Here is a 208,983-nt window from a genome sequence, read left to right as displayed (position 1 = left end):
TGTGTCATCTCGTCGTCGTTGAAAATTCGAATTCTCGAATAATTTCACTCGTGGTGATTATAATTTAACCCTGCTTCAATCTTCTTTGATAATTTTCTAACACTCAGGGATTAAAGAAAAATAAAATACGTGCTAAAATATAAATTACACTAAAGAAATTATAAGGATAATCAGGCAACGGGTGAAGACAAAGTTGAATACCGAGTTTAACGAAGATTCGTTAAAAATTGCAACGAAGATAAAGATTCTCGTTAAATTTGTTTTTTTCATTCGAGTTTATTCTTTAAACCAAATCTTCTTTTACGATAAAAATTTGAAAAAACTTATCAAGACATCCCGTTTTCATAGCTTTTCCGCTGTTCGGGGTAAAATAAAAAATTTTACCATTGACGAGATTAAAATTTTCCTCAATTTTTCACATGCACTTTCGAAAAATCACGGAGCACAACAATTTCTACAGATCGAATCGGCCGGTGGATAATTGGGCAATGAACATCAGGAATAACCTGGCAAACGGTTTTGGCTATCGTGTAAGCGCATGTTGCACAATTAGCGTAAAGCTCACCGTGGCGTGATTCACACCCTCGTTACGAGTATCAACGCTGTTGAAAGTCAAGAAAGGCAATTACGCGGCGGTAATAATTGGCGGGACATTGACCAACTGGCAGGTTGAGCTGCAGGCATCAACTTCATTATTGAAAACGTTATGTAAAACTCCGTGAATCGAAATACGTGCGTGTTTCGTTTCAATCGTTGCGATTCAGTTGCAATTATGTTGTTGGGCCAAGTATCGGTATTTCTTTTTTTTTTTTTTTTGAATCAATTATTTTACCTTATCACATTGCGTATTTATAGAACTAATAAAATCGTAACTTAAAACGTTTTCTCCGAAAATGTAAAATTGAAATAATATTTATACCTTGTGCCAAAGTTATTCTTATCGCATTATTTGTGAGGTAGTCCAAATTAATTTGAATAAGATTTGATCCCGATTCCCAACGAATTGGTAGCCGATTTATTTCCTACTTTTGTTCCAACTAATATACATTTTCTAGTTTTTCTAGATATTTTTCACCTGCCGCTTAGGAGTAGGTATTTTGTATCTGATCTTCGGTGACTCGGAAACTGTACATTTGGGAAAAAGATGTAGAGGTGGAAAAATTGCCTTTTTTCTGAATTGATGTTGAATTGGGCTGAATTCAAATTAACCGGACATGTAATTTTTTCGTAACTCGACGAATGATTTGAATGGTAAAAATATATGTTGCAATGGATTGTTTATCGGAAAGTCGAAACGTTTCTTATCAAAGAAGTAAATGAAATACCAATGAAAGTGCTGACAAACTTGAATTACATCGACTTCCAAAATGAGCGATCAAGAAATATTCTTGATATTGAATCGAAAACGGAAAGTTTAAGTTCACGGCAATTCTAGTATTCTGCTAGGTAATGTTAAGGTATACATTCGATAGTTGTCGGCATCATCTTGGTATTCAAACTGTTAGATTTTACTCTTTTTCTAGCCGTAACGTAATTGAGTGAGAAAATAACTATGCGATGTAAACGAGGCGTGAACTTTAACTTCATAACATCAATTAACCGGCCATCTCTTATCTCATCAGATCTCATTGTGAGAATTAGTGCGATGTTTGAATAAAATTTAAGGTCATTATTCACCGGTAACTTCGTACAATTATACGAATTAAAAAATTTATCAATTTTTAGGGTTTTTGATTGATTCTAGATTTTTATCTTCTTCAATCTATAATTACATATAACTTTTGCGCTACCCCGAGTTAGAATTCTACACAACCTTTTCACGCGTGTAAAAAAAAATGAACTTCAACAAGGAGCATAAATACACTACGCACCGTTTTCTTCTCCTTCAAATTTCTATCAGAAGATCAAAAACACAAAAATTCAAGTCTGTAAGTAATTTAAGACGATAAGTGTGTTCTTTTTTTTCTTCATCATCGTACACACTAGTTCTAGTTCACTAGTTTTTTTATTTTCATTACGGTTCAGAGACCTCGCGTCGTTGGTAAGAAATGACTAAATGACACGTTATCGGTTCAACCGGCGTTTTTCGCATCGTCCGAGGTTTATTTTCACTCCAATTAAATCCACCCGAGTCATGGAAATCGAATGTTAATCGAAACGGGCGTTTCACCAACGGATCTGCGTGCAGTGCGCGGTTTGTCCAGCAAAATGTGAATAAAAAATGAAAAACTCGGCGTCTCGATCAGCCTCTGTTATTACCCACAGCCAGGAGTCTTCTGGCCGCGACGTGACTATCTTGTTAACTTTAGCCAATACACACTGAGAGAAATTGTTAATTCCGGTTACCGCTCAGTCCATAACTATTTTCATTTTTTACCACAATCGAAAAATATAGTTCTACGTAGAAAATGAAAATTAGTTTTCTAGCCGTTACCGGAAAGTCTGGTATCCGTTACTATTCTTTCTCATTACGATCACCGTTGCTATATTTTCTTGCAACTGTTGCGAAAATTTAACGCTCGTGCAACGATAAATTGACGTTAAAGCCTTGTTCAACTAAAAAAGTAGAGTAAACCTCACAAACTGATTTTGCGTTGCAATAACCAAAAAAGGATCGACGATAGTGCAAAATGGTTACGGGTACCTCGTTTTTCCTAATTCCAACAATATTCAAACAGTCTTTTCAACGATACCTGTTTTACCCAATTTTTCTAGTTACTGTAACAAATGAAATTCTTCTCAGTGCGGACGCGAGTCTAGCTCGCCTATCCAACATGTTGGCCTAGCTCGGCGCGTATATCGAGTAGAAACGGCACTGCATCAAGACGCCTGGACTTTCACTCGTTGCAATCAGATCCAGAGTCTTACCCAAGTATTTATTCCCCCTCTCATATTCCAGGCGTGTAAATAAATTGCAGCGTGAACGTGACCCATCATTTGGGTCATGGTCGGTTTAATAATCGGGTGCAGTGCGCGATTCGCTGCATCTCCTGCACCGATTACGTTATATCTAATGTCGGATGGTATGATAAACGCGTCTGTAGTACGAAATCGATGTCAGCTGTTGACTTTGACGAACTAATCGTAAAGGGGGGGGGGGAGGTATCGCTAATTCGGTGAAAAAAAAATTTGAAAAATTTGATTTTTTGATTTTAGATGACCCAGTGATGAGTTACAACCGTCACCGCAAAACAACTTTTTTGTCGAGACGTCTCCGGAGATTTGCTTGCAACGGTTTGGTTTTTAATATTTGACACTAAAATTTTCAGAAAATATTCTTGACGTGTTACTCTACAATACTCTAATCGGTTAATTTAAAATACATTGGCTGTATCTTGTAAAAAAATTGTTTAAAAAAATGTCTTTTTTTCACCGAATTAGCGACCCCCCCTCCCCGTCCACAACAGAGATAAAACAGTGCGTCCTACGATTCACTCACCTTATCGTATTCAAGGATGAAACAGTCCGTTTTCTATTTTAGATCCTTTTCCACCTTCGGATGCAGCTTCGATCCTGTCAGGAGCAACGAGGTAGTCCTGATCGAAGATGTCGACTCGTCTTCGATCCGTAACAATTAATCCTCCGGGAGCACTATCCGCGAAGAAAGCCACGTCGACACTGACTTTCCGATGCGTATTCTACCCTCTGAACTCTGCTATTGGCTTAGATTGTAGATAAACATTTACGCCTGTGTTTACATCGAGGTAGTAACGTGTCTAAATATTATCGTTGCGAAGAAGTGCTAGTATTATCGCTAGCGATCAGCGAAGCGAAACGGTCCGTGATAAACCCCGAAGGATTCTGTCGTAGCTCTGAGGTTGACGCGAGCGAGTTTGATTTACCCCTGTGACAGTGTGAAACAATTAACATGCACCTTCGGTAATTGATACCTAATTTACCCTTATCATTTTGTCAAAGTGATACGATACGATATGCGGGTATAAAATCAAACGGTTACTCAAGACGGATTGATTACTGACGTGCGTTTAAACATGTGTGTCTTACGCGAGACGCGAATCAATTATGAAAACATAATAGAACGCGAGACAAGCTGCAGTGTGTGTCTTACAATTATACGCGAGGCGTTCTCGGGTGTGGCGTTTAAAATCACGCGTTATTTACCGGGATGTGTTTTTGGCCTCTGGCGAATCAACGTCATCCACATGTCGAACAAATTGCCCGATGATTATATGTGCAAAGGCGTAAACGAGCAGCCGTAAGTACACGACACGACTTTCATATATTATACACGTATGCACGGATTCGTACCTTTACGGATTAATCACACAGCCGAGTCTCCGAACGTCAGGTGTTCGTAAATTTAAAAAGAAAAACGATCTATCGATGTATTTAATTTATTTACAGCAGGGTTGAATGATGAAATTGCATATAGCAGGTATTAAAAATCGAGCAACAAAAATTCGTTCTATCGATTCATCGCCGAATTTCTCGAATTCGGATTAATCGATCACGTTTTATCGTTGGTGAAAGGCTTGCAAGATGATTATAAGCTGTTTGAAATAATTTGCGTCTCACGGCGATACGGATTACGCAACGTTGAACGTCAGTGCTGTATAGAAATGTGGGAAATTGAACCTGTAATAAATTAAAATTCGGGCATGAACGTGAATTGATACACATTCGTTACAGTAACCGGTATCGCAACATTAATTCACCGATGACGGCTTACATTCTTCGTTCGATCGGCGCCGTTTAGCGAATAGGCAGATTTTTGACAGGCTGCTTTATTTCCTACAGAATTTATTCAACAACTGTCTCACTTCTAATTCATTTACTAACCCACCTTCACGGCTCGTTATTTCATCTTTAATCTCCACGCGATTGCGTAACGTGATTCATAATAATCCGTGAACGATCCTCGGATTAACGAATGATCTACAAGGTGCCGGATCGGCCAGAAGAGATCGTTCGGTAATTGTATATTAATATACTCGAGGAGAAAAATTTATCTCGTATAAAAGAGCGTTAATACAGTTTGAATATTTCTTTCACCCGGCTTGTCTGGTTTTACATTAGTTCCAATAGGCTCTTCGAGATTCGTTGTGAATTAAGAAGAAACAAAAATAAATGCAAAAAAACAAAAAATCTGAAAAAATACAACCGAAGCTTGTCGAAAAGAATATTGCAAAAATCTTTCAATTTCTATAAATAATTTTTTTTCTTCCGTTGATTTTTTTTTTTTTTCGTACCTAATTTGCAAACTTCGGCAATAATAATAAACATTGTAGAAAAATTTGTTTTCTTATTTTACAATTTGCAATTTCAAAGGTTCGTATACACGCGTTATGATGTTTTTTTTGTTTTTTTTTTTTCAACAACTATATCCTCAATCACATACGTGCCGACAGAAGTTTGCCATTTTACAAGCAATTTCTTGGTTATTTATCGGCGTTTTTATCACGCGATTTCATGCCAATTGCGAAATTACAAGCTGCTGCTTTGTTTTTCTTTTCTTTTTACTTTTCTGTTATTCTTTTATTTATTTATTTATTTATTTATTTTTCTCTTCTAAAGATTTCATTTAGCTCGCAAATTGCGCGAGGATCGATTAAACGCCGCGCGTCGCCCGATAAAATCGCGCGAACTCTCCGAAGGTGGGTAAAAGAGAAAAAATCGCGCATGTAATCGCTGAATTACGCGCCACGCGCCACCCGCCACGATAAAGGATCTTTATGACGATACAGACGGGAATCGGACGCCATTGCGCTACAGGAATCTGTCCTTTTGACATTTCAGCTCTCGCACGTGGATTAAATCGGGCAATATCTCTCCGGCTCTTGCAACTATCGTCTCGAATAGAACGAACGAACGAACGAACGAACGAACTTTAAAACGAGTCGGGATAACGCATTATAGCAACGTTTCTTGTACTCACGATCAAGCCGGCTGTACCAGTCATAAAATTTAATCGATCAGCACCTCGTCGTCCGGCCGGGTTTTCGATCAATTATCCATACCTATGTATCGTCGACTTCCGGGATGCCAGAAAACGATACGTCCGTGTGATTTAAAAATACAAATTTATGCCTTCTGGTCTAAGACGTTTAAACATTCGTCGCTCTCTCTCTTTCTCTCTCTTTCTCCCTCGAACGGTGGATAAGAAGAAGAAAAAAAAAAAAACATCCTTATGTGTAGCTTAAGGATTTTTGAATCCGTTTTTTTTTTTTTTTTTTTGCTTTTATTTCTAATATTTAATCATAAATCACGAGATCTTCGCCGTTCGAGTATTCTTGGAAATTTCGATCCGTATAAGCTCACATCTTGCGATTATACGTTCGAGCCTCGGTATTTCATATCAGCCAGCAGTGCGGGACTTGGCGTTGGAAACTTTGGGTCGAATCAGACGTGTAGCTGCTGCAGCTGTGTCAATATTGACCCGTAGTTAAGATGACGTCTTTGTACGCACTTCGAGAGTCACGTTGAGAACGTGAGAAGAAAAAAAAAAAAGAAAAATAAATAACAAAAAAAAAAAAAAAAATCAACGCGAGCTATATAAGAAAAGCTCTCGTTTAACTTTCTTATTATCACAGCGCGCGGATACATTATGCTGTAATTACAACCAGAGCCGAGCAGATAAAATTAGCATAAATGTGAAATCTTGGCTGATTTAATCTAGTTTAAAAGAAGTAATAATAAGAAGGAAGGAAAAAAAAAACCGCAATTCTTCCTTTGCTTCGAGCAGTGAAAATTATCTGTGACAAATAAATACGGATTGGAAACCAGAACGTTTCATAAATCCTTAGATTTTATGAACGGTTTAAATTTTGCGAAAAAAAAAACAAAAAAATAACTAAATAAAAATTCGACAAGAGTCTCGTGATAACTCTCTTTCAAATTTTTGCCAATATTTAATTCTCGAGCTTAATTCGGGGGCGATAAAAATTTAAAGAAAAAAAAAAACAGCCGTCTGTCCGCGTACCACGGTTTGAAATATAATTTACGTTGGTGTTTATGTGCAAGGCTTCGGAATGGTTTGCCGATCAGTTTCGCACGAGCGGACACGCGGGCGGAATTTCTCGACTGCATGCCCGAAGCTTAGTTTTCAGTACCAACTGCGCGATGCCGAGAGAGAGAGAGAGAGGAGAGATACAGTTTTTATGCAAAATACGTTCGACGGCTAGGAATTTCAAATAATAACACGCTGGACGGTAGTTTGCGTCGAGTCCACCACCAGAGCACTTTCACCGTCGTCATGTGACACCGTTGGCAAAAATTTTCCAACATTTTTCGGTTTGCATGTATGATGGATCCAGTTGCGCGCCATGCTCTGATGACGACACCTCAAAATTGGCAAATTCAGTCGGCGAATATACAAAGCGAGTCGGGAATTTCCGAACAAAATTGGAAAAAAAAAAAATAAATAAAAAAATACTTACAAGTTTCTTGAAGCGTGTGCTAAATAGTCTTGAAATTCTACTAGAAACGAGCGATAATGATACAGTTGCGAAAGAATAACTCAACGACAATTGTGAATTTGTATACGGTACCTGGATGAAAAATTTCATGCGAAAATTGCAAAATTTTTAGTCTTGAGACATTTACGTGAGAATTTTGTTTCGCCTGCGGTGATCCTGTAATTATAATCACGATATTACAATGGACGAGGATTTCTGTATTCTTTGGGTTGAAAACGCGATTGAGAGAGTTGTTTTTTTTTTTTTTTTTTTTTTTTTCTTCTTGTTTTTGAAATTCGCGACAGGTCAATGTATAATAATTGTATACCTTCGGGTTAATTGCTTTGCGTAATTTCTGCAGCGCACTCCGCGATCCACGCGCTTACTCTCTTCTGGTTAGCAAGTGTGAATTATCACGACATATGCACGACGGCAGCTATTACGATGCGTATAATGTGCACCTCGAGCAATATTTGCACCGTAATGACATGCGTGTATATGCTCGAGAAAATTTGCTTACGTATCTTGTATACTTGGAGTGATAAATCTTCAGGCGAGCTTGCACCATCAGCGAGTATGCGAGGTACGTCGTACGCGAGACATTGCGAGTCTAATTCTGGTCACAAGGTTCGATTTTTTCCCCCTTTTCCACCCTCAATTACGCGTAGAACACACGAAGGCTTGATCACTTGGCAATTTTGGTGCACAGCTCTGATTTTGAGATTTCAGAAGATTCCAAATATTTTTAATGATTTCAAAGGACTTTAGAGGATTTTTCAAAGATTCGACAAAGTGCTTTTGCTAATTTCGGGTCGGAACCCGAGAGTAACGAATGATTTTGCGTTATACAGAGGCACGAAAAAAGTGAATTTTATGGGACGGGGTTGGAGTTCAGGATTCGAAAAGTTTCGAAAGCGCATAATTTCGGATTATTTGGTGGCGGAAATTAATGTAAAGAAATCACACTTTGGAGAGACAACAAAGTTTCGAATGGTCGGAAACACGAGGGATCAAAGTTTCGAAATGCAATATTCCGAAAATTCATGTTACGATTGAGCAAAGTTCCGAAAAATAAAGTTTCGATAGAGGTAAATCCCGAAAGTTAAAATATACTCGCACAGCCTAGTTTACTCAACGAGTGGATATAAAAAATCAAAAGAACCGAAAATCAGAGTTAACAGGATTCCGAACGTAAAAATATCAAATATTCAAAACAACGGAAGTTCAAAGGGGTGAAATTTCACCAAGCCAGAAATTCCCAGAACTGGAAATTTTCGATCATTCGGAATTTCTATGTTTCAGATTTTGAAATTTTCTCATTTTCGCACTTTCAAAACGTTGACTTGTCAGAGTTGCACCCTTTCGGCATTTTGTGCTTTCAGAATTTTGCACTTTCGGACCATTTCAAACTTCGATGTTTAATAAAACTGTTCTTTCTTTACTTAAACTTTAGCCGCTAAAAAATTTGGAATTCGGTGTTTTCGAAACTTTTCAAATTCGTAATTTCAACCCTGCCCCAATTTCGTTACGTCGCAGTTTTTGCGTCAAAAATCTCAAGCCCAACTAACCAATATAACCACTCTGAAAATCAAAACGCATAAAACGCTGCTCGCTTTAAACACAGTTCCGTACAAAGTACCCTGATTGGACGAGTGTTAATGCGCGTAATAATCGCTCGATCGAGCATCACGCGGATTATCGAGTCACGTCACGAATTTTCGAGTCAAGTATATCCACAGAGTCGTTGAATAGCGAGATCACGAGTCGACCGTTCGCATCTAATTCGAAAGAATTTACGCCAGAGGCCCTAAATGGGCAGTCCGATTGAACTTATAATCTGGTAGCAGCAGAAAGGTGAGGGATAAATTAATATAACGTGAAATATTTGATATTCCGTTTACCGCGGGCGTTTACTTTCTCCAAATTATTCTCACACGTACACATATACATAGATATACGGTCGAACCGTATTTGCCACGAATTTCGTTCTCGTTCTCATCTCCGAGACGACGAGTGCGAACGTATTTTTTGTTTTTTTTTTGTGTGCGTATGTAAGAGAGAAAGGAAAGAAAAAAAAAAAAAAAAAACAACACCAAGACAAGAAACAAAAATCTCAGGTTCCCACAAACCTGAAACTTTTTTTATTTCTATTTCGTGCCAAATCCTTTTCGCAACTCCATTTCCTCTCTTCGACGCCGCTTATTATCTGTTCAATCCCCGAGTAAATATCGTTTAGACCGAGTCGCCCGTTTAAGAAGCATCGTGGAGGGAAAAGAATTAAAAAAAAAAAAAAACGGGGACGAAATTATTGCCCATCAACCGGTAAGAATACGCTAATCACGTTTGCTCCTTTTACACTATTTAAAATTCTCATCTATGTGCGCCTCGTGATTCTTGCGCCAGTTTGAGTACCCTTTGCTGCTCGTGGTTTCCGGGTGATCAGCGTTAAGCTAGTAGCTTTTGCGCATTCATTCGATGTAACGACCCGTATATAGTTGTAAATTTCATTTTTTTTTTTCAACAATCCCGTTGCACATGGGTTAAAACATGTGATTTATGCCCTAGTGCAAAATAAAAAAAAAGAAATGTCAAAAAACTTAGGTTTCTTCTTCTCCTTCTTCTCTCTCTCCCTCTCTCTCTCTCTCTCTTCACGAATCAATCGTACGTCAGCCGTCTCTCGCATATTCGCGAAATTGAGCGTGCGATTTTATGCCGAATAATTGGCGAACTATTTTCACTGATCGAATTAATCCCTGCACCGAACTGGCAAATCCTCGAGTTATGCAGCCGACTTCTCAACGGTCTCGATAAGTGCGGTTGGTGCAGTAAGGATAATAAAATATAATACCGACCGCCCGACAGACGCTTTTTGCCCGCGGTAGCTGCGCGTAAAACCAATTCACTTTATGGCAAGGTAAATGCACCTTGCGGTGCATGTGCAGCGCTAACCGTTCGAGTCGATTCGGTCAACGATTTACAGTCGCAAACCCGCTCGCTCGGCTGTATTTTTAAAGACAAAATTTTCAACCCTTTGCGCAATGCGTTACAGCGTGTTATGTTATATATGTACATGTACGAATGTTTCGCCATTTGAAATTTGAAAAAATCAACGTTAATATCGTCGAAGATAAATATAAAACGAAACAAAAAAAAAAATAATAATAATAATAACTATATCGTTCTAGGATTTATCTATGACAAAATAAAAATTCTTCGTTTCTGCAACGTTGAGAAGAAGAAGAAGAAGAAGAAGCAGCAAAGAATCGGTAATAATTTGTCGATAATGTTCGATAATGAAACAAGGTTTGAACGATATTTTAGAAAAAAAAAGCAAACTGCGTATTTCGTTACGTGATCCGGTACCGTTAAGAATATTATTCGATGCTAAATTGTTGTAATAATTTTCATTTTACTTGAAACAAATTAACTTTTCAATTCTATACGTTGGAGATTAACTGAAGCGATCTAGTTGCGGAACGTCTTAATATTTCTTCGTATTGATCGGCAACTTGGGCGTTTAATTGGAGGGAATTATGACAGAATCTTTAAGTGTGCAATAACGCTTAGACGCGTGTCTTTATCTGTGTGTGTGTGTTTATACGTACGTGTAAAAGTAAGCTTTCTCTGTAAAAACGAAGGCGAATCGAGCCGCCCCGCTTATCGCTGCCGATTGCCGATTGCCGATTGCCGATGGATACTGAGGTATGGGAATTATTCGCGTCCTGGGAAATCTGTGAATGACTCTCGTGCATACCTCGGCGCGACGTAATTGTATTTCATTAAACGAATACCTCATTAATAAGACAGGGTCCCCACATATAGGCGAAAGAAAATCAGCTTCCCTATACAAGCGATACCTACGTGCAAATATTCCATAACTCCTCGACAATTAACCCTGTTCAGAGTCAACGATTCGTCAAATGATTTTTATACCTTCGTGAATTTTTTTTTTTTTCTTATTGCCCCGCCTCTTCTTCTCGTTCAATCATCGCAATCTCATTGTCGTACGTGTACGTAAATGTACGTACACGTATGTATGTAAAATATCGTTGCGTAAATTTCCGCGTCGCAACGAGGAAAAAGGAAGTAAAAATGTTGAAAAAGGAAGAAAAAAAAAAAAAAGAATTGAAAGAAAGAAACTCTCCGCACTCGTGTTGCATTATCATTTTGCGGTAAAGAAAAGAAATTAGAAATCAAAGGTCGACCTTTTCGGCCGTCGGTCGGACCTAAACGTTGGCTGAATGTTAGTAGACGAATAATAAGCTTAGAATCGTGATTTATATCGCCTTTCCTCGATGCCCCTTCATCGGGTGATCGTAAACAAAACGGATTGTTGAATCGCGTGTGGTGTATTTTAAAAGAAAAAAATTTCTCCATAAAATTTGAACACGTATTTCAAGTCAGCTATTCGTCTCCTCCCCGGTATTTATCCCACAGTTTTCTCCGCCTCGCGGTTCGGATGCTTCCATGTATTACAAACCCGGCATGCTCACCCGTGCATATATAATACCCGCAAGCCACGTGAAATAACAATTGATTCGATAAATAAATACCAACCTATTACAGCAACGAGTCTGTCTAACTTTTACTCGAATCAACGGCGATTTCCAGACGTTTGTTACACGCTAGTTTTAAGTAGGTGCTTTCAAAAATTCCAATATTTATTTCTTTTCTTTGACAATCTGAATTTTTAAACGCCATCGCGTCGCAATGTCAATCAAATGCAAATGACAAAATGTTCTCTTCATATTCGTTTGTTCATTTATTTATTCTAAGCTAAATTTTATCGTTAGACTAAATTTGAACTAACTAAAATTTGGATAGTTAAAAAACTATACTAATAACTAGTGGACTGATCCAAGATTAACGATATTTAATTTTCATTGTAATTTTAATATCACATGAACGTTGATATGTCATTGAATTAATTATTCCCTACGCGTTATCTGTACTCAGAGAAATTTTTAGTTACGGTTACCGTTCAGTCCTTAACTACTTTCATTTTTTACCACAATCAAAAAATATAGTTCCAGGTAGAATTTGAAAATTATCTTTCTAGCTGTTTCCAAAAAGTGTAGTATCCGTTACTATTCTTTCTCGTTACGATCGGTTAAAGCCTTGTTTAACTAAAAAAGTAGAGTAAACCTCAGAAACTGATTTTTCAAACAGTTTTTTTTTTCCCGATACCCGTTTTGCTGAATTTTCCTAGTTACTGTAACAAATAAAATTTTTCTCAGTACAGTAATCCAATGCTTTATTTTGTTTTTGATGCTTTAATATTCAAGTACGATATTTTTAAATCATTGATCGGTACTTGCATATTTATTTGCGTATACAAATTTGAAAAATCGAAAGAAGAGAAAAGATGTAATAATGTTTCGTCTCTTATCGGCGAATCGCGTTATCGCAAAGCATATAGGACGACGTACAACTCGCCAAGGAGTTACGGAAAGGTGTGGGAGGAGGTGAATTTTCTCGTCGAGTTACAAATGAAGTTATATCCTCCCGAGATTTATACCAACGTTACATACCCCGCAAGTAAAACCGCAGCCTCCTCGAGAACCGTCCATCATTCCTTCTCCTACCCCAAGGCGTCGAGATTTCCGACAAGCTCTTCGCGCCCGTTTCGCGAATCTCGCAAGTATACATTTCGTAACGCGTGTGCGAGTGCGAGGGTGTGACGTCACGGTTCAATTTGAGCGATTTCTTATTTTTTCATTTATTTTTGTAATTCATTTCTCAAATCGCCTTTTCATCTTCGTCAACTCTTGAAGTATTAATCGCTTCGTTTTGTTTTTTTTTTTTTTTTTTTTGTTTGTATTTTTAATTTTATTTTTCTTTATTTTCTTTCTTTGTCCCGAAGAACGCCGAGCGAGGCGCGCGAACCGCGTAGAAATTTGGGTCACATGTCATTTAATTTTTCTCACCTCCGGCCGCGAATTATTGCATCACTGGCCCCGATCGTAGGTGCAGCATAAGCTGAGCTCATAACTCTGCAGGGCATTCGTCAAAAGGATGAAATATTCCATTGTATCGATCATGCCGGTCGGAGAGGGAGAATCCGGAGGGAGAGACACGCCGGATTTATTCGTTTATTACGTGCATAGTAATACGGATATTACTACTTTCGGACGGGGACGAATAAAGCAGCGAGAAAACTCTTTTCTTTCAAATCGATTCTCTTCGAGGTGCATTACCCGAAGCGGAAGAAGAAAAAAAAAACGAACAAAGATACGAAGAAAGAAACCAACACTGAGAGAAATTTGTTAGTTCCGGTTACCGCTCGGTTCTTGATTATTTTCATCTTTTTCATTTCAAATTTGTCGATCGATCAATTAATCGATCACTCTGAGACACGGCGGTCGTTGTGATATTTATCGGCGTGAAATTAATTCCATTCAAAACGAATATCGTGATTTCTTCTATCGAATAAATAATTAAGCTTAGAAAGAAAAAGTAATCACTCCATATTTTGAATTCACAGATCGAAAACGAGGAGATTGGAATAAATTATCCAACAATTTTTAAGAAATAAAATTCCCTCACTGTTTACAGTTAACTCGTAAATATGGATACCAGTTTTAAATGTGATCGCAAAATTGGCGAAGAAAAATTTGGGCACGCGCAGCGGCTCGACAGTCCGAATTAGATATTTTCACTGAAATTCAACGGAGCCTTGTGTCGGGAGAGAAATTCTTAACGAGAGATAAAACTCATTCGGCATATCGTTCTTACCAAAGCCGTCAACGCATCTTTCTGATCGTTGCGCGAAGTCAAAGACCTTGAAGAAATTTGTAACCCGTCAATTCTATAATTATAAACATCCGCTCCGGTGTCATCGGCGTGAAATCACCTGGTCAGAGTAAAGCTTCGCGAAGTGATGTCAAAAAAGGAACGGACAAAGAAATTCAGCGAAAGTAACCGCGCGACTATTTTCTTATTTTTATTTCAAACTCAATGCATCTGTTTTACTAAGAAATTTTACACTGAATGGACAATTTTTAAGTGCGAGCTCTGTCAACGCGAAGGCGTTAATTGTCGCACTTTGTACTCGTAAAAATATTTTCGGTGTGAAATTTTCGATTTTAAGAGCACGGTGCGGATAGGCGGATAGTTAGAGAACAGATAGCAGTTTGAAGAAAGGAAAGTTTATAATGAAATTCTATCGGAATGGAGAATTTTTAGTCAACGGAGCCTGTGCGTGTATTGAAACTGGGCAAAAAAACGGGGCTGCGGCACGCTTAGAAAGTTTTTTTTTTTCTTCCCCCTCACTTTCGATCCGTAATGTTTTACTTCTTTGCCAAGAACAGGCCGGATATCTGAAGCAGATTTAATATGGGTCATTAATCGGTACGAATAGATTTCATCCGCGGGTTTTAGTCCCGAGTCGTCTAATATATCATGCATATATTCATCGGTATCTAAGTATTTTATCGGATCGTGCCCTCGGGTCGCTGACAATTTCCGTTTCACATTCCGTTTCTGTGGATACGTAAGAGAGAGAGAGATAGAGAGAGAGAGAGAGAACGGATTGGTCAATCAGAGATTAATCGACTGTACGATCGATATGCCGAATAATTACTCCCACGAAGAATTCTCCGGTATTATACGGGCTTACCATTTGATTTCTAATTCTCTCGTACACATATATTTTTTTAGGAAAACTGTCGTGTCCGTTTTTTCGACAAGCACCTGAAACACATTAATTCAATACGAGCTGTTTACGATCTCGAAAATAATTACATATTAGGAAGTCTCTAATCTGTAACACCTGGCGGTAATTATGTTTGGTGAAATTTTTTTTTATGCAGTAGGTAACTGTGCGTCTATATTCGAATGACTGGATCCATGATCAACGGTGTCGTTAATAGTGTAACCGTTTTTTTGGTCACTATATTTGGGAAAAAGGGACAATACGTGCGATATTAAACAATTGAATTCTCATACGGATTGCGAAGAAAAAAGTATCCGAAACGTAAATTTGATTGAAATAATTTGTGAAAGTAATGAAAAGAAAATTTTCATCAGCTCTCGAAAGAGACCGCTGAAATTTTACTGAATAATTTACTTACTCAATTATTCTTAACTTTATTATATTATACTTGGACGACTTGTTATATCAACCGATTCAAAGTTGCAACGGTGTGTTTTTTTTTCACTCTTTTTCTTACCGCTGCAATGCGAAAGAAGAGAAAGATATAAAAATCTACTCTGCTTCATTTTCGAATATTCACAAACCGAACAACACAGATCTTTTTTCGTATTTCGGGAATTTCGACTGATCGTATATTATGCAACTTTCCAGCAGCGATTTTCGGGTTAATCAGCTTTTGGAATTTACCGAGAAATAATCGGATCTAACGTTTCGATTAAAAAATACAAGAGAAAGCAAATCATGGAAAGAAATCAACGATTATTAATCTATAAATCAAGGAAACCCGACGAGATTTTCAGAAAATTTCTATCGACCGGTTTTACGCACGTGAAAACGTTGATATTCAAATTTTACAACAGCTTGTTCGCGAGTCATTCTCTCACCATAATACATCCATAAAGTGTCCTGTCATCCGTCAGATGCATATATATATATATATATATATATATATATATATATTATTATATTATGTTAAAAAAAGGAAAGCCTGAAACGCGAGGAAAAGTTCATGTTCCGTTATAAAAATTATCGTGAAAATGAGGCTCGTCAATTTACAAGGGGATAAATCTATTGGCATTCAAACGATTATAAAATAAAAAAATAAATAAATAAATAAAAAGCAAGAACGAAGGAAGATATTAGATTTTGCTCAACGTTTAATGGACTCGGATTCCAGAGTAAAATTTCGAAATTTGCAAAGTCCAAAGCAAGGCCGCGTAACGAGATTTTATTGATGGGATCAACTAAGTAATGAAGCATGTAATCCGTATTCACATTGGTACACATTTATACATGATATAATACCAAAACGGCGCCGCTTCGCGTTTAGTTCAGTCATCCGGAGTACATTAATAAATTATACATGAAGGTATATACAACACTGCAGTAAAATAAGTAATGATCTACCTTTGAGCAGCTTTCCATAAATTTATGCAACGCTCGTTCGAGTCTCGATTATTACGCGTGTGTGCGTTTAGGTACGGGCCTGCAATCTGAATTATAAATCGCATGTGATTCGCGTCATGGGGCTTTGCTAGACCTACGGTTGCAAGAGAGGGTGACCACTTTACGGGGTTGCGCAATTTTCGCTCGTGCGTTAAAGCTCTCCGAAAGAGAGACACTCGGCAATGACATGTAAATAGATCGCGACATTTTTACAACACGCACGCGTACCTCTCTCTCTGTCTGTGTCGTGAATTTTACACACGCGAATCATTGACCTGCCCAGCCACCGGGTAGCATGCTCCTAACTTTCACTATACGTGTAATAAGATTCGTTCCTCCATCGCGTTTCCTCGTCTCTACCCTGCTGCCTGCGCATTTATTTACGTACCTGCGCGATACGATATTCGTTGACAAACAAACCTGCGTGCCTTTATCACACGCGGACAACATAATTACCTAAATATGCTAATCCGGGTAACTTTATAAATTATACGCGTAATATGACGGGCAGTTGCTCCCATTGATCATCCGAGTTGAAACGCTTCTCGCCTTACACGTAATAGTTGGAACTGAATTATTTTCATTTCTTGCGTTTGAGGGCTTTTTTTTTTATCTCTCTCACTTCTTCTTCGTTTAAACTTGACAATATATTCACGTTGGGATGAAAAATAACCGCAACAATGTTGTCTAATTTGTTTTTTGTTCTTTTTTTTTTTTCATACAAGTACAGACTGTACGTAAATTGTTATACCTTCGGGCAAACAATTAATCGCGATCGTTTGTTTTTTCATTTATTCATTTCAAATCTTGGACAATTTATGCAGCGTCCCGTGTAAACTTGACGAAATTTTTCATTTGCTTGAGAATTTTTTACACGATTCTCCTATATCAAAAGAGCGCTCAGCAATTTTTTCAGATTTTCACCGACAATCGTTAATTTTTTTTATGATTATTCAAACTTATCTCAAGATCGGCATTTTCTTTCAAATCTAAGAAAGTTGTCGAAAATTTTATCTTTCGTCAAGATCATTCCGACGTCGGTCAGTGATGGGACGATTTTTTCGATTTGTTTTGGTAAAACGGATTTTACCGATTTTCAGACGAATTTACAATGTTGTACGATAGAAATTTTTTCGTTTCAATATACTTTCAGCTCTCTGAACCCTCTCGAATGACTTTGAAAAATCGATGTAGAAATTCAAAGAGTACAATTCTGGGAAGTCGAGAAACATGTTATAATATTGCGAAGCGATTTCTCAACAAAAATTGTACAATTGTTGCAAAGGTATTTCAAATGCGGAAAAAGCAAGTTCTTCAAACCTACGTAAAAATTCTTATACCGGCCCTCTTCGATTCTCGAAGCGTCCGTTTCTGCATGGCAGTTGATATAGTAGATACACGATTCTCTGAACGGTTCATTAATCTCTAAGGACCGCGTTGCGGAAAGGCAGGCGAAACTTAATCCCATATTCCAGCGCGATTAGACGAAAATCGTCGAGTGCCAACGTAACTCGTTCAGCCTGTCGCAGCACACGTGTTTATTTCGTAACGCCATTAGTACGCGTATATTACACAGATTAATTCCTCGATCATTTTCGCACCGCAAGAATTTTCACGGAAATTCACGTTTTACGTCAAACTTTCAAGTGTCTCGGGTAGGAAAACATTTTACGAAACTTAAATTGTATTCGTTTGACAAGAGGATGAAATAAGAAATACGAAACGGATTTCGGATATTGTTTTTTTTTTGTTTGGTAAAAAACAAATAAAAAAAAAAAAATGGTAAAAAAAAACCTGGTAATAATTCATTCGATTTCACTCTACGATGATTTGTTTCGTTCGAAGGACTGTTCAATTATTATCTACAATCTCCCCACTGACGCAATTTTTTTTATTTCTTTTCTTTTCTTGTCAATCGGATTAAGCATCGTTGAAATACACGATTTTTTAAGCTTTTACAAAAAGCGAAGAAAAAAAAAACTTGTTACAATTAAATATCGAAAGAAGATTCTTTCTGAACAGACAAAATCATCGTTGAGTAAGATGGACGAAATTTATGTTTGTACTAGATTCTTTCACCCTCCAACTGTCTGTGATCTTTCGGTACATTTATTGCTCTTCCAATTGCGTTAAAATATTCGCAATTGATTCGGTAAATACGAACATAACATTTACTCGACGAATACTCGTACAATTAAAGGATGAATGTTGATTCCGACTTGAAAATTCACCTTCTCAAGTCAGCGAGTGCCGAGTCACGACCAAGAGATCACGAAGAGGCTTTTCGTCACGCCACGTAAGGACGATGAACATCGTTTTGGCGGAGGAGAGAACACGCGAGAGACGCTGCATCGCATTAACGATGACAGATCTCAGATACGCGCAGACTCTCGGCGCTGACACGTGGGCCACACCCCTGAGATCTCGGGCTGCAGGTTAAAAAGGAGAAAGACGCTCGAGCCCCGCGATTTTCTCACACGAAGACCAGTTTTGTGCATTCCGATACACCGCGACTCTTATCTCGAATGTCACTCATCGATTTAACTCGAGTAATCGTCCGGTTTTTCTCGCCGAATCTCCGTGTCAAGTTCTTCAAGTCCTCGTCCGGTACATTTTTAACTACGTGCTCAATTTTTCAACAAGTCACGAATACGCGTACGTGTAAGCAAATTTCTAATTTCCGGTATAATTTCAGTATATCAGTAATGTTTATCCGTTATCGGTAATTTTTACCGATTTTATACCAAGTGGAAACGGATTCTGCAATTTTATTTTAGTACAATTGATATATATATATATATATATATACATACTTGCCATGTTTCGGTGGCCGATTTGTGTCTCCGTGTCGCAGCGAACCGCTTAATTACGTTAGGTAAGAGGCTCCCACTCTCTGATTAACGATACGGTTATTCGGTTTCCGAACCGCCTTCGGGGTTCTACAATTTTATCATTATCCATGCGAAACGGAGTAAAAGGTTTCTAATTTGATTGTACTGTTCGTTAATGGTTTCTGCCTTAGATAATTTCTGTCGAAGAGCTTTTAGACAGCAGCTCCCTCTGGATGACTGACATCCTATTCGCGGGGTGATGGAAGGAAAAAAAAAAAAAATTGAAACGAAAAGGTAACCGAGTGTTTTTTTGTTTTTTTTTTTCCACAGCACAAATTATAATTTGACGAAGTAACATAATACCGCATGACTTTCTAACTGTATTACAGCTGTTGCATGCGCAAAAGAATTAGTGAAATAACTTGTTCGCATTAAGAAGAAATATATACATACATATATATATAAATAAATGAAAGATAATTCGAAGTAATTACATGTCTTGTGTAATCGCGATATCGTTTTCGCGGGGGGGAAAAGGTCGATCAAATCTGTAAAGGATTCGGCTTTATATCAATTAACACATCGTTAACAACAGTACACTGTATGTTTATTACGCGTTTATACACGGTGACAATAGGCAGTATTGTTACTAATAATAGTAGTCTCAGACCGATTGTAAGGTCAGCGAGAATTGAGAGGCACAATCCAACTAATCCCATGCCAGCTATTGTCAGCGCCCGATACAATGGTGAAGTAAACCGCGTGGGTGGAAAATCGGATTTGAATCGTCAACAATTCAAGAGTGAATCTTGAGCTATTTTGTGCAATTGTAATGCTTGGTCGGAAAAATTGTAATCAAATAGCAAGTATTTGATTGAATTCATAGAATCTGAAGTCGTTAGGGTCTTCACATAAGTTACGTGTAGCCTACGTTAGTCCTGGAAGAGTCAGGAAGACATCGATACAAATTTCGTTGAAATTGGTCCAGCAGGTTTTGAGTTTATCGGTAAAAAACACGCTGAAGAAAGTTCCGTTGAAATCGGTCAAGTAGATCATGATCTTATCGGTAAAAAATACGCAGGAACAGGTTCCGTTGAAATCGGTCAAGCGGATCTTGAGCTTATCGGTAATAAGCACACGGGAACGAGTTCCGTTGAAATCGGTCGAGTAGATCTTGACTTTATCGGTAACAAACACGCAGTAACAAGCAAAACGATATTTGCTCGTACAGATAGAGGCGGAGAGGAGCAACCAGATGATCGTTACGTTTGGGGGTGATTTTGTTGAGCTGAAATTTTTTCCGAGACCCTTTTCCTCGCGACATCGATCGACTGTCGATATTCTCTGGGGGTTTGAAAGCTCGATGCTTTTTTTGCTCGATCGGTAAAGAGACTCGCTACACCGACGCCGACAGCGGGTTTATCGCTGGGCGTTGCGCCCACACGACACGCTGCATTGCATTAAACTTTCTCCACTCAACGATCGCTGTCGTTGTCGCTCAGTCTTCGCATTAATTCGAGTACCGGGTTGAGTATCTCGGATTGTACGGTTTGTAACGGCTTCATTGTTCTCCTCGGTTAGGGCATGCGGTGTCCGTCCGACTACCAAGGCGCATAATTGAGTAACCGCAGAGCTTTTCGCGGTGAAAATCTATCTCTTTCTGTCTCGGTTTTTTTTTTTTTTTTTGGTTTTTTTTTTACCACAGAAAAACTTACGAAGAATGACGATGATCTTCGCGACTTAGCAATCGTCGCGGTGTCGTTTATCCGCGTTACGATGAGTGATCTCGTTACGACGTAACGCCTAATTCACATTCTTTTTCGATACATTAGCCTGTATTTTATTCGCTCTCCCCGACTCGCCCGATTATTTCAATTAACCGCACCGATTTCACGCCGATCGACGATCTCCGCACATCCGCCGCAATCGCGGTTTTTTGGCTGCGAATTTTTGCCGCTGCCACGCCTTTTCAGATTCTTATCCGACGCTCGTTTCTGCCGGTCTCTATTTCGAACGGCCAGAGATTTATCTTCTGCCAGAATCTTGATTGTTGTTGCTTCAATCTCAACCGGTCTCATTATTCCACCTCTGTATAATACACGTTATTATATTATATACACGCTCAACGATTATATGCACCTGGTTTCGTTACTCAAATAACTGGGTCAAAGTTACGCTAATTGACGCTGGATATGCGAGAAAGGTCGAAGATACTTCTCAGAGTCCTGTTCAATGTTACACATTTACAATTATGCGTAGATCCTACAATAAACACAATCTTTCGATCACCTGCTTTTGTTTCATTCAAGACGATCCTTTGATCCTTTTCATTTCTCAGGCGAAAAAGGTTTCTGCGATAGTTTGTGGATTTTATTTTCTTTTCATTTCATTTTTTTTTTTTTTTTCTCTTTATACATACTTTCTACTCTTTCGGAAGTGGCCAAGATTTTATCAAGAATAGAAAATCAACGGACCACGAGGTGACGAATTTTTTTAAAAACGTGAAAATTAACAGTTTCACTAAGATTCTCGTGCTTTTATATTTTGTCCTTCTATTATTTGTACAATTTCAATTTTCTCTCGACGACTGTGAATTGTTCGAGGTTTAAAAAAAATTCAACGAAACGTGTGCAATTCGTGTCTTCGAAAGTTCTCGATCGTTATACGTATCGCGCCCTTCTATTTTCTAATATTTCTACATTCTTATCCCCCATTCTTAAAAAATGAATCGACACACGCGAAGGTTTCGCGATTACGTGACAAAGTCTGTAACTAAGGCTGCCTTTGCTGTTCGCCGTTGGTGTTGCACACGTCGTTGGAATGCGTACGCACCTCATACTTAGGCTGCTTGCCTACTCCAGCCTCATAATGTATAATAAATCTCGGTTGAAATTCTCCGCTGTGGTTGAAGTCGAATGACTGAATAAGATTTCGTGCGGTTAAGTAGGCCTGGCGGCACGTACGCGCGAGATATCTCGAAAATAAAAGGAAAAGGGAAAAAAAATCAAGACCACAAGTGCACAGGTGTAGCTTCGACGTTCACGGCAATCGTATGTAACGAACCTCGTTAATTTACACCTCCGTCATTACCACGCCTTGTTATTTATCGTTAGAGAGAATAATTTTTTTTTTTTTTATTTACTCAGGTTTTTATTAGTGTGTCTCGTTTTTTTTTTTTTTTTTTTTTTTTCTCCTACCCTCAACCATTTACACGCTAATTAATATCGTAACAACTGTACAAAGGAATCGCGAAAACGCGAGAAATTGCATTTCTTCTCACATTTCGATATCGAGTCTTGTACTCGAAACCGGCTTGAATGTAAAGACTCGTGTTAGAAACTACGATTTTTTTTTCTTTTTCTTCTTTCATTTCATATTCATTATTTTCCTTAGAGAGACAAGACTTGACGAATTTCTAGTTTCCAGAGACTCGGAGATATGGAGTATAGAGTTTGTTTGTATATTCTCAGTCAAATCTTTGTCAAATATTAACTATAATCCGTAACAAACGAAACATAATTTTTCCCGATGAAACATGAATTTTTAACGATTAAGAAAATGAATTGATTTTATTGTTAGTAATAAATATCCGCGTATTTAGATATAATTTTATCTTTACGGTTCTGAACTTGCCTTTGCATTTTTTCCGTTTTACATCAAACGCAGCCGACAATTTCACGTGTATCGATATTTCATTTTTCAAGTAATTATACACACATCTACGAAAGAAATGAAATTGGATTTGAGCCTGGTATTTCCGGCTCGAGCGAAACACGCAAGTTAATTTAGTAATCATGGGTACAAGGAAGAAACGTGATCACCGAGCGAGCAACGCGTGTAAGAAAACGAAAGCACGCACTTCCCCGAAGACAATGTAAGAGAAAAAGAAAAAATGGGGGGGAAAAAGGGACACTCCTTTTTTGCATTTGATATAATTGAGGATATCTCATGTTATGGAATTTTATCTCTGCATCTCATCTCCGGAAATTCGGTATTTGCGGTTTGCCCGCGTGTAATAAAGAATAAATTATCTTTATCTACGTGATTATATCAAGACCAATTATACCTGCCGATATTAATTAAACATACCAAAGGTGAGCTAATTTAATTACACACCAGTGGGTAAGATCGTTTATTAACAAACAAACGGAGAAAAAAAATAAAAAAAAAAAACAAAATAACAAACGTGTGTGTGTATAAATAAAGCATTCCACGCTGTTCAGTTTCGCTTTCCTATTATTAATTCTGGCAGAATTGAAACCCGGCAATCTTGTCGATATAGTGTAAATAATATTCGCAATAACGAGACTGGAATTTTGCAACACGGAAATATCGAGACAGTGTCACGCCGATTTCAGTTGTACGAAACTCATTCGTACCGATCGAAATACGCTAATCGTTTGTTATTTTTCTTTCTTTTTTTTTTTTTTGTTTTCACGTCAATCGTGTAACCGACTTACCGCCTTTCTTGCCTCACTTCGTATCGCCTTTTTGTCATAGCTCAAATTTGTTTGGTATCAACAGGTAGGACGAATGAATTAATCCTGTTTTTTTTTTTTATTTGATTCTTCTTTTATTTAATTTTTTGCAATTAAAAATTGTATTTTTACGACGCGGTGCAAAATAATCGGACTTGTTCCGTATCTCGTGACGATTATTAACAAACGACGTATTTCTAGAGCTGCTTCGGTTTCGCGTTTTTCCTCTGCCAGCACGTTGCATTTAACTTGCACTCTCTGCAGCGGTATTAAATTTATTGCGACATTTTCCTTATTTCTCATCCATTGTTGTAATATGGAATTGTACGTTATGTAGATACTACACACCGCGTTTTGTCACTTGGGAAAAGAGAAATTTCACCTTTGACGCGGGGGTTTCCTCCTACGTCGTCCTACTCCGTTCTTAAATATGGCCCCCAGCTCTCGATCACAATCAGCTTATAACACACCTGCAATTTACGTGTCGCGATGATATAAAAATATCCTCGAGTCAAGATTTATCGCCGATTTCGTCGAATTGCAAATTACTCTAAATCCAACATCGACGCGAGAGAGAGAAGAAAAAAGAAAATTAAAAAGAGTAAAAAGAGTTTGATTAATTCTTTTTATCACATACATCAAATTTCTTTCAATTATGCCAATTTTACTTTTTTTTTTTTTTCAGCAGCTCATCAATCTCGACTTGCCGATTAAATAATTGCGACCAATTCGATTCATCGTCTGTGTAATATATCCTTCCAGACAAAAAAGTTCGGGCCCTTTCTAATTGCTATGGCTGTTTTACGAAGGTATACAAACCGAGTGTTGCGAGTCAGTGAACAATGAATTCAATTCGCGGGCTTATCGCGATCCATGAATGCGATCTCGCGTAAATATATGTATGTGTTAATGTGCGTGTATATGGCGTGATTGTAATGCCGTTTAAATATCATTCGGTGACCTCGTCATCGGGGCGCAGATCAGCTCAAGTTCCGTGTGCTGTTCGGCTCAATTTCTCTGCGCAGGTAGTTGGATAGAAAAATAAATTACCGCTAGTCAGCTGCCTTGCGATATAGTAAGTTTACGTAAAATAATTGCACGGACTGCGTTTGCATGTGGGTAAAATTTAACCCTAAAATTAACGGTTATCAGAATTACATATCGACGACGAAAAGGAGAGAAGATCGAGCTAGGGAATTTATTTAAAGATCGATCGAATTCCGATTTCAAATTCCCGATCGAATATTCTTGTTTTTTCTTTTCCTCGATCGCTTCCTCGTTTATTATTTTAATTTCACCTACAGTTCGCGATATTGAAATAGAAAATAGTCTGCCTAAATTGAACGTAAACTATGCGCACTGGTGATGCAAAGATAAAGTTTTTCAATTCGCTAACAATAAGCTCAATATCACTTGTGACGTGTTATACGTGTTAATTTCTTGGCGAATGATATACTACGTGATTTTTACAGCAAATCGTTTATCAAGTATCATTTGTAAAATAGTTGAAATCCCCTTCGGAGAATGTTCAGTAATACCGCGTTGTTTTTTCGTCACCTGAATCTGGGAGAGCAAAAGCGTAATCAGTTACAAAATATTTTTGCGTCACAGAGTTTGGTAGAAATTGTCACAAGTCACCGAGTTATGCTTATGCAGGTTAACGTTCGATTTCGGTCTAATATCGCCCCGTCATCGGACTACTTTAGGTATTAAACCGTCAGCGGTATCCAATGCTCTATTCTTTTCTTCTCACTTCCTTTTCTCCTCAGATTTGCGTTTCATTTTTTCCCTCCCGAAATTGAAAAATTAATTTTTTTCAAAAATGATATTTGTGATGACTATTTGAATCCGATTGGTTTGAAATTTTTTTATCGCAAGCGTCGACTTTGATTAATATTTCTTTGATTATTATTATAATTATTTAATTTAATTCAATTCATAGCGGTATATATGTATAAATTTTCCTCATCGTGGGGAAAGAATAAGACGATTTGTGCTTTCGAGTTATTGGCATAAGGATAGCTAATTCATTCTGGGTTCGAAAACCGATGCGGTTGGTAAAAGTTGCTGGTGGATAGCGTAGGCGTAAATGAATAAATAAATAATTAAATGAAGAAACGAAGATAGGAACAAGATTGTACGATAGTTTATAATTACACGCTACCTACTCGGCCAGCTATATCATCCGCGTATAAAAGTCGGTTTTCTTAATTACAGCTTTATTATCTAGAAAGCGAATTATTCAAACAGAAGAAGAAACAAACTTTGTTAATTACTTGTTCGTTTTTCACTCTTACACTCGCTTCCACCTTCCGTAAAACCGGCTGCGCTCGATTCGCCGATTTTGTTCGACCAAGGGTCGTTAATTTCTTGCGAATATCAGCTAACGACGTGTAATTACGTGAAGAATTTATTGGGTTTAGGTACAGTCCGGACAAAACGGTCTTGAAATAAGAAAAAACCTAAGAATCTAACCCGCCAAATTTTTGTCCGAAACACCTGATGCACTAATGCTTTTAGAAATAAGATTCACACGACGTTGCGTTACTTTTTTTCAAGAAATTTTATAACAAACGACGGGTGAACCAACTGCTCAATAACAAATTGTTATTCATAAATTTAATGCGATTAATTCCCCCTCAGCTTCTCGTCTAATTACAAGCACGCGTCAAGTGTAATATTTTTATTATAATATACTTCATGTAATAGTTGAAAAATTTATATTGAACAATGAACAATAATATCAACGTTATGAAAAACTTCATTTTACGAAATGGATCTCTCTAATGGATAAAATCTGGGCAAAATGAACTACGATTTTTAACATCACGAAGAAAAAACCGTTCAAGAAAAACACTCTGAACTTTTTATTAAGAAATTAAATCAAAACTTCCAACTCGTTCACCTCTCTTCGCAGTTTTAAAATATTTTTACCCTGCGAAACGTCGCGCGACGGTTCAGATTCAAAGAACACAGGTAAATTCGATAAAAAAATTTCGGTCTCTCCGTCAAAGTCCCGATTGAATATTTTTAATTCTCGTTACACTGAAATGAAAAAATTTCATTTGTTACAGTAACTAGAAAAATTCAGTAAAACAGGTATCGTTAAAAAAAAACTGTACGAATATCGTTGGAATTAGGAAAAACGAGCTACACCCAACCATTTTGGCAATTGTACGTTTTTAGTTAAACAAGGCTTTAACGTCAATTTATTCTTGCAAGAAAATCTAGCAACAGTGATCGTAACGAGAAGGAATAGAAACGGATACCAGACTTTCCGGTAACGGCTATAAAACTAATTTTCATTTTCTACCTGGTACTATATTTTTTGATTTTGTTAAAAAATGAAAATAGTCAAGAAATGAGCGGTAACCGTAACTAAAAACTTCTCTCAACGTAGGTGTCAAATTTTTCCCCAGACTGTACGTGAAGTACATCATCGCAAAATGTACACCTACACGTATACCTATAATAACAAACAGCCGCCGCCCACGTCAGTTGCGGAATTACATTACGCCCTGTGCATAAACGTACCGACATATCCACAACGTATATTACAGGTTACGTTACGCGTATACATATACATACACATACATATGTATAATATATATATATATATAACGCATTATGCACTGCTCGGGTAATGTTTGCTCCTGCAGACGAAGTCCGCTTCAGTAACCTGCATGCATAACTTCCATATTCTTAAAGCGGTTATTCAGGTCAGTTCATTTGTGCACTTTTGCCGCAGTCGGTTTCCACTTTTCCGCACATGCTGAGTTTATCCATCGCCGATGCATCGTATGCATGTACACACCTGTGCAATGGTTAATAACCGAGATTACACGGAAAAGGAATTGCGGTAATGCAGCAGGACGAAAGCGCAGGTGGAAGGATAGCTTCTGGTAGCGGCTGGATCTCGCATTATCCGCACGCCCATTTCCTTACATCAAACGTTACTCAAGTATTCTCACCCGGTCTGTCTGTCTCTCTGTATCAACCCACCCAACTTTTCTCTCTATTTCATACGCGAGGTCGTCGCAGCTGACGAATGCGAATCGCAGATCTTGGCTGTTTAGAAACGCGCTCTCACGCTCCCAGAAAATATCAACTCTCCTGCTCTTGCACGATATCCCGGAGACGATGTTGCACAAATCGTTTGGCTCCGCTACTGTCGGCTCGAAAATTGTGGCTAAGGATTTTTTCATCGATTTCTTTTCGCAATTGTTGTAACATGCTGTTGGATTCTGACGATGATTCGCGAAAATTGTTATCGGTCGTGTACGAATTGTAAATTACAAGTACAATTTGCGATTGATATGACGATGGAATGCGAATGCACGTGATGTGCGATTTGTTGCTTGGCAAACTTTATCGGGGTTTTTTTGTAATTGGAGTTGGAAAATAAAAATTACAATTGTTTTTGTAATCGGAAGAAAGTTGAATACAGATTACAATTGCGCGATATTATACAATAATATACGTAGAAAATTTAATTTGTATTTTATGTCAGCCCAGCGTTTACAAAATACAATTGCGATTTGTATTTGGTTTTGCGCGAATTACAAAATACAAATGTGGTTTGAATTTCTTTTCTCTAAATACGAAATGTCAAAACTTATTTGCGATCGCAACGTATGGTCGATTACAAATTGTAACCAGTATCGGTTCGGATATTTTGGGAAGAGAATTTTTCATCGATAATTTTTTCACAGCTATTGTAATATCCGTCGAATTCCGATTATGATCGACGATATTTTTAATCGGAAATATCATTTGTAATTCGTAAGGTAATAGAGTGCGAATGCGCACGACGTGCAATTTGTCGTTTAGCAAATTGTATCGCCGTTTTGTAATTAGAAAATTGTAAAACAAAAATTACAATGGTATCGTAATCGGCAGAAGATAAAGTACAAATTATATTTGTTTGATGTTATACATTAATATACGTATAAATTTAATTTGTATTTTATGGTGACCTAACGTTTACAAAATACAATTGCAATTCGTATTTGATTTTGTTTGGATTACAAGATACAAATTTAGTTCGTACTTTGTATTTTATTTTTTTCCAAATACAAAATACAAATCTAATCTGCAATTACAATGTATAATCGATTAGAAATTGTGATTAGGCGATGCTTAATATCAGTTTCAAACGAGGATTTCCTGCAACTGAGTTTTTGGCTGTTTAGTCGAACGGTACAGAAACAAACAACTCCCCTCTTTAACCAGAACATGTTACTCGGTACAAGTGACCCTGTCAATCAGTTCGAATACGCGCGATAAATTTTTTCTCTTTTATTTCTTACGAACATCAGATAAAATCACGTCAGTCGGCATATTAAACACAGTGTCAATGTTTCGGTGTTAAAGACCAAGTTTTTACTTTGTATTATCTGTTTTTCAAAAACTCTGCATTCTAATTTCTCTTTTGAGTTATCGATTTGTGAAAGGTGAATCAATCCTCGAATTTACGCAACCCGTATTTCATGAAAATTTATGTGAAAAAACGATTTTTTCAATCAAGTTTATCTAACGAGACGCTAATCTTCGCAGCATTAATTATTAGCCGGATTAACGGGACGCGGCAGATTAAACAGGCTTCTCGCATTTCCGATACGGAAAAAAAAACACATCGCGGCTAATAAAATTGAATTACAACTTCTAATATTGAAAAAATGACTCGTTTGAATTTCGGATAAATTAATTCAAACTTCCGCCTGATAGACTATTCATATTATTTTCAGGTGCAATATAAAAAAAAAAAAAAAAACACTTTTAGTCTCCATTTCGAATATCAGATACGTAACGAAAATTTTTTTTTTTACTCCGACTCGCGATAAATTTTCTATTTTTTCACACAAATTAATTTGCACATTTTGATCCTAACGATTGTCATCCGCACTCAACGTCCGTCAAAACTACGCAACGAAAATCCCTGAAACCCGTTATTAATTATTATTCTATCAATAAAATATCGTTTCGTTACATGGATGAATTTTCTTGCGAGTGAGAAAACGGAGGAAAAAAAACCACGGACAAAACGAACAGCGGTGAAATTGAACCGTATCCGTATCTGTAGAGGTGCGATGAATTCTTGCACGTACAAAATTGACCAATCGATTATATTATAATATCGTGCCCGCGTCAAACGTTTGAACGTTTAATTCGCTAACATAGCGCAATTGGCGATTGCTATGCAATGCGGTTGTAGAAACGATTTAATAATTTCGCTGCTCGAAGGATTCGGCGGTGTGATTTTTCGGACGTTTAATCGGTTACGTTCCGGAACCGGATTCTGGTAATTTTGTTACACCTGGCGGCAATTTTGCGGCGGCATTGAAGTGTCAGTTTCGTTTTTAATAACCACGCCCGATACGCGGGGCTGTAAGGTGTGGCCGTAGGTTACTTTTGAATCTTACTTACGTATTTTACGCCGGCTAATTACCCGCCTCTATACTATCGCTCCCATTAAATCGCGCACAGCGCAGCGCTGATACTTTGCAGTTAAGCGAAGGTGGAGCTGTGTCCGTTCAAGGATAACGAATAACAAACACGAGATACCGAACGTTTTAGCTTTCCAAAGTTACCTCATTTTTTTCGTTACTTCGTCATTCTTCCTTTTCAATCTATGCAACTGACTCTGAAGGCTGCTTTCTTTGTCATACGAATCCTAGGAGAGAATCGACGAGCTCGAAAAAGACACTTTTTTCGTGACAATTTTAATCACCGTGAAAAGGGAAAAAAAAAACAAAAATCAATTTATAAACTGGAAAAAATAAAGTCGTTTTTTGAGGGATTTGAAAGTGGATAAAAATCGAATACTTATGAGCGTGTTGCCAAGTTATTCTCTGTAATCATCAGGTATAAATTGAGATCTTAATTTGTCCTCATTGATTCCGAAATATGTTTCGTAAATCGCTGTATTTTTATTACGTTCTTGACAATTGAAGGGAAGAATTAAAAAATGGCATTTACAGCCTTTTTCAATTTTCCTCTTCAATCATTTTGCGACATGCTCGCTAACCGAATCTGAAAACGACTTTGTACTCGCAATCAGACGAATGCGGATAAAATTATTCTGATAAATGGAACAATTTTTGAAAAATGCCTGGAATAAAATTTCGTGTATACGTAATTTTTTCTGTTGGTTCACAATCCCCAATTTTTATTTTTTTTTTTTATCACAACCGGGAGGGGTTGAAATTTTGAATTTGAAAAGTTCCCAAAGCGCCAAATTCGGAATTTTCCGACGGAGAAACTTAAAGTAAAGAAATCAAACTTTGACGAAACGTCAAAGTTTCGAATAGTCAGAAACCCGAGGCTCAAAGTTCCGAAAGTGCTAGAATGAGAAAATTTCAAAATCTGAAACATCCAATTTCCGAATAATCAAAAATTTCACTCCTGTGAATTTCTGCCTTCCTGAAATTTCACCCTTTTAATCTTCCTTTGTTTTTCTATTTTCCATATCTTTACGTTCGGGATCCTGGTGATTCTGAATTTCGGTTTTTCTCACATTTTCCACCCACTCGTTCATCAAACTACGCTGTGCGAGTATATTTGAATCTTGGGAATTTTGCTCCATCGTAACTTTGATCCGTCGTGTTTCCGACGATTCAAAACTTGGTAGTTTCTTCAAAGTTTGATTTCTCCACTCCAAGTTTCGCCGCGAAATAATTTTGAATTCGGTGAATTCGTAACTTTCCAAACTCGGAACGTCAACCTTGCCGCATCCCAACCCGTCATCACTTCGAGGATCGAATCAAATTCCACGCAGCCATGACGGGCAATAAATTAGCAAATCGCAAAAACCATTATCCCGTAAAAATTCATCGAATCGCGCATCGCAAATCGGAACGATGACGCGTGTAAAACGAGCAAGTGTTATACACATCGGCTTCGGAATTTGCGCGAGGTTGTTGCGAAGCGTTTCGCGGACGAGCCTCGGGGAGTAAATAATTGCGGAGGAGCGCCTTGGCCGTCTTTACTGATGGGTCTCAAGTTCACCGCCGGTCAGCGAAGCTCTTGCATAACCGGGGATCGTTGCACCAGGAATACCTACGAGCAAAGGCCCCGCGTCTAGTTTCTCGTCGCGAGTCGTCCTCGGACTCGACTCTCGGAACTCAAGTTACAAGATCATGGTATCGTCCTCCAGCTTTGCTCGTGAGGTTCTCTCGGCACGAGCGAGACAAATGATCAAAGAGCCAACGACCACCATCGACTCCGTTTCTCGAACGCCGGGATCCCGGCATAAATGAATCCCGGATTCCGCCTTACCGTTGAGTCATTCAAATTTCCCGCTCTTTTATTCCCGTTTATTCGACATCGGACGATTTAAGAGAACGATTGTAAAAGTTTGTACCATCTTTTTTTTGTTTTTTTTTGTGTTTGTTCTTTCAACACAATTCTTTTTAAACAATCGTTACCTGCACAGCAATTTTTTTATTTTACTTTTCAATCACTGTTCCGATTGTCATCGTAGCGGAATTTTGGGTAGGGAACGTTAGTGCGATCCGTGTTTCACAGCTTTCTCGAATGTCGAAATTTTTTTTTCAATACATTTTTCATTTCGAACGAATCTATTTTTTTTTTCTTTTTACACTCGCAAGGAAAATCGAAAGAAGGCAAGGCGTTTCGATAAGTTTTGGTTAGTTTAATTGCGAGAGGTTAATTTTTTTTTCTGAAAATGAATTTAAAATTGAAGAAAAATACGGTCGTACTCCACGTTCTCAAATATGAAAATAACGAAACCTACAATTTTGAAAAAACGTTGAAATAACATTTTTTTCACAGCGTCATTATTTATCTCTTGAATTCGTTTGTGGAATTTTTCTTTTTTTTTTTCATCTTTTTTGTTTCGATAAATAAAACGAGACTCGTAACCTTCTTAAATTTACCTCTTAAATTATTTCGATATTGCGAAACAACGCGATTCGTTTTAAGACAAACAGGCGAGTCTGTAATGCGTGTAAAAAGAATGAAGAAAATAGGGAAAAAAAAAAAAAATGGAATGAAAAAATTATTCCCGATTTCTCATTTATAAAAGGTAATTCAACGAACCCGTCTTGGTATCCGCGAAGCTTTAGAAAAAGTGGGACATTCCATCGAGGCGGAAGTATTTGACGATCGCTATTTCTCACAAGTAGGTATGCAAATTTCTGTCGCCTCGATGATGATCGTACTGCGTACGTACATGTCATATACTACGGACAACTGATTTCGGCACGTTTTATCCTTATCGTATATTATAATCTCGCGTCCGTGGCGTGCAATGTTCCCCTCACACGTGTGTACGCGTATAAATAATTTTACACGCCTGTAAAATACACGGTCAAATAAACAAATACGTGATTATGTATGTACATGAGTGTGTAAAAAAGCTATGCAACGATACTTTTCAACGTTGATATTCCGTTCGTCCGATTAACATAACGTACGATGTTACATATCACGGTGTGTATAAATAATGTAAAACCTTCCCCGACGTTCTTGCCACGCCACTTTCGATTGTTAAACATGTTATTCGTACACACGCACACAGACGCAAGCGAAAGAGATTGCGATTCACAATCAGTTATAATACACGATCGGTCCGATGTTAATTCATTTTTTCTGCCCCGAAGCTCTCGTCGTTTCTCTTCCTCTTTCTTTTCCAACTCCGTCAGATCGCGATCAGGTGCGGCAGTTTCTATTATTAATACGACAAATATCGCGTCGAGCCAATTTTTAGTCTCAATTCCTCACTCATCTTTCGCAATTATTTTTTATTTATTTATTTGTTATTATTATTATTGTTTTTTTTTTTTTTTTTATCTCGCGCGTCTTATCGTAAACTTCAACGTTTCACGAATATTTATCATAATATGGTACGAGTTGTGAAATATCGTTCCAAATTTTAATAGATTTGCCGTAGGCAAAATTCTACCCGGGGTTATAGATATATATATATATAATATCCGTTTAATATAACCGCTGTTACGTGTCATGACTGTGCCGTGACAAAACTAATCGGTATTGCACTAACGATTCACGAGAGCCACGCGATATACGCAATTTGTTTGCTTTTTAATTGGGCAATTCGTTTCGCTCAATATTTCACGACACTTTTATATACCCGTAATTTACTCGTTTTATTTTAAATTCCACGATCTCTACCAAATTTATAATAACGCATTAATACGTCGTGTATATTATACATGTATAAAACGTACATATAATATGTATACACAAGTAATATACCCATTTCTCATTACACATTGTACGTTAAAGACATCGAACAACGTGCGTTTTTCGATCTCTTAAATCTCGTTGAAATTTCATTGGAAAGAAAAAGATGTACAAAAAAAAAAAAAAAAATGGATAAAACCTATAAATTTTCTGATAAAACTGAGAGATTTTTATTAACAGCGGACAAGGAGAACGGATCGTGTATCCGTTATGTTGTTATGTTTTTTCTTTATCGTGTTTTTCAAGTGAGAGCGAACGATACAAGTGAGTATGAAAAATTGTCACCCGAGCAACGGGCGATTATACACGTTGTGCTATAATTATATGCTCGAGCAGGTTTCAGGTTTGAGGATCTGAGGTTGGAGGGACTCGACGAAACGTCTCAAGTTTCGTTTGCAAATTATTTTGTTGTTTTTGGTTGATTTTTTCTTTCCTTCTTTCTTTTCTTTTTTTTTTTTATCGTTTACCTTTTATACTCTCAACTTCCTTCTCTGTGTTTCATTATACGACGTACGTACGTGCGGCTTCTTAGCCGTGCGAAAACTTTCGGAACTAGTCGACTCTCGAACGGGCAGTTTTGTATGTAGGTCCGAAAACGGTTCGGATTAACACTCATCTTGTTGGAGTATATATTTTTTTGCTGTTACTGCGATCGTTTCACATCGCAACTCGTCTGATCTTTCTCTTTTTGTCAAGTTAATTCGACTGTTTAAAAAACGCGGCGTGTATCGATCAGACGCGATAAGGTGAAAATGATTTGTGATCGAACGTGTACGTATTTCATGTTGGCGACGCGTTTAAGAAATATTCGTCATTATGTCGAATCTGTTTGTATCTGTTTTCACAATCCGACAAAAAGCAGTCTGTAAAATTAAAGGATTATACGCATTAAGTTTGAAAATATTTCCGGATCTTGGATACACTTCGAATTCCATGACAACACCATTCTGGGTCAATATGCACAAGTGTGCATCATGTATATGTGTATAAGAAATTTGGTACACTCAGGGCGTGTCCAAAAATTTAGTGTCGAGTTGGACGGTCGCTGAAGGCTTTTGATCTGCGAGCTTGACCGCCAAACAAAATTTCAACCTGCCGGTAGATAGATCGGAATTAATTATACTCTGTATAATTCAGTATACGTACGAACATGTATTTTTTTAAATCATTTAATTTGGGTCATATTTTGATCCTGATTTGGTGGCACGATCCGAGTTTCTATTTTGTATCAACCACGTCGTCAACGTCAACGCCGATTTTTTTTTTTTCACGTCGAAGCTGTATTTTGGGGACGAAAAAAGGAGGAGAAGGAAGTAAAAAGAAAATTAACGGTGACTGATTGGATTAGATCAAGTGGGGCGGAATTGAGGTTCCAAAACTGAAAAGTTACGATACTGCTTAATTCTGAATTATTAAGTGGCGAAACTTGAAGTGAAGAAATCTAACTTTGAAGAAACGAAGTTTCGAATGGTCGAAAACCTGACAGCTCAAAATTCCTAAATTCAAGATTCCGAAAATTTAAGTCACAATGCAACAAAATTCCGATAAATAAAGTTTCGACGAGTGGGTGGAAAAAATAAGAAAAAACGAGAATTAGAATGATCAGGATTCTGACCGTAAAAATATCGAAAACCCAAAGCAAAGAAAGATCGAGGTGGTGAAATTTCACTAAGTCAGAAATTAACACAACTGAAAATTTTGGCCCATTCGAAATGCCAATGTTTCAGATTTTCAAATTTTCTCACTTTCGCACTTTCAAAACTTTTACGATACCGAGTTACGCCCTTTCGGAATTTTGCACATTCAGAACTTTGAGCGTCGAGTCTGAATTGTTCGAAACTTTAACGTTTCGTCAATGTTTGACTTATTTACATTAAGTTTCGCGATAAAAAAACTCGGTATTTGGAGCTTTCGAAACTTTTCAACTTCAAAATTTCAATCCCGGCTCGATCAAGCGGTGAATCGTTTATGGGTTTCACTTTTTTTTTATTCTTTTATAGAAACAAAAAAAAAAAAGAAACGCGGTAATTTTGTACGCTGTTATTAATTCGTTACGTATATCAATAATCGAGGAAATTTCTTTTTTTTTCTTTTTCTTTTAACAAAAATACCACATATCTGCGGCTAATTGGCATCAAAACACTCGTTAATGCTGATTCGTTACAAATGAACACGAAATGAATTCGTCGGGTAATAAAAGTGGCCGAGAAAAGAAATATAAAAATGAAGGGATAAAAAAACCACGGGCGTGATCGTAATTACGCTGATTCGAAAAATCGAAACGTTTCGGCGTATAAAAATATTTTGGAACGAGAGACGTCGGTCAAGACAGGCGACCAACCGGAGGTCGGCCGTTCTCCGGTTATAAAGTTTGGCAATGGTAAAGGTAACAGTTGCATAACAAGGTCGTTGTTACTAATTTTCATATTCGGTATAATAACGGATTATAGTCCAGCGGCCGAGACTTCACGTGCCGGTGAGCTGATACGCGAAATACACGTGCAGCTGTAATGCCTGTAATCCGTATATAGGTTGCAACATTGCTTTTGGCATTATGTTACAGATATGTCAAAATTATTTACGCAAATATAACATCGAAGGTATTTAATTACCGTCGCGGCCACTTTCAATGATTCTCAGGGGAATTTTATTTTTCATACAATGTATGATTGAATTGCAAGATTTTACAACCGAGTCGATACTGTGCAAATGAAAATTTGAATATTGTTGGAAGCTACAGTCTTTATTGTTCTTCTGGTTTACTGTGGCATTTTTTTTTTTTTGTTCTTGCTAGAACAAAGGCTTAACATTGATTCATTCTTGCACAAATCACAATTAATCGTCGGAATAGTTACAAGGAAATATGATACGAAAGTTGAGGCAACAGATAATCGGAAAAGCTTGGCCCTGATTTCGATCGAAATTATTTAGAAGATAACGAAAATGATAAAATTATAGTTGAAATAACGAGTTCAAGGCTTATGGGCTCGAATTTTATACAAATAATGTTTTCTTGTAACGTGTTGGGAGAAAATTGATAAACTGTGAAGTTCAATTGTTGACAACTTTACAAAAATCACATCATTTTTTTCCATACCATCAGCCGTGCCAAAATTTGAAAAGATTTTTTATCAATACGATAAAACAAATAATTATTGGAAATTATTATCCACAACATTTTTGTAAATTGTAACCTAAAATAATTTTCAATCCACGTTGTTTTTTTTTTTTTTTTTTTTTTTTTTTTGGTTTGAAAAAATTGAAAGCTTATAATTCAGTTGACTTCGGTGACAGATTTTAAGGCTGAAAATCCGAAATTCTGAACAAAATCTACAGTCGCCGTGATAAAAATTCCCACAACTAAAACGTACATCTGTTTTACGCACAACGTATAAGGTAACGCTCGCACGTTTCGTGCTCGTGATTGCGAGTGCATGTGAAACTGAAATAATTGTACCGAATGCTCGGTGAGAGAGATTTTTTTTTCCAACAACATACAAATTATATTCTCTTAAATATAATTGAGAAACTTTGCAGCCTTCGGATGCAAAACGTTCTTCAAGTTTCTCATTTTTTTTCTTTTTTTTCTTCATCTTTCTTTTCACCTGCCGACGAAAGCCTCTTTGTTTTCCACTAATCGTGTTTCTCACTCGAGAAATTAATCGGCAAGTCGGGATTTCGACTCGATTGTATTAATTTACGATTCATTTGACAATGTTTTTGCGATTTTCGTGCTGCAAATTGTCAAATAACGATCGTTCAATCGTGGTTGTAAATTTGCGTCCAAGATTTCGTGGTGAAAATTATTTGAAAAATCGTTCCCGCAGAGGGATTGTAAATTGATTTTTTTGAAAATTTTCACACCTGCGAATTTTTGGCTCGTCGAAATTTTAATCGCTTTGATCTCTCTTTGTTTTGGATTTTTCATACTCTTACGTTCGGAATCCTGGTCACTCGGATATAATTTACGGAATTTTTACTCCATCAAAACTTTACTTTTCGGAACTTTGCTCTGTCGTATGAAAACCGTTTTACAGCTCGCAGCTATACTTACAAACTCCGCGTTCCATGCCGGACACGCCTTTCGCGGTCAGCCGTTGCAGATTTGCACTTTGGAGTCGATTTTCTATTGTGTCTTGTTCGTACTTTCAATACCGGTTAACCACGCACCGTTCGCTCGACCATGAAAACCACGCGCGTACGAAATCACGAAGCGTAGGTATGCGTATAAACAATTATAAATCAGGCGAAAAACTCACCGTCGATTATAAATCGATACGGTTGAAAGTGAAAAAGATATCGTCGAATTCCGTTGATCCCGACAGACTAACCGAACTGTCTGTAATTTTACAGAAATTATTGCGGTATTGCGTTATTGCATAATTTAAATCGCCTCGATACTTTTTTCCTCAATGAATTACCTATAACAAATTGGGATGTATACCCAAGAATCATTTTTCTGCAATTACACGTGTATCAGAAATCACAGCAAGCTGTCGCATGAATAAACTTCAAAACTCATCTCAAGTAAACAAAAAAATCTTATACGGATCAATCCTGCGCTTTTTGTCAAGTTCTTAGCGTGCTCAAACTTTTCGTATGCTTAAATTTTAAATTTAAAATTTTATTTATTTTAAATTTACGGTTTCATTCAGCTCGTTTAAACCGTCGGCGAGAGAATCTATCAAAATAATTCACAACTTTCAATATCGATTTCACTTCTCAAGCTTCGATTTATAACTTGAATTCTTCATCTCTTCTCAATTTTTTTTTTCTTCTGTTTTTTTTTTTTTTTTTTTACTAGATTCTATAACGTCTGACGAATTCGCCTACATCGATCCGTTCAATTATTCGGATAACACGCGTGCCGCGTGAATCGCGGGATCGGTTTAAAAATGAAAGATGAAAAGTCAATGCCGCAATTGTAAAAACACTAATTAAATAAAAACAAATAAATAAATAAACAAAAAAAAAAAAAAAATTTTCCACAACTCCGCGGCGATTCGCCGAAGAAATAATTGGGTCCGAATTCCATTGTTATTTGAAATAATTAGAACCGCACAGCGTCTACGTCTGTTCACGCAAGTGTTCGTCACACACGAGTAATTACGTTATTAAGCCAGGGTCTGGCAAACACAATTACAATATGGGACTTTAATTAAGTCTGCGTGAGACCGCTGGATGGCTATAAATTATTCACACGCGTGTGTAAAAAGAAAAATACATAAATAAAAAAGAAAAAAAAAAAAATAATATCCGTAAAAGAAAGGATCACTTATGCGGACGATGAGGATGCACGATTATTATTGCAGACAAGCGATGTCCGCCTTCGGCGTTCGATTTTTCAATAAATCAGAGACGATAAAGCCCGCAGGTGTAATTCGCAGACGCACCAAAGCTAATTAAGAATTTTATTATTAACTTCTCGACATTATTTGTATTGCAGATGTATGTTTTGCACCGTTTTGCACCGGCGACGGTTTTCTCATTACCCCCGTAAACGCGGCGAATATAATCGTGCGATTGATCGAACCGGTTGAAGAAACAAAACGGCGTTCCTTTTAACGATGCAGCTTGAAACGAGCAGCTGAAAGATTTATGATTGCTATTTGTTCAAATTTTCGGTCTTCTCTTAGTTCGATAAACGCTCTTGATTATCAATCCGTGGCTTGAGGGATTTTTTGCAGTTGTCACAGGCGAAATTCGAGAATTTTGTTTTTCATATATTATAATTGTAAAAAGCATTTTTTAATCGAAAAATTATCGTAATTTCGAAATACAATCATCGAACTTGGTAGGTATGTGATTTTTTGTCGTTTTTTTTTTTTCTGTCGAGATATACTTAAAAATTGGTAGAGAAATTCTTCGGAAAATTGTTTTTCGTTTCTATTTTGCGATGATCGCGACAACATGTGAAATGCCAAAATAATTCTGTTTAAGGACATCAACGTCTGCTGACGGAACGAAGGTATGTTTTTTTTCTATTAAAAGTTGCTTCTTTGTTAACAAGAAAAAAAACGACAATGTTGTATGGAGAGAAAAGAGTTTTTTCATCACAATCGCCGCCATTTTGATTTAAAATCGGAATTTCGGAAAATCTTTCGTTCACTCGGCAGATGTCAATGTCTTCTGAGAGAATAATTTTTTAACATGTTTCTGACAAGGTGTTTTCAAGTTATCCTTGTCATATGAAAAAGGGGAAAAAAAAACGAAAAACAAAATTACACATCAAGTTTGATTATTGTGACCACTATGAAAACACGCTATGTTCTTCGATTGAAAAATGCATTTCAGCCATGGAAATAAATTCTTGAATTTCGCCCACGAATATTGCGAACGCGGTGCAAGTTTTTATCTACATATTATAGTCGACAAAAATTGAAGTGTAAATCTGGAAACCGGTTAGCGGATAAAAATTGTAAAAATCCCGGTGCTGTCGAGGAATGCAAAAATGTGCAAAACGAGTCGTGCTATCCAGACTGGAGGGGATATCTGCAAAGTAAAGGTGTTGACGCTTCTCCCACCTGTCGAAATGTCCCTGCGAGCTGCAGGTGCACGCCAAGTCTGTGAGCCAGGAAAATATACCGCATATTAGACGGCTCTGTGTCGGTGGATTTGATGTACATGCTGCAGTAGACCAGAGAAAGCTCGTGTCGTGTTTAGCGAAGCGCGAAGTCGGATCGCCGTTCGCGAGCTGTAATGTGGAGTGGAAAAACCGCGGGATGTGGGGAAAAAAGTAATTGAAATTTACGACGGAGAAAAAGGAGAGGAAGAAAAATTGAAGAAAAAATATTTAGGGCAATTGACAGAGAGAGAGAGAGAGAGAGAGGGGGGGGGGGGGGGGGGGGAAGAAATGGCAACGTTGAAACTTGTAACTCGATTGATGAACAAATTATACTCTAATTTATCCACTGAAAAAAAGGCTTTGCTCCAATTACGCGGAACGATTGTTATGGAAAATTTTTATTGTAAAATGAGTTAAGTTTGTGTATAAATAGCGCGGTTCTATTCAATACTGTTGGAATGACAAGAAAATGTGTGGATGCAAGTTGTTATTTATCGTTGGTGTGTTTATGGTTTGTTAATAGTACGTTTTAGCTGTATTATTCCAGCATTGAATATCTCGTTGTTTAATTTGCAACACTGTTCAGTCGAGTAAGACATCGTTATCAATTTATTCTTCGACCAGCATCGCAATTATCGCAATACAGTTACGAGAAAATAAAGTACTAGGGACAATAATCGAAGATATTACAGTAAGACACGCTTATAGATTTTATGGTAGCTGCTGCTGAGCTCATTTTCATTTTTCGAAGAATTTCACAATTTTTTTTCTTATAGTAAAAAATGAATAAAGATTAATTAATGCATCGAATGTTTATACATCTCGAAACTTGCAAATCAACGAAGTGTAAGAAAGAATGTCGAGCGTTTTATACTTTTATACTCCTTCGGTTTAAATTATTACAGCGAATGAAGTTGGAATTATATAATAACCAGTAAAAATTATATCAGGGAACAAATTAAAACGACTCGTATATGATGAAGAGAATTCAATGAAATTTGTGAAACTATCACAGCATTGAACAAGAAAAAAAATAGAATAAAACTGAAATCGTTTTACACAGTCATCAAAATACAGATAATTCATCGAAAAAATTGTGACAAAATTGTCTGTAATATATTCTTGTAACATGATTTACAGTGCTTATTTTTTTATCAATTTCGAAAAAAAAAAAATTAAAAAAATGTCTGAGTTATATCTAAACTAATAAATTTCGATTCCACACAGCGAATAACAAATACAATTTTCATTTATTCCTTTAAAATTTGCTTTTATTTTCTATGACCAAAAACTTGAAAACTTATTTACGAACGGGAAAGAAACGAAAGCAAACCTTGCGCGTAATAATGAAGATTTTGTTTATTATTCGATGTAAAGAATCAAAATACATTTATTTAAATACAAGCTCAAAAATAAATGAAACATCTGTTGACCTGTGATTGATTATTATTATTGTTACTTACAGTAAATGTTTGAGAAAATATGTAATTTTTATTAAAATCTGAAATATCGTTTCAGGTTTCTACAAAAGCAAACTTTATTTAATAAAACTATTATTTTTCTTTCATCGGATAATCTTCACTTTTAGAACCGAGACTAAAGATTCGTGATTAACTGTGTGATAAATAAACCTGGAATTTTCAGAACGCAGAAATTTCGTTGCGTGTACAATAAACGTGGAAACAACGCGACCTGCGGTGAAATTGCGAAACGCGGAAATTTTCGCCTGCAGTTTGTCGTTCGCCACGCATTAATTTAATATACCTCGCCGCTGTGCAAAGGTTGTTTTGCACCGAACGTTTGTTCCGCGTCTCGCCCATTGTCTTCCATAAAAGTGCATTGTCGGAAGAATAATATATAACGTGCTTGTTTTTACGTTTTTTTTTTCATTTTCTTTCCTTGCGCTTTCGCAATTCCTCGACGATTATATCGGCGCGGATTAAAGAGAGACGATAGAAAAGAACAACGAGAATTCTTGCGGTTTTCGGGGTTCGAACTTGCCGAATGCTCGGCTAACCGATCTCCGGGAGTCGAATGAATTTTGGAAAGTACATTGACCAATGTCCACGCTGCCCTCGGTTCGTTACCGACTTTCTTCTTTGCCTCGTTTTATTGTCACAGCTCCAACTTTTTTGCTCCTCGATTTTACAGTATCAATTTATTTTGCGACGGAATTAGATAACCTTCCACAATCCGCATTCACCAAAATTGTACACATGTATCGAAATCACTCGTTCGCGAATAACATATTTTTCAATTATTCTCCCGAATTTTCACTCTGTTTTAACAATATCACATCGAGAGAAATTTTTAGTTCCGGTTACCGCTCGGTCCTTAACTATTTTCATGTTTTACCAAAATAGAAAAATGTAGTTCTAGGTAGAAAATGAAAATTAGTTTTATAGCCGTTACTATTCTTTCTCGTTACGATCACTCTTGCTAGATTTTTTTGCATCTGTTGCGAAAATTTAATGCTCGTGGAACGATAAACTGACGTTAATGCCTTGTTTAGCTAAAAAAGTAGAGTAAACCTCAGAAACTGATTTTGCGTTGCAATTAGCAAAAAAGGATCGACGTTAGCGCAAAATGGTTAGGCGTACGTCGTTTTTCCTAATTCCAACAATATTCAAACAGTTTTTTTAACGATACCTGGCTTACTGAATTTTTCCAGTTACTGTAACAAATGAAATTTTTCACAGTGCATGAAAGTGAAATTTTATTACACATTTACAACGAATTAATTAGGATATACAGGAAATTGAAAATTTTATACGAATAGAGTTCTAATCGTTTCTTTCAATTTTCAAATACCAGAAGTAAAATTTGGAACTTTTTTTTTCTTTTCTTGTCTAGTAAGATTTAGCTAAACTTATGATAATAATCAGCCGATTGTTTTTCTCCGTTTCCGAGTAATCGGAATACATTTGACGTGCGAGTGTGTAAAATTGTAAAAAAAATTGGACGAACGATAATTACGAATAACCGCACTTGGCCGGATAATAATATCAAATCGAAGTACAACGTAATAAATTTGCGGCTGCTTTCGAAAAATTCCGAAAGTCGGTTTGCGTGTAAAAAATTTTTTACCTACGTGCAGAGCCGGCGTCGTTGCGTTCTTCGACAAGCTACACGCGAAATTGTGTAAAATTGTGCAACGTGACAGACGCAGATAGACATCGCCGTCGGCTTTTCAAACACGCACAGTGTTTTACAAATCTATGCGTAGGTATGTATTTTTAATCACGAAACCGGCAGGTGCGTAGTCGTCCTATCGTGTCACTCTACGTAGATTATAACGAAATCCTTCGAAGTTGATACGCGTTGTCGACCTTATTAATTATAACGTTCTTGTTGGCAAGAGATATAAACTTTCTCGGACACACGCGTCTTGTAAGACTTCGGCTTGTTAAAAAATTAGATCAAATCTGTCCTCCGATAAATTTCAATCCCCGCCTGCTTTGCACAACCGTTAAATCTTATTCACCTCTAAATTCCGCACTCTGCGTGAAAGGCTTGCAAAAATTGTAAATTGTAAAAAAGAAAAGAAAAATGGTCGATTATCCGACCTACCGAAAAATTCCAGTCGAAATAACGAAGATCTGCAAATATTTTATTCCTGCGAAACAAAGTCCCGAATCGAAAATCTAAGTTTTTCAAACACGTGCGGTAAAATTTTTCAAATTCGTTGTACGTGTGAGATATAAATTAGTAAACAAATTATTGGTACACGTAATACAGATCTGCGAATGTGGAGAGCTCAAGGAATCGTTCGAGCTTCAACTAAGTAAGAATTTCACCGATAGAGTGGCTCGATCTGAACGAACGAGTGAGTCCGCCACTCGTGCTCCGTGAAAAGTGAAATTCGTATAAATTAAACTGCCAATTTTCCATTGTCCGATTGTCACGCGCGGTTATGGATCGGATCAGGGATCGAGAACCGATCGAATCCCTTATATTTCCACCTCATCGTTGGCAACGGGCGGTCACGATCCGTCGATTCATAGATCTCTACGTGCATTGTACACCGTGATCGATTACATCCATCGATCGGTGTTTATTGCACAGCGTTCAAAACTGTACCTGTAATTTTAAAAGCCGCGTTAATTGGTAGTCAAATTCACGTTCCCAGATTAAAAATTCACCGTAAACTCGTTTCCGTCGACCGCAGATGTATAATTTTTCTGTTCTTTTTTTCTTTTTTTTTTTGCATATTCGTTTCAATATTCTAGGTCATTGATATTCCCCCGATAAAACTGATCGCTGCTGCTTTCTGCGTACCTCGACTATGACGCAATGACTCTAATTTCCTAGCCCAATGATTTTGAATAAATAAATGTAAGAGAAACACGGGTGTATTACAGAGTCGATCCATTCATGTAACCGAAAGAAAGAGAGAAGAATTTTTAGTAATTGAATGAATTATTCATCGAGTCGGTTATACCGGTATAGAAAGGCGATCATAGACGAATTACATTAGGTAAAACGGAGGCGAAACTCGATCGTCTAGGATATATAGTGCGTGTACGAAGTACACACTAGACGGGTTTCATCGATAATTCGTCATAGTTCAGCTGTTTGACGTATAACTGTTGTAATAATTTCTACAGCTCGTTACGAGCTCGATTATATATTACGTGTTCATAAAATCACGAAGAATTTGCAATATCCTTTCACTAATTTCCTTACGTCCCCCTCCCGTCAGTTTCGCGTTGGCGCCTTTTTATACACGCATAACATAATATAGATCATATATTTATATATACTGTATAATGTATATACGTACTTTTCTTTTTTTTTATTTTTTTTTTTTTATCAAATATTTATACGGTTACACGGTTAGATTTTTTCCTTCCCCCTCGCCTAGGTTCACTTTTTCTATTCCCTTTTCCTCCTCTAATAAATTAATTTAAAATTTCAGTTACACGTACAGTTCGCTTGCAGACTGAACGTGTAATATACGGAATGCTGATTATCTAATAAATTTTGTTTCAGTAATATGGTTAAGTGTGTACGTATATACGTATATGCGCGCGTGTGTATTCCATGTACAGTCTGGCCGTGGCAAATCGATCAGCGACATTTGTACGTGATTTGTTTATAAACGGCCAAATCTAATGCGATTCATTTCGCAATCGTGGGAACCGCGTTAATTACGCTTCGCCATTCGCAGATCATTGATTTCTGAAACAGCAAACTAAATATATCTCTACGTATGACTCTGTTCTGCACGGATTAAAAGTAATATTGATATAAATATACGTTATAAATTGTATATTTGACATTGGCGTGACCTATTAAACTGACCTGTAACTTATGTATATATGTCGTACTGTGACCCTGACGGGAATGTAATATTCATCAAATCTCTTCAGGCTGTGCTGAATTATTAATCATTTACAAGCGGCAGACCGCTGACAGTTGTAACAGATATTATTATTACGCTTGGCAAATTGATTATCGAATTTCTTACGCCGGAATTACAACGTCAAGTTTATTAGACTGATAGAAAAAAGGACGAAGGCGTCTGTCTTTTTGTATTTTGTTTAGTTGAAAATTCAAACCGTCCATCGCGCGCTAAATTATGTTAAAGGTATATTAATTGTTGGATAAGTTTCAGAAATAACCGGAATTTTTCTACCGCAATAAATCGATAATATGAAAAGAAACGAATGTATGAAAACTGCGTAACGATGGATGTTGAATTTAATCTTTAAAAATTTCTGAAAATTTGTAGACATGGATTCGATTAATTTTTTTCTTTACAAGATTGTTTCATTCGCTACGGGAATAGCTCAACAGACTTAATATAGTCACTTATAAGGCGACGGAGTCTTTGGAATGAGTTTTATCCGATATACGCGCTTGTTTGATCCTTGATTTCGTCATTCAATGAGTTACAGACTATAAAGAGAAGTGAACATTTTTTTTTTCTTTTTTGTTTTTTTTTTTTTCTTCAGACGAACAAAATAACGGCGGTAAAAACATAAAGAACAATTCCGTCAAATTTCTCGTGCTTGTCGGTGGAGAACAAATAACGTGAAACAATCAGCAGTGATCGTTTAAAATAATAATATACAGTGATCTATTATACGTGCAGGATATATATTACATAAGTTGGGTATCCACATACTTGCAGGCTTTCCAAGTAATTATTAAAACTAGATCAAGGTTGGAGGGCGGCCGGGGCGTTGAGTAACGATAATACGTTGAAGGAATTCGCTGTTGTATAAGGAAACGTGGATTTTTTTTTTTTTTTTTCTTCTTTCTTAAACAGTATCCAATGGAAATATCCAAAGTAGTGCAAAACTCACGCGATGCGAAATCTGTAAATCATTGTATGTATGCGTGTGTATAATGCGAGCGATTTATTATTCCGGGGACTGTTTTGACCCTTTCAAACGTGAATTGAATCCAGCGGTGAAAAAAATTATCAACCGAGATATCTAATTTTTTTCACAATTTTCCGTAGCCTTTATGCTTACAACTTTGAATTATTACGTACCGAGCTTATATATGTTATATATTCTTTTATGACGTTTGAAAATATTCTAGAAACATGAATATTTTTTTTTTTTTCCAAACAAAAAGTTCATTTTAAATGGATTATAAAATTATAAATTAGATCAAAAATCACTCGCATATTTATTCGATTAATTTAACCGCACTTTTTTGACTAGGAAACATACTTAAATGAAGGAACGGTTTTCGATATGTTTTTTTTACGGATAGGTATCAGAACTGTGGACAAAACTTGGGTATCCCGTAGAAAAAAAAAATTTCTGATCAGCGAAGCGTTTTTTTTTTTTTTATACAAATCTTGAAATTTATGTTCACTGGAATGGACAATCGTTCCGAAATTGGGAATTCACGCTGTGAGTGCCGACGAAATTTGGCAGCAATTTCTGCAATTTCGTAGCAACGACGGTCACTAACAATAAGCTAAAAATAATCGAACGCAACTCGATTGAATCGGTAAAAATTAATCGATTAATAGATTGTTTCGAATTTTTTTGAAACTTGGCATATGAAACCATAATTTCGTAAATTTCAGTACGTAGTCTCATTAGCGGAAAGGTTTGTTGATGATTTGCAGTTTGATTTAAAATATTTTTTCGTTAGCGTTCGTTTATCTCTCGCTTGTTATATCAAATAGGTACTCTTACGATTTGTTAGTAAGACAATGATAATAATTGATACTTTAATCGCACAAATTGATGTTTGTATTGCTTCGTTCGTGGCATTAAAAACCAAGAACCGATTGCGTGGAAAAGTAATCGTTTACTTCGTAGAACCCAAAAGTCCCAGGCGAATAAATAAAAATCCCGCGGGTTAATTGGAGGCGGATTTTATCGCCGCAGCGCTCTGTTGATCGATTATTCCTGCAAATCCTGCAGACCGATAAATCGGCGCGATATCGCCTCCGATTGCCGAGTACGCGAGGTCCTAGAACCGATCTGATACTTTCTAGCGTTGGAATGAGACTTTTTCTCCAGGTTATTGCCGCAGCTGTATAGTCGCCACGCGACGTCGTGTCGTGCTTAAAGAGATTGCCGAAAATCGGCTATTCGACATGTTGCGCAATTTATATTGCGCCGCATGGGTAAAATCATATCGCAGCTTTCGGGTCGTCGATACTTGATATGTATATAAAATAAAAATAAGCTGTAGTCCTGCACGATTTTTTAACCGATCGAAAATGACTCGAACGCAATTCCGTTTACTCGTGATCGATGCGCGATCGGATCTCGATTACCTTTGCATTTCGTTTACGATTCGATGTGCTTTACAATCCATTGAAATAAACAATTTTCAGCTCAAGTATTTCGCAACTCGAGTCAGTGGGGATAACTTTGATCAGCTTCGAAGGATTCAGAAATTTTTCACCTACTTAAAAGGTGCACAAATCGTACCCTCGTTTATTATACGTGAAAGTAGATATAATTTACGCGAATCTTTCTGTTCGTTTACGGATGTTATTACCTACTGACGGTAAAACCGTTTGGCCAGTAAACGCTTATCAAACTTATGATGCAGGAGATGGAGCGGATTCATATATCACTGATGCGGAAATGATTAGGTTATTTATATTTTAATATAAAATTCTAACGCAGGTGTATAAAGTAACGGTGATGTCCTGCAATGCAGGAGGCTAATAAAACCTGTCAGAGTTGTGTTTCAGATATGACCGCGATTTCTATCACCTTTCGAACACCCTCGTTACTCCTATTTGCCTGCGAAGAATGTAGGGAAAAAAATTAAAATCAATGGAAAGTTACGTACAACCTCGATTACGAGTTTCATTAGACTTGCCAGTTACTGGCTTATATTTCATTACGAACGACGTGGAAAACGTTTTTGAAAAGTTGAAGAGATCGACGAAACCGTGTTTTGACGAGTGATGAAATTTGTTAAAAATCAAAAAAACAAAACCAAAAAAAATAAGCCTTATTGCCTAAGCATATTTCTTCAAACCTAATGACCTGATATTATCAAGCATCAATCACACCGGTTTTTTGAGTAATTTAAGAACTTTTCCAATTTTTTGCTCGCACGTTAACACGAAAAATTGTATCAGGAACGGCTGCCGCGTCATTTACAAGTGATTTGTGAAACCCGGTATTTAAACACATCTTTTATGTTTATTATACAGAAGATGAGTGAACGGATCGATAATCATGCCTATAAATACCACAATAAGCATAATATGGCATATATTTCACATTTGCGGTGAAATTTGGCTCGCCCGATTGTAAATATATTTCTATATTATGGTAATTTGTCCCGGCTCCTTAAAACAGACTGGCAAAATTCCTGTACTGTATCGGTCGTAATATGTTAAGAAATAAAATTTAATTAAAATCTCACCACTTGATATCTCGGCCAATATCTAAACATTTTATTACTGCCCTAAACGAACTTCCGAATCTCATTACAATTGTATCACGATTTATGTTATTAATTAGACGGTTAAACATCTGCCGTATCCTGTGCGAGATTGAGAGAAGAGCGGTATAATAACGCGAAGTCGTTTTCAAGAATCGATTCGAAGAATTATCTACTTAATAAATTACTAAAATACAAATATACAGAAACAGGAGAAAAAAAGATTTTAATCGGCTTTCAATTCTTCATTTCATTTCAATTGTATGTACGATTTTCATTCTCCAGTTAATCCAGACACGTTTGAATTTCGCAAAGGGAAAACAAAAAAAAAAAAAAATTTAATAAACAATTGGCGAAATGTACGTACGGTATGGTGTATATTATTATATGCTGATTGAACGGGTGAAATTTATCTGAATTCCGAAATGGAGCTGACACGCCACAATCCGAAAGTGCAACCGACGTCACAGCTTTTTGTTGAAACGGTAAAATATCGAATTATTCATACAAGATCGGGAGATTGGTTTTAAAATGGGAGTAAGAAAAATGAGAAAAAAACGCTAATCAAGAAGCGTGATTATTCGTTGTCCGTAACAGCACCACGGATGCGTTGAAAAGGCTGTGAGGTGAACAGTGTCACCGTTTGAGAAACAAGGAAAGAAATTGCCAAACCAAAGGCAAAAGAACAATTTATGACTGTTGTCCTCGATCTTGCGATAAGCGAGTTACGGGATAAACAAGTATAATGAACAGAGACAGATTTGATGAAAGAGGTGAAAACTCCGGGTGAAAAGAAACCGAGCGTGTAGATCGCGTAAAAGTTTATCACCCGCAAAGTGTGTCGCTCAATTGTAAACCAGCTGTCGCAAATTACATATTCACGGCCTGCGACTTGATAGCCATCGATTCATTCATCCGCTCGGCAGGCCGCACGATTCGGTAAACGGAAAATTGGGCCACCCGTATTGAAGTCAATGAAAAAAAAAAGCAGCGACACAATTTTCGCGAAGCGATCATTCGCGTTTTCGTGCGCCAAACAGACCGCAGCTTCCTTCGTATCGTGTTGCATTAGACAAACTTCGATCCAGGCACCGGCATGAGAAACTCACGATCCGTTTCGTTGACAGTGAACGTAATAAATCACTGAACAGTGTCGAAAAAATTATCCACCAAATTACATCACGCTTGGGTTGTAAGACTGAACACCATAGACGGGACAATTGTTACATATGGGTGGGATAAATTACACGGGTATAACAGAGATATCGTATCGAGGTCAGAATCGATATTGGCTCTAGGGCCGAATTTTTGGCCTTCGACGTTCGGCCGGATGTCGGTCACGTTCGATTTTCGATTTTTAACATGATCTACGGCCGGTCGCTCGGAGTGTTGCAAAATTCCTGATCGGTTGGGTCACGTTGAAACAGGATCCGCGTCCGGCAGCTGGAGGCTGATTCCCGGAAGGCGGAGGATCCTTGAAAGGGTTGAGCTTGACGGACTTTCTCGAGCATCACCGGGTCATGAGAAAATCGCACGGAAACCCGTCACCTGCGTCGTCTCCGCTGCTAGATCGTCATTACATACCCCGACGACGATGATGATGATGATGCGTCAATCACTGGTCGATTATCCACGAGCTGAAGAGATTGCGGATCGGCCCGTTTAGCCACATCGGGTGAAATTTCACCCGAAGGATATACCATGTGTAATATATATACAATACCCACATCGACTTTCATGGTGCTCATGAGCGAAAACCAAGCGGAGTGAATAACTGCGAGGTCTGTAGTCCGATCCTTTTCCTCATCGTCCGGCTTCTCGGCTCGGCTCGTAAGTCCGGCAATTCGTACGACGGGTGAAGCAGGTCTCACTCTCGGTCGTTTGTCCTTCGGAAATGGTACATTCTACGGGAGCCTGAGTTTGGCGTGGTCGAATGCGGTGGATAGGCAAGTGGCACTGTAAAGAGCGAGCGGGTGAGGCAAGTGAGCGAGCGCCTCACCTGGAGTTCCTTTCACCTGAACCACCAACGGGTCGATCCGGGCCTAATGGATTCAAGATCAAAGCCGCCTTTCCTGCCTCGCGCGGCATGGCAAGTCCAACGTTCGAGCGGCTCACTTTATTAGCTAGAATTTCGACCCTCTCGATGAAGCTGAGGATTATGCTAATCCTCATGGAACCTGATACCCCCCCGAGTACACGCATGGATTACACAGGTTCTAAGCTAGGGATCCTTGGGATTACAAGCTTGAGGTTTGGCGGAATGGCTTGTGGTGCTTAAATTTACACGCCGTGAAAAACTGCCTTGGGTATCGAGTATCGAGTCCTTTCCAAATTGGTGCTTCTCAAAGAGTATGGAAAAGAGTCAGTCCAGGGTTTGTGGAAAAGCTCTGCGAGTAGTTGGTCTTCAAATTGTGATACTTGGTATATTTGCAAATTGGCAGTATTTCAATTGACTCAGGAAATCACTGACAATGAGCTTGATTCTCGTGTGCTGCCTGACATTCTCGAATCTGTGGGTTCTTTTCTTATTCACGCTTGGAGGATTTTAAGCAGATCAGCGAAATGGTAAAAGAACGCTCTAATTTTCAGATTTGATGTTCAAGCAGTTGATTCGACTATTGCTTCTTACAATTGGTGCGACTCTCGTGATTGACACTCACTGTAACTCGATGTGTGGCACTAATGCCTCTGATATTCATCAATATACCTACCGATGAGCACTTAGCAAATCAAACGAATAAACCCCAACCTCAGAATCAAGATACTTAGGTACTTAGTTGAATCAGAGCAATCGGTTTTTTTTCCACCCCATATTCCCCGACAACGTTTCGCGAACGACATTAAAATGGAAAGTAAATTTAACGTCTGAAAAAACACCGGTGCACTTAGGTTTTCCAATAGGAGAGTACAGCTGGTCTGTTGTACGTGGAACGCGTAACGTGGTGAAACAGGCATAAGGCTTCCGAAGTGCCGACGGTGAGATAAGGAGGTGCGAAAGTGGTCCCGTTTTATGGTGGAGTCTTTACAGCCACAAATAAGCAATTCTGATCTAGACTGTGGAGGTTGTTTGCATTGGCGTCATGCGGCTGTTGTTTTATGGCAGCTGGACTTCGACTCGATGTCAGCTAGAAAAAATGGCTCGAACAACTGGGTAAGTAACGGCAAAGGAGACCAAAGGACGAATGGTTTTAAAAACGGGGCACATACGCATGCGCTCAAGGAACGGCACCGTATCCATATGCATACCTATGTTAGCTCACGTATCGCGTTGCGAAATCGAGCCGAGAAACGGAAGGATAATCATTGTAGACCATGCTACGTAGTAGTACCTAGGTACGTACGTTGTACTGTGACGCAAACGTTTCGCTGTAATCAGACTGTACAGCCGCGCATTTATTAAATACCATGTTTTTTTCACCATGCGTGATGTATGCAATATGTAACATTGCAGCCGGGAATCACGTTCCTTTCAAAAGAAAAATCACTTTCCATAACAAACATCAACGTCCGCACGGTCGAGTGACATAACATGTGTTTTCTACCATTTGATCATCGGTATGAATGAGGTATCATTAAATCACTCCTAAACATCGACCCCGCTTCCATACAATCACCGACCCGCAATCGACGTGTACTTTTCCAGTCTCGGTACGGACTCTGATTCATTTCTTGACCAGCATTTATCAACAGATCGCATCGACCGAACGCCCCAGCTCAATATTCACGTCCAGTCTAGTCTGTTCCGGTTCAACTTGAACACTTTGAATACTGTTCGGACATTTTACCTGTCCGACAGACGCTTACAAAGGCTCAGGGAGCATTATCACTATCCTTTTGACCAGCTCTGACCAGGTATCGGCAAGTGCTGTAAAGAGTTTCAGTAAAATTGAAAAGCGACTTTCCGAATCACCCCATCTCGTTGACTTGGAGGTAAAAAATACAACTACAGCTTGGCAAAACTGGATGCGAAAATGTCGTGGGCAGGTTTGTACGATGTGCGTGAAGCGTAAGCTGCATGTCCATGCCTCGCCTACTTCCGCGAGCTACCATTGTGTCGAGCACAAATATACCAACAATCTGGATCTCGTACAGTTCAGGAGTGAACGAACCCGGGCGCCCGGTATTATTTTGACGTAACAGTTAGTGCCAAGGCGTAACGTGTTACGCGAAAGTCCTCGTAGGCGTACGCCGTACGTTCGACAACGACTCGCTTTGATTCTTGTATCATACCAACCACCGACCGAAGCGAATGCCTTGAAATAGTGCCGAAGTCACTCGTTGAATCAAGTCCGTACACCTACTTGGAATGCTTGTATTCTTTCAACGTCTTCGTTCTCAATCTTCTCGTCTTAATCCATTGCTCTGACCCGGAGGGACTCACCACTCAATGATGGACCGCTAATGTGACTTCCAAGCTTTGGACATGATCTCACGACTTGAAGCTTACATCGCGTGACTTTGTTCGAGTTGGTATGATTCGAAGACTGAACAAACGCATCTCATGCCCTTGAAACAGATTGGACTGATCATTTCGAGTAATCCGACCGAAAGAATGACGAGACCTTACGAAACGACTGACAATCGATGTTGCTCGGAGTGACGAGGCTACTATGAGGTACCTTAAGCGCATCCCATTGGAATACAACGACGTGTGAAACTAGCTCGTATCGAATGGTCGTGAAGCACGTTACTTACAGCTGCCGATATGCGTCGGCGGCGTCGAGGGCGAGCCTCGAGAGAGAATGAGTTTCGCAACTCGGATCTCATAGCTAGCTGGTACCTACACAAGAACTTGGTACACCCAGGCTGTTAGGTTTGACCAAGCTACGTTTCATTACAAGCAAAATGTAGCGGACAAGCCGAGCCTGCCCGGTACCCGCTTACAACCTCGAATATCAATCAATCCGTTGGACGTATTTTCCTACGGAATGAAACGTCGATAACCACAGTGGCTAGCTATTGCACCACATGCAGCGGACAGACGGTGGGTCTCATGGTTGTGCGGGTGCCCGGGACACTCCCTTCTATTCCCGTATCAGAATCCGAGCTGCCGTTTCACGGAGAACGGGACAAACCCGATAGAAAGGTACTTGTCTTTGGTGCTCGAGCGAGTATCTCTTCGTTACACGGCTGATTTGCGATCATTTTATCGATTTTATTCACTCGTTACTTGTGACATTGCGGTCACAGCTGTTTCTACGTGAAATTTATTTTCAACAAAATGTTGATTGGATATTTTTTATTTTACCGGAATATGTAGAATAGAAATTGCAGGCGAAATTGTCGTGAATTTGTTCCTGGTCCATTATATATATATCCTGTGAATAAATTTTGAAAATGACGATCGTTGCGCAATAAATGAATGTCTCGAATACCGGGCTTAGGTAATTCGCATAGAAAACCGGCTCTAATGGAAAGTAAAACGATCATTTACAACTCTTCACCAGTAACCACTATAAGTACTTCACTGGATGAGCTGGTAGATTTGTATTGTAATGTAAACAATTGGTATAACTGAACACACACGTGTGTAAATTTGAAAACAATTTAGACATGTTTTATTGGTTCAATATTGTCATACCCGAATGACATTGATTCACCAAGCAATGAGACGGTAACACAAGCTTGTTTATTTATATTAAACGTATTTTTCTGGAGCGAGACTGAAAGACCGTATTTTGTTAACCTTGTCAATTTTAATATTTACTAGACACTTGATATCGTAAACTTATGAATTATAAACAAAGTGAAGCAGATGTCAGAACTGTTGACTTACTTCGCAAGATTGTTGACATTAATCGACGGAATTCTGATCTAAATAATTCAGTATCTTGTGAAACAGAATTTATCAACGATTATTTTCAACATTCCCGTATGCAAAATTCCTCTGCTTCCTCTTCTACCTTTTGGTTCTTCTATTCGGTCAGCTGAATCTGCCGATCGTAAAAAATGTACTGCGAATTCTATCTTTGAAAAAACATTTTTTACACCTTCTGAAATTTAAAGAAAATGAATTCTTTAACAAGAACTTACAGTCCGCACTAACAAATATCACATCCAAGTTTCATTTTCTGTCTTTAACTACCAAGAGCGTATCGTTCAGACTGTTGAAATTATTGTGCAAACTTGCGTTACGCGCAAAGAATATTTGTCGGACGGAAGCCTGCGAGCAGTAATTTTTTTTTTTTTGTTTTTTCACATGTTCTTTCCCTCCCTTCGTTCGGATACCGATAATTGTAACAAGGTGAACAATTACTTAGACTCGTGAGTAAAAAAACACATCGTGTTACAACGAACAGCGAGAGAGCGAGACTGAGACTTGCCTCGAGCCTACTTTCCGCAACTAAATAATTAAATGGAGAAAAAATAATGTAACAAGTGTAAAAAAAAAAAAAAAAAAAAAAAAATGATAGATAAAACAAAACAAAGAGCAGAAAATGGTGCAGGGAAAGAACAAGAAAAAAAAAAAACAATTATTGTTAAGTAACGATTGCGAGCACTTGTGTCACATGGTGTGTAATTGCCGCTGCTCTCAGGTTTACCATTTTGCAACTTCCGCCCTCGTTTGACACTCCACAGCCATGCAGATGTAAAAACTCTAGATTCCGGATTCGAGATTTCAGAATCTGGATAATTCAAGCCTCTCTCTCTCTATCTTTTTCTCTCTCCTTCTGTCTCTCTTCTGCCACTCACTCGTGCTACACGAATAAGTATAGTGTACAACTAACAACGTGCTCACCCGGTAAAAACTAGGTTTTTATTTTACAGAAAAAAAACAACAGAAAAAAAAAAATTTCAACAAAATCGTGTCTCACAATCAGTGCAGCGTGTCGTTATTAGAATTGGCATGGTGATATAACAAACGAGGAAACTTTGCGCTCGTTTTATATTCCCTCGTATCATTTGCAATCAGGCGAATTTTACAACCGGACAAAACGTAGCGTTATACAGTGAAGGTATCTATTAAAACTGTTCATCGGTCTGATGAAAATCAACTGTTGCACTCGGTAAATAATTATTACTTTACGCAGATATGTTATATATTTTTTCAGCATTGATGTAGCGTAGTAGTTCAACAATCTGTGTATAGTTTTTGTACCGTTTATGATTTAATTCAGCGGTAAAGATACATCGCATTCTTCATCGCATAATAAACAATTACAATCGTTCAATTTCAAATGCATGGTTACAATAATCCTTTAACGAAAAAAAAGTCAAGGCACCCGGGTACATATTTATATGTACTATTCGGTACGAAAACAAGTAAAAACGGTCAAAACTCGAATCGTATTCCGATCGAAACGACACGTTACGTACATCCAATAGCGTTGAGTACGCCGCAAGGTTCGATTTTGACGTCAGGTGGCGCCACGCGAATTTCTCACGCAGCGTTGCCAGTTTCGCAAAAGTTGTCAAAACAAATGAAACAAATGATCTATGTCGGGATGTCAATGTGATGTCAGTGAGACGCGGGGTGTAAAGGTGTGCAACGAATTGTCAAGAAAACGCGATGATCGTGCAAAAATCTTGGCGAAATCTCGTTACCGAATCGATAATTTTTGTTCTCAAAGCTCTCAGTTCTCGAAAAATATTCCTTTCTTTTCGATAAAAAAAAAAAATTCAATCAAGTCCGCGTAACGTTTGCTCGGTTTCATGACGCACCGATATAACGTAACAAAAATAATAAATCAGGATCAATCGGGCCTCGAACCACCCGCGCAACCCTGAGAAATCGTTCAAGGTCTCGCAAGCCGGGACATGTAAGTACACAAATATATATATACATATCTATATATACACACATATATATATATGCAACTTGTGAGTTATCGAAAAATTTGAGAGGTGGTGGGGCGTTTTTTCCCGGTGATTGTGTCTCAGTTTCGTTACGTTCAATGTCAATATAAGAACACCGTGTGCCACTCCCATGTCTGCATCACTTTATACCGGATACGCTCCGCCTCTCTTAATATGGACAATCGGAATCTCGGTATGTACATAATTCGCCGTTTCAAGATCCCGTTCTTTATGAAAAGTTGGACAAAACCTGAATCACTCGGTTTTCTATATACGTACGGGTGTGGAGATTTTTATCGGCGTGTTATACAAGCCGGAGCTTAAAAAGGATAAAAACATTTTTACGCTGAAAAGCGGTCGAGTCATAAAACCGACGCGATGCGATGCGACATGTATAACGCGGGTTGCGAATTCACCGTGCGATCGGTGACTTTGTGGGATATTTTTTACGTTAAAACGATGCGATTAAGGAAACAGAAGAGGAAGAAAATAAAAAAAAAAAAAAGAGACGAAAAACAACTGTGGTTACGCACATTTTTCGTATACCTACATGTTTATGGAAAATCTGACGAACCTGAAATTCTCAGGAATGAATCTTGGCAGCGAATTGCTTTGTCAGATTGTCGTCAAGCAATTTTCATTATATTTCACTGAATTATGGCGGTGTAATTCTAAAAGTTTGGGCGACTTGCGTTGCTGTTAAATTTCACGAGCCTATACGGATTTCAAAATGATGCAGCAGCTTTCACTCCGTCTTTGGTTAGTAGAGAACCTTCGATATTACGCAACTAATGTTTGAAACTCGTATTTAATGCGTATGCAGGGCTGAAAAATAACAATTACGATTTTCGTAAGAAACAGAAAAGAATAGAAAAATAGTATTTCTTATCTCGAATTGTTCGAACGACATTTCTTTCGTCTATGGAAAAAGGAACGAATAAGAATCACCGTTCGAATTCCTTCGATGGAACCGATCGGTTTTTTCAAATATCGTAAGGAGAAGGTGATTTCAATCGGCAAAAATCGGCCAAGCTATCGCAACTCACCGATTTATAAGTAATTATCGTGATACTTGAGGGATTAATTGCGGGTTATTAAATGTCGGCAACATTCTCGAGGTGTAATATGCGGTGCACCATGCGGACCGAACAGCCAAGGTGGTCTTACTGATAATTACTCCGATCAATGTGGTTCTTAACGCCTGTGGCTGTTGAAAAAAATAAATAACAACAACAACGACGTTTCACCTTGGGGCGAAAAATTATATTATGTCGCCGAGTCGAGCTTCGCACGCGAAAATATATTTATTCTCTTTTTTTTTCTGACATTTTGTTACACTGTTTCTATTATGACCCGTCGATCTCTCCTCGCAATTCTTTCTAACAACAAATACTTCATGTACGTGTCAACACGTGTTTGCAAATTTAGTTTTTTTTCTTTTTCCTTCTCTCTCTCTCTCTTCCGTCAAATCAAATCAAACCGAACTCGGTGCGGAATTATTTTCGTAACGAAAAGTTCACGTTTTATTTATTTATTTTTTTTTTTTTTCGGTCAGCTTTTTTAAACATTCTTTTTTCACACCGGGAGTCACCGGACAATTAAAATCACCAGCTGCGCTATATATTCGACCGACCGGCAGAATGTTAGATATGGTTTTTTTATTTCATTTTATTTTTTCACGCTTATTGAGAGTTCAGCCTTGGCGTTACAATAAAGATACGCTGACGGAATTTGGGGAGGTCAAAGGTGATGGATTGTATGGAAAAATAGTTGTTCGAGAACCTGTAATAATTGAATTATCTTCGGTTTCGAATTTATTACAATCGAGCTTCGCGAAGTGGGATTTCGGTTCTTCCGTAATACGCGCGTTATATCGCCTTGGATGATGGAAAAATCAATTATCAACATTACGTTATACCTGCCTTGGAATAGTTGCAGACCGATAATCTTAGCTCGGCGGACATTCGTTACATTTCACTACATCGATACAACGATTTCCTTTAAACGACGTTTCGAAAGTTGATCGCGTAAATCGCTTAAGGGTTCGAAGCTATAGATTTATGCTGCTGTGTTTCCCAGCTGATCATAGAGACGGTGCGCCTATGATAGCTGTGAAAAACAAGATCTTGTAATTGCTACCATGTATACTCGTGATTATAGGTATATATGAGGGAAGTGTACGACTTTGTATCCTTTTTTGCATCGTGTCGACAGGTTCCTATCCGTCACATGCATGTTTCGCTTGACTAATTAGAAAAGAACTTTTAAAGGGACTTTCGTCAAACGCGTTTGTACAGACCAGTTGCACGTACGGCGATAAATCGCGAAATTATTTTTTAACCAGAGGAGAAAATATGAATTATCACTAAAATCGTTCGACGACACGATGGTGAAAATTGGTGAATTCCAACGCAGAGGAAAAAAAAAAAAAAACAACAAAAACGCAGAATATTTTTTTGGTGAAACTTGAAGTAAAGAAATCAAACTTTGACGAAACATCAAAGTTTCGAATGGTGAGAAACTCGAGGCTCAAGCTTTCGAAATTGCGAAAATGAGAAAATTTGAAAATCTGAAACATCGAAATTCGGAATGATCGTAGATTTTCAGTTCTGTAAATTTCTGGCTTGCTGAAATTTCACCACTTTGATCTTACTTGGTCTTGAATTTTCGATGTTTTTACGTTCGGAATCCAGGTCATTCAGATTTTCGGTTTTTCGAATTTTTTTCAGCCACTCGTTGAGTAAACTAAGCTGCGCGAGAATATTTTAATATTCCGAATTTCCCTCTATCGAAATTTTATTATTCGAAATTTTGCTCCATCGGAACTTTACTTTTCGGAATTTTTCTCAATCGTAACTTGAATTTTCGGAATCTTCATTTAGAGAAAATTTTAATTCCGGTTACCGCTCGGTCTTTAATTATTCTCATTTTTTACCACAATCGAAAAATATAGTTCTAGGTACAAAATGAAAATTAGTTTTATAGCTGTTACCGGAAGGTCTGGTATCCGTTACTATTCTTTCTCATTACGATCACTGTTGCTAGATTTTCTTGCAAGAATAAATTGACGTTAAAGCCTTGTTTAACTAAAAAAGTAGAGTAAACCTCAGAAACTGATTCAGCGTTGCAATAACTAAAAAAGGATCGACGACAGCGCAAAATGGTTAGACGTACCTCGTTTTTCCAAATTCCAACAATATTCAAACAGTTTTTTTTAACGACACCTGTTTTACCAAATTTTTCTAGTTACTGTAACAAATGAAATTTTTCCCAGTGTTGCATTTCGGAAACTTGAGCCGCCGGCTTTCCGACCATTCGAAACCTGCGTGTTTTCTTCAAAGTTTGATTTCTATACTTCAAGTTTCACCATCAAATATTCCGAAATTAGGCCCTTTCGGAACTTTTCAAATTTCTAACTTCAACCCCACTCCTTCTACCTCCGATTAATAATCCAAATTCACATCTCTTCCACTTTACGTATACACATATCGTCATTTTATCTACATGTATAATATCGACTTTTAACGCAAAGTATATCCTTTGTTCTTAATTCCGCAAAGGCGAGGCGTGGGCAATAATCTCGATCATTACCCGTGGGTGTGACCAGATATAATTCTTACGCCACTTCAGGGTATAAACAAACAATCCTGTAAATCTAAACGGGAAAGGAGATTTGACTGAGTTTTCCTTCATCCCGTTCCGGGTTTTTTTAGATTATTTTCGAACGTACCCGCTTGTAATCTAATATACAAATACATATATACAAAGTTACGTATAATTATAAATTTATATATGCGTGTATATGTGTATATTACACATACAAGCGTGTATTTGTACGTACGTATAATTATATTATGACACGTAGAAGGTCGGGCCGTATGAGTTTCTGATTTATTTTCTGCCACCTGACCTCACCTCTGAATATAACATAATTATTCGAAAAATTTCTCACACCAGCGGTGATTATTTTCAGGCTATTATTGTTCCAGCTTGCAATTCTTGTAGTCGACTCTCTATTATCGGAATGAGTTTATCCACATACCGCATAATTACTCAATTTGATATACCGGCTGCTTTTCTAATGTGGGTACATGTAGCAGAACGATCACCGCTGATTCTCCATATTTTTTTATTACGTCCTTTTCTACGCTGCTCGAATTGTTGTAAGTGTGCGGGGCAGGATTTAGGTATCACAAATTTAGATCGACAGTTACCCTCGATTTTAAACCTCATCGATCGATCTTTGGAGGTCGTTAAACGAGGCGTGTGTTAATGTCAGAAAATACATATATCAAGACGGTAATCTCGCGGAGATATAATTCGTGGGATACGAAATATGAAATCGAACAGCTGCGTGTGCCACTCGTCTTAATTCGCTGCAATTAGAAAATCGACCGGTTTTAAACTTGGACATAATATAATTGATCTGCCATCTTGATCCTCTTACGGAATAAAATTTACGTTTTATCGGAAGAGAAGGAGATTTTTTTTATTGATTAATAAATACATGCAAACATAGATATAATTTTTAACATACCTACCTATACTTTAGGGTGGTCCTTGATTTTCTTTGAAATCGATAGATAATTACGAAAAAAAACAGGCTGTGAGTTATTTTAGATTTTTAGCTTGATTGGAAACGGTGCCGAAACCGATACATGATTAAAAATAAAAAAAATTATAATTCCCAATTCACGTATAAGAAAGAAGAAAACTGTTGATCGATTCATTTTATTTGGTTTTGAAAATTTGAAATGTGATAAAAGAATTTCAGCTATCGAGTGAAAAAAAAAAGAACTTTATTGTTCAATTAGTTCTTTTCTTTTCCTTTTCACTCGAAAAAGAAAAAGACAAATTTCTTTTGTCTCGAAAGTTGGAAAGGGTGTCGAAATCAATTAGTCAACGCGTTGCATTTTTTTATTTTTTTATTTTTTTTTTTTGCCACCTTATTTTCGAACCTGCAGATCAACGACGTGTCATGTCTTTTAAAGTTTATACCATTTTGTGTGAAACAAATATTAGTCCGTACCTACATAACATTGCAATGTGATAAGAACACCGTCAAACACATTTTTCCACCGAAACTGTTTCGTTTTTTTTTCTTCTCATTCTCGATTTTTTTCCAAATAAAATTAATCGTACGGTGAATCCTTATTTTTTACTCAAAAAATGTGGTTTTTTTTTCGATTTCAAATCCATATCGGCACCCTCTCTAATGAAGATAAAAATCTGGAATAACAGACAGATTGTTTTCTCGTCATTATCCATCCGTTCAAGGGGTGAGAGAGTTTAACAATCACCCTATATTATATACATATATACTATAAAACGTAAGATACGCGTGGATGAAAAGTATAAAACAATGTCAAAGAAACATTCTACTTCTGGTCCATGGAATTAAATCTGCCCGATATTGCATTTCTGTGTTTTAATTATCTACAAAATATATCATATTCAAGATAAATTGCATCGCGACGTATGCGTGATTACATAATAACGGCATACCGTGTAACGCGGTATATAAACTCGTTGCTAATATATGTATTTATCTTGCGTGGGTATATCAACCGTGCTCGTGTTTCTCTTCACCTTCGAGAAAGTATATTAAATTATACAGTTTCGCGCTGCGATCTGATATACGTATAAACTGGGATTGATACATACGTACATACGTATATATTTTTTTTTCACCACCATTGTTTTTATATATATACATATATATGTATGAAAAATGAAAGAAATGTTTAAAAGGAACCAAAGAAAAAAAAAAAAAAATACAAAAAAAGAAAATGACATAAGAAGATGTCTAGTGATGCAGTCGAGAAGATGAGAAAGATGATAAAAGTTTTGTTACGTCCGTGGCAGTTTAAATGCCGCATCGTAATACGTATAAATATTTATTGGAAAAAGAAAAAAAGACATACGCGATGGTATTGAATAATTCATAAACAGTATTATTTATCTATTAAACTAAACCTGCTCACACTCGAGGCAATTACTCGACAAGGATTGATGCAATGATCGTAATATTCAACATCGCGTCTACATATATGAGAACCTTGTATGGTGCGTTTATTTCACCGTTGGAATTAACCGACCTGTCCGAGATCCTTGATTGAAAAGGAATCCCGCTTGAAACACGATGTTAGGTAAATTGGTTGCCGTTTTCGTGGATCGCGTGCAAATATTGATTGGCAGTTTTGAATTTGGTAAGGGTGGAAGAAAAATAAATAAATAATTATCGCAGAGGTGACAGCGGTGAGATTTTAACTGTGACAAGTGCGCGTGGCCTTTCCCGTAACAAAAAGAATCTTTGATACGAACAAAATTACCGATCTGTAAGTGCAATTATTGCACGGAATCGGCTGATTATTACACCGAGTAAATTTTACCTGAACTTTCATCCGAAATCGTTGCACATTTTACACAAAATTCATACGCTGAGAGAAATTTTTAATTCCGGTTACCGCTCGGTCATTAAATATTTTCAATTTTTACCACAATCGAAATATATGGTTCTAGGTACAAGATGAAAATTAGTTTTCTAGCCGTTACTATTCTTTCTCATTACGATCACTGTTGCTAGATTTTCTTGCAAGAATAAATTGACGTTAAAGCCTTGTTTAACTAAAAAAGTAGATTAAACCTCAGAAGCTGATTTTGCGTTGCAATAACCGAAAAAGTATCGACGATAGCGCAAAATGTTTACGCGTACCTCGTTTTTCGTAATTCCAACAATGTTCGAACAGTTTTTTCAACGATACCCGTTTTACCAAATTTCTCTAGTTACTGTAACAAATGAAATTTTTCTCAGTGTGGGACAGTTTGATTTTCGCTTTTTATTATTTGTCGTTTTATTTAACGAGGTTATAGAATATGCAGAAAACTGCATATCGGCTGCGTCGCAAAGCGTTAGCAAATACAGCCTTTCTAATGAATTGCCACTACAGCGTTCTACGACTTGTCACGGACAAAATTCTTCCGCATGTATAAAAACATACACGCACGTATACATGCAATGTATTTGTATATAACACGCAGGCACAGTCCAGTTGAATTATATTTAAAACCAGCGCAAATATATGTATCAGCGGTGATTGAATTATAGCTACTTATACGCTTAAACATGCGATAAGATTTCAGCCGATAAACTCGTTCAACATTTATTATCATATACTATATATATATATATACATACACACACACAGTGTTCTATTAATTTTATTTTTCCAAGTAATTGCACCACCGTAATTATGACCAACTCGGTTTCAATACCCTGCGATTGCTTTTTGAAAATATAATTTTTTTTTATTCTTCTTGTAACCCGGAGAAACCGGAACCACTCATCGAATACGTAATGTATTTACCTACTTGTCGTATTCTGGGATGAGAAGATATCCGATCGGCATTATCGATTCATTTAAAATACGCTGAGTGCTTTATTATGCAAAGATGAAATTGAAATAATTAACACACCTCGATGCTGGAATACCGATATTATCTTGAAAATTTAGAAAATCACGCCGACGCAACTTTCGGGACACGCGTATTACATGTGTGGGTATTACATATTGCATATTATATACATGTAATATCTGTGCGATGTGATTTTATAAATTTTCAATACATCGTAGATATTACGACGGAAGAATTATGTTTGTACGATAAAATCGTATTACGTAGTAGAAGATTTTTTTTACCGCTTATCTTTGTAGAAATACGCATCGAGCAAATATCAAGGAAATTTTGCAGAATTACAAGATGATTATTCACTTTTTTTGATTACACGTATATTATATAAATATCAACGCCCGAATATTTACGTATTACATAAATACCGGTAACGCTTTTGATATTCTGCACGATAACGGTAAAAATAAATAAATCCCTTCGGATTTCGGTATCGCAAAATCACAGAGAAATCAGACGAGTGATAGATATCAAAACGGTCGTCGTATAATTTGATAATCATAAATTCACGGCAACAGCTGAACGATATTCGTCTGAGAATGTAGAAAAATTTTTGCCAGTCACTGCTGCCGCTGATTATTATAATTACGGTAATCGCTGTAATTGTAAATATTAATTGAGTTAGCGCATTATTATATTGTAATGTACGGGATAATTTAGTGCGTGCCAAGATAAATATCACCGCGTGGTATGGAAAGCTCGGCAAAATATAGATTGGTCGGACAGTTGTTAATGTCCGTAGTAATTTCTCTCCAATTATCCACATTATTGTGCTGTATAAGTTCGTTGGATACTTTCCATCGGTATTTCGATTCGTTTTTCTCATCGGTTGTACATTTGTCAAGCAATTCCTGTCCACCACTCGTGCAAAAATCATGACGTCGACGAAGAAAGGATACGATGTTTAACAACGATCTTATTTCCGGCTGCGTGCGTGTGTTTAAAAAATTTACAAGGAACGAATCGTACAAATTATATAAATTTGTCTACGGACTTAACGATAAGTTTTATAAAACCTCGAAGAGCGAGGAGACTCGACGTTCGTTAATATATTTACACACGGATTTCTGAGCAATCATAAATAATAATTAGAGCAGCTAATAAAACCTGGTTTAAGTACCTAATTGAAAGAGAAAGTGCGAAGTTTACGCGCCTAGTCGCACCGATATTGTGAACGAAATTAGGATTATAAAGAAACATAATAATTCGTAACGAATCGTCCTGCGGGTTTTTGCGGCAATATTTTTTTTTATATCGCATAAAAATTCTTGGTTAATTATTGAGTGTGCGATTGTGGTAAAATATTGTCATTTTATAATCGCTTACGTAAAACTTATACGTACCTACGTATCATTTATAAGTCTATATAATATCCGACTTGCGAGTTTCGCGTGCCTAGATCGCTTCGTTTTACTCCGTTGCATTTCTTCTCTTGATAATCGATACTTTACTCGTTCTCTCGGTCGTGGAAAAATATTTTTAAATATCGTTGCTTGCGAGTTCCTGCGGAGAAAATGCCAACGAAGAACGAATTGCGCAATCTGTCGCACAACTTCGTTACAGATCTATAACGTCAATTGTTATCTCGATCATTCTTTTCATTCGGTAATCAAGTTTCCAAAATAAGCAGCAGCGATGTTGAGGTGAAAATAGGAATTTTCCCACTAAAATGAGACGATATTTTTCTGTTCACTTTGCGGTCTGATCAACGTTCGATTTCTCTTGGGGAGGGAAGAAAGAAAGAAAGTCCTTGAATAATTACACGGAGCACGTGCGACGAACGTTTTTCACCCTCAATTAAGTAAAATCCATCTTCACAGTCTGTGGAATTTCTTCAAAGGTTACGAATCGGCGTTTTCTTTACCGATGGATTAAAAACTCGACGAAAAACATCCAAAAACGGATCCAACCGAATATCCCGAAACCATAACTAATCACACCGCGCGGATGTAATGCTAAAAAGAGAATAAAGGTCGTCGGGAAGAACAGGTGCGGGATAAGAAAGAAAGTTGGCAAGAAGCGGGAAAAAGTTGCTGTAAAAAAGACTGGCACAGTGAACTTGAATAGAATTTAGATCGCGTTATAAAATGTCTAAGAAAACATTGACTTTGAGGAAAAAAAATAAAAAAATTAAAAACTCCGTTGCTTCTACTTTGGTTAGAATTAATTCATTTTTTGAAAAATTCTACCGATGATTGTTGCTAATAAAAACGGACGGCAAAAGTGTTTGGACATTTTTAGAGACGAATGCGTTGCAAAGAAAGGCGAGTAAAGAAAAAAAAAAAAAAAAAATCGCAAAGCATTCAGAGATTTTGATTTCTCAGGGTAAATTCAGGAAAATATTTTATACAGTTTTGGTAACCGAAATTGCGTTGCTGTGAATAAGTTTTAGGATCGATGTGAATATTTTAATAGTATTTCAGGTAGTGGTTTTTATACCACTAAATTTTGAGGTAACGCGGCATGAAAAAAAAAAAATTTACTGGAATTATCTTGTAAAGATATAGAAATAATTTAATCCTTTCTTGAAAAGTTATTAGAACAGTTTCAAGATGCTGTTGTCGGCGCACTGGAAAAGTAACGAAAATTGAGAATGCTATTCAAAGTCTGGGAAAAAATAACAACGATAAATTCATTATAAATTCCATACGATCGGACTTAGCCATGATTATAATCGGCAAAAGGAATGTCCCATGCATTCGCACTATTTGTTGCATCACGTTACGTGTGTCTAACCATGAGAATATTGGTGAGTACAAGAGATTTTACGACAAGAAGGAGAGACTTCGAGAAAATATACGTTTAACCATGAGAAACGAGGCCTGACTGAACGGAATGGGAGCGATTGAAATATGGGATTAGAATTGCAATTTGCATTTCACAAAGTGCATAACGGTGACGTTTTCTTCACTCAGCGGGTTCTCGGCTGTTTTACGCAACAAGTATCAACGTCTTGGACAAATCGAAGCACCTGCCATACGCCTAATTAAATTTTCCGGATGAAACTGAGAGATCGCTCAGCGCTGCAGCCACGCAATTCCACAACCGATCGCAAACATGAATTTACGGTCGGAAGAGAATAATTAATCGCTCAGGTTGCGCCGCTCTGATTGCCTGATAGGAAATCATGCAGATTCGCATTGCATGCGTATTGCGTCGAAACTTCATTCGGTAAAGAAAAAGGGGAAGAAAAAGGGGAAGAGAAAAAGAGGGGAAAGAAATTTGGATTCGGTAAAATAAATCTCGCAATTGGAGTTCCAAAGATGAGAAATTGTTACGATAATATTCTTGAGAGAATATCGATAAAGTGAGCTGAGAATTTTTCTCAGCTTCTTTTTCACGTTAGTTCGATGTCACGACTGTAAGGAAAATTAATCTTTGATTGGATTGAAAAAGCAAATCGGTATTGGACTCGCTTTTTCTACGGTTTGAACGATATTTTTCATTAAATTTGTGTGAAAAAATTTTTCCACTTTTATTACCTACTTAAATTTAAATTTTACATTTTACGATCCCTTGTATTCTTTTACCGATTTATTCTTAACCGTGTTTTATTTTTTTTTTTTTTTTACAAGACAGTGTTTCCGTACAATTTCTGCGAGACGTTGAAAACACTCGAGTATTACAACAACCGATTTCTGCGTTCTCATCGATAATAATTCTCTGACAATATGAACGAGTTCCTAAATAAAGTCATGCGGTTGGAATTGCCGAGTAGCCGACAAACAATAATTGTGTCTATTTGAAACTAGATCTCTGTATATCCAAGTCCGAAAGGAAAGATCGGTTGTGCCGATAGTCGATAAATTTCAAGCATCGATCGCTCGTTACGGTTGCCGGCATCGCCCTGACACCGCGGATTACGCAAATGTTTGCTCTAGTTTTTATCCAGGCGCTTCGAGCTCGCGTTAAGGCGGCGGTGTAACAGGTAAGAATGCCTTGGACGTAACGTAATGCACTTTTATTGTCGAGGTGCTTCGGCCTGCGGACGCATAACCGGTTTCTCATTTCCGATTTTCGATCTCGGCGCGCGTTCGAAATTCACTACGAACGATACTGGCGAGAATTCGAACTGACGAAATTTTTCGACGATGTTTATGATTTTCGAAAATTGTCAAAGAACGTAAAAAAGTGTTCTTCGCGTGCAATTTTCAAATGATCGCACAGAATTTTTTCACGGGATTTCAAAGACGCTTCTACGATCGATAAATAATTCCAACGATCCCGAAGATTTTTTAGAAATTCACCGATGAGAATTTGAGATGAAAGTGATTGACTCGTCGGGGGGGGGGGGGGGGGGGGGGAGGGTGAGGGGATAAAAAATTCGCATTCATTTTGCTTGGGAGCTTTCCGTTGCATGGCGTGAGAAAATTATTTACAATTGTCAGAAGGATATAATGACCGAACGTATGGCGAGCCAATCAAGAACCGAATTTGGTCATCCTTCTCACAGTCCAATTATTAACTTGTTCGTTGATTATTACACCGTGTAGTAAACTCGCAGTTTATTTATATTATCGCAATACTGCAACACCGTTTTGAGGTGATTGAGCCAGGCAGTAAATACAAAGTGGGTTCAAATTTCCGCCTGAACTCAATTGGCAGATATTAGAAATGAGATGCAGGTATGCGCCTCGATAAACTTCGTGTCTTTTCAGGCCGGTTTAGAAATGACACGAAACGGTTGCATTCGGACATTAATTAACGCACCGCGATTTTCTCTCTGGGCTCTAAATTCTAGGGGGCCGTGAATTCAGCGCATTGCGAAACTCCGCGAACGGTATTTATCCACTCCTACAGCCTAGGAACGACGTGAACTGGGTCAATTATCACGCGCACCCTTACGACACTTGATCGGGGTAAATATACGCGTGAAGACAATGACCCAGTTTCGAAGGCTGAAACACCTTTATTATTGTTTTTTTTTTTTTTCTCTTCGGTTCTAATCACCGGATATTTCCTACACAATGCAAATCTTCTCCCGTTGATCAAACTCTGCGTATCCAGGTTAATTAAAGGTGAAAAATTTTAATTGCGTGCAGACGCGGAGAGAAAAGCAAAAGTCTCGCCGTGATCGACGCGTGGTGTAATAATTTTCGGAAATTAGTTGCAGTAACTGCGGTAAAAATTTTGTCGATCTCTGAACGTGCCTCGAATTTGAATCACCGACAAAGAAATATTTACAAAATACATGTCGCAGTTTTTTTTTTTTTTTTTTTTTCTCCAAAAATTCTTTGCTAACGTGAGACAAACGTCCAAGAATAATGAATAAAAATTTCAAACCAGCATTTGTTTTATAATAAACAACAAATGCTCATTCTGTTAAATTGGTGTATTGTTTATCCGTATGAAAATACATAATGTGTACAAATGGCTGTATAAAATTACGGTCTAACGAACCGACAAGTTGATCAACTGACGGCATGTTTTAACCGTTAATTAATCTCCACTCTTTATAAGTACAACATACAACAAACGTGATTGCAATCATTCTCGGCTATATTGCTTCACTCGTCACAATTCGCAGCCAGATTTGTCGATCGTTTCTCTTGATGTCAGAAATTTTTCATTGCGCCTAATGCGTCGGCCACTCGATAAGCATCCGTGTCAAACAGGTTGCGACAAATCAGGGGCAGAAAAAACTGCCAAGACGGATGATTAATCGAAGAATTCAATAGATTTTTAATAAAAAAAACTAAATTCTCGAAAAAATTTATTTATTAATATACGTACAGGGTGTTTTTTGTTTTTTTTATTCGTGATGACCACTTTTTATCAATATTCGTTTATTGCACGCCTGATTGGCAATCGCGAGGCGAATGATAAATTATTCCAAGTGCATTTATATTTTATTGGCCAACTCTGGTCGTAAATCTATTCGAGATTCGACGGCAAGAGGGAGAGTGAGAGAGAGAGAGGCATTAATGGCCTTGCCGACTGTATCAATCGCGATAACTGCTCACTTCACGAACGGATTCGCGATAGAAATGATCGATTAGGTAGAGAAATCATTGCGGAATCAAACGCAGAGTAACGGAGTTTCGCTATTTGATATATTTTTTTTCATAATGTTACACTTTAAGTCGCGAGTGTTTTTTACCCGTGTACAATTTCGTGCGTCGAAAAAGCTTCAGTCGTCGCCGCCTGTCATCACTTCCATAAATTCTGAAAATCAAAGTCAGACGTATTATTTTAACGGAAAAACGCAGCCGGTCAGTGACGGTTGTTATAAATCTGGAGAACAAGAAAAATGCGTAGATTTTTAGGAACTTTTGACACTTTGTAAAAGTCTCGGTAGAGTAAAAGATTAATAATATATTATCCGTGTATTCGAATTCCATGAAGTGTCAAATACACTTTTTAATAAAATTCAAATGTTGCAATGCATTTTTGGGATAGAATAGTTGGGAAATAAATAGCGGTTCAGACTCTGATAAATCTATAGAAAGTTGAAGAATTTGAAATTTTTAATCTCGGATCTAATCATGGTTTCTAATCAACCGTTCACGGATTCGAATTTTTAATACCCTTACCGTCAAAGTCGAGAGTCCCAGATCCGTCGGCGTCGATTTCCTCTATCATAAGATCGAGTTCTTCGGGCGAAAGCTTGTCGTCGAGCTCGTGAAGGATGTCCCTGAAGACGTCGGTCGTTATGTATCCGTTTCCTTCCTTGTCGTAGAGCCGGAAAGCCTCCCTCAGCTCCTGCTGCATCGCCTCGGTGTCTTCCTCGACCAAAAACCTCGCAGCCAGGGTGCAAAACTCCTCGAACTCGAGTTCTCCGGATCCTGGCGGTGACAGCGGAATCAATCGGATTTCGGAAAGACTCGAGGAGATAAACTCGAAAATTCGGATCACTCACCGTCCTCGTCCACCTCCGCGATTATCTCGGCCAGCGTGTTTTCGCTCAACTCGTGTCCAAGCATCGTTAAAATCGTTCCCACCATGTCCGTTCCTATGCAGCCCTTTTTCTCGTGATCAAAGGCGTCGAAGGCCTTCTTAAGAACTGCGGAAATAGAACGATTGAAAAACAATCACGACGATATCAACATTCTTTTCAACGGATTTCAGCTGAACGATTTTCCCCTCGTTTCCAAATTTTCTAAAACTGCCAGTCGATTGGTTACTTACGCACAATTTGATCCTTGTTTAGGTCATCCTGCGGGGATTAAAAAAAGCTCGATTAGTTGGGTGGCACAGAATATTGAAATTATAGTATAACGCTCGACGCTTTCGGTTGGTCGAAAGCTCGCTCGAATCAAAAGTTCGATTTCGGATACAACGACGCTTTGCTTTTGATAATGAGATATAATTGACAGTGTCCTTCAAGATTGGTATCCTTTCTTTTAGGTCCTGATCCATACGAGTCCCGAACTCGAACTTGTTACTTTTACCCGAAGCGGGAAAATGGAAAATACGGCAACTCAGGGACGAACCATATCTGCGAAAGAGGATCGCGTCAGCGAGTCTGATGAGAAAAGTTCTTCGTTCTTCCCGACTTTTCAAAAGCACCCTCAGCACCGTACCTCGCGAACAGTTTTGCGCGGATTATAAAGATTCCTCGTGTATAAAGGTGACATAACAAACAAATATTGGAGAATGTTTTAATCTAGCGGATTTCACTCTCGTCTCGAGGACGTCGTTGCAGCAGATGCTCCATCCTGCCCCTCCTAAAATCCACAACTCGTTTCAACTGCAGCTCGCTAATTCTACAAATACACCCGTTGTCGTCGAGGTGCAGCATCTCTCTCTCTCTCTCTCTCTACCTAAGCGCGTGGACATCGATATGGAGGTCAGTCAATTATTTGGCAAAACCCTGTAAATTCTAATCACGCCCAAAAACAAAACCCCGACTACATCTCCTGCGTCGGGGATGCGGTGATTAATCATTGTATGATTTATTCGAGCCAGCAGAGCGCACGTGCCAAAGCGAAAAAAAATAAATAAAATTACGCCAATTAATTATCGAGATCGAACTCTAGTCCCGAATATTGTACGCTCAAATATCGCAGAGGAAGAAGATAGAGGAAAAATGTAAAGATTGTCGCGAGAGTGACTTGACCAATTTTTTTTTTTTCTCAACGTTGGAAGGAAACATTTTTGAGAGAAAAAGGCTTTGCGAGGCTTTTCAGCAGCCGCAAGTAACGGCGTCGATTTGGCACTGTGAACATTTTCAACGATTGTTTCTTAATCTAGAAACAGCTTGATCTTCATTAAACTGACAGTTAACGTTGACGGTACCTACTCTTCGCAATGTTGGAAAACGTAAGACGTTATCATGAGCCAGGATTCTGTCATAGTTTGTCAAAAAATCATTGTAACCTTCAGGCATAAGAAATTTAGGTAAGAAATGGACTCAAACCTTTGATTATTATGTATATATTTTTTTTTCTATTTTACTTCTGTTTATTGTTTTAATTGATACACGTGATGAATGGGGGAAAACTTGAACGGAATTAGCGTTTTGCTAATTATTTCGCGGATTTGTATAGACTGCTGATACCTTATTAGTTGAAAATAAACGGAGTATTGAATAAAATCTAAATAAAAGGCTTAGTGTGTTTAGTTAACGCGTCTAAGTCTTGTGTAATTATTTGCACCGTTTTACATACGAAATGTAGGAGCGATATCCGTGTTTTCACCAAAAATCTTAAATTGAGATTCGAAACAGAGGTATAACAGAAAAACAGGTTCAACTTTTGTTTCATTTCGATAAATCTAAACTGAATTTTTATTATTTTTTATTAATCACTGTTATTCGATACGAGTGGTTACGATGAAGAATAAACTCCCTGAAACGTATAACGAGTGGTTGTACGATTAAAAAACGAAGAACATATGCTTTCTAAGAAAAGAAGATAAGAATTGTAATGTAGCTTATTCGTAATACGTATAACAAGACGTTGGCATCGGTGCAAGTACACGATAATACTTAAAGACTCGCAATCAGCTGTATTGAAGAAGCGTATAAACTGTATAATGTATTTTATAAATATTAAAATATTATCTAAACTGAAAAGTATTTTCGTAAATAATATAATTATATGATTATCATATTTCTTGCGTGTGACAAAGACGGATATTCTACTCGATTTTCTTGATTCTTGTACGAGGAGATTAATCGGGTCATCGAATCTTCCGGTATGTCGATGAAACGATTTTTTCTTACCCCGTCATCACAGCCATGAATTCTGAAACGTGAAATAATTAAAGAAGTATGAAATACAAATCGAAGGAAACGGGTAAAATAAATGGCCAAAATCTAAATTGCTGTACAGATTCTTAACTCTGGCTTGTTTTGTCCTCGTTTCATCCCGCGGTTGAAAATATTTATGAAAATAGACGTCGTTCTGTTCTCTTCGCGAACACCTTTGAAAAACGAAACGCGTTTAAATTTCAAAGCGATCAAAATCGCTCCGCATTCTAATATCGAACGAGATAATTCTATTTTAAAATTAATCAAGTTTGATATGACAACAGCTGCGTACAAACGAGAAACATCGGAGTTGGTCAACGAGTTCCAAAAATAACAATGAACGGACACAATGCCAACTCAATCTACGTACCTCCACGTTTGCAATTAAATAACATGCACACTGAGAAAAATATTATTTGTTACAGTTTGTAGAAAAATTCAGTAAAACAGGTATCGTTGAAAAAACTGTTTGAATATTTCTGGAATTACGAGAAACGAGGTACGCGTTAACCATTTTGCGCTATCGTCGATCCTTTTTTGGTAATTGCAACGCAAAATCAGTTTCTGAGGTTTGCTCTACTTTTTTAGTTAAACAAGGCTTTAACCAATCGTAATGAGAAAGAATAGTGACGGAAACTAGACTTTCCGGTAACAGCTGGAAAACTAATTTTCATTTTCTACCTGGAACTATATTTTTCGATTGCGGTAAAAAATGAAAATAGTTAAGTAACGAGCGGTAATCGGAAGTAAAAATTTCTCTCAGTGCAGGTTCGATTTAATTCGTATCATTTTTTGCGCAGTACAACCGAAGAGGGAAAAATTATTGCAAAGATACAGTTTGTGATGTTTTGTTTTTTTTTTTTTTCTATCCTCTCACTACTTGGCTAAATTCCAAACACGTAGAAAGTCAAATTTCATTTCCGCATTAAAATCTAGAGTAGATTTCCCTTTAATTTTGAATCCCTCTTTCGCGTATCTACCTTCAAAATCCAAGGTCCCCGAACCGTCGGCGTCGATCTCGTCGATCATCATGTCGAGCTCGTATTCGGAAATGTTGTCGTCAAGCTCGTGCAAAATATCCCTGAAAACGTCGGTGGTTATGTAGCCGTTTCCCTCCCTGTCGTAAAGTCGGAACGCCTCTCTCAATTCCTGCTCGATTGCCTCCGTGTCTTCTTCAACTTCGATAAACCTCGCAGCCAGGGTGCAAAATTCGACAAAGTCGAGCTCTCCCGACGCTGATTGTAAAAAGTACGAACAACGTTATCAGAAACGCCCAACGTCGTATCGGAGTGAAATTAAAAATCTTTTTTTTTTTCCCAAAATACTCACCGTCCTCGTCGACTTCCTCGATGATATCCGCCAGCGTTCCTTCCTCCAGCTCGTGACCAAGCATCACCAATATCGTGCTGACCATGTCTGTGCTTATGCATCCTTTCTTAGCGTGATCAAAAGCATCGAAGGCAGCCTGTAACTCTGGAGTGAAAAATAACCTCGAGTTTAGAAATCTTAGTGGATCAGTTACGACGAATAATATAATGTTTTGAAAAAATTCATCGTATGATTTGTTACGTGATTCATTTTGTAGATTCGATAAATTGTATAATAAATTAGGAAAGCACGAATCATCAGGTATACACTAGATCAAAAATCATATAATCAATTGTATCGTGAATTATACGTATTTTGATTATTCGGGCTTTCTTTTATTTGTTACGTGATTTCCTATAAATTTGATTCAATGTACAAGATAAATCGTGTTACAAATTACACGCTGAATTCCTCTAAAACATATCACGATTTGACAAATGAACATTTTCAGTAGAATTTCAAATTAATTCTGTCAAAAATATTTTAGATAATAAAATTTTCCACTTCGAAAATGACGAATGAATGAGAAAATTGTCAAATGAAAATAAAAAAAAAAAAAAAAACGGTATCGATGCTCAAAAATCAAAACTTTCGTCATCTCAATTGTTTACTTACGGGCTACCTGCGCTTTGTCGAGAGTATCCTAAAAGACGAAAGAAAAAGAATATTACGTTCAGCTTTGGACAAGAAATTACGTAAGATTGTTGATACGATTTTTAATAAATTCACAGTGTTACGTTATAAATAATCAGCGACAAAAATTCTGGCTCAGTTACCGTGCATCCGTTAGCTATTCTCGACTTTTATCACAAAAAGAAAAATACATATTTTGGGATAAAAAATCGAATTGAGTTTTGTAGCAGTGATCAGAAAATTTAGTACCTATGCGTTGATATTGTTTTTTATCACGGTAACTCGTGCTACATTCTCTCGTAAACATTTAATCGTCGTAAAGCTTTGTTTACCTGAAAAATCAAGTTATCTAAACGAACGTATTTCGATATTGCATCAGCCATGGACGACTATCAGATTTTCTCGCGATTCCAAAAATATTCGTACCGTTTTTTCGACGGTACTCAAATCGTTACAATTTTGTAGTTACTTTAACGAGGTGCCTTGTTTTCATTGCTCTTAATTGAATAAAAAAGAAAAAAAAAAAGAACAAAGAAAATGACGAACCAAAGTTTTGTTAATTTCGTACCGAGTTTGCAATCAGCGAATATTTACCATCGTGAGGTCGATACGGCGACGTCGAGGCGATAAATAATGTCCGATTGATTTGTGGCGAAGTGTTGACGAGTGCCAGACAGTATCTCTGAAAGGTACTGTCACAGCGAGATCGTTCCGGATCAAATATATAAACGAATCCATGTCTAGGTCGAGGGTGCGGCTAATTATTTTTTTTCTAGCGGCTTACGAACTCCGCTTCATCGGACTGTACAAATTCATTTCGCAACGAATAATTCCTCGGCGAACGGATCAACGGCTATCTCCGATGATGCGCGTTTGTGCAACGCGATCCCAATCTGTCTTATCGATCTCCGCATCTCCGCATAACTCAGGGACGAATCTCTTCGGTATCGATGGCCGTTGGATCATCGTCACGTGGTCCCAAAAGACCAAGAATAATCATTTCAATCAGCAGCACCGACTCGCCACCAGCAAGCATATTTTCCTCGCTGTTCTCACCCTCGTGACGAACGAGCATAAATTTCGGGTAAAAAACGTCTTCCATCCTCGTTTTGCCTACCTTGTTATCGGCGTCGAAAAACGAGAACGTGAATGAAGAGACTACGGACTGGATTTATTTATTTTTTTTACAAAATTTCATTCGCCTCGCAAAAGTGGGTACGAAATTTAATTGGCAATTAGGCTCGATTGTCTTCGCTCCGAGGTTTGTCCGCGGGTATTTTAATTAATCGATCCGTAGCCGTCTGCGGCTATAGATACGTATGTGCGAAAAGTACGCTGTTGATCAGAAAACAAAATGTAGAATTTATCGATTATCCGGAGTTTAGGGATGAGAATTGAGATATGAAAGGGTGAAGAAATCGCGAAGAAGAAATATTTATTCGCAATTCGATATCGAACAATCCGTTGATGATAATTCATTTCGCGATTACGATTTACATATCATTTCCCAGTAATTAGTGACGGCGATTTTTTAACATAGAATTATCGAACGGAAAAAAACCGCCGTTTTATCACAACATAAACGTTGCGCATATTCTGCTTGCCAAATTAGTGTCGCGGAAATTAAACGGATTAATGTATCGTGCCGTGTTGAACACGTGTTACTACTACGTGCGGTATCAGCCTTGTTTATGTGTCTATATACGCGGTTTCAAGAGGGGAAAAATCTATTTTTGATTCGCCATTTCAATTCTATTCATTCGTACTCGCTTCTAACGCAGCCACGGCGCAAGACTGATGTGTTCTAAAATCGTTCTCGCCACCGAGTTCACATATAAATATATATATATATATATATATATATAAACAGCTCATTTCCCAGCTGATTGAGTTATCGAATTATTCCCAATATACGCATAAATGTATTCGAGAACAGAATAGAAAATTTGGGAATATATATTCAACGATTTTGAGAGGGATTTTCGTCACCTTGGGATCGATTAATCAGAATTGTATATTATTAATTACAGTCGAAGTTCATTTTATTTTATCGAGTTTTAACACGTTTATACATAGTATTGCAATAACGTTGTACAGAGGTATAATGTATAATATAACGCTTGCATCACTATCACAATACAAAATCATATAAATATAGTAACGTCGTTTAATCTTCATGGTACAGACGCAATTTAACGGTATTATACAGAATAATTTTTACACCTCGAGTCGTATTGCGTGCAGAAAATTTACGCAGCACAGCAACGGGAATAAAGTAACGTGTGTATAATATAATGTATATCATGCAAGCGGGATAAAAAAAGTCGTTTTCATTATTCACTTTCCTTCGCGTTAGTTGACGTATGTTTTATGATGAATTTTATTTATTTATTGTTTTTTTTCTTCTTCGTGAAAAACTGCCTTATCCTCCGGTCATGGCTGCCATGAATTCTGCAATGATAAAAAGGCGAAGTGGGAGGGGGGGTGGATTACAACGATACACGGTAAAAAGGTTGCTTTCTCAGCACGAGTAAAAATACCAACCTTCAAAGTCGACGGTCCCCGATCCGTCGGCGTCAATTTCGTCGATCATCATGTCGAGTTCTTCTTCCGGCAGATTATCGTCGAGTTCGCTAAGAATGTCCCGGAAGACGTCGGTCGTTATGTAGCCGTTCCCTTCTCTGTCGTAAAGCAGGAAAGCTTCTCTAAGCTCCTTAGCGATCGCCTCCGTGTCTTCCTCGACGATGAAACGCGAAGCCAGCATGCAGAATTCCTCGAACTGTATTTCCCCGGTTCCTGAAAAATGCGTCGGTTATGAAAAACAAAAAACAAAAAAAAAAAAGAAAAATAGAAACAAAATAAATAAATAAAATAAGCGCAAAGTTTCTTGCACTCAATCATTCGCCGATTCGATCCTCACCGTCTATGTCGAGTTCGCTGACAAGATCGCGAAGCGTTCTGTCGTCAAGCTCGTGACCCAGCATTGCCAAAATCGTGCCGATCATGTCGGTACTTATGCAGCCTTTCTTCTCGGGATCGAAGGCGTTGAAAGCCAACTGTAACTCTGTAGAGAAAACGTTGGTGCTCTTTTAATGTTTCTAAAAATTTTAAATCGCAACGATTTTCAAACGCTCGGTGAAATTGTCAACAAGTTATTTACTCACGGTCCATTTGTTCCTTGGACAACTCGAGATCGTCCTGAAAATTGGAAGGTTATATTATTAAATTAGCTTTGTTCGATATCGCTTTTTACGATGATTGAATAGTGACAAAAGTTGAAGGCGAATCAGATTTATAAGCTGTTGTTTTTTTTTATTTTTTTTTTTATTTATAGGTAAACGAGAATGTTTGCCGAACATTAATGATCCACTGTTTGGAACGAGTGTTTAATTACCATGACGTCGACGGTGAAGTCGTGCCTAACGAATCCTGATACGGTGGATAAAAGATCGTTAATCGGTATCAGCTATCGGAAGAGTTTCCAGCTGCTCAACGTCTCGCCGACTGACGAAGTTAATTGTCATGTAAATGGCGAAGTACATTGTCGGACGGTTTAAAAAGCTGCGTACTTTTTTCTAATTGTTTTCAAACCCGACGGAAAGTTCGACCTCGCACTACTAATTAGCTAGAACGAATATCGACGCAATGACGTTGCCCGCTGCATTCCGTTACGCTGCAGCAATACATCATCGCCAATCATAGTACGTCAGCTAATTGGCAACGATAGATAATTGTTTATTGGTTATAATTCGTAAGCGTTCATAGGCGTCGATCATCGGTCGTTAGTTATACCTTACAAATGATAACTGCATCTAACTACGTGGCGTTTTTACATTGTTTATTTTTTTTATTAATATACCTTGGCGCAATAGACTTTCAACTTGTTTCTCACGTTATATGCGAAATGGGCTGATAGAAATTATCGTCCTTGTTCAATTGTCCAAAATATTTGAAACGAAAAAATCAGCTGAAAACGTACTCACAGATTTTTGTTTCTTCCTTTCATTCGTCGTAAGTTGCTTTACCGAATTTACTGTAATTCCTGGTTTTAGTTGCAAAATTGAAGGATAACTTTTTCCCAACACGCCGAGCCTGGAACTTTCTTATCTGACTGTACGCAGGACTTGACGGACTTACGATTAGCCCCCGTGATTAAAATCCATTCAAACGGTTTACTCATCGTCCGAAAACTGTCAAGCTGCTTATCTGAGCGGTAGGTAAACACGATCGATCATTCTGTGCCGGATTATCCTACAAGTTAATTTTTATTTCGCGCCATTCTCCCCAGATCGTTATATCGAACAAATTTCCAAGCCCAGGAATCATAACGACAAATTAATTGTCGCGTCGTATACTTTGCAAGTTATTATTATAAACGGTGGGTGCGGTATTTACTCGCGATCGTATATTAATCGACCGTTTTCACGCAGGTACAACGCTATATTTCAAAAGCGCTATAAACTACCGTCGAACATTTTTCTACCGGACGATGTCGCCGCTGCATTTGTTGCAGCCGTTTGCAAAATTCTCGGGCTTGAAAATTCGCCGGCATTGTAATCTCCGGCTCGCGTTCGATTGGCCAAACGGCACGATATCCTTTCCAAGGAATTGCAGCCCGTTGCCGAGGTCTTTGGTACGTGGAATAGAGCTTCGCTAACCTAGCAGCGGTTTCAATCTTGAACGGATATAACGCAACCCCCTTTTAGCCAATCAGATAACGAAGTCGTTGCCCGGTCGCGTGACCGGCTAGACGTTATTAATAGACCGCTGGTATACCTTTTGAGAATTAGTTTTACACACCTACGTTTAGCAATCGAGTGTTGATTTGAGCCGTCGTGAACGCCCGAAACACAGTTTCGAATTTCCATCGCCATGAATTTTCCTCTCTTTTTTCTTACCTCAGAATTATTACAGGGTAAATTTTTCACCCATCGATTAAACCGAGGTCTTATTGTTGGCATTGCCCGTGCATCTTATTTACGCTCCTAACAATAGCGGGGCGCGTCTAGCACTTAGTCTGTGACACATGGCGGTCCATTAATCAAGTCCAATAGCCGAATCACACAGCGTGCAAGCTTGCGAAGCGTGAATGCCCTGGCGCAAGATAAACCGGGTAAACTGATCATCGATCCATCCCTGATAGGTAAGGACGTCGATATAACACTCGCAGCTTGTCAAAGGATCGTGATAACTGATAGATAGATTCGTTCCGCTCAATCGATGCACCCTGACACCATTCATCCTTCACCGACACAACGTCTCGCGATCACTCGATAACAAGTCACAGTACTTCTTCTTCGTTCGTCCGAAAATCGGACACCGATCTCGATCTTTCGCGCTCTTGAAGACCGGTTCCAGCCTCTTCAAGGCTGCGAGAAAGCGAAGGTACTACCGACTTGTTGCGAGGAGGCGGAAGGGGCGGCGGGATTTCGGCGTTGAACTTGTTCGGATTATCGCACGCCAGAATCTCCCTGATCCTTCCTATCCTCCAGGACAGAAGCTGCATTCTGGTGGGTTGAATCCCGGATACGTAGCTGGTGGTGCTGCTGCGCGAACTTGATACCGTCGGTCCGGGTACCCGAGCGAAAGATCCGGTATTGCTCAAGGAATCCAAACGGCAGTCCGCGGGAAGAACGATGGCGTCCGCCGCTCTGTGGTTCACCATGATGATGCGCTTGCTGCCCTTCAGGAGCCGCGGGTTACGGCGTACAATGCAGTAGGAACCCATGGCTCCTGAAACGCAGACGACTACGAGGACCACCGTTAGTCCACCGATAATCGGCGTCTTGGCTTCATCCGTCAGCCACAACCTCCCGGACTCCTTGTTCGGCATCTGGATCGACTGGCAGTTGAAGGGCGAGGTAAGGTCGCCGTTGTTCCTGTCCAGCAGACAGACGATGTAGACCAGTCCAGGCTGCAGTTCCGTCAGCGTTACCGAACCCGCGACGTCCGTTACGCACTTCACACTTTGCGGCTCGATGTCCTCAAGGTCTTTGACGAACCACACCAAGGTGTACGAGGTCGCTTCCGATCCCACGACAACGTGGACCGAACCGTTTGTCACCTGGCTGAGAAAGAACCCCGGGTATCCTGTTCTGACGATGAATTCTCGCACGGAGAGGAGCCTCCTAGTCGTCCTCGTGTCGGCTTCTTGATCCTTCTGGTCACAGGTCAAGGTCATTGACTCTGGGTCACCCTTTACCGGCTCGTCGGTGGATTCCAAAACCGCGGTCGATGGTCTGTCGGACTGTTCGCAGAAATCGGCTTCCGTGAACGAAAGCATCGCGTTTCGATCCGGCCTAGAGCATCGGGGAACGTCGATCAGGATGGTTGTCAAGTTCTTGAGCCAGTTTAGACCACAGCTACAGTTCCAGTCGTTGTTGGCGAGGGTGACTCTGAAGTTGGGATTTGACCTCAGGATACGACTGAAGGCGTTTGTTGGGAGATAGGTGAGGTTGTTTCTAGCCAGAAAGAGCTGCCGGATACTTCTGGAGAAGGGATCTAAAGCTCCGGGCTCGATCATCGACACACCCGAGTCTGTAAGGTGGACCGATTGCACGTTTGGAACACCTTTGAAGATGTTTCTGGATAGTTTTGGCAGACGATTTCTGGTCAGCGACAGTACGATCACCCTGCGAAGTGGACGACTACCGATTACCTTGGTCAGGGTGCGTTCCCCTCGGATCGCATTGTCCAGCTGAAGAATCTGGAGAGAGTTCGCTGTTCCAACGAGCAACTCGGGCTCCGGCAGTACAATGCTGTTGTCCACTATCGCCAATTCCTCCAGACTCGTCAGGCCATCGAACAACGATTTTCGAAGGGCGTTTATCCGGTTCCCGATAATCGCCAAGCCGCGAAGTTCCTGGAATGGCTTCGATCTAAACGCGTCCACGTCGATTGCCGTCAGTCCGCAACGCCTCAGGGTCAATTTCCTTAATCGAAATTTTATCGGTAGCCATTCGGAACTCAGCTCGTTGGACGGAAACCTGCAGTTATCGAACACCAGCTCCTCGACAAGCTCCTTTTCTGCACACTGTCTCTGAAAAATATGTTAATTTCAGTCCAGATAAATCCCTTAGTCGAGTCTGATCTTCTCTGAACTCTGAACCAATCGGCACTTGACGGATATTTCGATTCCGTGAGCTCACCTTGTATTCGGAGTCCATAAATACGGTGGCGATGATTCCTGGGCTCGAAGCAGCTGGGATGCGTGAACAGGTGACAACGCAGTTGGTTTCTATCCTGCAGTATATTTGAGACATGGGCAGAAGCCTCTGATTTATTAGGGTGAGATTTTCATCGGTGGTATTCTGGCCGAAGTTGAGGCCAGAGATTTCGCTTGCCTCGTTACTATCCTGGACCGATTTCTCCCTCGTTGAAGATCCAGCCAAGACGTAAGTCGCGAGGAGAAGACCAATGCCAATGGCCATCATAGCCACGACTGCCATGTTCCAGAACTCGAATTTCCTGGACGAGTAAGGATCGACGTTCACGATTATTGACTTGTTTTATTTTATTTAACACAGTGTTGGGAACTTACTTTCTACCGGTTTCACGAATCGGTGCCAATTCCTTCCTGGAATCAAACGTTGGGAAGCCCATGATCGCTGGTACCTAACGCCTGAGCACGATCCGATGACTGGATGCACGGCGAACAGTGAAGCGACACACGTGTCTGCATTACCAACCAAAGCTTTTCAAATCCGTCCGCACACACCGGCCGCATTCACTCCGTTCAATCTAGCGATGGATTATTGTTACTATGGGTACCCAGATACAGTTTGACGTTGATGAGGTAGCCGAGCTTTCGGTTTTTTAACACCCCGCGAAGCAGGTATTGGATGCAACCGTCAAGTGCCTCGCACTTTTCACTCAAGGTACAACAAACTCCGTGACGAATGACTGTGCTTGATAGAAATTAGACAATAGCCCATATTAGAGTTTCTTCTTATTCTCCCTCGACTCTTTCTCCCGTATTATATTACTCGAGCCTTTCAACTGGCTTGCTCAAGTTTAAGTAACTCGAATTACGTTTGAAAATTTCACCGTCAATAGCTCGCCACGCGATGTCTGATGGTCCCATGAAAACAGTTCGAACAATTAATAACTAATCAGTCGAGGGTTACTTTCCGACCAACGTTTATCGTATAATTGCTTTTTAACTCACCCGACAGTCAATTATTCAGGTCAGCTTAACTCTTAGACCGTCGATGAAACATTAAACGATAATTATTCCTTCGCGTTAAGCTCTCGTCGTGACCGCGCCAAAATTATTTATTCAGCCAAAATTAATTATTTATTTCTTTTTTTTCATCTAATCGGAATAAATATATTAAAACAAATTCAAGCCTAACAAATATTTATGTCCTCGTAGAAAATTTGCTTCTCATTTTGTTCCCACGTCAATTTGAAACGAAAAGAAATCGTCGTTCGATTTCGAATACTGCAAACCTTCAAAAAATTTCCAACATCCACACGATGCGAGTTGATTTCAAATTCGAGTTTCCTCACTCGCTTGACGGATCCGTAATCGCGTATCGCATCGTCCGAATACCGATGAATTCCCAACCGTTATCTCGTTCCATTGACATTGACAATCAATAGATATTGATTGCTTCCGTACATGCGTCGTCTATGAGCATCCGTACGCTCGACGTTAACATTTTTCACTTTGTTTTACGCGTTGATAATTTGCCACGTTAGTGACACGACATTGTTAAAAAAAATAAATAAATAAAATAAATAAATTCCGAATTTAAAGTCTTCTCACTTGTGTATACCTACCGTCAACGAAATCGGTGACAGCTGTGGGATGAATGAGAGCGTTTAAAAAATGTTGCGTAGGTAATCTTTATTCATTTGACTGTACCGCATACACAATATTATTATTATTATTATTATTATTATGCTTATTACTATTATTAACGACCATAATAAACGGTGACATGTAGAAGTTAGAATTTAAATAGGCACGTGTGTATATTCCATAACAAAGATGTACCGTCAGGGTAATTCGTATTATATTATATAGAATATACACACATACGTGTAAAGTTGTGTAACATCAATTATAACATTAGGCATAAAATATCCATCGAGATGTATATATATATACATATTACATATATATGTATGTATATATATATATATATATATTTATAATAAAGCTATACGCAACTTGGAAAAGATTCAGGGGGACACATCAAATATATTTAAAGATGACTCGTTTACTTTTCTACCGCTATGTGCCACCACATAAACAATAGACGATTATAAGTGACGGATAATAAGATCCGAAAAAAATTAATACGTCGAAAGGAAAATTGAAATATCTTTTCTTACTTTTTTGCAGCAATGCGATTATCAGAGTGACAACTTCGACTGCTCACTTGTCCAAGTTTGTTATTCACTTGTTTCTTTATCGGTGTTGTTTTTTTTTTATTTTTTTCTTTCTTTTTTTTATTCTTCTAGTTCATAGGTGTAACATAAGCGCACATTCACGGATCACGTGTACGGCTCACGGTGTGATGGAAACGTTTCTAATGTTTGGAAAACGGGTGTTTTCAGGTGTTATCAAGCCGATGGAAAATATTGGCTTACTAATTTATACCCGATAATATTCATAGCTGTGAAACCAGACTTAGCGAAACGGAAGTTTTTTCTTCTTTTAGCCTGGTTTTGGTTTTGGTTTTTTTTTTTTATAATTTTCTCTTCCTTCTTCCCAGCTTCAGTTTCATCTATTTATTTTTTCATCGTTCGATCAGTCGTCGGATGCGCCGGCATAGATCTGACACCGTAAGATACTGTACAAAAATACCGCTTGATTATCGTTATCATTATTATTATTATTATTTTTATTATTATTTTAATTATTATTATCATTATCTATTTTACTTTTACCTCTAGTGCATCTGACGACTTTGTTTATTAGTACGTATGTGGTTCTTCCAATTGTTTACTATGCAAAATTATCATTATCTCACAACGCGTTTCAGACGACGCTGTTTATTATAACGAAGCGTGTCTTTGTATAATCTATTTTCGATTTTCAATACTTTTCAAACTTCGGTCTTTCTCTTTTGCATTTTTTGAACTTCTCATAATTTTTTTCCTCCGTCATCAAATATATCAATATATATATGCGTTAAATCCGCTACACGCTATGTGACGTTTATAAATAATTTATAACTCTTAGCGTCAGGAGCATCGACCATCTAAATCCTATAATGGTATCGTTAACGGTATAGTTGATGAAATATACTTCATTTATTTAATCCACAGGCAGAGACTTCTCTAAATATTCTTACATCTATGTAAATGTTCCCCGAGTGCTGCTCGCTCCGTTCAAATTTATCAACTGAAATTGCTCGATTTTTTTTTTTTCTTTTTTTTTGTTTTCAACTTTCGTTTCTTCCCCATCGAATGGTGAAAAATTTGTTCGCATATGCCCGCGCGCGTACCCTGAGCAAAATTTAATAGGGCCAGCAAAGAGTCACGGTTGGCGTATGAGACGAAATAAATTATTTCGAAAAAAGAAAATTCTTTAATTGATAACGAACGATTTTTCGGAGAGTGAAATAAAAATCACACGTTTCTGCTGGATTTGGTTAATAGTATAGGTAACAGTTTAGAGATAAAATCTGACCACAAAACAGCAATAATAGGAAGGCAATCTTTCTACGGAGATAGCAGCAATCCGGTGGTTATTTTTTTTCATGATTTCTTTTTGTTTATTAATTTTAACTTCTTTTTTTTTTATTTTGATATGTTAACGTGAGATTAAAAGTACGCAGAGAAACAAAAAAATTAATAAACAACATCGGGTGCACCGATACAGGACATTCGGTCGGACTGTACGTTCGTTATGCGGATGTATTTTCGATAAAATACTTAAATAGCAACAAATGTGACGTTACTTGACGCCTTTTTTTGTATGGTGGAAAAGTCGGCTAATTTGATGAACGGAACTCCTTAAAATCGTTTCAGCTGAATTCCGATATCCTGCATACAGAGACACGATTTGTAAATCATATATTTATAAATATCGATATAGATATGTATTTGGGTGTGTATATATGTTATATAATATATAGTATATATGTATATATATATATATATATATATATATATATATATCGTATAGATTTTAACAAATAAATTCTTTCAAATTTCATCATACGCTAAGGATATGTATATGATTTTTAGTGGTTATACAGACTCGATCTTGCCAAGTCTAATATTATCGATAATATACGTTATTAGGTGTGATAATACATGATAAAAGCTTAAAAACTATGCATGCTTGTTCTCACAATAATCATTTTACAATACGCCTTAGAATCGGGCGTTTGATAATGATATGTATATATATGTATATATAAATCTAAGTTAACGTTATCCACCACTATTATCGAGCCGACAACGTGAATCGATCGTAACTCTCGGTATATTTTTACATTTTCGGAGGACGTATTCGTCGGTTTGAAATACATGACATTACGTATATCAGAAAATTTCTGTCAGGTTTCGCTTTGATTCGCTGATTAACGAAATCAATTTTTTCTAAAGAATCTCGACGCGCGTGATATTTTCTTCTTTTTTTTTTTTTTTTTTTTCATCTCTCTATCCGTAAGTTTTCACGGATTTTCACGCGGTGGTTGGATTTCTTTCATAATACAATCGTCTCGATTATTATATTACGGAGTATACCGTACAATTTTACATAATATTATATTCCAAGTCCGGTATAACAAAGTCGTGGTAACCCTTAGCCTTAATACTTGTATAAATTACGTTTTACATTATAAGTATATAGCTAATGAATAAATCTATATAATTTAAAATTTTTTTTTTTTTTTTTTACTTTCCGTTTACAAGCTCACCGAATCTCTCTTATCATTAGAACCCTCCTCTCCTCTCCGTATAATTCACGTGAAAACATAATTTTCCGAATTATTAGACTTTGTTCGCGACGCTCTTATTTCTCTGCATTACCAGACCGAATATCAACGCGCGACAATTCTCCCCCCCCCCCCCCCCCCCCCCACCGAAGCCTTTCTTTTTGTTGTTGTTGCTTAATTTCGGTTTTTCGCATAAAATCACGATACTCGTGGCGTAACGATCGACGAATAATACGTATTTTAGTTTTCACGTTGGCTTTCAGACGTCATCGCCTGGGAGAAGAATGTTAATAACAACTACAATCGCTGATCTCGAAAGCCGGTTGTAAAGTTGATTGAATAAAACGGTTAAACAATCACAATGACGACGTGACTCAAGTGTAGACTTCCTGCATCTCGTTTACGGATCGTCATTGCGTTGCCGTTGTGTCAGTTTAGTCAGAGAATACGAGCAGCTTCGGCCGAACGACTTTTATAAAATCACTAATTTCTTCTCTTCCGTTTACTCATACATTTTTCTTTCTCGCATCATTAGTCTCGAACCAATTGATCGCTTCGTATCCCAGCACGAGTTGACATTCGATTCCAATTTCTTTACTTTTCTTCAATCTTTACTCTTATTTATATATATATGTATATATATTTTTTTTTTTATGCGACTGCATCTTTTTTTTTTTCTGAACGACAAATTGTGTCGAATCGATCGATTCGATGGTGTTTAAATGCGACAGTGATCGCGATTAAATCACGACTGTATTTGTAGAGTCGTATGTTACTTGTTTTTTTTTTTTTGTTTTTCTTCCGCATTTTCCCTCACACCTTACAATTTACACTTATAAGTCATCCCGGCTGGTGTTTTCAATTTTCTAATCTATAGGGTTGAAACAATTGTTATTAATTTATTTTCTTACTTTCCCTCGTTCCTCGTGTTATATATTTGTATATTTTTCAAAATATCTTGGCAACGTTACTGATATGTATCGATTGATAATGAAAGCTCGTACGCTTCGCGATATGTTGCATATGTATGTATATATATATATCGTCTCTCCGTATTGTTTATACGTTTGTTTATTGCTGCCCGAAAGAGCAGCTGATTATATTTGCCCTCTCGTAGATTTTCTCACAGATCGATTTTTCACCTCCGCAATTATTTCGGAATCTTTTCCCCAATTGCTTTAACGAAATTTTAATTCCTTTCTCGCCTGAAAATGTCCGTCGACCGTGCGTCGATTCATCAAGGATCGTTTATATTGTTCATAAGATTGCGTATACCTTAAAAAATTATCAAATAATTAGTAATGTTAAATAATATATTTATACATGTACGTATAAGAAACGAGAAAAACAAAAAATAACGGAAAATACTAGCAATACAAACCTAAGGTATTATATAAATTTATCCGCTTTGTAAATATACATCTGTGTATATATATTTCTATATGTTCATTTATTTATACGATTCGTTATAGAAAAATTATATTCTTTGTAATAATTATGTTGTATTTACGATTTCGCTCTATCAGCAGAGAATGCATTTATAGTTTTATATTGTTTCGATTGTCAAAGATAATTTGACTGGTTTTTTAATTTTTCATTTCCTTTTTTTTTCCTTTTTTTTCTTTTTTTTTTTTTTTTGCCATCCTTTTCTTTTTCACACGCGCCATCGAACACGCGTGATCAATATGCAGGCATATTAATAATACAATTATATAATATATTAGGTATACGATTCGTAGAAAAATAAATTCATATCCTGAAAACAAAAAAAAAAAAAAAAAAACTATCATATAGAAGGAAAGAAGGAGGGAAAAAAAAGAAAAAAAAAAAAAAAAAACGTCAAACAAAAGGTGTATAATAATATTGTACGACTCTAAAATGTAAATTAACGATAGACAAAATAATATTTAACAGCTAACGGTCGATCCCTAAATTCACCTAGATCCCAGTTTGAAAATTTCTACGATTCTAAACCCGGCCGACTTGATCTATAATATAACGATGAAGATATTCAATCATACTCGGTATGTATAATCGTGAGTAAAAATGAGGACTACATTATTTTCTACATTCGGTATTATAATATACCAAAATAACGTGATCATTAAATTCTCTCCCTTCTCTCTCTCTCTCTCTCTCTCTCTCTCTCTGGGATACAACTCATCGAGCGAACTACATGTAACATTAGACGTACACACATGTATTAGCCATAAATGCATATATGCGAATATATATTTGTATAAATGAAAGTGTTCACCGAATCAACGTTAATATGGTTCCGTTTGTTTTTTTCTTCTTTCTTTACTTTCAGATTGTTGTTATCATTTTTTTTTTTTTCTTCAATTTTTCTCTAAACCAAAGAAATAAAACGAGGTTTGATATGTTTCTTCGTTCGTTTTAGAACAGAACGACGAAGCTCACGGTGATGACGAACTGAAGACCGACAAGTTTTACCGCCAGGTTACCGGATGACGATTTTTCCTCGGCTATCGGCTGGCATCCCATTCGATCCAATGGTAGATTCTGCACCGCGTATTCTCTGTGCTCGTTACTCATCGTGCATACGGTCCTCTTCTTCGTCATCACCTCGTCGTCCTTGTCGCGAAGATTTTTCAACCAGTTTGAGTACCACTGAAGCTCGCAGTCGCAGATCAGCGGATTGTCTGAAACCGAAGATCGTCAAAGTGGTGAGAAAACGAACAGAGTATGAATCAATGTTTAAGGAATCTAGTTGGAAATCGATAAGCGAGGGTGAAATCGGCGGTGGATTTTCTTTCATGATTCTTTATTTATGAATTTGTTTTATTTTTTATGTTCACAACTCGTTACCGGTCAAATCGATGACTTGCAGAGTGTCGATGACGGTTTCCATCACCTCTTCCGGCACGTGCGTCATTTTGTTGTTTTGCAAGTTGAGCGTTTCCAACGAATTAAAATTCTCGAATATCATCGGCGGCAGAGTCTTGATTCTGAAACGTAATATCGATATTTCCATTAACCCCAAGAAATATTTATTCGTTTTTTAGTTACGAAAAATAATTAATTCTACAAAAAAAAAAAATTGCCTCAACTTTACGATACAATTTGAATCGGCAATAAAATATCGTGACCATGGTAAATAATTAGTGTGATTATACTCGTCGATATCGGAATTTATAGTCAAAGCAAACGATACTAATTTTCATTTTGTATTCATAGTCGATTTTTTCGCTTGTTATATGTATAGGTTAAAAATTGAATACAGTTAATCGTACAGTAACCAAAAAATAATATATAAATTCTATACGGAACCATAAATTTCTTCCTGCGTAAAATCGACCGTCCGTCGATCGTTCGTTCGTAAGCGGAAAAAAAAAAAATCAACAAAAACTATAATTTCATAGAGAAAATTACCGCGTACGAAACGTGAAACACGAAACTTTGGCGGCTCGAATACAACCGGTGGAATTTTCCCACGTGGATTTGAAAATTACATGCTTGGGAATAAGGGAGACAGGGACACCCTTCGGGTTGTTTTCGTGAGCAAAGATGGCTGCAGGAAAATTGCCGAGGGTGCGAGAGAGAGAGAGAGAGAGAGAGAGAGAGACGGCGACTAAAGTCGATATATATATATATATATATAACGTCCCAAGAAGTTTCGTCATTAATTCGTTAAAATGTCCCCGGAGTGTTGTTACGTATATTTCTCGCGGTTGATAACGGGCCATGCAGCGATCCGGCTCGAATGGGTTTTACCTCCGTTAGCTGTGTAACGCAGGTATAACGCGAGAAATCGCTCTAATTTCTTTTTTTCTTACTCCCTCAAGAGTTTGGGTCGTAATTTCTTCCCGTCTTTGCCGCCAAGTTCCAGGCGTTCCCCAAATGTCGCGAAGGAAACGAAAAAAAAGAAAACTCGCTAAGCAATTATAATACCGTCCGATTCAAACAACAATAATAATAATGATGGTCGTTGCGATAACGACAAAAGAAAAAAAAACAAACAAAAAAATAAACCGTGACGAATATCACACCGAGAAGAAAACTTTGAACTTCGAAACATTTTTCCACGATTATCATACAAACGTTAAGAACTTTCAAATAATTTAACGAAGCTGCGGAGAAGAGGATATTAGATTATTTCTCTTTTATAAAGGGAAATATTTCATCTTGTAAAATTTTCATCTCCCGCGCAAAATTGTCTTTTCAACTCGCGTTTTTTCTCATGCTTCTTGTTCTTTTTTTTTTTTTTTTTTCTCTTTCTCCACTTGTTCTTCGCTCAGTTTTTTCACACGGTCACGAACTCAAGAAACTTTTTTTTACATCGGGGGAGGGATTTTCGTTGCGAAATAACTAGTATAAAAAATAGCGGGGTGAAATACGAGCGATTACAAATTTTTTTGAAGATTCAGGAAGGTGATCGAGTCCCCGTAACCGGCGAACGCGTCCTCCGGTAATACGGTGATGTTGTTGACCCGTAAATCCAGGTGACGCAAACGGTGAAGCCTTCTTAACGCGTCGCTTGGTACCATGTGAAGCTTGTTGTCCGCCAGTCGAAGATACTGGAGATGTTCTGCAACCAAGCGAAAATACATACGTATTTTATACTACGTGCACAGAATACGACTTATTTTACAAAAAAGACACTACGAAGTGTTGTAATAATTTCAAGCACTCGGGTATAAATAATAAATACATATGAAATAGTTGACAATATTTTTTATTTAAAATTCGAATCGACATAACTTCTTGCGTACAGTGGACGAAATAAATAACTTTGTTAAATTTCGAATCGGATACTTCGTACGAACATCAAACAAACCGAGGCAAGATTCTTTTTTTCCCACAATCTCTGCACTGCCGTTTTTTCATTTTCTTTTTGTTCTTCCTTCGTTTTCAACCGCTTATTACACGCAATACGCTTATCGGACTTTGCACTTTTCTAGAGTCGCGTGCGTTGCTTGGGACAATGATTAACATATCGTTTATTTTTACTATTTTCTTACGGCACGAGGCACGCCTCAAGTCTTTATCCGCGAGCTTCGAAGCTTTCTGAGGCAAAACTGAGATACTTTGGTTACGAAATTCCGAAACAAGTGTTTCGTGATCCGAGACATTCGACCCCTATTTACGTACGATTTTTCAACGATCTCTCAGCGATTCGTCATTTTCAACGAATTTCGGTTATTTCTCGAAAGCTTTATTTCCCCGACATCCGTTGTACGCGATAATTTCGAGCAACGTTTTCGTTTAATTTATTCCCCCGTATTATTTCTCCGCAACGACAATGAAAACACCTTCCGACCTTTATTTTCCACCTAATTGCCTCGCGTCCCAGAGGTTGGACATTAATATGTTAATGAAGAAAGCTCTCGCGTCCGTAATGGTCAAGAAAAAAATTTACACACACGCATACGCGGTACGTATAAACACGAACGCGTCAGAGAACTCATTTGCTTGAAAAAAAAAAATCTTGTTTGTCGCTACGAAATTTCGTCAAACCGGGGAATAAGCGTCGATCGAACAGATCGCAGATCCTTTTTTCACCGACGTATCCGTTGAAATTTCGAAGCTGAATCTTGAGCACGAGTCTTTCTTAGCTAACGAAACGAAGATCAGTTTCCAAAAGGAGGGGTTCAAACTTCTCACGCGATATTCGTGACAACTCGCTGATACTTGTGTGTAATACTTAAAGCCTCGTGTTTAAAACTCAAGCCGAGAGAAACGGCCGGAATGAAAAGCTCCGTTTGAAATACGGGATCTACTCTATTCCGGCGGGCTTATGCACTAAATTGTTTAATATTTCATTCAAAGCGAACGAACTTTGGCCAGACTGCGCAGACGGTGAATGGCCGAAGGCGTGTAAGAAGGGAGGAATATCGCTTATTCATATTTATGCTCTCAACTTGTACCGCAGGTTGGACGTTCGTTCGTCGTCTGGGAAAAAGAATCGTTACGTGTCCATTCTGTGGGTGAAATATTTAATTTTGACGAAAAATTTTTGTAACGATAAATAACTCACCTTCGAGGCCGATGAACGCGTCCGGATCTATGTGGGTGATTTTGTTTCCATCCAGTTCGAGAGAGTTTAATTGCGTCAAATGCGAAAAGACGCCGGCTGGCACTACTTGCAGTTTGTTATGAGCGAGTCCCAGTGAGTCGAGGCTCTTCAAACCTGCGTCGAGAAACGAAAGATTCAATTAATAACCGAGCCGAAATCCGTCCCATCGTTTCTCGGCTGAAAACACAGGTTTTTTTTTTTTTATATCGTTTCTTACAGATTTTCATTCATCGGAACCGAAAAAAATTCTCGTTTTTGCAGTTTCTATCAGAGTTAAACTTCCGCTTAACCCTAAATCCGGTATCTTATTCTTGATTGTAAGAATCCTACGGAAAAGTGATTTTTTACTTTCGATTATTATGTATTGGAGCGAGGCTTGAGAATAAATACAAACAAGGAAATAAAAAAAGTGGAAAGTGGAAGCGTGTTCGGAGAGGTATAAAAGAGGTGAAGAAAAGATTCCACAGGGAAAAAGAATGAACAGGGAATGTTAAGTACATTGCGCGAAGAAATCGTTTGTTTGATTTTACAAGAAATATTGTTCAGTTCATTGTAATGAAATGTGGGTTTTCTTTCATTGTTGATATGCGTTTTTTTATGCTAAAATCTTGTAGTTTGCATAAATACTGTACGTGATGGAGGGAAGTGAAAGTCATTTTTGGATTCAGCACGCTCGATATCTTAATATTTACCCAAAACATCCACTGTATCGGAAAAAGAATTTTTTTTTGCAGACCTGTGAAATTAGCGTTGAGAATAAGGATTAAAATAAATTATCTGATAAACGCATAGTCGGCCGTTAAAAAATATCTTTGTTCGATCGCAACAGCATCGCATAAATGCGGTTCAAAAGTCATTGGTATTCACCCCTTTTTCTTTTTCAAAATTAAATAAAATATTATTCCAGGTAATCCACAAATCGGTAATTATTTTTTAGCTTCACAATTTTTTGTTTTTTTTTTTTTTGTTATTTCTGTTTTACTCCTGAACTTTAGAACTAAAGGAGGAAAAACAGAGCACGTTTTGTGCTTTCGGCGCTTATAAATGCTGCGCAATTTTCCTTCCGCAGCTTTCAGCGCCTGAAAGTATCTTATCAGACTTGCACGGTTTTACGACTGGACGCCTAGATTCAGGTGCACGAGAGCAACGCAGCTGACAATTTTCGCGAGCAGTGTAACAGAGAAAGTTTGCAAATCCGCCGTTAATTCGCGATGAATATAAAAATTTCCTTAAATTTGTCACCCCGTGGGATACATTGAAGATTATAATAACAGACAATAATTTTGGCAGGTACTGGAAGGTCGATGAATGCACGTTGCATCGATCGCTTCGGCAGGTGATTGCGAACAGACTTGCACGAGGGCGAAACAACTACTCGGTGAACGAAATTACAGATTGGCTTCGGGGAAAAGTTGAATCTTGTTATAAAATTTCAACGGAAATCTTCTTCGGTCTCGGCGTTTCCAGTTTGTCGGTGCTGCACTCGGGATCGCTTTTGCCTCGACGACGTTCACCAATACACGTAGAAAACATCCCCCTCATGAATACCGCGATACTCAGCGAGAGTAAACAATACCGTTCACCCTGTCGGCCGAATATCGGTAAGCTCACCCAACGACTGGGGAAATTCACCGCTCCCTGGGAATTCACTCGGGGGGGTAAGATTTTTCTCCGTTTCTTTGTCCTGTTTTTTTTTTTTTTTTTTTTTTTTCTTTTTTTCGTTCTCTCTCCATCTCTTTCAATCAGCCTTTCCGAAACGCGAAGCATTAAATTTTCGCAACATTTTCAAGAAAATCTAGAAACAGTGATCGTAATGCGAAAGAATAGTAAAGGATACCGGACTTTCCGGTAACGGCTATAAAACTAATTTTCATTTTCTACCTAGAACTGTGATTTTCGATTGCGGTAAGAAATGAAAATAGTTAAAGTCTAAAAATTTCTCTCATTGCGTCTTTTATTTTTAGTGTACAGACTCACCGGCAAAGTCGCCCTTCTGGATGGTGCTTATCCTGTTCTCCTGCATCTCCAGCTTCTTCAGCATTTCCAAAGAGGACAAAGCCGAGGTTGGCACAGAGTTCAGTTCGTTTCCGCCTAAATTCAACCGCTTCAATTTCCGACTGAAATCAGAGTCGACATTGTGTCCGTTGTAACGCGGTTCGCATCGACGGGGAACATAAAATATCTAGAACTCGATCCGGCGGGTTTTTCCGCCTGGATAATCGGGTAATGGATTATCGAATTTCGTGCAGCGATAAAAAGGGAAAAGTTCAAAAGGGCGAAGTTTAACCGTTATCGTCTGTTGTGAGAAAAGAGTAGAGAAGAAAAAAAAAAAAGGGGGAAAAAAGTTCCTTTGGAAGACTTGAAAAAATAACGAGGGTCGCGGTGACTCGACTGACACGTTAAGGTAGGTCCGTGAATCGAGAGGACTGGATCCGACGAGATCTATCGGCGTGGCAGAAGCAGCAGTGGCAGAACCATTGGGAACGCGACCTGGCGTAATTGGAGACTCTGATTGAAGCCTGGGGATTAGGTGACGTTGTAAAATATATAACGTATGTAACCGGGTCCGGTTTAGCTTTGCTAAGCACGTATATCGCCGCCTATTTAATCCCCTCGAGCTTGGTTCATATAAACATTCGATCCGGGTGTCTAAATACGAGCGCCACTCGATCCCGAGGAAAATTTTCGACTTTCATAGTTACGTATACACTGAGGAAAATTTCACTGCTTGTAGATGATGAAAGATTTTCGTGAAACGTGTATCGTTTCGACAAGAATTTCAATTTTGTCAAAATAAAGTAACTATTTAGTACAATTATGGTTCGTTAGTACCTTCAACGTTGGATGTGTTCGGTTTGGCTTAGCGTATTTTTTAAACTTCAGCAAGACCCTAAAATCAATTTATCGTTGAACCAAAGTCAAAATGTAACGCGAGTGACTTTATTCTATTATTGGATTCATAGATCCGTTATTAAATTTTTTTGGTTCCGTCAAACGTACCTAATTTCTATTTCGTACCCGCAGTTGCGGAATGATTTTTGGGTTTGGCAAGGACTGTACGGCAGCCTGTGCAGCAAGGATTTTTTCTCAGTGTATATCTTGGACCCCTTATTGAAAAATAACATCCCTCGTCTCACTCACTTGTCGACACCCTTGAACGCGTCGGCTTCGATGACTGATATCTTGTTTTCGTACAGGGTGAGGATTTCCAAGGTGTCAAGGCCCTCGAAAGCTCGCGCATGGATGGCGCTTATCTTGTTGTAGTTCAGGTTCAGTATCAGAAGGTGATGCAGGGTCTTCAACGCCGCCGACGGTACCACGAGCAAAGAGTTCTGCGACAAGTCCAGCTGGGTGAGTCCTTTTCCTGCATCAAACGGCACCAAAGCTCGTAAGTAATCCGCTTTTAACACGAGAAAAACGTCAAGCTCCGCAATTCGCACGAATTTTTGAACTTTGCAGTCCTCCTCGATACGTGTGCAAAAAACTGGGTGTAAAAACCCGGCCACAAAAACACTCGTCAAAGTGTTACAGGCACCCCACGAAATGCGATGGTCGTTCAATGTCCCCGAGAATCTGCGGCTACTTACAATTGCCGTAACAAAACTCGCTTTTTAGCGTCTATATACCAACAGGGAAATAGCCAGCGATCAAGTCACTTACTCTTACTTTTTTATTACACTATCTTGCGTTTTGTTACCTCCAGTTCTTGGTCATTTCGGACTAATCTTTAAAACGGACTTCGAATGGTGTAAAAAGAAAAAAGAACCTCGTTTCGAATTCATTCGGAAGTACCCGTATACACTGGGACCATTAATTGTAATCCATGTACTGTTTCTACGGTCCATTTGAATCCTCGACATTCTTTCTTTGCAAAAACGTACGAATCAGATGAATTTCTGACGACTTGGTCAGTCGACGATGCGTGTCAACGGTCACGCTGATCTGTTCGTGAAAACATTTCAATACCATTTAATTTCTTGGTCTCAACCGTCGACGCGTCTTTGGAAACAAGTTTCTCACGCAGCTTGGAAGTGATTAAGTACAACGGACAAATATTATCGTTAGGATCGAAGCTTCGCCGCATCGTCGTTAAAACAAACGACGAAAAAATTTTGATAGAGGATCGCTCAGGGACCATTCAAAAATTGGTAACTCACCTATCGAGCTCAGAGATGTTTCCTCGACGACGGCTAGACTGCTGTTGTGAACGGTGAGATGATGGATGTCAAGACCGAGGAAGACGAAGCCCTGAAGCTTCGGCATATTGTTGTGTCGCAGTTTGAGGTAGTAAATGATGGTGTTGGGCCTGCCCTTTAGTACCGACATCGCCTTGTTGATGTGAGTGAAGTCGGTAAACTCGCAAACGACGTCGAGTCCCTGCTTCTTAACGATGCAGGAACACGGTGCTATCTCGCTCCTAGACGGGCAGTTCTGGACTATCTGACCAAGGGTGGACCTCAGGTACAAAGACGTTACCATGAGCCATACTATCCAGCACTTCTCCCCCTTGAATCTCGTCGACGACGACATGTTACCGCACTCGTTCCTTGAAGCCGTTATCGTTGCCGCTTTTCTCACCCTCCGCTACTTTGCCCCGTTACGGTTGATTCCCATCGTCTCGCTTCGCTATCGTATCTTCACTCCTTCGCGATCTGTAATCACTCAAAGAGAGAGAAAAAAAAATAAAAACAAACAAACAATTCGGTTCATTCACTCGACGACTACAAGCACCGATCAAGTAGACCCCTTATCACTTTCCGAACTCACGATCCCTCGATCACTGTTCCCAACTTTGACTACGAGTCGTTCTCTTGTCTTTATTGTACCTTTCGTCGAACGGACTCGGCGCAATTAAAATTCGCCACTCGTTACTTCGCAGTTTGACAAACGGTACGATTCGACGAAGAACTCATCCAGCAGCTTCAACACTCGTTATCGCCGTACCAATTTAACCAGGAAAATGGATGAGGATGGATTCACCGGCTTCGTTACGGGGGCAATTAACCGATCGGTTTCGTGCAACGCGAACCGTTTCACCGACTCCGTTACAAGGCTTCGAAGACGTTTCTACCGACTCACAGGCAGCTCGGTGATGCTCTTTGGGCGCGCGCTCTCCGCTCGCATCATTGCCTTGTTAATGGAACGCTTCCGGTTCGAGGGGCATCAGATCCGAGAGGCTCATGGGAGCGGCAATTCCTGACCACGACGCAGAACGCGGATCAAGAGCGAGTCGCAATTTCGAATCCAGAAACCGAGGTACGGTTTACCCGAAATACGAGCGATTTTTCAAGGGTGCCGGAAGGAATTCGAACGCTGACTTTTTTCCTCTTTCAAATTGGTCACACGGTTCTTTTTTACGCTCGGGTGAATTCGAACGCTGCATCGAATCGGCAAACGTTTCGCCGATTTTCCATCGCGACGAGCTTCTGTTCAAACGCGTTTGACCCGAATTAGGTTGAGGCATTAATTTTCACCGCTCGGAATTGACAGTCGCGAGAAATTGAATCGCATTATTCGACCCTCTTATTCGCCTCATTGTGTAACATGTTTCAGAGACAACCGATGTTGGTACAAAGTTCAGTCGGGTTTCAACCCTCGTTTACGAAGCAGCTTTATCGGGATTTAATCAGCCTTGGGTATACAATTTCCGCAAACAGTATATTTTCAATTATCCGATAATCGGTCATCTTTTAATCTTGAAATTTACTTTTTTATCACTTTGATTCCGCTTCCGGTGAAATTGGTCCGAACACCACCCCTCACTCGCACGTGATCTACGTTCGATCCCCCTCCCCCCAAAAAGGGTGCGTCTCATTGATACCAGGCATCGGTTTTATCCTCGAGTTCTACAACCGTGTAAATAAATTTCGCGAAGTCACTACTTTGAAGAATTTCTCTTTCTCCACCCGTATATTCCTTGCGTTTATATATATACAGGACCCGAGACACGCGACGCCTCGATTTATTCCCCTGGGTCACCCAAAACGATTAAGACAGATAGCAGCAATCGATTCGCAATTACTGACGTGCTGCTACGCTCTTGAAAGAAATTTCTCCAAGGAATTTCGACGCTGTCGCCAAAAAAAAAAAAAAACAAAAAAAAGAAAGAAAGAAAAGGAACTCGACCAAACCACGTGTTAAAAATTTTTATACCTTCCAACGAACCGGTTCTTTTATGATTGATCTCATTCCTCGCTTGACTTTGATCCGTTTACCATTATTTGCACAACTCGCAAGTTTTAACGAAAAATTAACCACAACGGGTGAGACATTTCTAAACTCTGAGAAATTCATTCGCGTCCATCGCAAGTTGTGCGAACAGCTTGTGGCATTTACTTGACTCGCGAAATCGGATTCCGCCGAATATGTATGTACGTGATAATTGGAGTTCCAAACTGTTGCGAGTTCGCAATTGCGATAGTTTCAAGCGCGCGGTTTGGCTTGATGATATTCAATGTTAGTTTAGCCTACTTTGATTGCGTTGACATTGTCGAAAATAATTTCTATGATCAAAGTGCGGCGAGTCGAACCCTGGAGAAATTTATACCCAGTCACGGATTCAATTTCGTTATTTTCATTCGCTTTCTTCCCGCAGCAGGACAATTTGCAGTACAGAATGGAGCCCGGATTTTCGATTGATTTTTATTTCATTCCCTCGAGAGACTGTAATAACGGAGAAAGCTCGGCGAGCAGAGAAGAGAATGTAGAGAAAGCCTTTGATTTTCAAGAAAAAAAAAGAAAAAAGGAAAGCAACTCCGTCATTCGTCGAAGTACGAGCTTGCAGCGGAAGCTGGTCGCAGGTAAGCAAAACCGATGATTTAATTTACGTCTTATTCCAGATGCCTTTTATACTCCCCCATTATTCCCAAGAGACTCTGCGGAACCGATGGAACCGTATTTTTCTGTGCGTCAAAAATTGTGAAGAATCAAATTGAATAAGCCCAGTTCAAAGTATTCGGGAGCGAATTCCGGATCGCCTGTTTTATGGCCGGATCACGCGAGATAAAAAAAACAAAAAACCGCCCGTCCCGAAGTCTGGCAAAATTTTTTAGTACATGCCTGAGCAGATAATTTTCCGTCAAATACGAAAATTTTTTTCAACATCGAAACCGCAAAATTAATCAACATATACAGCGGTTATTTTTCCGACCGCAGCTGATCGATGCACGGAAATTCGTTGATTCGAAAAATTCTTTCTCCATCCTGATTGTATTTGAAGGGTTTGTTTCAAAACGTGTTTTCTCAGGGATTCGGCATCAAGATTGAAAAAGTTACCGAACATCCACTAAAGGGAACTCTTAGCCTCTTTCAAAGAATTTCCCGCACCAATCAGAGAACTTTGGTATGTATTTTTTTCACCTGTTATTTTTTGCCGCGGGTGTTTTCTTCTCCGCAAATTATCCCCATGGACTCTTATTTCGACTTGGTAAATCGAATTTCTACGAATTCATCCAAGGATGTATTCGATCAATCTTACGGAGCCAAGATACTCGCTGTTTACGTTGGTACGCGTTTCCGGTTCTCCCGAATTCCCCCTCATCTATTATTCTATTCACTTCCGGCTTTGATTTCCAAATTCTCTCTCTCTCGAAAAAACAAATAAATAAATAAATAACAAAAGCCAAGGCATTGTGATCGAATTTGGCGATTAAATTTTTTTCTATCGGTGTAAAAATTGGCGGTTACTATTAAAAGCTTTTAATTATAATTATACAATAAAATATATAATAATATATATTTATACATATTTGGTGAGAAAAAATCTATACTATATTTCGAAATTTGAATTAAGTTTAAGATTATGAAACATTATTTTCGAAACCTTTAACACACAGCCAGATAATAAAGACAGTCACAAAAGCCTGGTTAAATTTCCAAGTTACGATGTCATACTTGCTAAAAACTTGTTACATGAATAATTGATTTAGTTCCGGAGGTACAGTATCGAAAAATCGATTTCACTGTAAAAATCAAAACTTGCATTGAATTTTTTACGTCGTGGTCTGGAATTTTGGTAATTTTTTGGTACTTGACAAATGAATTCGTTGACCCGTATATTTTAGAGAATGACAAAAATAGCCGATCAGTAAACGTGTCACGTTTAACATACATTTTCTCTGATTCTGAAGTATTGCATGATTTTTCTTTCCCCTCGGAGAAAAGCTACATTATATCTTGACGCCCGCCGTAGATCTGAAGAAGAGCTTTTTCCTTCCGCGACGTGAGCAGGTGTACAGCAAAGATGCAGGGTGGGTTTCTACTCAACTTGGGGAAAAGAGAAGTAGAGAATATCCTTCCACCTCGCGGCGTTGCTTCCGCGACGTGAACGCGTTAAAATTAAGAATGAAGGAACCAGACCTCCCCAGATGTGTATTATACCCATATTCACACCGCGATAAGAAAGAGAGTAATCTCTTTACCCGCATCGCTCCTTCTCCCTTTGATGCTTTCCCTGAATTTTCTCCTCCGAGACCATCAGCGATATTAAGGTCATATCGTACTCCTACCCTTACCGACCGAGCAAACTCACCCTTTTTCCTTCCTATATTAAATAAACAAACGAGCGGAAAGGGTACAAATTTCGACGATTTGTCGTACTTTTGTAAACGGAATTCAGGGACATGATTAACTTTCCCGAATTACGCTACAAAAGAGCGATGCTCTTGGAATTCCACTTTGTTTCTTCTGATCGTAAGTCAAGCTAGAAAATATGATAAAAACAGTGCCGACGGATCGCGGTTCAAACTTAGGTCGCGAAAAGTTGTTGCAGAGAAAAATAGGCCACGTGGCCTGTCTTTTTTTTTTTTTTTTTTCGTTTTTGTTTCTATCACCACGTGAAACTTTGATTGAGTTCGATCAAAGTCGCTAATGATAACGTAACTGAAACACTCCGGAGGTAATCGAAAAAGGTCGAAGATCCTACGGAGTAACTTGGCTTATTTTCCTCAAATTGAGTTTAAAAAAAAAAAAAACACAGGAAAGGTACGCAAAGAGGAATAACAGATCTCGCGGTGTGGTCTGCGACTACGTAACAAGCCTGATCCAGTTTTTACTGATTAAAAGCAACGCCTGACACTCCCAGGTGTAAACGGTGCCCACATTTCTGTCACTCGAAGGTGGGACCCTAATTATGCAAAGCCTGGAGGTTGCGTTTATTAAAGGGGCGGGGCTGGAGTTTAGAATTTGAAAAATTTTTAAAGCGCCTAATTCCGAGTTATTTGGCGGGGAAACTCGAACAAAAGAAAGCAAAATTTTTTTTTTCACAGCGAGCTAGCGACTCCATCTGAAATTGCCTCGTTGCTTACTGATTTCATGAGAAACGAATCCGCCGATGAGTCAAAAGCAAATGGAACTTTGCCAAGTGAATTTAACAAAGTGAATGAACGCGGAACGAGCATCATACAAGTTGTTTCAGGGACGGTGAGTGTTCCGATGCATGATAAAAGGCAAATTTGCCTTCGACGGTATCAAGTTAATGGCTGCACAAAGTTGTTGCCCATTTTTGTGTGCTCCATACCACCTCGGGGATCAATTTGGGTTGATCGATTATCGATAAGGAATAACGGGGAAACGATGATGGATTTTCAAAGGGATTGATAAATTGATTAACGGGTCACGTGACTGGTAATCCTTGGAACACTGTTGTTTCAAAATAATGACAGGCTCGACTAATTACCTGCCGCCATTCATTAAATCGAACAATAATTCCCGAGCACTTAATTGGCGCAAAAATTGCAAGATATCAGGCGCGTAGAAGGCGGCGTTACAACCGGAAAACAAAGCGTGAAACTCGTGGAAATTAAACAGCGGGTGCTGCTTCGAATCAGGAACAACCTACATTAGCTGTTGCCGTTCGAATTCGGATAACAATGCATATCTATTTTCCCCGCGAAATTGGTATCGCTTCGAAGACACGTGGGAGATATTTCAACCGACTTGCCAGATCGCAAAAACGAGGATCAAAAGCTCCGATTATAAAGTTTATCGAATTTAATTAACGATAAGCTTACAATTCGACGACTCGTCGACTGTAGTTCGGTGGACGATTCTTTTTTCTGGAATATTGGAAAGAAAAGTGAGAGAATTCGAGGGATGAAATATCGCGCGTTGGTTGGATAAACCGACTTTATTCGCGTGGCTGAGGACAATTTGCGACTAAAAACGATCGGAGCCACACCCGTTCGAAGAACCAGCTGCACCGAGCTTTTTTTCCCTCAAACGAGGAATTCGTGTAACGTATCAGTGATGGATTTCCTACACTGAGAAAAATTTCATTTGTTACAGTGACTAGAAAAATTCAGTAAAACAGGTATCGTTAAAAAAAGCTGTTCGAGTATCGTTGGAATTATGAAAAACGAGGTACGCCCAACCGTTTTGCGCTATCGTCGATCCTTTTTTGCTAATTGCAAGGCAAAATCAGTTTCTGAGGTTTACGCTACTTTTTTAGTTGAACAAGGCTTTAACGTCAATTTATCGTTGCGCGAGCGTTAAATTTTCGCAACAGTTGCAAGAAAATCTAGCAACAGTGATCGTAATGAGAAAGAATGGCAACGGATACCAGACTTTCCGGTAACGGCTAGAAAACTAATTTACATTTTCTACCTGGAACTATATTTTTCGATTGTGCTAAGGAATGAAAATTGTCAAGGACCGACCGGTAACCGGAACTAAAAATTTCTCTCATTGTCAGTGTTACCAGGAATCAATCCTAGGGGTGCAATTTATTGCAGAAGCCTGTCCACCGCTGGCGCAGATCGCTGCCTCGATAATATTGACGCACTTTAGTAATTTCCGTTGAGGGGTGGAAAAATTTTGTGTTAAACTTTTTTTATTTTTTTTTTTTTTGTTGTCAACTGTTGAAAGGAAACGCTTCATCTATACCGTCCAGTGAGAACCCATCGTCTGAATAAACAGAATCGTTTTTCTTTTTCCTCTTCTTCGTCTTCGTTTTTACCTGATTGGCATACGCGAGACGCTGACGCAACCTGTAAGGGTGGATTCTGGAATACGCGCGGTGTTCGGAAGGGATGGAAAAGACCGTGTCACGTTTCGTGTTAATTAACCGCTGACAATGAAATGACGTAGCACATCGCTACCCGGGAGATAATTAAACGATCCTGCACGAGCTAACAGCTGGCGTGGCTGTGTACGGATTTTCAAATTCGTCTCACGTTTCTGTCCGAGAAATAATCCCGGATAAATCGCTCAGGAATCGGACGGCTGGATAAGCTGCAAGCGTTTAACGTGCGATGAACTTCTCGGTGTCGGGTGACGGTTCGTTGGTTCAACAATTCCCTGCTTGCGTCGTCAAGTTTGACGTTTATGGGTGAAAAGCGGCCGGGGTTAAAATTCCGAATTTAAAAAGTTCCGGAAACGCCGAAATCAGAATTTTCTCGGGGCGAAACTTAAAGTAACGAGATCAAACTTTGACGAAACATCAAAGTTTCGAATGGTCCGAAACCCGATGCTTAATGTTTCGAAAGGGCAAAATGTCGAAAGGACCTAACTCCGATGAATCAAAGTTCCGAAAGTGCGAGAATGAGAAAATTTCAAAATCAAAAACATCGAAATTCCAAATGATCAAAGATTTTTAGTCCTGTGAATTTCTGGCTTCGTGAAACTTTACCACTTTGATCTTTCTTCGTTTTGGATTTTCGATATTTTTACCTTCGGAATCCTGATAATTCCGATTTTCGGTTATTCCCATTTTTTCCACCCACTCGTTGAGTAATCTACGCCGTGCGAGTATATTTTAATGTTCGGAATTTTATTCCATCGAAACTTTATTTTTCGGAATTCTGCTCTATCGGAACTTTACTTCTCGTAACGTAGTTCTATCGTGACTTGAATTTTGACTTGTATTTCCGACCATTCGAAGCTCTGCTGTTTCTTCAAAGTTTTATTTCTTTACTTCAAATATCACCATCAAATAATTCGGATTTCGGCGTTTTCGAAACTTTTCAAATTCGAAACTTCAACCCAGCCCCGTAAAAATTGAAGCTCTGCGGGTCTGCTGATAATTGTAATAATTGATAAAAAATTTCTGCCGTATATTAATCGAATATTCTTCTTTTCAAATTTATATACTCGCTACTGTCATAAATATTCTTTTCATCGTAGCAACGATTGGACGCGGTAAGCCAAGTCAATATTAATGCATTTCGCTTTGCAATTTCCGAATGATTTATTATTCAGAACTGTATTCATAGCTCTGCTCAACGCTTAATTCGAAAATTCATACATGCAAGAATAAGACGGCGAATATCAAAGCCATGGTAGATCCATACTTTGTACCGCTGCAGGGTGAATTGCAAATTTGCGATGCACGAAGAAGGGAAATAAATATTTACGAACTTCCCTCTCCCAGCAGCCTTGCAATAAACTTGCTTTTCCCTATTATGCAATTTTATTTCCACCCGCCACGTTGCACTGCGATACTCGTACGGTTAAAACTTTTTACTGTGCCGCTATACCCGGGAATGAAATATCGTCAATTACTCGGTAGCAAACCGCAAATAAACGCGAGGTCAATTTTCTTCCCCCAAGTAAATGGGAATTGTTTTTTTTTTTTTTTTTTTTTTTTTTTCGCCCGAGGCGAGTTTTCTCCCTCGTTTTATAAAAAAAATAAAAAAAAAAAAAAGAAAAAAAAACGCGCCCGGCTGTCAAATCCGTAGATTGCTTACAGAAATTCTCATTTTCCACGATAAACTCAATTTTCCAAACATTTCTACGCCACTGGCGATTTTCCGGCGTCAGTACTTTTCCACCCTTCAATTTCCTTTCACCCTACCTTTTTCTCCGTTTCACTCATTCTCGATTCTGGCCACGCGATTGATTGTTTCCTGAAAATCTCGGGTTCAAATTTCCAATTTTTACTTCATCCCCGTTTTATCATACCGTGATACACACTAATCTTCGCACAACATGTCGATCATTCCGCGGCATGAAGTTGCCCCGTTTCCTCTCTCGTTATTTCTAATCGTCCCAAAACTCGATCGATTAATCCAGGCCGTTGCCGAGCTTTTTCATCTCATCCTTCGGGAATTCCCAAAGCCTTCGAGAGACGGAGGCAACCTCTCCTAATTTTCGGCTCTTAACAGCTTGGAATTTCGACTAAGTGCGTAAGTGTGTCTACGCATTGTGTCTACACGACACGGTGAACATATGGATAATGGCCTCGTAACTACAAGCCGCGTAAAGCCCAAGCTACGAGCATATCGCGTTTATGAATATAAATGGAGGACAGACGAGAATCCCCTTTCAGTCAACTTTCACCCGCTGAAAGGTTTCATTCACAGTTGTAAAAAGAAGAAAAGTTTTACTTTTCTTTCGCTTCATCGACACGGTGACAAAAAGACAAAAAAAAAAAAAGAATACAGAATACTTTTCGTCAATTTCGTCAATGTATCATAAAATACAAAACTGTGATAAATTAATAAAAATTTCAGGTCATTTAATCGATAGAAAATCTATTTTTTTTTTTTTTTTATTTTCCCGCATCGATATTTCATTTTCATTTTTCACATTTCGAAAGAAAAATAATCCGTACGATTGCATTTCCACGATTAAAACTTTTCTCTTCGCATGATATTCCGCATCGCGTTATAAAGAGATGTGAAACCAACTGCACGGGACGATTTATTATTAGATACGCGAGGTGTTCGTTATAATTAACTTTCGTAGCGTTCTTTTTTCACCTACAGTTTTATTTTTTCCTCCTACCTTCCTGTCTTCTTCTTTTTCTTTTCTTCTCCTTTTTACATTCCATCAATTTTTCTCCCTTGTCCGGTATCCCCTTTGGAACTTCACTCGCGTAATGTTCAACTCGATTACCCGCTAAGCGTAAAGTAGGAAAAAAAGATAATGCGGTGGAATGAAAATTAATATCTTACCGACATTTTTAGTCTCCGACATGCGAGTGTTTTGCTCGATACTTTTCAAGTAGTTGAAAAAATTATTTTTCACCCTCGTACGAGAAAGAAACTCGTTTTTTACTTTCGTATATTTAAGAGGAATCAAAATAAAAAAAATGACTCTTTTACGAACTCTCATTTATCAATGAAAATCTGTCTGGATAATTTTTATCACTTTCCAATCATGGCGGTGGCTTTCACTCTCAGTTACTTGACTTGTTAAATATATATATCAGCAATTTTTCCTTGCCAAACATTTTTGACGATTCATTTTAGCTAATTTTCCGGTAACAATTTGACAGCAAAGATTGATTTAAATTTTTTAAATAATTCTCAACGTTGATTGCTGGATAGTCAGATGCGGTCACGACCGATTCTTCTCGATTTCTTTCTTCCCTCCCTTCTTTCGTCCGCGCAATATACATTTGCAAAATACCTCGCGTTTTTACGGCGTCGAGTTCTCATCGCCCGTCGACCCTCCGACGAGATGGAAAAGCGCTTGATTCAATACTCGGCTCGATCTTATCCCGTGGGACTCGATAATCCGTCCCAAGTCGATGCTGCGAAGCCAATCGCGAGTCGGTATGTAATTTATGCACGAAGGAAATGCGAGACAAGAGTCCAGGGCGAAAGAGAATGAAATTTTTTAAATAAGAGCCAAGAGCCGAAGGATCGACGAAACGGATAAGCAGAAATAAATAATAATCTCACCATGGGACTGAGTCGTAAAGGTTTTTCGACATTTTTTAGATCACGGTTACGAGGCGCCTATTTTCAGACTTTAAGACCGAAATGGCGTGGATTAATTTCTCTCCCTTGGCGGTGAAACGATGGCGTGAAAATCACCTCGCAAAAGTCCGGAAAAATTATCCTCGGTGTGTGCAAACGGCTCAAAGTTACAACATAAACGCGTCGCGACACTCGGTCGTAGATCTCAATTTTTCACCCTATTTTTTTTCTTTTTTCTTTTTCATTTTTACACAGCACAAGTTTACTCAGTGATTACGAGCTCACGGAGAGAGAAAAGGAAAATAAGGGAACAAGAAGAAAATGCGAACTAATACTCGTTTCGAATACGTTCTTTCAAGTTTTTCAATCCGATTTTTGCTGTTTCGTAGCAAAACGCGGTTTTCGAATCAAATTTTTTATAAGATTGTCGAAAAATTTTTGATAACTGTTTCGGAAGATTGCAGTCGAATAAATTTCCGGTCAAGCTATGGAAGCGATCCGAAATTGAAACTCGGGGAAATTTCGCAGGATGAAACTTGTGCAGAAATCTCAGAGTGATTCTCATTTTCGCAGAATCAACATTCACTTCAGAAATTAGAGTTTTAACGGATCGATTTTCAAATACTACAACAAATGAAATTATTCTCAGTGTACGGCATTTGCAAAGGGTTTGACAGCTTGTCACACTCTTTAATTTCCTTCAGGATTTTATGTACAGTAATATTTTTATCGCGAAAGATAAATTACAGTGCAAAGTACCTTTCTGCATTACGCCGAGGGTTCGTCACGGACGATTCCTCGTGATTCCTTGATCTCTATCTGATCCTTTGAAAGCTCTCTCATCTCCTTGATTTCTGTCATTATATCGCAACTGAATGTCCGCCTCGTCCGGTTAATTTTTCCGGGATTCTCGTAGGCACCGGCGGGATAATCTGTCGGGTAAAGTAATAACTGGGTTGGGTCTACGTGGATATAATAATATTCGAAGATTGCACGTATTTCGGGGTCAAGGTTTGAAAGGCAGGCCGGCACACGACGCGATAACGCCACGATCCTGCGTTAAATTGAGGTCTGTTTGCAAAATCGTTATTCGCCATACAGAGCACAACCCATTTCCGGCTCAGCTCGAACCCCGCGGTCATTTGCATGAATAATTGATTTCGGTTCATTTGTTATATCCCAATTCACCCATTCCCAGGCACAGATCCCCTTTTTTCAGACTCGGATCGATTTCAAACTCGATGCAAATAAAATGCTCGGGGTGGAGTTGAAATTCCAAATTTGAAAAGTTCCGAAAGCGCCGAATTCAGAAGTTCTTTCATAGCGAAGCTTACAGTAACCGAATCAAACTATTACGAAACATCAAAGTTTCGAATGGTCCGAAACCCGAGCATCAAAGTTTCGAAAGTGCAAAGTTTGGAAAATACAAAATGCCGGAAGGGCGTAACTGCGATGAATCAAAGTTCCGAAAGTGCGAAAATTAGAAAATTTTCAAATATGAAACATCGAAATTCCGAATGATCGAAGATTTTTAGTCCTGTGAATTTCTGGCTTGGTGAAATTTCACCACTTTGATCTTTCTTGTTTTGGATTTTCGATATTTTCGGTTCTGATTTTCGGTTTTTCCGATTTTTTCCACCTACTCGTTCAGCAAACTAAGCTGTGATAGTATATTTTAATTTTCGGAATTTCACTCCATCGAAACTTTATCTTTCGGAATTTTGACTTGAATTTTCAGAATCTCCCATTTCGGAACTTTGAGCCGTTGGATTTCCGACCATTCGAAACTTTGTCGTTTCTTGAAATTTTGATTTCTTAACTTCAAGTCTCGGCGCAAAATAATTCGGAATCAGGCGCTTTCGGAACTTATCAGTAATAAACGTAAGCTCAGAGATTTCAGCCGGATCGACATAACCGAATCCCCTTCAGCGATCCTCGTCGTAATTATTTTCAGAAGAAAATATCTTCCTCGGCTTACACGGACACACGCTAAGACAGAATTCGGATACAAATCCGAAAGCTTTACAGCCCTGAAACTTGAACTGATCGGATATGTACGAAAAACACGTTCCCATCGTTAAAAATAACGAGCGGCTGCACAGTTTCAGGTTCGTTGTATTCGATTCGATTCTTTTTCTCATTCTCCTTTCTTTCATTACAGCTCTTGGAGTCTTCCTTTTTCCGGTCAGGGCAATCATCGTTACCAATATTTTTACGCTTTAAAGGGTTAGACGCGGTCAGGAGGGCGAAAAAATGTGATCTATCAAAGATTTTTTCACGAAGAGACGGTTCAATTTATTGATATAAAAATTTATACAAATAATGGGGTAACATTGAACTTCATTCTGATATTTATTAATTGTAAAAATAATGATTTTTTTAAGCTGCTATCTAAAAAACAGGCGTCTTGTGGTGAGCAAGATATATCTGGACTGGATCGTCCGAAATAAAAAAAACAAAAAAGATTTAGTTAATATGATTCGTGTATTATCTGGTTCATTGATCGAAAAAATAAGCAAAATATTAATTTGCAACAAAATGGCGGCTTCTCCAAATTTCGACTCAATTTGTTTATAAAATGGAAAATATTTATCGGCGAGAAAAAACCGTCGATTAAGGACTGAAAGATATATTCATAAGGCTCGTGTAAAAATTTGAGACTGATCGGTTCAATCGCTTCCGAGAAATCTTGTTCACCGACTTTGAAAACATAGTTTTGAGAAAAACATTTTCAAAATTTAACATGCACTTTCAAACGCTCCAGGCGTCTTTGCAAATATGCGCGTAAATTCGAGAATATTGGCGGATCGACATGAAATTTTCTGTGTATATACTTGAATATATGTACATTACGAAAGCAGATTTAGAAAAAAAAAAATTTTTTTTTTTTAACATGCTTACTGCATGTAAACCCTTAACGATCGAACGAAATGAAATTACGGAAATAGTTTCAATTTATAAAGTATACGCTTGGGCTTAAAAAATATCACTTAAAAATGGCCAGAAATAAAAAAAAACTTCAATCATATACGGTTTGGAAAGGAAAAAAAAGATTCTGAGTACACCGATTTTTTCGACGAATCTGGCGAAGTGAATGCGCCCAGATAGCGATATGTGCGATACTCATCATCAATTCAGTCGGAGTCTTGTATACATTGCGTGAAGTTTACGTGAAGTTTGCGTGTTGATTTTCCCACACACACACACAAGGTAAACAATTATTCAAACTTCCGCAGGAAAGATGAATTATTTCAAAATTTGTAAACACAGCATGTAAAAAGTGAAATGTAAGATCTTGTCTCGGCAATTTTCTGCCTATTTCTGTTCATCGTGCGGCTAAATGGACTTGCGCAATTTATATATATATATATGTATACCTATAAAATCCGAAACGAAATATTTCTGCAGCGAGCAGTAAACGAAAGTTGATCAAGAAATCGTTGCAAAAATAAAAGAAATAAGGAGAATAATAAATTGTTGATCCAATTTCGTTTCGGAGACGGATCACGTTTACCATGAAACCCGTCCGATGTCTGGTGCTCGTAATTGAAATCTAGCCGTTCTATTCGTCCCGGAGAACCCATTGGGAAATTAAATCTTATTGTAAATAAGGAAGCGGGAATTCTGGGACGCGTTGTCCAAGTTGAGCCATAATTCGTGACTGAGCCGAGATACGAGGCGGTCTGAAGGTAACGAGGATAAGCAAGATTGTTGGCTCGGGAGATACGCTGGATAATGTTCTCTCAGCCAGGGGAGAACCTAATTGTCTGCCGAATAGTCGGCCTCTTCATTCCCGCTTCTCTTGCGGTCCCGTGGCACCGGGACGCAAATTACACAAGAGATATGGCGCCCGTGGGTCCGTCTTGATTCAAGCCCCGACAAACCGTTGGTTATTATACCAGATCTGGGAATTTCGAATTCGGGTCTCAGCGATTGTGAAAAATTAGCAGAAGCTAAATTTCAGCCCTTTCAAGTACACTGAGAGAAATTTTTAGTTAACGTTACCGCTCGGTCCTTAATTATTTTCATTTTTTAACCACGATCGAAGAATATTGTTCTGGGTGGAAAATGATAATTAGTTTTTTAGCTGTTAACGGAAAGTCTGGTATCCGTTACTATTCTTTCTCATTACGATCACTGTTGCTGGATTTTCTTGCAACCGTTGCGAAAATTTAACGATCGTGCAACGATAAATTGACGTTGAAGCCTTGTTTAACCAAAAACGTAGAGTAGGCCGAAGAAACTGATTTTTCGTTGCAATTGCGAAAAAAGGATCGACGATAGCGCAAAATGGTTAGGCGTACCTCGTTTTTTGTAATCCCAACAATATTCATACAGTTTTTTTAACGATACCTGTTTCACTGAATTTTGTTGATTACTGTAACAAATGAAATTTTTCTCGTCATATGAAATCAATTCGTTGATTGTTTTGGAGGAGAATGAATTTTTAAAGAATCTTGTCATTATTTTATTAGTTCTGTTTTTGTAAATTTTTTATTTTGAAACATGGATGATAAATCGTGAATTTTGGATACGTTTTCGTAAAAACGTTCTACATTACAATTAAGAAGTTTCTTAGGCGTTGGAGGAATAGCTTTGTAAGTACAGTGTTTCCAAATTTTTGAAAACGAAAATTTCAAAGTACTGAAAAAATTCTCTGAAAATTCATGTGTATTGAAAAAAATCAACGAATTCGTTTCGTATGACGATGAAAAAAACACTCCACAAAAATTTGATATTCAATGTTTTTTGTTTAAACTATTTATCGTCAACTTTTGGGTACAATAATTATTATTCGAATTCAAATTTTTTATCATATTTTTTGCGTTTGATCCTTTTACGACTTTCGTCTTATCATAAAGTATTCAATACTGTCTACGAGACTCACTTTTCGTTGAGAATGTATAACCGGTCCATCCATAAAGTTCAAGGATCGTAAATTGAATCAGACGCGTCTCGTTGATTTGTTTTGTTCTTTTGACGCGATGTTAGAATCTGGGTTAAAAAAGTTTCTAGATTTTTTTATTTTCTTTTTTCCCTTTATCTTTTGCTTTCTTTCCTTTCCTGACTTCAATTGGAACTCCCGGAGAAACGTGCCGAGGAGTTTAAACGAGACGTTAACCGAAGCTTAAAACCTTGGCCGTGTTTCAACCTTTGATCCGATTCACCGTCGCTTTTCATTCACTGCGATATATAATTACTATAGATTTGGCTGAAGGGAGTGAATTACGAAGAATGTTGAACGCTTATTTCGAAGCGTTCACGCTTTTGTTTAATTCTGAAATCTGCTGGGGTCGTTTTTTAACACGACATGTTCATTTTCGCAACGCGGTAAGTGTACCGTGAATGAGAATTCAGGCAACTCGAGGTAAAGTGATGATCGTGGGTTTTGTTTGCCGAGGGGAGAGGATCAGTTTTCGTACGAAAAAGAACCGAGAGATACAACTAAAAGCAACGGCCATCTCTTTTACTTGATGGAGGGTTTCGTACGAGAGATAACGAAGTTGAGAGGCGATGCGATACGCGATAGATCGACGAACAAATTGGTAGGCGCTTACGGAAAACGTTGATGTCTGAGCTCGTAAAATTTTTCCAACTGACTCAAGGCGTTTCAATTTCTTTGTCATTCCCATAGCGATTTTCCATTTTTTCTTGGAGAGAGAGAGCGAATTTTCCACACCGTTTGATGCGGCGTGTTTGGCGATGCAATTTATTGACTCTTCGCGAAGTGTGGCCAATTTTCATTGGCCAATATCAATACTCTTTAATTAATTTTATTACGACGTAGTCGCACATCTCTTTAAATATACAAAAAAAAAAAAAAAAACGAAAGCACTAAAATTATAAAGAAAAGCTTGACTGTCGATTTTTCATTTGAAATTACCTAAAAATGATTGAAGCTCTGGTAGATTTTTTTTCGCTTTACTTTCCGATGACTCGTTTTATTCGGTAAATTTTTTTTTTTTCTTTTTTTTTTACCAAGGCACTGAAAGAAAATCTCTTTTTTTCAACAGACGAATCAATGTCACCATTTATTGATCGCAATAAAATATATCGATGCAAATCTTGTGCAGTAAAATATTTAACAACGACGATACAAAAACAAAATATCGTTCCATCAACTTTCTAGAAAATAGTCTTGAATAAAAATTGAACGAGTTAACCAGATTTTTAAACTTTTTCAAGCAATTCAAAACGAAGCATCGATATGTCTAAGCTTTTATTTGTAACTTCGGTATCTTTTGTTTCCCTATTTTACAAAAGACCGTCCAGGCTTATGATTATAACAATTATTTTTATATTCAATGTACCTACGACTGTCTGGTAAAAAAATTGATAAAGATTATCGATTTTCGGCAAACAAACCTCCGTAAAACGCCTCGAGAAACTTACTGAATCAGCGAGTTGCGAAAGCTTATTGTCAAGTCAAAACCACCCCGACAATTCCCGACGTGTTGAATTCAGTCAGACATATACAATTCAGATTTCAGTCTTCATCCATATCATAAAGCGTAAGTCAGCCGGGATCGCATAAATTATACGGTTCGCTTCGTCTCATACACGCGCACGACATTCAATCTGTGATGATTCAAAGGCACAGATCTCGCAAAAGCTCATTTAGGCTTTGCGTAAAGACGGATCCATTGTTGTCTCGTTTCAAAAGCATTGCAGATTATTTACTCGAATTTCGGTAAATCAGTTGTTATTCTTGTCTCCGTTTATATTTTCTGACTAAATTTTGGTCGAAAACGAAGTTCTGGTAAAAATAAATTCACGCATATTGTAATCTACTTCTTTTAACCCCTTCAGAACGGTTCTCCAATCCGTTGGAAACACATTAAAAAAATTCATAAAAAATGTTTCACGCATCAGATATTTTTTTTTTCTCTTTTAAAGCACGAGAGTTTTATCAACAGTTTCAATTCCTAGCTAACAAAAAAAGATGCTCATTACCGTCCTTTTGTTTAAGTACGTTTTCTAGTCGAAAAAGTCCAGCTAAAGTAGTTGAATAAAAAGTGGGTGTTATTATCGTTCTCTATGGGCTCTAAATTTTGAAATAAGTTTTGAAAAATCGTGAAAGAATTTCAGATATCTTGGTTAAAAGATACAGAGCCGAAAGACGTTGAGAAAAATGAAAAAGAAAAAAAAAAAAAAATTAGAAAACATTTCCATCGCTATGTTTAATTCGGTTCTGAAGATTGAATTTTGAATTTAATAAAATACCGTCTTGCGAGCGGCGCTTTTGATGAGGAGCGAGATGAGGGTGAGTGTCACTCGAGTTTCGACGTTATCGACCCTCTTCTCGGTGACTTCTCACCCTCAACGTGTAACAAGTTACGTCACAGGGACGTCCAAGATTGTCCCAACGACGGAGTACGTATCGACTTCTTTCCATGCAACCACTCCCAGAAAAGTATTTTCATTACGTTTAACCACGGGTTGATAATCGAGCACGAGTGTTGCACTGAGAGAAATTTTTCGTTCAGTAGTTAATTTTTAATTGAAAAGAATACTATTCTTTGCAAAGTCACTGAAACAGATTTTCTTTTTTCTTTGTAGAAAATTCTGAATTGGAATTTATTGATCGTAATCAATATCCATGCAATGTTGTATAAAAATTAAATACTTCCCGGCGTCAACAAGCCAGGCAAAAAAAAAAAATGTTGTTCGGTAGATTTGTGAAAAACAGATTTCTGAGTAATACGCGCCATAAATTGAAATCGAATTACAAATCTACTGGATATTCGATAATTTTGAAGAGATTCGAAATGAAGCATCGATATATATATATATATAAACCCTTTCCATAAAATTCTAGTACGAACTTTTTATTCCTCCATTTTTACAGAGGTCATCGTTTAGCCCATGATTAAAATAATTTGATAAACAAAACTCAGCATCGTAGTGAAATTCATAAGAATTATTAATTTTCGGCTATTCAACCTCGCTAACGGTATAAACAAATCACAGAAGCGAGAGCTTCGCGGTAAATTAATATTAAGAAGAAAAAGAAGGTCGAAACTCTGCCCAGATTTTACAGTGGCATTAAGTAACGTTCCGATATTTGAATGACACGTGCTTTGGGATCCAACGATAAGTCGTGTAGCAGGCTTTTTTCCATATTCTTCCGGGACATTGTATTTCCATTTCGTGCCCGAGAGAGAGAAAGAGAGGGAGAGAGAGAGAGTAAATAACCGTTTCGGACGTGCCTCACGTACCCTTTATTTCCTGATTCGCCACGACTTTGGCAAGCATGTACCACACATAAAAGAGATCCTATTTGCGAAATCGAAAATCTTCCTTTCTCGCGAATGTTGTCAGACGTGTCTATCGACAAGCGTTGAACCGGAGGAAATCGAGGCTTTCGAAAATCACTCAATCCTCCCGACGGATCCGAGATAAGAAGTAATCAACGTATCGCACGAATTTTCCTCGTTATCTTACAAATGACTAATTGCGGAAATTTCGAACAATTTGAAAAGCACACTGAGAAAAATTTCATTTGTTACAGTAAGTAAAAAAATTCAGTAAAACAAGTATCGTTGAAAAAACTGTTCGAATATTGTTGGAATTACGAAAAACGAGGTACGCGTAAACATTTTGCGCTATCGTCGATACTTTTTTGCTAATTGCAACGCAAAATCAGTTTGTTAGGTTTACTCTACTTTTTTAGTTAAACAAGGCTTTAACGTCAATTTATTCTTGCAAGAAAATCTAGCAACAGTGATCGTAACGAGAAGGAATAGCAACGGATATCAGACTTTCCGGTAACAGCTAAAAAACTAATTTTCATTTTGTACCTAGAACTATATTCTTCGATTGTGGCGAAAAATGAAAATAGTCAAGGACTGAGCGGTAACCGGAACTAAAAATTCCTCTCAGTTCAAGAATTTACGCACGTGGCGATACTTTTGACGATCATAGTTCGTGGCGAAACCTCATTAATGACCGGAGTCAAAAGACCGATGACTGCAATGATAAAAGCCAGCCTTTATTCGAGCCGTGAAAATGATTAAAATCGTTACTGTTTTCCTAGTAGGTAAATATTTTCCTCCACGTTTACAATGAATTCTCATACATATTTTATTCGCGTCGCTGTTCGAGCAGCCGTATATTTCTTTTTATCGCGTGTATAAAATTCTTCAAGAGACGTGCGAACCGCGTTGCGAATTCAAAAACCGCGCATCACGTCCGCGATAAGCCGCAGGCGGAATGTTTAGTCATGATTAATAAATCGTCCTGCCGTTTGATTTTCGACGTTGTTACTTTAGATCCTATCACGCCAAAACCCGAAGGACGCACTTCGCTATTCATGGAACGACCAATCGCGGATATTCGGTGAGGTTATCGTATCGTTACCATCGGAATTAGCGCTACCGATGAACCGTTTTCACGTGAAGCATGATCGCCGATTACCAGAATCTACGAGCTATGAATTCCCGTCCATCCACCTGCTGGCCGTTTGTCGAATGGCCGAAAATTTTTGCGAAGTCAAATTTTTTTTAAGTGTACGAGTTTCTGTTCGATTTGTCGTTTGAAAAGTGGAGGTCGCTCCAAAATCAATGGCGATTATATCAAGGAAATTTTACCAGTTATTTTTAATATTCTAATGACGGAATGAAGAAATTTATGGAATGCCGGAATCGAAACGATCGATGCCACGTCAATCATTGGCATGTTTGAATAATATCGGTGACGTTTTCAATAATTCATAAATTTCGTTACATTAGCGGGAGCATTTTTTTTCGTCGCTTTTACGAGGGCGTCTGAGCTTAAGAGAAAAATAATTTGTTTCAACAATTTTCGCAAATAGATACAATTAATTAATATAATATATATATATATATACCTATTACTTTGCGAATCCTGCGAAAAAAAAAAAAAAAAAAACGTTCGAAACGTTTCATCGTTGAAACTGTTAATTTATCTATTTTTGCACCCGTTGAGGGTGATTTATTTATTCGATCTTGTTTAACATTTCTCGGCTATGGGTATTTATAAAGCGAAACGATATTGCTGCGAACACCTGCTGCTTTAAGCTCCGCGGGTAATTAATCGATTGCCCGGATTTATTGCCAACGGATTTTTTTTTCTACATCATGCTTTCCAATATCCGTCGTGTGCATCAGGATCAAATTGATGACTTTTGTTATGTTTGATTTTCATCAGGGATAGAAGGATCGATCGCATAATCTTTTAATTTGGAGCTAATATCGCGATCTGGCTTTTGTAAGAATTTGATGGATTTTTTCAATTCCATACAATATATATTCTGACCGCGAATTGTGAAGAATACTTGAAAAATGAACGAAATCTCTTTTGAAATACGTAAAATGATTCGAAATTGAATCAATAAAAGAACCTGAAGAGCAGAAAATATTTTAAGGGTAGAATTTCTTTATCTCTTTATTGTTTTACCTTTTGAACACACCAAGGCGCGGATAATTTTCACGAAAGTAATATTCACCCTCGAAAAAAAGCGTGAGATAAAAAAAAAAAAAAAAAAATTACACGTACCAAACATTAAAGTCATTTTAGTAATTAGTGTAACCCACAAATGTACGTTACATAATCTGAGCTGAGTTTAGGCGTAATGGCCAACACGTGTTGGAATGTGATAGATAAGAGAAAAGTGTCTACGTATATACATAAATTCTATACGTACCAGGACGGTTCATTTTTTAACTGTTGTGTTTTTTTTTTTTTTTTTTATTTCACGTGACACTTGAAACATTTGTGACGAGTAATGAAAAAAAATTGTCGTAAAAAACTTGGAGGAGGTAAGAAAATATTTAACGGCTGCTACTAATTATTTTAATATTTTTTATTTACCGTCTTCTCTAATTTACCGTCCGAACGCGAAGAGAAAATTAAAAGAAGAAATGAGGCGGAACAAAAAAATGGCGAGTAAAAATTCGGGGGTGAAAAATTCGTCAGGACGATGGCTGTGTTTCTATCCTCAGAAATTGTTGTTATTATTATTATTATTATTTCTATTATTATTAACGTCATATCGTAAATAATATAACGCTTCTGTTTTTCTTCTTTTTTTTTTTTTTTATTCTTCCGATTGCTTGCAATTTTTTTCGCCAATGACTAACAGTTTATTTTAATTCGCGATCACTTTCTCCGTAAATATTCAAATTATCTTGACCGTTCGGGGGCAAAACGTATCTAGAGGATATAATAAAGTAGCGAATTGAAAATAAACGAATAAACGCTCGTCAACGCTTTTCTCGTCATATCTAAGATCTGAAAAATGCTTGACCCAGTTCTTTTGAAGCGGTTCACCTTTTGCTTTGACTCTATATCGCGTACAGACAAGTAATATAATCTATATGATGTTACGGGCACAACGCGCAGGTCCGAAACATATTTTTACGATTGTATTTCACGAGGTAAATCAACAGCTGTCATGACAGGTTTTATTTTTCTTTTTTTTTTTTATCGACAATTCCCGTTTGACAAAACAGGCCGAAACCCTTTCAATATCTGTAACGAGGCAACGATTAATACACAAACTCTCGTTCTTCTAACGAATATCGACCAGGGTATTAATTAACATTATTATCGTGATCGGAACTTTTTATCGTCGCTCGTTTTATTTATTTATTTTTTTGTTTATTATTATTATTTTTTTTCTTTTTTTCCTCACTCTTTCTTTTGATACTTACGCGAATTATACCGAGCAGACTTCAGTTAACTTCGTGAGCCGTTGCGATTATTTACGATTTATTGCCTATTTTTACGTCCCCTAAAATTAATCTTAAGTGTATATAAATATGTATAGGTATACATAGATGAAAAAGGGAAAAATGAAAATGGGAAGATTGATATATTCAGCGGCAATTTACCGCTGAGGTAAATTGCTCGTCGAGAAATAGGCAGTGGTGATGTATGGAAGACCATAATCGTCGTTGGAATCATCATTTATTCATACGTTAGTCATTTAAACGCAGATGTTTGTGACGTGCAGAAATAAGAACAATATTCGGTGGCTAATTTATCATAAATTTCAAGTAAACTGCGTTCGTTTGTTTATACATTACGTCGCAATACTTTTAGAAAATAACCCGCGATACTTTGACCAAGAAATTTAATAGAGAAATTAAGCCGTTGTATAAAGATTACAGAAATTTCTCGAGAAGTAAATAACATTATTCCGATTTATTATAGCTATTGAGGCAACAGTCTTACCCGAGTAAATTGTCCAATTGAAAAGCACTCAATGAATTCACTTGAAATTACACTTAATACGACTAACAGTAAATTAATGACAGGAGAAAGAAGGAAGGAAGTTGATGCTGAAATAGGATGGAATTGCAGCGGTGGATTTTACGAACTACTGCAGAAATGAAATCTCTGAAGTTAATTTTAGTCGACTGCGGTCGAAGAGACGAGATAAGAGAGTGCCAACCGGGGTTAAAAATACTTTATCACTGATCGACCCGGTTGAAATTTGTTGATATCTATCATCGTGGCTTATAAGAGTTGAACAATTTGCGAAATTGTCAAGTTGTTGAGAAATTCTGTTGATTTACCCCGGATTTATTTTCTTATTTATTTTTTTTTTTTCGCAATATTTTATCCGCATTTCGATCTGACCTAACAATTTGATTCTGAAATTTCTTGCTTACTAATTACCCTAGCTAAGGATGTTAAAACTCTGTAAAATTTTAAATAATTTCACCTCTCCGCTTCGAACTGTCCATAGAGTGAAAAGGGTAACAACAGTTCTCGAAAATTCAATTATCTTGTCCAGAGCTGAAACGTTGATACTCCAACGCAAGGGTTTCACAAATTTATTTTCATTAACCACAGGGACTTGTATTCAGTGGCAGAATATTCCCAGAATACCAATAAGACCCGTGAAAATTTGCTGCAGTAATTTTACAGGTGAAAAAGAAAATGAAATTTTTGCACATTTGATCAAGGTAATTTCAATATTTTTATTTTTAAACATTAAATGCTCCCACAATTTGCATACTCGAATAATTTCTTGAATTATCCGAACTTGATTTGCTTGCTTTTCAAATCTGTTTGAAAGATGAAGTAAAAAAAAAAAAAAAAAAAAAAAAAAAACTGTGTCTTCATCACGGATATGTATAGATCATTATTTAGGCACTCTAAATTTTATTTGTGAATTTATGCGTAAACCTTTTACTCTGTTCGCCTGTCGGTGTATACCTATATACCTTCAATACACCTACTCGTTACCTCATCACTGATAATTAAACTCCTTTTAACGATAGCGGGTTCACCGTAGTTAAGCAATTTTTTATACCAACAACGTTAAAAGAAAACTACGCAGCGACAGAAACAGCTCCAGAGTGCTAATCAACGAACAGGTTAATAAAATAATTATACGTCACAGTAAGCCGAAGAGTTTCGTTTACACTGCTATTATTTTTCGCCCACGTGAAACAAACGTATTCCGTCACGCGTTAAACTTGAACTAATCAATTCCAGGTGTACAAAATGATGCAGAAAATTATCGGTACATTGATCCACACATTTTTCGGTATTCTATGAGTGGCGTTATTTTTCAGGAAAATATCCAAGACCGTTCGTATTTTGAAGTCAAGATAACGAAAACGGTTGCAAAAAAAGGAAAACGCGAATGAGCCGACTGCTGCATACAACTTATTCATTCATTCATTCATTCATTCATTCATTCATTCATCGGTATATGCAGCGGGTGCTCGTTTGAATGCAGAATATCGAACGCGATTCCAAACAGACCTGAGTAAGCCATCGCCAAAATATATCCAGGATTTGAATTTTGCGTAGCGTTGCAGAATTTATATTGTATTTCGGTATAACGCGGGAAGCGAATCCTTGAGAAGCCGATGTAAGATCCGTATTATAATACTGCGAAAAAAGATTTACGTCTGTCCGCGCGGAGTGTTTCGGAAAAATATGCACCTGTGTTTTATAAATTTATCCATACATAATATAATATTATGGAAATTATGTATTGTCTTGAAAAATTTCAGAATACTTTTGGAGGTAATTTGAGTTTCATTCACGAGTGAAACAAACGATTCTGACTAATTTCTTTATCCGAAAAAATTAACATCTGAGTTATGACGGTTACTTTTTTCGTTTGCATTCGATCGTCGTCGCTCAATTTCTCGAGTCACTCGTTAATGCGACTAAAAACAATAACTTTCATCAAGGTAAACAATTCTTGAACTGATCGTTAGTCACAAGGATTATCGGAGAGAAAATACAGGGTAAGAAGAAGAAGAATAAGAAGAAGATGAAGAAGAAGAAGAAGAAGCAGAAGAGGAGAAAATTTATTTGAATTACAGTATGATCGATGAATTTAAGGGTTCCTAATTTTTAATCCACTTATCAGTTTCACGTTTAAACGTGAAAGGATTATTATCCGCCCTTTTCCATCCTTCTCGGTATAATTTTCTGACAATATAACTTTTTAGAGCACCCAACGCCACCTTATTGTTACAGTTCGGTGGGAGAAAAAATTTATTAAGACGCAGCGATGTCTTGTATCGAGAAAGGAAAAAAAATTCAAAAACCGTTACAGTATAATTTGGCTCTTGTTCTAAATTATCCCTGAGTAAATCCTCGAACGTTCAATAATTAAAGACTCGACTGAAACGAATCGCGGTCTCGCAATAATTTATTCCACACGACGTAAATTTTTTTTAAGAAATTGACTGGAGTCGCGATTCGTGAAAATTTATTCGGCGTTGTTAACGCGGACCAAATTTCGACGCAAAATTTTCAGCTTAAAGAGAATTATAGATAGTCATCAATCGCAAAACTCAGTCTGACAGTCGTCGGTCTGTGAAATTTGGAAACCGAGTCATTGAGTTGAAAAATATAATAATAATTTGCTCGAATCCAAAGAACGCAAAATGTTTCTGAGAAAGCATTTACCACACTGGGAAAAATTTCATTTGTTACAGTAACTGGAAAAATTCAGTAAAACAGTTATCGTTAAAAAAACTGTTTCAATATTGTTGGAATTAGGAAAAACGAGGTACGCCTAACCATTTTGCGCTATCGTCGATCCTTTTTTTGCTAATTGCAACGCAAAATCAGTTTCTAAAGTTAACTCTACTTTTTTAGTTAAACAAGGCTTTAACCGATCGTAATGAGAACGAATAATAACGGATACAAGACTTTCCGGTAACAGCTAGAAGACTAATTTTCATTTTGTACCCAGAACTATATTTTTCGATTGTTGTAAAAAATGAAAATAGTCAAGGACCGAGCGGTAACCGTAACTAAAAATTTCTCTCAGTGTAAGTTCTTAATTTTAACGAAGGCAAATCGTAATTTTTGGTATTTCAAATTACTCGTGTCGCATTAATTAACGAAACGTAATTAATAACGAACCTGTTCTACTATCGACGTGCGAAAAAAAAAAAATAAATAATCAACGGTCAACTGTCAGCCTGTTTAAATTAGTTGGATTTTTTTCCATCAGATGGCGCATCGCAAAGTGACTGAATCCGAATAAGCGGGCTAGATTTCAGACGGGAAAATCGAACGACAGCGTCCGAAAATTCTCCTACCAATTCTCCCAACTCGCGGTTTCCGTTTCGGTAAATGGACCGATTGTTTAGCGGCGTCACGCGGGTTTCAATTTGGCCAGACCGAATCCGACATGGCTCGGAGAAACTGGTAGACAAGATTAGTCCTCTGCCCGAGAGAGTCTCTACGCCAATCAATCACAATTGATCTTGGAATCTTCCGCTGCGCGATCGATTCTCTTGCAGAATCGTCTCTCTGTATGTAATATCCGTATAAGACGTGTTTCACGTAACGCTTCACGCAGCACTAGCGGATTCACATTCCTTGTTTTTTGTCACGGCCGGATTTCATTTCCTCGTTTCAACCCACCTGAGATTTATCTCTACTTTTTCATTTCGGTTTTTCCCGCAAGTACGAAGGAATTTCCCGCAAGGAAAAGAAAAAACAAATGAAATCGTAGTTTTAGTTGTTCAATCGCTAATCGTTTCGATCAGCGTGAAAATCAAACAATATCTCTTTTATTGCAATATTTAAAACATACGATTTTGCACAGTTTAGAAATATTTGTAAAATTTGAAATATCGATGAAAAAATGTTACGTCGTGAGAATTGATTTTATCTTGACATTCTTGTGAAATTTATCAACGCATTGTCTGTAATCTTCAATGTTTACATATACTAGTGATGTAACGAATATTCGCATTCGCAAAAATCGTGCTGATATTTTAAGTACTTTATATTTTGCTTATAAAAATTGTGAAAATAATATTGAACAGAACAAAAAAAACATTAGTTTGATAAAGAAATTTTATTACAAAAGCTTATTTTCACGTTCGTTAGACACATTCTAGCCTCAAAATTAATTTACTTCTGTTATCAATTAGTCGATTAGTAATCAAACAAACGATCGGTTTGGTTCGGATCAGCTCGATAATTTTCGGAATAAGATGCAAACGGTGCTAATGTGTGATTTCGACTTGCACGATGTGGCTGTCGGTAAATCAATCGTCAACTTTCAGCCACAGAGAAATGGCTCGAGATTTAAAAATGTGTATTCGCATATGTATAACACTTAAAAATTAACTTTCCTTGCACCGTTTACGCAACGAACTTATATCAGTAAGCACAGGTCTGTCCCAGACGTATAAACCATAAAATCCTTGCACTCGTGCAGAATGTGCACGAAAGGCGAAAGGTTAATGGGAACGAGCCACGCAACTCGAAAGACTCGTGACTGATCCGAATCGATTAAGCCTTGCAAGTATGCTGAGAACATGCATGGGAAATAACCTCATCCCCTGAGCACGAATATCGATTGCCATAATCGAGCTGCAGATACGAAATTCACCTGATTATGGCGTCTTGGATAATACGGTTGATCAACTCATGCATACTGAGAAAAATTTTATTTGTTACGGTAACTAGAAAAACTCAGTTAAACAGGTATCGTTAAAAAAACTGTTTGAATATTGTTGGAATTGCGAAAAACGCAAAATCAGTTTGTTCGGTTTACTCTACTTTTTTAGTTAAACAAGGCTTTAACGTCAATTTATTCTTGCAAGAAAATGTAGCAACAGTGATCGTAATGAGAAAGAATAGTAACGGATACCAGACTTTTCGGTAACAGCTGTAAAAGTAATTTTCATTTTTTACCTAGAACTATATTCTTCGATTGTGGTAAAAAAAATGAAAATTACTAAAAATTTTCTCTCATTTCACATTATTCTGACAGCTATCGATATTGCGACGAATTGACAGGCGTTACGGAATTAAATAAACAGGATCCTGAGCTTATGGAGTGAATTGAAAAACGAGAAAAATGTTGTTACCGGGAAATGCGTGCTTAAAGTTTAAAGTCTGAAACAAGACTGTTTTTCGCAATAATACCGGCAACTTTATTCATTTTGTGACACGTGAAAGCTTTTACACGTCTTTTATCTACGACGACTACTAGATCACAACGAGCGGTAAAACGGGTGATTTCACCCTTTGTAACAATATTATGCTGCATATTTCACGGTGAATAGTTTCTTTTATGATCGACGTGTGTAACATTTTCTGACTCGCATACGCGGCCCGATTTTCAAAGAATATGAACGCTGAACGACGAAGCATGTGTCAGTCAGTGATCGATGTCTTCCTACCTGTAACATTATAACAAAGAATTTCCGTGTTTTATTGTTATATAGTACATGCGGTAGAATTTAATGGCGAAAAGATTCTTTTTGCTTCATTATATTTGACAATTTTCGATGATCGAGGACAATCAGAATCGTGAAAATTTCGTTCACCCTCAGCTGTACATTTCAACAGATACGGTTTTTCAATCGCGGGAATACCCAACGGTCATTCAACAAATTTTTCTTCTCATTATTTCTTCTTCCTTAGCTCTCTTACGCGAAAGCTACATCGATATATATACTGAGATATATAGGTATGTGGAGAGCCTCGTTCAGGGTTGGAAAAAGGAGGCGTAAGCAGCGTCTCGCAGTTTTTCCGTGATTTCCCACGAGTAAAATGGACGAAAATGTCGATATTTCTTTGTTGCTTTTTGCCGTTTACGCCAAAGAGGAGTGCTTCTTTATGTATTCTGCATACATATATATATATATATACATGTGTGTATATATATATATGATATATATATGAGAAAAAGAATACAAGTCCGTAAGGTGTAGACATAAAAATAAATCAAAAATATAAAAATAATTGGTAACGACCTCTAAATTATTCTCCTAACTCCTCCAAGTTTTATAAACAACTTTTTTAAAATATTTGTCACAAATTTTCCGAGTAACACCTTAAAAGAGAAGTTGAGTCGATTACGATTCGCGTACAAAGTGCGTAACTTAATGAATTTCATAGCGCGAATGAAGAAGCCACGATATCGAAAAGATTCACGTATAAGCGGGGTGAATTTAGATACTGTAAGGCCTGCGGTTAAATTATAGAAATGCAATTCTTATCCGTCTCGGACAGAGTGAAATGTGACACAGGAATGGAGCATGTCATTCCGCGGTGTGAGAAACACCCGAGGGAAAAGGTAAAGGTCTATGTATATGTATAAAGTAAAGTTTATTGGGTAGTAAAAACACGGCGAATCTTCTTTCCTACCGTCCGGATACGGCTGGGAACGTAAAACGAAAAAAAAAAAAAACAGGAGAAAAAAAGAAAAGAAAAAAAGATCCGCCAAAAGAATTTCTTTTTACTCCTCTTCTTTAATGTAGAGCAGACTGAATACCGGATTCCAGAAATACGTGAAATAAAGGTGGGCGTATCAAACTGAGGAACGAGATAAATTGAAGAAAATTAAAGAGGATGAAAAGCTTGTTGATGGTACATATTTGCAACGGAAACTGCGTTCAGGTGTTCTTGCGGTTCCTGTTTTATTACATCTACATTCAAGGTGTGACACTTTCACTGTCGACACTCTTTTAAAAGTCAAAACAAACGCGATTTTAATCATATAAAAGCCGTTCCGTTTTTTTCGCCCATTTTATCGTGAAATTAGATCTCCAACTTTTTTCTTGCGCCTAAGGTCAACATCAAAATTGCCTTGGCACAACAGCCGCGTGATTTTTGATCCGTGAGCCACGGAATCGCGGTAAAATCCGTGTTTCTCCAGGGCCAGTAAGCCGCCTGTCTTCTTGATTAATGAACGGTGAGACAGCGTGTGAAAAAAAAATATCCGCGAATTTTGACAACGTATAGCGTGAGAAAAACTTGGCAAATTATCCTACGTGGGGAAAAGTTTTTTCTCTCCGAAAACGATGCTCAATTTTGTAACCGAGTGACTGAGCAAGATGACGGACGAAAAACCGATCGGCTGATCGTTTCGGATGAAATGCGCTGACGCAAGAACACGAAAAGCTTCTCGTAAGCAGCCGTGCTTCGATTTTATAGATTTAGTTTGTAATTCTATGACGGAAGAGAATTTAACAACAGTAATATAGCCGGCATTTTAAGTAGAAAATTTTTCACCCCCAGATGGCGCAATTAATCACGAGTTTTATATATTTCTGAGTGATATCCCAAGTTGTCAAATTTTTAGCTAAAAAAGTAAATCATCGAAACTTTGTGAGAGAAAAAAATTAGCGCGTCATATTACTCCACTCTTTTTGTTGACTCGAACACAAAGCGCGATTTAATTAGTTAAAGTGACGTAGTACTCTCACCCTTACCGACGGAAAATGGTGAGTTTGCCCGGTCGGTAAAAGTAGAACCGCTACATGACCTTAATGCGCAACTGAGGTGTCCGGCAGTTTTAGTTTCTCTGATTTCTCAGTCGCGAAACGCGTTATTTGCCCCGAAAATTCCATTCAACGTACGCGGAAATCAAAGAGAAAAGCATTTGGAAGTCGAACGCCTGCAGGATTCGACCCTCGTTTACTCGACGCCTGTAATTTCCACCTCGTGTGTTTACGCGGCTTTTATCAATAGACCGAAACGACCGGGCAAAGGGAGGCGCGTCGCCAAATCGTCCTTGTGACGCCGACGTTGCTTTTGACCCGACGCCGAGCGTCGAAGTGTTTGTTGCAGGTGGCAACAATTTGCCGAAGGGATAGTTACCCTTCCTTTTTCCGGGCTTGAAGTGGACTTGAAATTCAGGGCAGTCGCTTTTTGCGCTATGAATTTTTCAGCCCCTGTAGACGGAGCGGTTCGAATTTTTACCAGTGTTTCTTCTTTTTTCATACCCGGTATCATATTTTCCTCCAGCTTTTGATCACCCCTTTGCACTTCGATATTCAACGTTCGTTTTCCTCGCGGATATAATGCGAGGAACTGCAGGGCTGGCTGAATTTATGGGTCAAAAAGCACGGCTCGAGGCTTGTGCAAGAAAATTACCAAGCTGTTTTCATCGTCAAACCCGCCGACCTTTTGCCTGTCAATATTTTTGCAATTCCTCTTCACCAACGCGAGCTGCCTCCGATATTCGACGTTCTGATGAATTATATATCAACACGTGTATACGTATGATCTGCGTCGGAGCTTAAAATCTGCATTTCCCTTCGTTCGATATATCAATGCATAGTCACAGGGTGGTTCAAAATTTAATACTACATGCGATACATCATTTCTGTATAAATATATATGAGTTCGGTTTTGGAAAAACTCGCCTTACTTTTCTGTCAAAACTAATTGAACTCAAAAAATTAATAAAAGTTGCTACTGTTCGACACATTCGTACACTGAGAAAAATATCATTCGTTGTAGTAACTAGAAAAATTCAGTAAAACAGGTATCGTTAAAAAAAAAACTGTTTGAATATTGTTGGGATTGCGAAAAATTGCGGACATTGATTATTGAGTACACCGTGTTGTGGGTATACAACAATTTCTCTGGAGTTTGATAAACGTAATTGAAATTTTTTAATCACTTTGATTGCCGGTGCAATAGCAAGGTCCTAAATAAATATGCGACTCATTGCCGTATCAAACCATCTTGATATTCTACTAGCAAAGCCAACAGGGAAGGGGGGGAGGATGAATTCGAGGGTTGAAAGTAATATTGCGCGGAAGCCGCAAGCTCTCGTATTAAAAATTGATACTTCACTCGTGAAACAGATTTTCAGCCGAAAGATGGGAGTAGAAAAAATTACAGTGAAACCAGACGGCATCAAGTTATATTATTAACCTCGAGGATCGGAGGTTCGGAGTTTTTTCTTCGTTCTCTTCTTCAATTCAGTTGTGAGTAATACGAAATAAAGAAATTTTAATAGTTGGTGTGTCGAAATTCATTACACTTTTCGTCAAATTCATCACAAGATAGACGGTTAATAAGAAATTCAATATCAAATTGATGATTGTTGTTTCTGTGTAATTTCGTGAAATACAAGTACTTAAATTGTAAAAAAAAGCTCAAGCATATCAATGATTTATTCCGAATTGTTTCAGAGTGAGAATTCGATGAATCCTGAATACGCGACTCCCCGGTAATAAAATAAGCGATAAAGTATCGATTCTTGACTCGTCGGGAATCTCCTTGAGGCCATTTTGCAAATCACTGTGAATCCTGAACGGAAGTTGCGGCTGATCCGAGCCGCGCGTACGAGGAAAATCTCTAAATTTATATACACGGTGACATTCGCCATTTCTCGCCTCCCTTCTCAGTATCCAGAATGAGGGCAAAACCTAGTTCAGCGTAACATATCTCGCTGCACTTTACCGCGACATGTTATTACCCGCACGTAACTCGGCTCTCAGCGACAGCTCCTGCGGCAGGTTATGTAATAAATCAGGCCAACATGCATCGCGTTTTCCTATTCCTCAATTATAATCGAGTTGTAATATCGGGTAACATGTTGCTCTGTAAAAAAAAGGTGAAAAAATATATCCAGTCAAAGTAGGGGTGAGTTAAAAACATTCGAGATAGATAGATGACTGCATTTTCGGTTACAGGGATTTTTGAACTTCGGAAACTCTGATCTGAAGTCATTTTTGAGCTGCGTACATATGAGGACATAATCCGATGCAGGATTTTTTGCTCTGCACGATGATCAAGTCAATTTTCAACCCATCGATGGCAGTTTTCAAGGGAAACGCAAAAAACGTCAAAATTTGCTGTTTTCTCGAAACATCCATATCCCGAAAATTTTTAATTTCAACCTGTTTTGATTGGAGAATCCGGGCTCTGCGATGCGAAGAATTTACATTTTACATTGAGGCGTATGAAAAAGTAGCCGCGTGAAGCGGAATATTTATTCTCTCATCGAGCCGGTTCGCGTAGTTTGATGACGTAGGTTTTCGCAACGTGTCCGTTCATTGGCCATACTCTAATAATTATTGATGAACTGACGGGCGGCGACGCGCTGCATCTGCAAACCGACGATTGGCAATAAACCCGCGCGTCGAACCGCGACGAAAATCGCGGACAAAAGGCGCGGGCGCCGATGAACGTCAAATTGCGAACTAAATTCGGCAATTTTGCGAATTAATCGAGACTCGTGGGAAGGATGAAGCAATTAATAATCCCAGCGAGAACGACGATTGACGATGAAAATCGATATTATACTTTTGCGATAGTAAATTTCTACCAAAAAATTCGTGACCGCCCGAACTTGTCGCCTGTAATTTTATCACTCAACTGGTGCAATCCCAATTTATCGTCACCCAGAGATCGCGGGACTCGAGGGATGGATTTCCATTCAATCCGACATACCTTTAAAATTATAACACCCGCAATGCCCGGCAGGTTATTTCCAACATGGATACTTTGCGGGAAATTTCATACCTTTGTCACGCGGCTATCGATATATTCGAATATTGTAAACGCCCTGATTATTCCGTGCGGTTATTGGTCCCGTATTTCCGGTCGTATCGATCGTCCAGAAACAGCGAGACTCGCGTTTTCACCGTTCCGAAATTTTCCCAAATTTTCCGTTCACTCTTCGATTTTTTTTCTTAAACATCATTTTCTCGACGCAGACGGATAAAATTGTTCTTTTTATTTTATCGCGAAATCGAATCGAACGGTTCTCTTGATCTTCCTTTCAATTAAACTCTGTGTAAAATTTCAGTCAGAAAAGAAAGGCCTGCACGCAGCTAATCATTCTATCAAGCGATTATTCGAACTGTAGATTTTCCACTTTCACGCAGGCCTCAATTCAGATTTTTTAAGACGTGCAAATTTTTTGACGTCGAACTGCACGAGTGCTGTTTCTGAGTACGCCGGGCTGCTATAACTAATTTCCTCGTGTCTAACGCGTCGCTGTCTCTCAATTACAAACCCTTAGCCTTAGTCGAGTTCCTCCCCCAAGTTCATCCCTTTCCCTTGTCTATCAGCAGAGCTATTCACACGGTTCGTATTACAGACTCGACTTCCCGGTGTAGCGGCTAAAATAGGTCTCAATCTTCTCTACGTGGTATGAAATTATTTAAAATTGGATTCCTTGAAATTTTTGTTTAATTTATACTGACACGGGGCTAATTAGCTTTGAATATTTATTAATCGTACCGACAAATGATTCATAACTCAACCGGAACATTATAATTAATTAGTTTTTGACTCACGGAGTACATTCGTTTGTTCCGTATTTTAATTTACAATTTTAATGGACTTCCTGTTCTGAAATGATTAATGTTTGAAATGTTTTGTTTTGCGTTACGAGACCATTAAAATAATTGACGATATTTTTTTAACAAATTATGTAATTGTAATTCTAGAATATAAATCAGCGGTAATACAGATCAATGTTTCGATGTCAGGTATTTACAACGATTAGAAATTCGAGCTCAAAATTTAAAAAGCAGCTGACGTCAGTTTCGTAAATTCGATGTCTAATCACGCGTGTCAACAAAAACAGTTTGTAAAAAGTGAAGTAATAATTCTGTACAACGAATAGACGCGACGACGGCCTGAAAGGAAGGAATAAATTCGTGTAGTAGAAATGAAAGTAACAAACCGTTGGTTAAAATATGGTCTGAAACGTTGCTTCGAATAAACTCTGACTACTGCTGAATATCCATAGATAATTTTTTTTAATTTCCCCAACAATTGAACGCAGCTATCAATAACTATTTAAACGACAGCTAACAGGAGTTTGCGTTTATCGAAGTTTTGTCAAACTAGATAAAATGTAAAACACCATAGACGAAGGACTGGATGTACGCGAATTTATTCGTCAACTTATCGAACGTCGATGTTTCCAATCGAATATTTATAACATCTAAAAGCAGGCTACAGGCATACACACACTCGAGCGAATTGACGAGGCATGAATTATTGAAGAAAATTTGAAAACGCCTCGGCTTAAATCGAGGCGCGAGTTATCGCGAAAAGTTTTCACCTTCAGTTTTGAGCAAGAGCGCCGGAGCTTTATATCGTTATAACGAAGTACAATATCAAGGCGCGTATTATACGTAAAACGTTCCCGAAGAACCGTTAAAATTTAAGTATACACACATATATATATATGTATATATGTATATATATATGCGGTACAAATACTAAAGTTTCGGAGCTGGCTAGAAAAATAAGTTTGGCAAATATTTAAGCGACTTCAGATTAACTTGAAATATTCTTTCTCAACCCGTTTACGCAGGGGGAATGCTGTGCATGCAAAGTCTGTCAGACAGACATCGGCAGGTGCTTGAATTCAATTTTAAACGTGAAAGAAGTTATAAGGATGCAGAGTGCATTCGATGCAAGCACGCGTGACTCGCTTCGCATTTCTGATCGCCATCTCACGATGAGAAAACGCCCTGTTGAATAAAAGTTTATTGATTAAATTTTCAAAGTTATGAAAAAAACAAAAAAATAAATAAATAAATAAATAAATAAACAAAAATAAAAAATGAATGAAAATTGCGTACATGATTTTTTTAGAAACGTTTTTTTCTTCGAATTTCATCACCCTGATCACAAATTGTAACAGACTTAACCATGTATGGTAGATGGAATATGCTTGCTAATAGTGACAATTATTGCGGTAAAACGTGTCAATTTTTTTGTTTTTTGTCCAGTCAGACGGCTCATCCAGAAATCCGAAACGAGAAGTGTGAGAAGAAGAAAAGCCACGCCACCATGCGACTGCAGGGACACAGTTGTAAGCCCAAGGGAAATTTGATTGTACAGTCAGCGCAAGTGTGATCTCAGAGAGGATAGAGAGGAAATTGTGGTACTTGCGTAGATATAGAGAAGTAAGAATAAGATGATCTTTTATCATTTGCGACTGCACTTGGTGGGTAGAGAGAAGTCGATACCACCGAATTCGAGACGTAAACGGTGACGAATTCGTCAGGATTAACGTTTTTTCGTTCTGACGGTTGCCGATATTTCAAAAACTTGAAATACTTCCGGACTCACAAATTGCAATTATCGACTCTGTCCCGATTATTGACTTTTTTGGTTGTATCTGTTTCATCCTCAGTTGTAAAGTTACCAAAGAATAAATTTCCAGTGTCTAACGCTCCGAGCAATTGGTTTTAATCATTGATAAATTCACAATTCATGATTTTGAAAGAAAAAAGGGTCTATAATTGGGTCGAAACGTGTCGATAACTGGTACATTTATCTTACGTGGAAGATTTCCCACGTTCGAGGCGGGAAAATCAAGGTCGTACGAAACCCTGAGCAAGTAAAATTGTGCCAGATAAAATATGTCTAGAGGATGGAAAATTTTAGAAGCCAATGCGGAAGTTGCTGCAGGACTGTTATTTACCGCCATTGTGGTACGGAAAACAGAGAGCTCTTTGTTTTTAAGCTCATTCGAGCGAAGATTGTTTGTTTCGTTAGTTTCATTCCGTTCTGTTTAGTCGCAAGCTCGGCAGTTAATGTTGAATGTATGATATATACGTGTTGCCACAAATTAAATTGTATAAATTTGTAATAACTTTAACGTAGACTGAATTTCTGTTGGAAAAATTTTACGTCGATTATCTGCAAGTGTTATAGATATCCGAAAATCAATTGAACATGAATGAAGATGACTTAGCAATTTTTCCAAGTCCAAAATTGAAGGTTAAATTTATCAGCAATCATAAAATCCGAAAATATGTTAGTTCGAGTGTTTTTTTTTTTTTTTTCAATAAGATGATAATTATTATTTGGATCGAATCCACGAGTGAATAAGAGTTTGCTTATTTTCTTTGTCAAATAAATTCAACCTAGTTTCATTTCATCTACAGAATAGTCAACCACCAATTCATTGGGTTTACAGTGTGATGGATATCAAAACTGGGACAAACTTGTTGTAATTAAGGAAAGTGTGTAAGGCGAGCTTGCGAGCTGTCAGGTTGGCGAAACTCAGCAGAGAGTGAAAATGGGGTGGCTGCCAGCCAATGAATAATTACACTGCAGAATTTATCCTGATTCAAGTGTTTTCCACAGACTGAAAAAGAGATTGATTCAACAATGAGAAAATCACTTTGTGATACTACCGAGGTGAGTGCAATTTACGTTGACTTTTTTTCGCTCTCATTTTGCGGAAAATCAAAAAAACGAAATGATAAAACTGAACCACCTTGGATAAGATTTTATTTAACTCTGTGACGGATTTCTTAACATTCCGTCAGCGAAAAATTCAACGCTTGTGCTGATGCGGTATAAAAATTTTTGGCGAGTCAAATATCGTCTACGGAATATTAAAGGGAATGATATTTTCCGTGTGGGAAATACGAGGATTCCATGATTCCGTTATTCCGAAATTTCAGGAAGAAAATATTTTCGCACCACACATAACAAACTAGATAGGTGCAATTTACGGCCCTTCATTTTTAAATTTATTCCGCGTTTTCAGAGAAATTTCTCCCCTCCCTGCATGTATTATCGAATAGACGTTTGATTTTCGTTTTAGACGGCATCTTCAGGAATACGAATACCTGAAGATAGAAATCGAGTAAATTCGATTCGAAAAAAAAAAAACTAGGAGTAAACCTGCGGTGATGAATGGTGTTAAAATTAGTTGGTGGTGAAAAATCGCTTAATACTTTGAGATTGCATCGAACGACATCTGTATAATAATTATATAGAGATATTTCGGTAATTATTTAATCGGTAAGAATATTCGCGACATCTTCCACTCGAATCGCTAAAAAGGAACTGAAACGATTGTTGTGTATGAAAAATGAAAGCAAAGCAACGCAAGAATGAAATTAATTTGCTTAGCAAAATGAAAAGTCGGACGAATTTCATTCGAGAAAAATGAGGGAGAAAATAAAAAATAAAAAGGAAAACAAGCATTCCAGCAGCGCGAGTTTTTTATTTTTTTTATTTTTTAATCCTCAAAGTTCTGCGGAAGGCGTGACAGGAAATACTCAACGAGAGATCCTGCGAGTTGAACGGGTGGCTGCTGCACGCGTCAGGATATCCGACAAAGCTTCGGAGACGTGACGTGAATAGAATCGCTTAACCGTCGATTCATAGATCATGAATTCCGGGTATATTAGTGATAGAAAAGCGGACGGCAGATTTTTGAATCAGGGACGAACTTGAGCGGAATGATTGCGGATTATTCGAGTGACGAAATTGAAAAGAAATTCTAAAGGTCGAGAATTGCGGGATTTTATTCAGCCGAGAAAAAGCGAAAACTGACGTAGACGTAATTAAGTCACGTCAAGTTCGTCATTCGGGTTGTTGTGTATTCGAAAAACGTTGTTTCTTGTTTTTACTGCTGAAAACGTGTTCCGTGTACGTATTCATATGATTTTTTTTTTTTGTTAATATTCCCAAAGCGGAAACTCCCCCCGTTACTTCGCCTCCTTTGTTCGTTTATGTTTTCTCATTACATTCCCTCTTCCTCGCAGGTTAATTTTTCATCTCTCTCACTCTATCTCCATCGCCACCTTTATTTTGTATCCTCTTTTCCAGACAAGGAAAAAAGTAAATTCACCGTTTTTTATCAACCGAATACCGGATTAATATCTCCTCAGCTTCTTACCTGCTACGTATGAAAAAAGAGACGAAATGAAAAAGTAATGAAAATAAGAATTTAAACGTCGTGCTAACAAAGGCATTGTTTCTGAGATTCCTAATTCTCTAAATTGGTCCTTTTCATTCCGCGTAACCGTCAACGGTTTGTATTAACCACGAGAACAACGCGAGCAGCCTGCTGCGAAATCATGAGACAAAGCCACCGCGAGCACAGTAAATACGCTTGATGCCTCCTTTATCGCAAACAGGTTATTAAAACTTGCGTGTATAAATTTATATTCTTGGAACAGAGCCACTTTTATATGACGTGGACGGGAATTCTCAAGATTGCCAGAATCTGCTTCAATCGCGTAAAGAGCAATGCAATTATGATTCGCGGATGTGACTGCGAGTCAGTTGAATTGGAATCATTTTCAAATTAAAATTTTTTATCCATGAACAATGTTATCGAAATAATAAATCGTAAGAAAGAATGTAAATGCATCGTTTCTAACCGTAAATGTCAACTATCTCGCACGTTTGTACTATGTATGAAAAATGGTTTAACATGTTATAAATGAATTAACTTGAAAGAACCTGAGCAAAGAATTTATACCAAACACTATCGATACATACTCAATGCAGTTAATGCAACAAGAAAAAATGCCGTTCTTTGTTCTGATGAAAATTGCATTGTTGATTGAAAATAACTGATAATAATATAAATATTAATACGTCGTTTCGAACCATACTTGAAATGTAATTTCAAAACAACGAATTCACGGAATTTAATTTTCGAAAAGAACTCTTAAACTTTTACACCCCGCTGAATTTGACGTTAACCGTTCGATGCGGCGGTGCGAGACGGTTGGTTCCGGTGCGTTTAACCTAATTAAAGCAGAAATGGGTGAAGAGGACGAGCAAAAAAGTTACCCCTTGTGTATATATATACAGCTCGATAAAAGCGTCCCCATTCCGTCAGAGGGTTCGTTCACTTGGCAGCTGAGACGATAGAAATAACCCTGTATCGAGGGTTAAGCCGGGAGGACGAAATCGAACGGAGCTCTCATGTCTCACCGCAATTTATCCAAGTGAGCGTCACTCCCATAAATTTTTGCCCCGTATAATGTGGAAGCGACGAATTTCATGGCCTTCGTATTTTCATCAAATTACCTTATTACACCCTACAACCTTTTCCCTGAATCGTTGACACTATCTCCTAGTCGAAACTGCACGCACGAATTTCACCGAAATTTCACTAAGGTTGACAAAGAATTACATTTTACCCCATGGCGTGCCGTGGCTACCTGCCTGCGAAACGAGGAACCGAACAAAGCACCCGGTCCGTTCATTTCGCGAACGCAACCACCCCTCCGGGTGAAATAAATTCCCCTCTGAATTCGTCACTTTGTTTCACTCGACACGCGACGAGGGGTTGGTTAGCCGTTGATCGACTCAACTCGGGTTACCGAGGAATAGTATGAATGAAGGAAATAGCGGGTCGATTTTACAGCTCGTAAAGATCAATTTTCCCAAAGTTCACCGGAGGTAGAAAAATTTTCGAGCCCCAAAATGATACACCGTGCAAGGGTTTCAAAGAGCCCGATGCCGTGATGAAAAACCATGACGAAACAAAACTCCGCAGGATCGGGTCAGAGAGGGTGAGGAAATAGGATATTTTTTACAATTGTTCCAAAAACTGAATCCAAATCCAATCCAAGACCTATAAATTGACAATATCGATCTTATCTCTTACTGCAAATGAACGCGGCTCACGATAATATCGGCCAGAATTTTTGAGGGTACGGAGGCGGATAACTGGCATCAATTCCCCGAGGGAGCTAGAGCCCTACAAGGTTTCCCGATTGGAATAAAACCGAGTTACGAGGGGGCCGGCATTCGGAGCCTACTGTGCAGATCGCGTGCCCGCTCCCGCTGTACTTGGGGGAATAACGGAGGCCATCTCCGAGACATTAGGAGGCATAAAACACCCCCGGTGCACTCCCAACGGTTTACTGGAACGCCCGGGACTGAAGAAGCGAGTGAATGACCACCTGTTTCATTCCCGGCGAAACGAGGCCATCAGGACTGCTCGACGTGCGTCAAAACCGTGTTGTATAAGAAGGTCGGACCGAACGTTGGACGGAATTTTTCCGAGTAAACGTCCCAGTATGTCGGGTTGCCTACCACTGAGGGTGGCAAATATCGGTAAAACAGATACCTTACTATTACCCAAGTCAAATCATGTAATCAGGGAATGCTTCTGCGTGGGTCATAAAAAACGGAACAACAGCTTACTGGCAAAATCCACACAACCTGGCTGCACGGGCAGTTCCAGCAAACTTGCAAGGACTTTAAACGCGCTGTCAGCCGATAACTCGGTAGGTCTGTCTTATCGATATTTGCATCCCTTAGTGGCGGGCAACTCAATGTACAGAAGGTGAAGTTTCAGGCATACGGGGAATACTTGCAAATTGCAGGTTTGTTAATTCCAGCGAATTCCCAGCTCGACATTCTGGACTGTCCAACTCCGCGTCAAAGTTAATCCTGCGGATCACTCATGGTACGACGTAACTAAACTCGGTTTAACTATATAACTATAAATTGATACTGTGCCGAGGAACGGAAAACATCGCGCTGCTTTCCAGTCGGTGAAAGAACTTCTCGTTTGTCTCGTTAGAGATGCGAAAAACTCCGAGTAAAAAGCCATTTCAGCGAGTGCTTGCACCGCTGTCGAGCTTTTTTATACTAGGTCGGAGTGATGCAACGAATGTTGCAAAAACGTGCGTTCTCCACCTCTCTTCTGGACATATCGACTGTCGGACGAAACCGTCAGCTCGGTTTTTACTCGTCCATTTTTTCGTTGAAAAGTTACGGTGTGCACTTCGAATGGAAGTGCAAATCCATGGAAGTGCGGTACGTGATCCTTGGGCTGCACTCGATGATCGTGATACATCGTGGTCCGGGAATCAGCTCACGTTTGCCGTCGCACCGCTGTTACCATTTTTGGTATTTCTGGACAAAGTTTACAGACGAAACGGTTCTTGACGACGTCGACGTGGGACTTGAGTCGGCCTTGTCGTGCCTCAGACTTTTCCTGAATCCTCTGCATCTTCGGGCGGAAACGGGACGACTAAGGAGACACTTGCGGGCTACCGAGTCTTGTCGGGGAGTAGAATGGACTCGGTGAGACTCTCGCGATCTCTTCAAGTGAGGTAGGTGAGGTGATCCTTGGTACGATGTCTGTTCACCTAATTACCGGGCTCCGGTGATGGACACTTGACGGACATTTTTCTACTCTCAACTTCACCTTCCTTTGTCGAAGGTATTCTCGAACCTGCCACGACACCAAGAAATTTGGTAAATGTCAATCTGCAGATCAACATTTCCAAAGTTCCAGTTGTGTTCTTAACACCTTTCTAACATGGCTAAAGACCTTCTTTGAACTGATGATCTATAACTTGAATGAAAGAAGGATTTTTGATCACTGTTCATCGGTATTCCAAATGTTGACGATGATCAATTCAGGATTGAAATTGTTGGACAGGACAAACCCCTTCGGTCAGGGAAACTTACGGAGCCAACCAAGTGTCAGAGATGTTTATCTACGTCAGAAGGAAGCAGTAGCAGCGGCAGCACCCAAGTCCTGGGAAAATATTTATCAATCTACCCAAAGCTCCAGCTGCTTAATACATAGCCACGTATATATGTACCTATTGAATCCATGTGCCGTGATATAGAGTTAGCCAGTATAGTTAGACGTATGTAAGTGGTTCGAGACTTGAGCTACGCATTACATAGTCATGGTTTTAGTTATTTCGCTTCTTCCATCTTCTTCCGGTACAAAATATGTTGTGCGCACGTTACCCCAATTAAAATAAAAATCTATTGTACTTAATCGTGAAACGTCTCATTCGAATTACCACCAAACGCCTTAAACCCAACAGGACCCAATTCGTGGAATTAAGTTACGCCATCAAGCCGAGGGCTGAATTCGCAATTTCCAATTACCGAAATCACGCAGCCAACTGTTCACGTCACGTTTCTCCCATTCGCGTGCTGCCCACGCCGAATATGCGTAAACGGTATTACAATATAACAACAGACGCACACGCGCCAGATCAAAATCAAATCTGTTCTCACAATGATCTCATTATCTAGGTTAATTCGAATTCGCAAGCATTAATTACAACGACGATTGTTCGGCTGTATGTTCGGTGACACGGCAAAATTTTTATATTTATACCAGTCAATATACAGTGGAATTGAAAAGCGTTCGATGCAGATGAGATTAAGACTCGTACCTTTGTATAGATCGTACATTTTCCTAATTGATCAGAAACGATTTTAAGTAATTATTGCTGGTTGAATGTGACACATTTAAACTGGATAATACTTTTAAAAACAAAGTGAGAAGTTGACGTTCAAAATTTCACAGGTTAGTTCATCCTAACGATTACTTTATGATCTATTACTCTTATTGCCAGACCTGCTCCCCCAATCTCTCAACAACTCTGATATATAAACGGTGGAATTTCACGAGGAAACGATTATTTTTGGCCGTACAACGAAACCTTTCGTAACTTTTCGCGTACGAAATCATGGAGGAATGAAAATACAACGTTGGCAAGGCCAGAACTCGATATCCAACTTGAATCTGTTGAACTACGAGACAATTGGGGTTGGGAATTGTGGTTAACATGAAAAGCTCGGTTGAAGCGCGGGGATCGGAGAAAAGGGGGCCAGTCTTAAATCGTGGAAACTAGTTCAACGTCCTGGGATTTCAAGTGGGCCGCGAGATTGCTGCGGGGAATCCATAGGGTGGCTCAAAGCGTCGCTTCTTCTCCTTTATCAGAATTTAAAATACAGTGTTTCGAGTACACGAACATGGCAGAATTGTTCCCGTTGGCGGGTATAACCGCTATGCTAATGCAACGCGCGAAACGGCTTAAGGAAAAGTGGCTCGCTTTGCATAATATTCCTAGTAACATTCTTTCAGCCGTTTCCGTTATACGGCACAAACCGCGAAAGGGTAGCCTGCCTTTCCACCCCCAAGAACTTCCGGGCGAACTCCTCCTCGGTCCCAGAAAACCGGCGATCAACTGCACGGGAGATTTTTTCATTCGCACGATGAGGAACTCTTTTTCGTTTCTTGGTTTTTCTTTTTTATTTTTATTTTTTTTCCTTTATTTCTCTTCTTTTCATTCACTTTCCCTGAAATTTTCCTTGTTTTATCCGTCGCACGTTTTATATTTTCTCATTCTCTGGAACCCCGTTCGTAGAAATTTATAAGACGAGGGATTGTTCAACGTTTAATTATTTACTTGTTTGTTTTCTTATTTACGAGGGTGTTTTATCACCGAGGCTGACCATGACGACCGTTCTTCCTGCGAGCCGATGGCTAGCAACGATGTTGAATAAAAAAAAAAGAAAAACGTGACACGCGAATTCTCCGCGGGTAATATTATTTACACATAACTGCGGTTTTCTGTTCCACAAATATATAATTCATACCTCGAATAAAATGCAAATACGGCAGTTTTTTTAGCAAGAATTAACCGTCGCTTATTTGCATGTGAGAACTGGAGCGAATTTATAATTTCGCTGTGTTATTTTTGGTAAGATTATAAATACACCTCATTTTGTTAATACTACGAACATTGGTTGAAAAACGAAAAAAAAAAGAAAGAAAGAAAAAGAAAAAAAAGAAACAACAACGACATCGTGTAACGTAATTATGAAAATCAGAAATGAGCGCACGAAATGCTTTACCGAATAAGTAAACAGACGGGAGTTCGGGTTAAAAAAAACAGATTCTCTTTGGTGGGGAAAATTGGAAAGAATACCGAGGCGTGCAATATATGAAAGAGACCCGAAGTACCGTGGAGGTAATACGATGAGCAGAAAATTGAAAATCTTTTCGCGAAGGTGAAATTTAGTTGGAAATTTTTGCAGCTGCTTGACCGGACGGAATTAGATTTTCTCCCGTTGACCGTGTACTGAAATTCCCTGCTGAACAATTCCGGTCGATGCAAGAGGCGCAATTCTTTAACAACTTGAAGGCAGATCTGGTCCACCGAGTTCTAGAACTTCTTATTCCTGGACGACCAATTCCCAGTTGCAACGGCGCAGTTAATGGCTCGATAAATTTCATTTATCCTTTTCCCTTTGTTCCTGCCGTCCAGCACGGTACGTAAAACCGTAATTGCGAAGCATCGGACCGACGGCGCGAGGAATCGAAAAGCCCGTTGCAGTTTGCTAAATTACAATTTGATAAAAGAAAGCGGGAGGTAGCTTTTCTTCTTTAAATACGCTGGTCGCAACAAGTGAGGTTCCGAAGGGCGCAACAGGATCTTGCTGGGAACGGTTTCGGACTGTAGGATGAAGATCCTTCGTTTTCAGATGCTTGGAGAACCAGAACCGCGAAAAAAGTGATCGCGGTTCGTCATTCCTTCGAAATAAAACAACGGAAAGTAAATTTTTGGTTATGGAAAAACGATCGACGATTTTTTAGTCAACTTTAACCAATTTGATAATTTTTCTTGCCATCTCATGTATTTCTTTCTACTTTTCTTCGAAGATGCGGACCTTATAAAGCCTTTCACCCAACTTTAAATCCTAACATTTTCTCCCCGAGTCCGAAAAGAAGGCAGAAGACTTTTGGTCATCTATCATTCAGGGAAGGAAAGTCTGGATCTGCCTAAAGCCAAATTACTTGTAAGTTCGTTGTATTTCCGGAGGTGAAACGGGCGGGACGAACTTTAAGGATTGTTTGGGTAAATTATTCAGAAGAGTGTTTGATTATTTTCAATTCAGCTCCGTGGCTCGAAAACGCCGTCAAAGTTTTCCAGACTTGAAAGTTTCCCCAGTCGCGGACTAATTACTATGCGGAAAATCTTTTCCTATCAACAAAATGGCACTGCCATTGTTATTAGCGATACCGAATAGCTCTGAACGTTTTTGTACGGGCGGGGCGTGCAACAATCGTAATTCAATCCAAGACCCGGGAATATTGCTAATTACTCTATACAAATTTAATCTACGAACTGGTCAACCCGATATTTGTGATCGTTACTATTTACCCGAGCGAATTTCAACGCGAACGCAGAGAATAACGCTGTCGAGTTTTAATTAAACCACTAAATTTTACTGTCAAATTACAAACATTATACACAATGCCAAATAGCCAAATGATTTACAAATTTCAGACACATTCTGGGATACAAATTGATTACGAAAAAGTGATAATAAAATGATGTAGAAGAGTTTCCAGTAACTGAAACAAATTTCAGACGACAAATTTGGGTAAAAACGTTTCCAGATTGTTTTTAATAAGATGAAATTCAATGCAGTGTGTCTAATAAGCAGAACTTGCGATTCTTGTCTACTTGTCTGCCGTAAAAGAGAATACACAACAATTTCAAAAGTTTTACAATTCCCAATCCATATTATTATATTGTCAACAATTTTCCAGTCGATAGAATATTTTCACAAAGGATCTGATAACGATTTTACAGCGATTAATTATTTATCGAAATTACGATACGACAGTGATGAGATGGCACTTTTCTTCTGATAAAAAAAAATTTGACATCATCCGAGGGGTTTCGATTCATTGCATAATTTTATGTTCGCCAAAGTTTCGACCATCGGAAGTTTTTAACCGATAAAAAATTAAATTTTCAAACTTATCCCGTCACCCGATTTTCTATCCCTACGATGAAAAAGTTTCTCTGAAATTCCCCTTTGATTTCGATCACTCCCGGCGTATATTTTGGCTGGCAGCTAAGCTGCGACGTCTATAAACAATCCGGAAGGGAAAAATTGACCTGCTCGAATTACGCGCAGAGTTACGCGGAGAAACGGACTGGGCATTTATAATTGCGGATATCGCATCGCGTTGCAATTTTGATTTCAACATCTGGAACACGCGGAGCGACGATTATCTGACGGTCAATTACCCGGCCTGAACGGAGACACGAAGGCCGATAAACTGGGAGCGGTCAATTTGGGATTGATTCAAGTTTCGCAAAGATATGATCACCGCTTTCGCCGCCTCGTTAAACGTCGTTTACGACGTTTAAATTGGCGCTGAATTGATCAACTTGTTTCATTGATGGAAACGGAACGATGTTGGAAACTCTCAACCAAGCGATATTCGCCGGTCTTAAAGTTGCAATTTTGTTGCAAGTATGATAACGCAGCTGCGATGCATGCGTGTAAAGTCACTTGTATAAACCGATTGGCATGAAGAAATAATAGCTAGAGTTTAATTCGAGATGATGCACAGCGTGCATGAATGCCAACAAGATTATATTCCGAATTCGCAACTGTTGAATTTCATTAAATGCTGTACTAAAAATGAATATTATCTAGTATCGATAAGGCGTATTTTGCATTCCAGAAATCGTTGCATGTTTAAATAAATGGAGCCACAGTTAAGATCTTTGAATTTCATCTAGGATTTTTTAACAAAAAATGTTTATTTTTCCCGAGGAAATTTCTCATCATTTTATTTTTCTGCAATTACAGCAGACCTTAGAGCTCTTAAAATGTAACTGAGAGTTGAAATGGAACAGAAAGAAATATTTTTCCTTTATTGATGAAGCACGTCAAGCTTTTATATCCTTCAGCGAGAAACTTTCAGGTAGATATTACAGTTTTCTAGTTATGGTATAATTCCGAAGTTGAAATGATGTTTATACCTATAATATATACATTGCGTTGCGCTGTCATGTACATCTATGTGTATGTATAAAAGTATACAATATACCTGCATCCGCACCGTGGACAAGCATTGTTGGATGGAGCGTTAGTAACTTGAGTTGCACAGTGGAACAATTTGAACTTGCGAGTTGCTGCAACGGAGAGAGAAACGGACACGCAATTATATCGTCGGCAAAGTCCCGTGAAAATTAATTGAGACAGGTAATGAAAGGCCGTGCGATTAACTTTGTTCTCCGCGGTACAGAGTCGCGGTGCCAACTTGTCGGTAGAAAAAAAAAAATTAACTTGTATTTTCGAAATGTTCCGTTCGAGTTGTTCCGTACGATTCATGCTGTGTCGCGATACAAGCCTGAGCTTTTATTTTTGTACGCAAACATGTATCACTTGTAAACAAAGAGAATTTTCAATTTTTCCCAAGAACTGAATAAACAGTGCAGGTAAAACTTTGAACGAGATTATCAACCGATTTTCCTTCACTCGAACAAAGACGCTTATACGTGAGAATTTTAACAGGCTTTTAACGGTTGTTTTCGCTCCGGTCCAATCCTCGATTAATTTTTTTATTTTTTTTATCACATTTATCCGATGAGAAAGAAAAAATCGGAACACGTATCTACTTCGCAGTAAATAAAGTATACATTTCTACACGTAAACAAATAAATTCCAAGGGGATAAAGGGCCAGAGAAGTGTAAAGAAAAAAAGCCGCCGAGCTTGAAAGTTTTGCTTGTGAATTATGTGAGGTGGTTTCCAATATCGATCACACCTTCGACGTAACGTTAGAGAGGTTTCATCTATCGGATTTAAAGTTTCTCGGATAGGGATATAAAACTTTTCCACGCATTTCGCGACGGTGACGAAACAGACCGGTTCCCGGGATCTCGGCATTGTCTTGGTTCGAGAATATTTCATCCGGTTACCATACCGGGAGGTGAACTCGAGAGGATTTTGCTAATTCCAAAAGTACGGTGAACAAGAGTGGCGAAGACTCGAGAACTTGACTTAAATCAACTTGAGTCGAATAATCGAGTCTTCGTCGGTCTTGAACTTTCGCATTATTCGTATAATTTTTGACACTAAATTTCTTGCTCAGAATTTATCGCGCTAAATGCAGCGAGATTGTAAACCGTTCGTTAAATGCTTACGCAGAGAGCGCTGTCCGATCATCCGATCGGTCTGCAATTAAGCTGCGTGTAATGGAACCTAAGAAGCAACGAGCTTTTCTCTTCAAGCTTTATCTTGCTCGGTCAGTTTGGACGGGCTTCAACGACTTGGAAAAGAAATTCTTATAAGTTTTAGTTACGGTAAGAGACAGGTACAACCAAGATGAGGAAGAAGATACACCGCCAAGAAATTAAAGGCAAGGGCAGCGGGACAGCTGCTGGGGGTAAAAGACGGTGCCACTTGTTACGCGTCTGACGGCGCGGCGCGATTTTTGCTCAAACGATAAGTTGTTGAAAAACGGCCCTCGAAGAAAAAACCAAAATTGAGGATAACGAAGAACGAGGAAAAATTCCAACGAACGATTCAGCCAGACGATGAAGAAGTTTGGGTAAAGACGGAAGAGCTGGGATGGTAAAAGTGCGAGAACCGAGGGTGTGGGTGATAAAAAGTTGAGAGTAAACTCACCTTTTCTCGCGTACTAATCACTCGAGCGCGTGGAAAAAATGGAACATCGCGCGTAGAGGGAGAAAAAAACGTCGGGGTGTTACGCACAGCTTTGAGGATCGTCGAGTTAGCGCCGGAGTTAAGGGTGAGGAGCGATCGACTGCGAGCCACGACCTCGTGCTCCCGAGGACTCCTCTCGCGTCTGTGAAAGGGAGACGACGTCGTCGGCGAAGAGGAGGAAGCTAGCCTCGGTCTGCGCGAGCGCTCGCCCTTCCGAAAGAGCGGCCATCCCTCTCTCGCTAGGGTGAGACGAGCTTCGGGTAGGTGGATGGAACGCGGTTCGCGGCGGCAACTGGGTCAATACCGAAACCACCCCCCTGCCACCCTCGAGCACTGCTGGGTGAACCTGCAGGTTCACCCCTCGCTACCTGAGCTCGAGCCTGCGGGTTTTGCGCCTCCGCCTGACCCCCGGACGATTATTAACACACCTGGTCTTCCGGGCGTTCGGCCGGATAGATGCGAAGTGCGAAAGGATCCTCGAAGCGGACCGACTTCCCGCGGGAACCGCGTTTCGACGTCGTACAATTGATGGTGGGAAATCTCGGGTGGGGTGGAAATTCCGAATTTGAAAAGCTCCGGTAACTATGGATTCGGAATTTTTTCATGGAGAAACTTGCAGTTAGGAAATCAAACCTTTGACGGAACATCGAAGCTTCGAAGGGTGCGGAACCTGATGCTCCAAGTTGCAAAAGTTCAAAGTTCCGAAAAGGCGAAAGTGAAAAAATTTCAAAACCTGAAACATCAAAATTCCGAGAGATCAAAGATTTTCAGTTCCGGGAATTTCTGGCTTGGAGAAATTTTACCACTTTGATCTTTCTTTTTTTTTGTATTTTCGATATTTTTACGTTCGGAATCTCGGTCATTCTGATTATCGGTTTTTCTCATTTTTTCTACCCGCTCGTTGAGTAAACTACGCGGTGCGAGTAGATTTTAACTTTCGAAATTTCATTCTATCGAAACTTTATTTTTCGGAATTTTGCTCTACCGAAACTTTACTTCTCGAAACTTTGCTCAATCGTGACTTGAATTTTCGGAATCACGCATTTTCTAACCATTCGAAATTTTGCTGTTCCGTAAAGGTTTGATTTCTTTGCTTCAAGTTTCGCCACAAAATAATTCGGAATTAGGCGCTTTCGGAACTTTTCAAATGCGGAACTTCAATCCTGCACCAGAAATATTTCATTCGTTATGTACGCTACATGACATCCTGGTAAAACGGATGTAGGAGAGATTGTCAGTTTGATATAATTTTACAGGACAAAGGAATTTGCATTTCGCATTCAACAAAGTTCAAATTTCGTTGAACTAAAAAGTTGGGTCGAATTGAGTTACACCACTTGCATTCTCGACCACTCATATATATGTATAAACTTTGTGCTGTAATAATTTAAACATTGTTTGTATTGTAGTGAATGTGTAGAACAACTGCGACTGTTTAACTGAATTACAGCTGTGAATTATGTTATAATGAATAGCTCTTCGTTTTACTACGTTATTACAATCCTTGAAATAAAATAGAGCACGAATTATCGCAATAAAATATAACAACCACGCATCTCAGATCTTCTGTTTACAGCTACAAAACTCATTTTCATTTTGTCACCGGAAGTACATTTTTCAGTTGTCGCGAAGAACGAACATATTCAAAGACTGTACGGCAAGCAAAACTATATCTATATCTATTTTTCTTCGTGTACCGTAAATCATTGCGCAACACACTGTTTGCATAACTTTATTTGAACTGTAAAATAATCGTCTTGGATGAATTTCTCTCATATGTTATCTCGTAGAGACAATATGAATAGAGTTTTTTTACTTTCATCTTCATCTAGATAAATTTGCTGTTCGTCATTCATCTTCATATTCGTTCACGGTAGAAAAACAAAATATACTGCTTATACCTATACTGAAACATATACAGCCGAAGTAGCTGATGCAAAAAAAAAAAAAAAAATGAAACTCGGATGGAATTTTGTAAAAATAAATTCGTACATGGAGAATAATCTTATTTTCATCTAAATAATGGTCATTGTCATCTATAATATGGCGCAGCATGGGCTCATTTGGAATTGAAATTTTTATTCTAACGCAAATAAGCTCTGAAAAGTGCATTTTCTATTCCTTAATGTTGCTGAAAAAATATTACGAGGATATATTTGTTAAAATTTAGTTACCTTTGACAGATTAAAAACGACTAGCGGAAAAGTTGAATTTAAGGGTATATCATAAGATATGAACAGATGAAAATCACCCACCTGTGAAGTGTTGTTTGAAAAAGGTGACTTAGGAAAACAAACGAGCTTGAAAAAGAGGGAATGTTTATTTTACGGAGCCAGATTTTTTTCATGCTCCTGTTACACACCTCACTTTATCCAAATTCAAGTTTCTTGCGCAGCACTAAAAAATACCAAGTATTACAATTCGCTGGAAGTATTCTCAGCTCCTCTAACGTAAGTCACTTGATTCATTTACGCCGCTGTCTAAGACTCCGAGGTTATTATCAAACCATCCACTTTTCACGGAGGCAGATGCAGGACTTCGGCCCAGCATTCTGCAATCCCGGAGCAGTCGGTATACCTTACATCCGCCCTGCTGGGCCATCAAGAATTCACTCTCTGGAGCTGCCCTGCATCGTAGAAGCTTTAGCTGAGCGAAGTCAAGTCGCGATTTTCTAGGAGTTTGCAAGCTGTGGAGAGCAAAGCAACTACTACGTACGCCGAGATGAATAAGCTGTACTTTGTCGGCTGAATACACGTTTGTTTCCGGTTTGTAACGCGACCATGGCACTGCTTGCGCGTATAAACTGGACACATGAGAAACGGGCGAACCTGATGTGATGATTAATTGATGGGACAGTGTGAGCTTGCACCGATGATGATGATACGGGTCTCAGTTACGACGTAGTTGATCCCAGAAAGGCCTGCCTCATCCCAGAAGGTGCTGGGAGTTGTATAAAAATTTAAGAGATAAAAAACTATTATTTGTCAAAATAGTTCATCGGTTGATCGGTAAATAAATTATCCCTGCTTTGGTTCAACTCGCGAATCATCGCATGCTGTAGAAAATAAAAATTTGAAGGATGAAAATTCTTTCTGGCAACGATATTTCGACTGTCATGAATATATTTTCCACAACGTATGAATGAATGAAAAAATTGTATTTTTATTTCTCGTCGATGCAACCATCAATGAAACTAAGAGAGCTGGAATTTTTCCGAGCCTAGGCCAACACCATTGATTCTTTCTGCACCGTTGAAAAATAAATCACTTTCATAATAATATTAAAACGTGACTGGATATCTGCGTTTCACATTTGTCGGAGTTAAATCATACTCGTCAGTTTAAGCTGAATATACGCGAGAGACCGCGATGATAAATGTGTTAAGGAAAACTGAGGGAGAAATAATTTTCGGGTTAAAACAATACACAATTGATTTCTGGTGATAAATGTATTTTATTCAAATAATGTTAGTCGTATAGTAATAATACACACAGTTGCGCATGTATAATTGATAGTATACAATCTGCATAATGTGTACACACGTACAATCACCGATTCTTTCAGCAAAATATAAACATTCACTTCATGAATGTAGAAGACGCTTATATTTACGGTGTTCCACTATTTTCAGTTGTTCCTTTGCTCTACACCGTAGGATGATGATGCAGAGGATTCCATGCTGATTGAACAAGGAGTATGAAGACTTTGGAGAGTTGAAGGATAATTGTATTTACGGAGCTGGAAAATTGCTAGAACAATAAACTTTGCGTGGGTGATGAAATGTCAAATGACCATAGCTATGTAAAAGTAAAAGAAATCGTAATTTTTACAAAAAACATTGTACTTTCTTTGTTATGTTCAAAGAAACTGGTCTACTGAATGATTTTTCTTAAGTGATTAGTTTTAATACACTTATATGTTTACTTAATTGAGTACCTTGATCTTTGGAAAGTTGTAAATTGTACAATGATGATGAAATAAAGAAGTTTTCCATAGGCGTATTAACTGAGTGAATTTCGTTCCGTACCTCCTGTTACAGAACAAGCGGAACTCCGGAAAAACGTTCGGTAAAGGTGAATACAGGTAAGAATGTCCATTCCTCGAATTCATTCGCTGTTGTTACTAACTCTCCAAATCGAGGGTTTAAACTGCGATTTGACGGAGGGTGAGAGCGCCTCTCTCCAATCCTTTTCAGTAACTTCTTTATCCTTCTTGTCTCCAATCTCTGACATTGCCTTTCGTACGAATTTGTTGATCGTGAGGAAAACCAGCAACAATGATGAATTTTGAAACTCGCAATGAAGCCACGACTGCGAGGATCCAACGATTGGAGCCACGAATGCTCGCCGACTCAGACTATGGAAATAATATTTCCGTGGCTCGTGATGTTGAAATATAATCACGGGGTTCATTCTGTGGAGCGGGATAACTGCAATGCAATATTGATAGGTAGGTATACGGACGGTTGTAGGTCGCGAGAAACACCCCAGGTTTATCAGGCACCCCGAGGTTACCTCGACCTGGCTTGGGAATTGTTATTCTGTAGATCTGACAGTCTAAATCTCGAAATCTTAATCTAAAAATCAAGCCTTACATTCTTTGCGTGGTTGCAAAAAAATTGACTTTTCATTTCAAACTGTATAGGTATGTGTGGACCTGACAAACCAATTCCACGTTCAGAAACAATGTAAGAGTCATCTGCGAGAGCAAGAAGCATCAACGGTTAAGATTCTTCGTTTTTCGGTTGAATGATTTTATACAATAATCACAGCGTATTGAGACTACGCTTAATCGATTTCTCTCGCGAAATGACGTCGGAATAGTGCCAATGAGAATTTATTCCGGCTCTTTTCAAAATCACTCAAATTTTGGCAAAAAATGCAAAGGGGTTAGCCTTACTTTTTTTTCGACCAAAAAATTTTAGGTCTCGGATTCGATTATTATGACCCTTTCCTGACTACTTGGACCACCAGGAACTCAGAAAACGCAGCGAACAGAGCGTGGCATCGACGGGAGAGAAATGACGGAGGAAAAAGCAGCCGCTGAAAAATGTCGAAAACACAGGTTCTCGTTTTTTGGCTGTATCTTTTGATCTGCTGATCGCAGCCTATTGGGACTGCGCCCAATCGATTTCTCTTGCAAAATTACGTCGGAATAGTGCATGAAAGAATTTATTCCGGCACTTTTCAAAATCACTCAAATTTTGGCGAAAAATGCAAAGGGGTTAGCCTTACTTTTTTTTCGACCAAAAAATTTTAGGTCTCGGATTCGATTATTATGACCCTTTCCTGACTAATTGGACCACCAGGAACTCAGAAAACGCAGCGAAAAGAGCGTGGCATTGACGAGAGAGAAATGACGGAGGAAAAAGCAGCCGCTGAAAAATGTCGAAAACACAGGTTCTCGTTTTTTGGCTGTATCTTTTGATCTGCTGATCGCAGCCTATTGGGACTGCGCCCAATCGATTTCTCCTGCAGAATTACGTCGGAATAGTGCATGAAAGAATTTATTCCGGCACTTTTCAAAATCACTCAAATTTTGGCGAAAAATGCAAAGGGGTTAGCCTTACTTTTTTTTCGACCAAAAAATTTTAGGTCTCGGATTCGATTATTATGACCCTTTCCTGACTAATTGGACCACCAGGAACTCAGAAAACGCAGCGAAAAGAGCGTGGCATCGACGGGAGAGAAATGACGGAGGAAAAAGCAGCCGCTGAAAAATGTCGAAAACACAGGTTCTCGTTTTTTGGCTGTATCTTTTGATCTGCTGATCGCAGCCTATTGGGACTGCGCCCAATCGATTTCTCTTGCAAAATTACGTCGGAATAGTGCATGAAAGAATTTATTCCGGCACTTTTCAAAATCACTCAAATTTTGGCGAAAAATGCAAAGGGGTTAGCCTGACTTTTTTTTCGACCAAAAAATTTTATGTCTCGGATTCGATTATCATGACCCTTTCCTGACTAATTGGACCACCAGGAACTCAGAAAACGCAGCGAAAAGAGCGTGGCATCGACGGGAGAGAAATGACGGAGGAAAAAGCAGCCGCTGAAAAATGTCGAAAACACAGGTTCTCGTTTTTTGGCTGTATCTTTTGATCTGCTGATCGCAGCCTATTGGGACTGCGCCCAATCGATTTCTCTTGCAAAATTACGTCGGAATAGTGCATGAAAGAATTTATTCCGGCACTTTTCAAAATCACTCAAATTTTGGCGAAAAATGCAAAGGGGTTAGCCTTACTTTTTTTTCGACCAAAAAATTTTAGGTCTCGGATTCGATTATTATGACCCTTTCCTGACTAATTGGACCACCAGGAACTCAGAAAACGCAGCGAAAAGAGCGTGGCATCGACGGGAGAGAAATGACGGAGGAAAAAGCAGCCGCTGAAAAATGTCGAAAACACAGGTTCTCGTTTTTTGGCTGTATCTTTTGATCTGCTGATCGCAGCCTATTGGGACTGCGCCCAATCGATTTCTCCTGCAAAATTACGTCGGAATAGTGCATGAAAGAATTTATTCCGGCACTTTTCAAAATCACTCAAATTTTGGCGAAAAATGCAAAGGGGTTAGCCTTACTTTTTTTTCGACCAAAAAATTTTATGTCTCGGATTCGATTATCATGACCCTTTCCTGACTAATTGGACCACCAGGAACTCAGAAAACGCAGCGAAAAGAGCGTGGCCTCGACGGGAGAGAAATGACGGAGGAAAAAGCAGCCGCTGAAAAATGTCGAAAACACAGGTTCTCGTTTTTTGGCTGTATCTTTTGATCTGCTGATCGCAGCCTATTGGGACTGCGCCCAATCGATTTCTCCTGCAAAATTACGTCGGAATAGTGCATGAAAGAATTTATTCCGGCACTTTTCAAAATCACTCAAATTTTGGCGAAAAATGCAAAGGGGTTAGCCTTACTTTTTTTTCGACCAAAAAATTTTAGGTCTCGGATTCGATTATTATGACCCTTTCCTGACTAATTGGACCACCAGGAACTCAGAAAACGCAGCGAAAAGAGCGTGGCATCGACGGGAGAGAAATGACGGAGGAAAAAGCAGCCGCTGAAAAATGTCGAAAACACAGGTTCTCGTTTTTTGGCTGTATCTTTTGATCTGCTGATCGCAGCCTATTGGGACTGCGCCCAATCGATTTCTCTTGCAAAATTACGTCGGAATAGTGCATGAAAGAATTTATTCCGGCACTTTTCAAAATCACTCAAATTTTGGCGAAAAATGCAAAGGGGTTAGCCTTACTTTTTTTTCGACCGTAAAATTTTAGGTCTCGGATTCGATTATTATGACCCTTTCCTGACTAATTGGACCACCAGGAACTCAGAAAACGCAGCGAAAAGAGCGTGGCCTCGACGGGAGAGAAATGACGGAGGAAAAAGCAGCCGCTGAAAAATGTCGAAAACACAGGTTCTCGTTTTTTGGCTGTATCTTTTGATCTGCTGATCGCAGCCTATTGGGACTGCGCCCAATCGATTTCTCTTGCAAAATTACGTCGGAATAGTGCATGAAAGAATTTATTCCGGCACTTTTCAAAATCACTCAAATTTTGGCGAAAAATGCAAAGGGGTTAGCCTTACTTTTTTTTCGACCAAAAAATTTTAGGTCTCGGATTCGATTATTATGACCCTTTCCTGACTAATTGGACCACCAGGAACTCAGAAAACGCAGCGAAAAGAGCGTGGCATCGACGGGAGAGAAATGACGGAGGAAAAAGCAGCCGCTGAAAAATGTCGAAAACACAGGTTCTCGTTTTTTGGCTGTATCTTTTGATCTGCTGATCGCAGCCTATTGAGACTGCGCCCAATCGATTTCTCTTGCAAAATTACGTCGGAATAGTGCATGAAAGAATTTATTCCGGCACTTTTCAAAATCACTCAAATTTTAGCGAAAAATGCAAAGGGGTTAGCCTTACTTTTTTTTCGACCAAAAAATTTTAGGTCTCGGATTCAATTATTATGACCCTTTCCTGACTAATTGGACCACCAGGAACTCAGAAAACGCAGCGAAAAGAGCGTGGCATCGACGGGAGAGAAATGACGGAGGAAAAAGCAGCCGCTGAAAAATGTCGAAAACACAGGTTCTCGTTTTTTGGCTGTATCTTTTGATCTGCTGATCGCAGCCTATTGGGACTGCGCCCAATCGATTTCTCTTGCAAAATTACGTCGGAATAGTGCATGAAAGAATTTATTCCGGCACTTTTCAAAATCACTCAAATTTTGGCGAAAAATGCAAAGGGGTTAGCCTCACTTTTTTTTCGACCAAAAAATTTTATGTCTCGGATTCGATTATCATGACCCTTTCCTGACTAATTGGACCACCAGGAACTCAGAAAACGCAGCGAAAAGAGCGTGGCATCGACGGCAGAGAAATGACGGAGGAAAAAGCAGCCGCTGAAAAATGTCGAAAACACAGGTTCTCGTTTTTTGGCTGTATCTTTTGATCTGCTGATCGCAGCCTATTGGGACTGCGCCCAATCGATTTCTCTTGCAAAATTACGTCGGAATAGTGCATGAAAGAATTCATTCCGGCACTTTTCAAAATCACTCAAATTTTGGCGAAAAATGCAAAGGGGTTAGCCTTACTTTTTTCTCGACCAAAAAATTTTAGGTCTCGGATTCGATTATTATGACCCTTTCCTGACTAATTGGACCACCAGGAACTCAGAAAACGCAGCGAAAAGAGCGTGGCATCGACGGGAGAGAAATGACGGAGGAAAAAGCAGCCGCTGAAAAATGTCGAAAACACAGGTTCTCGTTTTTTGGCTGTATCTTTTGATCTGCTGATCGCAGCCTATTGGGACTGCGCCCAATCGATTTCTCTTGCAAAATTACGTCGGAGTAGTGCATGAAAGAATTTATTCCGGCACTTTTCAAAATCACTCAAATTTTGGCGAAAAATGCAAAGGGGTTAGGCTTACTTTTTTTTCGACCAAAAAATTTTAGGTCTCGGATTCGATTATTATGACCCTTTCCTGACTAATTGGACCACCAGGAACTCAGAAAACGCAGCGAAAAGAGCGTGGCATCGACGGGAGAGAAATGACGGAGGAAAAAGCAGCCGCTGAAAAATGTCGAAAACACAGGTTCTCGTTTTTTGGCTGTATCTTTTGATCTGCTGATCGCAGCCTATTGGGACTGCGCCCAATCGATTTCTCTTGCAAAATTACGTCGGAATAGTGCATGAAAGAATTTATTCCGGCACTTTTCAAAATCACTCAAATTTTGGCGAAAAATGCAAAGGGGTTAGCCTTACTTTTTTTTCGACCAAAAAATTTTAGGTCTCGGATTCGATTATCATGACCCTTTCCTGACTAATTGGACCACCAGGAACTCAGAAAACGCAGCGAAAAGAGCGTGGCATCGACGGGAGAGAAATGACGGAGGAAAAAGCAGCCGCTGAAAAATGTCGAAAACACAGGTTCTCGTTTTTTGGCTGTATCTTTTGATCTGCTGATCGCAGCCTATTGGGACTGCGCCCAATCGATTTCTCCTGCAAAATTACGTCGGAATAGTGCATGAAAGAATTTATTCCGGCACTTTTCAAAATCACTCAAATTTTGGCGAAAAATGCAAAGGGGTTAGCCTTACTTTTTTTTCGACCAAAAAATTTTAGGTCTCGGATTCGATTATTATGACCCTTTCCTGACTAATTGGACCACCAGGAACTCAGAAAACGCAGCGAAAAGAGCGTGGCATCGACGGGAGAGAAATGACGGAGGAAAAAGCAGCCGCTGAAAAATGTCGAAAACACAGGTTCTCGTTTTTTGGCTGTATCTTTTGATCTGCTGATCGCAGCCTATTGGGACTGCGCCCAATCGATTTCTCTTGCAAAATTACGTCGGAATAGTGCATGAAAGAATTTATTCCGGCACTTTTCAAAATCACTCAAATTTTGGCGAAAAATGCAAAGGGGTTAGCCTTACTTTTTTTTCGACCAAAAAATTTTAGGTCTCGGATTCGATTATCATGACCCTTTCCTGACTAATTGGACCACCAGGAACTCAGAAAACGCAGCGAAAAGAGCGTGGCATCGACGGGAGAGAAATGACGGAGGAAAAAGCAGCCGCTGAAAAATGTCGAAAACACAGGTTCTCGTTTTTTGGCTGTATCTTTTGATCTGCTGATCGCAGCCTATTGGGACTGCGCCCAATCGATTTCTCTTGCAAAATTACGTCGGAATAGTGCATGAAAGAATTTATTCCGGCACTTTTCAAAATCACTCAAATTTTGGCGAAAAATGCAAAGGGGTTAGCCTCACTTTTTTTTCGACCAAAAAATTTTATGTCTCGGATTCGATTATCATGACCCTTTCCTGACTAATTGGACCACCAGGAACTCAGAAAACGCAGCGAAAAGAGCGTGGCATCGACGGCAGAGAAATGACGGAGGAAAAAGCAGCCGCTGAAAAATGTCGAAAACACAGGTTCTCGTTTTTTGGCTGTATCTTTTGATCTGCTGATCGCAGCCTATTGGGACTGCGCCCAATCGATTTCTCTTGCAAAATTACGTCGGAATAGTGCATGAAAGAATTCATTCCGGCACTTTTCAAAATCACTCAAATTTTGGCGAAAAATGCAAAGGGGTTAGCCTTACTTTTTTCTCGACCAAAAAATTTTAGGTCTCGGATTCGATTATTATGACCCTTTCCTGACTAATTGGACCACCAGGAACTCAGAAAACGCAGCGAAAAGAGCGTGGCATCGACGGGAGAGAAATGACGGAGGAAAAAGCAGCCGCTGAAAAATGTCGAAAACACAGGTTCTCGTTTTTTGGCTGTATCTTTTGATCTGCTGATCGCAGCCTATTGGGACTGCGCCCAATCGATTTCTCTTGCAAAATTACGTCGGAGTAGTGCATGAAAGAATTTATTCCGGCACTTTTCAAAATCACTCAAATTTTGGCGAAAAATGCAAAGGGGTTAGGCTTACTTTTTTTTCGACCAAAAAATTTTAGGTCTCGGATTCGATTATTATGACCCTTTCCTGACTAATTGGACCACCAGGAACTCAGAAAACGCAGCGAAAAGAGCGTGGCATCGACGGGAGAGAAATGACGGAGGAAAAAGCAGCCGCTGAAAAATGTCGAAAACACAGGTTCTCGTTTTTTGGCTGTATCTTTTGATCTGCTGATCGCAGCCTATTGGGACTGCGCCCAATCGATTTCTCTTGCAAAATTACGTCGGAATAGTGCATGAAAGAATTTATTCCGGCACTTTTCAAAATCACTCAAATTTTGGCGAAAAATGCAAAGGGGTTAGCCTTACTTTTTTTTCGACCAAAAAATTTTATGTCTCGGATTCGATTATCATGACCCTTTCCCGACTAATTGGACCACCAGGAACTCAGAAAACGCAGCGAAAAGAGCGTGGCATCGACGGGAGAGAAATGACGGAGGAAAAAGCAGCCGCTGAAAAATGTCGAAAACACAGGTTCTCGTTTTTTGGCTGTATCTTTTGATCTGCTGATCGCAGCCTATTGGGACTGCGCCCAATCGATTTCTCTTGCAAAATTACGTCGGAATAGTGCATGAAAGAATTTATTCCGGCACTTTTCAAAATCACTCAAATTTTGGCGAAAAATGCAAAGGGGTTAGCCTTACTTTTTTTTCGACCAAAAAATTTTAGGTCTCGGATTCGATTATTATGACCCTTTCCTGACTAATTGGACCACCAGGAACTCAGAAAACGCAGCGAAAAGAGCGTGGCATCGACGGGAGAGAAATGACGGAGGAAAAAGCAGCCGCTGAAAAATGTCGAAAACACAGGTTCTCGTTTTTTGGCTGTATCTTTTGATCTGCTGATCGCAGCCTATTGGGACTGCGCCCAATCGATTTCTCCTGCAAAATTACGTCGGAATAGTGCATGAAAGAATTTATTCCGGCACTTTTCAAAATCACTCAAATTTTGGCGAAAAATGCAAAGGGGTTAGCCTTACTTTTTTTTCGACCAAAAAATTTTAGGTCTCGGATTCGATTATTATGACCCTTTCCTGACTAATTGGACCACCAGGAACTCAGAAAACGCAGCGAAAAGAGCGTGGCATCGACGGGAGAGAAATGACGGAGGAAAAAGCAGCCGCTGAAAAATGTCGAAAACACAGGTTCTCGTTTTTTGGCTGTATCTTTTGATCTGCTGATCGCAGCCTATTGGGACTGCGCCCAATCGATTTCTCTTGCAAAATTACGTCGGAATAGTGCATGAAAGAATTTATTCCGGCACTTTTCAAAATCACTCAAATTTTGGCGAAAAATGCAAAGGGGTTAGCCTTACTTTTTTTTCGACCAAAAAATTTTAGGTCTCGGATTCGATTATCATGACCCTTTCCTGACTAATTGGACCACCAGGAACTCAGAAAACGCAGCGAAAAGAGCGTGGCATCGACGGGAGAGAAATGACGGAGGAAAAAGCAGCCGCTGAAAAATGTCGAAAACACAGGTTCTCGTTTTTTGGCTGTATCTTTTGATCTGCTGATCGCAGCCTATTGGGACTGCGCCCAATCGATTTCTCCTGCAAAATTACGTCGGAATAGTGCATGAAAGAATTTATTCCGGCACTTTTCAAAATCACTCAAATTTTGGCGAAAAATGCAAAGGGGTTAGCCTTACTTTTTTTTCGACCAAAAAATTTTAGGTCTCGGATTCGATTATTATGACCCTTTCCTGACTAATTGGACCACCAGGAACTCAGAAAACGCAGCGAAAAGAGCGTGGCATCGACGGGAGAGAAATGACGGAGGAAAAAGCAGCCGCTGAAAAATGTCGAAAACACAGGTTCTCGTTTTTTGGCTGTATCTTTTGATCTGCTGATCGCAGCCTATTGGGACTGCGCCCAATCGATTTCTCTTGCAAAATTACGTCGGAATAGTGCATGAAAGAATTTATTCCGGCACTTTTCAAAATCACTCAAATTTTGGCGAAAAATGCAAAGGGGTTAGCCTTACTTTTTTTTCGACCAAAAAATTTTATGTCTCGGATTCGATCATCATGACCCTTTCCTGACTAATTGGACCACCAGGAACTCAGAAAACGCAGCGAAAAGAGCGTGGCATCGACGGGAGAGAAATGACGGAGGAAAAAGCAGCCGCTGAAAAATGTCGAAAACACAGGTTCTCGTTTTTTGGCTGTATCTTTTGATCTGCTGATCGCAGCCTATTGGGACTGCGCCCAATCGATTTCTCTTGCAAAATTACGTCGGAATAGTGCATGAAAGAATTTATTCCGGCACTTTTCAAAATCACTCAAATTTTGGCGAAAAATGCAAAGGGGTTAGCCTTACTTTTTTTTCGACCAAAAAATTTTATGTCTCGGATTCGATTATCATGACCCTTTCCTGACTAATTGGACCACCAGGAACTCAGAAAACGCAGCGAAAAGAGCGTGGCATCGACGGGAGAGAAATGACGGAGGAAAAAGCAGCCGCTGAAAAATGTCGAAAACACAGGTTCTCGTTTTTTGGCTGTATCTTTTGATCTGCTGATCGCAGCCTATTGGGACTGCGCCCAATCGATTTCTCTTGCAAAATTACGTCGGAATAGTGCATGAAAGAATTTATTCCGGCACTTTTCAAAATCACTCAAATTTTGGCGAAAAATGCAAAGGGGTTAGCCTTACTTTTTTTTCGACCAAAAAATTTTAGGTCTCGGATTCGATTATTATGACCCTTTCCTGACTAATTGGACCACCAGGAACTCAGAAAACGCAGCGAAAAGAGCGTGGCATCGACGGGAGAGAAATGACGGAGGAAAAAGCAGCCGCTGAAAAATGTCGAAAACACAGGTTCTCGTTTTTTGGCTGTATCTTTTGATCTGCTGATCGCAGCCTATTGGGACTGCGCCCAATCGATTTCTCTTGCAAAATTACGTCGGAATAGTGCATGAAAGAATTTATTCCGGCACTTTTCAAAATCACTCAAATTTTGGCGAAAAATGCAAAGGGGTTAGCCTTACTTTTTTTTCGACCAAAAAATTTTATGTCTCGGATTCGATCATCATGACCCTTTCCTGACTAATTGGACCACCAGGAACTCAGAAAACGCAGCGAAAAGAGCGTGGCATCGACGGGAGAGAAATGACGGAGGAAAAAGCAGCCGCTGAAAAATGTCGAAAACACAGGTTCTCGTTTTTTGGCTGTATCTTTTGATCTGCTGATCGCAGCCTATTGGGACTGCGCCCAATCGATTTCTCTTGCAAAATTACGTCGGAATAGTGCATGAAAGAATTTATTCCGGCACTTTTCAAAATCACTCAAATTTTGGCGAAAAATGCAAAGGGGTTAGCCTTACTTTTTTTTCGACCAAAAAATTTTATGTCTCGGATTCGATCATCATGACCCTTTCCTGACTAATTGGACCACCAGGAACTCAGAAAACGCAGCGAAAAGAGCGTGGCATCGACGGGAGAGAAATGACGGAGGAAAAAGCAGCCGCTGAAAAATGTCGAAAACACAGGTTCTCGTTTTTTGGCTGTATCTCTTGATCTGCTGATCGCAGCCCACTGTGACTGCGCCTAATCGATTTTTCTCGCAAAATTACGTCGGAATCGTGCAAGAAAGAATCAATGCCAGCACTTTTCACAACACGATTCCTCTTGTGAAATGACGTAGATACAGCGTATGAAATAATCGATTCAACAATATTTATGTTAATTCTTCACAGAAAAATCAAAACAGTTAGTGCGCTATTTTCCGCGATTTGAGGGCAAGAATTTACACACTCTATATTGATTGAAATTACGTTTATTAGACTCATTATCATACACGCTGAGTTAAGCAAACAAGACATGCAGAATATCGTAGAACCAACTGCTGAAAGACCGCCTAGTCATTCCAATGTCATTTAGCTGTAACTCTCGATCCGTTTAAAATCGATATCCACCTTACAATTACGTCAACGTAAGGTCCTCATGTTAGCAGTGTTCCTTAGCAATTCAAGAAATCCACTCAACATCGTAACGGCATTGGCTCTGTTGCCTCTGTGTCAACCATCCTAGTTATCTATTTTCCAATTCTGTGTCCTTCATCTGAAACGATGCTCTCGTTACATTGCTCAATGACTAACTTTATCCTAGTCTACCAAACCTTGATGATCAAGTTCATTTTCAGCCAAACCAGCAGTCGTTTCACTTCGTTGAATAATCACTGCTTTTCAATCCGCCTCAGATCAGTGCATGACATCGTCAAATACAAAGATTTGGCCAGCTTTTTTTTCATATCACTTCCCAAATTCAGGTTCGTCCAAATCATTAGTTTACAGATGTTTGAAACTAGCATGAAGGTCTCAAAACTTGCAAAAGTTTTCCAAAGTTTTACGTTACAAGTTCAAAGTTTCAAACTCTGACACAGGAATGATGGACGGGTGGACCTTTGTTCTCCCCGAGAGTATGTGTACGATGCAACATAAATGTATCCACCTTCACAGTCGTGTTTCCGCAGCTATCCCCGGCAAATATGCTCGCGTAAAACTTCGCTCATACGTCATCCGTTACACGAGGGTCGCTTGCTTGTTCTGCAACACCATCGTTGCCTTTTACGGTATAACGCTATGAGCTATGCACGCTATACATCCTACCCTGTTACCTTTACCTTCTGTCCTACAGCTTTTCCACTCGTGCAATACCGTCCACCAGGCAATTCAGAATCGTTACTACTTCCCGATATCGGAATGGCAAAGTTCCACTTCATCTGCGTCTGATCCGTCTTTTCCTTGATCAGTCGAATGACAAGGAAATGCAATTAAGAGCGGAAAAGTTGCCGAACTGTGCGGTGTGTGTCAACCGCTCAACTCCTTGAGAATCGAACGTTCCGAAAAGGTAGTACATGCAATTTTAATTCCAGAGTTAAGCGACTTTTATTATTGATAAGAACTCATCCGTTTATAATTGGACTCGTTACCACAATATGGTTCGGCTTTCACGGCCTTTGACAACCAGCGACGTTTATAAATAATTGAAACGTTTTCGTTAGCGTCTTCATCTTTCATCTACCGAGTACCGACCCTGTACCTACGTATGATCTCTAAATCATCAATGCTCCAGTTTCGTTCCACCAATTGCAGTATAAGAGAACTTGAGCGATCAATAAACGTGGAAGTCAAATTATACAACGCCCTGATGTCTAAAAATGTTCCCCTTTACACTTTACTCCGACAACTATAAAGACAATTCTGAGCTTGACACGCGATGAAAAATCCCGGGCAAAAGCTTAAATAATCAGCTCTAAAGGGACCGTCGGAATGTCGGGTTTATCTAAAAAAGTTGACGCTACGAAGTGTTTCTTTTTCTTCTTTCTCTTTTTATTTTCTTTAATCCTCTTGTACGTCCTCTTCTCATCCAAAGTACAGTGTACACTTCAAGAACGGGTAGAAAAGTAACGTTGGGTCGAAAAATTTTTCTCCACTCGCGCGAAATGACGATGTTTTTGAAAAAATTGTACACCCCTCAAAAGTTTTCTTGCTTACATAAGTATTTTTTTATTTTGTGTCCGTTGAGATACAGACGTGTAAAACTCAATGGACCGAAATGTGAAATTTTTATTTATTTTTTTCTCACCGTCCGGTTCGCCCAAATTTCCCGCGGGGAATTAATTACCGTTGTAAATTCGTACGGTCGATGGACATCGCGACATGAGAGATCCGGTGTTTTTCTAACGGGTATAGAAGATATAGAACCGTGGCAATAACTTTCCAGAGAAGGGAAACTTGGCGGAATGAGTTTCCCTGAGCAACATCCAGAGTTCACGATATTTTCAAATTTCGCGATGTAGCGGCTGCATCGCAAAGCAGGATTTGCCAAGTGGAAACGTATGTGACTGGCCAACCGTTAAGCTGGGTCTGGCTAATATCTACGGCAACCAGGGTGGGTACTGCCCTCCAGACCAGCCTTCAGGGTTCACATTTCCCCGACGCGAATCTTGCTCACTTTCGGAAGGTCAACAATACTGTCAAAATTGCGAGATATATCAGTTACATTATTTTATTGGGCATAACCGGGCTGAGCAATTGAAAGGAATCCGAATCCTCCTGGCTTTTATAGGTTCCCGTTGTGGTTTGCGGTGGACGTATAAGTAAAAGATATCAGATTTTCGCGGTGCTTCACCGAATGTCGTTACTTTTGTCGAAATTCCCTCGGCGACAGAATTTCCCGCGGTCTTTCAATCTTGGCTCTCTACATCGATACGATATTCCTGGATATTTTGTTTTCGTTCGAAATTTAATTCACACTGTTTGACGAACAAGTTCGGGTAAATTTTTCATTCGTCATTCTTATTTCCGATTTAATAATCGTGCACCTTACCCCAAACTCTATACCACGTTTCCCTTGCCCTTTCACGCCTGCAACAAGTTACGTGAGATGCATACTCAACGAGTTACTCTCGGCTCGTCGTCAAACGAGATGAATATTAAAGCGCAGGTTGGAACTTGGCACCGTGGCGTCCGTTACCCATTATGTAATTTCATTAACGAATTAACTAGCCTTTTTCTCATCACACCCTAATTTAAATACAACCCCCTTAATGTCGCACGCTTTTAAATTATTTGACAAATGTATGGGTGAACATAAGAATGGTGGAAAAATCCACCAACGCCGAAAGCGTTGTTCCAGGGACACTTAATCCGCTTAAACTAATCGAAGAACCACATTGTACACGGAGATGCAGAGTCCTTTAATGGAATCTGTCCCCTAAGGCGTGTACAGAAGCTTGGGTTATACCCGGTCAAAGTTGAAGCAGTTTTCATCCTTTACTTATAGTCCTTCTCCCATCTCAGCAGGCTAAGAAAATAGTGTAATTAACGTAGAAAAGGCTCCAAAGGAACATTACATCCTCTAGCTGGATGTGAAACGAATTAAGAAGTGGAATTCAACGTGAACGGAAACTGTATGTCATTTTCACTGGAAAATAAGCCAGACTCTGTGTTCTTGCGTATCCAAGATAGTCGAGTATCTGAAATAGCCGGGAGGCCACTGGGGAGGAATCTGATCATCGGGACAAAATGCCGTGTAAATCTTTGTCGCATTGTCTGCAAGGTGCATTTGCATCAATTCCCTGATAATCCTCCGAAGAAAATGTATCCCGATGTACTACAGATTAGCTTAAAACTCGTTCAATTCGATTCTTATGCATGCCTGGATAATCAAGATGCAAAAATGGAGTGCACTTGATTAAAAGTATTCACGATACCTGAAGACGCCAGTTCTCTATATCACCGAATGGAAATTATTCTCCGCTTCTCGATAACTCCGGATTTTCTTTTTCCACAATTTCAGAAAGCCGGCGTGTAATACTTGAGAGATTATTTGCGCGAAGGTTGAAGGAGTCCGGGTTCCGAGTCGTGATCAATCCTAGTTTGCATTATGAATGGGAGAATAAGTCCACGCTCACCTCTTGGGCCAAGCTTCGGATTACGACAATGAAGAAAAGCACTCGGGAGAAAATCTGCGTCAGAAAGTAAAATGTGTTTATCTTCAAACGTTACTTCAAGGCTCTTGTGATTCAGCCCTGAAGTTGGCATCAATTATACCCGCTGAACTCGTTGCCGTGGAGAACCGTTTGACCGAAGTTGTCTTTGTCGCGAGTTCTGCAAAGATCCCCAAATCACAAAGCGAACTGGAAAGGAAGAGGATAGCCTAGAGTTAAAAGTATCCACCGACCCACTCTTGAGTAACATCGTACCGAAAGAAGTTCTTAAACTCGCGCGAGTCCATTTCAGAAAATGGATTGTATGACAGGCCAATAAAGACAAACATCTTCAAGTTTGATAGTACGTGTAAAGATCTTTCTGAAAGTATTTTAATCGCATGGAAACTCACCCAATAACCATCCGAGTCACGGATGTTCCTGTAATTGTAATACTTGATTGAAAGACTCGTCAATTGTGGTTGTACCGTATAACTTTCTGAAACAGCGGATAATAACGGCACTAATGAACCCGGTGAAAATACGTTTTGAACAGATTTATCTCGTTCCAAAATCTAACGACCCTTGGTCTGATTCGCGGCTGCTACTACCAAGAATAAGTCACGCTCTTGCCTCGACGCGACCCCATTACACGGTCCTTAGTTCGTTTGGTTCCTGCTGGCCAAAAGTTGGTACATCAACCGAGATCTATTAAATTCGCATTAGCCAAAACTTCTATCCTCATGATTTACCCATTCGCTACAGAGTTCGCTGATTGTGGATTCCCGTTTTCTTCCATCCCCTTTAGGGGAGTTCCGGCTCTTTTTCCGCCCGAATCGCCGCGAGCCATCCGAGCTTCGGGTACCTTGAGGAAGTATTAAAAACGGCGTATCAGAGAGCAGTGAACGACGAAAAACTTGCCTAATTTCGCATTCATTTTAGTCACAGTAACAGAGCTGGTCCGTACTGGAATTCATTTGCTTTACGATTTACAGTTATAAATTATTCATCCAAAGCGCGATCGCATTTTTACCACCTTAAAAACCCTCGCTAAACTCAACGATGGACAAGACTGGCCATTCTCGATTGAGTTTTTGAACAAAACACTGGGCTTCGCAGACCCGTCAAAGTCGGCAAAGCATCTGAACACCACCAAGGGACACCTAACGTTGACCTCTCGAGGATGACCACCCACACCCCATTCTCGGGAATCCTAGTGGTCCCCGGTCGGCTGTATAAGTTCCTCTTGAAGTTTCCCCTGACAAAGATCAACCAAACTAGAAGATAATGTTTCAAAGAGGGAAAACTCCAGAGATTGTATTTCAAAATGCGCCAACTTGGCCTATCCCGGATGGGTCTAATGATTCACTAAAAATTGCTTAAGCTCTTAAAAGCAGATTTGCACGGTTTCACCATTCATTCTACAAGAGGTTACGAAATTCTACGCGCGGTCGATATAAATCAAAAGTGGTTCTGCCTTAGTTGCTTATTACGTGCAACTCAAAAAATTCACGAACTTCGGAATCATTTACCGACTTATTTGAACTTAAAGAACAGTATGCGATCAAGCTCTCTTTAGACAACTCAGTACATCCGAAATTTCCGTTTATATCCGTCAAGTTTGATTTGTCTCCTCCACCACGTATCGTGGAAATCGGAAATCCATGGAGGGTTTCTTTCAACGTACCCGTGAAAATCTCTGAAGTGAGTATTTGTATCAATAGCCTTGCACCTTGGCCATGAACACATCTTGGCGAGAGGAATACCGTAATGTGAAGTGGTCGCCATGGCGACGGGCTCATCAAGACCTCCCCGGTGTCACATTGTCAAAGCGTATCCATCCATCCCCTCCTCCCTGGTTTTGCTCCACAGTGAGCACTTCTACCTCCAACGTTACCTTCACCCTCTTACAGCATGTTATCCTTTCGAGACTGTAATATTCCCACTGGTGCGTCTCGTGGAGGAAGGTAAGAAAAAAAGGAAGGTAAGGGTCTAGTCGAGCCTCCGTCTCGTCGCTACCAGCCATCAGTCATCCTTCCTACGACTAATTTTAAGGATGGCCATGCTCCCGGAGGCCATGAACCGCGGCAGAGTTTGAAACCACTGAAATTTTCGATTCACAATCGTTTCTGATTTACGTTGATTCAGAACTTACGCACACCACATTTTCCCTTCCGGAACACTTAGAAAAACCCACTTCCATGCAACTTGTAGTCGTAACTATATAATTTCATCGATTTCGATGAGCGATCGGCAAATTTGAAAAGGGTTCGAGGTTTTCTATTCAGCGCGTATAATTGTATATGTGGTACACGAAGGCGAGTACAACCGTTGACGTACTATATATGTGTATACCTGCTCCTTAAAGTCAATGTTCAGTAATTCAAGGGAAACTCCCCCCGGTTGAACTGACTCCACAGTAAATTGGCTCCAAGCTGATGGATTCACTCAACGAAATTTCTTGGCTCGTCAAATATTCATGTGAACTAATTATCCGCCCAATGTTTGTGCCTTAGTAATCAAACACCTTTGATACGAACCTACGAACGAACAGTGAAGCTTGAAAATTACACCCGCATTCGCACCCCTATCTTTTACATCACTATGCTCTTCCGCAAGTTGCAATTGCAGGAAACCGCTCGTTCACCTGCACGAGAAGCGACTTAATTATTTTCTCGGACGTGCGTAAAGACTCGTTTGATAAATTGACCCGGTTAAGAGCCGTTCTTCGCCGTAATAAAGTCACGTCGGCAAGAGTCAGTCGTAAAATTGGTGCGTCGAACTCCCGGTGGAATTGACGTGCCCTTTGACGTTAGAATTACTGCTGGACTGAAACAACAAACGTTTGGCAAGATCGATTTTGCCTAGTTGCAATTAAAAATTGTTCCGTTTTTCAGCAGGATACTATTTCGCGTTCATTCGTAATTGCTTTCCAATACATTCAAACAGGAGAAGCCATTGCCTATTTTCTACGAAAATTCGTATACAATGAATTGGGGAAAAATTCTTTACCAACAGGAATTACAGAAAATAAAAAATAAATTTTGGTCCGAGTGGCACCTTCTATGAGTCGTACTTGCAAACTGATGAAATGCACCTGTCAATTTCACCGTCAGAAGCTTACAGAATCACTACTCATCACGCAAAGGTACAGCATCGACTTTTACTGTCTGCTGTTAAGACAGAGAACGACGTATCCGCGGTGAAAGCGTTGTTAACCGACAGCGGAATTTTTAAAGAATTATTGCGCATCTCGGTTATAAGACTACGTTGCCAATTTGAACTGCAATTATTTTTTTAATACTAGAGATCATTGACCCTCGGGTATGTAAATATAAGTAAAAATTTTGAGTATTGCTCTTTAATGTCTATAAAATATAGTGATCAGGTATACAACAATAAATTACGGATGTATTTCTTCTTTTTTTTTAAACTAAGTAATACGTACATATAAACTGTACACTGAAGTCTACATAAATTTTCTGTATATCGTTTTGAATTACGATCTGTAAAACACGTCAACACAAACGAACACGAGTCGAGCTGTACGTTAAATATGAAATCGCCTTCAATTCAGCGACATTGTATACAGATATGGTACATCCTATTGAGCATTTGGCGGAATCGAAACTTCCTAGTCTTTTATTGATGGCAGTTAGACGATAAAATGTTAGGAAAAAAAAAGACACAGGATATGATTGAAAAAACCTTTCTGAAATTGAAGGTTCGCGTAATAGATTTCTGTTACAAAAATTGAACACTTAATCGATTATTCGTGTACGTAAAAAGCCTTCTCGTGTTCAAATTACGCGACGCATTGAGTCTTATTTCTAAGTTCTATAGGAACCCATCAGATCTTAATTCTGACATTAAAGTGTAGATATTGTATAGGTATTCATGGCTCATGTTGAAGAAAGATTGGAGAAAAAAAATAGTGTAAACGAACAAAAAATCTTTGGTGTCGTAAAAAAATGCACGCTTGATTGTGTCAATAACATGTAGATAAAAGATTATGTACAGATATTACATTATATTCATGAGAACAAAATCCCTCCACAGTTTGGTTCCAAAATCAAACGAATCTGGCCGTTTAACTGTCGTTCAAATCTTCGATAATCTAATTCCAGCACTTAAAATATCACTCACCACAACGCTAATAAAAATATCACCGCACAGCGGTTTGGAAAAGTTATTGATATATATCTTTTCTTCTTAATTTATCATGGCTACACGTATAATTGCCTTAAATAAATAGCGTTTGATTCGTTGAATTATATAGCCGGACTATGTTTTAATTCCTAAAACGTAAGGTATGTTTGTACAAGCAACGATAACTATAAACGCTGAATCCGTCCTACAATTAAGCTTTTCTAATCGCAAGAACCACGCTTTTCGTTTATTCCTTTTTGCGGATCCGATAAAACTAAATGATCGTCAATGTCTAGTTTGCGACTCTAGACTATTTTACACATTACTTTCCATCATAACGATAATAATAAAAATAATATAATAATAATAACAATACTAATAATAACGTCAACAATTTTATAGTCTCACAAATTGTATAGCGGTAACTACCGCATGTTTTTTTTTTTCGCGCAACAAATATATTCCTACCTTGCTCTGCATTTCGTCGCTCCTTTCTCGTCAGAATAGGTATACCAGCATTAACGAACCCACAGCGTTTGATTGACTTACTTGTCTCCTCGATGTCGTGTTCGACGTTTTCGAATTTTCTAAAAAAATTCGAATGGTCGTGTAATGCTACGTTATGTATCACTGCGTTGCGCCTGTACACACAAGACGGAATCCCCACGAAGTATTTATATGAATATACGCATATACATGGGTGTGCAGATACAGGCACACGTATAAACACATAAACCCCCATCACACTTCGGTATATCCTGTCAAACGCCCTTCGGGCTCGTTCGGGTATCGTTACTGACTGAGAAAGCTGTTGTTTTTTGAAATCAGCCCGGCGCTACTCTCGGACATGGGAATGATCGCAGATTTTTCACCCTTCGGTAGTTTAGCTCTGGATTTTATGTTCGGCTTCAATCCCTTCAGGATATTCTGAAAAGAAATTTTTGTCAATCCGAGGTTATACGTCAATTTTATTTCCAAAGCAACGAAACTCACCTCCATGAACGATCCTGGCGATGCAATGACGTAGTACACGGCGTAGGCTGGTATCCAAATCATAGACGAGAAACTAAGAATGAATCCAACCACCTCAGCCCACAATGGGTATTCGTAAGTACTGCCGTACTTCAACGGCTTGTATTGGACGCATTGAAATACGAATATAAACTGAAATCGTATGGTATGAATTAATACTATGTGAGTAGAACGGGTCGAGAAGGATTTTCAACGAATTTTGATAAGAGGGTAAGTCTCTATAACTCACCGCCATAACAACAGGGGCAAAAACCAGCCAGCATATGTACCAGAATCTATTGGGACGAATACCCATCATTTGATGAACACAGTCACAAAACTTCCGAGTACCGAATATCCACGATATCGCTATTGTCTGAAAGAAGCAAACCCAGAGGATCGACATTCCGCTCGCCGAGTAGAAGTCCATCAACTGAAAGATATAGACTCCGCCCTGAAACAGATGTGAAAAAAAAACAGTATACACCACCTCATTCTTCCTAATTTTTATTGCAGTGCCATCATCGGACTGTACTACTGTACTAACGTGCGTGACCATGGGAACCCCCATGCAGAACATCAGCAAGCATATGGCGACCGTAAACTTGTTACGATGAGGGCGAAGGGTGTCGGGCCAATTGTCAACGACACCGGTGATGAACGATTCCACGATACAGAACTCGCTGTCTATGCCAAGAATCTGTTCGAGAAGAGACGCGAAAATGATCAGTGACCGAAAGAGCCTCTTGACGAGTTCGAAACACCTATAGTGTCGAATTATCTCTTACTATAAGCATGACGAAGAATATTATCGCCCAAATTGGTGCTCCAGGCAGCTTGAGCACAACTTCGGGGTAGGTCAGGAAAACGAGGCCAGGTCCGCTCTTGACGACTTCGGATACCTCGGTGTTCTGTTCCATGGCAATGTGGCCGAGGATGGAGAAGGTGACGCAACCGGCCAGCAGACAGGTCAGAGTGTTGACGACGCAGGTGATCAGAGCGTCCCTTGAAACCGAGACCAACGAATGAACGAATCGCCGTACAACCGGAAGCACAGCCCAATTTCCAACAGATATTTCCTTACTTGTAACAGTTGTGATGGAACTTGTTGTACGATCCGAGAGCCGGAAGAGCCCCAGTCCCGATGCTGTAAGCGAAGAATATCTGCGTCGCACCGTCGATCCAGGGTCCAGGAGTCAGTAGCTCCTCCCATCGCGGTGTTACGTAGTAAAGAAGCCCATCCGCAGCACCGTCCAAGGTCACGGCACGACCGAGAAGAATGAACAGTACTACGTACGGAAAGAGGGCCGAGAACCAGATGATCTTGCCGCTCTGATGAAGCCCGCGTCGTATTATCGCGTATACTAGTAGCCAGCCTAAAACTAGACACCCCAGGAGTTCCCACTGCATTCCACCGATTTCCTCGATGCCTCCAGTTATTCCAAGAACGCGTCGACTGGAATCGGTAGTAACGAATCAAGCCTCGCTTTGCGCTTACCGCGAATTGATTGGGGCGAGGTCGCTAGGATGAGGGGATGGGCAGTCACGCGATTGATTGAAATCAAAAGTTCCCCGTTGACTTTACTACCTCGGATCTGATCCTCTGCGTTCTTAATATTCATGACGCACCTTTGACCGGGATAATGAATGATCCCTGTCGTAGCATCGATGTTAATTTACTGTTTACGCCTGCACGCATACTTACTCCCAATACTCCTCGACTGGCGTTGTATGGTGCACGGTCTGATTGCTCGACGTCGACGTTGTCGCGTTCGCGTGTTTATCGAGATCCTGAATAGCCTCCTCGGCGCTGAAGCAGCTTTCCGTGTTCCACCAGTTACCTGATCATAATAGAGAAAAAATTTCACACTCAGCAGTTTTGCGAGGAATCGAAGCCGTCGGACTATACTCACCACAACCGCTCCAAGGCAGTCCGGGAAGATTGGCGAAGGTTGCGATCAGGTAGAACAAGGTCCAGGCGATGATGATGCAGTAGTAAACGTCCAGGAAGAAGACGATCGTCATGGTCGCGTAGCCGACCCCTGAAAATAACAAATCGGTCATCGATTGGACTGGAAACCAAGAACTGTATCGATCAGGGAACTTATAGCGGACCTTGGAGCAAAGGGCACAGCTGACCGACGAGGGTCATTCCACCGGCGCCGAGGTACTGACCGATCGCAACCTCCTGGAAGAATATCGGAATTCCGCAAAAGATCATCGCGATTCCATAAGTGACGAGGAAAGCACCTGCACGGCAAACAAGAACAAACAGCCCGTTAGTGACGGTTAATCGCAGAAGATCTGTACTACCAATGAAAATCTTGCGGCAACTCGTGCTGACTTACCTCCTCCATTCTTGTAGCAAAGGTAAGGAAACCTCCAGACGTTTCCGAGGCCCACCGAGACGCTGATGCACGAGAACAGGAAGTCCAGCTTGTTGTCCCAGCCACCGCGTTCCGCGTCCTCACCCCGACTACCAGCGCCCGTTATCTCCCCTTGCGGCGGCGACACCACCATCTTCGGGATTGCCCGTGACGACTCTCCTGCTGACGAGGGTTTCGCCTTGAACTCGATGAAGGTCTGCTCCGAGTCCGCCGCCTCCCGTTCCTCTCCCCAATAGTACATTTTTTCTGACATGCCGCTGGAACGAGTTCAACACCTCAAATTCGAATGGTTGGATGTGGGAATTTCATCAGGAGTCAAAGTTCCTGCGAGAATTCGAAGAGCAGTGGTAAGTCGCATCTGGATCCTCAAGCTGGCCATGACAATCAGTTCATTTTACGGTAAAATTTTAATGCTTGAGAAAGGTGAAAGCATATCTGATCTGTTGATCTTCACGGTATGATTATATCCATGTAAACAACTGGCAAAAGATGTCGATTTATTCCGTAGGATATATTGTCTTTTGTATACTCTTACATTTATCGATCAATCAGAACCACTTTGAAACGAATTATATTCTACACTCGCCGACACGGTTTCGACGATATGAACAGTCAAGTTTTGTACACCGCCAAGTACCAGGTATTTAAATTAGGAAAATCGAAAAAAAGATGTGCCAATGATTTGACTACGTTGTGCTTATTAGCACCATTTACTTATGGAGCACAAGTTACATTCTAATAGATGAAGAGAGTTTGCCTGGAGCCATATTCCGTACGAGGGTATGTACTCAACGTACCAGCTGTATACGCATCAGAGAAATTCCCGACAATGAGTCTTGGCATGATTGACGTACTTTAATGGAACCTCTTTTACAGCGAGTTGAGAAAAGGCGTTACACAGCATGATTTGAAGGTACCTCAAAACCGGTTCTCAAATCCTTTCTTATTCAAAGACATTGCCTGAAATCGGTGCCGGTAACAAGTTTCTCTTACCATGGTTTGTAAATACGTGTATCGCCGAATTTCTTTACTTAATATATGTGACACGTGCCGTTATAGCAGCATTTTCGGCTCCCCGCTGACAGACTTTCAAGGTGCTCAACAAAAAAACACTCCCAGATCTTAATTGCAATCACGTAACAACATTCGGTACTGATCGAGCCTTAACGCCTATCGAATTCTAGGGTGGACTACTTTATGGATAAGGTAGATGACCTGACCAGCATAAAAATCGGGTTGTCATTAATTGAACGCACTTTCACCCGAGTGCATGCAGCATTAGGGTGAGCAGCTGCGGCTACGTGCATCTACCTGTACCGCGTCTCGTTGAAAACATACGAAGAAGATTCTAGGGTGTTATTCCGTCTGAGGGATGCTGAGCGTCGCAAAATCAATAGATACGCACGGACCCATGCTGAATTTCCACATGGAATGGAGTTCGTATGAGCAAGCGAAATAAAGCCTCCAGCTTAAGACTCGGCGGTTGTGTTAGTTCGCGCATTCGTTCTTCCCGCTAGTTTTCACTGTACACCAACACACCCCATTCGGGAATAAGAGTGGGGCAAGATAAACGGTGGCGTTGCAATTTTCACCTGATTCGAGAGACCCGAGTCTGCGCGTTGCCGCTCGACTACCCGCGACAGACACATTAAATCATGATGGGGTGAGAGGGATCATTCAGGGTTAAACAACACTGATCGGCGTGAAGAACCGGGATATCTTCTCGAAGCAGGGGTGAAGGTGGAGAGATTTTTCGAGTCAACCGCGTCACCAGCCTTCACGGACAGGAATGAAAGTGTTGAAAAGGACGAGTTAAATTCGCGATCAAGGAACTTCGCAGGAGGAAAACAACCGTGTTATCGCAAAAGAGAATGAAAAATCCATCGAACACAACACACCTTTGTCATGCGACAATTTCACGATGCACTCCGTTACGTCCGCCGTGGTAGTGTGACGTTTGACGCGGCTTCGGTATTTCCAGTTACACTCCAGAAACGTTGAAATTCTGAGGCCTGACTTGAACCCGTTGTGATATCCGGATTTAACGAAGGGTTTGCGAGCCTTGAGCGACCTACCCCACAAGGACCGCCGTTGTAGAGTAAAGCGAACGGCGCAACGCTGCGGGGGTATTTCATCCCCGCGACGCATGCGCCCTTGATACGAAACCCTCATCCTCCAACACCCCGTGCCAACATTCCACCATGTCACCCTTCAAGGTGACGCAGTTTCTTCAAGATTTCAAACGCGGGGAACGTGCCGAAAATTTAAGAGTTAGCCCGGGTTGAAGGGCGAAAGGTTGAGGGTGAACGAGGATGTCTAAGAACCGTGATACAAGCGTTATTATTTCTTCCCACCAGGTTGTCCTGCGCAGTCCTTGAACTACCGTTGAAAAATTTCACGGTTGTTTGTCAATAAAACCACCAACTCGCGATGAGTCACGTGCGACGTCACGAATCGATTAATTTCTAAATCTGTTTTGATCTTTCTTCATCTAGCTACGTCGCCGACGGCTAGCAGTTTCTAAACCAAGTCCCGTTTTGTTTAATCGAAGACCACATAGTTCCCACTTCGTATTTTTAACCATTGGAACACTCGTATTGATCATCTTACTTTACATAATGAGCACGCTTTTGTTTTCTCTTCTCTCGGGACTGTGATCCGACCATTTTTGTCATATCATTTCATTTCATTAATTTTTCTTTAATAATCGCGTTGTACTTTCACACAATTGGGCACGTGCAATTCGTTGATGACTAGCAAGTTTTACGTAACATGATTTTACTCGTGCAGGGAATGATGTTTGCAGTGTTCTCTTTGCAAAGTTACTGTCACTGACTCGATGTCTGTTTGCTCGACGATTTCACTCGACGACTAATGCAAACCCAAATTGTACACTTAGGTGCCATGTAATCGATGCAAGGATCTTAGCAGCCGTTGCATAAAAGTGGACGTTTTGCTTTCGCGGAATCGACAGGATCCCGTAGGTACGCGATCACCGGAGAAAGCCGAAGCATCTCGTACTTCGTTGCGTCGAAAGAAAGATGAAACGGTCCATCGGATGACCTCCGCGACAAGTGACGAATTACGAGAAAGGTAGAAGTGGGCCATCAGGTCCGCAGTATAATTCCAAAATAAATTATATGTACAAAATAGTCACATACACCAAGTCGCGTCGTACCAAGGCGAAATTTCAGTCTGTCTAAATTTCCATCTTCGTGGAATGACGTTGCTACGCGATAATACCAAAGCACAAAGTTCCCTTCAGCACCCGCTTGACTTGTCGCTGGAATTGCTCGGAACTACTGTGTGACAGCCTCGTCGATGCCGCAGTTGTCTCGGCGACAATTTCTCGTCATCGTGACGGATCGTACCACCGGCAACCGTTACTGCAGATGTGCGGATTGTCTTCTCTTGGTACTTTCGCTGCGACTCTTTGTACCCGGAATACGTGGGTCTGGGAGTCCAGTTGGTTCCGTAAGAAACGGGACGAACATCACGGCGACTCGAAGCCCCCCGAGTAACGTCGGCCGACAAATCCGATCGACAATCGTCGCAGACAGAGCTGATTTCACTGTCCTCAACGGCGGTCCCTCTGTCGCATGACATCGCCTCTCTAACCCTGAAACATCGCAAGGTTTCAATGTCGATCAGCGAGAATATATCGCAAACTCCTAGTTACCTGTTCGTTGACCAGGTGAAACCGTGTCTAACGATGAACGGCAGGTCACGAGCCGCGAGAAGCAGCTCTGAAAAAATATTCTGCATCGTCTGAGGAGACGTGACAAATCCAAGCACACCGATGGCCGCAATCATCGAGAGTATCCAGCTGATGAATCCGGCGGAAAATACCGGTGGTTGATGGGGTGGTGGATAGTACGAGGACCAAACGCGCTGCCACCAAGGAACCAGGGTGGCCTGATACTCGGAGTCCTGTTTCGGAAGCATGGGGAGGATTGATGAAAGGCGGTGCCGTCTGATAGGTTTCGAGGTTTGGACGGGACGAGGTACTAACGTAACTCCAGTAGGACCATACGAAGCAGTATAAAATCCTTTGGAAGATGAGCCAGAGCCATAGAACGCCGTTGACCAGGGCCCAGCTGGTGAGTACCTTGAGGAGACCATGAAAAACGGAGCATCGTTCATGACTTAGGCTTTCGCGCGATCCGATATTTATGGTCGTCTAGCGTACCTGAAGCGCTCGGTAGACAGTCACCCTGCTTATAACTACGGAAACGCATTGAATTTTCGGCGGGCTTCTCCAAAGCACGATTATCATCGCGGATAGGACGATGAAGGAGGGCAGAGTGTGTATGAAGTCTGGACCGACGGCGATTTTAACGTACTCCTTGAATACCTTGTGCCGGAACAGAAGGATCTCGTGCGGCACTGAGAGTAGAGTCACAAGCTGCGAGTGCAAGGCGCTTATACAGGACATTCCTGGCTATCGTTTCACATCAGCTGATTCACCGAACTCTGCGACAGCGGTTGTTGGTCGACTCGTTACACGGTAAAAGCCCCGTATTTTCTCCCTGTAAACTCATCAGGCGTACGAGAAACGGTGTCATGAAAACTCTCTTCGATTACATCGACGAGCAGGGAACAGAAGAAGGTCGCATCGGGATCCAAGCTTCTTGTGTTTCCAGGGCAAGCTCGATGATCGTTGTCAACAGCAGCTCCGTTATAGACTTTATTTGGTTTAGAAAACACATAACGTATGTCTATCTAACAATCTAACATGACGTGATAGTACCAAGTACAAAACCATGAGTCAATAAAGTAGGCAAAACGTAAAAAATTTAAAAAATTACACACATTTTACAGTTACCGCTTACACTATTTACATCTATTTACATCAGTCGTGGTTTTTGTATACGCGCTAATCGTAGATCAGACCTAAATGAGAAAATAATCGGGTCCTACGAAAGAGCCACACTTTGGAAAGTCCTCTGGCGCTTGTATCATCCCGTCCGGTTCCCCGACCTGCAGGACGACGTCGAGTCCCCTGGTCCACTGGGACGCGTGCTCATCCCGCAGCATCCAGTAACCTGAGGGTAAAAAATTACCACCGGTAAAACTGACGCTATTTCCCCGATCGCGGTTCCAAGGTTGACCTCATTTCTCACCGCGATTATCAGCCTTGAAGCGGAGCGCCACGAGGCCATACTTCGGCACCACAACAGTGTCCTTCAACGGCGGGTGGTTCAGGTTTCGAACCATCAGCATCCCTCGGTTGTCCATCTCCTTCACCTCCTCAACGGACACGCTTCGCCCGAAATGCTTTGCCCCCACGACGTAGAAGCTGGACCCATGGAGGTGGTATACCAGGTCATCCAAACCACCTGTGCGGAAATCGATAAAAATTATCAAAGAACAAACGTCAGTCGGACGGCTCTGCTGACAGTTTGAAGACTCGAGATCAGTGATGGAAACACAATTGCGATTTGTCGATTACAAGTTACAAATACAATTTTAAATTGATATGATAATAATTAATACAAAATAAATGCAGGTATATGAAATACGAACTAGATTTGTATTTTATTTGCGCGTAATTATAAAATATAAATATAATTCATTCCAAATTGAAATTGGACGGTGCTTTTGGAGATTTAAGAAATTGCAATGATTCATCGGTCTGCAAAATCTTGATCCCACTTTCGGATATGTACACATAGAAATCATTTCACACGATTCTCGTCAGATGTTCACCGACTTTCTTTGTCTTTGAAAATAAATTTTATTTACAAACAAACGCATACCGTTGTTACTTAAATATACGTATTCGAAATTCCCCATCGCCGTAAGTAGTTTATTTGAAACAACGAAGAGCACTTTCTCATTCGATATTTGCACAATTTATATAGCTTGGTGAGCTGCCGGGTACACCTGGCTGGCTTGCTTCGGTAAACACACCGGAGTGCAAGTTGAGAGATTTTTTTCGCTGTAAATATCGTTAGTGATACTATGGCAAAAGCGTCACGTACTTTGATTAAAAATATCTCTTTGCCTTCCGATTTTAACGAGTGCCTCAAACGAACCAGTCAGAAATCTTAGTGAGCTCGTTACGTAATCAAATTTCCGATCAACGAAAGGGAAAGTGCTTTTCACGAGGTTGAAGAATAGAATTGCGCAATGATAATTGAAAGTGGTTATAAACGACGTATTATTCAACTGTTATCCATATCATTGTAATTGTTTTCATCAACATTGTCCGCAATCAAACTATGGAATGTGATTTTGATTCTGACCGATACAATAAACCTTCTTTCGGTATTTTTTTTTTTTTTGACTTTTACCAAAAACGACACAACAGTAAATAAGAAATGAAAGCTTTCCATATTTGTAATCGCATCGAATATATTTAATAAATTAAAAATTTGAGTAGCCGATCCCTTGAGCTTCGGACGCTCATTAATGGGCAGTAATTAAACCCTTGGATGGTCCAATTGGTTGTGTAGCATCGTGTTATTTACGAGAGGCGAGAGGTTCAGAGAGAAGTTAGCAGGGAGTCAACTTCCCCTTCTATTATCCCCGCGAAATTATACTCAGGACGTGAAACGGGATCAATACAGACTGTTTTTACAGCCTCCACGTGGCAGCGATGTAGCTCAAGGTCTCTGAGCCAAGGCTAACGGACATTCGATGGATCCTGCGAATCCTTTCAAGCCCTTAGAAACACTACGCCCTCCGCGATACATAATATACATCTCGTATTACGTTACATGTATACGCAGAAGGGTTCTAAACAGCTTGAAACAAGCTCATCCGACGAGATGACGCGACAAAATAACTTGTCGCATCTTTTATGTATAAATGTTTGTACACGTCTAAGACGATGGCGCACAAATAATAGTTATTATTATTACCGAAGGATTATACAACCAGAGCACTAATTTAGTATAAGGCAATGCCGTCTGAGACAGAGACGCAGTTTCTCCGTCGTCAATTGGCTTTCAAAGTATAATTACACTCGGTTCAATATCACTGGTCTATTCATAGTTGAAGGTATCGCTGCCAAACCTGAATCTGACATCGATATCGAAATCAATTGAAATCGACAGAAAGGGGATGAAATTCTACGAGAATAGTCCCAAACTTAGGTAACCATTCGTTGTATGCTTCTGATGTCGGCAAATTTTGTTAAACTGAAAAGAGGATAAACATTTTTGACTCTCACCCTGATCGATGAGGATGATTTCGACGGTTGCTCCAGCGGGAATGCGTCTGACGTGAACACACTCGCAGACCTGACCCTCGGATATGTCGTCGCGACGACATCGGGTCGTAACCTGTAATCCATCGCCAGCGTTGCCGGAGCAAATAATTTCCTGGGGAACATCTTGACCCTGAGTAAGTAGCGGCGAAGAAGGAAAAGTGAACGTCACATTGCTGACGTGAAGTACTCGCGTCTGGATCTCGCCGCCGTCTGCGCGCAAAAACAGAACGAAAAATGAAGAAGAAAAAAGACAAGAAACAGGGTGAAAATCAATCCTGAAAAACATCAGATTCGGAGAAGTGCGGGAATTTTTTCACCTGCGAAATCGCTAGTTTCGATGCTGTAGTTGATCGGTAAATGCATCGTGACGTCGGGCGTTCCTTCGAGGACCTTGGGCAGCTTTCGTTTGCTCTGAATTTCCGTCAGGCATATTTTATCCCGGTCGTTACAGCCCTCGAACGGATTTGATGTCAGAGCAACGTCGACCTTGGTGTCCCGCTGATCACCTTCAGGAGACCCGGTGCTCCCAAGGCTTGGGATCATCGACGGTTCTTCGTCGGTAAAGCCTTTGTACCGCAAAATTGCACCTCCGACTACCGCAGGTGACAAACAACCTTCCATCGTCCGGACCGTCAAACCGTAAGACCTGATGCTTCCGCTGGCGTTCAGGACGAAGTCAAGACGTTCTCCTGCGGAGTGATTATCATCGTCGAGTCAAAGTAGAAAGATCTGATAGCCAGAAGAGCGGATGGATAAAATGGAGTTCGTTTCTTTACGTCCATAACTCCTCGAAGTCCGTGTGATCGAATTCCAGACAAAGATGTTAATTTGTTTAAGAATTGGTCTCAGGATCAACCAATTTGCGTGTATCATAATGTAGCAAACACAAATTAAAAAAAAAAGCGTTGTGAGAAGTTAGGGATTAAACGATAATTTTTACCACAACTTTTCGACTTCTGCCGAATCACCTCCAGACTTTGCCCGGTTCTTCACGACTTGATCTTGAACCCTGACTCGAAAGTAAAACTAAAATCGAACCTGACGAACGACGATCGTACCTTTGACCAGAGTGACCGATTTCACCTTCAAAGGGCTGACGGGGTGTCCGTCAAGGGCAATTACGAGTATGGAGTGTCCTTCTAAGGCAAGATTTACGGGGCAGGATCCCGCGCCACCTGCGTGAGCGACCCTAAATCTGTGTCGTCGACCGGGGATGAGAGTGAAGGTGGAAAGGGGAACCCTGGGACCAGTGGATTGGCGCCCCCTTCCGTTGACGAGAAGAGCGGCGGTCTTGGATCGGAGTGGATTGGAGGTTGCGTCGGTCGAGAAGAAGTGTTTCCACTCGCTGATGAGGATCACGTGCTTCGGATCGTCGACGTCGTAGAGGGTGCGATGAGGCTCGCGGGCGTCGGCTTGCCGCACGATCAGAGAACCGGACAATCCGTCGGCAACGTCACCACCTGCCAATAGTGATACAAAAAATTCACTTTCCAATCCTCGGCGCATCGTCGCCGTTCCTCCCTCTCAAGATGTTTCGAGAATTCAGGTGTCACATGACCTATCCGATAGTATGATATTTACAATAAACGAGATAGCTTTTCAGCGACTTTTCCGATAAACTAGAAATTTCTTGCAAAATGATCCTGCTATTGTCAAAAAGCTCGATCTGGTCAGTTCGGGCTGAATAAATATTGCACAGACATTTCATCTATTCATTTCGACGCGAGACGAGCTTTGAGGTTATATTTTACGGGTTATACCATTATCGATGCACACCATAATTCATCGGTCCCAACGGATCGGAACGCACTTCCAAACCTCGGAACTATCGCATCAAAAATGGAATCGACTCTCGTAAACACCCTTAAATCATCGGTCACCTGACTCCAAACTCGAAACACTTCGTTTAACCCCCCCTGCTTATCAGGATGTATTTGACTCGCCTGCGTGCGCGTGCCAGAGGTGAGTTCCAGCCGCCGCTGCCCGGAACTTGTACTGGAACACGGTGTAGCTTGGTATCGGACACTGGGTCACCAATGGGGCACCATCCATGCACGGTGTCTCGATCTGGGACTGACCTCGCCAATGAACAGCGACTGCTCGACCAGGCAAACGGTTCACCACGTCGACGACGAGGATGTCATTTTCGCATACCTGCAGTTATATTTACCTTCTGATCACCCCGCATGGGAAAAGTGGAGGCGTTGAGGATAGTCGTTGTACTCATATTATACCTCGTGAAAGTACGTAGTTAAACCAAAGAACAAAAAATTTATTGAATATGGTCACAGAAATATTGTTTTCCATAAAATTAGTCGTGGTTTCACTTGTGATGAGGCAATTTAATATTTATTCATTTTTTTCAATCGCAGATATTCGGTTCAAGCTATAAAATTTAAATATTTCTCTGAAACAAAGAAAGGAGAAAACGTTTCTTTCACCATAATTGGTAAATTCAATGAATCCTCTGCTCTCTGTATGAGTACAATTAAATTATTATGTACTGGATACATAATCGCTGAATATTTTTCGACTGTAGGTTGCAATTTTTTTTTTTGTTTTATATTGTTCAGTTTAAGAAAAATAAGTAAAAACGCGATTTCTCTCTTCACCACGCATTCCTTAACATCGTTGATTGATAAAAGTTTTTCTCTGTAAATATTTATGGACGGGAAATGCCGCGAGTTTCTAAACTTCTTATAAATCTAATAAGGTGTATAATCTTCGCTACACTCTACGCTTTATAAAATTCCAATTATTTGCGACAATGACCTACTAGTTAACAGTTTTCTCGGTAGAAAGAAAAGGGAGTATTTATCAGAGTTGAAATACCGTTGAACTGAAATTTGAAACGTGTAAAAAATCAGTGACTTCCGTGCATTATAATCTGGTCACACGTAAATTTGAATCTAAATTTTGAACATTCTTTAAAAGAACAAGACATTCGTTCAAGTACATGATTCATAAAAATTTTAAATAATTCTGAGAAGATGAGAAAGATATTTAAAATACGTTGGTTGAAATTGACTTCTTAGAAATCTGAAAAGATACGCAAAAAAGAAAAAATAAAAAAAAACAGAGAGAGAATCAAAGGACGCATACGACGCTTTGGTGAATTATTTTCGCAACAGAAGAGAGAATCCATCACTAAATATCTGCATCTTCTGCCGCAAATACAGCGAGTCATCGTCATAAGCGCACTTTCTCCTTCCGGACACAGCGTGAGACGCGGAATATATTCAGAAGGTTTTAAGACTTGGTGACGTAATGGCGGGAATTCAAAAACCGCCTAGGTGACAATAAAATTACCTGTATGCTGGGACCCGGCATCTGGCGATTGGCGACCAGCACACCCCTCCTCTGACCGTCGACGGATACGCAATGCTTTCCAAGACAGGCGGTTTCATTGGCCGGACAATTACCGCAGGACCTAGGTCAGAGAAAAACAGTCAAAGTCCGAGAGTCGCGAATTACCCCCTCTAAGTCTGACTTTTCGTGGTTTTTGCGTTCCCTTTTCTCATCGCGAGTCTTCCGCGTTGCTCTTTCGTTGCGTAACGGCCGGCGTCTTATTGCCGCAACAACCGCCATGAAAGTCCGATTGCGCGATTGACGTAACAATGCGTTATCCTTGCGACGCGGTGCGGTAATACCGTGTATGAGAAAGGTCGATACTAATGACAGGAACGGTTTCAAGTCTGGCGTATGAAAGTTGCCGGCTCGAAACACCGACTGTCAGTGACCGACTATGTACGAGTTACCAGATCTGTCCGAAAGTTTCTCGTTTATGGCTTATCTTGCACAATCGTACACATATATGTATGTAAACTGATGCAGATGTATTACGAAAAATAAAAATCTTGGATGAGATAACCATTTATAATTAAACCAAAGCACCGAAACCCGGAATCATATCGCTAGGCGTGAAGATCCAATGAAAATATTTCGTCGAACTATTATACCTAGGTATTTTTTACTCGAGTTTAACAAATTACAAATTCAAAGAACCGGATTCGCGTTACGTCGATGGCGCAATGAATCCAAAACCTGCTGCCCGATCGAGGTAATAACGTAACAGGACCGCGATCATTTCATTCAGCAGTTAAAACAGTCTCGAGGTGGGAAAAAACCTTCTGATTTTTGTCAGAATTGATAAATCCCATTTTGCATGAGTTTTCTGTGACATTGAAGCTCAGTCGACACGGCGGTTCATTAATTCAATGTTTCGTCGAATGTTGATCGATGATCTATTGCTTGTACTCACTTGCTAAGGGATTGATAAACCTCGAGGGTTAGCTTCACCCGACAAATCATCGGCCAGTCCAGATGATGACAAGGTCGGTCGCATGATAAGAACGTCTGTTCTGTAGAAGAGAAATTAATTACAATTATTGGGTGTGATTATAACACATCGATTATCGGTTATAGTCGACCGCAAAATATCATTGCTTCAGTTTTCAATCGAGAGAACAGCGATTGACTATCGTTAGTTAATGCGCGTATGGTTTTCGATGACACGAGGCTTATAATTTACCATGAGTCACACATTAAATAGCTTATATAAATTCTTCATTTAAATAATTCGTGTCTAACTGCTCAATGTTTGATCGATGTAAGTGAATATATCTTTGAACAACATAATCGTTTCTAGGCCGTACGTTACCGCATCGTTCTAATCTTAGCTCGTGTCTCTCAGCTTGATACGAATCGATTTTAACCTAAAACCCTTCCCTTGCGGTTTTCTACGTATAAGTGCTATAATTTACGCTATTAGTGACAGATTTCTATGAATAAAAATTTGCCGCATGTGCGTGTTCAATTACCACCCAACATTAACGACTGTGAACAAAATTTTCCGATAACGGCAAAATGAAATTTTAGTCACTGTTACGATGGGATAAAAAATATTCATACCTTACTTTTGTTTCGTCTCTTAGAAATTTTATTTTATTGCTTAAGATGAATGCATATTATACGTCACTTATGTATAAATTATCATTCCAAACGTAATTAACGCTCGAGTGAATAGTTTCAGTTTCGAGAAATAAAAATGGATCAAATATTTTCTGTCCTCTTTCTCAGTTTGAATCATGTGTATCTTGTGATATTTCCTAACCCAGACTCTACAAATCATATCTAAGATGTGAGTTTTGCTTCTGTTTGAATAACATTTCAACCTTGAATACGAGCTTTTCCTTCAAACTAGTACACAGGTATATTTCTTCGAGATAAAAAACGGTACAGAGATTTAAGATTCCTCGTTATGGAATAATTGTGAACTCGGTTGAATGGTATACGTAATTATTGGAATAAATTTTATTCAACGCTGTTCAAACAAAATGTATAATTATAATTCGAGAGAATTCCGATGCTTTTCTACGCGCAAATATTAAATTCTCTTCTGTTTACAATCGAAAATTGATAACATGAAACGGAGGGGAGAAAATGGGGTTTGTTAAAATTTTAATCACGACTCACGGTCTGTCCTCGAAGGATTGATCAAACCGTCCGTTACGTCAGTGGTTAAGTATCAAGCATAGCAAAACCGATAAAAGAAAAATGGTGTGAAGTACGATACGTGCGGGTTGAACGATCAGATTCTGCAGTAGAACGTATATTCACGGTGATAATTCATCTTGCGTTTTTTTTTTTAAGTCTTGGCAAGCCTGGCTTCATATAATACGGTGTATGCACAGTAGGTGAAAGTCTTTGTCTTATTACACCTCGCTAGTCCAGTCTTCGTGTTATTTCTCATCAGGTCTATATTCAGCGTCTTTTAATTTTTGAAATTTGTATAAAACAACACTTACTCGGATTGTAGTGACTCAAGTGCAATATCGCAGCTACCGCGGCAATCATCGTCAGTACGATTGTGCAGCGAAGCACATAGACGGAGGGTGAAAAATGCCTCGAACTGGGCGTACATTTATTGGAGAAATCCATGATCTACCTGCGTCGTTATCTTCTACGACAACGGGCAAGAGCACTTTTGTTATTATCCGAAAGTTGATACCGATCGAGTGATTTCTAATTCCCTTAGAATTCCTAGAACATACGGACAGGGAGAAAGACAAATTATTTATCTCCCGAGGACCAATTAGAGTCGGCGCTTTCGCGTTGACGCGATGACGGCGAACAACAAACAGGAAAACAACTTCGCCGGAGTGACAGTGACGATCCCGGTAGGCAGCTGACTTGACGGACAAAAAATCCACGGTCAACGGGAAACAATTACCGAACAATTTAACGTGCTTGGAAAATTACGAGAGTAAAATATATATGAGGTAAATTAGCAGAAAAACTGCAGGAATGAAACCGCGGATTAGCGAGGGAAAATATAAACGATAAATTTTTTCATCTTGACGGTGATTTTGTTTTTAAAACAATGAAGAAATTCTAGTTTAAAAAAGATGGATCTTTACAAAGTGTCCGATAATAAGAAATTCCATCTATTTCTCAAGACCAAATCAATACGCCGCGATCGGACAGAGTGCGGGATTATAAATCACGCGGTCAACAATTCGAGCCGCGGGCGTTTTGATTAAACACCGGCGCTTCGTAATGACTGCATTGGGATGTCAGGATTGCGTGAGCGAGGGCACGTCGAAGTAATATTCCTGCCGTAACATATCGTCTACTGTCTATCTTTCAAGTACGGAGTGTATTCTTGCGGACAATTAACGTATCAATTTATTGCAGGAGTATAAATCGCCCGATGGATCGATCGTCGATTGCGTTTATCTTGGTCTCCCTTCCCCAAATAAAAAAGAAAATAAACGAACGCGGAAAAGTGGAAAAATTTCAAATAGAAATTGGCTTTGAACCGGATCGTAAGAGGTCTCGGGAGCACTATCGGCACGCCATGGTCACTCGGAATCGGCCGAACCGAACTGCGCCCCAATCCGTCTTCAGTAACGTTCGACTCGCGAATGATGATTACACGGCCAAGAGTTGCAATAAACGAGTCGATTTCGGTCCAATCGGTGGTCGGGACTCTCGTTAGACGAGGTTGAGAACCGATGTCGTCCCGGGACGGCTGGAGGTGGTCGGTTGTCGGGGCCCGACGCCGGGGCCCGCTCGGAATATATGGGTCAGTCTTGCACGGTCGAGCAGTGAAAGTTGGCCGTAGGCACGAGCGCAGCGCCGGTACTGCAGACATCCCCTACCTGCCTTCCCTTGAAACTGGCAACTCGAACACTTTTATACTTTTATTGGCTTATCCTATCGTTTGACTTTTTAACCGCATCCAGTATTCTCTCACTTTCCCTTTACTCAGAGCCGATGCTCGCACACTTCTTCGATCACCAACCGACTGGCTTGGTTGGGCCTACACCAACTCGGCCTGCGGCATTAGGCCCTAGCGAAAGCAAGTCCCGTTTCATCGTTCGATACCAAACGTGTGCGCTCGGCTCGTTCAACTTACCGTCTATGATATTTTTAAAAACCTATTGTATACCGGGTGAATCACTTACGTTCAAACAACTTTCTCTCATAAAAACGGATATTCGGATATTTATCTTTACAATTATTTTCCTTTTTCGCAATGTTGCTTCTTTCAATGTTTATGGCTAACATTTCACTGTACATTTTGATCTTTCTTTTTCTCTTTTACATTGCAGATAAAGTACTATACGTGACGGTCAGTTTTCATCCTGTTATGTAGGTACATCTTGCTATATGTTATTCGATTCTCGGTTGACAAAAAAAAAGCAACTTTTTTCAGTCGGTTCGTGTCGAGATAAACATCACTTTTACATATATTATGATTATAAATTCGTAGCGAGAAATATATGGATAATTATTGAGAACGGTAAAACGCGAGGTGAATGTCCCATATGCATTTGCACGGCTCCGCAAGTACTTGGATTGCAGAACTTCTACAACACTCTGCAGTTATCGTGCAGAAAAATGTCTGCGGCTGCGCCGAGAGAGCGGAATTAACTTCTTCTGCGGATCATTATCGAATTTCTATTGCGATATTTACATTGTTTACTAACACGCAATGATTGTATATCTTTACATTAGCATGCAGAACGAACAGGACGATATATCCAGTATCCGTCAACAATTCAACAATCAAAAATATCAAGATGTCGCAATCGTAAGATTAGTTATTTTGAACGTATCGGTATGAATTTTATTCTTCTACATTTTATTGCTCTGTGCAATCTTTAAAAAAAAAAAAATTGCTGATGATACTTTCAATTTTCATACACGTATCTTATCCGCTTTCTTTTCGTTCGTACATGTGCAGTGTATCATGCGCAGTGCGGCAATTTTAATTCCATATTGAAAAGAAACAGCGAAGGAAATGCAACCGTTTTGAGTATCAAACATCTCACTGTAATTCGCAAGAGAAAAAAAAAAAAACATAAAAGTAAAAACGTCAGCCTTCCTCTTTACCTGGGACCGGAGTAAGGTATATGATGGTTGCGACGACAGATCCCAAGCCGACGAATATTGCGGCTCGAAACAGAGTGTCGATCGAATGCATAATGTATTCGCGTCGACTGGCCGACACTGCGATCGTTACCAATTTTCGCGAGTTATACACGAGTTTATACCGAGAGAGTGAAGGAGCGACGGGAACAACCGCCTTCGATAAAAGCCGCGATCGCACTAGCCTCGCAACGTCAAGTTCAATGTTAAAGAGAGAGTTTACTCCCAGCCGTACTGCTAAACGGGCCTGCTGGATCACGGGCCCAGCATCCGTGGAATAAACTGGTCGCCCTCACTTCAGCAAAGCGATTAAATCGACGAGTATGAATTGCGGAGTTATCAACCGCAAAACAGGTTTCGCTATCGGCATACAGTATAATAGTTGAACCGGATTAATTTTCACCCTGTAAAACGACGCTTGTAAATTTTTCATTAAATCAATAGTCGTTACTATCATTTTTCTTGGAATAACTTGCTTGACTGCTATTGAATACCGGTATTTTTATAATTCATCGATTTTAAAACTAGCACCATTCTCTCTTTTTCTACCATCATGCTACTTTACGGAACAGAAACGAAAATTGATAAAATTATGAAAATAAGTAATGTAGTACCGGGCGTTCAGACAATTTCGTCGACTCTAACCCACCGATTGGCAGAACCTAGAGAAAAAAAAAACAAGATTAAAATTCCAACTGGGCGGTTGAACTCGAAATGATAGACGAAAATTTTATTTCTGTTTCGCGTGTTGTGCGTCTTTTTATTATTATTATCATTTTTTATTTTGTCATTCATTATGCCAATGGGAATAATTTGAACAGACTCCCGCGCCAGTTTTGCGGCAAATCTAGTTAACAAAATGCTCGGCAGAGGGCAAAATGTTCTGACGGTTCGGTAGCGACATCTCGTGAGATGTTATCGAACCAAATCACTGAATCTGACGTTAGTCAAATGTGATTTTTGTAGGTTACGTTACGTTACGTTAAATTTGTTAAACACGAAGTTTTGACACGATAATGGCATGAGCGACGCGTGGCTTGAAATGAATTTGGAAGAATGAATAATCGCTGGTGTAATTATACCGAGCTGTTGACGACGGTGATTATGATATTGATCGTAAAATGCGATTGTAATCAGGTGCCAAATATCGATTGCAACAACCTCAGACTCGGCCAATACATATGCCCGCATCCAGACTACGAATTTATCGACCTTAAAACTCAACAGCCGAAAGGATGCACGAAAGAAAACAAGGCCAAAGGTGAATACGTGCGGTGAAATTGCAATTTTTGTTCGGCTCGACTTGACCCGCTCCTCAAGTTCCCTCGAAATTCATTCTTTACCTGATCTAACCTCACTTAATCTTTGAGGTTAACAATCAGATGTGTCCTTTGTCCCCGCTGACTTTGTTAGATATGTGACCGTCAGAATGTTATAAATCGACTAACGTTTCTTTTTTTCAGTCACCTGCCTTGCCGCCACAGATCTGGTGTGCGAAGAGACCGGAAACAACACGTTCAAAAAAGATATACCGTGCAAATGGACGTAAGTGAAGAAATTCTTATGAGAAAAAGTTGAAAAAATAGTTCTGGTAGTTTATACAACATTTCAGCCATGATATCTAAAACTGTATTATTCCTTGCGCAGAAACGGGTATTCCTTCGAGACGTCGCTGCTGCTTTCGATATTCCTTGGAATGTTCGGAGCGGACAGATTTTACCTCGGTTATCCGGCGTTGGGTCTGCTGAAGCTGAGCACTTTGGGATTTCTGTTTGTTGGTCAATTTTTCGACGTTATACTAATAGCGACTCAAGTAGTGGGTCCGGCTGATGGTTCGCATTACGTAATGCCGTATTACGGCGCTGGGATTACAGTGATCAGAAGTGACAATTTTACATACAAACTACCGCAGGATGATTGGTGAGACATAGGGGGTTGGGTCTGGGGTGTATTTGTTACTTAACTGCACGCTGATAATAATAAATTGAGTAAGTATGACGCAAAACGATGGCAGGCTTTCACGTGAAACACAATACGGCATATGCGCTGTGAATATTACGTCAACGATTCTTGTGGGAAAAGCGTCATAGTTTATGCAAAACAATTTTGATAAGGCTACTCTGTATTGACTCCGGAAAAAAAAAAGAAAAAACAAAGACCCTATTGTGTACTTGTGAAATACAAAAGTATCGTAGGACGACGATGGTGATAAATTGCAGGGATTAATTATGTAAAAGATAATTTTTTAGCTTTTATTTACGCAGAATTTCACTCCCAGTCTTTATGAAATCAGTGGATATGATTATGGACTGTGGATTGTGTACTTTACGGAATGATATCCACGCAATATTACCGACATGATTTATATGTATGTCAAATTGTTTCAAACACTCTGATCTCAGCCCTCTATAATTATAAATGATGATAATCCATACGATAAATGAAACAATTTCACTTATCTATTGAGCTCTGGGGCTAGACTGAAAAGTTTATAAAACATACATTTGTTGTTCCATCAGTTTGCATTGAACGAATGTGAGAAATATCTGTATACCTCAAACAGAAGGTGGTTTGATTTATTAATTTTATCGCTTTCATTTAAATTCTTCACCTTTTATTTTTTCAAATTACTCGTTAAATTCTGCACCTTGAACAAACGCGAGATGACATTGTCAATCCCAACTCGCATCGGCATCGGCATCTGTTTCGACACTGTGCTGTACGCCATAGATTGTGAGCAAATAATTCGATTAATCATATTTATTTGTAAAGGATGAAAATGGTATGAAAATGATGTAAATTGGATGTAGACGAAGATAATTGGGGTATAGATGTTTGTACTTGAGGTGTAAATATATAAGGTGTAAATACTTAATCATAACCACAGATTGTTAACTTTGTTTTCCTTTCAATTTTATGTCCCGTTCTTTTAATGGATACTGAATAAATGATCTTATTCATAATTTGTTCCCCACAGACTTATAACTTTCTTGTATTCAGATCATACCCTATCCTTATACAAAGTTTGGATACATTTTTTCCCGCAAATCAATGCTAGTATGCCAAACTGTGCGTCATGAATTTGAATTCTTCGAACAGCGATACGTTCGTGTATAGCGTAACGTTTCTATACTAGAGTCCAAACGTTTCGACATGACGTGGCGAACAAAAGAAATTTATCTGAAAAATGGCATTCATGATTCCTTAAACGCGTAGGTTACTATGTAAGTTTCACTCTTAGAAGACCAAGTCCTCAGGCTTGCTGTAATAACATGTAGAGAGCGTAAAAAACAAACTTTAGTTTTTGAAAAGTACAGCGAAGTTCAAATTTTGAGAAATTAAGGAGCTTCGACTGTGATAATATTTTGTACTAATACGTAAAATCTTTTTATATACTAAGGAAATACGTTAATGTTGATACGGATGGTAATAAACTGGAACTACCGGTCGTTTGAGTTCTCACTGCAGACCATTAAAAGAGAAATAATAAATAAAACCGATTACTTTTCACGAAACCACTCTGCTAATAAAACATCAGGATGTAACAAACACTATCTATACTCGAATTCGTGAGGAAATACCAAGTTTTATAGTCATATGTTTTAACGTTCTTACAGATTAACGTGTGAAATGACGTTCGAAATCGTGAGACATGCGGCGTGTGAAATACGTATGAGTTGCTTTGAGGAGATTGGAAATTCAATACCGACAAGTGAATTTTCTTGTGGAAGGATTTTCGACGAATATGTATAAACAATATCGAAAATAACACAAAGACGAAAGGCGTGACGATGCAAGGTCACAATGTGGAGTACAGAGAAGCCGAATGCTATGCAGCTCGGAAATGTGTTGACTTTAAGCACGTTCGACGACACGATCATGTATCAGGTGCGTGAACAGTCTCGTACCGATATTTCGATAAAGTTTTCATTGGTAGACTCGTACAAAAACAGAACTATTACCTGCACTCGCGACTAATGTTCCTCAGTTCTTTGCAATTCGTCAGGAAACACAAATCTGCGAAATGCTCTCGCCGAACAGAGTCCTACTCGTGATATCAATACTTGCTTCAAGTACCTCGTCAGGATCCGTAAGTTATCAATCACTTTCTTACTCTAACTGTAGAAGCGATAGCGTCAATATCTTATTATTGTTAAAACTTTGAACGATCTAACAAATCGATAGAGAAAAATAGCTGATTATTGTGATATATTGATGGATCGAGCGTGGGGATATGAATATCCAAGGATGTGATTAGTAAATAGTACCATATATGATACACTATCAGGGTAACTGCAATTTACATATAATACTGACCAATGCTCGAGCAAATGACTCGGCGCTACTGGAGACCCATTATTAGTGCATTCTAAAACACAATTCCAGGCGAATACATGTACGGAGGGGCAGTACATGAATGCAGAAACGAAACAATGCACTGAAATACCTGGAGAAGGGTACTATGTTTCGGAAACATCGGGAATTTGCGAAACCAGTAGTTTGTATCCGCATTCACAGAACCCAAAACAATATTACTTCTGCTCGTCGGATGTACTAATTTTGATGGAGTGTGAGGAGGAGAAATACTACAATTGGCTGATAGAAACTTGTACAACTGAAATTGTGATAGAAGTGATTCCCACCATTCGAATTAAAAATGGAATTCGTGACGATATCGAATTGGATTCATGCAATACGACCGGTCGATTTCCTGTTGAAGAGGACTGCAAGGTATTCTACATGTGTAGTACAAACACAACACATTTTTTTCAGCAAATGATGCAATGTCCGTCCGGTACTACGTATAATGGACGTAGTCAAATTTGCTCGGTAAACAGACCATGCGATGATGAGAATAGCGGGTGTGAGACTAATGACGAGAGTTCCACTACCGAGGAAGCGACCACTTTTTCTGAATCAACGACAAGCGGAGACACAACTACATCCGAAAGTTCATCAACATCAGAAAGTTCGACGACTGAGGGAGCAACTACGTCCGTCAAATGGACGACTCCAGAAGTGTCGACGACAGGCAGAAGCACGACTACGACGGAAAGTCCAACTACGACTGAAAGTTGGACTACGGAGAAAGGGACTACTTCCTCGGAAACGACAACTAGCGGAGACACAACTACATCCGTAAGTTCATCAACATCAGGAAGTTCGACGACTCAAGGAGCAACTACATCTGTCGCATGGACGACTCCAGAAGTGTCGACGACAGGCAGAAGCACGACCACGACGGAAAGTCCAACGACGACTGAATGTTCAACGACGGAGGAAGAGACTACTTCCTCGGAAACGACAACTAGCGGAGACACAACTACATCCGGAAGTTCATCAACATCAGAAAGTTGGACGACTGAGGGAGCAACAACGTCCGTCAAATGGACGACTCCAGAAGTGTCGACGACACGCGAAAGCACGACTACGACGCAAAGTCAAACTACGACTGAAAGTTCAACTACGGAGAAAGAGACTACTCCTTCGGAAACGACAACCAGCGGGGACACAACTACATCCGGAAGTTCATCAACATCCGAAAGTTGGACGACTGAGGGAGCAACTACATCCGTCAAATGGACCACTCCAGAAGTGTCGACGACAGGCGAAAGCACGACTACGACGCAAAGTCCAACCACGACTGAAAGTTCAACTACGGAGAAAGAGACAACTTCTTCGGAAACGACAACCAGCGGAGACACAACTACATCGGAAAGTTCATCAACATCAGAAAGTTGGACCACCGAGAAAGAAACAACATCCGTCAAATGGACGACGCCGGCAGCGTCGACGACAGGCGAAAGCACGACTACGACGCAAAGTCCGAATACGAGTGAAAGTTCAACTACGGAGAAAGAGACAACTTCCTCGGAAACGACAACCAGCGGAGACACAACTACATCCGGAAGTTCATCAACATCAGAAAGTTGGACGACTGAGGGAGCAACAACGTCCGTCAAATGGACAACACCGGAAGCGTCGACGACAGGCGAAAGCACGACTACGACGCAAAGTCCAACTACGACTGAAAATTCAACTACGGAGAAAGAGACTACTTCCTCGGAAACGACAACCAGCGGAGACACAACTACATCCGGAAGTTCATCAACATCAGAGAGTTGGACAACTGAGGGAGCAACTACATCCGTCAAATGGACGACTCCAGAAGTGTCGACGACAGGCGAAAGCACGACTACGACGCAAAGTCCAACCACGACTGAATGTTCAACTACGGAGGAAGAGACTACTTCCTCGGAAACAACAACTAGCGGAGACACAACTACATCCGGAAGTTCGTCAACATCAGAAAGTTGGACGACTGAGGGAGCAACAACGTCCGTCAAATGGACAACACCGGAAGCGTCGACGACAGGCGAAAGCACGACTACGACGCAAAGTCCAACTACGACTGAAAATTCAACTACGGAGAAAGAGACTACTTCCTCGGAAACGACAACCAGCGGAGACACAACTACATCCGGAAGTTCATCAACATCCGAAAGTTGGACGACTGAGGGAGCAACTACATCCGTCAAATGGACAACACCGGAAGCGTCGACGACAGGCGAGAGCACGACTACGACGCAAAGTCCAACCACGACTGAAAGTTCAACTACGGAGAAAGAGACAACGTCTTCGGAAACGACAACCAGCGGAGACACAACTACATCCGAAAGTTCATCAACATCCGCAAGTTGGACGACTGAGGAAGCAACTACATCCGTCAAATGGACCACTCCAGAAGTGTCGACGACAGGCGAAAGCACGACTACGACGCAAAGTCCAACCACGACTGAAAGTTCAACTACGGAGAAAGAGACAACTTCTTCGGAAACGACAACCAGCAGAGACACAACTACATCCCGAAGTTCATCAACATCAGAGAGTTGGACAACTGAGGGAGCAACTACATCCGTCAAATGGACCACTCCAGAAGTGTCGACGACAGGCGAAAGCACGACTACGACGCAAAGTCCAACCACGACTGAAATTTCAACTACGGAGAAAGAGACAACGTCTTCGGAAACGACAACCAGCGGAGACACAACTACATCCGAAAGTTCATCAACATCCGCAAGTTGGACGACTGAGGAAGCAACTACATCCGTCAAATGGACAACACCGGAAGCGTCGACGACAGGCGAAAGCACGACTACGACGCAAAGTCCAACTACGACTGAAAATTCAACTACGGAGAAAGGGACTACTTCCTCGGAAACGACAACCAGCGGAGACACAACTACATCGGAAAGTTCATCAACATCAGAAAGTTGGACCACCGAGATAGAAACAACATCCGTCAAATGGACGACGCCGGGAGCGTCGACGACAGGCGAAAGCACGACTACGACGCAAAGTCCGAATACGAGTGAAAGTTCAACTACAGAGAAAGAGACAACGTCTTCGGAAACGACAACCAGCGGAGACACAACTACATCCGAAAGTTCATCAACATCCGCAAGTTGGACGACTGAGGAAGCAACTACATCCGTCAAATGGACCACTCCAGAAGTGTCGACGACAGGCGAAAGCACGACTACGACGCAAAGTCCAACCACGACTGAAAGTTCAACTACGGAGAAAGAGACAACGTCTTCGGAAACGACAACCAGCGGAGACACAACTACATCCGAAAGTTCATCAACATCCGCAAGTTGGACGACTGAGGAAGCAACTACATCCGTCAAATGGACGACTCCAGAAGTGTCGACGACAGGCGAAAGCACGACTACGACGCAAAGTCCAACCACGACTGAATGTTCAACTACGGAGGAAGAGACTACTTCCTCGGAAACAACAACTAGCGGAGACACAACTACATCCGGAAGTTCATCAACATCAGAAAGTTGGACGACTGAGGGAGCAACAACGTCCGTCAAATGGACAACATCGGAAGCGTCGACGACAGGCGAAAGCACGACTACGACGCAAAGTCCAACTACGACTGAAAATTCAACTACGGAGAAAGGGACTACTTCCTCGGAAACGACAACCAGCGGAGACACAACTACATCCGGAAGTTCATCAACATCCAAAAGTTGGACGACTGAGGGAGCAACTACATCCGTCAAATGGACCACTCCAGAAGTGTCGACGACAGGCGAAAGCACGACTACGACGCAAAGTCCAACCACGACTGAAAGTTCAACTACGGAGAAAGAGACAACTTCTTCGGAAACGACAACCAGCGGAGACACAACTACATCCGGAAGTTCATCAACATCCAAAAGTTGGACGACTGAGGGAGCAACTACATCCGTCAAATGGACCACTCCAGAAGTGTCGACGACAGGCGAAAGCACGACTACGACGCAAAGTCCAACCACGACTGAAAGTTCAACTACGGAGAAAGAGACAACTTCTTCGGAAACGACAACCAGCGGAGACACAACTACATCGGAAAGTTCATCAACATCAGAAAGTTGGACCACCGAGAAAGAAACAACATCCGTCAAATGGACGACGCCGGCAGCGTCGACGACAGGCGAAAGCACGACTACGACGCAAAGTCCGAATGCGAGTGAAAGTTCAACTACGGAGAAAGAGACAACTTCTTTGGAAACGACAACCAGCGGAGACACAACTACATCCGGAAGTTCATCAACATCAGAGAGTTGGACAACTGAGGGAGCAACTACATCCGTCAAATGGACCACTCCAGAAGTGTCGACGACAGGCGAAAGCACGACTACGACGCAAAGTCCAACCACGACTGAAAGTTCAACTACGGAGAAAGAGACAACGTCTTCGGAAACGACAACCAGCGGAGACACAACTACATCCGAAAGTTCATCAACATCCGCAAGTTGGACGACTGAGAAAGCAACTACATCCGTCAAATGGACCACTCCAGAAGTGTCGACGACAGGCGAAAGCACGACTACGACGCAAAGTCCAACCACGACTGAAAGTTCAACTACGGAGAAAGAGACAACGTCTTCGGAAACGACAACCAGCGGAGACACAACTACATCCGAAAGTTCATCAACATCCGCAAGTTGGACGACTGAGAAAGCAACTACATCCGTCAAATGGACCACTCCAGAAGTGTCGACGACAGGCGAAAGCACGACTACGACGCAAAGTCCAACCACGACTGAAAGTTCAACTACGGAGAAAGAGACAACGTCTTCGGAAACGACAACCAGCGGAGACACAACTACATCCGAAAGTTCATCAACATCCGCAAGTTGGACGACTGAGGAAGCAACTACATCCGTCAAATGGACAACACCGGAAGCGTCGACGACAGGCGAAAGCACGACTACGACGCAAAGTCCAACTACGACTGAAAATTCAACTACGGAGAAAGGGACTACTTTCTCGGAAACGACAACCAGCGGAGACACAACTACATCCGGAAGTTCATCAACATCAGAGAGTTGGACGACTGAGGGAGCAACAACGTCCGTCAAATGGACAACACCGGAAGCGTCGACGACAGGCAAAAGCACGACTACGACGCAAAGTCCAACTACGACTGAAAATTCAACTACGGAGAAAGAGACTACTTCCTCGGAAACGACAACCAGCGGAGACACAACTACATCCGGAAGTTCATCAACATCAGAGAGTTGGACAACTGAGGGAGCAACTACATCCGTCAAATGGACCACTCCAGAAGTGTCGACGACAGGCGAAAGCACGACTACGACGCAAAGTCCAACCACGACTGAAAGTTCAACTACGGAGAAAGAGACAACTTCTTCGGAAACGACAACCAGCGGAGACACAACTACATCCGGAAGTTCATCAACATCAGAGAGTTGGACGACTGAGGGAGCAACAACGTCCGTCAAATGGACAACACCGGAAGCGTCGACGACAGGCAAAAGCACGACTACGACGCAAAGTCCAACTACGACTGAAAATTCAACTACGGAGAAAGAGACTACTTCCTCGGAAACGACAACCAGCGGAGACACAACTACATCCGGAAGTTCATCAACATCAGAGAGTTGGACAACTGAGGGAGCAACTACATCCGTCAAATGGACCACTCCAGAAGTGTCGACGACAGGTGAAAGCACGACTACGACGCAAAGTCCAACCACGACTGAAAGTTCAACTACGGAGAAAGAGACAACTTCTTCGGAAACGACAACCAGCGGAGACACAACTACATCGGAAAGTTCATCAACATCAGAAAGTTGGACCACCGAGAAAGAAACAACATCCGTCAAATGGACGACGCCGGCAGCGTCGACGACAGGCGAAAGCACGACTACGACGCAAAGTCCGAATACGAGTGAAAGTTCAACTACGGAGAAAGAGACAACTTCTTCGGAAACGACAACCAGCGGAGACACAACTACATCCGGAAGTTCATCAACATCAGAGAGTTGGACAACTGAGGGAGCAACTACATCCGTCAAATGGACCACTCCAGAAGTGTCGACGACAGGCGAAAGCACGACTACGACGCAAAGTCCAACCACGACTGAAAGTTCAACTACGGAGAAAGAGACAACTTCTTCGGAAACGACAACCAGCGGAGACACAACTACATCGGAAAGTTCATCAACATCAGAAAGTTGGACCACCGAGAAAGAAACAACATCCGTCAAATGGACGACGCCGGCAGCGTCGACGACAGGCGAAAGCACGACTACGACGCAAAGTCCGAATACGAGTGAAAGTTCAACTACGGAGAAAGAGACAACTTCTTCGGAAACGACAACCAGCGGAGACACAACTACATCCGGAAGTTCATCAACATCAGAGAGTTGGACAACTGAGGGAGCAACTACATCCGTCAAATGGACCACTCCAGAAGTGTCGACGACAGGCGAAAGCACGACTACGACGCAAAGTCCAACCACGACTGAAAGTTCAACTACGGAGAAAGAGACAACGTCTTCGGAAACGACAACCAGCGGAGACACAACTACATCCGGAAGTTCATCAACATCAGAGAGTTGGACGACTGAGGGAGCAACAACGTCCGTCAAATGGACAACACCGGAAGCGTCGACGACAGGCGAAAGCACGACTACGACGCAAAGTCCAACTACGACTGAAAATTCAACTACGGAGAAAGAGACTACTTCCTCGGAAACGACAACCAGCGGAGACACAACTACATTCGGAAGTTCATCAACATCAGAGAGTTGGACAACTGAGGGAGCAACTACATCCGTCAAATGGACCACTTCAGAAGTGTCGACGACAGGCGAAAGCACGACTACGACGCAAAGTCCAACTACGACTGAAAATTCAACTACGGAGAAAGAGACTACTTCCTCGGAAACGACAACCAGCGGAGACACAACTACATTCGGAAGTTCATCAACATCAGAGAGTTGGACAACTAAGGGAGCAACTACATCCGTCAAATGGACCACTCCAGAAGTGTCGACGACAGGCGAAAGCACGACTACGACGCAAAGTCCAACCACGACTGAAAGTTCAACTACGGAGAAAGAGACAACTTCTTCGGAAACGACAACCAGCGGAGACACAACTACATCGGAAAGTTCATCAACATCAGAAAGTTGGACCACCGAGAAAGAAACAACATCCGTCAAATGGACGACGCCGGCAGCGTCGACGACAGGCGAAAGCACGACTACGACGCAAAGTCCGAATACGAGTGAAAGTTCAACTACGGAGAAAGAGACAACTTCTTCGGAAACGACAACCAGCGGAGACACAACTACATCCGGAAGTTCATCAACATCAGAGAGTTGGACAACTGAGGGAGCAACTACATCCGTCAAATGGACCACTCCAGAAGTGTCGACGACAGGCGAAAGCACGACTACGACGCAAAGTCCAACCACGACTGAAAGTTCAACTACGGAGAAAGAGACAACTTCTTCGGAAACGACAACCAGCGGAGACACAACTACATCGGAAAGTTCATCAACATCAGAAAGTTGGACCACCGAGAAAGAAACAACATCCGTCAAATGGACGACGCCGGCAGCGTCGACGACAGGCGAAAGCACGACTACGACGCAAAGTCCGAATACGAGTGAAAGTTCAACTACGGAGAAAGAGACAACTTCTTCGGAAACGACAACCAGCGGAGACACAACTACATCCGGAAGTTCATCAACATCAGAGAGTTGGACAACTGAGGGAGCAACTACATCCGTCAAATGGACCACTCCAGAAGTGTCGACGACAGGCGAAAGCACGACTACGACGCAAAGTCCAACCACGACTGAAAGTTCAACTACGGAGAAAGAGACAACGTCTTCGGAAACGACAACCAGCGGAGACACAACTACATCCGGAAGTTCATCAACATCAGAGAGTTGGACGACTGAGGGAGCAACAACGTCCGTCAAATGGACAACACCGGAAGCGTCGACGACAGGCGAAAGCACGACTACGACGCAAAGTCCAACTACGACTGAAAATTCAACTACGGAGAAAGAGACTACTTCCTCGGAAACGACAACCAGCGGAGACACAACTACATTCGGAAGTTCATCAACATCAGAGAGTTGGACAACTGAGGGAGCAACTACATCCGTCAAATGGACCACTTCAGAAGTGTCGACGACAGGCGAAAGCACGACTACGACGCAAAGTCCAACTACGACTGAAAATTCAACTACGGAGAAAGAGACTACTTCCTCGGAAACGACAACCAGCGGAGACACAACTACATTCGGAAGTTCATCAACATCAGAGAGTTGGACAACTAAGGGAGCAACTACATCCGTCAAATGGACCACTCCAGAAGTGTCGACGACAGGCGAAAGCACGACTACGACGCAAAGTCCAACCACGACTGAAAGTTCAACTACGGAGAAAGAGACAACTTCTTCGAAAACGACAACCAGCGGAGACACAACTACATCGGAAAGTTCATCAACATCAGAAAGTTGGACCACCGAGAAAGAAACAACATCCGTCAAATGGACGACGCCGGCAGCGTCGACGACAGGCGAAAGCACGACTACGACGCAAAGTCCGAATACGAGTGAAAGTTCAACTACGGAGAAAGAGACAACTTCTTCGGAAACGACAACCAGCGGAGACACAACTACATCCGGAAGTTCATCAACATCAGAGAGTTGGACAACTGAGGGAGCAACTACATCCGTCAAATGGACCACTCCAGAAGTGTCGACGACAGGCGAAAGCACGACTACGACGCAAAGTCCAACCACGACTGAAAGTTCAACTACGGAGAAAGAGACAACTTCTTCGGAAACGACAACCAGCGGAGACACAACTACATCCGGAAGTTCATCAACATCAGAGAGTTGGACAACTGAGGGAGCAACTACATCCGTCAAATGGACGACTCCAGAAGTGTCGACGACAGGCGAAAGCACGACTACGACGCAAAGTCCAACCACGACTGAATGTTCAACTACGGAGGAAGAGACTACTTCCTCGGAAACAACAACTAGCGGAGACACAACTACATCCGGAAGTTCATCGACATCAGAAAGTTGGACGACTGAGGGAGCAACAACGTCCGTCAAATGGACAACACCGGAAGCGTCGACGACAGGCGAAAGCACGACTACGACGCAAAGTCCAACCACGACTGAAAGTTCAACTACGGAGAAAGAGACAACTTCTTCGGAAACGACAACCAGCGGAGACACAACTACATCGGAAAGTTCATCAACATCAGAAAGTTGGACCTCCGAGAAAGAAACAACATCCGTCAAATGGACGACGCCGGCAGCGTCGACGACAGGCGAAAGCACGACTACGACGCAAAGTCCGAATACGAGTGAAAGTTCAACTACGGAGAAAGAGACAACTTCTTCGGAAACGACAACCAGCGGAGACACAACTACATCGGAAAGTTCATCAACATCAGAAAGTTGGACCACCGAGAAAGAAACAACATCCGTCAAATGGACGACGCCGGGAGCGTCGACGACAGGCGAAAGCACGACTACGACGCAAAGTCCGAATACGAGTGAAAGTTCAACTACGGAGAAAGAGACTACTTCCTCGGAAACGACAACCAGCGGAGACACAACTACATCCGGAAGTTCATCAACATCCGAAAGTTGGACGACTGAGGGAGCAACTACATCCGTCAAATGGACCACTCCAGAAGTGTCGACGACAGGCAAAAGCACGACCACGACCGAAAGCCCAACGACGACTGAATGTTCAACTACGGAGGAAGAGACTACTTCCTCGGAAACGACAACCAGCGGAGACACAACTACATCCGGAAGTTCATCAACATCCGAAAGTTGGACGACTGAGGGAGCAACTACATCCGTCAAATGGACCACTCCAGAAGTGTCGACGACAGGCGAAAGCACAACTACGACGCAAAGTCCAACCACGACTGAAAGTTCAACTACGGAGAAAGAGACTACTTCTTCGGAAACGACAACCAGCGGAGACACAACTACATCCGGAAGTTCATCAACATCCGAAAGTTGGACGACCGAGGGAGCAACTACATCCGTCAAATGGACGACTCCAGAAGTGTCGACGACAGGCGAAAGCACGACTACGACGCAAAGTCCAACCACGACTGAAAGTTCAACTACGGAGAAAGAGACTACTTCCTCGGAAACGACAACTAGTGGAAACACAACCACATCCGGAAGTTCATCAACATCAGAAAGTTGGACCACCGAGAAAGCATCAACATCCGTCAAATGGACGACGCTGGGAGCGTCGACGACAGGCGAAAGCACGACTACGACTGGAAGTTCATTTACGACGGAGAGTTCAACCACTGTGGGACAGTCGAGCACAGCAAGTACGATGACCACCGACAGCCGAACCACTATGGAGGAGATGACTTCCACGGGTTCAACAGAAACAACCACTGATAGTTCCACTACCATTTGTGTAGATGTTACATTATCCCCAATTACGACAACGGCTTCAGTGCCAGTAACAGGTATGCAATTTACATAGTAACACAGTCTTTTGTTCAGTCGTTTAGATATTACCTCGAGCTGTATTTCTCAAGATCACTTTCAACTAAATTTACAACGTTTTGTTGCCAGAACTGAATCAAAATGCTTCTTTTTTCTTTACAGTTGAGTGTTCTTCCGTGGGATTTACGAGAGTTGAAAACAGCTGCACGGAATACATACAATGCACCAGTGAAATGTTAAACACTAATACTTCAACTTTGCCTCATAAATGCCCCACTTGTCTTCGGTTCAACGAACAACTTGGCGTTTGTGATTACGTATCAAACGTACCAGAATGTTCGAATGGTGCAAGTTCTTCAGAAAAATGCACTGGACCAGGAACATTCAGGAATACTCAAGATCTTCAGAAATATTACACATGTGAAAATATCAATGATGAAATTCTAATGACATCACATACCTGTTCAGGAGAATTAATCTTCAACCCAGATACCCTATCATGCGATGATCCAGCGAGTGTTACAACTATAGTGCAAGCTGACGAGTGTTATACAATTGGTTTCTTTGCTAATTCGGTACACTGTGGAGAGTTTTTCATGTGCACCATGGAAACCGATGAATTGGTTCAAATAAACTCCACCTGTCCACCTGGACTAATCTACAATGAATATGGAGGATATTGTACAGATGCCACCGAATTACCAGGATGTGAGTATCTGCATATATTATGAGTTTAATTTGACCATAACTGATTGTTATCAATCCGTGAAACGATTTTTATAGCGTTCTTTCGAAAATTGTTCATTTTCACAAAAGCCCCGGAGCCTACTAAACAATTATTTCAATGCGATATAATGTAATAGCTATTTCACGACCAGTTTTCATAGCCAAAAGTCTGCGATTTCATACTTTGTATGAAAACAAAATTTACATGAATCGTGCATCTCATTTTAAAACAGTTGAACAAAATCACACGTGCATTGCTTGCTACTTTACATTTCATTTACAGAAGATATTTCTGTGCTTTGCTATTAGGTTTTCTAATGATAGAAAATTTACAGTTTCAGCTGTCAGCGATCGGGACCCAACAAGATAATTTCAACTGTTCATTGTACGGTTACATTCCAAGCACCAGAAACAGTCAACCTTTCATTTGATAATTAATGGATATTCATTATTAGTACATTGGCATACTTCAATGGTAAAAAAATTGGTGAAATTACGCATTTCTTGATAGTTTAAATTGATGAAGAATTACACGAAAATTTTCGACCCGATTAGCAATATTTTATTGAAATTTACAGAAGAATAAATAAAAATGACTACTATATCCGTATACAACTTTCCTCCTACAATATAATTGGAATTGAAAATTCACCTTGATTTATGCATCACATCATCCTCTTGAACGAAGATCTCTGACGCATGAGTTACATATTTCAGCACCGTAATCAGCCATGTTGGCGATTTTCAGTCTCGTCCTTCTTCTGTTTCTCTTGCTGATTCACTAAGTTGTAATAAACTCCATTTTTCATCGTAAGCTCGTCGTGGTTACCGATCTATTGAAATAAAATTGAAAAAGAATCAACAACTATTAATTTGTAAGTAAGTGAAAAATCAGATTACTACGAGTCACTGTTATACTCATCTCTGCATATAATATTTGAAAGAAGTTACTCTTGTGTTGTATAATTACCTCAACAATCACACCGTTTTGCAGGACAACAATAATATCTGCATTTTTTATCGTGCTCAATCTATGAGCAATGATGAGAACCGTTCTACCTTTAGCTGCGGAGTCTAAAGCCCTTTGGACGACCCTCTCGCTTTCGTAATCCAACGCACTGTAATAGAATATTTCAAGGGAACGTAAGTCGATAGTCTCATATACACAGTAGCCATAATGCATTGGAAATAATGGAGTCGGGAAAAAATAACATGAAGGATTACCCTACCTTGTGGCCTCATCCAGAATTAGAATTGAAGGTTTTTTAAGCAGCGCTCTGGCGATGGCTACTCGTTGCTTTTGGCCACCCGAAAGTTGCGTGCCTCTTTCGCCGACAAGAGTGTTATATTCTTGAGGAAATTTGCGAATGAATTCATCCGCATTTGCTTCTTTCGCTGCTTCTATTACCTGTAATAATAAGAGTTTGAAACACAAGTAAACTTTGACAAAAATATATAATTGGAAATATACTTCGGAATCTGTCGCTCCATGCATTCCATATCTGATATTCTCCATTATCGTTGTTGCGAACAGTACAGGTTCTTGATTTATGTAACCTAACACTCCGCCTCTTAGATAACTTGAATTCAATGTTCTGATATCTGTGCCATCAATTTTGATTGAGCCTTCGTCGACGTCGTACAACCTGAAAAAAAATGTTATTTACTCTCTCTGAAAACTGCCTACTTACGTCAAGAGACTTAACGTTTTCTAACCTTTCAAGCAGTGCGGCTACTGTCGTTTTGCCATTCCCACTAGCACCAACGATGGCAACGGTTTTACCAGCAGGAATATTGAGATTGAAATTTTTCAGGATAGGTTTGTTCGGTCGAGTCGGATACTCGAAAGTAACATTTTCAAATTCAATATTACCCCTGAAACATCTGTCAGTGATTACGTTGCCTCCAATCATCAGCGGAGATGGTGGGAGGTCAAGAAACTGTAATAAAACAAAGAGAAAACAAAATTTGTTGAATTATCGCCATTAAAAATTGTGAAACCTGTTAAAAATTTACCTCAAAAACTCTGCCGCCTGCACTGATCCCTCTCACATAGCTGCCGAACAGAAGAGACAGTTGAGTTAAAGATCTCTGAATAGTTTGGGTCGCCATTAAAAACGCCATTAGATCCCCGGGAGTCAGCTGACCGATAGACATGAGATGTCCACCCAGGTAAAGTGTTCCCAAAACTATTCCATTGAGAAACAAATTAGTCCCACCCTGAAAAAGGCCGATACCAAAGCCCAGGCGCTGATGCATCACTGCTGCTAGTTCAACTTCATTGGAAAACAACTCGATTTCCCTTTCCTCCGCAGCAAACGCTCTCACCTAGAGACAACAAATGGTAAGCATCAATAGTCTCATGATTTTCAATACCATTCGCCGACGATGTTATGAATTTAACAAAAACACTTGCGGTTCTGATGTTGCTGATGGCTTCCTCGGAAACGGTCGTTGATTTAGCTGTCTGATTCTGAGCTTCGCTTGACATTTTTCTCAAACTTGAACCGAGGATAGCACCTACTAATATTACGGTGGGAACGCACATCACCATGACACCAGTCAATTGCGGAGATATCATTATGATAGAGATAACACATCCGACGATCTGCGTAATGCTTTTGAGACCTTGGGAAAAGCACATTTTAAACGCGCTCTTGAAATCTTGTATATCACTTGTCAATCGATTTACTATTTCTCCTGTTCTGTTTCTATCAAAGAACGCCATGTCCTGCATTATCACTGACTTGAACAGATCTTGACGAAGGCTCATCGCTATCTTTTCGCCAATTCCCGAAAGAGTGTAAATGTAGACGAAGGTGAAGAGTGCCTATGAAATAAATTCAATGTTAAATTTGATGGTGACTTATGTAATCGTAAAAATTATTACCTAATTTTTGATAGAATATAGGTAGAAAATTTTACTATCACAACTCACTAGATATATTTATCATGACAGTATTCAATTGGAGGATATTCGGGAATCAGATAAGATGAAATAGCAGTGTTACAACCAACACTTTTCAATATGAAGAAGTGCTTTTTCGATTAATAGGTCAAAATGATAAAATTATAGTATAATTTCAATTGTTAACATTGCATGAGATCCAAACCATGTGAGTATATACATAATATATTCTTTCTACAATAAACGAGATTTCCTCTACTCTACCGATATATTTTCAGAATAATCACATACTTGGCTTACGTACATGCGTGCCAAACGAAAGGTCGGCTGTGTCAATTTCTCAAACATGACAAACGCCGCACTTCTGCCTTCAGTGTTTTCGGAAAAGCCAGTTTTGTCAGATAGTTTAGCCACAACGTTTATAACTTCACTCATACATTGTGGAATCCAAATATTCAACACGGCAACGGCGAGAGCACTCTAAAAGTGTTAAGTAAAATATTTAATATTCTTTGCTGACACAGCAAAACCAGTCTTTTCAACAATTTAACTTTCGTAGATTCTTGACGCTAAATGTAAATCGAGCCGCATGAAATTGTTAGGAAGTTATCTTTACTAAATTTAAATTGAGTTTTCTAAAGATCGATAGTTTCTGCGATATAAGGTTTCAAAAAAATAATTCGATAAAGATATCCTTATATTGGACGATTGAAAACTTACAGCCAATGCCAACAAGAAGTGCCAAACATGCGGATACAAGTACTGAAAGAATCTAGCCCATGGAAAAGTTGGCTCTTTTTCGGTAACTTTTATCACGCCAGCGGTTCTGTCGGCTTCACATAACACTCTGCTTCGTGCCCATTGCATCACACACGCAGTTGCTATACCAATTCCACCGATTCCAAACGCGGCAGCGTTGTAAGACGGACGTTCGCTTCTGATTTTAGGCCTGAATTCTCTGCGAAGATGCGTAATGAAATCTCTCTTTACCTTGCTTAACGATTCTATCTTTGTGTCCAGGCAATATCGTAAGCACAGATTCCTGGAAGAATTGATACTGAGTTTCAATTTGTATACTTGTGTTCAATAATAAATGTTTACAGTTTAAATACCAACGCTCAATATCCGTACTAGCGATTAGTCTGTGAAAAGTTACAGTTATTGATAAATCGAAGCACCGATTATTTTTGTGAAAATTGAATAAACGATTTCAGAATCTGCTTACTCATAGATACATTGTCATCATTTTGGTTTATCATTCTGCCTTGTGAAACTTGGTAGCCCAAGATTTGTTAGACACGATTACGTGATTCTGATAAATACGCATGGGCAATGAATCGGCGTTTTTCAGCTATCTGCTACAGACTGTTCAAACTGTTCACCAGTTCGAAGAAATACGCAAATGAAATCAGAGAATTGTTGTTTACAGAGAAGCTGCAGGCAGGCTTGACACGTGTTAACCTCAAAATCTACATACCATCAAATAAGAAAGAAAATAAATACCTTGTGAATCCAGCGTGCTGATAGGCGATGCGTAGAATAGACATTTTTCACTACCTAAATTTTCTAATTCATTACTTGCTTAAAAATTACCGTTCAATTCGAATAAATTTACACTCTATTTAAACATTCGATCAACACAACTTCGACTTCATTCTAACAGTTAACCCTACGTTATTTTACTGTACGTAAGCTTAGCCGATCCATCATCGATTGCCAAAATGGCAACGACCTCGTAACGGATTCTAACGTTACTATAAAATTGGAACGTAACGGTGACACTTCGCAAGGACGTTCCGCTTTTACTCATTCATTGACTATGCCGGGTGGCCGGCACCTGCTGATTGAAGGCATTCGAAACATTTGAAGAACTCCAAGCGGCCGCCATTTTGAAACACCTGCCATGTATCGACTACAGGCTCCATCTGGCGCCGCTTCTGCGAACTATTTCGTAAATTCATTCGATCTATTCATTGAATCTCATTCATTGAAATAACGCGATCGAAATGATAAATACTACATCGCTTACGATGTTGAGATGTCGGACTGTACACATTTTTTCCTAAATTTATCATTTACCGCGTGATTGTATTGTGAACAGTGTTTGAATCCAAAAATTAATCAATATACGAGTAATTGTTTAT

The 208,983-nt window shown here is 39.7% G+C and overlaps 10 protein-coding genes and 2 long non-coding RNA genes across 27 annotated transcripts; 4 read left to right on the top strand and 8 right to left on the bottom strand.

The window, feature by feature from the left end:
• Positions 1-70,797: 70,797 nt before the first annotated feature.
• Positions 70,798-72,433, bottom strand: LOC107225316 (troponin C, isoallergen Bla g 6.0101). Of its 2 annotated transcripts, none has more exons than XM_015665742.2 (5): positions 72,200-72,433; positions 71,895-71,922; positions 71,626-71,769; positions 71,300-71,551; positions 70,798-70,931 (listed from the first exon to the last, which is right to left on the bottom strand). In XM_015665742.2, exons 1-5 carry the CDS (start codon positions 72,200-72,202, stop codon positions 70,897-70,899), a joined length of 462 nt encoding a protein of 153 aa, XP_015521228.1. In that variant the 5' UTR covers positions 72,203-72,433; the 3' UTR covers positions 70,798-70,896. The 2 variants fall into 2 exon arrangements, with proteins under 2 accessions (XP_015521228.1, XP_046595401.1); XM_046739445.1 differs by lacking the exon at positions 72,200-72,433 and adding an exon at positions 72,108-72,140.
• Positions 72,434-73,126: 693 nt separating this feature from the next.
• On the bottom strand, positions 73,127-76,787 carry LOC107225315 (troponin C, isoallergen Bla g 6.0101). The gene is made up of 5 exons (XM_015665741.2): positions 76,555-76,787; positions 75,943-75,970; positions 75,289-75,432; positions 74,940-75,194; positions 73,127-73,954 (listed from the first exon to the last, which is right to left on the bottom strand). The coding sequence occupies exons 1-5, from the start codon at positions 76,696-76,698 to the stop codon at positions 73,929-73,931; spliced, it is 597 nt and encodes a 198-aa protein (XP_015521227.1). The 5' UTR covers positions 76,699-76,787; the 3' UTR covers positions 73,127-73,928.
• A 1,505-nt stretch (positions 76,788-78,292) lies between these two features.
• Positions 78,293-83,684, bottom strand: LOC107225314 (troponin C, isoallergen Bla g 6.0101). Of its 3 annotated transcripts, none has more exons than XM_046739442.1 (5): positions 79,944-80,269; positions 79,125-79,158; positions 78,881-79,024; positions 78,505-78,756; positions 78,293-78,411 (listed from the first exon to the last, which is right to left on the bottom strand). In XM_046739442.1, the coding sequence occupies exons 2-5, from the start codon at positions 79,129-79,131 to the stop codon at positions 78,383-78,385; spliced, it is 432 nt and encodes a 143-aa protein (XP_046595398.1). In that variant the 5' UTR covers positions 79,132-79,158; positions 79,944-80,269; the 3' UTR covers positions 78,293-78,382. The 3 variants fall into 3 exon arrangements, with proteins under 3 accessions (XP_046595398.1, XP_015521226.1, XP_046595396.1); XM_015665740.2 differs by lacking the exon at positions 79,944-80,269 and adding an exon at positions 79,355-79,601; XM_046739440.1 differs by lacking the exons at positions 78,293-78,411; positions 78,505-78,756; positions 78,881-79,024 and adding exons at positions 83,109-83,427; positions 83,501-83,684 and having other exon boundaries at positions 79,126-79,158; positions 79,944-82,999.
• Positions 83,685-85,328: 1,644 nt separating this feature from the next.
• On the bottom strand, positions 85,329-146,941 carry LOC107225981 (leucine-rich repeats and immunoglobulin-like domains protein 1). 2 transcript variants are annotated; one of them, XM_046739444.1, is made up of 8 exons: positions 146,749-146,941; positions 98,055-98,558; positions 97,039-97,261; positions 95,875-96,014; positions 93,859-94,011; positions 92,229-92,409; positions 90,690-90,829; positions 85,329-90,523 (listed from the first exon to the last, which is right to left on the bottom strand). In XM_046739444.1, the coding sequence occupies exons 2-8, from the start codon at positions 98,425-98,427 to the stop codon at positions 90,258-90,260; spliced, it is 1,476 nt and encodes a 491-aa protein (XP_046595400.1). In that variant the 5' UTR covers positions 98,428-98,558; positions 146,749-146,941; the 3' UTR covers positions 85,329-90,257. The 2 variants fall into 2 exon arrangements, with proteins under 2 accessions (XP_046595400.1, XP_046595399.1); XM_046739443.1 differs by having other exon boundaries at positions 98,055-98,549.
• LOC124294444 lies at positions 90,444-95,988 on the top strand. The gene is made up of 3 exons (XR_006904307.1): positions 90,444-90,547; positions 95,188-95,498; positions 95,862-95,988. It is a non-coding gene; the product is annotated as an uncharacterized LOC124294444 (long non-coding RNA).
• On the top strand, positions 98,777-150,751 carry LOC124294443. 2 transcript variants are annotated; one of them, XR_006904305.1, is made up of 5 exons: positions 98,777-99,153; positions 100,493-100,697; positions 133,508-133,684; positions 134,704-134,927; positions 150,419-150,751. It is a non-coding gene; the product is annotated as an uncharacterized LOC124294443 (long non-coding RNA). The 2 variants fall into 2 exon arrangements; XR_006904306.1 differs by having other exon boundaries at positions 134,672-134,927.
• Positions 150,752-167,756: 17,005 nt separating this feature from the next.
• Positions 167,757-188,552, bottom strand: LOC107225120 (laccase-2). 3 transcript variants are annotated; one of them, XM_046742095.1, is made up of 10 exons: positions 186,760-187,089; positions 185,746-185,980; positions 184,200-184,299; positions 183,248-183,368; positions 181,882-182,092; positions 180,997-181,398; positions 180,256-180,627; positions 179,900-180,148; positions 177,959-178,061; positions 167,757-167,790 (listed from the first exon to the last, which is right to left on the bottom strand). In XM_046742095.1, the coding sequence occupies exons 2-10, from the start codon at positions 185,876-185,878 to the stop codon at positions 167,778-167,780; spliced, it is 1,704 nt and encodes a 567-aa protein (XP_046598051.1). In that variant the 5' UTR covers positions 185,879-185,980; positions 186,760-187,089; the 3' UTR covers positions 167,757-167,777. The 3 variants fall into 3 exon arrangements, with proteins under 3 accessions (XP_046598051.1, XP_046598049.1, XP_046598050.1); XM_046742093.1 differs by lacking the exon at positions 167,757-167,790 and adding an exon at positions 177,354-177,767 and having other exon boundaries at positions 177,846-178,061; positions 186,760-186,964; XM_046742094.1 differs by lacking the exons at positions 167,757-167,790; positions 185,746-185,980; positions 186,760-187,089 and adding exons at positions 177,354-177,767; positions 188,339-188,552 and having other exon boundaries at positions 177,846-178,061.
• LOC107225104 (sodium- and chloride-dependent GABA transporter 1) lies at positions 168,526-174,829 on the bottom strand. 2 transcript variants are annotated; one of them, XM_015665452.2, is made up of 11 exons: positions 174,621-174,829; positions 172,684-173,046; positions 172,451-172,585; positions 172,249-172,377; positions 172,041-172,176; positions 171,420-171,791; positions 171,124-171,340; positions 170,883-171,035; positions 170,586-170,789; positions 170,318-170,488; positions 168,526-170,251 (listed from the first exon to the last, which is right to left on the bottom strand). In XM_015665452.2, the coding sequence occupies exons 2-11, from the start codon at positions 172,973-172,975 to the stop codon at positions 170,117-170,119; spliced, it is 1,944 nt and encodes a 647-aa protein (XP_015520938.1). In that variant the 5' UTR covers positions 172,976-173,046; positions 174,621-174,829; the 3' UTR covers positions 168,526-170,116. The 2 variants fall into 2 exon arrangements, with proteins under 2 accessions (XP_015520938.1, XP_015520930.1); XM_015665444.2 differs by having other exon boundaries at positions 172,684-172,979.
• On the bottom strand, positions 175,618-176,873 carry LOC107225089. Its single transcript, XM_046742096.1, has 2 exons — positions 176,402-176,873; positions 175,618-176,341 (listed from the first exon to the last, which is right to left on the bottom strand). Exons 1-2 carry the CDS (start codon positions 176,863-176,865, stop codon positions 175,984-175,986), a joined length of 822 nt encoding a protein of 273 aa, XP_046598052.1. The 5' UTR covers positions 176,866-176,873; the 3' UTR covers positions 175,618-175,983.
• A 749-nt stretch (positions 188,553-189,301) lies between the features above and the next one.
• LOC107225096 (TM2 domain-containing protein CG10795) lies at positions 189,302-190,597 on the top strand. The gene is made up of 3 exons (XM_015665432.2): positions 189,302-189,635; positions 189,838-189,919; positions 190,022-190,597. Exons 1-3 carry the CDS (start codon positions 189,431-189,433, stop codon positions 190,296-190,298), a joined length of 564 nt encoding a protein of 187 aa, XP_015520918.1. The 5' UTR covers positions 189,302-189,430; the 3' UTR covers positions 190,299-190,597.
• Positions 190,598-192,339: 1,742 nt separating this feature from the next.
• Positions 192,340-204,533, top strand: LOC107221474 (serine-rich adhesin for platelets). 6 transcript variants are annotated; one of them, XM_046742086.1, is made up of 5 exons: positions 192,340-192,464; positions 192,761-193,438; positions 193,649-203,225; positions 203,368-203,913; positions 204,267-204,533. In XM_046742086.1, the coding sequence occupies exons 1-5, from the start codon at positions 192,399-192,401 to the stop codon at positions 204,299-204,301; spliced, it is 10,902 nt and encodes a 3,633-aa protein (XP_046598042.1). In that variant the 5' UTR covers positions 192,340-192,398; the 3' UTR covers positions 204,302-204,533. The 6 variants fall into 6 exon arrangements, with proteins under 6 accessions (XP_046598042.1, XP_046598040.1, XP_046598041.1 ...); XM_046742084.1 differs by having other exon boundaries at positions 192,761-194,904; positions 195,097-203,225; XM_046742085.1 differs by having other exon boundaries at positions 192,761-199,358; positions 199,551-203,225.
• An 80-nt stretch (positions 204,534-204,613) lies between these two features.
• On the bottom strand, positions 204,614-208,687 carry LOC107221475 (mitochondrial potassium channel ATP-binding subunit). Of its 3 annotated transcripts, none has more exons than XM_046742090.1 (10): positions 208,065-208,161; positions 207,560-207,881; positions 207,131-207,319; positions 206,348-206,761; positions 205,948-206,259; positions 205,648-205,871; positions 205,403-205,577; positions 205,161-205,339; positions 204,902-205,049; positions 204,614-204,764 (listed from the first exon to the last, which is right to left on the bottom strand). In XM_046742090.1, exons 2-10 carry the CDS (start codon positions 207,704-207,706, stop codon positions 204,657-204,659), a joined length of 1,896 nt encoding a protein of 631 aa, XP_046598046.1. In that variant the 5' UTR covers positions 207,707-207,881; positions 208,065-208,161; the 3' UTR covers positions 204,614-204,656. The 3 variants fall into 3 exon arrangements, with proteins under 3 accessions (XP_046598046.1, XP_015515962.2, XP_046598045.1); XM_015660476.2 differs by lacking the exon at positions 208,065-208,161 and adding an exon at positions 208,343-208,687 and having other exon boundaries at positions 204,623-204,764; XM_046742089.1 differs by lacking the exons at positions 207,131-207,319; positions 208,065-208,161 and adding an exon at positions 208,343-208,687 and having other exon boundaries at positions 204,623-204,764.
• Between the last annotated feature and the right edge of the window lie 296 nt (positions 208,688-208,983).

The sequence above is a fragment of the Neodiprion lecontei genome, chromosome 5 (assembly GCF_021901455.1).
Source record: "Neodiprion lecontei isolate iyNeoLeco1 chromosome 5, iyNeoLeco1.1, whole genome shotgun sequence".
Lineage (NCBI taxonomy): Eukaryota > Metazoa > Arthropoda > Insecta > Hymenoptera > Diprionidae > Neodiprion > Neodiprion lecontei.
The sequence above is the reverse complement of the archived record's forward strand: the minus strand, read 5'-3'. Positions and strand labels throughout refer to the sequence as shown.

Excerpts from the sequence above, each read along its gene's own strand:
- LOC107225316 (XM_046739445.1), bottom strand. Across the intron at positions 71,552-71,625 it reads CGCGGAGGTGGACGAGGACG|GATCCGGAGAACTCGAGTTC; the intron begins GTGAGTGATCCG and ends TGTCACCGCCAG. Across the intron at positions 70,932-71,299 it reads TGGGACTCTCGACTTTGACG|AATTTATGGAAGTGATGACA; the intron begins GTAAGGGTATTA and ends TTTGATTTTCAG.
- LOC107225315 (XM_015665741.2), bottom strand. The coding sequence starts at position 76,698 with ATGGATTCGTTTATATATTTGATCCGGAACGATCTCGCTGTGACAGTA. Across the intron at positions 75,971-76,554 it reads GCCGTATCGACCTCACGATG|GATACTCTCGACAAAGCGCA; the intron begins GTAAATATTCGC and ends TTCGTCTTTTAG. Across the intron at positions 73,955-74,939 it reads GGGGACCTTGGATTTTGAAG|AATTCATGGCTGTGATGACG; the intron begins GTAGATACGCGA and ends TTCACGTTTCAG.
- LOC107225314 (XM_046739440.1), bottom strand. The coding sequence starts at position 83,562 with ATGGGCTTCCCAACGTTTGATTCCAGGAAGGAATTGGCACCGATTCGT. Across the intron at positions 83,428-83,500 it reads ATTCGTGAAACCGGTAGAAA|GAAATTCGAGTTCTGGAACA; the intron begins GTAAGTTCCCAA and ends TTACTCGTCCAG. Across the intron at positions 83,000-83,108 it reads TTATGGACTCCGAATACAAG|AGACAGTGTGCAGAAAAGGA; the intron begins GTGAGCTCACGG and ends CATATTTTTCAG.
- LOC107225981 (XM_046739444.1), bottom strand. The coding sequence starts at position 98,427 with ATGTCGTCGTCGACGAGATTCAAGGGGGAGAAGTGCTGGATAGTATGG. Across the intron at positions 96,015-97,038 it reads GCGTTCAAGGGTGTCGACAA|TCGGAAATTGAAGCGGTTGA; the intron begins GTGAGTGAGACG and ends CTCTGATTTCAG. Across the intron at positions 90,830-92,228 it reads CTGAATCTTCAAAAAAATTT|AATCAAGACTCTGCCGCCGA; the intron begins GTAATCGCTCGT and ends ATTACGTTTCAG.
- LOC107225104 (XM_015665452.2), bottom strand. The coding sequence starts at position 172,975 with ATGTCAGAAAAAATGTACTATTGGGGAGAGGAACGGGAGGCGGCGGAC. Across the intron at positions 172,586-172,683 it reads TTGCTACAAGAATGGAGGAG|GTGCTTTCCTCGTCACTTAT; the intron begins GTAAGTCAGCAC and ends TTTGCCGTGCAG. Across the intron at positions 172,177-172,248 it reads ACTGCCTTGGAGCGGTTGTG|GTAACTGGTGGAACACGGAA; the intron begins GTGAGTATAGTC and ends TATTATGATCAG.
- LOC107225089 (XM_046742096.1), bottom strand. The coding sequence starts at position 176,865 with ATGAACGATGCTCCGTTTTTCATGGTCTCCTCAAGGTACTCACCAGCT. Across the intron at positions 176,342-176,401 it reads TTCACCTGGTCAACGAACAG|GGTTAGAGAGGCGATGTCAT; the intron begins GTAACTAGGAGT and ends GCGATGTTTCAG.
- LOC107225120 (XM_046742093.1), bottom strand. The coding sequence starts at position 185,878 with ATGGATTTCTCCAATAAATGTACGCCCAGTTCGAGGCATTTTTCACCC. Across the intron at positions 180,628-180,996 it reads ATCGGTCACTCTGGTCAAAG|GAGAACGTCTTGACTTCGTC; the intron begins GTACGATCGTCG and ends ATCACTCCGCAG. Across the intron at positions 177,768-177,845 it reads CTTCAAGGCTGATAATCGCG|GTTACTGGATGCTGCGGGAT; the intron begins GTGAGAAATGAG and ends TTTTACCCTCAG.
- LOC107225096 (XM_015665432.2), top strand. The coding sequence starts at position 189,431 with ATGAATAATCGCTGGTGTAATTATACCGAGCTGTTGACGACGGTGATT. Across the intron at positions 189,636-189,837 it reads GAAAGAAAACAAGGCCAAAG|TCACCTGCCTTGCCGCCACA; the intron begins GTGAATACGTGC and ends TCTTTTTTTCAG. Across the intron at positions 189,920-190,021 it reads GATATACCGTGCAAATGGAC|AAACGGGTATTCCTTCGAGA; the intron begins GTAAGTGAAGAA and ends TTCCTTGCGCAG.
- LOC107221474 (XM_046742083.1), top strand. The coding sequence starts at position 192,399 with ATGCTCTCGCCGAACAGAGTCCTACTCGTGATATCAATACTTGCTTCA. Across the intron at positions 192,465-192,760 it reads CAAGTACCTCGTCAGGATCC|GCGAATACATGTACGGAGGG; the intron begins GTAAGTTATCAA and ends ACACAATTCCAG. Across the intron at positions 203,914-204,266 it reads TGCCACCGAATTACCAGGAT|TTTCAGCTGTCAGCGATCGG; the intron begins GTGAGTATCTGC and ends GAAAATTTACAG.
- LOC107221475 (XM_015660476.2), bottom strand. The coding sequence starts at position 208,386 with ATGTCTATTCTACGCATCGCCTATCAGCACGCTGGATTCACAAG. Across the intron at positions 206,762-207,130 it reads CACGCATGTACGTAAGCCAA|GCACTCTTCACCTTCGTCTA; the intron begins GTATGTGATTAT and ends TTTATTTCATAG. Across the intron at positions 205,340-205,402 it reads ATGGAGCGACAGATTCCGAA|GTAATAGAAGCAGCGAAAGA; the intron begins GTATATTTCCAA and ends TTATTATTACAG.